This window comes from Gigantopelta aegis, chromosome 14, assembly GCF_016097555.1.
Source record: "Gigantopelta aegis isolate Gae_Host chromosome 14, Gae_host_genome, whole genome shotgun sequence".
Taxonomy (NCBI): domain Eukaryota; kingdom Metazoa; phylum Mollusca; class Gastropoda; order Neomphalida; family Peltospiridae; genus Gigantopelta; species Gigantopelta aegis.
The window spans coordinates 9015202-9280183 of record NC_054712.1 but is presented as its reverse complement, the minus strand read 5'-3'; the positions used below and the strand labels follow the sequence as shown (position 1 = coordinate 9280183).

Genomic DNA, 264982 nt, shown 5'->3' with positions numbered 1-264982 from the left:
GAGAGAGGGAGGTCCACCACCACCCCAAGGAACAAAAAGAACCCCAACCATAAGAAAGAAGGAAATGTTTTATTTAACGACGCACTCAACACATACTTCATGGGCTACTTTACGATTAGCAGCAAGGCATCTTTTATATGCACCATCCCACAGACAAGATAGTACATACCACGGCCTTTGTTACACCAGTTGTGGAGCACTGGCTTGAACGAGAAATAGCCCAATGGGGCCGCCGACGGAGATCGATCCTAAACCGACCGCGCATCAAGCGAGCGCCTTTACCACTGGGCTACGTCCCGCCACATTCAACCTTAAGAAATCAGCACTCAATAACAAACAACCCCCACAAAACCCCCTATAAATCACCACTCAATAACAAACAACCCCCACAGAACCCCTATAAATCTCCACTCAATAACAAACAACCCCCACAAAACCCCCTATAAATCAGCACTCAATAACAAACAACCCCCACAGAACCCCCTATAAATCAGCACTCAATAACAAACAACCCCCACGGAACCCCCTATAAATCAGCACTCAATAACAAACAACCCCCACGGAACCCCCTATAAATCAGCACTCAATAACAAACAACCCCCACGGAACCCCCTATAAATCAGCACTCAATAACAAACAACCCCCACGGAACGCCCTATAAATCAGCACTCAATAACAAACAACCCCCACGGAACCCCCTATAAATCAGCACTCAATAACAAACAACCCCCACAGAACCCCCTATAAATCAGCACTCAATAACAAACAACCCCCACAGAACCCCCTATAAATCAGCACTCAATAACAAACAACCCCCACAAAACCCCCTATAATTCAGCACTCAATAACAAACAACCCCCACAGAACCCCTATAAAATCAGCACTCAATAACAAACAACCCCACAGAACCCCTATAAATCAGCACTCAATAACAAACAACCCCCACAGAACCCCCTATAAATCTCCAACTCAATAACAAACAACCCCCACAAAACCCCCTATAAATCTCCACCCAATAACAAACAACCCCCACAAAACCCCCTATAAATCAACACTCAATAACAAACAACCCCCACAAAACCCCCTATAAATCTCCACCCAAATAATCATTCAAACACAAACAACACACACAGTCGCGGGTAGAGAAGAAGAAGAAGAAGAAGAAACAAAATCCTAACACTCTGAACAAGTTACTGTTACACTCAACAACAAAAACACCACTTTCCACATCCACCCTGCCCCCCCCCCCCCCCCCCCCCCCAAAAAAAATACCACCACAAAAAACCCACCGCACACAAATCCCAAAATAACCACCAAAAAGGAAAAAAGAAAAAAAGAAAGAAAGATACAAAAAGATGAAAAAAAAACCCCGGAGATTCTCACTTTTTTTTTTCACTCCAGAAAATAGCATACACATCTCAGGGTTTAATTTTTATAGTATTTCATTTGTTTATAAAAAGTAGTGCCCCCCCCCCCCCCCCCCCCCCCCCCCCCCCCCCCCCCCCTAGGATTTTGATCAGGGTACGGCCCTGATTTTATATGTACTTTTAAAAATAATTTCTCTTTTCATACCTGAACAGTCTAGTACACTGGCACATGTATGTGAATTATAAATATATAAGTTATCTTAAAGTACAGCACAATTCACAACATACATGATTTAAACTGGATATCACAACCTACTAACAATTTGGTCAGAAACTATTCAGCTTTGTGTCAGTTTTAATTAGCCAAACAAAACAAATGCACAGACAAAATTAACAGATATAAAAACAACATGCGATGTTTGAATTCGCTTTTTGGCAAATTAATATTGAAAAACATTCGCCAAATTCGCCTTGAACGGCATCATAAATCTGCCATGATTAGTTTGTTTTAAAGATATGTGGTCATCTATCAGATATAAGTATAATTATGTTGTCTTGAACAATCGAAATGTTTTGAATGCATGGCCAAATTAAACAAGAGAAAGTTTTGTTCAACAACACCACTAGAGCACATTGGTTTATTAATCATTTGCTGTTGGGTGTTAAACATTTGGTAATTTCGACATATAGTCGACTCTTAGATAAGAAATCCGCTAGATTTGTCCATTAATAGTAAGGGATCTTTTATATGCACCATCCCACATATAGGACAGAATATACCATGGCATTTGATATACCAGTCGTGCTACACTGGCTGGAACAAGAAATATACCTAGTGGGGCCGTCAACGGGGATCGATCTGCGCATTCGTACTGACAATCTTTCCTGTTACTGTTGGTGTGATCCCTTATTTCTTTCTGTCAGTATATTTCTGGCTAAAGGTTTACGGCTCCATGCTTGAAATAATAATTCCTTCATACTTAGCCCCGTGCTAATAAAACTTGTAGTCTAGACTAAGGCTTTAAGGGCAGTAAAAAGCTAGACAAAAATGAATCCCACCCCGTACTTTTTTTTAACCCCGCTAGATACAACCCTGGGCCCCATTTTACGAAGCGACCTTAGCGCTAAGATTATCTTAAGCGCATAGCTACCTTATGGACTTTAAGGTGATCAGGGGGCGGGACGTAGCACAGTGGTAAAGCGCTCGCTCGATGCGCGGTCGGTCTGGGATCGAACCCCGTCGATGGGCCCATTGGGCAATTTATTGTTCTAGCCAGCGCACCACAACTGGTATATATCAAAGGCCGTGGTATGTACTACCTTGTCTGTGGGATGGTGCATATAAAATATCCCTTGCTGTTAATCGAAAAGAGCAGCCCATGAAGTTGCAACAGCGGGTTTCCTCTCTCAATATCTGTGTGGTCTTTAACTATATGTCTGACGCCATATAACCGTAAATAAAATGTGTTGAGTGCGTCGTTAAATAAAACATTTCGTTCTTCTTCCTTAAGGTGAGACCGGCCTCGGTGGCGTAGTGGTTAGGCCATCGGTCTACAGGCTGGTAGGTACTGGGTTCGGATCCCAGTCGAGGCATGGGATTTTTAATCCAGATACCGACTCAAAACCCTGAGTGAGTGCTCCGCAAGGCTCAATGGGTAGGTGTAAACCACTTGCACCGACCAGTGATCCATAACTGGTTCAACAAAGGCCATGGTTTGTGCTATCCTGCCTGTGGAAAGCGCAAATAAAAGATCCCTTGCTGTTAATCGGAAGAGTAGCCTATATAGTGGCAACAGCGGGTTTCCTCTCAAAATCTGTGTGGTCCTTAACCATATGTCTGACGCCATATAACCGTACATAAAATGTGTTGAGTGCGTCGTTAAATAAAACATTTCTTTCTTTCTTTCCTTAAGCTGATCTTAGCGCTAAGATCGCGTTATTAAAACGGGGCCCGTGAATTATGGCATTAAATTCGGGCAACTTTGAAAAGTGCAGTCTTCCAGTCAGTGCATTAGGACAAATGTAGCGGATTTCCTCTGATGACTACGTGTCTGAATTAACAAATATTTGACATCCAATAGCCGATCGATGATTAATTAATCAATGTTCTCTAGTGGTGTTGTTAAACAAAACAAACAAACTTTAACTGTAAGACTAAATACCAGAATTACCAAATATTTGACATCCAATAGATAATGATTAATAAATCAATGTGCAGTTGCCCCCCCCCCCCCCCCCCCCCCGAAAAAAATCCGGAAAGCATTATAGAAACTTAAAGAAAATTCTCTTCTTAACTGTTTAGGGAGTTTTAGACTATTAACTACTCAGTTGCCTCCCCCCCCCCCAAAAAAAAAAAAAAAAAACCCAAAACAATCCTAGCTACGGCCCTGCTCATTATTTCAGATAAAAGAGTCTTGCTTGTTTGTGTTTTCAGACGCCAATGTTCAGCAGACAGTGGGGACGGTAGTGATGTTGAAAGACGAGGTGTACGGTGGTGTCAAAACGCGGACATACATGAACTTCACTCTCGGTAATATGTTATGTGAAACACAGTAATGATTGTTCCAGAATTGACCGCCAGGGTGGGCAATTGTTTTATATATCCACCTTCAACTTCAATTTTAAAACGAAAAATCTTCCCTCCCACCCACGTTTGAAAAAAATGGACGCTAACCAAAAGTATATGTATTGATCAGTTATGTTCAATGTTTTAACGTATACTAAAACGCAAAAAAAACGCAGGTTCTCATTAAATTGGATATAAAATATTAAAAAAAGAAAACGAAATGAAGATTTCAACATTTATTTTGGAGCTACACCAATTCGGCACACATTGGTGTTGGAAATTTTTGATTGAATTCCTTTTTGGCTATTGTTTCATGTCATAAAGTAGGGTGGGGGTCCATGTTAAAAATGTGAAAGAGACGACCTGTAGCATTGTCAAAGTCAGTATCGCGTGTGACCACCCTGGGCATTCAAACAGGCAGTGCAACGTCTCCTCATTGAGTTGACAAGCCGTTGAAAGAATGCCTGAGGGAGTGAGTTCCATTCATGGACCAATGCTGCCTCCAGCGCCTGCATATTCTGAGGTTGTCCGCGAGCCTGAAGGCGACGTCCGATTTCATCCCAGACGTGTTCGATAGGCGCCATGTCCGGTGATAAGGCTGGCCACGGCAACGTTGGGATGTTGTGCTGAGCCAGCAACGCCTGTGTTGCCCAGGCAGTGTGCGGCCTGGCATTGTCTTGCTGCAGCAAGCGCACACGTGGGTGAGCGGCAAAGAAGGGAACGACGTGATTGTTGATGACGTCATTTTGGTACACGGCGGCATTAACGCGTTGTCTGAACACATGAAGTTGTGTTCTGTGGTTGAATGAGAACCCACCCCACACCATCACACTACCCCCGCCCCATCGGTCGGCCTGCAGAACGCAGCAGTCGGAGTAACGTTCATGTCGACGTCGCCATACTCGGATTCGGCCATCAGCGTTGGAAACATTGTAACGGCTCTCATCAGTAAACAGAACTTGTTGCCACTGGCCACGTCGCCATCTTTGATGTTGTTGCGCCCACTGTTGACGTTGTTGGCGGTGCCGAGGGGTCAATATTGGTCCCACATAAGGATGGCGGTTACGGAGTCCTGCTGCCCTCAGACGGCGTCGGACGGTATCGGCGGACACTGGACCACGTGGACCACGCACCTGGTGAGCGGTGTTAGCTGCTGGCAGCATCCGATTCCTAAGGTGGGTCACCCGGATGTACCGGTCTAGGGCTGCGGTTGTCACCCTCGGGCGGCCGGTGCGTGGTCGATCGTTCACAGATCCAGTGATTTGGTGACGTTGAGAAAGGCGTGCGATTGTCGAAACATGACATCCCAATTGTCTGGCTACAGCAGTACGGGTCTGTCCGGCTTGCAACATCCCGATGGCCATCCGTCGCTGGAGTTGCGTCAGTCGCGGCATTTTTAAAATGTGATTCTGTTGTCTGTCACTACTCAAATTGAATTTATGCGATTAAATCCAGGTGTGTAGGCTTTATAAGCATTTCAATGAGTGTGTTTGCACTGGATTCATGATACGGATGATCCAGCACGTGCAAACAACGTGTTTTGAGAATTCGTGACGTCACACAGGTAATGAAATTGACACGCAGGTGGGACTGCGGTGTGGGTGTGTGCCATGTCCTTTAACACAGTTGAGGTTCAATTCCACCAAAGATACTGCTTTACAAAGTGCAATTCTTTCGCATTTTCAGGACCTGCGTTTCTTTTGCGTTTTAGTATACATATATAGAGAGAATAATACATGAGTGGCCATTGAATGCCATGTATCTTACAACGAGTTGTTTTAAAATGTATCCAACTCGCTTTCGTTCGTTAGATACATTTTAAAATAACTCGCTAGATAAATGGTATCTAACAGCCACTCATGTATTATTCTTTATATAAGTATTATAACGAGCGAAAGCGAGTTTAATACGTTTTTAAACTTCGAGTTGTAATATATATATATATATATATATATATATATATGTAATATAATATATATATATATATATATATATATATATATATATATATATATATATATATATACTTAACTCCAAAAGAAACGCGAATACGTAGATTGGAGGTTTTGAGTGCACTCATTGAAATACGTCCCAAAGTTCTTAAAATAATCGTTTCTATGAAAAACTTAAACAATTCGTAAAGATGAGATTTCATGTTATTGACATGTTAAAAATCGAGGTCGCATTGTCATTTGAAATGTCAAGGCCATGGCGCTTCTTCAATGGCGTCACATGCCACTCAAACATGTCCACTAATAGCGGGTGTGTCCGCCATTGCTGGCCATGACCGCCGCACACCTCCTACCCATGGAGAGGAAGAGGTTCCTGATGAAGGCCCTGGGCACGTTGTTGTAGGTGTCCACGACGGCCTGGCGGAGCTGCTGCTGTGTCACCACGGGAGCAGGGCGTTGGTTCATCATGCGCTGAACCTCGTCCCACAAGTGCTCGATGGGGTTCAGATCCGGGCTTAAAGCTGGCCAATCCATTGTGATGATGTTGTGCTGTGCCAGGAATGCCTGGGTGGCCCGTGCCGTGTGTGGCCTGGCGTTGTCGTGCTGGTAAACCATCTGACGGTGACCCGCGAAAAAAGGCACCACCACAGGCGTGAGCACTTCGTCGATGTAGCGCTGTGCTGTGACGCCCCTGCCGCTTCCTCGGCCGTTGTTGTCGAAGATGACAGGTTGTACACGACGTCCCCAGGATATGGCACCCCACAGCATGACGGAAGGCCCTCCCCAACGGTCCCTCTCCATAACACACGCATCTGTGAAGCGCTCACCTCGACGCCTCCACACCCTCATACGACCGTCGGCCCTATCTAAGCAGTAGCGGCTTTCGTCGGAGAAGACGATGTTCTGCCACTGTCGGTTCCGCCACTGTCGATGCAGAACAGCCCAGTTGTGTCGTGCAAGGCGGTGTCGCTGTGTGAGACGTTGTCCAATGTACGGTCGACGACAGTTCAGATGGATGGCGATCAGACGACGTCGTACCGTGGTGTAGGAAACGGGGCGGTTGTGGGTTCCCACTGTCTGCCGGGCTGTTGTGGTGGCTGGTACGAACCGATCACGCATGTGAGTTCGGACGATGTAACGGTCCTGGCGCTGTGACGTCACTCTGGGACGGCCGCTACGTGGACGGTCGACGACGTTGTTGTTCTGTAGAAATCGGTCTATGAGACGGTAGATTGTCGAGACATGGACACCGAAAGCACGTGCAACCTGCCTGGCATCCATTCCGGCCTCCAAATTCCCCAAAGCTCTATGTCTGGAATCAGCGTTAAGTCGTGGCATCGTTGTATCGCTACTCGTAAAATGAGTTGAACATTGCTGTCTGGCGTTTCTTTTATACCCAGGCCTGGTAGTGTTTCACGTGCAATTCGCATCTTTCATGATCCACCCGTTTTGCATTCCAGATCGATTTTGGTCGTCAATTTCAGCACGTGCGTGACGTCACACTGTACTCGTTTTTTTCATGCGTTATGTGGAATTGGATACGCTGACAAGATGGCTATTGGTCAACTTAATCGATTTGTACATAGTTTATTCAAATGTGGGTTTTTTAATATTTTAAAATTTTCGCGTTTCTTTTGGAGTTAAGTATATATATATATATATATATATATATATATATATATATACTCTTCAAAAAAAGAAACGCAAAAGGGTACAAATGGGTTATAACTCATGCTTCATGCTTTGTGAATATAAGGTCATTGCATGTCCCAAACACATTCCCACGGTTACATTCGATAAAACGCAGCTACTGTACAATAAAGTTCCAAAATGTGAATATTCGCAAAAACGCAGCCACGTGCAAACCATGTCACCACTGCACGTGCGTTGTCTGCACGTGCAACATGAACACCGACAGTATAAAAGTGCAGGGTGTTCGCTTGCCTGGCCTCTGTATCTGGCCGACAGTTGACAATCCAGGACATGCCACGTCTCAGTGAACCGCAGAGAAACAATGCCATCGGCCGACTAGACGCAGGCGAATCCAGAACGGCCGTTGCCAGGGCATTCCATGTGTCCCCAAGCACCATCTCCAGACTGTGGGACCGTTACCAGCAACATGGATCAACACGTGACCTCCCTAGATCCGGTTGACCACGGGTCACTACCCCCGGGCAGGACCGCTACATCCGGGTACGCCACCTTCGGGAACGATTGACTACTGCCACCTCCACAGCCGCAGCAATACCAGGTTTGCGCAGGATATCCGACCAGACCGTACGGAACCGCCTACGTGAGGTAGGAATTCGTGCCAGACGTCCAGTTCGAGGTGTCATCTTAACACCACAACACCGTCGACTCCAACTGCAGTGGTGCCAGATTCATCGACAATGGCCTCAACTGCGATGGAGACAGGTGTGGTTCAGTGACGAGTCCCGATTTCTGCTCCGACGTCATGATGGAAGATGTCGCGTGTATAGGCGTCGTGGTGAACGTTATGCGGCAAACTGCGTGCAGGAAGTGGACAGATTCGGCGGGGGTAGTGTCATGGTGTGGGCAGCCATCTCACACACTGGCAGAACTGACCTGGTCCACGTGCAGGGCAACCTGAATGCACAGGGCTACATTGACCAGATCCTCCGGCCACACATCGTTCCAGTTATGGCCAACGCCAATGCAGTGTTCCAACATGACAACGCCAGGCCTCACACAGCACGTCTCACAACGGCTTTCCTACAGAACAACAACATTAATGTCCTTCCTTGGCCATCGATATCACCGGATTTGAACCCAATTGAGCATCTATGGGACGAGTTGGACCGACGCCTCCGACAGCGACAACCACAGCCCCAGACCCTGCCCGAGCTGACAGCAGCCTTGCAGGCCGAGTGGGCCACCATCCCCCGGGACGTCATCCGTACTCTGGTTGCTTCAATGGGCAGGCGGTGCCAGGCAGTTGTCAACACACGCGGAGGCCACACCCGGTATTGACTCCAGATGACCTTGACCTTGGTGGTGTGTCCTATCACTTACTCACAATGGACTAGAGTGAATTGTGAACAATCCTGCAACATTTGGTAATTATCGGACTCACCATTCAATAATTAAATCAATTCTCCAAATGTTACGACAATGTGGTTTTGCGTTTCTTCTTTTGAAGAGTATATATATATATATATATATATATATATATATATATACTCTTCAAAAAAAGAAACGCAAAAGGGTACAAATGGGTTATAACTCCGATTTTATGTTTCCTACCGGTTCATGCTTTGTGAATATAAGGTCATTGCATGTCCCAAACACATTCCCACGGTTACATTCGATAAAACGCAGCTACTGTACAATAAAGTTCCAAAATGTGAATATTCGCAAAAACGCAGCCACGTGCAAACCATGTCACCACTGCACGTGCGTTGTCTGCACGTGCAACATGAACACCGACAGTATAAAAGTGCAGGGTGTTCGCTTGCCTGGCCTCTGTATCTGGCCGACAGTTGACAATCCAGGACATGCCACGTCTCAGTGAACCGCAGAGAAACAATGCCATCGGCCGACTAGACGCAGGCGAATCCAGAACGGCCGTTGCCAGGGCATTCCATGTGTCCCCAAGCACCATCTCCAGACTGTGGGACCGTTACCAGCAACATGGATCAACACGTGACCTCCCTAGATCCGGTCGACCACGGGTCACTACCCCCGGGCAGGACCGCTACATCCGGGTACGCCACCTTCGGGAACGATTGACTACTGCCACCTCCACAGCCGCAGCAATACCAGGTTTGCGCAGGATATCCGACCAGACCGTACGGAACCGCCTACGTGAGGTAGGAATTCGTGCCAGACGTCCAGTTCGAGGTGTCATCTTAACACCACAACACCGTCGACTCCGACTGCAGTGGTGCCAGATTCATCGACAATGGCCTCAACTGCGATGGAGACAGGTGTGGTTCAGTGACGAGTCCCGATTTCTGCTCCGACGTCATGATGGAAGATGTCGCGTGTATAGGCGTCGTGGTGAACGTTATGCGGCAAACTGCGTGCAGGAAGTGGACAGATTCGGCGGGGGTAGTGTCATGGTGTGGGCAGCCATCTCACACACTGGCAGAACTGACCTGGTCCACGTGCAGGGCAACCTGAATGCACAGGGCTACATTGACCAGATCCTCCGGCCACACATCGTTCCAGTTATGGCCAACGCCAACGCAGTGTTCCAACATGACAACGCCAGGCCTCACACAGCACGTCTCACAACGGCTTTCCTACAGAACAACAACATTAATGTCCTTCCTTGGCCATCGATATCACCGGATTTGAACCCAATTGAGCATCTATGGGACGAGTTGGACCGACGCCTCCGACAGCGACAACCACAGCCCCAGACCCTGCCCGAGCTGGCAGCAGCCTTGCAGGCCGAGTGGGCTACCATCCCCCGGGACGTCATCCGTACTCTGGTTGCTTCAATGGGCAGGCGGTGCCAGGCAGTTGTCAACACACGCGGAGGCCACACCCGGTATTGACTCCAGATGACCTTGACCTTGGTGGTGTGTCCTATCACTTACTCACAATGGACTAGAGTGAATTGTGAACAATCCTGCAACATTTGGTAATTATCGGACTCACCATTCAATAATTAAATCAATTCTCCAAATGTTACGACAATGTGGTTTTGCGTTTCTTCTTTTGAAGAGTATATATATATATTACCGGTATCAGGGGCGTAGCGTGATCTGGACCTGGGAGGGTTCGAATATGAACCAAGTGGACCTTTTTCTATTTAGTTTTTGCACCACCAGAAACTCCATATGTATAAACCTATATGTTTTAGTTCTGAAAGCGGACCATTTGCTTCAGCGGGTGTGTGTGGGTGGGGGCGGATGGGTGGGGGTGGAGTGGGGGGTGGGGGGGGGGGGGGGTTGGGTTTGGGTATACACATGTATATTATTTGAATAAGAACGATTTTGAATGTATAAAATTCATATTTTAAGCGACAAGACCACCAATATGTGTGGACCTGCTACTAAGTACAACAGTTCATTTCCTTTAATTTTCGTAATATGTAGGATTGCAGGATAAATAAAATAACCGGTTACTGTCTTAAGATATCGGCTTTATCCTGCTCATGATGAATGGTGAAAGTTGCTCGGCAGGGCCTCGCGGTATTCACCATTTTAACCGTCGCACGATAAAGCTGATCTCTTAAGACAGTAACCGGTTATTACGGAGAACAAAATATGCAAATAATTAGTAATTACTATTCTACCTATAAAATGGTGGTCTGCTTTTATCTCGTATGAGGTCTGAACTGAACTTTATTTACACTCAGGCATTAGTCTACGGCATATGAGGATATATATATATATATATATATACACACACATACAGCAGTCAATATAAGTGTAACAAGATGGTGGGTGTACATAAATGTACATAAACGTGGTGAACGTGTACTAACTAATGATCAGAATATGACAGCTTGTGTATCAATACAGACTCGAGAATCAGACAGTTCAATATCCTATGCTGTGACACCGATAACATCATCATAGCAGCAGAACCGGTTTATCCTAGTAGCACATGTAGCACGTGCTACTGTCCCCGCGCTTCACGGGCCACGCGGTGATGTGTGTATTTACACACACACACCCAGGTAATTTTCCGCCTCGTCTCCCCGAGGGGGTTGCAAAATATGAGAAATGCATTTTGTGATATCAAAACACCAGGATGCCTCAAAACACTTCGAATGTACAGAAATGGATAATCTAAACAATAAATTTAGGTAAAGTATGATTTCAGTAATCATAAACGGCTCTAATACTAGTAATAGTAAAAAATATGCCTTAAGTGTTTAAAAACTAGGGTATGTCCCTTTAAGGGTGTTGTATCACAGTCACAAATGCCATATTTACATAATTATGTATTTGTTGTAATCGACCCCATAAATAATTTTTGCATAAAATTAATAACTCAGATTACCCACACACACATACACACACAAATGAAACCCCGATCGGCAATGCCGTCAAGATTGCCGCAGTGTTATTTTCTCTTCTTTTTTGTTGTTTTACTTTTGCAGGGTGTAAACTGTGTGATAATTAAAACACGTATGTCTAACAAATGTAAGGCGCTATTTTAGATGAAGATCTGAGCGAAGGGAGTGAATTCTACATAGATGTCAAGTACAATGACAATGGTCTCTATGACAACCACTGGGATTTGTGCGAGGTAGAAGAGGATGAAGATGAGAGGGACATTTATTGTCCAGTCGCCAAGGGCAAAAAGACTTACATCAGCGACAAAAAGATACCAAACTATTTGCCAAAGGTTCGTTTTCAAAATGATTACAAGAAATATGAACGAAATATTGTTGTTGTTACTTAGAAATTTTACTTTTAAAAGAAAATTTAGTTTTTATTATTTTATGTCGATATGTAACATCGCACTGGCGTAGCCAGGATTTTATATTGGGGGAAAACCACACTATTTATATATATATATGCATGTATGATTTTATAAAATTTAGTAGTTTTAAAAAAGGTTTGATTTTTTTTTTGGGGGGGGGGGGGGGGGGGGCGATGGCTCCCGTACCTCCTCCAACTACGCCACTGTAACATCGTCTGCAACACTTGCACGTGCAGACTAACAAAAGCGACAAAAAGATACCAAAGGTGCATTTCCAATGTATTGTTTCTAGGAAATTGGAACGGATTTGTTTGTTGCTACATAAAAGAAATTTTACTTGAGTTTAATTGATAAAGGAATTTTATTGGGAAATTTAATTGATGACAATAAATGTTTCACAACTGCTAGTTTAATAATAATTATGTCACAGTATGCACAATGTTCTGTTGTGTTTGCAATATCTTAAGACTGTTATTCTCTATATATTATAAAACAATTTTATTTCTTTCCAGGGTCATTACCGCACAAGCGCAAGGATAACAAATTCCAAAGGAGTTGACATTTTATGTGGATATGCAGACTTTGTTATTTAAAGCTACACTTTTTAGGATACTTTTAATATTTAAACATTTAGAATAGATAATCACCCTTTGTTTTCGTTCCATGACAAGCATCAGAAAATGGCAACTATTATATATCGTCGCCTTTCATCTGGGAGGGGGTGCTGGACTCGAAATAGCGATGCAAAAAGTAGTCCTTTTTTTTTCTTCTTTTTTTAGGTCTGCAAGGTGAAATGATATCATTTCACCTTTTAAAATCACCAAAATATCACAGGTAATTTTTCTTTCTTTTTTCCATTTAGCTTGTGATTCTGTTATATTTTAATTTTATAATGCTCTAACATACATCTTAAACGTCCTAATTTTCAACACACAAACCATGCAGTCTTTATTTCCAGTAAGGCGAGACGTAGCCCAGTGGTAAAGCACTCGCTTGATGCACGGTCGGTTTTAGATCGATCCTTATCAGTGGACCCATTGGGCTATTTCTCCCTCCAGCCAGTGCACCACGACTTGTACATCAAAGGCCATGGTATGTGCTATCCTTTCTATGGGATGGGACCGGCATCGTGGCAGGCCATCGGTCTACAGGCTGGTAGGTACTGGGTTCAGATCCCAGTCGAGGCATGGAATTTTTAATCCAGATACCGACTCCAAACCCTGAGTCAGTGCTCCGCAAGGCTCAGTGGGTAGGTGTAAACCACTTGCACCGACCAGTGATCCATAACTGGTTCAACAAAGGCCATGGTTTGTGCTATCTTGCCTGTGGGAAGCGCAAATAAAAGATCCCTTGCTGCCTGTCATAAAAGAGTAGCCTATGTGGCGACAGTGGGTTTCCTCTAAAAATATCTGTGTGGTCCTTAACCATATGTCTGACGCCATACAACCGTAAATAAAATGTGTTGAGTGCGTCGTTAAATAAAACACTTCTTTCTTTCTTTCTATGGGATGGTGCATATAAAATATCCCTTGCTGCTAATTGAAAAGAGTAGCCCATGAAGTGGTGACAGCGTGTTTCCTCTCTCAATATCTGTGTCTGACGCCATATAACCGTAAATAAAATGTGTTTAGTGCGTCGTTAAATAAAACATTTCTTTTTCTTTATTTCCAGCAGACCATGTTTCTTTTGGCTTCCTTTGTTTCTTCCCCCCCCCCCCCCCCCAAAAAAAAAAAAAAAACCCAGGCCATATTTTACTTCCAATTTTGACTCCTGGGGTGTATAATCGTCAGTTGGGGGCAGTGCTCACCTGCCCCAATTTCACTTCCGATGCCAATGCATGACTAGCTATTCTTTAATTTACTTTAGTTCTAATTCACAATCAAATGCAGTGTTAGGGAAATGGACAATGTGTAGCAGAGTGCTACAACAGAATGTGACTGTGTGTATCTCTCTCTCTCTGTGTATCTCTCTCGGTGTGTGTGTGTGTATCTCTCTCTCACTCTGTGTGTGTGTGTATCTCTCTCTCACTCTGTGTGTGTGTATCTCTCTCTCTCTGTGTGTGCATCTCTCTCTCTCACGCACACTCTGTGTGTGTGTATCTCTCTCTCTGTGTATCTCTCTCTCTCTCTCTCACTCTCTCTGTGTGTATCTTTCTCTCTCTCACACACACACACACACCATTCACTAGTCTTGTAGTGGCAATGACAAAGTACCGTAGCTAAGCAAGTGGACTTGAAAGTTGCAGACCCTAGTTTCAACCCCTGAAAATGAATGCTAAGTTTGGTTAATCTACAAACAAATTTGGATAAAGTTACAACAGAGTGAAACACGAGTCTGTGCAGTTAAAATGGAGAAATACCCTTTAACAAAGCTTGTCCCCCATAACCATTATTCCTCAGAGATTCTGGGGTTTAAAAAATAATGCATTTTTGTGATATTAAAAACACTATAAGATGACCAGAAACACTTCCATTGTATGGATATGGATAATTTAAACAATAAAATCTAAGCAATGTCAGATTTCCATTATCAAAATCGGCTCAAATAGTAAAAAATATGCCATAGTGTTTAACAACTAGGGTCCGTCACTTTAAGGTTCTGAATAGGGAGCAGGACCGTAATTGGGGGGGGGGGGGGGGGAAGAAAAAGAAAAAAGAATCCCGTAAAAATAATAGAAACTTAAAGAAAACCCTCCTTAACCATTTGTGAAGTTTCAAGTATAAATAGAATTCATCTGCCTCCCTCCCCCACAAAAAACCAAAATCCTAGCTACGGCCCTGGGGAGGTGTAAGACCACTTCACCAACTTGTCTCGTCATAGACAGACGATCCAGATGGCTGAGGTGTGTGTGAACCTTAATTGGATAAAAACACCAAAATAAATTGAAATGAGCCACTCAAACAAAAATAGAAAAATATAGTTCTGAAGTTGCATTCTGCATATTATTGCAATATTGCTAGCAAAAAGACGTTTGTTTATTAACATATGCTGTACGTAATGCATAATTCAAGGTATCACACACATTAAAGGTATAATCTTCACATTTTACAAATTTTTGTTGTTGTCATTATGCTACTTGAACAAACATGCACCTTTAAATTCCATTTGCTGTACTACTATTTCTCAGGTTACCTTCTTATAACATTTAAAATGTATATTTACCAATTTGTACATGTATTTTTCATTTTGTATGCAACTGTTATGTATTTATAATTATATACCAGTGTGAAAAAAAAGAAGAAGATAAAACAGAAAACTGACTTTCTGTTTGTTTGTTGGAGAAGAAAAAAAGAGAAAAGTTTGTTTTGTTTAACGACACTACTGTAGCACATTAATTAATCATCGACTATTGGATGTCAAACATTTGGTAATTGTGACTCGTAGTCATCAGAGGAAACCCACTATATGCAGCAAGGGATCTTTTATATGCACTTTCCCATAGACAGGAAAGCACATACCACAGCCTTTATCCAGTTGTGGTGCACTGGTTAGAATGCGAAAAAATGTTGGAGAAGACACAACAGTCATGGACGTAACCCAGTGGTAAAGCAATCGCCTGATGCATGGTCGGTCTGGGATCGATCCCTGTCAGTGGGCCCATTGGGCTATTTTTCATTCCAGCCAGTGCACCATGACTAGTATATCAAAGGTATGTGCCATCCTTTTCTGTGAGATGGTACATATAAAAGATCCCTTGCTACTAATGAAAAAATGTAACCGGTTTCCTCTAAGACTACCCATTGGGCTATTTTTCATTCCAGCCAGTGCTCCACAACTGGTGTAACAAAGGCCGTGGTAAGTACTATCCTGTCTGTGGGATGGTGCATATAAAAGATCCCTTGCTGTTAATAAAAAAAAAAAAAAGAGTAGCTCATGAAGTGGCGACAGCAGGTTTCCTCTCTCAGTATCTGTGTGGTCCTTAACCATATGTCCGATGCCATATAACGGTAAATAAAATGTGTTGAGTGCGTCGTTAAATAAAACATTTCCTTCCTTCCTTCCTCTAAGACTGTATATCAGAATGACCAAATGTCTGACATCCAATGCTGATGATTAATAAATCAATGTGCTTAAACAATTTATTTTACACCGTTGATAGGAGCATACTGTTGAAAAATACTATATATTAATTAGCTCCACTTTTCCCCACATTGATTTTAACTAATAAAAAGTAACTCTAACTGTTCCTGCCCCCCCCCCCCCCCCCCCCCCCAACTATGGTAAACACCCCTGCCACACTTTTCTGTTGTAAAACCAAATTAAGGAATAGCTTTGTTGTGAAAACAGACAAAAGAAAGATGAAACTGTTTTTATTGATGCAGTCATCAAGAAAGGTACAACTGTAGCACAGGAGACTGTCTAAAACTGAAAGGGGCTGGATCTACTAATTTTACCTTTAAATTTTTATTTTTATTTTTTTTAATGCACACATGAAATCAAACCTCAATTCCAACATATTTCCATCAATTCCATCATCTAAACTGAGGTAACAATTACACGTAACATTTTCCCACTCGATCGATTATGAATATTTATAATTGATCATCACATCAGTTGAGCCAAACCGATCAATTTTCGATTATACGTACTTGACCACTGGAACATCACTAGTTGTAAGACTGGCTATTGGTCAATCACTCCACCGCCGGACCAGGCAGTCCACAAACCACCCATCTAGCCCAAAATAATATGAAAAACTCAACTTTTCAAGATTAATTTGGGTTAGTCAGTTGATTTATAGCCTGCTTCGTCAACACATTAATGGGCAACGAGGTGTGTAGGCAAAAGCCTTCCCTAAAACACAAGGCCTGGAAACGATATAATACCAACAGAAATGATTAATGTTAAACAAATGTAAACTATACAAATGTCTGTAAAATATTTAAAATTAATTATAGTGTAGTAACAACTAAATGTAATGCAACATAAATCAATGTTAACTATTTAAAGGAAGAACACTAATTGCATAAATATATTTATTACCCCAGCAGGCACTCATAACGGGGAAAATAAAAATAATAATTACTCACTGAGAAATTATCATGCATTGGTTTAACATACACTACTATTGGACGATTTGATGCCAACAAACCAATCACCTTGTCAGTACTAAATATGACGTCATCACGATTTGGCAAAGCACACACAATATGATGTCACATAGTTTAAAGCATTTGCATTTACATTTTTCTGGTTTCAGTGTTAAACTTGTAATAAAATGGTAGTTTAATGCAATTCGTTATAGATTTTTTTTTTACAGAATATATAGAACTTTGGGTTTTGAAAATTATCTGTGAACCCTGAATAAAATACAAAGTTAAAGCAATACCCATAACAGTAAAGTAGTTTTAATCGTTTCTATATACATGGACATGTACATGTAGCTGATGTAGGCTAAAAAAAAACCCAAATAGCATGGGTAATAAATAGAATAACAAACTCAGTACCAGTTATTATCAAATTTATATCCCTCGTGAAATAATTTTCATTTGTCATTCAATAAAAGCTTGTGACAAGTAAAAATTATTTCACTCAGGACATAAATTTGATAATAACTAGTAACTTGTTTACTATCCTCTATTTATTACCACCTGGTTAACAGTTGGGTGTGTTGTACAAACTTCGTATGCACCACCAGGTCTATATTAGTTGCTAAATGATGTCATTTTGGTAAGCGATGTCATCTTCTCTGGTCCTAGCTCTGTACATTCCCATGTCTCGTTGAGTTATGTTGGAAGTAATTGTCACATTTTACATTACTTGATGGTGGGTAATAAATAAAATACCACACTTGTTTTGATTAGATATCACTTTTATGACACAAGTGAACTTTCCAAAGTATCTGACCAAATGAAAGTAAGGACAGATACCAACAGGGGACTTTGACTTGTGTCTAGCAAATGCAGTATTTTGTATGTGGACTGCATATATATTCTGTTTAGGTGTTTATCTTATTAGAAACAAAAGATTAAAACAAAACAAGAAACCCAACAACTTAAAAGAACGAAAATAAGAGAAACAGACTTAAAAAAGACAACAACTTAAAAGAACAAAAAAGAGAAATAGACTTAAAATAAATAAATAATAGTGTCAACATTTTAGAGACAAAACTGTCTAGCAACAAACAATAATTTACATTCTTTGCAATTTAACATTATTCCATGGTTTAAGCTGTAGCAACACAAGTTTGTTCATTTTTCAATGAATGTAAAAATAATTTTGTCAGGGAACATCATATCTGATTTACATCGCAATACTTTATCTCACTGAGCTTTATTGTTTATAAATCAAAACAATTATTGAAAATAAAATATGGACTTTTAGTGTTATTAGCAGATTTCAAATTTAATTATAAGGACTATCTGCTGCTATTTTTTAGGTTTGCAGATTCATACAGTGGATGATTTTCTTTTCATACCCTGATGAACGTAAAAAGAAATAACAAACAATCCTTAAAGGGACATTCCTGAGTTATCGACTAACAGAGACTTTTTAACAATTGTAATTACATATCAAATATATTTTCTGCATAATATATTAGTCGATGTATATTAAACGTGTTTCTGATCGTTCTAATATTTGTACTAGATTAAATTTCATTTTATTTCCTAAAATATATTTTTTCGTACATGGGTCAATATCAAAATTGGTAACATTTTGGGTGCCGGCTCTCAATTATATTATTTTCCAATTTTTTTATAGAAAATATTACTTTGACATCAATACACAAAGCCACACATATTTGTAATATATTTCGTACATTAATTAAAAAAAATCAGTATTTTATTTAAGAAATTATGCCGAAATCTCTTGTCTGTTGCAAGGGGTGAAGTAACAGTATGGACTATAACAGTTAGGACAATTTTACAATATTTTAGCAATTATGTACACAAGGTCAAGGTCAAATGTAGAATGCCTGGTTGGTACATGGTGTGCTCTTAGACAACATAATTTCCTTAAATGTTTTAAAATGTAATTTCTAATTTTAGCATATGCAAAGAAAGTAACAGTATGGATGCTCAAAATTTGTATGCAAAGAAATATACTTACTTGTTCAAAAATTTGTGTTTTCTGGTACAAGTTACTGAATTAAGGCCACATTCAAATGATAAGACAGAAAGTGGAAGATCCTTTATAGAAAGTACAACAAGACCAAGTTCATGGAGCTCCAATTATGAACATTTTATGATGGAGGTAACAGTATGGACATATATATAAGGGACACATGTACATGTATTTAGTAAAACATTTGTAAAATATAATTATCAAAAATAAAGTATAATAGCACAGAATTGTTACTTAATATCTCATGATTACATTTATGCACAAAATTAAACTTTATGTAACTTCACCCCTTGCAAGGGACATGAGATTTCGGCATAATTTCTGAAATAAATATTGATTTTTTAAAAACTAATGTCCGAAATATATTACAAATATGTGTGGTTTTGTGTATAGATGTCAAAGTAATATTCTGTGAAAAAAAAGGGGAAATATATACATTTTATAATATAATTTAGAGACAAAATCCAGTTTGGGCTTCTTACAAATATTAAGATGACAAGAAACACACTGAATATACAGACAATGATATTCTAAACAAGAAAATATATTTAATATGTAAGTTTAATCATAGAAATATTTTATTAGTCGGAAACATCTTACAATGTAGCAAACTCAGGAATGTCCCTTTAAATGAACAATTTAACATCATACAATTGCATAACATCACTGGGTAAAATAGGTTACACCCTCCTTTAAAGAAACACCATTTTTATTCTCATTCTATCCATTTAAATATAGAATAGCAAACCACATCGCCTTTAATATTAGTTGTAAATAATTAAAAATTCAAACATTTTAATGCAAGAAATACATGTACATATCAAAAACAGATATTATAATTGTAAATTCCTCTAAATGGTTCGCTGAAATTATTGGAAAGGAATATTTGTTGAACTCCAAAGGACATTTTAAAACTACATCAATTTAGTGTCCAACATTTAGTTATTTTGACACTTTGTTGTGAAATGGAAATAAAAAACACAACCCCTGCTTCCATAACACAGGCTACTCTTACCACTAAAGCAGCAGGGGATCTTTTATATTCACTTTTCCACAGGACAGTACTTACCACAGCCTTTCATGTACCATTCACGGGGCGCTGGAGGGAACAATCAATCCTGTGACCAATTGCACCTTGGATAAAAGTTAAAGGTTGTTTTGTTTAACGACACCACTAGAGTACATTGATATATTAATCATCAGCTATTGGATGTCAAACATTTGGTAATTTTGACATACAGACTAAAAGTGGAACCCCGTTACATTTCTCTATTAGTAGCAAGGGATTTTTTTTATATGTCATCATCCCATAGACAGGAGAGCACATACCACATCCCTGGATATATAAGTCCTGGTGCACTGGCTGGAATGAGAAATAGCCCTAATAGCCTACCGATGGAGATCGATCCCAGACCGACCGTGCATCAGGCTAGCACTTTAACAATGGGCTACATGTACATCCCGCCTCCTGCACTTTGGGCAAGTGCTCTAAAACACACCCCTGTTAAATTACTGGAGATAACCAACACAACAAGCATTCTGAGAGTACTGCTAAAGCAATACACATCCCCTACTTGGCACAACAAATGTTTGAATCGTCTAAGTTCAAGGGCCACAACTCTTAAATGCCATATTTGACAGTTATGGCTCTTGAATAGAATTCCCACGAAAGAAATAAAGAAAGAAATGTTTTATTTAACGATGCACTCAACACATTTTATTTACGGTTATATGGCGTCAGACATATGGTTAAGAACCACACAGATTTTAAGAGGAAACCCGCTGTCGCCACTACATGGGCTACTCTTTCAATTAGCAGCAAGGGATCTTTTATTTGTGCTTCCCACAGGCAGGATAGCACAAACCATGGCCTTTGTTGAACCAGTTATGGATCACTGGTTGGTGCAAATGGTTTACACCTACCCATTGAGCCTTGCGGAGCACTCACTCAGGGTTTGGAGTCGGTATCTGGATTAACAATCCCATGCCTCGACTGGAATCCGAACCCAGTACCTACCAGCTTGTAGACCGATGACCTAAACACTACGCCACCGAAGCCGGTGCAAAATTCCCATGAAAGTCAAAATTGATTTGGCCGTAACTCTATGAAAAATAGATAAATCCTCATAAAAGTCAGATTTGTTCTGTAACAGAACATGATAAGGCTGGAAAACTATAGGTGACAAACAGTCATATAGACAGAAAGACAGTGGTGTCGTGGGTTAGGCCATCGGACGTACGGCTGGTAGGTACAGGGTTTGTAGCCTGGTACCGGCTCCTACCCAGAGCAAGTTTTAACAACTCAATGGGTAAGACCACTACACCCTCTTCTCTCTCACTAACAACTAACCCACTGTCCTGGACAGACAGTCCAGATAGCCGAGGTGTGCTTGAACTTTAATTAGATATAAGCATGCAAATAAGTTGAAATAAAATTTATATTTAGTCTTCATCGGTTGGTCCAGTAGGAGACTAATAAGCAAAATTATTTCTGTTTCATTCTATGAGAATTGAAACTGATTGGGTTAATAGGAAGGAAATGTTTTATTTAACAACGCACTCAACACATTTTATTTACGGTTATATGGCGTCAGACATATGGTTAAGGACCACACAGATATAGAGAGAGGAAACCTGCTGTCGCCACTTCATGAGCAACTCTTTTTGATTAGCAGCAAGGGATCTTTTATATGCACCATCCCACAGACAGGATAACATACACCACGACATTTGATATACAAGTCGTGGTGCACTGGCTGGAGCGAGAAATAGCCCAATGATCCCACCAACGGGCATTGATCCCAGACTGACCGCGCATCAAGCGAACACTTTACCACTGGGCTACGTCCCGCCCTGATTGGGTTAATAAGACTTGCAATACACATTCCTTGATTTTTAAATATTTTTTATATTAACACAAAAAAATGTTTAATGCGCAAATCATTTGCAAACAACAGCACTCCAAACCAAAAGTTATTCATTCAACTGGCTTCGGTGGCTCCCACCCAGAGGGAGTTTTAACGAGATTGCAAAATTGCAAGAGTTTAGCAGAGCTCACATTGGAAAAAAATTTCAGTTTAGCCAATTTTCAAATATCAGGGGTGAGAATTGGTGAACTGTAAAAAAGAGGAAATCTAAAGGGGTCCAGACTGCCATTTTTACTTCAGATATCCCACGCTGCATCGTGATGCCGGCTAAAGGTTACTCACTTCCTTTGCAAATGAAACCAAGTGAAAAATGCAGCCGCATTTAGATTCATAATGACGTCACAACGTAATTTGATGTGTAACATCATCATTTAGGACAGTTTTACGATATCGTAGTGCTAAGATAGTTTCGAAAATCTGGGCCAAGAAGTTTACAAGACCGATTGTTTTGTAGCCACTCTGTATTAAAAATTAACAAATGGCTAATTTGGCAATGGTTAGGGCAAGACCTGGGCCGAGTTCAGCCAGACTGAGCAGAAACAAACGTCTGCTAGACTGGTTTATGCACTGCACGGTAAACCAAATGGTCAAGATGGGAACCAATCAAATAGTTCAAAAACGTTAGCAAAATGTTTGCTGGCTGAATTTGGGGCTGGTTTAGAGAATTAGGCCACTGCTCTGCCCAGTTCAAACGATGCATGGTGCGTTGCCGTGGTTACAAGAAATCGTCATCATCATCTTCGTCCCCCTCCTCCCAGTCATCAAACTCCATGTTCTGGTCGATGCCCTCGAACAGGCGGTTAAAACAGTCGTTATTCAACTCGCTGAAATGTTTGTATGGGTTCGTCCGTGACAGAGACTTCTCACAGATCCAACAGAAGTAATTGCGACACTTGGTACAGGTCATCTTGTTACATCCGTCTATTTTCTGAAACACAGAAAACAATGAATGAAAGAAAGAAGAAAGAAATGTTTTATTTAACGACGCACAGGTAGGAAAGAAAGAAGTAAATGTTTTATTTAATGATGCACTCAACACATTTTATTTACGGTTATATGGCGTCAGACATATGGTTAAGGACCACACAGATATTGAGAGAGGAAACCTGCTGTCGCCACTTCATGGGCTACTCTTTTTGATTAGCAGCAAAGGGATCTTTTATATGCACCATCCCACAGACAGGGTAGTACATACCACGGCCTTTTGATATACCAGTCGTGGTACACTGGTTGGAACGAGAAATAGCCCATTGGACCCACTGACGGGGATCGATCCCACACCAATTGTGTATCGAGCGAGCACTGAACCATTAATTAATTAATTATTAACAACAGCCCAGCACAAATATACACCTCGGCTACTGGGAAGAGAAAAGAAAGACAAAAGAATTATAAGAAAACTTAGTTACATTCACAGATGTTCATCTCAGTGCATGGTGAAAATAGTAATTAAACTTTTTAAAACATTCAAGTAAAAATCATAATATTAAATTTACAAAACGATTTCAATTTAAATTTGTACTTAACTTTTTAAAGTATACACTGGGATGACCATTCATAGATGTAACTGTAATCTAAGTTTCATTGATGTAGGACTTACAGTGTGTGGGAAATGGAGCTAAACCACGAAACTTTAATGTTGAGCTAAACACAAACGTTTACACTGTCATGATGGCCATCATCGGAAAAGTAGGAGTGGGACGAAGCACAGTGAGAAACCGCTCGCTTGGTGTGTGGTCGGTCTGGGATCGATCCCCATCTGTGGGCCCATTGGGCTATTTCTCATTCCAGCCACTGTACCATGACTGGTATATAAAAGGCTGTGGTATGTGCTGTCCTGTACATATAAATGATACCCCTGCTACTAATGGAAAACATTTGCAGGTTTCCTTGCTAAGACTATTATGTCAAAATTACCAAATGTTAAGACATCCAACAGCCGATGATTAATAAATTAATGTGCTCTAGTCGTGTCGTTAAATAGAACAAACTTTAACTTTTGTCGGAAAAGTAATACATACATCTCACCTTCTTATACTTTGTAAAGGCGAAAAGATCATATTGCTGAAAATGTAATTCAGCTATAAAATTTCAACTAGTTAGAGATCATATTGTTGACACTGTCATTAAATATCTGTATATGATGTTTAAATACCTGTATATGATGTTTAAATACTTGTATGTAATGTTTAAGGGTGTATACTACCAAATCAAATCCCATAGACGATAATAGTAACATATGTGGCTAAAACTCCTACCTGCAGCGTATCAATCAACATAAACGCCACGGATATAAATACTACCACCCCTCACACTTAAAGTGAATCAGAAAAAATTGGGGGTCAAGCTGCTTGTTTTCGAGATAACGGGTAGCGTCTATGACTACCCTAGTTCCGCACAAAATTCGAGTACTTTTTTTTACAGGTACCCCATACATGTTTCAAGCACAAGGCTACTTGACACATTGGTACTAGATGAAATAAAATTTCATATTTTTTTTACCCAGATGAAACTATTATTTTTTACAACCAACACACTCACATTTATAACCAATCACAGGACTTGTGGTGTTCACTTCTCTATCAAAAGTTGGGTGCACCTCGAACTTTGACCCAGCCGGAAGTTATTTGGTTTAGTACTACCTTAAATACCTTTATATTGTCTTTAAATACCTGTATATGATGTTTAAATACCTGTATATGATCTCTAAATACCTGCATATGATCTCTAAATACCTGGATATGATCTCTAAATACCTGTATATGAGCGCCACACGACGGACACTGCTTGGAGAACTGGTTGAGCCACTCATTAGTGAAGCTCTCCTCAACCGCCTGCTGTATCGTGCGCTTGCCATACCGCTTCTCCAGAAACAGCTTCTCCTCGGGACTTGCGTTCTGGTATTCTTCTCGCAGTTTGGACAACTCATCTAGACAAGGAAAAAACATTAGCAGGTGTCAGCATGTCTCTTACACCACAGGGACCTGATTCACAAAGCTCTCTTAGGCTCTGCTGGACAATAAAGCATCCTCTTTGCAAGTCTTTTAGCACTGCATTGCGAGATTGCAAAGTTGCGAGAGTTGAGTGCATTAGGCCCCAGGCTTGTCAAAACAAGGGCCATAACTCTGTCACAAATGGGTAAATCGTTATGAAAGTCAAACTTGATCTGTAACAGTACATGATAAAGCTATATACACAAAATTACAGCTCAATATCTTGAGGTATTGTGAATTTGTTTTCTGTAAACCTATATGTGGGACAGATGGATGGACAGACAGGTAAAACCTACAGTGTCCTCCGGTTTGACCGGTAGGGGACTAATAAGCCAACAATTGGTGAATTTTATTGGCTATAATGTAACTTGCATACAGACTATTTTTAAAAGATTACAAACAAAAGACGACAATTTTCAGAAGATGAAAAACTTCATCGCCACATCTGGTTTACATATTAATTACAGTGAAACCTTCAAAACCAGACCCTCAGTAAATTGGAATTCTCTCAAAACCAGACCAGTGTTCGAGATTATAACAAAAAAACACAAAAAATAACCGGGCTGCTGGTGCTCCCTTGCACCTGCTAGTGCAGGCGGTCCCTCCTCTCCCCTCCCCTTTCCTGTCATGGACGGAGAAGCCGGCCAAGGCCGGCTCTTGCACCCACTACAGGCGTGCGCTACAACAGCTTGTTCTGAATGTGCACGTAAAACCCTATGACGTGACATGACATGAGATTAAAATTTGTGGCCAGTATCCAAGTTGGATACTAACATTTCAAAATCTGGTATCCCACCTGAGAATTTAGTATTATATGGTATCCCAGCGGGATACTGGGTTCTTGAAGTCTGGTATCCAAAATTAAATTCTGGTATCCCTGGGATATCGGGATACCATTAACCTCGAACACTACAGACCCTCGGTAAACTGGAATTCTTTCAAAACCAGAACATTTTCAAAGTCTCTTTTAAAATACCAGTACAGAACCTAACCTGTCTAAACTGAATACGCCTTAACACTGGACTTTTTACTTGGTCCCGTGGGTGTCCCGTTTAGAGTGTCACTGTATTTTATTCAGGTTGTTAACACTTTCTCACAAGTGTTTTCACCGTTTTACCCATTTCGTTGAATCAGTCTACATAAAAATTGGTCTACAGGGTTGAAAGGGTTAACACAGCCACCTACTTTAAATAACCAGGTCCAGGTAACATAAAGAAGTGTAATTTAATGTAGGTATGAATGATACGTGTACATACATAATTCCTATTTTACTGCAGTGATTTGTAGAGAATACATCAAACATAAATGCTTTTAATTAATTTTACAAAGCAACAGACTCCATGGTAGCACCTGATTTAATTTTACAAAGCAACAGACTCCATGGTAGCACCTGATTTAATTTTACAAAGCAACAGACTCCATGGTAGCACCTGATTTAATTTTACAAAGCAACAGACTCCATGGTAGCACCTGATCTAATTTCACAAAGCAAAAGACTGCACGTTAGTACCTGCTTTAATTCTGCATGACAACAGACTGCACATTAGTACCTGCTTAAATATTACATGGTGACATACTGCAAGTTAGTATGTGCTTTAATTCTGCATGATGACAGACTGCACGTTAGTACCTGCTTTAATTTTACAAAGCAACAGACTGCATGTTAATACCTGCTTTAATTTTACAAAGCAACAGACTGCATGTTAATACCTGCTTTAATTTTACAAAACAGACTGCATGTTAATACCTGCTTTAATTTTACAAAACAACAGACTGCATGTTAATACCTGCTTCAATTTTACAAAGCAACAGACTACATGTTAATACCTGCTTCAATTTTACAAAACAACAGACTGCATGTTAATACCTGCTTTAATTTTACAAAACAACAGATTCCATGTTAATACCTGCTTCAATTTTACAAAGCAACAGATTCCATGTTAATACCTGCTTCAATTTTACAAAGCAACAGATTGCATGTTAATACCTGCTTCAATTTTACAAAACAACAGACTGCATGTTAATACCTGCTTCAATTTTATAAAGCAACAGATTCCATGTTAATACCTGCTTCAATTTTACAAAGCAACAGATTCCATGTTAATACCTGCTTCAATTTTACAAAACAACAGACTGCATGTTAATACCTGCTTTAATTTTACAAAACAACAGACTGCATGTTAATACCTGCTTTAATTTTACAAAGCAACAGACTGCATGTTAATACCTGCTTGAATTTTACAAAACAACAGACTGCATGTTAATACCTGCTTTAATTTTACAAAGCAACAGACTGCATGTTAATACCTGCTTCAATTTTACAAAGCAACAGACTGCATGTTAATACCTGCTTTAATTTTGCACGGCGACAGTCCGTGGTAGACAAGCTTGCAGTGGACACAGAAGACGTAGTGACATGCGCTGCATGACGCGATGCTGCTGTCATGGTCGAAGATGACGGGCACCTGACAGATGGGGCGGGGGCAGTACGTGACGTCCTTCATCAGGTCCAGGCTTGTCTTGAGAAGCAGGTCATCGTAACGTGTAAACAGCTTCACACTCACTAAATCCTTTACCTGAAACACAGGAAACAAATGGCTCACAACACCTCAACACATACATGTAACCTATAGCTATTTGGTGTCTTACACAAAATTAGTTTAACACATGTTTCACGGTGATAGAGGTGTGTCATGATATACATGTACCTAGATCTCACAATATGATATATATCATATCATGAGATAGATGTATCGTGTTACCCATAGTATTAACCATATTGTTAAAAATATCTTGGTACATATCAAAGTGATACGTCCCACTTGGCATTACACAAAGTGGGACGTAACACTTTGATGTCATCGACTGGCACACTACAACCTTACAGGAACGTCAACCAAATGAGTTGAGTGATATAAATTAAGATCGATTATGGGTAATAAATAGGATATTAGACTCGCTACCATTTATTATCATGTTTATGTCCCTTGTGAAATAAATTTCATTGTCACTCGCTAAAACTTGTGAAAATGGAAAATTATGAAGTGGAAGCTCGTTTAATAAATACCAACGTGAGAGGGGAGAGCCTGAGAATATCACTTGTGGTCGGGATTTGTCAAACTGGTGTCACCCTCCCCACAAAATGCCCTCAGTATGAACCTCACAATAAACTCTATAAGCTCTCACAGTACCAAAGTGACACCACCCCCACCCACTCCACAAGTCTCCCCCAGTACCAACCTGAGAAGGAAGAGCCTGACAATCACACTTGTGGTCGGAACATGTCAAACTGCTGTCACCCTCCCCACTAATTGCCCTCAGTATGAACCTCACAATAAAGTCTATAAGCTCTCACAGTATCAAAGTGACACCACCCCCACCCAGTCGGACAGTCCCCCCACCCCCCAAGTACCAACCTGAGAAGGAAGAGCCTGAGAATCACACTCGTGGTCAGGACACGTTAAACTGCCGACGTTTCCGTCCTGAATCTGTACAATGAAGTAATCCGTCATACACTTCTTGCAGTACACGTGGTCGCATGTCGCAAACTGAATACACTGCGAGCCAGGCTTTTCCATGAAGCACACGTTGCATGTAAACACGGTCCGTTCGAATTCACGCTGCTGCTCCTGTGTATCGAAGTCGAGGATTGTTGGACGCAACAGACGCTGTGCCGCGATGTCCTGAATTGCACGTTCATCGTGTGTTTTGTTTGGTTCGTGGCTATCACAAATTTCCTCAGAACTCTTCTGGTGAGGATGCCGCAAAAGAACGTTCGAAAGATCTAGCGGAGAAGTCAAATGAAGAAAGGAAAAAGTATCGTTCTGTAGGAAGTCTGTCCATAGAAAGAGGATGACACTTCCTTTGTTTTCCTTCCACAGTTCGTCCAATCGCTGACACAATTTTGTTAGCTAAAATACATAAATTATAAACACTGAAAACAGTAAGAAATTTCATGATGTACAAGTGTTTAAGTGGGTTTTTTTAACCTCGTCTGAAGTAGATACAAATACAAGACAAAAATTTTAAATATACTGAAGAAAAAAACCCCTACAAAATTAATGTTATTTTAGCTTTTTAAAATTTATTCCTTTATAAAGACTTACCATCTGTAATAATTGGAGTTATTGAAAGACAAGTAGATGTATGCATGCATCTTGTTGTCAGTTTTGACAACTGCCTTAACACAAGTACATTGTACAAGTTGTTAAACAAACCGTCTATTTTAGACTTGACTGAACTTGCTAAAAAGGAAAAAGAAAACAAATATGTTTCACCAAAAACAATTTCTACATCCTCTTCTTCCTGTAGGTTTCACACATGTTTGATTTCAGCCTTCTCACCTTGCACAATAAAGTGAGAGGAGAGATTAACTACTTCCTCAACGCAGATTATGGGGAGCCATTTACCATATTGAAAGAAAGAAATGTTTGAACGACGCACATAACACATTCTATTTACGGTTATATGGCATCAGACATATGGTCAAGGACCACACAGATACTGAGAGGAAACCTGTTGTCACCACTTCCTGGGCTACTCTTTTTGATTAGCAGCAAGGGACCTTTTATATGTACCATCCCACTTACAGGGTAGTACATACCACGGCCACTGATATGCCAGATGTGGTGCACTGGATGGAACGAGAAATAGCCCAATAGGCCCACCGACGGGGATCGATCCCACACCGACTGCGCATCAAGTGAGTGCTGTACCATTGGGCTACGTCCCGCCCCTTACCATATTGAGCATTGATATTTTGTTATTTTGAGGTTGATTTTCTTGGGTTTTTTATTCACATGCTGGGGGTAGCTAAAAATAACTGTTTGAACTATAGTCTCAGGGCAGTGAAAGGAAACCAAAGAGATAGCTCCCATTAAACAACGAGGTCTGCAAATAAAACATAAACATGGGCTTTTGAGTCCAATGAATTTTGTTGTGTGTGCAAACGGAATGCAATTTTTGTTAACATTCCAAATCACCCAAAGAGCAGACACATACATTCAACAATTCATCCTCTATTTGACCAATTGTGAAAAAGAACTAAAATATGCAGTAATAAAATTTGTGTTTACAGCTCTAGTCTTTAAAACCCCTGAAAACCCTCCATTTAATTTGGTACATTGAGATGGTTGATATACACGCAATGGATACAAATCAGGGTCAGCTCTGCCACTCGCCACTCGCCAAATTCACCAATTGCAAATTTGAAGAACCACTGGTGAATTTTATTTTAATTTAGTGAAAAAAAATTGTGTAATAATTTATATTTTCTTGGAAAATAGCTATAGGTTTTGCATTTGTGTCAAACTTTTGTTGCAGTTTTGAGATAATTTGGCGAAATGTTCTAATCGCCCAGAGCTAGCCCTGCAAATTAACATCTCCCATGATTACTTAGAACTGTGTTACCTGACATTTTGTAAGCCACTTGCACGACAGTGTAAACTGCGGACTCTGCCGGGATGGATAGTCAGCTGGAATTACGAAGTTCAGGATGATCGGAGGCAAGTAATGAACTGCACAGATATTTTTCCCATCAGCCTTGAGTCCTTCAGAACCGCTATCTAAATTAGACATAAAACGTCAGTTTAATGACTACTATAGTCCGTCCCATCCTCCTACAAAAATGTGGGTTTTTTGTAAATAATTTCGTGGCTGGACGTAGCCCAGTGATAAAGTGCTAATCTGATGTGCAGTCTGTGTAGGATCGATCCCCATCGGTGGCTCAATGGGCTATTTCTCATTTCAACCAGTGCACCACAACTGGTATATCAAAGATCATCTATATGTGCTATTCTGTCTGTGGAATGGTGCATATGAAAGATCCCTTGCTACTAATGAAAAAATTACTGGGTTTCTTCTCTAAGACTATATGTCAGAATTACCAAATGTTTGACATCCAATAGCTGATGATAAATAAATCAATGTGCTCTAGTGGTGTTGTTAAACAAAATAAACTTTGTAAATAATTTCAGTTTGGTTTGATATAAGAAGAAAAGTATTTTATTAAAAATGACTAGAAGAGACTTTTTCTTGTCAGGACTATTGGCAAATTTGAAGCTATAATAAAGGTCTATATTCGATTACTGGTATTTTTTGTTAATCTGTTTCTACTAGTTGGAGAACCATTTTGAATGTATGAATAATAAAACTGATTTAGAAAAAAAAAATTCATTTCAAAAGTCCATGAGTAAACAATATTCTTCACTGTGGCATACAGTAGTACGGGTGACCACGTTTGAGATCTCGGATTAAAAAAAAATAATCAAATATTAATAACTCTACAGTAAAAAACCCATCAGCAAATATGTATTTAACCGGAACATAATTCAAAGTGATTAATATGTGATTTTTGTTTAATCAGAGAGCTTGAAAATGATCGATGTAAAGGTACTTAATGTCAAACATAGGATTGTTGTTGTATTATACTTTATAGTGGGAATCTTTGACTACCGTTTGATAGGCAGAATTTATATAAATTGATCTCTGACAATAAGAGAGTGTGGTAACTGTCCAAATGTCTGTCTAGCTCTCTTATCGTCAGAGTACTCGGGCTAACAATGTACATACATGTACCTTCAGAAATGCCTGCAGGTAAAAATGACACAACGAAAGGTTGTGGTAATGCTAAACAAGCAGAAAACTGGCCACCCCGGTCATCGCCATCTTGTGAAACCGAGAAAACACTGCTGTCGTAAATACTGGCCAATGCTGTCAGTTCATCTTCCTGGGACTCCTGGTCTCCCATGTTCTGCCGTTCTCAACCAATAACTACCATAAATCTGTACAGTACATATACAGAGCTTTCTGAAAGAGAAAACATTGCAAAATTAATATTTAAAAAAAGAGATGTATCACAGTCAAAATGCTCACCAATGGCAATTTTGAGTCTGCCTACAGCAATTTTAAATCGGTAACATTTGAAACAAATATAAAAACCAAAATTAGTCTCTTCAACCGACGGCAATAATTTTTATCCATGGGGGAAAAAAGTGCTATCGGTGAAGCCCCTGACCGACAGCAATTCATATTAATTTATATATTAAAACTACGCCAATGCATGGCTGTCGCTGTCGTCGTTAAGGTTGCATAGTACCAAAGAAGAGAGTACCGTGTCAAAGTTCGACGTGTACCGTCAAATATTTACGGAGTAAAAGCAGCTGTGGGTGTGATTGGTAGTAATATGTGACATTGATTATTTGTGCAAATACTATTATCCATTGACAATAAATAAATACACTTTTATTTGTTATACAGTTGTTATGCAGTATATACCAGAGGTTGAAATTAATGCAGGGTACCCCCAAAAATGGAACTGCAATTTTCAGCAAAAATGACGGTTGCTATTAAAAACATAAATTAAATCTCTTAAATGATACGTGACCCCTCATTTTCTTGCAGCTAGATTAGATGTGAGGTGCCACACTTTCTATTGCTGTACTTCCTGGGTGTGTTGAAACGCTGCTTATATCAGTTTTATTAGTAAACGTTAACATTATCGGCAATAGGAATTGATTTGGTCTAATGGAACCTATAGCATATATTCACTATATTATCATTATTTTATATTGTGTGCCATTTACTGTTATTTGACAGTCATAATTGCTTAATTAGGTTACACTCAGGCATGGGAGTTCATAATGACCTTGACCTTGGCATTAATTTACTGTGCACTGCTGAGAATAGAGTTTGAAAAAAAGTCTGTGCTGACCAATTGGAGATTTTGGCCCATATTTTTTTACTTAAAATATTTTAAAGCTTATTTATCCAAGGTGATGGACATGTCATATAACACTAATCTTATTTAGGATAATAAGTCTAGGCAAGATGAAATAAGCTATTAGTAATAATTTATTTTTCGTTAAAAAATAATGTTAGCTATATTAGGTTAAGCTTTTAGATCTCCATTAACAATGTGTATTTGAATGCAATTAGCTCTGGAATGACTATATTTAAATAACCTGATTTCTGCTGTAATTTTAACATACTTTTTAGGTTGGTGAATTATGTTTTAGGCAAATATGGGAGTTTTTACAATTGTTTTTGTGAGTTTGGCAAAAACATTAAAATCTACAGAAGTGGGTTCTGTGTAGCCATTTTGCATTCTCTTCTTTATTTGTACACAAATATAAGCTTGGTAATGATAGCTTTAGGTCAGTTCATTAAATCTTGTCCATATATTCAGTGAGTTTTCTATAGTAAAGGGTATTTGAAGTATATACCAAGTACAAGAGCAATTTTGACACATTTGTTAATCTACCTAGGAGTGTGTTAGTATTATCTTCCACTATTACCACACTTGTAAAGCTATATTTTCCAATATTACTATGTAAATGATGTGTTACATTACAGATTGTAGTAATGCATACGATATAATTATATTCAGTTAAAACAGAAAATAATTAAAGAAAAATGACTTTCGCACTCTTTTGATGGTTTGAATGTGCTTTTTTTATGACAAATAAAAAATAAAGATGTAAAACCCTAATGATAACTCTAGATATGATACATGTCTGTAAGCACCAATCACTGGAGATTATTAATAAAATATCAACAGATATATTGGTAGCTGTCAGTGGATTTAATAATGCATATATAAAAACCAACTAGGCTGATGGGTTTGAAAATATTGCATTCAGTGACTTGACATCCAAGCATAGTCCATATCTTGGGTGTTTACCCCACCATGATGTGTACCACATTAATTTACTACTATTTGTGGATGCAGTGGTGTTCATTTCAGATACCACATGTAATATGCTTTTTTTCTAGTGAAGTTCTTATCATATGCCCATTAAAGTCTTTCAAAACACAGGGTCACTGCAATAAATGAGTTTTAAGGTAATTATTTATTGGAAATGAGAGACTCTGACTATGCATGCACACACTACATATACAACTAAGCATACACAACCAACCCATAGTATGTATCTTCAAGAGTAGTATTTTTTATTTATTATTTGTTTTAAATATGATACATTGCATTTGTATACAACTTTGCATAACACTGATGCTTCCTGAGGTGTACATTAAATCAGGTTGCACTGTAGGAACAACACTTTCAATTATGTTGTCACATCATATCAGAACACAGAAGATCCTGATAGTCATGAAAACACCCAATTGGACACTTTTTGAAAAATATATTTTTTTGATATAGGTTGCATAGTACCAAAGAAGAAAGTACTGTGTCAAAGTTCGACGTGCACCGTCAAATATTTACTGAGTAAAAGCAGCTGTGGGTGTGATTGGTAGTAATATGTGACATTGATTATTTGTGCAAATACTATTATCCATTGACAATAAATAAATACACTTTTATTTGTTATACAGTTGTTATGCAGTATATACCAGAGGTTGAAACTAATGCGGGGTACCCCCAAAAATGGAACTGCAATTTTCAGCAAAAATGACGGTTGCTATTAAAAACATAAATTAAATCTCTTAAATGATACGTGACCCCCCATTTTCGTGCAGCTAGATTAGATGTGAGGTGCCACACTTTCTATTGCTGTACTTCCTGGGTGTGTTGAAACGCTGCTTATATCAGTTTTATTAGTAAACGTTAACATTATCGGCAATAGGAATTGATTTGGTCTAATGGAACCTTAAGTTCGAGCCTTGTATCAGGCTGCACAGCAGGATATTCTGTGCTTCCACAAATCCCAAATGTTGGGTCAGGACCATGGATCGACCCTGCGATCTATTGCCCCACACTCCACAGGTCAATACTAACCAACCATGCCATTCATGGTTACTATGATCATGGTATATCACACCAATGTGAATGTAATTACACATTCATATTTATAGACAATGGTTATAAACAAATATTTGATGAAAAACACAATTTTTACAATTTGTTGTGGGCAGGTCCAGTGAGGTAACTCCTCTGAATAATTGTTCATAATCATAATCACATGGCACAAAAACAAATATAATTTTTTACATGGCCTAAAAATTAACAATTCTGAAATTTCCTTTTTAACTTCAACCGAAGTATTTGTCTTCAGTATATATAAAGTAATGTCTTTCTTACTTGAGTTATTCTTATAATTATAATGGATAAATATAACTATTTTCATAAAAATAAGTTCAATCATGTAAACACGTTACCGGCTAGACTGACACATATCACAACACTCGGACTCATTAATTTGATTAAAACTTTCCGTAAAACAAATCGGAAGTAACCGAAATTATCCGAAGTGGGTTTTTGTTTTTGTTTTTTTAAATATCTGTATCAATGTTTGACCACCGTAGCCTTTGAAATCAATACTTAACCAAGGGAGATCCTGTTGATTAATATAAACGTTATTTACATTTATGGTTTCTTTACTGAAGATAGGGTATAAATATTTCGGGCTACAAGAAAGAACGATGAAGATTGGGGAAGTTACGACAGAAGAAAAACATACACTACTTCCGGTGTGTCTGCAGCGGGAATGGTTGAATGTAGTTTCGTGTTGAGAATTGACGATGATTAATCTGCTGTCATTTAATTTATACGTTATATAATACACGCCACTTTAATAATGTCAAGTAAATTTGTGCCAAAATTTTGGAAGCCAGGTATTAAGACTTTAATTTTTTTGTAATACAAGATTAGGCTACACTGTCAGTGTAAATATGCTTTCCTTTCCTGAATCCGTATGTCACCTATTTCCGAATACAAAGAATAATGGGAAAAATATCCGCCCGGTCCCCCCCTCCCCTAACCCTAACCTTAAACCCAACCCTAACCCTAACCCCAACCCCAACCCCAACCCCAACCCCAACCCCAACCCCAACCCCAACCCCAACCCCAAACCCAAACCCAACCCCAACCCCAAACCCAAACCCAAACCCAAACCCAAACCCAACCCTAACCCCTAACCCTAACTAAAAATAATAACAGAGGGGACCGGGCGGATATTATACCGAATAATGACAATCACAATGTTTTTGGAATAAATTGAAAGGAAAGAGTTCTGTCTGTTCCCCACTTTGGCCTATTGAATTTGCTTGATGATATTGGATTATGAATTAAGGTTGACGACAGTCACTTTTCGCACCCTTGTTTTGGCTTTGTACAGGTGATACGTCAGTAACAGATCACTTCCGGATCAGTCTGTCGGTATATTAAAATTTTAGTCATTTCAAATGTAAATTTCAGTAAAAAAATATTCTAACAAATAAATAATACATGTTTCTTGAAATTGTATGTAAATTTTTTTTTAAACAATATACAGTTTTGGTTTTGTTTTGGACGCTGATACATAACCACTTTTAAAAATGTACACGAGCAGATGACGACATGAAAAAAATTAAGATGTTTAAAAAGAGAGATGGAAGTTTTTGATGTTTTCTTTTTATATTCTTTGAAATTTTATAGTATGTGTAAAGTAAACATATATAGATAAAAAAATTAGATTGTGCATGACAAGTTTTATGAAAATTGATGCTGCAAACGACTTACTGTAACTCCTCAAAGGGGACACACTTTATACGCCAGTTGCGGATCCTTACAAAACAGAAATATTTACATTGTAATTGCCGCTAGATGAGACAATAAACACGGGTTATCTCAAGACGTAAACAAGTTTTCTCCCTCTTTTTTTTTTTCTCCTTTTTCCTAATAATAATAATAATTATTATATTCTTCTTAAACCTCTCTGGATTCGTCATTTCAACCACTAGTTCATAATAATTCGACCCTGTATGTCAAACCCATATCAAAGTAGCCCTAGACTGTTCGTCCCATGGCCAGTCGTCCGTTACAAAATATTCTATTATTATTAATCGTTGTAGTTTCATTTATTTGTCTTTTATTATTTTAGTTTTCTACAGGTAATGACAATATGTATATAAAGTAAAGACATTTTTATTTTACAAACTGAAACTACGATTTTAAGTGTTTGTCCACTTGTCTCTCACGTTATATTTGTACATGTAATTTGCCGTTCATACAAATACCATCTGCAGTTATTCAACAGTAATGCTAATATAAATAAAATGTTTTTGTTTTTTTAAATCCATTTTCGTTTAATTCAGGCAAAAATCAATCTGCCCTGCCTCCTACAAAAATGAGAGCCTGTATGGCCTATATTTGATCGCCAGTCTAGACCCCACATCTCTCCTAAAATCCCTGAACACATGTCTTGTATTTGCCCCATAAGACGATTCAGTATTGTTGCCCGCCCCCTCTATGTGAGAGCCCTCTACCCCATTGCTTGCTTGATTGATTGAAAAAAAAAAAAACTTTACTGTACAAAGAACAAAAGAATCGGCACAAGTTTGACAACTTAGAGGACCTTTATAAAACCCTACCACCACCAGTGGTCTGTTTCGCATGTGCCACTGAAAGTATTTTTCACATGCTTGACTGCTCGACTTTGGGAGAGGAGGGAAGGGGTCCTCTATTTTGTTTTGTCAATGAAGTGAAAATCTCTTATACGGCTTCTCATTTCAACAGTCTGTACCACTATTACAGTATAGGGTGGATTCATTTTTCAGTGGGATTTTGTTTTACACAATCACATTCTGATACAGGAAAGTCAGTTGGCAACTGATCTATGTATTCACAAGATCAGTCTGAGCTAGCCCTAACCTTTAGACCATCATTGAAAATAATTTTGCATTCAGGAGCAGATCCAGGAAATATTTTGAAGGGGTGGGAGACTGATCGGAAAAGGGCAAATGGAACAACACGTCAAAAGGGCATCCCAATGAAGGAATTAAAAAATAATAATTTCCACTTTGTGACTGTTTAGTGTGTATCATTATATGTATATTAATATTTATCATTATTAACTAGGGGTCTAGCCATCCTTCAAAATTATTTGCTTAATTTTAATATTATGATAAATACTAAAGTAAACAGTCCAAAAGTTGATATTTTGCTGATATGTAATTTCTTTCTATTTCCAATAAAAGGTGCTGATTTTTCAAGCGTTTTTTCCTTTCAAAAAGAAAAAACGACTTTTAAAAGTCATCAGTATAACAATTTTTTGATGTGATATATTAGACAAAAGGTACTTTTTATTTCTTTCATTTTTTAAAACTTAAACTTAATTAAAAGCATACTGACCTGTCAGTAAACCGTGCTGTCTGCTTGTTGTAGAATTTTGACAGGGGTCAAGGTTCGTAAATCAGTTTTTATTTTAATGTGGCGAAGCATTGTAATACTATAGCTAATTTTGAATTTGAATGACGTCATTATTCCAATGACATCACTTTGCATCTTCTTACAATAACTATAAACTGAATACATGACATTCCATTTTAAGAACACTGGGAAAATTCCAATGCAAAATTGCTATTGATTTTTTGTTTAACATTACTAATGCACCTGAATATGTTTGCAGAAAATGTTGTGATTAAAAAATTGTACCTTTTATAAAATATGGATTTCAAGTGAAATTACTGTAAAATATGTTAGTGTTTGAAATAAACACTTGTCCGTTTGTCTTGACAAGTGAAAATCTATTTGGACAAGCAACATGTGCCTCCAGTGGACAATTAAAAAATTTCAGTGCAGTTTTATTTTGAGCCATCACAAACATCATCCTGGTACTTGAATAAAACAAACAATTTATTTGGAAAATATTGGCGGACAAATAGAATTTTAGATCTATTTGTCCGGTGGACTAGTAACATGTTTTGATTATTTCTATCACAGCACAGACCATATGTATACAAAGGGTGCGAAGAGTGCCTGTTAATTAATATTTATTTGATATTCTGGAATGAAATTGACCGTATAGTCCATCCCATCCTACAAAAATGTTTCTTGTAGATAATTTTGGTTTGGTTTGACGTAAGATCCTAATCGACCGCACATAAAGCAAGCACTTTACCACTGGGCTACATCACGCCCTAATATTACAGATGCATATATTAAGTGCCCGTAATAAATTCCCAGTTAAGAATTAAATGGCATTAATTTTCCCAATCCCATCGGCCATAAGACCTTGATGAAAAATTCTGGATAAATCCCTGGTGTATGTTCAATATTAGTGCTACTACAGAATGCCCAGATAGATCACTTTATGCTTTTTGTATTCAGGAACAGTGGCCCCTGGTGTTGGTCTGGAGGAAGAGCGGAAATCGTTGACCGAAGAGAGCAGCCAAGCTGTGCAGTACAATCCGCATCGTTCACTGTCTGTCGACCAGCAGAGACAAAAGTTGCCCATCTTTCAGGTACTCTGGCTTTCTGAAACTCTGTGAATACATGTAGATTCATTAATTTTGTTACTTGATTTTGGAAGCTGTTAATCTGCAAAATTCTCTAGTAATTTCAAGCATGCATTTGTTTTAGCCTTTTATTTGAATTAAAAAAAAATTTGTGTGTGTACAAAATGCAATCTGTTATTCGATATGTCGGACAATGTACTCCATATATTGTTTAAGGTGGACATATTATGCTAGCTTTTTAATAACCAAAGTCAACAAAATACTTTTAAAAAAATATAAACTGCCTTATAAAATTTAAGATATAAGTATAACAATATTGTGAAACCACAAAAAAAAAATTCAACCAAAAAAACCTTAAAATGATCTAAACTGATAATGAGAAAAGGATTAATATTTTTACTCAGATACCAGGAAATTGTCTTTCAGGCCATTATATTTTCAAAATTTAGATTTTTGTTAAAATATGTGTACCTCAGTTATATTTTTCTCCAAAATTTGGAAGGTGTTAGTGAAGGTTTCGAATGTGATTTGTTCGAGTTATGTGCAGTGGACTTTTGTCTAATCCAGATTCAAGAGGTGAATGTGTTGGCTGATAAAATTTGCTGGGTTAGACTGATATCACTCAAGTTATTTGTGATCGAGTCGGATTAAACATTCATGACCTTTTTTGTTATAGCACCGTACTAACATCCTGTACCTGGTAGAGAAGTTTCAGACTGTGATAATCATTGGTGAAACGGGATGTGGAAAGAGTACTCAAATTCCACAGGTAGGCAGTATATAGATCAGGGGTGGGAATTCTTCTCGGATCTGCGGTTTTCCTCTCATGGAATATTGTGTTTCCTCGCATTTTAATCATCCTTGCCCCCGGACCCCACTAGATTTCCTTGTTTTTACAGTTCACAATTTCCCACCCCAGATAGATATAATACATATTTGTATTTTTTATCTTGGTCTTTTTATTATCTTCAAACAGAAAGTACTTCAGTTCAGTTTTTCTACAATGCAAACTTTCATTTGCTAATCAAATCCACTTCTGACAAATAGACCAGCATTAAAGTCCACCAAGAGTAAATTACAACATCAGGAGCCTATTTCACTAAACATCATAAATTTACGTTTATGTGTAAAACTTACACCTGTCGTACCTCTACCTCTACGTGTACGTTTACTACATTTCACGAAGCTGGTCGTAGAAATACTACTAACTTACTTTGCACGTAAATCTACGTTTTCTTTTGCAGCTCATTTAGCAGAAATTTGACGATTATTAATAAATCAATGTGCTCTAGTACTGTCGTTAAACAAAACAAACTTTTAAAAGAAAGAACGAATAAACTTGATAAAGGTTGGAAACCACCGGTTCCGGTATACCAACACACGGTTGTACTGTACCAAATAAACTCCTATAGGAAACAATGTTAACCTATGTAGTTAAAAACACTATGGGTCAATTCCCTATATTTGCTTTGGGAGTGTGTGAGGAGGGGGTGTGTGTGGGGGGGGGGGGGGCACTGATGGGTCGGGTACAAACTCTGTATCAGATTTTGGGTTACAATGGTAAAAATTAATGTGATAAAAAAAAGTCTCACAAGTGGGGGGACGTACCCCCAGGCCCTCTCCGGTTCCTACTGGCCTGATTTGGACAAGTCGATATGCACTTTAAAAAAAAGAGAAAAATTATGGTGATTTCAATTCGTGTTTTCCAACATAGTAGTAGATATACTGCAAAAAGGGTCTGCATTAAAAAAAAAAAAATGTCATGTCCACCCCATGGATCCGCAACTAAAATTTCCCCATGTCATAGACGACACCACTAAAACACATTGATTTATTATTCATCGGCTATTCGATGTCAAACATTTGGTAATTCTGACAAGTAGTTGTTAGAGAAACCCGCTACATTTGTTTCCTAATGCAGCAAGGGATCTTTTATATCCGCTTTCCCACAGACAGGAAAGCACATACCATGGCCTTTGACCAGCTGTGATGCACTGGTTGGAACCAGAAGAAAAACAAATCAGTTGAATGGATCCACCGAGGTAGTTCGATCCTGTGACGCTGGCTCCTCAAGTGAGCACTCAACCAATTGAGCTAAATCCCGCCCTAAGTGGATCAAATAACACGGGTAACAACACTGGCTATCACTGGATTAATAAAGGGAGTTAATTTGTTAAACATTTTACAAAAACCAAGAGTGTGACCATTTTATGAATTATCGAAGTGGATGTAGCAATTTACGGGTGAGACTAGTTGTGGTGTAACTTTACTCGTAACTTACATTTACACTTCTTTGTGAAACGCTCTTGAGTCGTAGATTTACGTTTACGTGCAAAACGTAGCTTACGATGTTTAGTGAAATTGGCTCCAGGGCTGTAGATTTCACTAATTTGGGCACAACAGGAACTTTTGTCTTCTGAGCGCAGGAAGGCCATTTTAGTTATGTACAGTCATTAACAGCTGATGAAGAGTTGTCAGTATTCAGAAATGCATTTTAAGTTATTTTTTAAAATCTAATTAAAACTTAAAATTTTAGTTGTTTTACGGTGTAATATTTTTAGGTCAGCATGCTTGTACTTAATTTGGGAATATGTATTTTGGGCACAATGTTGATCGCCTCCACTTTGATGCAGTCTAAACCCCTGAACATTGTTATCCCCTAATTTGCCACATATATTGCCCGAGCTAAATTCACCAGTAAGCTAAAGAATGAACCTTTTCATTGTTGAATATATTTAACTAACCAAAGTTCAGTTGTAGCACACATTTTCAAACAAATTGTGAAAACTACATTGTAGATTTAAAGTTCATTTATATGATATATTCGCACGTACCATCTTCGATTATTTTTGTGACGCTGATGTCATCTACAAATGAACTATTGCTGTACAATTTGTCATTGTGTTTATATCAGGTATCTGTAATAAGAAAGCTAAGTGATGATGTTTTATACGTTAAACACTTGCATGCAACAAAATATATATCATGGTTTTTTTGGTGTATTTTGGGCCTGTGGCCTTAATATTGAATAAACGTCTTTCTTTCTATATGATCTATAAAATTAACTGTTAGATTATGAAACAGGTAACAGTAAAGAAATCTGTATATCAACACTTGACAGCCTAATTTCAATATGTTTTCATGTGTTGTAATAAAGATAGAATTATTTTGTCATTGCAGTATTTGTTCGAAGCAGGCTGGGCTGCAGAAGGCCATGTGATTTGTGTAACACAGCCACGCCGTGTAGCTGTGATTACGGTAATACGTCTGCACATTGGCGAAGCCAGGATTTTACGGGGGGGGGGGGGGGGGGGGGGGGGACACACACACATTGGACAACACTGTCTATGAGATGTGTTATATGGGGTGACAGGAAAATATAAAACATAGTTGTGGGAAAAAAGAGGTGATTAGGGGACATGGGGGCCCCCTTCTGGTTATACTAGTGAGTCTGGGACTATGAAAACTTTGAACACACCACAAACACATAATACAAAGAGAGATAAACTATTAGTACTAGTAATTACAATATGTTAGTCAAAATTGCCACATTACGGCACAATATTTCACACACACTGTTGTTATTTTCACATGTTGGTTATGCAACTTTAAATTCAAGCAAACAGCCAGTCAGTGAGTGAATTGTTACACATCCTAAAATAAAAGTTGCAAACTTCATGAAAAGACGAATCAGCTTATACATCTTACCAGCCTTTTTGTACCAGATATTGAGGGGCAAACTAAGGTGTCGGCCTATCCACAGAGTCTGCTAATACACAACAATATACTATAAACTAGCTTTCAAATGTTTTACATTATGGAATGTATTTCGAAATGTCAAAGAAAGCTGGGATTGGACTAATGTTTCCTACGTACTAATTAGAAAAGTAGCAAATATGTGAATATGTTTTTACTATTTAGCAAGTGACATCTATGTCTTCATGTCTTTTGTATTTACAGTAAATACGAAATATCTTGAGTGTTGTGAAACAGGCCATATACATATTGATTATGATATGAGATTGTGTGTTGTACTGATTATACGAAATGAGTTTCAGGATTTTTGTACATAAATCCTGATGGGAGTTTCGTAAAATCAGTACAACTCACACCCAGGTGTAATAATTTCCAGGGCTTCTAGAAGTTTTATAAAATCCACTAGCCTTGGGATCAGTGAATTCAAAAAATTACTAGCCATGATTAAAGATTCACTAGCCCTACTTTACTTAAGTTAATACAATTTTACTAAATAATAAAGAATCATATATGTCACCTAAAGAGGGAGATGGAGCTTAAAACACTAACATTCGGAGTTTGGGGTGAGGGCAGGATATTCATATTTACAAAATAAACGTAACTGCAACATTTGACAACAAAAATTTGCACTAGCCATCGGGCAAGGCAATAGTAGTTATTTACTAGCCCAACATTGAATATCACTAGCCATGAAGTCCTGTAATTTCTTTACTAGCCCAACATTGAATATCACTAGCCATGAAGTCCTGTAATTTCTTTATTATCCATATTAATATTGTTATTTTAATGAATAACGAGCACCGTCTCAAAATGTTTCAACCACAACTAGAAAGAGACTACGAAATGATGTCATACTTCACATGCACAGTCTAGCTAGGACTAGGAAAGCAACGTTATGTTTTGATGTCTCTTCCCCAAATTACATGATTACCTTGTTATATTACATGTGTGCTTCGTATGGTTTTAATTAACTCGGTTATGTTGAACCATTTGGATAATAAATTAAGTTAAGACATACCCGTATTGTTTCAGGTGGCAAATAGAATTGCTGAAGAAAGGGGAGCAATTCTTGGAGAAGAAGTTGGGTACACAATTCGATTTGAGGACTGCTCAGATCCCGTTGCCACCAGAATTAAGGTACTTCCTGGGAAATGAGGGGTAGGATGTTGCTTTGTGGTGGAGCGTTTGTTGGAGGTGCGATGGGTCGTAGGATCGATTGCCCTCAGTGGACTGGTACATCAACGGCCATGGTGTTCCTATGGGAAAGTGCATATAAAAGATCCCTTGCTGATTTTCAGAAGTGATAGCCTGTGTGGTAACAGACGATTTTCTCTCTTAACCTGGAGTCGAAAACATGTTAAACACTAAACGGACGTCATTTTACATGTTCAGAGGTGTCATTAGACACATTCCTTTCTTTTTGTTATGAAAAGAAAGGAATATTTCTTTCATGAAACTTTGTTACTCCATCATATTTTGTTTAACACAGTTCCAGGTATTTTTTTTAATGGAATTGCTATGATTGTATTGTATTTAAAAGGAGGGTTTCACTTCTCCATCCTGTAAAGAGACGGGACGTAGCTCAGTGGTACAGCGCTCGCCTGATGCGCAATTGATCTAGGATCGATTCCCGTCGGTGGGCCCATTGGGCTATTTCTCGTTCCAGCCAGTGCTCCACAACTGGTATAACAAAGGCTGTGGTATGTACTGATAAATCACTCCCCTCCATTGTTCTTACAGTAAGGAGTGGTACTTTTACACACAGGACTACCATAATATAATATGTACGCAAACCAACTGTTGGCATCTGTTTGAGTGTTCGAGACGGGACGTAGCCCAGTGGTAAAGTGCTCGCTTGATGCGCAGTCGGTTTAGGGTCGAATCCCTTCAGTGGCCCCATTGGGCTATTTCTCGTTCCCGCCAGTGCACCACGACTGGTGTAACAAAGGCTGTGGTATGTACTATCCTGTCTGTGGGTTGGTGCATATAAAAGATCCCTTGCTGCTAATCGAAAAGAGTAGCCCATAAAGTGGTGACAGCGGGTTTCCTCCCTCAATATCTGTGTGGTCCTTAACCATATGTCCGACACCATATAACCATAAATAAAATGTGTTGAGTGCATTGTTAAATAAAACATTTCCTTCTTTCTTTCCATCCTGTAACGTCCTCTTTTAAAGGATTTAAAACAAACACAACTGCATTTGTCATGAGGCCTGTGACAATCCCATGTCACTTGTGCAAGTTTAGTTTTGTGTAACTCATTTTTTTTTTATGCTTTGGGATATCATTTTCATGGTCATAACAGATTATGCAGAACAGAAATGGATTATCTCATAAATGGGTTGCAATGCACAGATTTTCAATTCTCAGATATTTTTTTAATAAAGATGTATTTTTCAGAGATTGCATGGTCCTTGAAAACATTGAAAGTACTTCATTTTTCAAAACTTTAATTCAGGTCCTGGAAAATATTCATACACTGTGGAACTCCTCTAAACCAGACATCCATGGGACCAAGTAAAAGTCTGATTTTAAGGGAATTCCAGTTTACAGAGGGTCTGGTTTTGAGAGGTTTCACTGGATATCGTATTGTCACTATTACATGTCTTTTTGTTTTCCTTCTATCATTACATGTGTTTATTTTTTGACAGTTTGTCACGGATGGCTTATTGATCAGAGAGATTATGCAGGATCCTCTTCTCTTAAAGTATAGGTAATATATTATTGTAATTGTGCTTCCATTATTGAATGCTTCAAGCATTGTACATCAAATTTTAAAATTAACTTTTGCTTTTGCATAAGCAGTGGTCTTGTTATTGCAATCCCCACTCTGCCCTGGCATTCAACACCTGGCCCGACGCCATATAACCGTAAATGAAATGTGTTGAGTGCGTCATTAAATAAAACATTTCCTTCAACACCTGGCTTCTCCATACTATAAAAAAATACTGGTGCCTTCTACTTTAATAATTTGACCTTGTACTCTTATTTGAAAATGAAAAGGCTGAGTATGAGGAAGGATGTAATAGATTTTAAAAAGTGAACAGAGGAACAATTTTTGTATACATATAAGTTTTGGAAAATAGATTTTGATTTGGTTCATTTGTTTATTCTCAGTTGCATTTGTTCCGGGTATTTTATTATATTTTCTTTTTAACCTGACCTCAGACAGTGGCATATTCCCCCATGAATTGGCTGTTGTGATGTTCGGACCAGTCTACTATCCTAGGGGAATATGCCATTGTTTGAGGTGAGGTTCAGTATTCTTGAAAGAGAAAGCAATCCAAGTTTTCTTCAATTTTACATTTGCGATGCAGTGAAAAAACACAATGTGTGGCAGATTTGTTCACAATTTCTGTCTCTAATTAAGTGTTTTTTTGTAAGGGTTTAAGAGCTACAAATGGAAGAGTTTATTTCCAAGACATGTTAGCAGTTTGGAGTTAGCAGTAAAGGTATACTGATGTTAGTACAATAATTTTCATCACAACATCATCTACGCCCCTTGAACCGGATTTTATAATTCTGCTTCATGTGATATATGCTATGTCATGTTGCAGTAAAAAAAAAAAAATCTGAAAAAAAAATGTAAATGGATATACTGTGCTTTGAAAATGAACTTTTGAAATATTTCCATATGTTGTTTGCACTTGTTCTTAATGAAGTTTATTTCGTTACAGTGTTATAATGCTTGATGAAGCCCATGAAAGAAGTTTGAATACGGACATCATCATCGGTCTTCTTCGCAAAGTAAGTCTGTGACGAAAGTCATCTGCCAATTATCATATTATTTTCATTGTACAAGATTTTGCCAGTGATTGATCGATTGTGTACAGATATGGCATGACCTTTCATATCAAAAATACATTTTTCATGTAGGAAATAATTTCAGTTACCTGTATTTCTATGTGATTGGTTAAGTCAAGTTTTCCTTGAATCCAGTAATATAATGTTAGTCTTAAGATGCCAAGTGTGACATGGATATAACCCTTTGGTAGACCCAGCCAGTGCCCAACAATTGGAATATCAAGGTCATTGTATGTTACCGTCCAATTTATTTAGAGGAAAAAGTACTGTTACCATCACAAACATTGCTAATTGTGTTTGTAGATTCAGAAGAAACGAAGTGATCTTCATTTGATTGTGGCTTCAGCTACACTGGATGCAGAGGTACGTGTGGTATTTTGAATTTATTCTTCACCAGTCACAATTTTTAACAATGAGGTTAAGATGCAAATTACAATAGCAGAATTTGATTTTTCCATTTGATATTTAATAATGAGATCAAGACAAATTATCATAGAAAACATTTGGTATTCACCATTTGATAGTGACATCAGCTACACTCGATGCGGATGTACTTAAAGTTTTGATATTATTCCTCAAATTCACCTATCAATTATTTTCAAAAATAAGATGTCTACGATTTTAAAAAATAAAGTCGAGATGCAAATTATCATAGCAAAAATGTGGTATGCTTTATATTAATGTGGGGTCAACTTCAGATGTAATATTTTGATATTACTCTTCAATTACTATTTTCAAAAATATTAGGTATACAGAGTTTGTTTTTGTTCTGTTGTGTTTCCAGTAATAGCACTCAGTATTGTTTATCGTTACTGTGCACCACGTGGTTATAGACTTCAAAGTCAAGATGTATATTTTAAATATACTCGTACAGTGGCTCCTTCAGTAAGTTTCACTTTATATATCTCTCATATGTCTTTGTTTTTTCAGGAAATGTACAATTTCTTCAACTCAAACGAAACAGATAACCCAGAGTAAGTAATTCAGATAGCACATCTATAAGTACTGCATGGAAATAAGTAGGAAAAAGTGTTTTGTTTAAAAGTCTTTTTTATCTGGCTATGCCTGCCACAGTTAAGACCTCTATCTTGTGCACCCTAATGTTTTTCCAGTGCCTGTGCAGTTATTTTTAGGCACAGCGAGATTTAGCTCAGTCGGTTCAGTGCTCGCCTTAGGTGCTTGCGTCACAGGATTGAACCACCTCAATGGATCCATTCAACAGATTGGGTATTTTCTTGTTCCAACCAGTGCACCACAACTGTTTTCCTGTCTGTAAGAAAGTGCATATAAAAGATCCCTTGCTGCATTAGAAAAAGTTTAGCAGGTTTCCTCTGATGACTACGTGTCAGAATTACCAAATGTTTGACATCCAATAATCGATTATTAATGAATCAGTGTGCTCTAGTTGTGTTACTAAACGAAACAAACTTTTAATTTAACTTTAACTTTATTTTTAGGCGAGGAATTGACCTAAGTAAACTCTTTTTTTTCTCTGACGTGAATTTAATTTGCATTTTTTGATGCAAACATGCTGCATAGACTCTAAAACTTGAATTGTTCTGTCGCATGGCATTTAGAATATGTTTTCCAGTTGTGACATTTACTTTATCAGCATTGATTATTTGGTGCATTTATTTCAGTTTGTATACTAAGCAGTTATCATAAATTAAATTAGTTTTATTTCATTGTTAAACATCACACCAATGCATAAATAATCATTCATATTTATTAACATTGTTGTTAATGGATATCTATAACTATTCACTATATTAAATTTTAATGTACAGTGAAACCCCTCTAAACTGGACACCCTCGTAACCAAGTAAAAAGTCCGGTTTTAAGAGGTATCTGGTTTAGAGAGGTTCTCTTCTGTACAAATATTTAAAAGGGGGCCGCACAAAATGTCTGGTTTTGAGGGAATTCCGGTTTACAGAGGGTCCGGTTTTGAGAGGTTTCACTGTATTCGAATTATTAAACTAATGTTTTACTGTTTGGTGTATATTTCAGACTAGATACGGCAGCTGTTCTGACTGTTGAGGGACGAGAGTTCCCTGTCGACATCCACTACACACTTGAGTAGGAGCATTTTAACTTTATTTTATTGTAAAGTTAACCTTTGAAAAGTACTGAGGTGTCAATAAACAAACATTATTACCCATATGGTTAAAACATCTTGGTTCATAACAAAGAGACATATCCTACTAGAACACCAAGTGGGACGTAACACTTTGATTTCATTGATTAGCGAACTACAACCGTACAGGAACGTCAACCAAACAAGTTGAGTGATATAAATTAAGATCGATTATGGGTAATAACTAGGATATTAAACTCTACCATTTCGTTTCATGTTTATGTCCCTTGTGAAATAATTTTCATTGTCACTCGCTAAAGCTCGTGAAAATTGAAAATTATTTCACTCGGAACATAAACATGATACAAAATGGAAGCTTGTTTAATATTCTATAAATACTCTTTAATTACCGGGTAATACTTGCATTCTGAAAACGCAGATAAATTTTAATATGTTCAGTAAGTTTATTAATTTTGTTAAATTATTTTTTTCCAGTCCTACTCCTGATTATATAAAGTGTACGGTGGAGACTGTTATGAAGATTCACTTTAATGAAAGATCTGGAGACATTCTTGCATTTCTTACTGGACAGGTATGAACCGGTTATAAAATACAAACCAAGTCTGCAGTAAAATTTATAAAATTGAACTGAACGTTTCATATATTTTGGAAAAAGGAGATGACCGTATTCCTCACCAAATTATTCCTCTCTCAGATAGTATGAAATTAACTAAATGTATTTACAAAACTCCCAGTATAAATCTATGCACCTCAAGATTTTAGGTGCTATCCTGTCTGTGGGATGGTGCATATAAAAGATCCCTTGCTACTAATGGAAAAATGTAGCGGGTTTATTCTCCAAGACTATATGTCAAAATTACCAAATATTTGACATCCAATAGCTGATGATTAATAAATTAATGTGCTCTAGTGATGTTGTTAAACAAAACAAACTTTAAACGTTTAAACTCTAGATTTTAGTGACGGATGAAAACTATTAAGTCCTTGTTCTGTGATGAAAAGTGCCTACATAGCTTTCCTCAGTGGACCACAGGGTTCTACATTTATTCTTGTCATCCACTTGTCTTCTAGGACAACTACACCTCCGTTTTTACTTATCCCATCTAAAATGTGCCTTCCCCACCTGAATGTTTCCGTTGAAAGAGTCGAGAACTTTAATAATGAGTTCAATATAAACCGATTGTCCAGTGGGCCAAGTTGTTAGAACAACGAACCTTTCCGGGGCACGCAAGTCCTGAAATCAGTTTTTTTCTATCATCTTGAAAGTATAAATGCAAATGTTTCTGCTAGGGAAGGTGGAGGGTAACTTTCATTATTAATTTATTAGTCCCCTATCCATCCAACCAGAGGGGACTATGGTTTCATCTCCGTCCTGTCTGTTAGTATGTCCGTCCATCCCACAAAGTATTTCTGGATGTTTTTTTTTTTTTAAATGCCTTGTGATATTGAGCTGAAATTTTGTGTATAGCTTTATAACATACTGTTACAGATTAAATGTGACTTGCATGGCAATTTACCCATTTCTCACAAAGTTATGGCCCTTGAACTTGGGATATATGAAAAAAAAAAACAATCTCTGAAATTTGTTTTTGCAATGCCTGAAGATGAAATTTTGTATATAGCTTTATCATGTACTGTTACAGATCAAAATTAACTTACCCATTTTTAACAGAGGTATGGCCCTTGAAATTAGGAGATGTGAAATATTGTTGAGCCTGATACGGGGCATATATTGCTTTAGCAGAACTTTCATTAGCTACCGCTGTTCCCTGTAATTTTTCTTGGTATAATTTTAGTTCTTAAAAGTATAGCAGATCATCTCTTATTTATTCAGGATGAAGTAGAAAGAGTTGTTTCCCTTTTAATGTAAGTATTGTAAAATATTTTTACGATTTAAATTTTATTTAAATAATGTGATGTCAGACAATACATTGTGTTCTTGAAAGCCTAATAATACTGGAAAGCAATCTTGCATTTAAAATCCCACAGTTCAACAATTACATATTGCTTTGGCATTATGAAATGCATTATTTTGTCATTCAGAATGTTAAAAAGCATTGGGGTGGGGGTGGGATGATTACAGGTTTGTAGATCAACTAAACTTGAAACTGAGGTCTGTGACTTTAAGCATATAATCGAATGTATTATTTATAGCTAATTTCCACTGAACTATATTGCAATTATTTTAGTTACAAAAAAGGAAGGAAATGTTTTATTTAGTGACGCACTCAACACATTTTATTTACGGTTATATAGCGCTAACATATTGTGATGGACCACACAGATATTGAGAGAAAGAAAAAGAAAGATGTTTTATTTAAAGACACACTCAACACATTTTATTTACGGTTATATGGCGCTAACATATTGTGATGGACCACACAGATATTAAGAGAGAAAACCTGCTGTCGCCACTTTATCGACTACTCTTTTTGATTAGCAGCAAGGGTTCTTTTGTATGCACCATCCCACAGACAGGATAATACATACCACAGCCTTTGTTACACCAGTTGTGGAGCACTGGCTGGAACGAGAAATAACCCAATAGGCCCACAGGTGAGTGCTGTACCACTGAGCTACATCCTGCCCCAGTTACAAAAACAAAACATGGTAAGTAAGTACATAAGTATGGATGTACTTCATGAGACCTGCCTGTGTTGTATCCTTTACAGATATTTTAACCATGATTTTATATTTGTCAAATGGAACCAATACAAACAATGGCAGATAATGAATTATTTGTAAATTAAAATAATTTATACTAGCTAGAGAAAATTACTGTTGACCAGTATGCCAAATGTTTTTTTTACCACTAATGCTTTTTGGGGTCTTGTGTTTCAGTGATGAGGCCAAAAAGTTGAACAAAGACGATATGAAGATGAAAGTTCTGCCGATGTATGGAAGTCTTCCTGCTTCTGAACAGGTTCAACATATTTATCAATATTTTAATGGTACTCATTTATTAAAATAATTTGAGCACAATTTATATAAAATATTTACAGAAGTTGGAACCATATATCATTTTGTTAATACAAATAATATGGACTCCCATTTATCTTTAGCCAAGGGCGAACCCAGGAAATATTGTAGGGAGGGAACCAAGGGCAAAGGGGCACATGGACAAACTCGTGAATAGGACATTTCATTGAATGTTTGGCCTTCGGGAAATGAACATTTTAACGGATTGTTTAAACAATGGGCAGTTGAGGTTTTTAGGGGGGAAAGGTCCCGCTTGTTCGCTATCTTGGATTAACCCTAGTTAACATCATGACCACATTAATACTGTATACTGTGTCGGATACTAGTGGACTAAATGTTACGTTTTATTCTGATTTATTGCTGAGTATAGCTATTATTCAGCTTTATTAAAAATAAGTGGAATATGATAACTACAGTATACTTTTCAAGACAAGTCATATTGATACATTTTGAAATAAAACTTGGGCCATTTAGTGTTGGTTGTTTTTGGCACTATGCCTTTAAATCTTATTAAAATTATAACGAATGGGATAGGTTTGAAAAAAAAAAAGCCCTCCAAAAAACCCAAACAAAACGAAACTAAAACCCTGAAAGAAAACAACAAAACCAAAACTAGTTATTGAGCTAATAATATACATAAGAATGTACAGATATGTTTGTGAAATAATGTTTTTTTTAATAATATGTCATACTGAAACATACAAACTAACATGGATGTATGGATATTAATTATGTAACCTAACGATAATATTCTCAACCATTTTCTGTGCCGTAGATGAAAGTTTTTGAAAGGACATCAAGTCATGTCAGAAAGATCGTCATTGCTACAAATATCGCTGAAGCTTCCATCACTATAAATGGCATTGTTAACAGTAAGTTGTTTAATACTTCACAAATACAATTGAACATGTAGTCTGTTTTGACAACTAGTTTAACAAGCCAATATTTTTACATAAAAAATGTTTCTTACTCCAAGAAATAAAATGCTTAAAATACAAGTAAGCTTTGTAAGGTGTAGTTTTTGCTAAAACCATTTTCTTTATTTTACCTCGCAATAATATTGGTACGTATGAAAAGAACAAATTTGAGGAAATAACATGAAGTGTGAAAAAATAGCATGATCAGAAACATGTTGAATTTTCACTCACATTTGGCAAGTAAACTAGTACTTTCTGCAACACTAAAGGACAAAAACCTGTTTTACAACGGACGAGGGATAAATATAATTCGAGCTTATAAATTTTTACTGGTGTGTATATTTTTTGTTATTTATTCTTTCAGTTATTGACTGTGGGTTTGTGAAGATAAAAGCATACAATCCTCAATCTGGTATTGGTAAGTATTCAGTTTTCTGTGTGTTTAATGTAGCAAGTGTATTTGTAGTGAATGTTGTAATATATAGAATCTTAATAATTCAGACCTTTCTCATGGGTAGTTGCTATGTTTAAGGATAGCAGATGCGTTGGCCTTATTGGTGGAGACCAACAATATATAAATAGAGAATAATACATGAGTGGCCGTTAGATACCATTTATTTCACAACGAGTTGTTTTAAAATGTATCTAATGAGCGAAAGCGAGTGTATAACGTTTTTAAACAACGAGTTGTGAGATAAATGGTATCTAATGGACACGATTTTATTATTCTGTTAATTACAAATCCTTAAAACCAGGTTTTAAGCAAATTTTAACATCTTTTTCAACTAAAAGTTATTTACAGTTGCACTTGTAGTGAACTTATGCGTCACAGATACATGATTGTCAGATTAACTATATGTCACAGTGTAATCGTGTTGTTTTTCATTGGCTGCATGGCACTGGTGACCTGGTCATCATTTTTGATGGAGTTTTGGCCATTGGACTTAAGTGATGTGAAAATTAGTTTTCCAGACTTTTTTCAGAAGGCCTTGAGATATTCAGCTGAAATTTTGTGTATAGTTTTATCATGTTCTGCTACAGATCAAGTTTAACTTTAATGGTGATTTACCCACTTTTCACACAGGTATGGCCTTTGAATTTATGATATACCAAAAATTGTTGGGTCAGGTAGGAGACATATATTGCTTTAACAGTACGCTCAGAATGCTTGCTTAAATATGGCATTTCTTGTTTCTACTATTATGTTTTACATATTTGACTGAACGTTTGAGTTAATATTTGGCTGACTTGATATTTTTATATGGTCCCCAGAATATCAACACAACGGTGCCCGACTGTATAATAAAATAAAATTATGATAAAGGAAATAAAATAATGAAATAAAACATTGCACTGACAATAAGTTGATTGAAACATTATTTCACAGCTTATTAACCATGACAAAATGTGATGGTGTGCAGCATGTCATTGAATTAATTACGAAAAGGCTCCCTTCCTGACGTACCAGCACAGACACAACAGGTTAACCAGGGATTGTCTGTTGAGCTGCTATTTTATTGATGGGCTACTGTTTCCCGTTTCAGAGTCTCTTGTTGTCGTACCCGTCTCTCGGGCGTCGGCCAATCAACGTGCTGGTAGAGCGGGAAGAGTTCGTGCAGGCAAAGCATATCGGTTATACACAGGTAAAGATGTCTTGTCTTTAACGGTTATACACAGATAAACATGTTTTCTTGATGGTTATACACAGGTAAACATGTCTTGTCTTTAACGGTTATACACAGGTAAACATGTTTTCTTGACGGTTATACACAGGTAAACATGTTTTCTTGACAGTTATACACGGGTAAAAAATTAGTTTTCTTGATTGTTTTACACAGGTAAAAATATGTTTTCTTGGTGGTTTTACACAGGTAAAAAATGTGTTGTCTTAACGGTTATACACAATAAAAAATGTGTTGTCTTGACATTTATACACAAGTAAAAAATGTGTTGTCTTTGACAGTTATATACAGGTAAAAATGTGTTGTCTTTAACGGTTATACACAGGAAAAATGTGTTGTCTTTAACGGTTATACACAGGTAAAAATGTGTTGTCTTTAATGGATATACACAGGTATATAATTTATAAAATGAGTGATTATATAATAAAAAATGTGTTTTCTTTAACAACACCACTAGATTAACATTGAAACATTCAATAATTTGGACAAAGTCTGGAGAGGAAGTAGACAACATTTTTACTTGCTACATTAGCAACGAGGGATCTTTACTCGGCATTTTCCCACATAAAGCAGCACCAAGTGCATTGTTTGTACACAGATATGTGGTTTATAAAAAATATATTGGTTATATACAGATAGTATTGTTTATAAAAATGTGATGATACAGAGATACAATGTTATATCGTGTCCATGGTATGATGCATCAATTTATGACAGAGCTATATCATAATGCATATTATATAAGATTTCTTCATTTCTCTTGCATAACTTGTACCGGTATATCAGAGAAGTGGTATGTATTGTCCTGTCTATAGGAAAGTACATATAAATAGAGAATAACTAGTTAATGGTGTAGGATATCTGTTTTATCCTGTAACAGTAAGAATGGGAAATTCTGCAAGGCTTTATCCTGCAGACAATAAAAATTAAAGAGAAAAGCTATTATTTCTGTTATTTGAGCGATTATGTAATATAGCTATGCGTGTGACGTCCCACGCGTGACATCAAAAGTCATAATCTGCTAGTGTACGTGTAGGACTTTGCTTTAATCTGTCATCATAATATGCTGATAGAAACAGTGGTTGTAGGATAAAAGTGCATAAATTATATTTATTACCCATCTATGCTCAAATATATGGGATAATATTTGTTCGATAATAGCACAGTGTGTAAATTGCTTCTACAGCCTCTCCAAAACATGAAATTGTATATTTTCATAAGCAGCAACTTTAATAGCATAGAAATATAGTTATTTTCTAATACAACCACAGTTGTATTATTTTGTATTGTAAACATTTGGCTGTAAAAAGAACACCTTGTAAAAAGAACTTCATGTAATGCATGTACGGTTATACATGTATGACATAATGGCTGATGGCTTTGTTGTAGACAGTAGAGAAAATTTTATATTAAAAACTAATTAAAAGTGACAATGGGTAATAATGAGAATAACCAACTCCCTACGAGGAGTTAAAATTTTCTGTCCCTTGTGAATGAATGTTGTAAAACCATATATTAGAACCCAAATAGTCATAGTTTAAAATGTGTTGCCACAACTGGTCAAAGGCCATGTTATGTGCTTTCCTGCCTGTGGGAATGTGCATATAAAAGATCCCTTGCTGCTACATTAGGAGAAATGTAGTGGGTTTCCTCTACTGACGACGTAATAGCTGATGATTAATTAATCAATTTGCTCTAGTGGTGTCATTAAACAAAACAAACTTTAACTTTAAAAGGTGCTGAGGTGTCGTTAAACATTCCTTTCCTTTTGTATATCAACTTCTTGCCATCCAACTCCATATCCGGGCCTCCAGAACTTGCCTCTATTCTAAAAACAAGTTTGAAATTTAATTGTTGATAAGAGCAACCTGTTATGTAGCACACCAATTGTGGACACACAGTTTTATTTTGCCGGCCTGTAAGAACTGGGGTGGAGGAGTAGCTCTCCACTTGAGAGGAAAGGAAGGAAGGACATTTTTTATTTAACAATGCACTCAACACATTTTATTTATGGTTATATGGCATCAGACATATGGTTAAGGACCACACAGATATCAAGATCTAGGAAACCTGCTGTCGCCACTTCATGGGCTACTCTTTTTGATTAGCAGCAAGGGATCTTTTATATGCACCATCCCGCAGACAGGGTAGTACATATCACAGCCTTTGATATACCATTCATGGTGCACTGGCTGGAACGAGAAATAGCCCAATGGGCCCACCGACGGGAATCGATCCCAGACTGACCGCACATCGAGCAAACACTTTAACACTGGGCTACGTCCCGCCCCTTCCCTTGAGAGGAAGAGGAACATGGGATTTATCATCTAAAACATTGTTATTTTGTTAGGTTTTTCTTTCGTTTAGCAGTATAGCATGTTTACAGTTGATAACAGTCACTCTTGGCACCTTTGTTGTGGCTTTGTACACATTAAATATAACATATCCAATGGTAATATCTTTATGTGATATATTTGACAAAAGGTACTTTTTTTCCTTCTTTTTTTTCATCTTTTAAAACTTGACCTTAATATTTTGTTTAAAGTGATGAAAAATAAAAACATCCTGACCTGTAAACTGTACTGTCTGTTCTTGGAACTATTTTGACATTGTTCAAGATTTAGTAGACCAGTTTTTATTTTAATGTGGCGAAGCATTGTAATAATACAGCTAATTTTGAATGACTTCATTATTCCCATAACGTCACTTTGCATCTCCTTACAATAACATAACACTGGGTGCAAGACGTTTCCGTTTTAAGAACGGTCGAAAAAATTCCAATGCAAAATTGCTATTGAACATTTTTTTTTTGCACATCCTTCCTATGAATATATATATATATATTGATTTGGATATGTGTGTCCAAGGTGGGATGTAAAATGATCTGTTTTTATTTCAGAGAGTGATTTTGACAAACTGCCACAAGCCACTGTTCCTGAAATGCAGAGATCTGACCTAGCCCCGGTTATATTACAACTGAAGGCACTAGGAATATCTAACGTACTCCGCTTCCACTTTCTATCGGTATGATATCGGTCTGACCTAGCCCCGGTTATATTACAACTGGAGGCACTAGGAATATCTAACGTACTCCGCTTCCACTTTCTATCGGTATGATATCGGTCTGACCTAGCCCCGGTTATATTACAGCTGGAGGCACTAGGAATATCTAACGTACTCCGCTTCCACTTTCTATCGGTATGATATCGGTCTGACCTAGCCCCGGTTATATTACAACTGGAGGCACTAGGAATATCTAACGTACTCCGCTTCCACTTTCTATCGGTATGATATCGGTCTTAAATAGCCCCGGTTATATTACAACTGGAGGCACTAGGAATATCTAACGTACTCCGCTTCCACTTTCTATTGGTATGATATCGGTCTGAAATAGCCCCGGTTATATTACAACTGGAGGCACTAGGAATATCTAACGTACTCCGCTTCCACTTTCTATCGGTATGATATCGGTCTGAAATAGCCCCGGTTATATTACAACTGGAGGCACTAGGAATATCTAACGTACTCCGCTTCCACTTTCTATCGGTATGATATCGGTCTGACCTAGCCCCGGTTATATTACAACTGGAGGCACTAGCAATATCTAACGTACTCCGCTTTCACTTTCTATCGGTATGATATCGGTCTGACCTAGCCCCGGTTATATTACAACTGGAGGCACTAGGAATATCTAACGTACTCCGCTTCCACTTTCTATCGGTATGATATCGGTCTGACCTAGCCCCGGTTATATTACAACTGCAGGAACTAGGAATATCTAACGTACTCCGCTTCCACTTTCTATCGGTATGATATCGGTCTGAAATAGCCCCGGTTATATTACAACTGGAGGCACTAGGAATATCTAACGTACTCCGCTTCCACTTTCTATCGGTATGATATCGGTCTGAAATAGCCCCGGTTATATTACAACTGGAGGCACTAGGAATATCTAACGTACTCCGCTTCCACTTTCTATCGGTATGATATCGGTCTGACCTAGCCCCGGTTATATTACAACTGGAGGCACTAGGAATATCTAACGTACTCCGCTTCCACTTTCTATCGGTATGATATCGGTCTGACCTAGCCCCGGTTATATTACAACTGGAGGCACTAGGAATATCTAACGTACTCCGCTTCCACTTTCTATCGGTATGATATCGGTCTGACCTAGCCCCGGTTATATTACAACTGGAGGCACTAGGAATATCTAACGTACTCCGCTTCCACTTACTATCGGTATGATATCGGTCTGACCTAGCCCCGGTTATATTACAACTGGAGGCACTAGGAATATCTAACGTACTCCGCTTCCACTTTCTATCGGTATGATATCGGTCTGACCTAGCCCCGGTTATATTACAACTGGAGGCACTAGGAATATCTAACGTACTCCGCTTCCACTTTCTATCGGTATGATATCGATCTGACCTAGCCCCGGTTATATTACAACTGGAGGCACTAGGAATATCTAACGTACTCCGCTTCCACTTTCTATCGGTATGATATCGATCTGACCTAGCCCCGGTTATATTACAACTGGAGGCACTAGGAATATCTAACGTACTCTGCTTCCACTTTCTATCGGTATGATATCGGTCTGAAATAGCCCCGGTTATATTACAACTGGAGGCACTAGGAATATCTAATGTACTCCGCTTCCACTTTCTATCGGTATGATATCAGGGTATAAATCTGTAACTATTACCATATCTGATTCATTATATTTAAAGCCATTGTCCTTTTGTTATTGGGTAGTATAAAAATATTTTAGTTTTAAAAAATCCCAGATATTCCTCATTACTCATCTTCCTGCTGAAATTACCAATTTTGACAAATCCAATGGTTTTTTGGTCATCATGGGGCTGGTTGGTCAAACGTTAGTTACACATGTAGCTTAACCAATGGTTAACAGAACATTTCCAAACCAGGGACTGAATGAGTACAAATAATAGTTGAAGAGATAATGATGAAACTTGATTTAGAACAGAAGTTTATATTGTATTTGTGAAAAAATATTGCAAGGAAAATATTAGACTTAATGATGGTTAATTTAACTATGATTAATTTAACTATGCTTTGAACAACTGGGCACTGGTGTTTGTAGTGGCTCAAAATGCATGTTAAACAAGTTGTGAAAAAAAAACTGGGGTCAGTATGGTCAAGTGAAAACCCATTTTGGATAACTTTGTTTTGTTTTTGCCATAGCGACAGATACAAGGTGTGGTTTTTCTGTGTTGACATGTAGAAAACATTACATGCTGTCTTAATCCCCTAGAGTGATAAGTGATCTCTCCTTCAACTCAACTTCAACCTCCTTGTTGGAGATACCTCTTTGCGGGTCATCCAAGTACATATCTACAAAATCACAAATGAAAAAATATGTACACTTATTGTACATTTGATATTACCCCTAGAGTGATAAGTGATCTCTCCTTCAACTCAACTTCAACCTCCTTGTTGGAGATACCTCTTTGCGGGTCATCCAAGTACATATCTACAAAATCACAAATGAAAAAATATGTACACTTATTGTACATTTGAAAAAATATGTACACTTATTGTACATTTGATATTACCCCCCCCCCCCCCCCCCCCCATATGTACAGGCATACACTATTCTTTCACACAGAAAAGTATATTGAATTCCAATAAGAGCTTGGTCTGTGTACTTTGCCAGTGAAATGTCTTTTCTCTGTACTCTCTTTGAACATGATGCCCGAACCCCCCCCCCCCCCCCCACACACACACACATCAGGGTGCACATACTTCATGGATAAAACATTTCCACCTATGTGTCCATGTTTTAATACAAAAATTACCATTTGCAGGACTCTTAAATAGAAAGTAAAATAATGCCTGCTTTAAAAAAAAAAAAAAAATCTAAGTAGTAAGCCAAAAGAAATATGGCCTGCCAAGAAAAAATATGTATAGCACTGGATGAGTGGAGGATTTGTGACAGTGTGTGGAACATTAGGATCTCTGGGATGTATTATAGAGTATTATGGAATTAAAATATAACAGAATCACAAGTTCAGCCTCGCCTAAATAGAAGATGAGATGATCGTACAGTTGTCTCTTGAAAATTGACCTGCGATTTTTTTTTTTAATTTTAGCAGGTGGATTTTTATTTCACCCGCTAGGTCTAAAACACGGACTACTTTTCGCTGTCCGTGTTTCAAACCCTGCATTTGTTATGTGGGAAGGAAGTCAACAGATCGTACACTCTGTTAATTTTGAAGCTTGTGACTGAACAGTGCATCTTGTCGCTACCATTATAGAGGAACATTTTCAATAAATGTCAGTTTTTATCCTGCCTTTACAAAGTAAAAAGTTGAGATATAGGCATTACTTTTCCTACGGCGTCACCTCGTGTGTTAAAGTTTAACATTAAACATTCATGTTTAGATCCGTTTCTTACGGACTATGAGTCAGTGAGTCAGTGAAACGTGGTTTATAGGTTGCATCTATGGATGTTCATCACAGAGCACTGAAAAGGTTTAGTGTAGGCAGGACATTTAATTCACGGAATTCTTGTTAGTTACAGTGAAACCTGGCTTAAACCAGATCACGCCAAGGACCTGATATCTATCCCATTTAGACAGGACCTAGTTTTTAAAGTGTTGCATTTTAGAATTTAAAAAAAATTGGGATCATGAAACTTGGCCGGTTTTGACATGATTGTGGTTTGTTCAGGGTCCTCTTTAGACAGGTTTCACTGTATTATGTTCTACATACAAGATACAAAGTTATTCAATAAAGTGTCATAATTATCAAAAGATTGGATGTCGGTGTTTATATCCAAAATGGAACATAGAATGTCCAAAAAGTAAGATTGTGGGTGTGAATGGCACAGATTGCTGCCAGGCTGTAAATATTATCTGTGGTTAGAAAGGCACTCGTCATTGTTATGGAATATGATGAAAATAAGAGATAACCAGAATTGGCCTGCGTTGCATACAACAAATGTGTTGTTTGATGCTACGATCGAAGCAGGTTAGGTGAGCGCTCTCGAGATTTTGAGATAGCTCAGTGGCAGAGTATTCACCTGAGGTTCGATAGGCCATAGGATCAATCCCCTGGGTTGATCCGTTAATAAGTGTTTTCCTGTCTGAACATGCTTAGCCCCAACTGGTACATTACAATCTATGGTACATGTGCCATTTTGTCTACAGAGAGTGCAAAGAAAAGATCTAATTGGTGGCTATAGATTTCTTTTCTATAGTCCCAAGTGTCACAAAGTATTGTTTTGTTATATTTTCAGGCACCCCCTGCTCAGAACATGTTGAGATCTTTGGAACTGCTGTATGCACTTGGAGGTAGAGCACATCAGTTTTGATTCTCTTTTTGTTATAACAAGTAGATAGTTTGTTTATATAATGAAACCTCTCAAAACCAGACCCTCTGTAAACCGGAATTCCTTCAAAACCAGATGTTTTTTATGGTCCGTTTTTTAAATATCTGTGCAGAAGAGAACCTCTCTAAACCAGATATCTCTTAAAACTAGACATTTTACTTGGTCCCGACGGTATCCGGTTTACAGGGGTTTCACTGTAATTATTTTTGTACTTATATCCAATTAATGTTCAAGCATGCTGTCCTGGGCATGCACCTCAACCGGTTAGTGGTTATTTGTTTGTGGTTATTGATAGAGAAGTCAGTGTAGTGGTCTTACACCTACCCACTGAGTCGTTAAACCAGCTCTGAGTGTGAGTCAGTACCAGGAGGTGAACCCAGTACCTACCAGCCTTATGTCTGATGGCTTAACCACGACACCACTGAGGTAGATCACTTTCTTTAGGTCTTTAGGTGTGATGCATTTAGGTGGTGTAGAACTCGCCTGAGATGCGATTGGTGGATTGAGTGGGCTCAATGGACTCAGAAGGGCAGGGTGTTCATATATTGATTGGGCTCAATGGACTCGGAAGGGCAGGGTGTTCGTGGATTGATTGGGCTCAATAGACATGGAAGGGCAGGGTGTTCATGTATTGATTGGGCTCAATGGACTCAGAAGGGGCAGAGTGTTCATGTATTGATTGGGCTCAATGGACTCTGAAGGGCAGGGTGTTCATCTATTGATTGGGCTCAATGGACTCGGAAGGGCAGGGTGTTCATGTATTGATTGGGCTCAATGGACTCGGAAGGGCAGGGTGTTCATGTATTGATTGGGCTCAATGGACTCGGAAGGGCAGGGTGTTCATCTATTGATTTGGCTCAATGGACTCGGAAGGGCAGGGTGGTCATCTGTTGATTGGGCTCAATGGACTCAGAAGGGCAGGGTGTTCATCTATTGATTGGGCTCAATGGACTCGGAAGGGCAGGGTGTTCATGTATTGATTGGGCTAAATGGACTCGGAAGGGCAGGGTGTTCATCTATTGATTGGGCTCAATGGACTCGGAAGGGCAGGGTGTTCATGTATTGATTGGGCTCAATGGACTTGGAAGGGCAGGGTGGAGCAGGGTGTTTGTGTATTGATTGGGCTCAATGGACTCGGAAGGGCAGGGTGTTCATCTATTGATTTGGCTCAATGGACTCGGAAGGGCAGGGTGTTCATGTATTGATTGGGCTCAATGGACTCGGAAGGGCAGGGTGTTCATCTATTGATTGGGCTCAATGGACTCGGAAGGGCAGGGTGTTCATGTATTGATTGGGCTCAATGGACTCGGAAGGGCAGGGTGTTGATTTATTGATTGGGCTCAATGGACTCGGAAGGGCAGGGTGTTCATGTATTGATTGGGCTCAATGGACTTGGAAGGGCAGGGTGGAGCAGGGTGTTTGTGTATTGATTGGGCTCAATGGACTCGAAAGGACAGGGTGTTCATCTTCTAACCATTGCCCCATGATTGGTACATCCAAAGGTTCTTGCAATGTTACACATGTATTGCCCTGTATATAAATTTCATTGCTTGGGTGAAAACAATAGGCTTACAATCATAAAGGCAACGCCACATGACACAAGTGTCTCGTATGAGAATAACTAAGAGAATAGCTGATTGTGAAAAAGAGATCATTATGATTTCATTAGTTGCTATGTAATTAGCTGTTCTCATATGAAGCAATCATATCGTGTAATGTCGCCTTAAGCTGTGTTCATGATGGATGCCACCGGTGAGGCAGGGTATGCTCATCTTTTGCGAACACCAGGTCCTATGTCCATGCTTATAGAACTTTCAGTCCAGACTCAATCTCTAATGACATCACACGCACACAATTTGCATAGCTTTGCCATAACATTAGTGTGTCAAGAGTGTGTCTAAAGTGTGTCTAAAAGTTTTATAAGCATCAGGCCTGAAGTGATGACTGTTTTGACAGTGATTAATGCCATTACAAGTATTTAAATGCCCGGTGGAGGAGGTAGCATGTTTCTCTTTACAGCAGCTAGCAAAACGTTAACATGCCCACAAGTATTTTACAGTGTGTTGATTTATTTTTTCACTTGTTTCAGCCCTGGATGAAAATGGTAACCTTACATCTCCACTTGGCTTACAGATGGCAGAATTTCCACTGTCACCGATGTTTGCAAAGATGCTGCTAGTCTCAGGTAACCGTATTCTTCACTATAGTTAAATCATTTGTTTTGTATTCCACAGCTCCATACACAGTTTCAGTGGTCTGACCACAACATTTAGTTTTACATTGGTACATGTCCATGCATCATCTTCCATGAGTGCGACTCTTCACGTCTGTTTTCCTTGGGTTTTGTTAATAAAGTTTTTAATTTTGTATTTTTTTGGCACCCTAAAAATCTAATATATTATTATTTTTCATGCTGATATAGGGATGGGATGTAGCTCAGTGGTACAGCGTTTGCCTGATTTGTGATCGATCTAGGATTGATTCCTGTCGGTCGGCCCTTTGGGCTATTTCTCATTGCAGCCAGTGCTCCACAACTGGTGTAACAAAGGCCATGGTATGTACTATCCTGTCTGTCGGATAGTACATATAAAAGATCCTTTGCTGCTAATCGAAGAGTAGCCCATGAAGTGGTGACAGTGGGTTTCCTCTCAATATCTGTGGTCCTTAACCATATGTCTGATGCCATATAACTGTAAACAAAATGTGATGAATGCGTTGTTATATAAAACATTTCCTTCTTTCCTTCTTCATGCTGAGGTGTTAAAAATCCAATCATTTATTCTTTTTTCTGAAAGATTCTGTATTTTCATTTAACATCTGCCATGGCATGTACTGACCTGTCTCAGAGTCCCAGTCCTGCCTTCCCATCATTTAACATTTGTCATGGTTAGTGCTGTCATGCCTGTGGGAAAATGCATATTATGAAAGATCTCTTTGGTGCTTTTAGGTGGAAGTAGCCTATAAGTGGCAGCAGCAGTTTTATTTATGAGTTAATGATTGGCAATTTTCACACGTAGTCATCAAAGGAAACCTGCTATATTATTCCATTAGCAGCAAGAGATCTTTTATATACAGTTTCACACAAACGGAACTGTACTTATTACCAAATGCATATGGTTAAAAATATTTTGGTACATATCTAAGTGATATGTCCCACTAGAATTCCAAGTGGGATGTAACTAACACTTCGACGTCACATGATGACATCATCGATTGGCGCACTATAGCCTTACCAGAATGTCAACATAACGAGTTGAGTGATATAAATTAAGATCAATTATGAGTAATAAATAGGATATTAAACTCAGCCATTTTGTATCATGTTTATGTCCCTCGTGAAATAATTTCACTCGGGACATTAACATGATACGAAAAGGAAGCTTGTTTAATATGCTATAAATACTACAGCCTTTGATGTTCTAGTTGTGAGTCACTGGATGGGAAAAAATACCATACAGAGAATGGGTCACCGAGGTGGCTCAGTCCTACAACCAGACGAGTGCTCTACCGACTGGGCTAGATCCCACCCCTATCTTTTACAAAAGTAAACACAATCACAACCACAGAAACGAGCCACCGATTGTGCTGTTTAGTTAATGGTTTGACCACTGAAACTGTCTTGTGTGCAGAGATAAAAGTTTGTTTTGTTTAACGACACCGCTAGAGCACCTTAATGTTTTAATCATCGACTGTTGGATGTCAAACATTTAGTAATTCTGACATATAGTCTTAGAGAGGAAAGCCGCTACATTTTTCCATTAGTAGCAAGGGATCTTTTATATGCACAGGATTACACAAACCACAGCCTTTGATATACCAGTCATGATGCACTGGCTGGAATGAGAAATAGCCTAATGGGCCCACTGATGGGGATCGATCCTAGATCGACCACGCATCCAGCAAGTGCTTTACCACTGGGCCACGTCCCACCCCTGTGTGCAGAGATATGACTAGATGATAGGGTTCGAACTTAGGAATTTTTAAATACGGGAATTTCAAAATGTTTTTGACTCCGGTGGTAATTTTAAACCAGTAACCTTGGCAATAAATATAAATATCAATAAACAGTCCCTTCAACCAGCGGCATTAATTGTTATCCATCGGCAAAAACTGCCATCGGTCAATCCCCAGAATGATAGCAATTCTTATCAGAACTCCGGCAATTGCTGTCAGTGCTGTCGTTAAGTTCGAGCATTAAAATAAACAAATGGTTTTATCATTTTAATTGTTTTCTTCGGTTTTATTTTACAGGAGAGTTCGAGTGTTCTGAGGAAGCCTTAACCATTGCTGCCATGACTCAGATTCAGAATGTCTTCGTGACGCCATCACGACAGAAAAATAAATCGGTATGCAGGTTTTATGAGCATAAATATTACTTAGTGTCTCACTGGTTTTTACACCTAGTGGTATGGCCAGCCAAAGTTAAAGATGAAATAGTCCAAAATCATTGGCTGTTGGATGTCAAACATTTGGTAATTCTGACATAAAGAGAAAAACTACACGCCTTTTCATTAGTAGCAAGGGATCTTTTATATGTACCATCCCATAGACAGGGCAGCACAAACCATGGCCTTTGATATACTAGTCATGGTACACTGGCTGGAACGAGAATAGTCTAAAGGCTATACCAGAAATAGTAAATGTAGACCATTCTTTTAAAACAGTTATTCTCTTGTCATCATTTCAGTGGTAGGTTGGCATTGTGTTTGTGATAACGAATAGATTACAATTATATTGAGAAAAGAAATATGTTTTTAAAAAAGAAAGTAAAGAAAATCTTGTTTTATTGTGAAGTCCTGGTCTCATGTTATAAAACCTTCACAGTCTGGACATACGGTTTCGTAAGGTCAGGGAACTTCAGTGTCATGGCAGCATTATGTAAATTGCATAAACCATTTCAGACTAAGTCAGGACTTCAAGTCTTTTATAAGCATGGGCCAAACGCCTTTTAACAAACTATTTGATAATAAAGTGATACCCTACTAAACTGAACACCCACATGATCAAGTAAAAAGTCTGGTTTTAAGGGTATCCAGTTTAGAGAGGGCCTGTTCTCTACTGATATTAAAAAAGGGACTATAAAATAAGACATGTCCAGTTTTGAGGGAATTCTGGTTTACTGAGGATCCGGTTTTGAGGGAATTCTGGTTTACTGAGGATCCGGGTTTTGAGGGAATTCTGGTTTACTGAGGATCCGGTTTTAAGGGAATTCTGGTTTACTGAGGATCCGGTTTTGAGGGAATTTGGTTTACTGAGGATCCGGTTTTGAGGGAATTCTGGTTTACTGAGGATCCGGGTTTTGAGGGAATTCTGGTTTACTGAGGATCCGGGTTTTGAGGGAATTCTGGTTTACTGAGGATCCAGTTTTGAGAGAGTTTACTGTAGTTGGCTATGTCATGGCAGCTGGTTTTCTTTTTGTTATTATCTGGTTTTAAGTGTCGAGGAAGGATTGAATGTTTAACAACACCTCAACACATTTTAATACTTCAGCTATTTGGTGTTTGTACATAAGGTTATTTCGACACTTAGTGAAAAAAAAAAAAAAACAAGAAGAGAAAATGGAAACCTGCTGCTAATGCATTCAGTTTTAAATGTCATTTAGCGGGGTTAAATGCCATGATAACCAACCTCAAAAATGAAATTAAGGTATACTCGACAAAATTGAGGGCCAATAGATATTTTCAACATTTCCTTTATATATGGTAAAAAATACATTAGTTTTTTTTTCAGCTTTACAAGATTTACAAAACTTGTATTACTGATCAAAATGTACTCCAACAATGATTAAAAACGTAATATAACACAAGCAAAAACCGACCTAAAGGTCTACTGGTACTTAATTAATATTGTTGAGTATATGTTTATCTCCTAATTGTTTTTATCTTTTGATTGTAGAACCGAGAAAGGAGAAGGTTCTCAGTGGAAGAAGGTGATCACATATCACTTATCAATGTTTACAAAGCATATCTAAAGGTTAGATAAAGATTTTTCTTTAATAAATATGGGAACTACTATCTATGAGTGGCTACTTCGCATTGTACATGTGTTACAGGCTTAAACGTTAACTTTATTATAAAATAAAGTTAAAACCAGACACAAAAATTCTCTTTTTGTCAAGTTATAGTCAAATATCAAAAGATAATATTACTTGTGTTTTTATTTCCAGTAAATGCTATTTAAATTTTTATACAAATTATCCTGCATTAAAATTGCTTTTTGGCTAAAAATAAAAACAGCCTTAAAGTAATGACATAATTCGTGAGACTGGTTCATTGATTGGTGTGTCTTGTACTGTACATATCTTACAGACTTGAGAAACATCTTGTACTGTACATATCTTACAGACTTGAGAAACATCTTGTACTGTACATATCTTACAGACTTGAGAAACCATCTGTGGGTGACTGGTTCATTGATTGGTGTGTCTTGTACTGTACATATCTTACAGACTTGAGAAACATCTTGTACTGTACATATCTTACAGACTTGAGAAACCATATATGGGTGGTTGGTAGATTTTATTGTTGTGTCTTTCACTGTACATGTATTTGTTTTGGTTTCCAGTATGGCACCAGCTCCAAGTGGTGTCAGGAGTATTTCCTCAACTACAAGGGACTCTGTCGAGCTGTGGAAATCAGACAGCAGTTGAAGAGAATTCTCCTCAAATTCAAAGTTCCACTCATCTCATGTGGAGGTAAGCAGATCAGTTGATGTTTTTATCTGAGTTTAATTTATTAGTCCCCTACCAGGCCAACAGAAAGGGACTATAGGTTTTATTTCCCTCCTGTCTGTCTATCTGTCCGTCCCTCTATCCCACTTATAGTTTTCTGGATGTTTTTTCACAATGCCTTGATATATTGAGCTGAAATTTTGTATACAGCTTTATCATGTACTGCTACAGATCAAGTTTTATGGCTATTTACCCATTTTTGTATACAGCTTTATCATGTATTGCTACAGATCAAGTTTTATGGCTGTTTACCCATTTTTGTATACAGCTTCATCATGTACTGCTACAGATCAAGTTTTATGGCTATTTACCCATTTTTGTATACAGCTTTATCATGTACTGCTACAGATCAAGTTTTATGGCTATTTACCCATTTTTGTATACAGCTTTATCATGTACTGCTACAGATCAAGTTTTATGACTATTTACCCATTTTTGACACAGTTATGGCCCATGAACTTAGAAAATAGAACATTTGTTTTCCGGACTTTGTTTGGCAATGCCTCAAGATATTGAGCTGAAATTTTGTGCATAGCTTTATCATGATCAGTTCAGTATGACGTTCGTGGCGATTTACCCATTTTTCACAGAATTATGGCCTTGAATTTATGAGATACAAACATTTGTAGGGGACATGTCTTGCTTTAGCGGTACTCTCAGAATGCTTGTTTTCATGGCCATCTAAGCTTACACGGTTCTGCATTAACTCTCTACATCAAATTGTCCGACAACACAAGACTGAAGTGTTTCTCCATTTTTACTTGTCTCTTCTGAAATGTGCTTGTCCCACCCAAATGCTACTGTTAAAAAGCATAGAGCAGTATTTCAATTATCTTAAGTTACATTTTATTCATCAAAACCTGTTTTATTAGATGACTTTGACCCAGTCCGAAGATGTCTGACTGCTAGTTACATTCTTACAGTATAATATTGTATATTCCTTGTTTTTAAATTTCAGATGATGTTGACCCAGTGCGAAGATGTCTGACTGCCAGTTTCTTTGCGAATGCTGCCAAGTTGCACTACACCGGTGTCTACAGGACTGTACGCGACGATCACGTCCTGCACATCCATCCAACCTCTGTGTTATTTCCAGAGATGCCACCTAAATGGTATAGTACCTCTTTTAAAACCATTGGGCTATTTCGTGTTCCAACCAGTGCACCATGACTGGTATATCATTTCCCACAGACAGGAAAGCACATATCAGTTGTGGTGCACTTGTTGGAACGTTCCCCCAGACGGGTGGGAATTAGCCCAGTGGTAAAGCACTCGCCTGATGTGCGGTCGGTCCAGGATCGATTCATGTCAGTGAACCCATTGGGCTATTTCTCATTCTCACCAGTGCACTATGATTGGTATACATAAAAAGCCATTGTATGTGCTATTTTATCTCTAGGATGGTGCATATAAAAGACCCTTTTGCTAAGACTGTATGTCAGAATTACCAAATAGCCGATGATTAATAAATTAATTAGTGGTGTCATTAAACAAAACAAACTTCAATTTTTAACTCTTTTAACAAGTTTGTTTTGTTAACAACACCACTAGATCTCAATGCTTTATTAAGCACTGGCTATTGAATACCAAACACTTGATAACTGACATATAATATTGGAGGAAACCCACTATATTTTTCCAATACCAGGAAATATTTGTTTTATATTTACTTTTCCACATACATGACAGCATATACTTTTGATACACCAGTCATAGGTCACTGGTTGGGAAGAAGGAAAAACCCAGTCAGAGGATCACTGTTCACTGAGAGGTCTTGATCCTACAATCTTAACCATATCGGGCGAGTGCTCAATCAAATAAGCTACATAAAACCATGAGGCATTTTGTTTAATAATAGACTGATAATTAACTTTGTTAACAATAATTCAGCCAGTGCACCACTACTGGTATATCAAAGGATGTGGTATGTGCTATCTTGACTGTGTGATGGTGCTTATAAAAGATCCCTTGCTACTAATGGAAAAATATAGTGGGTTTCCTGTCTAAGAATCAATATTACCAAATGTTTATCCTCAAAAAGCTGATGATTAATAAATCAGTGTGCTCTAGTGGTGTTGTTAAACAAAACAAACTTCTTCTTTTTTGTTAACAATAAAGTGTGAACACTTGTTTTGTAGTTTTTGAAGAAAAGAATTAAGCCTGCGGACTTCAATTTAAAAAAAATAATCCCAGAAGCTTTACGAATTTTTATTTTCATCCCATCCTTCATTTATTGTTAAATTATAAATGTTCATGAGTAAATGCAACTCTTTTTTTTTGCCTAATTTTAATCAACATTAACTGATCTAAAATATCATAAATTTTTTGAAAAACCCATGGAAATAATACTTACCGATTCAAATATGAACTTTATTTTATGAATTTATAGAACATTTAAGTGAATGTACATGTATGTGAGTAAAAATTATAAACTTGTAACCACTCAATGTGGTTTTTGTCAATAATTAATCCAGTAGTCTAAAGGTTAGCCAAGCTTATTGCTAAGCTGCATTACTACTAGTCAAATAATGACTGGCCTCAGTGGCGTAGTGGTTAAGCCATAGGACTACAGGCTGGTAGGTACAGGGTTCGCAGCCCGGTACCGGCTCTCACCCAGAGTTCTTAAGGGCTCAGTGGGTAGTTGTAAGACCACTACACCTTCTTCTCTCTCACTAACCACTAACCAACTAACAACTAACCCACTGTCCTGGACAGACAGCCCAGATAGCTGTGTGTGTCCAGGACAGCGTGCTTAACCTTAAATGGATATAAGCATAAAAATAAGTTGAAATGAAATGAATGAAGTCAAATAATATAGCAATCAGACTTTCATTAGCTTCATGAGCGTGGCAGTTGTTTGAAGAAATAACACTGTATTTTAAATGAAATGAATGAAGTCAAATAATATAGCAATCAGACTTTCATTAGCTTTATGAGCATGGCAGTGGTTTGAAGAAATAACACTGTATTTTAAATGCTATTATGTACATTGAAGGGCTTGGGCAATGAATTCATGTGAGGCTTTGTTTACTAATAATAAGTCTTTGATCTTTTAATTAAATTTCTCTTTCAATTAAAAGTATTTATTTTCAGTAAATGAGAATCATGACTGGCTAATAATTGTGCAATTTGAACAGACGGTTATTATTTTAAGCACTTAGTCTTTGCATCTCAGTATACCATTTGCAATCAGATCTTCTAGGATCAAAAGATATTATTACTTCCTTATAGCAAAGACTGATTCCCTTTTTTAAACTTAAAAAAACAAACATTTAAGAGACACCGACTTCTATTTTTGTGACATTACAAACAAGCCCTGGGTACACGGAAACAGCAGTGCATGCAAGTAATCACTCCCCATATGGATTCATGCACTTGTGAGACATGCCCCAAATCACACACATCAATTTGGGGGAAAATAAAGTTTTTGTTTAACGACACCACTAGAGCACATTGATTCATCAAGTCGGTGAAACTCAGTGTATGTGGTCATATACCACCCCATTTAGCCTAGTGGTCTCGCACCTTCCCATTGCAGTTGTCTACGAAGCAAGTTCATATTTACTCTTCCCTGGCCAGTAAAATATAATATTTTAGTCACCAGCCACTTATATTTAGTAGCCAGCTAATATATAAACCATGTGCTTTAATAGTGCCGTTTTACGGCACATTACTGTCGTAATTGTTATTAGGACTGCATTCAAATGAACTTCTGAAGGGATAATTCCTAGTTGTTAAATAATAATTACAACTGTTTATGTCCAGTTCCACTAAAACAGTGAACAATTATTAACTATCATTAGCAAATTCCGTACCCAGTAATTTTATTAAACGAAATTAAGTGAATTAATATTTTAATGGCACTGCTAAGATGCATTTAAATTGCAGTACTCATTAAAAGTTAAATAAAACCTTTTTGATAATATCTGCCAGGCTTCAACGTGTTACTACAATACTAGTAGTTACCAATTGGCTTCCTTACTTTTGGTTTAAATAATATTTATTTTCATCACATACTGCCTTGTAAATCCATAAGTAATGTCATAAAGTCGAGTCATGAAAATAGAAACATGTTTTTATCCTCCACTGGTGAACATGACTTCCGACGCGATTAAAATGGGACAGGACCGACTTGGTCCTAAACTGAACTGGGGCCGAATTATTTCCAAACGCTTGAAATTCAGGTTAAGGGAGATAACATCATAACGAAGTATTACCTACCGTAACATGTTTACTCTTGAATACTAGAAAATCGTTATTCACAGTCCGATATAACTTGTCTCAAACTTTTATTTTTCAAACAAATTACCGATAGAAAACAAGTTTTATAGAAGATAAATTGCTACTGGTCCACTGTGTTTTCCGATGTCCAGTTTTGTTTACAGATTAAAGTAAAATTATTAGGTAGTCGCCAACTGGCGAATGTGATTTTATTTTTTAGACGCCAGGGAATATTTTTTTTTGCCATGTCGAGTTTTTTTACTCGGTTTGTAGAGCACTGCATTGAGCCTAGTGGTCTCCCCCTTGAGCCTAGTGGTCTCGCACCTCCCAATTGAGCCTAGTGGTCTCACACCTCCCCAGTGAGTCTAGTGGTCTCCCCCTTGAGCCTAGTGGTCTCGCACCTCCCAATTGAGCTTAGTGGTCTCACACCTCCCCATTGAGTCTAGTGGTCTTGAGCCTAGTGGTCTCGCACCTCCCCATTGATCCTAGTGGTCTCACACCTCCCCATTGAGCCTAGTGGTCACGCACCTCCCCATTGAGCCTAGTGGTAACACACCTGAGCCTAGTTGTGTCGCACCTCCCCATTGAGCCTAGTGGTCTCGCACCTCCCCATTGATCCTAGTGGTCTCGCACCTCCCCATTGAGCCTAGTGGTCTCGCACCTCCCCATTGAGCCTAGTGGTCTCGCACCTCCCCATTGAGCCTAGTGGTCTCGCACCTCCCCATTGAGCCTAGTTGTGTCGCACCTCCCCATTGATCCTAGTGGTCTCACACCTCCCCATTGAGCCTAGTGGTCTCGCACCTCCCCATTGAGCCTAGTGGTCTCGCACCTCCCCTTTGAGCCTAGTGGTCTCGCACCTCCCCATTGAGCCAAGTATTTGACTGGAAATAAGCCCAGGGGGCCAAGACAACTCATTGTGAGCTTAGCATGGGGTGGGCTTATTCCCAGACAAAGGGCCAGTTTTGTTGAAAAAAATTATAAATAATAATAATAATAATAAATAATAATTAAATGAACCAGGAAGAAAACAAAAAAACATTCAGTAGCACATCTATGAATTAGTGTTCCATTTGTTATTAATAAATAATAATAATTTATTTATTAGTTAAATTAATTGGGGTTTTTTGTTAGTGTCTAATTATTAGAAACACCTTCTATGTTACAATTACTACCAGTGCTGTTTATTTACAATTTACATCCAAAATTTAATGCTGAGAAGACTTAAAACAACAGCAATTAACAACAAACTCAATAGGGTATACACGGTTGTGACACAGACAGCCAGCTTGCACTGTTCAGCTAGCTATACAAAGAGTTGTCAATCTAGGTCATTGTTCTTAGCCAATCAGAATAAGGTATTTGCCTAATTGCCATTAACAGCAGACCCAGTGTGGTGGTAAAAATAGACATTGGTTTTAGTTCAGACTTGGGCTTGGGCTTGGGTACTTCAAAGAAATACTGCAGGCATGAAATTGAAAACAATGTTATACACTGTTACTGTTAGCAAATCTTACTGGTGGTAAAATATTGTGTTAGTTTGTGTTTAATTATCTGCAGGAGGTATGACCTTTTAAATGAACTTTGAGCAAACTTGCATTTTCGTGTTATTTATAAGGTGACGAAGTTGGGGATGGGCTTATTTACAAATGAGGGCCTAATTTCTTAAATGCTATCAAAACGGAGGGGTGCTTATTCAAAGACATGGGCTAATTTCCGGTCAAATACGGTATTGGTATCACACCTCCCCGTTGAGCCTGGTGGTCTCACACCTCCCCATTGAGACTGGTGGTCTCACAACTCACCAATGAGTCTAGTGGTCTCATACTACCCCATTGAGTCTAGTGGTGCACTTAATCTAGGTTGGAGCAGATACTGGAATGAAAAATCCTCCATGACCTCAGTTGGGATATGAACCCAGTACCTACCAACTTTAAGTCCAATAGCTCAACCACTACTCCACCTGAGGCTGTTACTTTGAATTATAGCACCATACAGTATTAAATTGTGCACAGACAACATCTATATTTACCAACAAATCATGACCATCACAGTATCCAGTGTGAAACTGAGAGTTGAATGCATCTTCATAAGAGTCAGTCGAGGACTGGCCTGAGGTGCTAGCAGGCTTTAAGATCTCGCTAATTTTAGCACTACAGGCTTTTTGTCTGTTCAGAGCACACCAAGGTCTTTTTAATCACTAATGTCAATAAAAGCTGGTTAAGAGTTGTACATACACATTTCAAGTTATTATAGTCTTAATTACAGGTTAACATTCCATTGATTTTGAGGTGAAATGTTTTGAGAGCAGGTCCTTACCAATTTGGGCTTGTATATTTTGGGCATACCCTTTAGCACCTCATCTCTGGTAAATTCTAAAGCCCTGGCTAGGTTTGTAGAATCAAATTATCTGTGAAAATTATCAAAAGAGTATTGTAGGCGAGACATTTTATTCTGGTGAATTCTTGCATTATAAATTTTTGTACATCACAGGGCTCAAACTTAATGATAGCACTGACCGAAATTGCTATATTTGTGATATGAATTGCCATCGTTCGGGAGATTGACCAATGGCAGTTTTTTTGCCGATGGATAACAATTATTGAAGGGACTGTTTATTGATTTTTATATTTTTTTGCCACATTTACGGGTTTAAAATTGCCATAGGTGGGCTGAAAATTGCCGCCCGTAAGCATTTTGCCTATGGAAAAAACATTAAAAAATTGCTATAGGTAACAAATTTGTAAGTTTGAGCCCTTGAATCATATGAATTGACTGATAAAGTTAAAGAATTGCTTAACATTTTTGAGTGTAAATTTCAGGGTAATTTTCAATGAAGTTATCCAGACCACGAAGGATTTCATGCGGGATATCACAGTTATTAAACCTGAATGGCTCTGTGAACTGGCTTCTCATTTCTACCAGTTCGGAACAGTAAGTACTTTGTAGTCAAATTCTGAATAATGAATATAGTCTAATTCAGAACAGTGTATACTTTATAGTCAAATTCAGAAAATGAGTACTGTATAGTTAAATTCAAAACAGTGAGTACTTTGTAGTCATATTCAGAATAGTGAATACACTAATTCAGAACAGTGAGTACTTTATACTCCTATTCAGAACAGTGAGTACTTTATACTCCTATTCAGAACAGTGAGTACTTTATAGTCCAATTCAGAACAATGAGTACTTTATAGTCGAACTCAGAACAGTGAGTATTTTTAGTCAAATTCAAGTTCAGAATAGTGAGTACTTTATAGCCAACTTCAGAACAGTGAGTATAGATACACTTTAGTCATATTTGAAACATTGACTACTTAGATACATCTTAGTGAAATTTGAAATGGTTCCATACTTTTGTCAAATTTGGAACAGTAACTACATGTACATGTATTTTTAGTCAAACTAAGAAATTAATTAAGTCGGTTTAGGATTGATCCCCGTCAGTGGCCTCATCGGACTATTTGTCACTCCAGCCAGTGCTCAACTGGTGTAACAAAGGCCGTGGTATGTACTATCCTGTCTGTGGGATGGTGCATATAAAAGATTCCTTGCTGCTAATGGAAAAGAGTAGCTTATAAAGTGGCGACAGCGGGTTTCCTCTCTCTATATCTGTGTGGTCCTTAACCATATGTTTGATACCATATAACCATAAATAAAATGTGTTGAGTGTGTCGTTAAATAAAACATTCCTTCTTCTTCTTCATTGGGCTTTTTCTCGTTCCAGCCAGTGCACCACAACTGATATATTAAAGGCTGTGGTACATGTATGTGCTATCCTGTCTATGGGATGGTGCATATAAAAAATCCCTTGCTACTAATGGAAAAATGGCAGGTTTCCTGTATGACTATATGTCAGAATTACCAAATGTTCGACATCCAATAGATGGTGATTAGTAAATCAAGGTGCTCTAGTGGTGTCGTTAAACAAAACTAACTTTTCTAGCTTTTATTTTATTTTGGCCTAAATGAAATCATCTGAATGTAATTTATTGTAAACATAATTGTACTTAAGGTACTTAAGATATAATGTTTACATTTCACATGCACACACACACACACACACACACACACACACACACACACACACCCCGAAAAAACCCCAACAAAACAATAAAAAAATTTTTATTGTGTTTTTGTGCATCTGCCCCTTTAATGCTGCAAACACTGGTGCGTTCATCTGGGTTACTTGTCTCATTTTCTAGATCAAGTGTCACAATTAAAAAGCATCAGAGGCACCTAACAGCTGATTCAGCAGTGTGCCAGGGTGTTGTATAAACAGACATATTTCCTTTATACAGTGCTGAAAATAAGTCAAGTATTCCACTGTGTGCCTGACAAGTGAATCTTGAAATCTACTTGTCTGCACAACACATCACTTGTAAGCTGGAGAAATGTGCTGTAGGCTCACAGTGTATATTTTGAGCACAAGGACGTCTTGAAATAACAATTTTACTTTTAGAAAGTGTAGGTGTTTGATTTGTGATGATGACTATTAACTCTTCTAATGAGTAAGACATTTTGGGGGGGGTTTTCCACTTCAGTATGGACCATATTATTCATCATATGTAAGAAAATGACAGGGGATCTCTAATTATGATCATGATGAATGAAATGATTTTTTTTCACTTCCTTGCAGACCACATTTTACCCCTTGGGTAAGAAAATGACACGGGATCGCTAGTTATAATCAAGGTGAATGAAATGGTTCTTTTTCACTTCCTGTATGGACCAGATTGTTCATCTTGTGTAAGAAAATGACTGGGCACTTATAATTTAAATTATAATTACGATGAGTGAAATGTGCTTCTTGTTTTTGACTTAATGTACGGACTAGATTTTATATCTGGTGTAAGAAAATGACAGGTGTTATTTATAGTTATATAGATTGTGTGTGTGGTGGGGGTGGGGGAGATGGGACATGCATGTGTTATGCCCATCTCCATTGTAAAAATTTATGTTTTAATTACAATTCTTGGTAAGGGCATTTTATACTAACAGTACATGTACCTCTCCCCATTACTCTAATTTTTTCTGCTTTCTTATTTATTTGATATACATTTCTACATATGCATTGCAGGGCTTCTAGATTATGGTAGCCCCACTCCCATGGCTAGTGATATTCAGTGTTGGGCTAGTAAATAATTACTATAACTAGCCCGACGGCTGGTGGAAAAACTCTTGTCAATCTTCCTATTTAGGTGACATATCTGATTATTACTATTAGTAAAATTGTATTTATTTGAAGTAGGGCTAGTGAATTTTTAATCATGGCTAGTACATTTTTAAAATCACTGATCCCATGGCTAGTGGATTTTTATAAAATTCTAGAAGCCCTGTGCATTGTTTATAATAGGTTATTTAGGAATAAAATCCATTCCTTAAATATGTCAATTTTCTCCAACTCCATAAATAGGGTGGAGTTTCCAAAGACATGTTCACCATGCTGAGGGTGAGACGTAGCCCAGTGGTAAAGCACTTGCTTGATGCACGGTCAGTTTGAGATCGATTCCTTTTAGGCTATTTCTCGTTCTAGCCAGTGAACCGTGACTGGTATATCAAAGGTCATGATACGTGCACTGCTTTCCTGTCTGTGGAAAAGTGCATATAAAACCTTGCAGCATTAGGAAAAATGTAGCGGGTTTCCTCTGATGACTATGTGTCAGAATTACCAAATGCTTGACATCCAATAGCTAATGATTAATTAGTCAATGTGCTCTAGTGGTGTCATTAAACAAAAAACCCCAGAACTATTCCTTATATATGTAAACTCCATAAACCTACATCATTCTTTTTTTCCCCTTGTTTCTTGGAGGGGGAATCTAGCTCAATCGGTAGAGTGCTCACCTAAAATGTTTGCATTGTAGGATGACACCACCCCAGTGGACCCATTCTCTGACCCCCCCCCCCCCCCCCCCCCGTCCCAAACAATGCACCACGACTGGTATATCAAAGGATGTGGTATGTGCTGTCCTGTCTGTGGGAAAGTGCATATAAAAGATCCCTTGCTGCTAATGGAAAAATGTACCGGGTTTTCTTTAAGACTAGACGTAAAAATTACCAAATGTTTGACATCCAGTAGCCAATGATTAATCAATCAATGTGCTCTAGTGGTGATGTTAAACAAAACAAACTTTAACTCTCCCCCCCCCCCCCCCCTCCCCCCCCCCCCCCCCCCCCCCCCCCCCCCCCCCAATAGCCAATGATTAATCGTTAATGTGCACTAGTGGTGTCCTTATAAAATTATTTTTTTTAAGTTTCATTTTCTTGTTTAATGCTGTCACGGCTGCAGGAAGGTGCCATAAAAGTAGGGGGTAGGGGAGCACACACACACATATATATAAAAATGCATGTATAAATATATAAAAACTATCACTGCTGCCCCCCCCCCCCCCACACACACACACTTCCTATGCCTGTGGCTATCAATGTTGGGATTACGGTCTCTTCATGTCCAGTTTTGTGGTGGTGCTTAGCTCCTGGATGAGTGCATACATCATCAACATGTTACTGACATTGAATACTTTGAAAAAAGTATGAGAAAAAATCTGTTAGTGTTTGGCTTTATCTGACGCCCAGCAGCATCAACTGGCCAGCATCACCAATGTTCGAGGACACCACCTCACCAATGTTCGAGGACAGCATCAACTGGCCAGCATCACCAATGTTCGAGGACACACCTCAAGTCAGAAGCATCAACTGGCCAGCATCACCAATGTTCGAGGACACCACCTCAAGTCAGCAGCATCAACTGGCCAGCATCACCAATGTTCGAGGACACCACCTCAAGTCAGAAGCATCAACTGGCCAGCATCACCAATGTTCGAGGACACCACCTCAAGTCAGAAGCATCAACTGGCCAGCATCACCAATGTTCGAGGACACCACCTCAAGTCAGAAGCATCAACTGGCCAGCATCACCAATGTTCGAGGACACCACCTCAAGTCAGCAGCATCAACTGGCCAGCATCACCAATGTTCGAGGACACCACCTCAAGTCAGAAGCATCAACTGGCCAGCATCACCAATGTTCGAGGACACCACCTCAAGTCAGAAGCATCAACTGGCCAGCATCACCAATGTTCGAGGACACCACCTCAAGTCAGCAGCATCAACTGGCCAGCATCACCAATGTTCGAGGACACCACCTCAAGTCAGCAGCATCAACTGGCCAGCATCACCAATGTTCGAGGACACCACCTCAAGTCAGCAGCATCAACTGGCCAGCATCACCAATGTTCGAGGACACCACCTCAAGTCAGAAGCATCAACTGGCCAGCATCACCAATGTTCGAGGACACCACCTCAAGTCAGAAGCATCAACTGGCCAGCATCACCAATGTTCGAGGACACCACCTCAAGTCAGCAGCATCAACTGGCCAGCATCACCAATGTTCGAGGACACCACCTCAAGTCAGCAGCATCAACTGGCCAGCATCACCAATGTTCGAGGACACCACCTCAAGTCAGCAGCATCAACTGGCCAGCATCACCAATGTTCGAGGACACCACCTCAAGTCAGCAGCATCAACTGGCCAGCATCACCAATGTTCGAGGACACCACCTCAAGTCAGCAGCATCAACTGGCCAGCATCACCAATGTTCGAGGACACCACCTCAAGTCAGCAGCATCAACTGGCCAGCATCACCAATGTTCGAGGACACCACCTCAAGTCAGCAGCATCAACTGGCCAGCATCACCAATGTTGGAGGACACCACCTCAAGTCAGCAGCATCAACTGGCCAGCATCACCAATGTTCGAGGACACCACCTCAAGTCAGCAGCATCAACTGGCCAGCATCACCAATGTTCGAGGACACCACCTCAAGTCAGCAGCATCAACTGGCCAGCATCACCAATGTTCGAGGACACCACCTCAAGTCAGCAGCATCAACTGGCCAGCATCACCAATGTTCGAGGACACCACCTCAAGTCAGCAGCATCAACTGGCCAGCATCACCAATGTTCGAGGACACCACCTCAAGTCAGAAGCATCAACTGGCCAGCATCACCAATGTTCGAGGACACCACCTCAAGTCAGAAGCATCAACTGGCCAGCATCACCAATGTTCGAGGACACCACCTCAAGTCAGAAGCATCAACTGGCCAGCATCACCAATGTTCGATGACACCACCTCAAGTCAGAAGCATCAACTGGCCAGCATCACCAATGTTCGAGGACACCACCTCAAGTCAGCAGCATCAACTGGCCAGCATCACCAATGTTCGAGGACACCACCTCAAGTCAGAAGCATCAACTGGCCAGCATCACCAATGTTCGAGGACACCACCTCAAGTCAGCAGCATCAACTGGCCAGCATCACCAATGTTCGAGGACACCACCTCAAGTCAGCAGCATCAACTGGCCAGCATCACCAATGTTCGAGGACACCACCTCAAGTCAGCAGCATCAACTGGCCAGCATCACCAATGTTCGAGGACACCACCTCAAGTCAGCAGCATCAACTGGCCAGCATCACCAATGTTCGAGGACACCACCTCAAGTCAGCAGCATCAACTGGCCAGCATCACCAATGTTCGAGGACACCACCTCAAGTCAGCAGCATCAACTGGCCAGCATCACCAATGTTCGAGGACACCACCTCAAGTCAGCAGCATCAACTGGCCAGCATCACCAATGTTCGAGGACACCACCTCAAGTCAGAAGCATCAACTGGCCAGCATCACCAATGTTCGAGGACACCACCTCAAGTCAGCAGCATCAACTGGCCAGCATCACCAATGTTGGAGGACACCACCTCAAGTCAGCAGCATCAACTGGCCAGCATCACCAATGTTCGATGACACCACCTCAAGTCAGCAGCATCAACTGGCCAGCATCACCAATGTTCGAGGACACCACCTCAAGTCAGAAGCATCAACTGGCCAGCATCACCAATGTTCGATGACACCACCTCAAGTCAGCAGCATCAACTGGCCAGCATCACCAATGTTCGATGACACCACCTCAAGTCAGCAGCATCAACTGGCCAGCATCACCAATGTTCGATGACACCACCTCAAGTCAGCAGCATCAACTGGCCAGCATCACCAATGTTCGATGACTCCACCTCAAGTCAGCAGCATCAACTGGCCAGCATCACCAATGTTCGAGGACACCACCTCAAGTCAGCAGCATCAACTGGCCAGCATCACCAATGTTCGATGACACCACCTCAAGTCAGCAGCATCAACTGGCCAGCATCACCAATGTTTGAGGACACCACCTCAAGTCAGAAGCACCACTGAATGTTTTACAATGCCTGGGTAGATGAAATATTCTTGGGTTCATTAGGGTGTATACTACCAAATCAAATCCCCTAGATGACAATAGTAACATATATTGCTAAAAATCCTACCTGCAGTGTATCAATCGATGTAAACACTATAGATATAAATACTACCACCCCCACTCTTAAAGTGAATTAGAAAAAAATTCTGAGGTAACGGGTAGCGTCTGTGACTACACTACATGTAGTTCCACACAAATGTTTTGTACTTTTTTGTTTTTACAGGTACCCCATACATGTTTCAAGCACAAGGCTACTTGACACAGTGGTACTAGATGAAATAAAATTGCATACATTTTTTGCCCAGATGTAACTAATTTGTTTTACAACCAACACACTCACATTTATCACCAATCACAGGACTTGTGGTGTTCACTTCTCTATCAAAAGTTGAGTGCACCTCGAACTTTGACCCAGCTGGAAGTTATTTTGTTTAGTACTACGATTACTAAGGAAAGGATGAAGGTGCATGGACATGGTTGATCATTCTTAGAAATATGTCAGCTAATGTTGACGACAGAACAGATTGGCACTGGCTTATAGCCATGCCCTGCCAGTCGCATCTCTTTTTTCCAAACCTTTTATAATAGGGTCTTTATAGCCCCCCTGCTATAAGTTCATGTGCTATAAGTTCATGTGCTATAGGCACAAGAAAATCCTGTTAGCACACATCCAGTATTTTACTGTGTCACTGCATAGCTCTTCCAATCTACATTACGGAAAACTAACATGCAGCTTTATTATGATAGGCCTTGTTGTTTAGGAACCTAAAACCATGGCTTAAAAATTGACAGGGATCAATGTATGAAACTTTTCTGGGGGAAGGCGCCCATCCCTTCTCTGTTACAGGTTTTCTCTGGGAGTCTATTGTGTCAGAATTGACATACAATAGCCGGTGATTAATAAATCAACTGCTCTAGTGGTTTTGTTAAACAAAAACAAAGCAAACTTTAACATTTTTCTTTCTTTCAAATACATGTACATGTGTAACATTCAGTTTTCTTGTTTCAGGATCGGGAACTATCAAGAAAGAAGACAAAGGTTGATGTTTGATAAAGATAACACAGTCGTGAAATCTCTCATTGAGACATGAAAACATCTCCATTTTGGGCATCTTCAGTTCTGTGAGAAGTCAATACGCAAAAAACAAGTCTTGTTTGAAGTCTGCATCAGTACAATGTGTTGATACGCTAAAATGAGTCAAGTTTGGAGTCAATGGTGATACGCAGAAAAATTACTAATTTTGGATTCGGTATCAACAGAATATGTCGATATGCAAGAACAAGTCTAGTTTGGAATGAGCATCAATACAATGTGTCGATACGCAAAAACAAGTTTAATTTGGAGTCAGCATCAAGACACTGTGTTATGTAAAATCGAGTCAAGTTTGGAGTCGACATCAATACAATGTGATGATACTCAAAAACGAGTTAAGTTTGAAGTCTGCATTGATATAATGTGTCATTAAGCAAAATTGAGTCTTGTTTGGAGTTGGTATCAATACAGTGTGTTGATAAGCAAAAACAAGTTCTTTTTTTGTTTACTGGCCTCTTAGTGGTGTTCATGTAGTGATTAAGACATTGGACTTGAGACTGGTACATGTACATGTATTACTTGGTCCATGTCCTACCTGTCGCACTGGAGGATTTTTTCATTCCTGTGCTGGATTCAATCCAAAGTGAGTGCCCTGTCAAGTAATCCCTTACCGAAAGGGAAATACTGCAGTTTCACGATTCATCTCATTATCATTGTTTGTGTATATATATATATACGTGTATATATATATATATTGTTTTGTGATGTCCTAATAAAAATGTCTACATGTATGTCTCTGTGTTTCCTGATTGTGGTGTCACTTTTTTCTTTTCTTTCAAATTCTTGTTTAGAATATCAGTTTACAGTGTACACAGTCTTGTATTTAAAAAAAAAAATTGGGTACACTGTACAATGTCATGTAGATATATTCAATATGTTTCTGGTCATTTTAATATTTGTAGTGCCATAACATAACTTAAAATTTCATTTGATTTCCTAATTTAGTTTTTTTTTCATGTGTCCAATTATTGTGAGCTAAGATCCATATTGGGTTAAATTGCAAAAATGTGGACGATCAGAAACATATTACACACGTGTATACAAACACTGATATTCTAAACATGGACATATAAATTAATATACAAGAGGAAATGCAAATATTAATTTAGGTTTCTTTATTTGTATTTAAAATTATTCTTTTCGAATCCCATTAGTTTTTGTGTCCAGTAAAATTGTCAATGTCTTGGACATTTTTTAGATCTATTTTCCAAATTAATTGTATCATGGAATTAAAAAAAAAAATATTCATGTTCTTTTGTTCAGTATATTTAATTTCAACGTTGACTTTATTATAAAATAAAGTTAAAATCAAACCAGAATAATAAAATGTTTCTAAGTTGAAGTAAAATATAAAGGGATGACATTAAAGTCTATTTCAATTTTATAAATAAAAATATTAAAAATCCATCATTGGCTAAAAGGAAAAAGTATCATTGAGTTAACTCCCTTGAAGAGTGACATAATTGGTACTATTTCCTCCAGATGCATTTATGTAGTAATATGCTGAAAATTATCAAGAATAAAGTCACCTGACTAATGATGCCATCGTTGTTTTTCAATAAAGTCTGAAAGTTTCGGAATGTTGAAAGACTGCAGCTTTTACCAAGGCTGAAATCACATGGGTTGATATCTAATACAGGGTAAAAGGTTTACATCAATATACATTTGTGCTGAATACTTAATTGATATTAGTTCAGATATGCAGAGAATGTAATTGGTGTACCAGTCATGGTGAAGTGGTTGGGATGGAACCCCAACTCTTCAAATCCATCAAGGATGATTGCTCCTGCAAACCGTTGCACCTCAGATTAGTGATCTTTCTCTTTGGTATTTGAAGATACCATAAAGTACATGATGTGCGGTTGGTTTGGGATCGACCCCTGTCGGTGGGCCCATTGGGCTTTTTCTTATTCCAGCCAGTGCAACATGACTGGTGTTTCAAAGGCCGTTGGATGTGCTGTCCTGTCTACATTGGTGCATATAAAAGATCCCTTGCTACTAATGGAAAAATGTAGCAGGTTTCCTCTCTAAGACTATATGTCAAAATGACCAAATGTTTCATATCAAACAGCCGATGATTAATTAATTGATGTGCTCTAGTGGTGTCGTTAAACAAAACAAACTTTGGTACACATGTACATAAACCCGAAGGACAGAGCTTTCGAACACCGCATACCTGTACAAAGAATGTAAGGGGTTGCTGACAGCGCACATGCATGTACATGTACCAGCATTACCGTATATCTTCGCCTGTAAGTCGATCTCGGCTATAAGTCGAGTCCCTAATTTCAAGCCCTGAAAACTTATTTTTTTATTGACCCGTTTATAAGTCGACCCATGAAAAACAACGTATAAATATTGAAGTATTTCTTATTTTCAGCACATGAGAACAATGATGTATAATATCTGAACAAAAGAAATTTATTTTACAAACTTTGTTTTTCACGTTTTGTACATCGCAATAATATTCCAATCAAACTACATAGCATCAAAACAAAATATTCCCTTAGTAGAGAGTGAAAGCTGTTTGACTGTTACTGTATGGCACTGTTACTGTACAGCATAGTTTTGTGCAAAGACAACAACTTTATTTATAAACATTGACAACAGATCACTACGATAAAACTGAAAGTACATGTATCATCGGTTAAACACATGTTTTGCCGCCATATTAATACATGTAAGGAGGATAACTCTGGAAAGTACACTGGTTTTTGTACCAAATGATGTGTGTCCCTATTGCTCTAGTGAACTGCAGAGATCAGTCTATTTTAAGGGAAAGCTCAGTAATATTCATGAAGTTAATCACCGACAAAACATTGTTTGAACAACCATTAATGCCAGTGACCAGATTTCAAAATAAACTCGGGCAACAGGTAGTTAGTACTGTTTACATTTTTGCTATTAGTGATGACTGTTATTTTAACTAAGTGGACTTGTCTTGACATGTGAGTGAGATAGCACGCCTTTTCAAATAACCAAAACCATTATAATGCCCAAAAAAAAGTTATAAAAAAATAAATATGTCAAATTAACATATGTGATTGTAAATACAGGGCATACTTGAACAATAAAACTTGTAAAATAATCCCCAAAACAGTAATATTTTTAGGTGAAATTTTTTAACCTCTTATAAGTCGACCCCCCAAGTTATAAAATAATTTTTGGGTGAAAAAAATTCGACTTATAGGCGAAGATATACGGTATGTAACACCTACACGTATATATTGAATCATGTTAAAATGAAGTTCATTTTTAAAAAATTAATTGTGAATAAAAGTAAATTCGGTTAATTGTTGTAAGGTGTTAAATTTCCTGGTGTAAAATATACACATTTTCAGTTCCTAAATATATAATGTAAGTACATACCAGGGCCCCGTTCCACGAAGTGATCTTAGCCCTATGATAACCTTAAGTGCATTAGGTAGCTATGTACTTAAGGTGATCTTAGCACTAAGATTGCTTTGTGGAACGGGGCCCTGGGGTGATCCGGGAGTAGTGATGAAATGTACAAAATGCGTACATGGGTAAACCTCACATATTTGTAGTACACATACTTTATGGATGGTAGCTATGTGCGGAATGTATTCAGAATATAGTCTGTTATAAATGAGCTGGTAATGGTAGGCGTTCAAAGCATACCTTTATGCAGAATTAGTTTTATTATCCACATAGTTCAAGATATACAGGGAAATATAACCAGTATGACACATGTGTCATAATGATTTGACATGCACAAAGAATGATGTAATTTTGTGAAACGTCATAGCATAATATGGCTTACCCAGTCTTAGCTATGTGTAACTGGTTACCAAACTGACGTTAATTTGTCTTCTAGTTACGTTTGAAAAGTTTTGACATGTTCCTTTTTATTCAAAAAAATAATAATGTGGATAATAAAGAAATTATTACACTCGTGGTGTGAATCCTACCGATTTTACAAAACTCATGTCAGGATTCATGTATTACCCTCGCTCTTGCATGAGCAATACAAGAATCCTGATACTCGTTTTGTAAAATCAGTATGACACACAAGCTCATGTAATAATCTCTATATATCAACCTGGGAAATGTTCTAGTCTGCTTTCATAGTTATACCTAATTAGTCCAGTCAATTTATGAAATGACCCGTAACAAATTGCAACAGAAATTATTTCTTAGCTATTCATTTTAGAAAGGCCTACAAAGAAACATAAAAAGTCCTAGAGTTGTGGAAGAGTGCCTAATTTGCATAAATCCAATATGTCCACCACAATTTTAGTCATTATGCAAATTTTACCAAAATTCCACCTCTAATGAAACTAATTTCAATGTTTATATATGCTAATACATGTAGTTTGAAATATTTGAAAAACCCAAGCATTCTGAGAGTACTGCTAAAGCAATATATGTCCCAGACTGGGCCCAACAATTTGTCGTATCTCCTAAGTTCTGGGGCCATAAATGAGTATATCGCCATGCAATTCAAACCTATTCCTGAACAGTATATGATAAATCAATACACAAAATTTCAGCACAATATCCTGAGGCATTCCAAAAAACATGTCCGAAAAACAAATATATATATCTACTACATGTAACTTCAAGGGACAATAATTTGAAACCATTAATATGCGGCCGGTTATACATGTATGTGTACAAAGGTAAATAATTTCTGGGGGAAAATATCAATACTGAAGTGTATCCCTTTTCCAAAGCTATATGTCGGGATCCTGCCAGGATACCACTGGAATCCCACTCGGCTAACCAGACATCCTATAATTTTGGAACGTTAAACGATTTGGTGACCATCTTGGATTTTGAAAATTATTTGTTCGACTTGGCATTGCATTTACATAATATAAGTAGGTTTTCATTCTAACCATGCAGCAAATAATTAGGGAACCAGATGGCCTGTTGAACACATTCTATAACAAATCGGTCAACCCCATCATATTCTTTGATAAAATTCTATTTAGAATGAAAGAACCCACATCTGAGACAATCTATATATGGTGTCAAAATGGTCAAATATATGTGACCATAATGGTAATTTTCCATAATTTTGATATGTTGAACAATAATGTCATATCTGGAACAAAAGTTTGCTTTTAATGCAATTTGTTTAAGACAGTCAAATATTGTGAAGAGTGACTGCGACTATTTTAAGTTTGCTTTTATCTCTTTGATTTGTCTTCCATATTGCTACAAAAAAGTCACACTACAAGAGTTATAAGGAGTTTAATATTGAACTATAATGTTTAGAAGGGGTGGGACGTAGCCCAGTGTTAAAGTGCTAGCCTGATGCATGGTCGGTCTTGGATCAATCCCCATCAGTGGCCCAATTGGGCTATTTCTCATTCCAGCTAGTACACCATGACTGGTATATCAAAGGCTGTGGTATGTACTATTGTGTCTGTTTGATAGTGCATATAAAATATCCCTTGCTACTAAAGGGAAAAAAGTACTGGGTGTCCTCTCTAAGACTACATGTATACATGTATGTCAGAATTACCAAATGTTTGATATCCAATAGCTGATGATTAATCAGGTGTAATTAGGTGTAACAAGTGTAATTAGGAGTTTGATATTGAGACTGTAAATATGTGTTTGACTCGTCTTTACATTGCTATCGGAAAAAGCTATGCTGTAAGTATACTCGGGAGTCTGGGACCTAATTTACTAAACTCTCGCAACTTTGCGATCTCGCAGTGCAATGCTAAAAGACTTGCAAAGAGGATGCTTTGTTGTCTAGCAGAGCCTAAGAGACCTTTGTGAATTAGGCTCCAAATATCTACACTATAATGTCACTTTCTAGCATTTGCCTCTAGCTTAAAGTTTCAGAAGGAAAGATTTGTTCCTACTCCACAATATGAATTTAAAACCTTGTATACCACACATGGATTATATTCTTGTATTCAGGAACAGCGGCCCCTGGTGTTGGTCTGGAGGAAGAGTGGAAATCGTTGACCGAAGAGAGCAGCCAAGCTGTGCAGTACAACCCGCATCGTTCACTGTCTGTCGACCAGCAGAGACAAAAGTTGCCCATCTTTCAGGTACTCTGGCTTTCTGAAACTCTCTCAATACATGTAGATTCATTAATTTTGTTACTTTAAAGGAATGCTCGCGTACGGTTTTTGGACTTTTATGCATATTCAACGATATATAATGTCGACCAGCAGAGACAAAAACTGCCCATCTTTCAGGTACTCTGGCTTTCTGAAACTGAATACATGTAGATTCATTAATTTTGTTACTTTAAAGAAATGCTTGCACAAGGCTTTTGGACTGAATATATTCAACGATATATAATGTCGACCAGCAGAGACAACATATGCCAGTCTTTCAGGTACTCTGGCTTTCTGAAACTCCTTGAACATACCCATTACTTCAGTTATCAGAGTTGTCCAATGTTTTGGCAGCTGTCAAGCTGCTTTTTCCCACAAGAAGACAATGTTTTTAGTAATCTAATATGTATAATGTCCACATTGTGAATAATGTGGCTATTCTTGATATGGACATAATGTAAGATTATTATTGGAGAGTTCCCAGGGCTAGTGTTGGCACTTGTTATATTCGCCAATTACAATTTTTAAGAACAGTTAGCAAATATTTTATTTTAATTTGGCGAATTATTTCATATAATTGATATTTTGTTAGACAATAACTGAGTCTGTGCAATCAGATAATTTTACAAAGTTTTGTGCTCACTCATACATGTCCCTGGGGCGGGATGTAGCCCAGTGGTAAAGTGCATGCCTGGTGTGCGGTCGGTTTGGGATCGATCCCCATCGGTGGGTCCATTGGGCTATTTCTCATTCAAGCCAGTGCACCACGACTGGTATATCAAAGGTCATGGTATGTGCTATCCTGTCTGTGGGATGGTGCATATAAGAGATCCCTTGCTACTAATGGAAAAATGTAGTGGGTTTCCTCTCTATGACTGTCAAAATGACCATATGTTTGACATCCAATAGCCGATGATTAATAAATCAATGTGCTCTAGTGATGTCATTAAACAAAACAAACTACTTCTCCTTCTTCTTCATACATGTACCTAACCCTGCGTTCCTCCCAAGATGATGGCTGCTGAATGATTGTACAATTATTGTAATAGAAGTAATCAATATGCCATGCAACTTGTCCCAGCTTAGGATTATCATACGGTACAGTTAGTTACACAAGTTTCACTAATTGTACATTTAAAAAACAAAAAAACACATTAAATACCAAGGATTGAAAGTACTGTAATGAATATTTTTCGACAAAACAAGTATGTATGGTAGAGGGGATGATGGATGATTTTAGTATATTCCATTTCCAGTGTTTGCAAATTCCATGTTTTAACATTTTTGTAAACTTTCCAATTAATGTCAGTTAAACCATGATTTTTGTTTTTGGTCCACATAATGTGAAATCTTATACAAATTTAGTATAACAGATAAGTCTTGAAGTTTTAAGAATGTAACTTACATTGTTAGATGAATGCATCACATGATTCAGTTTGCTTATGATTGACCAAAGAGTTTAAAAAAAAAACCCCATTAAAAATAGACAGTAAACTGTTGTGTAATCCACACTAAAATCAAATGTGTAGCCTATATCTTTATTTGAATTTAAAATCATGGCACTATAACATATAGTTGTATAGGGTGGGATTTTGCTATGTCGTTTGAGTGCCAAATGTGTGACATCCAATAGCCAATGATTAATTAATCAATGTGCTCTAGTGGTGTTGTTAAACAAAATAAACTTTATAGTTGTATGTTATAACATATGGCATGGTATACGTTCACATAGTATGTGTGTATGTATATATATATATGTATGTATGTATGTATGTATGTATGTATGTATGTATGTATGTGTATATATATATATATATATATATATATATATATATACTCTGTCAAAAAAGAAACACATAGGTGATAGGGAAAGAAGAAAAGAAAAGAAAATTACCTCAGTTCTTTGCAGGTTCTATAGTATGTGACACCAATGTCATCATACAACAAATGTTGCAAGTCTTTCTTAACAGTTAAATAATGGTAGAAAAAAGCAAATGTGCTCCAGATGTTTTAATATCTTTGATGTATATTTGAGTTTTTCCCATCCCAGCCAATGCCCCATGGCTCGTATATCATGTAGCAAATGTTTGACATCCAATAGCTAATGATTAATTAAGCAGTATGCTCTAGTAATGTCATTAAACAAAACACATTTAAGATACATGTATCTTATAGTTATTTTTAGCAAATGTTTGACATCCAATAGCTAATGATTAATTAAGCAGTATGCTCTAGTAATGTCATTAAACAAAACACATTTAAGATACATGTATCTTATAGTTATTTTTAGCAAATGTGTGACATCCAATAGCTAATGATTAATTAAGCAGTATGCTCTAGTAATGTCATTATACAAAACACATTTAAGATACATGTATCTTACAGTTATTTTTAGCAAATGTTTGACCAGTTACCCACGAACCTTAGCTGAACCATAGAGTATTTAACAATTAATTCCTCAGCGTATTATAAACCATGACTATTTATTCTCCCATCCCTAGCCATGCAAGACAGACCCATTCCATGACGTCAACCCATGCAGAATAAATCTGTCTTGCATAGTATTGAATTCATATCACTGCAAGTTGGTTAGTTTTAGATTGATATTTTGTTATTAAAACCTTCATTATAAAAGCTACCTTGTTAATTTGTAGTGTTAAATTATATTTAAATTATATTTAACACATGAAACAGACGCAGCAAATATGATAGTGTAGTTTATTTATAATAAAATGGTCAAATAAAGAAGTTACTTTTTCAGCCATCTTTGTTTGTGTAAAATAATGGTTTATTTTTCAAATGGATGGGAGAAAAAGACTCCATCATATGTGGTCATGTGAAATAAAAAAAAAGAGTACACCCTCGGTGGTGGAAAATTCTACCCTGGGACTCAGCAAGCCTCGTCCCGGGTCGAAACTTCCACTACCTCGAGTGTACTTTTTTTTTTTTTTTTATCCCACGTATGGCCACATATGCTGAGAGTCTATTAGTGTCCAATAGTTAGATACTAGTGTATTGTTATTTCAACACCTGGTCCAGATAGTGAGACAGAGAAATTGCTGGTGCCACATATAGGCTATTCCTGCCTGCCATAACCTGAGTCCATGTTGGATAAATATAAATGGTATTTGATTTAGCCATCATCATGACGTGTCAGAGAGTCTATAAGTGAAACATGTCAAGGACAGATGGACACAGAAATACTTATTAGCAGAATAAAAATAAGATAATAATTGCAGCAATAATCACTGAAATAGCTTGCCTCTGTGTATTATGGCAGTTTGTTGAGATCACTGATGGTTCACAAGACATGTGCCTGAAATGGCTTGCCTCTATGTATTATGGTAGTTTGTTGGGAATCACAATAACAGAAAAAGGAGAGGACAATAGCAACGCTGGAAGAGAGGCAGGTGAATCTGTATGCCGACCTTCGTTCAAGAAGAATTCAGTAATTAATGTTGCTGTGGAGAATTTGATCTGATTGAATTATCACTGAAGTTTGTGGGTGGTTATTGTTTGGATATGAAAGTAGGTATTTGATTTTAAAGCCAAAAATAATGTCTCCATGTCAGCTCATACAAACCATGTGCGTCTGGAGAGATTTTCACAAATGTCAGTGAATGCTCATTGATGCTAGAAATAAATTAGTTTATTTTGTTCAGTGCAGTATTTTATTAATATCTAAACTATTGTTAACCTTTTCAGTGATTAGTGGCAGGACGTAGCCCAGTACTAAAGTGCTCTCCTGATATGCAGTCAGTCTGGGATCAAAATCCATCGGTAGGCCCATTGGGCTGTGTTTCTCATTCCAACCAGTGCACCACGACTGGTATATTAAAGGCCATGGTATGTGCTATCCTGTCTGTGGGATAGTGCATATAAAATATCCCTTGCTACTAAAGGGAAAAAAGTACTGGGTGTCCTCTCTAAGACTACATGTATACATGTATGTCAGAATTACCAAATGTTTGATATCCAATAGCTGATGATTAATAGATCAGTGTGCTCTAGTGGTGTTGTTAAACAACAAAAACAAAGTTACGGAGATAAAGGGTGTGCTCAAAATAAGTATGTGTAAAATAAGCAAGCCCACATTAAGTACAAACATGCTAACCTCAAAACATTTCACCTCAAAATCAATGGAATGGTGAGCTGTAATTGGATTAAAATAATGACATGTATTTTTGAATATGTACAGCTCTTTACCTTCTGTTATTAACATTACTGCATTAAAAAGACATTGGTGTGCTCAGAACAGACACAAAGCCTGTTGTGCTCAAATTAGTGAGAGATCTAAAGCCCAAAATATTTACTACATTTCAGTTCCACTGTACCAAATTTCAAAGTGTTGGCATAAGAAGTAATAACAACAGTGCTGTCCAAAAAGGGCCACCCTTTCTCAAACCATGAATTCAGAACACCCCTGTACTCTTGCCATTGGATTATTATTTTTTAAATTGTACATTTGTCACAAAAGCAATTATAATATGCCCATGCCAAGTTTAGACAGTCATCCTTCAGTTGGGGAATCATTTCGATTCTATCCAGAACTTTTATTATAGTTTCTTCAAGATACTGACTTTTATTGTCAATTTTAATATTATCTATCTGTGATATTTGTATTTTTGCACAGTTCTTTACACTGTGTTTTAATTTAACTGTTGAATTTTTATATTGATGTTGATCATCAAATTTGTTTTTGCATTTACCATAGTTTGACACCCAATAGCCGATGTATTTTTCGTGCTTGGGTGTTGTTAAACATTCATTCATTCATTCCTTTAGTTGGGCAATTCTCATTAATGTAATTACAATCATGGAAATTTGGACCTTACTTTGACATGCTGTACTGGCCTCGGTGGTTTTGTGGTTAAGCCATCGAACATAAGGCTGGTAGATACTAGATTCCCAGCCCGGTATACTGGCTCCCACCCAGAGTGAGTTTTAATAACTCAGTGGGTAGGTGTAAGACCACTACACCCTCTTCTCTCTTAGTAACCGCTAACAACTAACACACTATTCTGGACATGCGACCATGGTGTGTGCCCAGGACAGCGTGCTTGAACCTTAATTGGATATAAGCACAAAAATAAGTTGAAATGACATGCTGTGGAGAAATGTAACTGAACAAAAAATATAAATGTTAAAGCTACACCTTTATGTTGTCCTCTTTATATACATGTACAAATCAAGTGTTGGCTTGAACGTTCAAATAGAACTGTTTATTATATAACATTTAGTTAAATATCTTAAAATATCAGTGAAATAAAAGTGTTATCAGTCACTCAGTGACGATAACACATTTTAGAGTGAAAATTTCACTATTTCACTCTAAAATGTGTTATCATCACTGTAGAAAGTGTTATCTTCACTGTAAGAAAGCCAAAACTGTTTTGCTGCTGGCATTTTAAAAATAAAGGTAAAGTGCCAAAAGTTATATAATAAATAGAAAATCTCATGTTTTTTGACAAAATAATTTTTATATCTCATCTTGTGAAGTTTGCAGTCATATCTCATGAGTCGCGCTTCACTCAATGAGATATAAATCATATTTGACATATCTCATGAGTCGTGCTTCACTCAATGAGATATAAATCATATTTGACAAAAAAATGAAATATCCTCTACATGTATTTACTAACAATGAAATGGTCAATAACATACATGTACTTTATAGTTATGGCGAAAATGAGGTGGATTTTTGTTACAAATTCATAAAAGTATTTCTCTGAATTTTGAAGCAAGGTGCTGTTCGTTTTTCTATTTATTAGTTACCAACTCCTGCAGTTAAGAATATTTCCATGTCAAAAAACAACAACCATGCTGTGGAAAATTAAATATATACACAGCAAAACAAAAAAAATGCTGTGGGAGGCTGATTTCCTGGGATAATTTAAAGGGTTGAGTTGGAAGCAGGATGTTGACCATAAGCATACAAGACACGTGGGTGGGGGAGGGGGCCTTAATTAATTTTGTTGAGTATAGGGCTGTACCCTGATCAAAATCCTAGGGTGGTGGTGGTGGTGGGGGGCACTACTTTTTATAAACAAATGAAACACTATACAAATTAACCCCCCCCCCCCCCCCCCCCCCCCCCCCCACCCCTGGAGTGTATGGCCCTGGAGTATGTATACATGAAAATAATTGCAAAAATAATTACTGCTATACATGTACATAAGAGAAGGTCAGTGTCATCCAGCAGCCAATCAATATGCATCTTTGGTTTAACCCGTTTCTTAATGACAGTTATTGGGAACACATTTGCAAATGGTTAAAAAGAATAATAATTGTCGTTTAAATTTCAAAATATCAAGTCATACATTAATTAACTCATTTACCGTAAATTGTGCAAACAATAAAACTCTGCAATGAATGACAAAAATAAAGCATATTGTGATTACTGCAGTTAACAGTGTAAATGTCAATCAATAATAACAAGTTCAATTTGTTAGCACATATTAAATATATTTATTAATCCTCTGGTTACTGATTTTTAATTCATGTTTTAATTATTGATGTACTTCCATAATCTAACAGCCATTAAAAGGAATTAGTTGAGAATTTCACATTAAATACGAAATTCTGTAGTGATACAGTAAAATACTCTTATAACGAACTGCAAGGGACCAGATACATCGGTTCGTTATAGCAGTAGTTCGTTAAACACATTTGTGGAAGTTAGCTGTTTTCATTCCGGAAGTCGACCATTTTGGATTTTTCAAACTTAAACACAAGAATTGGTGTTATTTTTTTAATATTTCATTTATTATGACCAAAATCAGTGCAGTTGTTTTGGATGCATTGCCGTTAATGCTATTGCATGATAGATACAGATAAAAAAATATGATGGGTTCGCTGTGTATACACTAATTTACATTGATATTCACAATTTTGACAAACAAATTGGTTCGTTTTAACTGGTAATTTGTTGTAAGCGTTTTCATTCTAGAAGTACTTTACTGTACTTAATAAATTAATTAAAATATTGTCTAATTAATATATATCTTTTAGCATTTAAATTAAGGTATAATTCCAAGGCCTCCGAGCCTTTATTGATAGATTTAAACTTGTTTTGATTGTTGTGTGGGAGACTGGCCTCGGTTGTGTCATGGTTAAGCCATCGGACTACAAGCTGGTAGGTACTGGGTTCGCAGCCCGGTACTGGGTCAATTTGACCTTTCATTCTAGAGATGTATAGGTCATCAAACATTGACCTGACCTTAAATTTACACCTCATGACTTTTTCGGCCTCTTCTATTCTACATAGAGATGTGATTTTGGTGTCATTTTAATAAGCTTTGATATGTACATGTATCTTAACATTTTTTTTCATTTTCAAATTCACCTCTGACCTGACCTTGCTAAAATTACATGTATGTTTGTTTTAGATGTTTTGCTATTTGTTATTATAAAGCCAAATTATTTAGCAATAATCCTAGGAAGTTTGAAGATGTGCATTCCAATACTTTAGGAGTTATGCAATTGTTCCTCTAGTTCAGATGATGGAATTGATGTAAATATGTTGGGGTTTGTTTTTATGTGTACATTTGTTTTTTTTACATAGCGCAGTGGTTAAACCCTCACTTGATGTGCGGTCCGTCCCCATCGGTGGGCCCATTGGACTATTTCACATTCTAGCCAGTACACCATGACTGGTATCAAAGGCCATGGTATGTGCTGTCATGTCTGGGAAAGTGCATATAAAAGATCCCTTACTATTAATGGAAAAAATGTTGCGGGTTATCTCTAAGACTATATGTCACAATTACCAAATTTTTGACATCTAATAGCCGATGATTGAAAATCAATGTGTTCTAATTAAACAAAACAAACTTTAACTTTAGTTATTACAGGTCATTTAGACCATTTATAGGGTATAGATCCCAGTGAATATGACAGTAGGTGCATGGTCCTTACAACTCTAAGCCTTCTTATATTCATATAATTCTAATCAAATGTGTAATCAAAAATTTATCGGTTGGTGCTGACTGATTGTAACCGATGATTGATGATAAAGTTCCAACCGATTCCCATCACTAGCTCGACCTTGAAATACATTGTATTTGTATATAGTATTGGTTTTTTTTATTGATTTGAGTGGGCCAGGGGAGGGGGTCCCTTTTGAGGTTTTGCCTGATGAAGCACTGTCACCATTAAAGGCTTTGAGAAGTCAAAGATGGCTGCCATTTCATGTCTTTGGCTATAACTTCCACCATATTAATCCCAGGATGATAATTTTGGTGTCTATAGTCATAGGCTTTGGGATGAAGGAATTCATTTGAACCATTTACAAGATTCATCTGGAATATATTACACTATAGGAACTTCAGAATGACCACCAATACTCCCTAAAATTATGCTGTGAATATATACTAGAGGAAAAAAGTAACAGTGTAACCTAAAAAATCGGATAAAATTAACACCGCTCAATATTTTAGCATGATGTTTTGCACAGTTGACCAGTGAACGTACTGCCACACAATCACTGGGTCAATGCCGTATTGGCACGTGCCGTTTCACTTCTTGGACATGGGTCTGTTTTTCACGCTTTTTCTGCCCTACATTTTACTGCTCCAGCCTTTGTCAACTTTGCTACTGTCGGGTCATTGTTTGGCAACCGGGAGAACAGAAAAGCATTTTTTTTCGGTTGAAAGTGGTCGTAGAGCAATGCCCAGGCTAAATGAAAATGACCGCCTTTGCGCAATTGGCATGATCCAGGCTGGTATGCTCCATCGCGCTGTTGCTACTCAATTTGGTGTCAACATAAACACTATTCAGGCTTTGTGGAGACGTTTTCAACAATTTGGTAATGTCAGAGACCGACCACATGCAGGTCGTCCACGCGTGGTGTCACAACAGCAGGACAATCATATCAGACTCATGCACCTCAGGAATCGCTTCCAAACGGCAAGTCTAACAGCGCGGACCATTCCTGGATTGCGTTCCATCAGCCCCAGAACTGTAAGGAATCGATTACGTGAATGGCGTATCCATCTATGACGTCCGTCTGTCTGTCCAGTTTTGCTAAGACGCCATCGTGTAGCACGTCTGGCTTGGTGTAGAAGACACTTGCGCTTTAAACGCCGAGACTGGGCGAGTGTTCTGTTTACGGATGAGTCCAGGTTTCACTTAGACAACAGCGACGGCCGTTTAAGAACCTATCGTTGTGTTGGAGAACGTTTTAGTAACGCCTATGTTGTGGAGCGACGTGCATATGGCGGAGGCAGTGTCATGGTTTGGGGTGGCATCGTGTCAACTGGATAAACACCTCTTGTGGTCATCGATGGCAATTTGAACACTGTATGCTACCGTGACGACATTATCCAGGCTCACGTCATCCCATTTGTGCAAGGACAGCAACGTCACATCACGCTTCAGCAAGACAACGCTAGACCTCACGTTGCCTGGGTGGTAAGGGATTTTCTTGCGCAGCAGAACATCGATGTGTTGCAGTGGCCTGCAGTCTCACCCGATCTTGCACCAATCGAGAACGTTGGGGATGAGATGCAATGCCGTGTACGTGCGCTGCCTAACATGACATTGGCAGCGCTGGGTCATACATTAGTCCAGATCTGGAATGGCATTCCCCAGGCATTCTTCAACAATTTGGTAGGCTCTATGAGGCGATGGTGCTAGGCCTGCATCGACGCAAACGGTGGCCATATGCGCTATTAACTTTGTGAACTGGTTTTTGACCCCCGTGTCTTTCATCCCCAATACCAATGAAATGACGGATGCTGTGACATTTTAAATGAATTGAAGTTTTGCAGAATTGCCTAATAAACAATGCTATCTGATCATTTTATCGTTTTATGTCTTGAAATTGTTTTTATCAACATGATAACCATACACAGTTACTTTTTTCCGTTAGTATAGTTTACTTCCTAGGAAATCTAGGATGATACTTTTGTGTCTAGTCATATGTCTTGTACTTTAGAAATTATTTTAACAATTTACTAGATTGGTCTGGAATTACATCATATAAATATCAAAATGGCCACTAATATTCCCTAATATTTATAATTTGAATATAACTAGTTTAGCAACAAATCTAGTTTGAAACCTTTTGGTGTTTAAACATACACTTGTATGTTTTCAGGATTATGCAATCCATTTAAATAATCTATTATCATTTATATGAATTCTTTAACCACCATACCATGTGACAAGACATATAAACTTATTATTCTAAGTTTATTATGAATCAAAGTATAATAAAAACATAAATTTGTGGAAATAAATTAACGGCCATGTTCAGTTTTCTATAATGTAATCCCTAGTAGATATTTAAATTGATTCCATAACCCTAAAAATCAATACCTAAACACACAAAAATATTATGCAAATTTGCTGTGAAGCAAGTTTTATTCAAAATATAAATTAGGAATTACTTTTTGGCCCTCTTAAAATTTATATGATGTGGTTTTGATCGATCTAGTAAATGGTTAAAATGGATGTATTGTAGCATTTCTAAGTTTCATCTGATCTATCTTTTATTATTTCTTTGATTTTATATTTTCTTTGGTTTCTCTCTAATTATATTTCTTATTAATTTTACTAACCATAAATTAATCTCACTAATATAAGGAATTGAGAAACATTACATAGTTAGGTACGTACAATTTATTAAGTGTGGTCTGAGATCCTGTTATAAGTTTGTAGTTATGGAAAATTACTGAGATTGTCAAGTGTTCTACCAATCAAGATTAACAAGTAATTACAATTGACCAATGACAGATGCACGAACTAAGGGGTGGCCTGGTCACGTGTGATCGTGGGATTTAAAAACACTTTTGTTTGGCTGCACCGTCCTCGGTGGTGTCGTGGTTATATGCCATCGGCTGGTAGGTACTGGGTTCACAGGCTGGTACCGGCTCCCACCCAGAGCGAGTTTTAACGACTCAATGGATATGAGCGAGTTTTAACGACACACGCAGTCAATCACACACAGTCACACACACACACACACACAGTCAATCACACAGTCACACACACCACACACACACATACACACAGTCAATCACACACACCACACACACACACACACCACACACACAGTCAATCACACACACCACACACACAGTCACACACACCACACACCACACACACACAGTCAATCACACACACCACACACACAGACACCACACACACATACACACAGTCAATCACACACACCACACATACAGTCACACACACCACACACACACACAGTCAATCACACACACCACACACACAGTCACACACACCACACACACAGTCAATCACACACACCACACACAGTCACACACACCACACTCACACACACACAGTCAATCACACACACCACACACAGTCACACACACCACACACACACACACACACACAGTCAATCACACACACCACACAGTCACACACCACACACACACACACAGTCACACACAGTCACACACACCACACACACACACACAGTCAATCACACACCACACACACAGTCACACACACCACACACACACACACACACACACACACAGTCAATCACACACACCACACACAGTCAATCACACACACACACACATTCACACAGTCACACACACCACACACACAGTCACACACACATTCACACACACACACACAGTCACACACACCACACATACACACACACCACACACACAGTCACACACACACAGTCAATCACACACACCACACACACAGTCACACACACACACACAGTCAATCACACACACAGTCACACACACCACACACACACACACACACCACACACACACACAGTCAATCACACACACCACACACAGTCAATCACACACACACACAGTCAATCACACACACCACACACACAGTCACACACACACACACACACAGTCAATCACACACACCACACACACACACACACCACACACACACACAGTCAATCACACACACCACACACAGTCACACACACCACACACACAGTCACACACACACCACACACACAAAAACATACACATACTCTCTCACTTTCTCACTGCCTGTTTGTCTGTCTGTCTGTCTGTCTGTCTGTCTCTCTCTCTCTCTCTCTCTCTCTCTGCAAAATCACCTTTTTATGTGCCATATGCTTTTGTACATGTTGATAATTGTAAGTGACCCCTAATAGAAAACTATGACATTTTTGTTTTGCACATTAAGTTTTTTTTTATTAACACTGTTATTTTTAAATACATGTAATTACAATAAGCATGCAGAAATATGGCATTTGCATGTATACAGAATAAATCTAACATGGAAATTCCTTTAACACACAAAAAAACAATTAATTGAAGACAATATGAAACATAAAATAACATGATTCTAGCTAAAGAGATAGATGTACATGTATAGTTATTTTACACTTATGTGAGTGAGTGATTTTTCTATATACCACGGCCTGAAAATAATCAACAGTTCTCACAGGTTGAAATAAAGTTATATATTAATTACTATGCAGGGCTCACTATAGAAAAAAATCTTGTTTTAGGATTTTCAAGAAAATTATAAAAAATTTGCTAATTTAAACATTTTTATTAGCCAAGTATTAAATGTTGTAGCCACTGTATAAAAATAAGCAATAGGCTAATTTGACTATGGCTAAGGTTGTATAATTTCAATACTAGTATATCATTGAGTGAGTGGGACATTTGTTCTCTATTGTACAACCTGGAGGGGGGGGGGGGGGGGTGTGGATGTAGCCTAGTGGTAAAGCACTCGCTTGATGCATCGTCGGTCTGAGATTGATCCCTGTTGGTGGGCTCATTGGGCTATTTCTCATTCCAGCCAGTGCACCATGACTGGTATATTAGGCCGTGGTATGTGCTATCCTCTCCGTGGGATGGTGCAGATAAAATATCTCTTGCTACTTGAGGAAAAATGTAGCAAGTTTCCTCTCTAAGAGTAAACATGAAAATTACCAAATGTTTGACATCCAATAGCTAATGATTAATAAATGAATGTGCTCTAGTGGTGTCTAGTTAACTAGAAGTAAAATAATAATAGCATAAATTAAAAATAATTGGCCTGATTTACGAAGCCTGTTTTTCTTAAACACAGGTGTTTAAGCATTATAAATATATGTAGTTACACACGTGTAAGACACAAACAGGTGTTTAAGAATTATAAATATATGTAGTTACACGCGTGTAAGACATAAACAGGTGTTTAAGCATTGTAAATGTACGTAGTTACATGCGTGTAAGACACAAACAGGTGTTTAAGTATTATAAATATATGTAGTTACACGCGTGTAAGACATAAACAGGTGTTTAAGCATTGTAAATGTACGTAGTTACACACATGTAAGACACAAACAGGTGTTTAAGTATTATAAATATATGTAGTTACATGCGTGTAAGAGAGAAACAGGTGTTTAAGCATTGTAAATGTATGTAGTTACACGCGTGTAAGAGATAAACAGGTGTTTAAGCATTATAAATACATGTAGTTACACGCGTGTAAGACATAAACAGGTGTTTAAGCATTATAAATATATGTAGTTACACACGTGTAAGACATAAACAGGTGTTTAAGCATTATAAATATATGTAGTTACACGCGTGTAAGACATAAACAGGTGTTTAAGCATTATAAATATATGTAGTTACATGCGTGTAAGAGAGAAACAGGTGTTTAAGCATTGTAAATGTATGTAGTTACACGCGTGTAAGAGATAAACAGGTGTTTAAGCATTATAAATATATGTAGTTACACCCGTGTAAGACATAAACAGACTGTAAATTCGGCTCAATATCTTATACACATGTATAATATAAGAAAACCTTAAAGTATCCACAGTGACTATACATGTATAGCACAAAATAAACTTAATATAACAGTTACAACACAACATAAATGTAAAGTGACATCATTGATTGGAAAATATAGGCTTAAAACAATTTAACACAAGATAAATTTAAATACCATATACAGGGATTTGAGAGCTACATTTCCTTTTCCATTTCATCTAAAAAAAAAAAACATGATGTTCAATACTGTTGACCACACAAGGTTCATTTGCATGTTTTCACGGTTTCAAGTTTATGATGTGTGCCTTATATTATAAGTTATAACTAGTTTAGATTTGTTAGCATTGAATGCAATTTTTGGCAGTTCCAGGGGTTGCAAACAACAATTTTCCTTCAGAGGTCCTTGAGCAGCCCCTGGACCCCGGCCGCAGTAAGCTTTTTTTACCAGCCCCACTTACATCCCTGTATATAAATTACAAGCCTTACAAATTGGAATATGTGAGTACAGACTTGTACGGCCAGTTACGTTGTTTAATTTTCTAAAATACTTTTTCACATTTAAGTCATAAAAATGCAACATGATATGTATTCTTGGTTGTTGTTTATTTGTTTTTTTATACAATGTATGTTTACTTAAATGTAGCCAAAATCCATGACAATAGGAGGTTACATGATTTTAGTTAGGTCAGGTCAAAGAGAAATTTAACAGTTCTAAAATGTTTTTATTTTCGTTGTGTTTATTGGCTACAAAGATGTCTATGTAAAACGTTAAGATGACACCAAAATCACATCTGTTTGAAAAGTCAGATTGTGCTGAAATTGCTTAATGTCAGTGGGCTCATTGGGCTATTTCTCATTCCAGCCAGTGCATCACGACTGGTATATGAAAGGCTGTGGTATGTACTATCCTGTCCGTGGGATGGTGCATATAAAATATTCCTTGCTACTTATGGAAAAATTTAGCAGGTCTCTTCTCTAAGACTAAATGTCAAAATTACCAAGTGTTTGACATCCAATAGCCAATGATTAATAAATGAATGTGCTCTAGTGGTGTCGTTAAACAAAACAAACTTTTGTTTTCGAAATTTTGTTTAGTGATAGCTACTAAATCAGTTTAAAAATTAAGTAGCAACTACCTTTTAACATTTAAGAATTATTATATGTAATGATCTCTACAATTTGATGTAGCGAATCACAATGTGATAGTGAATGAAAAGTTCCATGTAATAATAATAATAATGGTAATAATAATAAAATGAGTTTCTAGTCAACTAGAAGAAAAATAATGATAGCATAAATTAAAAATAATGGGCCTGATTAACGAAGTCTTGTTTTTTTTCAACGCAGGAGGTGTTTAAGCATTGTAAATGTATGAGGTTACATGCGTGTAAGACAGGTGTTTAAGCATTGTAAATGTATGAGGTTACATGCGTGTAAGACAGGTGTTTAAGCATTGTAAATGTATGAGGTTACATGCGTGTAAGACAGGTGTTTAAGCATTGTAAATGTATGTAGTTACACGCGTGTAAGACAGGTGTTTAAGCATTGTAAATGTATGTACATGTAGTTACACATGTGTAAGACATAAACCGGTGTTTAAGCATTGTAAATGTATGTAGTTACAGGCGTGTAAGACATCAACAGGTGTTTAAGCATTGTAAATGTATGTAGTTACACGCGTGTAAGTCAGGTGTTTAAGCATTGTAAATGTATGTAGTTACACGCGTGTAAGACAGGTGTTTAAGCATTGTAAATGTATGTAGTTACACACGTGTAAGTCAGGTATTTAAGCATTGTAAATGTATGTAGTTACACGCATGTAAGACAGGTGTTTAAGCATTGTAAATGTATGTAGTTACACGCGTGTAAGACATAAACAGGTGTTTAAGCATTGTAAATGTATGTAGTTACAGACATGTAAGACATCAACAGGTGTTTAAGCATTGTAAATATATGTAGTTAAATGCGTGTAAGTCAGGTGTTTAAGCATTGTAAATGTATGTAGTTACACACGTGTAAGACAGGTGTTTAAGCATTGTAAATGTATGTAGTTACACACGTGTAAGACAGGTGTTTAAGCTTTGTAAATGTATGTAGTTACATGCGTGTAAGACAGGTGTTTAAGCTTTGTAAATGTATGTAGTTACATGCGTGTAAGACAGGTGTTTAAGAATTGTAAATGTATGTAGTTACACGTGTGTAAGACAGGTGTTTAAGCATTGTAAATGTATGTAGTTACACGCGTGTAAGACATAAACAGGTGTTTAAGCATTGTAAATGTATGTAGTTACACGCGTGTAAGACATCAACAGGTGTTTAAGCATTGTAAATGTATGTAGTTACACGTGTGTAAGACATAAACAGGCTTCATAAATTCGGCTCAATATCTTATACACATGTATAATACACTCTGTCAAAAAAGAAACGCATAGGTGATAGGGAAAGAAGAAAAGCTTTTGATTTTACAAAATATAGTTTTTTTTGTACAATGTTGCTGAATGACCATGTTTGTTAATGTTCCTGGAATGGGACAGCATGCCCAAATGCACCCTAAAACAAAGTTAATGCATGCTGTGTGACAGTTGCAGAACATCGGCGTGAAATGGTCAGCTTTTGACAGGTGCACGTAAAACTCGGGGGGTGGGGGGGGGGGGTGGAGAGATTGGGGTAGTGATGGGTATTTAAAGCTGCAATGCTCACAATGATGCATCATTTCCATTTTGACATAGACAAGTTACAAGATGCCAAGACTAAGCCTGCCAAATCGAAACATTGCAATAGGCTGCCTCCACTTAGGTGAATCGCAGTCAGCAGTCGCACGCCACATGAATGTCCATCAGAGCACCATTTTACATCTCTGGGACAGGTACCAGCAGTTTTAATCAGCAGAAGACTGGCCCAGAAGTGGAAGATCTTGCATAACAACTGCAGCACAAGATTGCTACATCCGGGTTCTGCAATTGTGTCACCGAACTGCTACAGCAACGAACACTGCTGGACGCATACCTGTTTTAAGAAGGGTGTCTGCACAAACAATTCAGAACCGACTTCGAGAAGCTGGTTTACGGGCTAGGAGACCGTATGTTGGCCCTGTCCTGCAACGTCAACACTGACATTTATGTATTCGCTGGTGCACAAATGTACAGGGGTGGAACTTGGGAAACTGGCGACGAGTATGGTTCAGCGACGAATCATGTTGCCTTCTACAGCAACGTGATGGACGACAATGTGTTTACAGACGCCGCAATGAACATTTTGCCAACAACTGCGTCGCCCAAGTTAACAGATTCAGTGAAGGGAGTGTCATGATATGGGGAGCCATCTCATACACCGGCAGAAGTGAACTTGTGTTCATACACGGCAACCTGACAGCTGTACGCTACCGGGATGAAATTCTTTGCCGTCACATGCTTCCCATTTTGGATCGACAGAGAGAACTCTTTCAGCAGGACAATGCCAGGCTGCATACAGCACATGTAACAATGGATTTCCTACAGAATGAGAACATTAATGTGCTGCCATGGTCATCAAGATCGCCAGATCTCAACCCCACTGAACATCTATGGGACGAACTGGACAGACGTGTACGCCAGCATGACCCGGAGTCTCAGACGCTTCCGCAAATGTTACATGCACTGCAGAAAGAATGGGCTGGGATTCCACATGCCCGGATTCAGAGACTCATTCAGTCTATGCCAAGGAGATGTCACACAGTGATTGCTGCTGCTGGTGACCACACAAGGTACTGATTTCAGCACCCTCATGTGACGCTGTTTGGTGACAAAAACGCCTCCACTGCCGTCAGTCCATAGCAAGAACATTGTCACATACTCATGTCAAATTTGACTTTGATACAATCATAAATAACGAAATTATGCCACTTTGTATTAAAGAGATGATTCCATGAATGTTTCGCCTATGTTTCTTTTTTGACAGAGTATATGTCAATAACACATTAAATCTTTCTGTCAGCAACACATTAAATCTTAATACATATATATGTCAATAACACATTGAATCTTACTATGTTAGTAACACATTGAAACTTACTATGTCAGTAGCACATTGAATCTTACTATGTTAGTAACACATTGAATCTTACCATGTCAGTAACACATTGAATCTTACCATGTCAGTAACACATTGAATCTTACTATGTCAGTAACACATTGAATACTACTATGTCAGTAGCACATTGAATCTTACTATGTCAGTAACACATTGAATCTTACTGAGTCAGTAGCACATTGAATCTTACTGTGTCAGTAACACATTGAATCTTACCATGTCAGTAACACATTGAATCTTACTATGTCAGTAACACATTGAATATTTAAAGCTGCAATGCTTGCAATGATGCCTCATTACCATTCAGCTGAAGACCGGCCCAGATGTGGAAGACCTCACATAACAACTGCAGCACAAGATCGTTACATCTGGGTTCTGCACTTGCGTCACCGAACTGCCACAGCAACGAACACTGCTGGACACATACCTGGTTTGAGAAGGGTGTCTGCACAAACCATTCGGAACCGACTTCAAGAAGCTGGTTTACAGGCTAGGAGACCGTATGTTGGCCCTGTCCTGTGACGTCAAAATTGACATTTATGTGTTTGCTGGTGCACGAATATACAAGGGTGGAACTTGGAAAACTGGTGGCGAGTATGGTTCAGCGACGAGTCACGTTTCCTTCTACAGCGGCGTGATGGAAGACAACATGTTTACAGACGCTGCAATGAATGTTTTGCCAACAACTGCGTCGCCCATGTTGACAGATTCGGTGGAGGGAGTGTCATGATGTGGGGAGCCATGTCATACACCAGCAGAAGGCATCCTGACAGCTGTATGCTACCGGAATGAAATTCTTCGCTGTCACATGCTTTCCATTTTGGATTGACACAGATAACTCTTTTAGCAGAACAATGCCAGGCTGAATACGGCACGTGTAACAATGGATTTCCTACAGAAAGAGAACATTAATGTGCTGCCATGGCCATCAAGATTGCCAGATCTCAACCCCATTGAACATCTATGGGACAAACTGGACAGACGTGTACGCCAGCGTGACCCAGAGCCTCAGACGCTTCCTCAACTGTCACATGCCCTGCAGGAAGAATGGGCTAGGATTCCACATGCCCGGATTCAGAGACTCATTCAGTCTATGCCAGGGAGATATCGTGCAGTGATTGCTGCTGCTGGTGATCATGTCATATAACAGGTTTCCTCTCTAAGACTAAATGTCAAAATGACCAAATGTTTGACATCCAATAGCCGAAGATTAATAAATGAATGTGCTCTATAGTGATGTGGTTTGTGAAATGTTTTTGTTTTTGTTGTGTTCATTGTTTACAAAGATGTCTATGTAAACGTTAAGATGACACCAAAATCACATCTGTTTGAAAAGTCAGATTGTGCTGATATTGCTTAATGAATATGAAACAACGAACCTAGTTTCATCAAAATCGAAGGTGGTCATGTACATTTCACCTTGTTTTTGATTGATTTGATATGGAATGTTCATATAATGAAATAACGGCCAAGATTTTCAAAGCTATCTTAGTACTACGATATTGTAAAACCATCGTAGGCTATGACGTGTACTAGTGATGTCGTAGCTTGCGATGGTCTTACAATATCGTAGTGCTAAGATACATGTAGCTTCGAAATTCTGTAGCCTGTTTAGCACAAGATTTATCATAAAATATATAATATCAGATTATTATTCATGATTGTCTAAAAATAAACATCGGATTAACATGATTGTCATAAAATATACCAAAATTAAATTGCACTAACTCAAGATTTGTTTAAATATATATACAAGATAAAAATTAGCACAAGATTGTCTAAATATATACACAAAATCATCTTAGCACTAGATATGTCTTAAAATATATACAAGGTCAGCTTACTATAAGATTATCTTAAAGGTAGATGTTTCACTTATAAAACTGTAGGATATTTCTGGCTATTAATGTCTTAATGAACCTATGTGAACCAGACCAACACAGACATATATGACAACACCTGTTGCTGTGGCATATGTGTGAATGCCAGCCAGGGTTTCCGCCAGAGGGTACGAACGGTAAAATTACATACCTAAAAATCTTGGAAATTAATGGATACAATTTTTATAAGTTTTAGAAAGATTATAATGAGAGAATTGCATTTAAAAAATTGTCAAAATAGATTTAAATGCAGTGTTCAATTTGAAAAGGATTTCAATCACCTAACCACCTAGATGAGGCACTTTTGGTCTATTTTGTTTTTATTTATTATGTACCCTCAAATTAGAACAATGAAGAACATGACTGTGTTGAAAAGTAAATATTGTAAGATACATTTGTAGAAACATTACAGTTTCAAACAGAATTATGTTGAAAGAGGAACAGCTACCTTTAAAATATACAAAATAGCTTAGCACAATATTGCTTTCAAAAAAAAAATATATACAATGTTAGCACTAGATTTGTCTTAAAGGTGCAATCTCAAATATATTTGAATAGTAGATCGCACCTATTCCTTTTTCACCATGACATTGTTCAGTATCCTTAAATGCATATGCTTATCAGATAATATATAAACATTTATACTACCCACAAAACGTTGAGCAATTTAATGTGTTTTGTTTCATAAATCATCTTTCCGAATGTATGTACACTTTTTTTTTATCAGTAACATATTATACACAGAATCCTATACCATAAAGGCCCCGAATGTCAGTACTATACATTGAACAACAATAGAATTATGTTAGCCCAAATGCAGCTATGCTAAAAACATACAAGTCATACACTGCACATTGACGTTGCATGTTAATGAATAGCTACAATCTGTTTATTAGTGTATATTATATATAATAAAAATAAAAGTAACGGTAATAACAGGAACAATCATAGTTAATAGATTAACATAGATTATCCGTTTTCATAGAAAAATAATCTGTGTACAAAATGATAACATCAATAAGCAAAGTACAGTTTTGTACATAAAAATATACTGATGGAAAGAAATAAAGGATCACACAGATAGCAACCAGAAATAATGACTGCATCAAAAATCAATTCATATTGTCAGAAGTTGACTGGGAACATATAGGCAGCACATTCAACACTACAGACATTCAATCCCACATTACAACTTGGTATGAAATACAGACATTACTACGCTAGTAGTGAATTAAATTTGATCTACAATTCGATGTGTTCCCTTATTTCTTTCCATCAGTATAGTGTTATGTACAAAATTGTGAAAATTATTAACCAAACAAATATAAGATATAGTAACCAGCTAAAGAATAGTATTACATGTATATACAGCACCGTGACACTAAGCAAAATTAATACTGAACATGTGTAATATACAAAATTGTAACAATGTTTTATTGAGGAAGATTAACAATGTTGGTGCTACACCAAACACCCAAAGTGCATCATTGCACATTGAAATTTGAATACGGTTACTTCCAGTTGTTGCTACACCAAATTCAGTTACGAAGCACTTTGAATTGCTTTGAACCCATTCCAGTTCAGTTCGGTTCTATTTATGATGTCACTTCGTACGGAACCGATACTTTAAATGTAAAAGAAAACTGGATGACATCATATGGAAGCAAAAAGACGTGTAAATTACCTGACATCATTTGACATGATGTCATATGAAAGCAACAGAACCCACCTGTTACATGCGAGCCGTATTTGGTGTTGCACGTAAATTGGGTTCCAAAGCACTTCGATGCGCTTTCATGGCCAGTGAGGGGTGAGGCATAACCCAGTGGTATAGCGCTCGCTTGATGCGCGGTCGGTTTGGGATCGATCCCCGTCAGTGGGCCCACTGGGATATTTCTCGCTCCAGCCAGTGCACCACGACTGGTATATCAAAGGCCGTGGTATGTGCTATCCTGTCTATGGGATGGTGTATATAAAAGATCCCTTGCTGCTAATCGAAAAGAGTAACCCATGAAGTGGCGACAGCGGGTTCCCTCTCTCAATATCTGTGTGGTCCTTAACCATATGTCTGACGCCATTTAACCATAAATAAAATGTGTTGAGTGGGTCATTAAATAAAACATTTCCTTCCTTCCTTCATGGCCAGTGTGTCAACGGTGCCATGATCAACTTCCAGCTCTATTTACCTCCAGTTCAAAGTGCATCGATGCGCATTGGCGAAACCCTGTTTGGTGTAGCACCAACATTAAACAGAAATAATCTGTTTTTCAAAGACAAACTTGATACATACAGCCATATATATATATATATATAAAAATAAACATGGGAAAATTACTGTTGAAAACAAAACATTACATGTATTGAAACAACCTGTACATACTTATCAAGTGTTTTTAGGCACAAGTTATATATAATATAGAATATATGGCTATATCCCTATATAGCTATGTTAAATTATATTGTCTATAATTTAACAATAACAATTGCAAACTAATGTTTGTGAAAATTTAACATAATAATGAATAATTTTTTAAACCCGATTGCATAAAATAACATTTGCCAAACAGTGCTACCTATATAAATTATATGGACTGAGTGGCCATTTTGTGACATGTCTGGCAGCCCCTTCAATTTCTACATATTTTAGACTCACTTTAAACTAAATTTCACTGGCTCAGTTATTTTGCACTTTGTTTGGCAGTAGCTCAGTTATTTCACATTTTGTTTGGCAATGGCTGAATTATTTCACATTTTGTTTGACAGTGGCTGAGTTATTTCACATTTTGTTTGGCAATGGCTGAGTTATTTCACATTTTGTTTGGCAATGGCTGAGTTATTTTGCATTTTGTTTGACAGTGGCTCAGTTATTTCACATTTTGTTTGGCAATGGCTCAGTTATTTCACATTTTGTTTGGCAATGGCTCAGTTATTTTGCATTTTGTTTTGTAATGGCTGAGTTATTTTGCATTTTGTTTGGCAATTGTTCAGTTATTTTGCATTTTGTTTGGCAATGGCTGAGTTATTTTGCATTTTGTTTGACAGTGGCTCAGTTATTTCGCATTTTGTTTGGCAATGGCTCAGTTGTTTCACATTTTGTTTGGCAGTTGAAAGAAAGAAAAGGTTTTTGTATTTATGAAATTACTATAGGTAAAAATCCTCATGATAAGGTACCAGTACTGCAAATGTTAGGATGACCAGAAATATACTGACATCCAAAAGAAACTATACCAAGACTCTGAGAGACAATTGAAAACCCCCCAAAACATGCTGCATGTTCAAATGATATATACTCATGAGAGCTGTGTTTTTGCATATTGTGAACAAAATTCCATTCCATAAAAGCAGAAAGATATTTAACCACCATTTCATTTCCATTATCCAAATTATAATTATTTTAAGAATTTTAAAAAGCTCTGTTGGCCAAAAACACAATGCAGATACCATCATTTGTTTGTGAACAAAATAAATAAATAAATAAATAAATAAAATAAACAATTTAAAAAATCCAGACAAACATAACAAATAATCTTGGTGTAAAGTCCACCTTCTAAAGACTATGGGCCAAATTTACAGATTTTCGTAGACATAGGTAGGTGTTTTATAATTGTAATAATTTATTATATTTAGTTGCACATGTGTAAGAAAGAGACAGGTTTTGTAAAATCAGCCCCATGTCTTGTAAGTCATTTAGGTGGTCTTTATGAACCATATTGACTTTCTACTACTTGATTCTCTGTGCACATGTTTCAAGTTAATTGACATACATGAAGATTCATGGTAGCCAACAGCAGACTTAGGATTTTTGGCACCATGTGTTGCTATACCATATCCTGGTTGGCAATTTTTAATTAGCATTGCATGAATATTCAAAAGACAAACTACTGTAGCATAGCAATGCAATCCATTTTAATTACCCTCAGAGAGATTCAGATGCAGGGCTTGAAATTAATGATGGCACCAATGGCAGTAAGTAATTGCCTTATCTGCAAAATGAATTTCCAATGAAAGTTTTTTTGTTGTTTTTTTCACTATGGTAGATAAAAATTATTGCTATCTGTGGAGCTGGGGATAATTTTTGCTTTTTAAGTTACGTTTATTTGTTGAAAAAGTTACTGGTTCAAAATTGCTATTGGCGGGCTCACTATTGACACAGGTGACAAAAACAGTTTAACCTGTCCTTTGATAATAAATCTTTAACTTCGAAGCATGCAGATGCCGTAAGACTTTCATAAAGTGTCCACATTTGCTGTCAAATTACACACTGCTAATTCTAAGCTGTGCCCTGTCTCCTCCATATATTCTTGCCTAATGGACTGAATTAACCATCTTTCGCACGGCAGGCCTTAGGATTTCAAATTTCATGGGAAACACTTTTTGGGTTCTGTGCCTTGTGATCATGGGAACCCATCGGAATTTTTTTTTTAGGTTCCGTGAAAACAAGTCATAGGAACCCATTTTTAATACCATTGATTTAAATTATTATTGTCGCAAAATTCGGTGCAAATTCAGTATAAAGTTGATTTTTGGCACACCATCTCATTATACACATGCTGTTGTGATTTTGACAGCTAAATAAAAATAATACTTTAGGCCTACATGTATGTCATTTCCTCCCATAATGAAACTACAGGAAATAGTGGGACCTATTCGATTGCCACCTTCAGTACTCTTTTCGACTTCAGTGATAGTAGTCGGAAGATTATATATTTTCTAAAAAAAATATATTTTAATTTAAATACATGTACTATTTCTTGAGCCCTATATTTAAGAGATACACTATAAATAATTAGTGCCAGTAATTTTGGTTCAAATGTGTAACACATTTGATTGAGCGCATGTTCGAACTCTGATTTGAGTTTACTTCATAACCGGAACACTGAGAAGTTTGGTTAACACAACAATCCGAATCGGGTCTTGTGATTGTGTCAAACACACTCTCCAGTAGTGTGATAGTGGAAACATAATTTAAATATATATATTATTTTCGTTGAATAGTCATACTCGATATAATAATCATGGAAAACAAAATGTTGGTTCTGGGATTTTACCGGCATGTTACTGATACAGTACTGGAAATGATCGTGAGCTAGATGATTTCTATATATGTCTGAAGACAGAACTCATGTCTAACAACGACCGACGTCATAACTCATTTTTTTCGCAATTCTGTTAACCGGCCTTGGTGGCGTCATGGTTAGGCCATTAGTCTACAGGCTGGTAGGTACTGGGTTTGGATCCCAGTCGAGGCATGGGATTTTTAATCCAGATACCGACTCCAAACCCTGAGTGAGTGCTCATCAAGGCTCAATGGGTAGGTGTGAACCACATGCTCCGACCAGTGATCCATAACTGGTTCAACAAAGGCCATGGTTTGTGCTATCCTGCCAGTGGGAAGCACAAATAAAAGATCCCTTGCTGCTAATCGGAAAGAGTAGCCCATGTAGTGGCGACAGTGGGTTTCTTCTCAAACTCTGTGTGGTCCTGAACCATGTCTGACGCCATATAACCGTAAATAAAATGTGTTGAGTGCGTCGTTAAATGATACATTGCTTTCTTTTGCAATTCTGTTGAGCTGCTTATACGCTATGTTGCCATTTCTTTTTGAATCATTGTTTTAAAAACATTTAAACAAATTAAATATTTTCAACTTTATATATATATATATCGTTAAGTTGTTAAAGTTTTAGGTTGTTGCATAATGTGCACTATATTTTTCTGCATATGATTAAATGATTTTGTAAGTGAAGTGTTTATAAATCATTCCCCATTGGTGAGTCCATTGGGCTATTTCTCGCTCCAGCCAGTGTACCACGACTGGTTAAAGGCCATGGTTTGTGCTTTCCTGTCTGTTGTATTAAAGTGCATGTAAAATGTAGTGGGTTTCCTCTGATGACCACTTGTCAGAATTACTGTATGTTTGACATCCAATTGTAGTCGATGATTAGTTAATCAGTGTGCTCTAATGGTGTCGTTGAACAAAACAATTATCTTTATCTATGGATGTTCATCATAGTGCATTGCAAAAATTATGGTAGGCAAGACATTTGCATTCCATAGAATTCTTGTTCACCTAAATTCAATAATCTGAGCTTTATTTATCTTTTCATACATACATGTATTCATGTGCTATACCAATTTTAATTTCTAAAGATCAAATTGACATAATGAGTGGTCACTTGCTGCATTAACAGAAAAATCTTGTGCATTAAATCATTTTTAATTTCTAAAGGTCAAATTGACATAATGTGTTGGTCACTTGCTGCATTAACAGAACAATCTTGTACCTTAAATAATGTTTAATTTCTAAAGGTCAAATTGACATAATGAGTGGTCACTTGTTGCATTAACAGAAAAAGCTTGTGCATTAAATAATTTTTAATTTCTAAAGGTCAAATTGACATAATGTGTTGGTCACTTGCTGCATTAACAGAAAAATCTTGTACGTACATTAATTTTTAATTTCTAAAGGTGAAATTGACATATTGTGTCAAGTGACAAACACAATATGTCAATTTCACTGTTAATGAAAAATCTTGTACATTAGATACAGCATAATATTTCACACTGCATTGAACTGCAGTATTTTATGATGTATAAATAACTATTCATTATAAATACAAGGCTATTACATATATGTATATTAACAAAGATATTGTGTACATTAAATACAGCATAATATTTCACACTGCATTGAATTGCAGTATTTTATAATGCATAAATAACTATTCATTATAAATACAAGGCTATTACATATATGTATATTAACAAAGATATCGTGTTCATTAAATACAGCATAATATTTCACACTGCATTGAATTGCAGTATTTTATAATGCATAAATAACTATTCATTATAAATATAAGGCTATTACATATATGTATATTAACAAAGATATCGTGTACATTAAATACAGCATAATATTGCACTCTGCATTGAACTGCATTGTTTTATAAAACAGAAGGAATTATGCACAATAATAAGACTACTACATATGATATATGCATTGGCAGTTTTTCTTTCTTTCTCCCACAATCTTCTGAATAACAAAAAAAGCTATACTAGCTGAGACATGTTCCATTAAAGCTGCAATCGTGTTGCACTGCCAAAATGTCTGCATTTAATTTATTCATGGCCAGCCACGTGATAACGATATATTAAATGTTGTGATATACATGTAAATACCGCTGATTGCCAATATACTGTACATAGTATAATGCAAAATAGTGCTCAGAATCTCACATGACAAGTTCTGCATTGTAAATGTAATTGTAACATGATCCAAACCTCAATGACATATTGTGCCCAGTAAATGTGATTGTAACATGATCCAAACTTCCGACAGATCGTGCCTGATAAATGTTATTGTAACTTGATCCAAATCTTACACACCAGATTGTGCCTTGTAATGTGATTGTAACATGATCTGAACTTCACATAACAGATTGTGCCTTGTAAATGTGATTGTAACATGATCTGAACTTCACATAACAGATTTTGCCTTGTAAATGTGATTGTAACATGATCTGAACTTCACATAACAGATTGTGCCTTGTAAATGTGATTGTCACACAATCCATATCTCACATGACAAACTGTTCTTTGTAAATGTGATTGTAACATGATCAATATCTTACACAATAGATTTTGTCTTGTAAATGTGATTGTAACATGATCCAAACTTCCGACAGATCGTGCCTGATAAATGTTATTGTAACTTGATCCAAATCTTACACTCCAGATTGTGCCTTGTAATGTGATTGTAACATGATCTGAACTTCACATAACAGATTGTGCCTTGTAAATGTGATTGTAACATGATCTGAACTTCACATAACAGATTTTGCCTTGTAAATGTGATTGTAACATGATCTGAACTTCACATAACAGATTGTGCCTTGTAAATGTGATTGTAACACAATCCATATCTCACATGACAAACTGTTCTTTGTAAATGTGATTGTAACATGATCAATATCTTACACAATAGATTTTGTCTTGTAAATGTGATTGTAACATGATCCTTACCTCACATGACAAACTGTTCTTTGTAAATGTAATTGTAGCATGATCGATATCTCACATGACAAACTGTTCTTTGTAAATGTGATTGTAACGTGATCCATATCTCACATGACAAACTGTTCTTTGTAAATGTGATTGTAACGTGATCCATATCTCATATGACAAACTGTTCTTTGTAAATGTGATTGTAACGTGATCCATATCTCACATGACAAACTGTTCTTTGTAAATGTGATTGTAACGTGATCCATATCTCACATGACAAACTGTTCTTTGTAAATGTGATCACAACATGGACTGACACCCGCTTACAGTGTCAGGTCCTCCCTGAGAAAAGAATCACTCTTTGATGTGCTCATCTTCGTCATCTGGCTGTTGCAGCCATTGGTCATGGACATGGCGCTTAACGCCATCGAAACCTGACCATTGAGAGACCTTCTGTTCATCAACTTGTTATACAGCTCCTCCCGGATCTTGGTTCTGCGAATCACCTTCACCCACCTGAGAACCATTGTCTTGAAAACGCGCAGGAACTTGTCATTGAACGCACAATACAGCACGTAGTTCAGCGACAGGTTGCAGATGAGCAGCAGGTTGGAGATGGCCTGCAGAATCTTGTATGGAGCTGACTTCATGAGCTCGGTGGATGTGCTGTATATGAACTTCCCGTAGAGTGCCCAGGCGACCGGCCGGTCTGCGAAGGCCGACGGCATGATGCAGATGACGAAGAGACACACGATGCTGATGAGGGTGACTGTGAGACGCATCTGCTCGCGGTGCCACGTGGCTTCCTTGTTGTTGCCGATTTTCATGATCTGGCGCTGGACACGGGCGCGCTGCACGGCATACACGATGTAGATGTTGGAAGTCATGAGGATGGTCAGCGGGATGAAGTTGATGATGATGCTGTGGGACCATGTGATGATGAATGCGGCATACGTATGCCGGAACTCGGTCGAGGCGAGCTGGTAGGTGAAGCCCGAGTCGTCCACTCTGTACCACACCTTGAAGGTGAGGAACCGCGGGATGTTGATGATGCTGATGAGAACCAGGACGACGCAGATCTTGATGAGTGCGCCCATGCGGTCGCACTTGGCCTTGGCCCACAGAGGATTGTGGACGAAGAGGAAGCGGTCAATGGTCAGCAATACGATGAACCAGACGCTGGAGTTGCAGCAGATGTTCACGAGAGGATAGTAGAGATGAGCGTCGTAGAACTTCCAGTAGTAACTGTTTGGATTCTTCATGGAAAACATGGCGAAGATGAATGTCAGGATGAGGGCACAGAGATCCGTGGTAGCCATGGCGGTCAGGTAGGAGTACGGCGACTCCTTGAGGTAGCGTTCTGTGAGGATCAGCAGGTTGAGGATGTTGCAGAGGATGCCGAAGATGCACACGATGGGGAGCATCTGGCTGCAGATCTTCTCCACCAGTTTGGCCGTCTGCATGGAGCTGTCGTCCCCAGCGGTGATGTTGGTCATGTTGCTGACGATGTCCATCAGTGTGACATTGTTCAGCATGAAGATGGTGTCGTTGTAGTCACTGGACATAGTCATGTTAAGGTTCTTCATTTCAGTGAAGTTACCTGATGACTTTCCAAAGTAGACGATCTCGTGGGATAGATTCATGACTAGGAAAATGTAGCTTGATCACATGCAGCTGGTCTGAAAAAGGAAAGAAAAATGACTTGTTTTATATCGTCTTGTTATATAATCATAATAAAAATATAAACTAAAAAAAAAAAAAAAAAAAAATACCCTATTTTTATATATATATTGTGAAACCCCTCTAAACTGGACACCCAGAGAACCAAATAAAAAATCTTGTTTTGAAAGGTTTTATTTGGTGGCTCATATTTAAAAAGGGAATTCCTGTTTACACACATTGTCCATTACTTCTCAGATGTAGGTGCCTTTTTAGAATTATGAAAAAATGCATTTTGTGGTATCCTTTCTTGGTTAGTCAGAAACCTCTTTTTGGAGGATTATACAGGTTTGATTGTTTCAACTGTTCAATGTCTTATATAAAAAAAAAATTAAACGTACATGGAACTCGTTTTCTTAAATAAACGTACTCACTAATATTCAGTCCCAAATCACTAGCAGAATTGTTTAGTTCTGCGTACACAATTTGAAAGTCTGATGGTAACATAAGTTGCATTATTCAGCTTTTTCCAATGTCAATAAATCCTAAATCCTAATGCATTTTTCAGTTTGCAAATCAAATACATAGCATTGTGTTGCTGTGGAAGGGTTAGAAGTTACAATACTGCAATACAAATTGACACATGATTTACATCAACAGATCATGTAATCTAACTGGTTTTTTGTCTTCCTGGCAGACACACTCAGATGGATTCTTCTAAGCAATAGATTAAATCCTAATGCATTTTCTCATGTTTGTTTTGTTTAATGACACAACTGGAGAACATTGATTAATGAATTGTCAACTACTGGACGTCAAACATTTGGTCATTATGACACGTACATGTAGCTATTATGAGAAAACACCACTACATTTTCCCATTCATTAGCAGCAGTACTAGGGGATCTTTTGTTTTCACTTTCCTATAGACAAGACAGCACATACCACAGCTTTTTATGCACCATTCACGGGACCCTGGTTGTAATGGGGGAAAAGTCAATGGATCTGCTGAGGAGGTTTGAACCTAAGACCCTGGCACCTCAGTCAAGCGCTCGACTGACTGAGCTAAATTCCGCCCCTTCCTGTTTTTTTAAATACATGTACATGTGTTGCAGTTAAAGGGTTAGAATAAACAATACTGCTTTTGTATTATAAATGACAACATGTCACACAGATCCATTAGTTTTCCTGGCAGACTCGCTAAGTTGGTTTTCCAAGCATTGTTTCCTCAAGGTAATTAAAACCGATTCATCCACAGCAAAGTGAGGATGACCCCATGTCATGTTATAATTAGACTCCTAAGTTTTGTTTCTGTCTGGTCATCCATACATCCATCTGTCTCACATTTGGTTTTCTATACTTTTTTTCACAATACCTTGAGATACTGAGTGTATCGCTTTATCATGTAGAGTTGTGACAGATAACCAAATTACCAAATGTTTGACATCCAAAGGCCTATGATTAATAAATCATTGTGCTCTAGTGGTGTTGTTAAACAAAACAAACTTCTGTGTTTTGAGAGTTATTCACACACCGACCTAACCACATGCCCTCATCCATCTATCCATTTTTCTTTCCATTTATCCATCCATCTATCCTTCCACTCACCCATCCGTCCATCCATCCATCCATCCATTGACCTAACCAACTATCCAACTATCCATCCACCCAAAACCCACCACCCATCCATCCATCCATCCATCCATACATCCATTCAACTATTAATTCTTTAATTCATTGTATTTAATGTGTTGTAATGTGCTGAACTCTTGAACTGTTGTCGATTGCTTGAATCAGTAGCTAATGAATATGATCGTGGGTTCCCTTCCACCAAAGTAACTTGACATCCACTACTAGTGCTACACAGTTATATAAACTGAGAGCCCAAAGGAACTATGTATTTAATATTTTTCACATTCATTCTTGTAAAATTAGTAGACATTTTTCCAAGTATTTGAGAAAATATGGCATTTTGAAAAGTGTATAGCTTCTTTTGGCGTTCAGTATACACGTACATGGATCCTTGCTGATTCCTTATCACCAAATCAATTCTCATTTCTTATAGTGTTAACATTAATAAAAACAGAAGTTTGTTTTGTTCAAAGACACCACTAGAGCACATTGATTTATTAAACATCGGCTATTGGATGTCAAACATTTGGTAATTTTTCCATTAGTAGCAAGGGATCTTTTATATGCACCATCCCACAAACAAGAGAACACATACCACAGCCTTTGATATACCAGTCATGGTGCCCTGTCTGAAATGAAAAATAGCCCAATGGGCCTACTGACAGGAATCGATCTCAGACGACTGAACGCTTTAGCACTGGGCTATGTCCTGCCCAAATAAACCCAATAAACCTGATATAAGCAGGGTATATATCAACCCACCCATGACAACAGTACACATAATAATAAATAAAAACAATAAACCTGATATAAGCAGGGTATATATCAACCCACCCATGACAACAGTACACATAATAATAAATAAAAACAATAAACCTGATATAAGCAGGGTATATATCAACCCACCCATGACAACAGTACACATAATAATAAACAAAAAACAATAAACCTGATATAAGCAGGGTATATATCACATAATAACTAAACAATAAAACCCAATATAATAAATAAAAACAATAAACCTGATATAAGCAGGGTATATATCAACCCACCCATGACAACAGTACACATATAATAAATAAAAACAATAAACCTGAAAAGCAGGGTATACCAACCAATACAACACCTGATATATAAGCAGGGTATATATCAACCCACCCATGACAACAGTACACATATATAATAAATAAAAATAAGCAATAAACCTGATATAAGCAGGGTATATATCAACCCACCCATGACAACAGTACACATGATAATAAATAAAAACAATAAACCTGATATAAGCAGGGTATACATCAACGCACCCATGACAACAGTACACATGATAATAAATAAAAACAATAAACCTGATATAAGCAGGGTATACATCAACCCACCCATGACAACAGTACACATGATAATAAATAAAAACAATAAACCTGATATAAGCAGGGTATATATCAACCCACCCATGACAACAGTACACATGATAATAAATAAAAACAATAAACCTGATATAAGCAGGGTATACATCAACCCACCCATGACAACAGTACACATGATAATAAATAAAAACAATAAACCTGATATAAGCAGGGTATAGATCAACCCACCCATGACAACAGTACACATAATAATAAATAAAAACAATAAACCTGATATAAGCAGGGTATAGATCAACCCACCCATGACAACAGTACACATAATAATAAATAAAAACAATAAACCTGATATAAGCAGGGTATAGATCAACCCACCCATGACAACAGTACACATGATAATAAAAACAAAAACCTGATACAGGGTATAGATCAACCAAAAAACAACAAAAGAAAGTAGCACTTCACATTTAATACATTTGCAAGAAAATGGGATGTCGCATATGACATTAAAGAGATTGTTACAGTTGTCACTGCTGTGTTATTAAGTGTTCATTGAATCTCTTAACCACATGTCACGGGGGTTCGTGCTTTTGGTACCACACACACAACATGGTGACCGCTTACGCACATGGTTATTTTCTGGGAATGCTCTCCAAGTTACTAGAATTAGCTGATTGATGATACTCATCAGAAGTGTGGCTGGTCCATTAGCTGTATTATAAGAAGCAGACGACAACCTCTATGACATGGTCTTTGTGGGCAAGCTTAGTTATTTATTTGTTTCCATATGCAGTTGTATAGAGTTAATTACTTCACTGCATGCTACACATACATGTAGTTGTCAAATCTAAGAACTATTATGGTACTGTGGTGAAAGACCTGAACAGCCCACACTATAATTATACAATGCTTAGATCATTAACTGTGTGTATGTTTTAGGGATATACATGTATCTGTTAGCCACAGGCCTTCTAGATTATGGTAGCCCCACTTCCATGGCTAGTGATATTCAATGTTGGGCTAGTACAGGGCTTCTAGATTATGGTAGCCCCACTTCCATGGCTAGTGATATTCAATGTTGGGCTAGTACAGGGCTTCTAGATTATGGTAGCCCCACTTCCATGGCTAGTGATATTCAATGTTGGGCTAGTACAGGGCTTCTAGATTATGGTAGCCCCACTTCCATGGCTAGTGATATTCAATTTTGGGCTAGTATATACTACTATTGGCGTGCTAGTGAAAAATGTTTTGTCAAATGCTGCATTTAAGTCTATTTTGTAAATTTCAATATCCTGCACCCACTCCCTCTTTAGGTGACATAATGATCTGATTATTACTATTAGTAAAATTGTATTAACTTAAAGTAAAGTAGGGCTAGTAAATGTTTAATTGTGTCTAGTAAATTTTTTAAATCACTGATCCCATGGCTAGTAGATTTTGTAAAATTTCTAGAAGCCCCGTGTTAGGTGAATATCAGATAACATCTGAGTGCTGGTAATAGATTTTTCCTTTAAGATACTATACAATTTATAACATAATTTATTGTCAACAATGAACATAAAAATGCATTAAATGAAGCTTCAAATCAAAAGTTTTTTTTTTTTTTTTTTTTTTTTTTTAATTACACAATTACTTATTTTTGTCTTCTTACTTAGCAGAGACCTCATAATATACAACACTGTTGTGATGTTGGCATTGGAATTAAATGCAAACAAGTGATCTTTTAAAAAAAAAATTACTCTAAGAATATTGTGATATACATTGGCTTCTCAGCAACAATTCATTTATCAGTTGTCAGAGAATTGTTCAGGGAGTATCACACAAAGTAGGCTCACCCAACACCATAGTTGTTCAAACGTTAGTTAGCTTAACTAATGGTTAACAGAAATTTTCAGAACCAAGGACTGAATCAATACAATTATTGTTCACGTGGTTCAACATAACCAAGTTAATAATAATCACACGAAGCACACGTGTAATAACAAGTGTGATGACATAATTTTGGGAAGTGACGTCATAATATGACGTTGCTTCTTTAGTCCTAGCTCAGACTTGTTGTAGTTGAAACATTTAAAAACGGTCCTTGTTAATCATAAAAAATAACAATAATAATATGGATAATAAAGAAATTTATTACACTCACGTCTGTGTCGTATTGATTTTACGAAACCTGTGTCAAGATTTATGTATTACCCTTGCTCTCGCTTGTGCAATACAAGAATCCCGACACTCGTTTGGTAAAATCAGTACGACACAAGCTCGTATAATATTTTAGGGAATTTAGGGTGGGCAGGGCTGTAGTGAGTTTCACTTGTCATGTTATATTCTTCAATGTAAGGATTTTACAGTGGAACGATGAATAATAACTCAATGTGCTCTAGCCGTGTCCTTAAACAAAACATATTTTAACCATTAGATTTTTGGTCCTCTCTTTCAAAATCTTACTCCCTCCCATCCCCCATATTATCTTCCCACCGAATCCCAATACTAGTTCAATATGTTTGTGTAGTAAACATTCATTAGGCTGTATTCATTGGAAAGGACATTGCCCGTATAATGTGAGTGTGTTTAGCAGACATATCATGCACGTTTGTTTGACTGACTAAGTGATAATGCAGCAGTCTACTGTATGGTTGTGACTGCATGCAGATTGTGTCACGTTATTACTTACAGTCACTGACCCTGTGCCAAATTTTTTAAAGACTGTTTTTCACTTCAGGGTTCGCACAAATCTTGAAAAGTCCTTGAATTTCAGGGTAGTGCTTTAAAAGTCCTTGAATTTTGTAAATATTGAATTTATGCTTTAAAAGTTTTATGATTAAAAATTGCTTGAATTTTGTGACTAATTATGTGCACACACTGGAAGTGGCGATATGCTATAACTGCACGTGCAGTGGCGTATGTCACAAGGAACTCTTATAAATGCCTCTACAGTTTCCCCTGCTTGCTGTGAACATGGTGGAATAATGTTTGTTTTTGGGATAAAATGTTCTTGAAATGTTTCTAGAACAACGTTGAAGTTTTTTGTTTCGGCCTCATTGTTGAACGTAAACATTTCATAAACTTGCTTTACTTGAGAACCCATCGCGTATATCAGCGATGATACTTGGACAACACCATCCTCTTTGTCTAGCTTATCTGCAATTTGAAATTGCAGGAATCGAGCTTTCCAGCCTACCCATTCTACACGATTTGCGAAATTTAATGTTTCTGGAGGATTGAATTTTGGCATTTTTCACTCAGCGTGGGTATTTTACTATCTCTTCAGTGTATCTGTAATGTTTATGACTTTTTACAAACCATGGTACAGTCATTTAGACTTATTGTTTACATCTGTATTCATAAAATCTTAACATCTAGCACCATGTCAAATATAACGTCAGCATTAAAGGGACATTTCCAAGTTTGCTGCATTGTAAGATGTTTCCGACTAACAAAATATTTCTACGATTAAACTTGCATATTAAATATATTTTCTTGTTTAGAATATCAGTGTCTGTATATTCAATGTGTTTCTGGTCGTCTTAATATTTGTAAGAAGCCCAAACTGGATTTTATTTTAGGAAATAAAATGAAATTTAACCTAGTACAAATATTAGAAGGATCAGAAACATGTTTAATATAAAGCCTCTAATATTTTATGCAGAAAATATATTTGATATGTAATTACAATCGTTAAAAAGTCTGTGTTAGTAGATATCATCTTTAAAATTGCAGCAAACTCAGGAATGTCCCTTCAAGAAATGGCAAGATGGTGGGAATTAAGTGCTAATACGTACTTGTAATTGATGTCAGAACATACTATGACAGCATAACAAGATGGTGGGAATTAAGTGCTAATACGTACTTGTAATTGATGTCAGAACATACTATGACAGCATAACAAGATGGTGGGAATTAAGTGCTAATACGTACTTGTAATTGATGTCAGAACATACTATGACAGCATAACAAGATGGTGGGAATTAAGTGCTAATACGTACTTGTAATTGATGTCAGAACATACTATGACAGCATAACAAGATGCCAAAAAGTGTGTGTGGGGCGCGCGCGCACACACACACACACACACACACACACACACACACACACATACCACTGCTGCTGCTACTGGATCAAGACAAGTGGGGGTGGCACATGCCCCCCCCTTGGCCCCCCACCCCCCAGCTTCCTACGTCAGCGGTATGTGTTGGCAATTTACTGCTGAATTGGAAAATGAGAGGCAAGTGTTTATTTAACGTGAAGTGGAAAGCTAAACCACTTTACTGTAACTGGTTATGGTCATGTACGGATGACAAATGAAAGGCACTATTCATTCTGTCAAGACTGTCCTGGGAGAGTGGCAGTCCTCCTACAGGCAGTGCTGGAAGGATGAAGTAGTCTTGTGCCATGCACGCATCGGCCATACATATTTGACGCATTCATTTATTTTAAAGAAGGACCCTCCTCCTCAGTGTAAACATTGTCAGTGTACACTGACTGCGCCACATTTTGGTGGAGTGTAATCATCTGATGCCGATGAGAAATGATATATTTAGCAACAGAAATTTTTTGGAATCTTTTAAATTCCACCCTGAATTAATTCTAAAGTTTTCAAAACACTTTGATTTCTTACATTGATATTTGTATTGTATTGTATTTTCCACACAGCTCTTTACACTGTTTTTATATAATTGTATAAATAATATTTCAATATACTTGTAGCTTTTTATGACACCCAATAACTGATATGTATTTTTGTGCTGGGGTGTCGTTAAACATTAATTAATTAATTAATTCATTCATTCTATGTATTTTGTGTGATATGTTTTTCATGTAACCAGGGTGGGCGAAAGTACGACGAAATCGCACTTGCGAAGTGAGAAGCATAAACAAATGTGCATATTTCAGCGATCAAAAGTTACAGTTACTTCATTTTTTTACACATCTGAATCATCAGCGACTTATCTGTTGTGTCTAGTGGATTATGTTATACATGTACTTGAAAAATAAAGTTCTTGAAATTAACAGAAATTTGCTAAAAAAGTGCTTTAAAAGTCCTTGAAAAAAAAATCATTTAAGCCTGTATGAACTATGCTCTTACATGTGTGTCTACATACGTTTACAATGCTTAAACATCTGTGTTTATGAAAAACAGGCTTTGACCCTGAGCCGAATTTAGAAAGACTGTTTTTGTCTTCCATATGTATCTACATGTTTACAAGGCTTAAAAATCCACTTTTATTTAAAACAGGCTTGGCAAATTCAGCCTCATGTTTACTGTCATGTATAAAATGCATTGTGAGTTATATTAATTACTACAAAAGACAGAATGACCAGAAACATATTAGACTGGCCAAAATTAACCTTATTTAAACAAAATGCACCTTAAGTTTAAATAGAGAATAACTAGTTAATGTCGTCAGATATCTGCTTTAGTCTGTGAATGTAAGAATAGGAAATTGCACGAAGCTCTGCGGAGCGAAATTTCTCATTCAACCTGAAACAAATTTCCCACGATATATCGATTTTTGCCGCGCTTTTCTTGCTATGACGTAAACTGCATTTGGAACAGAAATGCCATTGTGCATGAACTAGGATGTGCATTCTGATTTCAATTTAAATATGCCCCTTATTTCGATATCAAATATACCCACATTTTCCGTGCAATCCATGCTTAAAAACAAATTGAAAACAAATTGAAAAAAATGAAGAAAAAAAGCTGCATCCCCACATCAGTTCTGGAACTTTGTTTAAATTGTGTACAAGTCAAGCCCTTTACAATTTCAACATTCCCAAGAAATTTAGGCAATTAAAGAATATATGTGGGATCCACCGCCAGGCTTTAATCCTATGGCCCAAGCAAGCACCTCAGATGAGCTTTATACTGACTAAGGTACTGTAGATCCCACTGTCATTTGGGATCTATACAAAGTCATGTACTGCTCACTGTTTAACCAGTTGCATGACCTTTTCTCACACCCAGTAGCCGATGTGTATCTTTGTGCTGGAGTGTTGTTAAACATTCATTCATTTAGTCATTTGTGTTCATTTACAAATATATGATCTAATTGATACGACGATAAGACTTGACTATAAATTATGACAGTGAAGTCTTAATCAACTGCATGTCTACGAGAAGCTGCATTTATCTCTTGCTGCACTTTTTGAAATAAGTAGCCTCTCTGTCTCTGTCTGTCTGTCTCTATCTGTCTGTCAGTCTGTCTCTTTCTGTCTCTGTCTCGGTCTCTTTGTCTGTGTCTCTCTGTCTGTACATGTCTCTGTCTCGATGTCTCTGTCTGTGTCTGCCTGTCTGTCTGTCTCTCTGTCTCTCTCTCTCTGTCTGTCTCTCTGTGTGTCTGTCTGTCTCTCTGTCTCTGTCTCTCTGTATGTCTGTCTCTCTCTCTCTCTCTCTCTCTCTCTCTCTCTCTCTCTCTCTCTCTCTCTCTCTCTCTCTCTCTCTCTCTCTCTCTCTCGTCTCCCCCTCCCTCCCCCTCCCTCCCCCTGAAATATACATACATATACCTGTTCTGTTTCATCTTATTAAAACATCAATTACAAAATTCCTTTATTTTGTTTACCATATTTTGACAGCTTAATTGTCTTTGTGATTAAGTTATCATCTGGGAATGGTTGTTATTGTTCTCTACAACTGACGTCTCCTATGTTGTTTTCCCGAAAGATATTGATCTCTTGTCGTGTAATTGCTATTGTCACTTCAGATGATCATATTACAAATACGACATGTAACTTGCTCTGATATGTACTGTTCATTAACTGATGCATAATGGACATTCCATGCTTGTGTCATTACAGGAATTGCTGTTTTTGGTGACTTGTTAGTGTTGTGTAAACTAAATAATCTCTTTTGGACCGATTTGTTATATGACTGGATCAGAAGGAAATTACATTTAGCTGCTAAATAGCTTTAGTAATGTACCTACTGCTGGGTGTTTTACTGAGTAGGAGACACAGGTGGGCGGGATGGAAGTACCTACATGACAGAACACTCATCTACCTGGCAGATTACTTGACATAGTACTCGTCTGCCTGAGATGTAATGTTTCATTTTGAATTTCTTGTCTCAGCCATTGCCTCAAAATCTGGGCCCATAGTTTTGGAAGCAATCTTAGTGCTACAGTACCTTTATGATGTCACTGTGTAATGGTTTTACAATATAGTAGAGCTAAGATTGCCTTGAAAAAATGTGTAGCCTTGTGTATCAAACACTGTGGTATATGATGTCTTGTATATCCATTGTGGGCTGTAACATCACTATGGTGTGTGTTGTATAGGGATGTCATGGCCTACGATGGTTTTACAATATCGTAGAGCTAAGATTGCCTTGAAAAAATGTGTAGCCTCGTGTATCAAACACTGTGGTATATGATGTCTTGTAAATCCATTGTGGGCTGTAACATCACTATGGTGTGTGTTGTATAGGGATGTCATGGCCTACGATGGTTTTACAATATCGTAGAGCTAAGATTGCCTTGAAAAAATGTGTAGCCTCGTGTATCAAACACTGTGGTATATGATGTCTTGTAAATCCATTGTGGGCTGTAACATCACTATGGTGTGTGTTGTATAGGGATGTCATGGCCTACGATGGTTTTACAATATCGTAGAGCTAAGATTGCCTTGAAAAAATGTGTAGCCTTGTGTATCAAACACTGTGGTATATGATGTCTTGTAAATCCATTGTGGGCTGTAACATCACTATGGTGTGTGTTGTATAGGGATGTCATGGCCTACGATGGTTTTATGATATTGTAGCGCTAAGATAGCTTCAAAAGTATGTAGCCTGGTATATCGAACCCTGTGGTATATGCTGTTCTGTTAGTTGGAAAAAAACATATAAAATATTGCTTGAGGTTTTTAAGTAGTGTACTTGATCTAGAAGATAAAATGTGTTATGTTTAATGACACCACTAGAGCACATTCATTGATTTATTAATCATCGGCTATTGGATATCAAACATTTGGTTATTGTGACATATAGTCTTAGAGAGGAAACCCGCTACATTTCTTCATTAGTAGCAAGGGATCTTTTATATACACTTTCCCACAAACAGGAAAGCATGTACCACAACCTTTAACCAGTTATGGTGCACTGGTTGGAATGAGAAAAAAACCCAGTCAGTTGAATAAATCCACCAAGGTGGTTCGATCCTGTGACGCAAGCACCTCAAATGAGCACTCAACCGACTGAGGTAAATTCCACCCCCAAGGCTGTTAAAAGGTTTATGTCTTGTTATCTAGCTCACCTGAGGTCCTTGTGTCACCTCTGATTGGATTTCTCCCCATCCCTACCAGTACCCCATGACTGACAGGTATATCAAAGGCCGTGGTATGTGCTACCCTGTCTCTGGGATGGTGCATATAAAAGATCCCTTACTGCTAATGAAAAAATATGCAGATTTCCTCTCTAAGACTATATGTCAGAATTACCAAATGTTTGACATCCAATAGCCAATGATCAATAAATCAATGTGCTCTAGTGGTGTCACTTAAAAAACCAAAACTGTTTGCATGGATTGATATATATATGTATGTATATGTGTGTGTGTGTGTGTGTGTGTGTATATATATATATATATATATATATATATATATATATATATATGTATATATATATTGATATATATTGATATATGTATATATAGTGTTGAAATTGATTGAAATTTCATCTTTATAATTGTTTTTCACCAGCTGATCAACTTTTGATTATACAGTCAGTTAGAATTATACTTACATATAAGAGCACCTGAATTATTAGGATCTTACTTATTGTCCTGTTCAACGGAATAGGCCCTACAAATTGATAATTTTACCTTTAATCTGTATCCAATATTTATTTTCTTTACGTACACATACAAACAGACCCAAATCTGTATTTAAATATATCATGTGCATCATTTGAGCTGTAGGAACAGCTGCAGTTAATATGTCCCGCGAGAATCAGTTATGAATTTTTATAATTGATTATCAAATCATTAGAGTCTACCGGATTGGTTTTTGATTATCATTAATCATTTATCATCTGCATGTATATATGTTAAACAAGACGGTTAGTACTCCCGAAGGAGTATCGCTGTGTGTTCGGAGCTCGTTAGTTATTGACATTCATCAACTGTATTATAGTGTCTGGAACACCCATAGGCACAGATGTACACTTGATCATTATGAAGTTAATAAACGTAGTTTGTTTTATTTAACGACACCACTAGAGCACATTGATTTATTAACATAGTCTTAGAGGAAACCCACCAGTATGTTCAGTAGTAAGCAGTATAGGCAGGATTTATAAATTATTTTTTAAAATATTATTATTATTTTTTAATTCACCAATCCCTGTTATAAAGGCCTACCCCCTGTCCAGGGTGAAAGATTTTTGGCCACTACTGCTACCTATTGGCTGTGCTTACAGTTATAAACCTCTTTGCATTCAGGCAGTGATTTTTGGCAGCTATTGCTGCTTGGGGGAGGGGGGGGGGGAGAGGGAACGTAGCCCAGTGGTAAAGCACTCGCCTGATGTGCAGTCTGTCTAGGATTGTGATCCTCTTTGATTATATCTCGTTCCAGCCAGTGCACCACGACTGGTATATCAAAGGCCATGGTATGTGCTATCCTGTCTGTAGGATGGTACCTATAAAAGATCCCTTGCTACTAATGAAAAAATGTAGTGGGTTTCCTCTCTATGACTGTCAAAATGACCATATGTTTGACATCCAATAGCCGATGATTAATAAATCAATGTTGTCTAATGGTGTCGTCAAACAAACTTCAACTATTGCTGCTGCTATACCGCTACTTACTGTTTGTGCTTACAGTTATAAACCTTATAGCATTCAGGCAGTGATTTCTGGCAGCTATTGCTGCTGCTATACCGCTACTTACTGTTTGTGCTTACAGTTATAAACCTTATAGCATTCAGGCAGTGATTTCTGGCAGTTATTGCTGCTGCTATACTGCCACCTATTGTTTATGCTTACAGTTAAAAACCTCTACATTCAAGCAGTGATTTTTGGCAACTATTGCTGCTGCTATACTGCCACTTACTGTTTGTGCTTACAGTTATAAACCTTATAGCATTCAGGCAGTGATTTCTGGCAGTTATTGCTGCTGCTATACCGCCACCTATTGTTTATGCTTACAGTTAAAAACCTCTCTACATTCAAGCAGTGATTTCTGGCAACTATTGCTGCTGCTATACTGCCACTTACTGTTTGTGCTTACAGTTATAAACCTTATAGCATTCAGGCAGTGATTTATTGCAGTTATTGTTGCTGCTATACCGCCACTTACTGTTTGTGCTTACAGTTATAAACCTTATAGCATTCAGGCAGTGATTTCTGGCAGTTATTGTTGCTGCTATACCGCCACTTACTGTTTGTGCTTAGTTATAAACCCTATAGCATTCAGGCAGTGATTTCTGGCAGTTATTGTTGCTGCTATACCGCCACCTATTGTTTATGCTTATAGTTATAAACCTCTCTACATTCAAGCAGTGATTTCTGGCAGCTATTGCTGCTGCTATACCGCCACTTACTGTTTGTGCTTACAGATATAAACCTTATAGCATTCAGGCAGTGATTTCTGGCAGCTATTGCTGCTGCTATACTGCCACTTACTGTTTGTGCTTACAGATATAAACCTTATAGCATTCAGGCAGTGATTTCTGGCAGCTATTGCTGCTGCTATACTGCCACCTATTGTTTATGAAGGAAGAAGGAAGGAAAATATTTTATTTAACGATGCACTCAACACATTTTATTTACGGTTATATGTAGTCAGACATGTGGTTAAGGACCACAGGTATTAAGAGAGGAAATCCGCTGTCGCCACTCGTTTCGATTAACAGCAAGGGATCTTTTATATGCACCATCCCATAGACAGGATAGCACATGCCACAGCCTTTGATCTACCAGTCATGGTTACACTGGCTGGAGCGAGAAATAATCTAATGGGCCCACTGACGGGGATTGATCCCAAACCGACCACGCATCAAGCGAGCGCTTTACCACTGAGGTATGTCTAGACCACCTATTGCTTATGCTTACAGTTATAAATCTCTCTGCAATTTGTAATTATATAGCCACCTATTTTTCTCAAACTGCCTCCTGTTTTCAAGGATAATGAACACCCTGCCCACTACATTTTTCCATAAGCAGCAAGCCATCTTTTATATGCACAAGCATCGATATAAGTAGAGAACATTTGGTCAGGTTACCAGGAGGTTATCATAGGTCAAGAAGGAAGGAAGGAAGGAAGGAAGGAAATGTTTTATTTAACAATGCACTCAACACATTTTATTTATGGTGATATGGTGTCAGACATATGGTTAAGAAGCACACAAATATTGAGAGAGGAGACCCGCTGTTGCCACTTCATGGGCTACTCCTTTTGATTAGCAGCAAGGGATCTTTTATATGCACCATCCCACAGACAGGGTAGTACATACTACGGCCTTTGATATACCAATCGTGGTGCACTGGTTGGAACGAGAAATAGCCCAATGGGCCTACTGACGGGGATCGATCCCAAACCGACTGCGCATTAGAAGGGTGCTAAAATTTAGCACTGAGCTATATCCTGCCCCCTTCATATGTGAAGAAAGTCGAGAATGCATGGTACTTCATTCTCCCCGAAACTTATTAAACTAAAGTCGAGAATGCATGGTACTTCATTCTCCCCGAAACTTATTAAACTAAAGTCGATAATGCATGGTACTTCATTCTCCCCGAAACTTATTAAACTAAAGTCGAGAATGCATGGTACTTCATTCTCCCCGAAACTTATTAAACTAAAGTCGAGAATGCATGGTACTTCATTCTCCCCGAAACTTATTAAACTAAAGTCGAGAATGCATGGTACTTCATTCTCCCCGAAACTTATTAAACTAAAGTCGAGAATGCATGGTACTTCATTCTCCCCGAAACTTATTAAACTAAAGTCGAGAATGCATGGTACTTCATTCTCCCCGAAACTTATTAAACTAAAGTCGAGAATGCATGGTACTTCATTCTCCCCGAAACTTATTAAATGAAAGTCGAGAATGCATGGTACTTCATTCTCCCCGAAACTTATTAAACGAAAGTCGAGAATGCATGGTACTTCATTCTCCCCGAAACTTATTAAACTAAAGTCGAGAATGCATGGTACTTCATTCTCCCCGAAACATATTAAACTAAAGTCGAGAATGCATGGTACTTCATTCTCCCCGAAACTTATTAAACTAAAGCTACATCACCTAACTTTTTATTAACTGAGTGGTTTTTTAAATGTACATACAGTATCAGTATCGTGAGAATAGTGGTATAAAAGTATATCAGTGTGTCTCTGGATTAGAGCTGGGCGGTATTGAAATTTCAGGTCCGGTATCGATATCAGTATTTTTGGGGTGATTTACCTCAATATCGGTACAGTATTCGGTATTGATACAATATCGATATCGAGCACTATTTTTGGTATACTTGGCTTTAAATGCATGCCCAAGTCAAGTCTCTCCCGCTAATCTCATCTCAATAAAATAAAATTTTATACACAAGACCCTCATCTCTCTTCTTTTCAGCTATTTTGCATTCGTCAGATATATTGATAGTGCTCGGTATGGTAAATCAATATTGACATGATACCGATACCGAACAGTATATACGGTATATCACCCAGCTCTACTGTGGATGAATTTTGCAGCAATAATACCGGTAATACAAATATAAATATGTCGTAACCAGGGCCCCTTTTTACGAAGCGATCTTAGAGCTAAGACCACCTCAAGTGCATATGGTAGTTATGCATTTAAGGTGATCTTTGGGGCCCTGTATTTTGTGGTAATGTGTAAATGGGGTACCGGATACATGGCTTATTTTGATGACTATGCAGTTTTCCACGGACAGGGCAACACATACCATATGTGTGTTTATTACATACCGGGTTAATATCTGGGTGTGTCATGCAAATTTTTTACATATCACCAGTTACATATTAGCAATGCCATGTATGTATGTATATACACATGTATGTATGTATGTATGTACACATGTATGTATGTATGTATGCATTTATGTATGTATGTATTGATGTATGAATATCTATATATTGTATGTATGTCGAGGTTGACTGTTACATACATAGGCATGGGGCCTACAATCTACGCGGTCGATCCCGCTTACGTGCATGAAACAGTGGGCAGACCTGGCACTGGCTAGTATGTATTGATGTATGAATATCTATATATTGTATGTATGTCGAGGTTGACTGTTACATACATAGATATTAACGCACTGGCGCAGGGGATAATTAAATCCTTTCTGGCCTCACAAATTGTCCCATGCCGTTGCTGGGACTCGAACCTGTGGCACCGAATCACCCGCAAATTGCAAGACTAACCACTATACGCTCTGAGCTATCGAAGCTTCCATAAAAAGGAAGTTCTTTAACTCAACCATATGCATGGGGCCTACAATCTACGCGGTCGATCCCGCTTACGTGCATGAAACAGTGGGCAGACCTGGCACTGGCTAGTATGTATTGATGTATGAATATCTATATATTGTATGTATGTCGAGGTTGACTGTTACATACATAGATATTAACGCACTGGCACAGGGAATAATTAACTCCTTTCTGGCCTCACAAATTGTCCCACGCTGTTGCTGGGACTTGAACCTATGGCACCGAATCGCTAACCACAATGCGCTCTGAGTAAGTATGTATGTATGTGTGTGTGTGTGTGTGTGTGCGTGCGCACGTGCGTGCGTGTGTGCGTGGGTGAGTGTGTGTGTGTGTGTGTGTGTAATGAATGAATGTTTAATGAATGACACCCCAGCATGAAAAATACATCGGCTATTGGGTGTCAAACGATGGTAATGCAAACAAATGATGATCAACATCAATATAAAAAGATTTAAATAAAAACACAATGTAAAGAACTGTCCAAAAATATCACAGATGGATACTGACTTTTACTCAAAATTTCAATTTGTGCTGTATTGGCCATTCTCCAAGAGAATATTACACCCCTGCACCACGGTGAGGTTACAGCATGCACAGGGGTGTGTGTGTGCGCGTGCGTGGATGTGTGTGTGTGCGTGCATATTATATGTTATCTGAGTAAGATCAGTATATAATATATACTTAATTACTGGAGCAGGACAATGGGTTTTCTTGCTAAGTGCCATTTTTCCATAAGATACGATGGCTACGTCTATTACAATTAGGGCCACGACGTAGATCAAACAGAAATCTTATATTAACTAAGTGGTAGCAACTACTTCAAAGAAGTAATTCACCAGTTACTTCCCACGATCTTCGGGTAGTCTATATCAGCCATTTGATCTGTGCTTTTTCATCCACTGAAGGTTCAAGCAAACCTGTCTTGGGCATATTCCAATTTTTTCTAAATATGTGCCAAATATTGAGTGAAGGATTGAAGCTAGTATGGGGTGGAGTAAAAAAAACAAAAAACCCAAAAAATAAAGCTATATGTATTTAAACATTTGGAACATAGAGATTTGTTTTAAATTGAAATAATTAAACTTTGTGCCTTTTAGATGAAGAATTGTATTTGAAATTTGTTGGGGTTTTGTTTGTGTTCATAAGTACATGTATGTTGGAATTAATACATGTATTAGCAAAAAAACCATAAGACTGAATGTATGAAGCCTGTTTTTCTTAAACGCAGGTGTTTATAAGCATTGTAAATGTATGTACATGTAGTTACACTCGTGTAAGACATATACAGGTGTTTATAAGCATTGAAAATGTATGTACATGTAGTTACACTCGTGTAAGACATATACAGGTGTTTATAAGCATTGTAAATGTATGTACATGTAGTTACACTCGTGTAAGACATATACAGGTGTTTATAAGCATTGTAAATGTATGTACATGTAGTTACACTCGTGTAAGACATATACAGGTGTTTATAAGCATTGTAAATGTATGTACATGTAGTTACACTCGTGTAAGACATATACAGGTGTTTATAAGCATTGTAAATTGGGTCCTTAGGTTTTAAACTTTGAACAGTATGATAGTGACAAAATCGATCCCCATCAGTGGACTCATTGGGCTATTTCTCGTTCCAGCCAGTGCTCCTCAACTGGTGTAACAAAGGCCGTGGTATGTACTATCCTGTCTGTGGGATGGTGCATATAAAAGATCCCTTGCTACTAATCGAAAAGAGTAGCCCATGAAGTGCCGACAGTGGGTTTCCTCTCTCAGTATCTGTGTGGTCCTTAACCATATGTCTGACGCCATATAACCGTAAATAAAATGTGTTGAGTGCGTCGTTAAATAAAACATTTCCTTCCTTCCTTCTTGTTTACATTTAAAAAAAAATACATTGTAAACAAAAAAATAACACAATATATTATTCTAAACAAAAATAAATCTCAGACATTCAATTAAGTTTACTTAATGCTGTTAATACTGCATAGTTTCTATAACTTGTGGCTAACTGTAATTGGTATGACGATTCTCTGCCATGCGTTTACATGTACTTGCAAATTACGGTATCACACCCCATGTAATTATAGACTGGAATACTGTCTGATATGCCATTTGTTCAATTCCATTAGTTTAGATCAGTTCTGTTACTCTGGGGGCGGTTTAAGTTTCCTAAATGGGGGAAAAGTAATGAAAATGTATTGATCCTAAAAATGTGAAACCTTTGAAACAACACTACATGTATTTCTGTGAACGTGAACTGTTTTAACATGTCCCGATACCACTAGGGTTTCAGACATGTCTGTCGCGGGTCCAGTCTCAGGATCTCTGTGATTTTCTGGAAATTGACCTTTTACTTGTTGGTGACACCATTTTGAAAGCTTTGAGTTGGCCATACATTCACACCTAGGTGTGTTGACAATTGAGCCTGTCATACAAACCTGGTTTCATGGACCAGATGTTGCGTGTTGACTGACTGAGCAGCTTTAGATTATCATTATTTATTTCTGCTTGCAGATGTTCAGTTACCAATTTCAGCTCACTCCATAGGTGTGCAGGCTCTCATTTATTGTTGGGGGGGGGGGGGGGGGGCAGGCTGGCTTTTACCCGAATTAAAAAAAAAAAGCCAGAATGTAGATAACATGTATTCATATTAGCATTACTATCAAACAGCTATATAGCAAATGAATCACTACTCATTTTTACATAGATTACAACTAATTTTGAGTGTAGAATGATGGAAATATATGGTAAAAAGGTCTCAGGTTAGCACATTTTGCCTGAATATCTGTATAATTTTTGCCTGAATTTGAGGTTTTGCTCCAGCACTAGGGGGCCAGTTGCCTCCCCCACCCCCACCCCCACCCCCATCTCATATGCTTATGGCTCATTCTTGTTTTTCTCTTTTTCTTTTGTGTGGCATAAAATAATATTAACAGAGTAGATTGGATTTAATTTTAAATTAAAAAAATCACCTAAGGCTTTATTTAAGTATGATATAGAGTTTTAGCTTTCTACTCCATTATGATTGACATTCATCAGTTACGGGCGGGACGTAGCCCTGTGGTAAAGCGCTCACTTGATGCGCGGTCAGTTTGGGATCGATCCCCATCAGTGGGCCCATTGGGCTATTTCTCGTTCCAGCCAGTGCACCATGACTGATATATCAAAGGCTATGGTATGTGCTATCCTGTCTCTGGGATGGTACAAATAAAAGATCCCTTGCTGCATTAGAAAAATGTAGCGGGTTTCCTCTGATGACTACGAGTCAGAATTACCAAATGTTTCACATCCAATAGCCGATTAATTAATCAATGTGCTCTAGTGGTGTCGTTAAACAAAACAATTTTTTGTTTTCATCCGTCAAGCTTTTCAGATTCTTATGCTAGTCTCAGACTACCAACTGCCAGCAAAAAGTTGGCCAACTTTCTGCTCTCACGACTTCTACGACTGTCCAGTTGCTAGTCTGATGCTCTTGCAACTTGATTCTCGTCGTATAACCCATTAGTTGTTAATCAGAGTTCGACAAATCCGCTAGCCCGACGCCCGTGACTAGTAGTTTTTAAGTTCGGGCTAGTGAAAAACGCAAAACCACTAGCCCCCTATTTATCGCTTGATCGTGGTTTTTTTTTTTTTCTCTCGGCTGAAATTTCATTTAATAAATTTGATTGTGACGTTTGTCATCGAATAATATCAACAATGCAATCAGTATATAATAATAATCTGCTTGAACTAGGTCTGCAAACTGCAGTAACATGCTATCTCTACATCGCCACAGTTACAGCATGCATTGTATACTTTTCCCTTTCATGTTTCTGGCACAGGAAATAAGTCTAATGATGTGCATGTTTTGATTGGTTGGACACGTCATGTGGTAGTTAATCTCGCACATATGTTTTAGGCTAAGAACTTGGAAATCACCAATCACGACGACAGGTTAATCTCAATCAAGTAAACCCCAGTCATACTTTGAATTTCAGTGTTTGTTTTATTTACCTATTGTTTTCAAATTTAACACTTCGCTGACATGTGGTTGTCGGCAATCAGGAAAACAATTTACTTTAATGGTAACTGCACATGCAATGACTCTGCTTGGCCTATTACATGCATGATGTAGTGGTCTGGATAATGCGTCACAGCTGACGATACAAGATGATACCTTTTTTGTCCATTAATTAACAACAGATTAGATGTCACCATTATATTCTTTTGATATCGGTCTGACACAGGATAATGCCCTGTATTTGAGCAACTGGCATCACCGTTCCTGGCGACATAAATAGTAGGGCCCTAAATGTATAACCCACTACCGTATACACTGAACCATCTATTACCGTGTGTCACACTGTCGTACCCTCATTTAAATTTAATTATTTTGATAGTGGGTTTAGATATCAACCATGAGTTTGCTCAATTATTTTTCCCCTGGGGAAGGGCAAAAGCGAAAACGGAACAATGACGATGGATCACACTTGACAAAAAAACAAACGTACAACACGACAAAAAAACTGAAAGTTACAACATGATTTAAGTGTTTGTTTTATTTTACTGTTATATTCGTAAATGTGTAATGTTATAAAAATTATATAAAAATCCAGTTATAACTGATCAGGAATTTGGGCTAGTGCTTTATCTTGGTGGGCTAGTGGTTTTCACAAACCCACTAACCCTGTGGCTAGTGACTTTTCTAAATATTTGTCATACTCTGTGTTAATCTGATTGCACCTGTTGTAAGTCAGAAGTTGGGGAAATTACAACGCAACTGTCATGCTGGCCAACTTTGTTGTAAAAATTGACAGTTTCAAATATTTTTAAATATTTAAATTTGTATTAATTAAAAAGAATGAAATTTTACCACTGAAAATTTCAGTCTATAGTACCTCCTAGAGTTTTGATTGGATAGTTTTGAAACTTGGTTCATAAATTCTCATGAGCAGTCTTCACAGACTACATTGTAATAAATGGAAATTTGTTTTATTTCTTTTTTTCATTATTTATACATTTTTATTATTTAAAAAAATTAAAATTGATATTCAACAGTAAAAAATTTCAAAATCTGTTTTCGTCTAAAGTTTTGATTGGTTGGTTCTGAAACTTGGCTACAGAGTTTCTGTGGGGCAACCATGATACAAACTGATAGAGAAAGAAAGAAATGTTTTATTTAATGACACACTTAACACATTTTATTCACGGTTATATAGCGTCAGACATATAGTTAAGGACCATACAGATATTGAGAGAGGAAACCCACTGTCGCCTCTTCATGGGCTACTCTTTTCAATTAGCAGCAAGGGATCTTTTATATGCACCATCCCACAGACAGGATAGTACATACCACAGGCTTTGTTACACCAGTTGTGAAGCACTGGCTGGAACGAAAACTGATAGAGAATGATACTGACTTCTTAATTCTTAGGAAAGAGATATATAGTTCAGTGGTAAATCAGTTGCTTGATTCGCAATCAATCTAGGATCTAGGATTCATTCCCTTCAGTCAGCCCAGACCTCACTGGTTAAAGGGAGCTATCTAAAACGTGCATTCTAATAAAAGTAGAGGCAGGATTTATTAGCTCAGTTGGTTGAGTGCTCGCCTGAGGTGTTTGCGTCGCAGGATCAAAATCTCAGTGGATCCGTTCAACTGATTGTTTTTTTCTCATTCCAACCAGTGCACCACAACTGGTCAATTAAAGGCGGTGGTATGTGCTTTCCTATCTGTGGGAAAGTGCATAATAAAGATCACTTGCTACTGATGGAAAAATGTAGCAGGTATCCTCTGATGACACCACTAGAGTACATTGATTTATTAATCATCAACTATTGGATGTCAAACATTTGGTAATTTTGACATATATTTTTAGAGAGGAAACCCACTATATTTTTCCATTAGTAGCAATGGATCTTTTATATGCACCATCCCATAGACAGGATAGCACATACCATAGCCTTTGATATACCAGTCGTGGTGCACTGGCTGGAATCAGAAATAGTCTTATTGGCCCACTGATGGGGCACCGACCGTGCATCAAGTGAGCACTATACCAGTTGACATAAAGTCTTGGTAACGAGTCGACAGAGGTTGAAATAATGTTGTTTAACTGTACTAGCTTTGAAATCTGTTTTAAGCAGCTTATTTACTTAGGTGTGGACAACACTACATTGATTTATTAATCCTTGGATGTCAAACATTTGGTCACTGTGACATGTAATCAGACGAAACCTGTTTCATTTTTCCATTACCAGCAAGGAATCTTTCATATGTACTTTCCCACAGACAGGACAGCAATACCACAGCCTTTGATAAACCAGTCGTTGGACAGTGGTTGGGATGGGAAAAAACCAAATTGGAAAATAGGTCCACCAAAGGGAAATGATCCTTCAACCCAAGCACCACAAGTGAGTGGACTACCAACTGAGCTAGATCCGGCCCCAAATAAGTGTGGACAAGGACAATCACAGTCTTATTGCTAATTTCAGACTGGTAGGTACTGGGTTCGGATCCCAGTCGAGGCATGGGATTTTTAATCCAGATACCGACTCCAAACCCTGAGTGAGTGCTCCGGAAGGCTCAATGGGTAGGTGTAAACCACTTGCACTGACCAGTGATCCATAACTGGTTCAACAAAGGCCATGGTTTGTGCTATCCTGTCTGTGGGAAGAGCAAATAAAAGATCCCTTGCTGCCTGTCATAAAAGAGGAGTCTATGTTTCCTCTAACAAACAGTGTCAGAATGACTATATGTTTGACATCCAATAGCCGATGACAAGATAAAAATCAGTGTGCTCTAGTGGTGTCGTTAAATAAAACAAACTTTACTTTTAGTACATTGCAAGCCCTACACTTGCCCATGGCAGGGGAAGGATTTAGCTCAGTCGCTTGAGTGCTTGCCTTCGGTGCTTGCATCGCAGGATCGAAACCACCTCGATGGATCCATTCAACTTGAACATTGAACATTCGACATCCAGTGTACCACAACTGGTCAAATTAAGGCTGTGGTATGAGCTGTCCTGTCTGTGGGATGGTGTATGTAAAAGATCCCTTGCTGCTAATGGAAACAAATGTAGCAGGTTTCCTCTGGTCACTACAAGTCAGAATGACAAAATGTTTGATATCCAACAGCTGATGATTAATCAATCAATGTGCTCTAGTGGTGTCGTTAAACTTTTGCCCATGGCAGTCGACAGTGCCGTGGAGTTTTCAATTTTCATACACACTCATGTAAGGAATGACCCATTGCAGATTAATATTGTTCTCAACATATGTTGTAGATCACTTCTGACACTTGTGATGGACTGCTCTGAAGTCATTACCCAAGTCTTCTAAGTGACCATAAATGGATGATGTCATTTTAATGCATCATTTGTCTGACATCATTTTAATAGTCATTTGTCTGCCATCACTCAACCTAATGCTGAGACTTTTTGTTTAATATTTTCCTGTTAAATTATATTGAAAAATACCTTTTTAAGGGTGTGTAAAAAATTGAATAATATACGTCTGCCCATTGGAGACTATTTATCTTAATTACAACTCGTGATTTCCAAAAGGGTCTAACTCACTTTCGTTCATTAGATACATTTGGCAACCACTCATAAGGTAAATCGTCTACAATAGAAAGAAAGAAAGTCTGTTTTGTTTAACAACACCACTAAAACACATGGATTATTAATCATCGGCTATTGGATGTCAAACATTTGATAATTCTGACACATAATCATTAGAGGAAACCTGCCACATTTTTCCTAATGCAGCAAGGGATCTTTTATATGCACTTTTCCACAGACAGGCAGGCACATACCACAGCTTTTGACCAGTTGTGGTGTGGACTGGTTTGAACGAGAAATACCCCAATCAGTTGAATGGATCCACCGATGTGGTTCGATCCTGTGATGCAAGCACCTCAAGTGAAGACTCAACCGACTGAGCTAGATCACGCTCCACTTTTCTATAAACAATATCGATTGAGATTTTTTAACTTAATGTACTCACTCCTTAAGACTGCTAGTGTCAAAGGATTTTAGCTTAATGGTAGGTACTCCTGGACAATACTGTGAAAACTGTAATGTCTTCACTCTTGGACACAACTATGGGAGCATCCATAGGTGTGCATAGATTTTCAGCAGCTCCTGAGGCCATCTATATATATACCATAGTTGTTAAAAATGTGTCATTTGTGAAATGTTTATGTTAATTCTACTGAATGTAGTGAATAACATGTTTTTATCAAGAAAACCAAAAAAAATGTGTCATTTGTGAAAAGTTTATGTTAATTCTACTGAATGTAGTGAATAACATGTTTTTATCAAGAAAACCAACAAAAAAAAATACATTTTTTTTTTCAGACTTTGTTTACCATCTGCATTGGTATTAAAACATTTTTGATTATGGAAAACATGTTTTTCATTTTGCCATGTGTGTTCGGCTTTAGTAAACTGTCTAATTCATCTGTGTACAAGAGATTTATTCTGTGAGTCTATGTAATGTATATAGTAGTAGTAGGTTCTGGCAGCCCTAGCCGATAAGCCAGGAATGCTGCAAAACCAGCAATTATCACCTGTTTTTACAGGCCCAAAATATGTTTTTAAAATCATCCATAATTTTTTTTTTTTTTAAATGACAGGCGAAAATCTGTCCTTTGCTCTTCAATGTGGTGCATTTAAAAAAAGAAAAAAAGTGTTTAATACGACTGTTTAAATGTATATTTTGCAAACCCTAATTGGCGCCAAATTATTACCATTGTCTTTGGTTGTGTCCCAGGTGAAATTTTCACCACCTTGGGTGTACTTTTTCTGTCCCACAAGACCGCATATGATGGAGTCTTATATTCTTTTATTTCTGTTTTTAATCTCTTTTAAAATTACATTGCAGTTTTGAGATTCAGTTTAAATTTTATCATTAGTTACACTTGCATACATTTTGCACCACATTAACTGATCAAATTTGATATACAATCAGTTAGAGTATACATTGATCTATAATTATCTGTAATCATTGTATTCAACCAGTTAGACCTGATAAATTTCACTAATTTAACTTTATTATTGGTAACTCTTCAGTATCGAGCTAGGGATATTAATTTAACTTTATTATTGGTAACTCTTCAGTATCGAGCTAGGGATATTAATTTAACTTTATTATTGGTAACTCTTCAGTATCGAGCTAGGGATATTAATTTAACTTTATTATTGGTAACTGTTCAGTATCGAGCTAGGGATACTAATTTAACTTTATTATTGGTAACTGTTCAGTATCGAGCTAGGGATACTAATTTAACTTTATTATTGGTAACTGTTCAGTATCGAGCTAGGGATACTAATTTAACTTTATTATTGGTAACTGTTCAGTATCGAGCTAGGGATACTAATTTAACTTTATTATTGGTAACTGTTCAGTATCGAGCTAGGGATACTAATTTAACTTTATTATTGGTAACTGTTCAGTATCGAGCTAGGGATTGTCGAAGCTATATCTTAGCACTACTAAATCGTAAAACCATTGTAGGCAGTGAAGGAAGGAAGACAGAAAATGTTTTATTTAATGACTCACTCAACACATTTTATTCTTAGATTTTAGATATGTTTTTAACGTGCTCATATACCTCTGTGGTTTCGAGCACACACATTTTATTTACTGTTATATGACGTGTCGGACATCTGGTTAAGGACTACACAGATATTGAGAGAGAAAACCAGCTGTCGCTACTTCATGGGCTACTCTTTCTGATTAGCAGCAAGGGATCTTTTATATGAACCATCCCATAGACAGAATAACACATACCATGGCCTTTGATGTACCAGTCATGGTGCATTGGCTGGAGCGAGAAATAGCCCAATGGGCCCACCGACTGGGATCAATTCCAAACCGACTGCGCATTAAGCGAGCGCTTTACCACTGGGCTATATCTTGCCTCGTAGGCAGTGACGCCACTATAGCACATGCCATAGTGACATCGTAGCTTATGATGGATTTATGTTTTTGTAGTGCTAAGATAGCTTTGAAAATAATGGCTCATGCAGGTTTCTGAACATGTCAAAAAAAAAAAAAAAATCTAAATCCATGAATTTCATCACCTAAACAATATTAAATCAAGAGACAGACCGTAATTTTTAAACACCACCACTTAAAAATATTGTTCACTATTATAGCTGGGTTTTTTATAATTGAAATCAGATATTACTTAGATTTTATTGTTTAGATTATCAATTTCTGTAATGTTTCTGGTCATCCTGGTGTTTCTAATATCACAAAATACATTTTTCATATTTTAAAAAATGCACATACTTCAGAGAAACAATTGTTATTGATAGCAGCTTGTCTTATTTTTTAAGGGTATTTCTCCATTTCAACATCACAAAGTTTTGTTTCACTCCATTTTAACTTTATCCATAGGTTTATAGATTAACAAAACTTAATGCCCATTTTCATTGGTTGAAGCAACTTTAAATTTAATATTTTCCATGACAATCAATTATAGATTTTGTAATCAATTATATATAAGACTACTACTTAAAATATTTATCAAAGAAATGCTGTAAACTAATGCAAACTTGAAGATTAATCAAAGAAAGATTTGTCTGAATTGTTCTGGTTAATTGATAAGTGAATGTAAGTGACAAAAGTATACTCACCAAAAGATGTGAAGTTGATTAAGAACTTTTCCAGTAGTGATGATGACTAAAGGAAAAAAACAACTTGGCATAAGTAATTTAAAAAATAGTATCAACAATCGGTCTCAAGCTTTTCGCCTTAAGTGTTGTCGTGGTGAATTGTGACTGCACATCTACTGTCACACATACATCTTGCGCCAACTTCAGCACGTATTACCACATCTGTCTGTGGCACTGTCTGTTTACTGTCTCTCAACGACTTACGCCAACTTCAAGACGTATTTAGCATATGTCTGTGACACTGCGCAGAGGCAGTTCTTTAGTCTTCCACTCATTGGTTACTCGATGATCACTGGGGTTACCCAGGAGCCAATCTGATGGCATCAAGCAATGGTCGGAGAAAATCAATATGCACTTGTTGTCACAGTTTCTCTGTGGTTTTTACCACACAATCGGACATCGTGATAAGTTGAGACCAGTCGTTCAGGTTACTAGGAGGTTACAGCATATCAATAAAGTTGAGAATGGTGCTTCGTTTTCTACAAAATCATATTAAACAAAAACTATAAACACCAGCTAAATTAGGATCCTTGGTGTGTTATTAAAATATAAACATAGGCCTACATTTGTGTTATTAAAATATAAACATAGGCCTACATGTGTGTTATTAAAATATAAACATAGGCCTTCATGTGTGGTATTATAATATAAACATAGGCCTTCATGTGTGGTATTATAATATAAACATAGGCCTACATGTGTGTTATTATAATATAAACATAGGCCTACATGTGTGGTATTATAATATAAACATAGGCCTACATGTGTGTTATTATAATATAAACATAGGCCTACATGTGTGGTATTATAATATAAACATAGGCCTTCATGTGTGGTATTATAATATAAACATATGCCTACATGTGTGGTATTAATATATGAACATAGGCCTTCATGTGTGGTATTATAATATAAACATAGGCCTGTGTGGTATTATAATATAAACATGTGTGGTTATTATAATATAAACATAGGCCTACATGTGTGGTATTAAAATATAAATAGGCATAGGCCTTCATGTGTGGTATTAAAATATAAACATAGGCCTATTATGTGTGTTATTATAATATAAACATAGGCCTACATGTGTGGTATTATAATATAAACATAGGCCTACATGTGTGGTATTATAATATAAACATAGGCCTACATGTGTGTTATTATAATATAAACATAGGCCTACATGTGTGTTATTATAATATAAACAGGCCTTCATGTGTGTTATTAAAATATAAACATAGGCCTACATGTGTGTTATTAAAATATAAACATAGGCCTTCATGTGTGGTATTAAAATATAAACATAGGCCTTCATATGTGTTATTATAGTATAAACATAGGCCTGCATGTGTGTTATTAAAATATAAATATCAGCCTACATGTGTGTTATTAAAATATAAACATAGGCCTACATGTGTGGTATTAAAATATAAACATAGGCCTACATGTGTGTTATTATAATATAAACATAGGCCTACATGTGTGTTATTATAATATAAACAGGCCTTCATGTGTGTTATTAAAATATAAACATAGGCCTACATGTGTGTTATTAAAATATAAACATAGGCCTTCATGTGTGGTATTAAAATATAAACATAGGCCTTCATATGTGTTATTATAGTATAAACATAGGCCTGCATGTGTGTTATTAAAATATAAATATCAGCCTACATGTGTGTTATTAAAATATAAACATAGGCCTACATGTGTGGTATTAAAATATAAACATAGGCCTACATGTGTGGTATTAAAATATAAACATAGGCCTACATGTGTGGTTTTAAAATATAAACATAGGCCTACATGTGTGTTATTAAAATATAAATATCAGCCTACATGTGTGTTATTAAAATATAAACATAGGCCAACATGTGTTTTATTAAAATATAAACATAGGCCTACATGTGTGGTATTAAAATATAAACATAGGCCTACATGTGTGGTATTAAAATATAAACATAGGCCTTCATGTGTGGTATTAAAATATAAACATAGGCCTACATGTGTGTTATTAAAATATAAACATAGGCCTACATGTGTGTTATTAAAATATAAACATAGGCCTACATGTGTGTTATTAATATATAAACATAGGCCTACATGTGTTTTATTAAAATATAAACATAGGCCTACATGTGTGGTATTAAAATATAAACATAGGCCTACATGTATGTTATTAAATATAAATATCAGCCTACATGTGTGTTATTAAAATATAAACATAGGCCAACATGAGTTTTATTAAAATATAAACATCGGCCTACATGTGTGGTATTAAAATATAAACATAGGCCAACATGTGTGTTATTAAAATATAAACATAGGCCTTCATGTGTGGTATTATAATATAAACATAGGCCTACATGTGTGGTATTAAAATATAAACATAGGCCAACATGTGTGGTATTAAAATATAAACATAGGCCAACGTGTTATTAAAATGTAAACACAGGCCTACATCTGTGGTATTAAAATATAAACATAGGCCAACATGTGTGTTATTAAAATATAAACATAGGCCTACATGTGTGGTATTATAATATAAACATAGGCCTACATATGTGGTATTAAAATATAAACATAGGCCTACATGTGTGTTATTAAAATATAAACATAGGCAAACATATACAAGAGTTGGTACCCATCGGTGGACCATTGAGCCATTTCTCGTTCCAGTCAGTGCATCACGACTCGTATATCAAAGACTGTGTTATGTGCTATCCTGTCTGTGGGATGATCATTTAATTAAACAGTTCTTTTTCTCCTCTACAACAACATTAGTTTTTGAAAATACTTTGTACAGAGGAAAGACTAAAAATTTGTTTTTGGAACAGTAATCAAAATGTTTGTTAACATTCAAGCGGGGCAGGATTTAGCTCAGTCAGTTGAGTGGTCACCTGAGGTGCTTGCATCACAGGATCGAACCACCTCAGTGGATCCATTCAACTGACTGGGTTTATTTCTCATTCCAACCAGTGCACCACAAATGGTATATCAAAGTCCGTGGTATGTGCTTTCCTATCTGTGGGAAAGTGCATATAAAAGATACCTTGCGATTAATGGAAAAATGTAGTAGGTTTCTTCTGATGACTACGAGTCAGAATTACCAAATGCTCCAGTGGTGTTGTTAAACAAAATAAACTTTGTTAACATTGAAGAAACATAATTCATTTGATTTAGTTTGCTGTCTGTGTACATTAATGCGTAGGTGTAACTAGCCCGTGGGTTTCCCTGCATACAAAATCACCACAGGTTTTACGTATTAAAGAGTAAATTACATTTTTGTGATTTACAATTCATATTGTGTTTAACTGTGAATGTTTTTCCAGTTTTAAAGATAAATGTTTGACCTCCTTGGATAACTTTGCAAGTAACACAATGACTGTTTTCAAATTTTTATACATTTTTATTGTGTTTATTCAGTTCAAATTTGGATGTGCATAGCAGTCTTTAAAAAAATTTGGCTTGCTTTTTACGATTTATAATTTTATGTTTTTGTAATATCGTATTAATTTATTTTTTTACTACTGTGTAACATATTTTTAAGAAGATGTATAACATCAAGTACATAATTTAGTAGTATTAAGGTTATATGTAATAATAAAGGGTATTACATCATTAGTATGCTTCTTCTTGTCAATTACAGTTAAGATATTGGACCTTTTTCTTCTGCTTTTAAAATTCCAATTTTGATTAAAGTTTCTGGATATTTTTGCAAGTAGCATATTATTGAAGATATTCATATAGAATCATAGAAGTATTCAATCTAGGGCAATGGGAAAAAGAGATTTAACCTAGATTGAACAGCTTGTCATGACATCCCTAGTTACACCACATACAGTACATCATATTCATAGTGTGATAATATTGTCATTTTTTAACTCATTGATTAGACTGCTTTCTGTTAGTTGAAGGCCAGGATTTAGCTCAGTTGGTTGAGTGTTCGCTTGAGGTGCATGCATTGCAGGATCGAATCATCTTGGTGGATCCATTCAACTGCTTTTTTTTTTTTTCATTCCAACTGGACCAGTGCATCACAACTGGTTAAAGGTTGTTGTATGTGGAAAGTGCATGTAAAAAATCCCTTGCTGCATTAGGAATAATGTAGCGGGTTTCCTCTGATGACTACGAGTCAGAATTACCAAATGTTTGACATCTAATCTGTAGGAGATCATTTAAGATGGTTTACATGTCATACATATAATGGGCAGAGCGTTGTGGAGTATATCCTTATCTCTGATGAACTCTGATGACCATGTTAAATATTACAACATTAAACCACTTCCATGGACATCAGTCAGATCACTGTCAGGTCTCTCTAAAACTTAATATATCAGTCAAAAATAAAAACTCACCGGAACACCCCAAGAAAGTAAGGCCTAAACTTACAAATTGAAAACAAAGAAAAATGGCATGGAAATAGCAAACCAGAGCAGTAATGTGAACTGAAAACAAAAAGGCGCTCAACAGGTTCATTATGACACCATGCACCACCAACATCTGATGTAGAAGCAAATTGTAGTTAACTTGTTCACATCTGTAGTAAATTCTATAAATATATTTGCCACCAAAACTCACAATCCTAATAGATTTAGCAGGAAAATCTTTTGGTCTGACAAGGAATGTAAAAATGCAAAATTAGACGTGGAATCTAAGTTCCAAATATTTAATACAAATAATACATATGAAACAAAACAAGAAGCATTCCAGTCCAAAAACAGTCATAAGAAAGTAACCTGTCATAAAAAACGGTCTCACAAAAAAAATTTTTGTTTCAAAGCTTAGAAATATAAATAAAATAAAAATGATACAAAAATGTTATGGCATACAATGAATAATTTCAAGGATAAAAACAAACAGAAGTACATGTATTTCCTGATCCTTTTGAATTGATACATCACTTTGAGGACATTTACCACAATCCAGCAGTTAATTATACACTAATGAGGGCGGGATGTAGCCCAGTGGTACAGTGTTCGCTCGATGCACGGTCGGTGTGGGATCGATCCCCATCGGTGGGCCCATAGGGCTATTTCTCGTTCCATCCAGTGCACCATGACTGGTATGTCAAAGGCCGTGGTATGTACTATCATGCCTGTGGGATGGTGCATATAAAAGATCCCTTGCTGCTAATCGGAAAGAGGAGCCCATGAAGTGGTGACAGCGGGTTTCCTCTTTCAATATCTGTGTGGTCCTTAACCATATGTCTGACGCCATATAACCGTAAATAAAATGTGTTGAGTATGTCGTTAAATAAAACATGTCTTTCTTTCACTCTAATGATGCAGATTACATGGTCTCTAATCTCCAAAATAACCAAGTGATTAATTCACCAATAACAGTTCCTGAAACCCACTACATTTTCCTAATACAGCAAGGGATCTTTTATATGAAACCAAAAAACCCAATCAGTTGAACAAATCCACTGAGGTGGTTGGATCCTACGACACAAGCACCTCAGGCAGGATGAACCCTGTGTATGTCATTAAGTAAACATGGCAGCAGGTTGCGAACTGCTTCCTCATTACACATACGAGTTCAGGTGTACCGGCGACATGTACACACTGTGTACAATGATCACTGTGTTTCCAGTGTATAAGGCATAATTGGTAGTAATGGCAGTCTTCTTTCTAACATACATGTAGGAAAGAAAGAAAGAAATGTTTTATTTAATGACGCACTCAACACATTTTATTTACGGTTATATGGCGTCAGACATATGGTTAAGGACCATACAGATTTGGAGAGGAAACCCGCTGTCGCCACTACATGGGCTACTCTTTCCAATTAGCAGCAAGGGATCTTTTATTTGCGCTTCCCACAGGCAGGATAGCACAAACCATGGCCTTTGTTGAACCAGTTATGGATCACTGGTCGGTGCAAGTGGTTTACACCTACCCATTGAGCCTTGCGGAGCACTCACTCAGGGTTTGGAGTTGGTATCTGGATTAAAAATCCCATGCCTCGACTGGGATCCGAAAACAGTACCCACCAGCCTGTAGACCGATGGCCTAACCACGACGCCACCGAGGCCGGTCAACATACATGTAGGAGCAGATCTTCTACCATCTTGGGGGCCAGATCTAGCTCAGCCGGTTGAGTGCTTGCTTGAGGTGAATCCATTCAACTGATTGGGATTTTTCTCTTTCCAACCAGTGCATCACAACTGGTCAAAGACTGTGGTATGTGCTTTCCTGTCTGTGGGAAAGTACACATAAAAGACCCCTTGCTGCATTTGGAAAAATGTAGCAGATTTCCTCTGATGACTACGAGTCAGAATTACACAGGTACCATATGTTTGACATCCAATAGTTGATGATTAATTAATGTGTTCTAGTGATGTCGTTAAAACAAACTTTTAAACGGTAGTCATGGCAGTCTTCTTTGCAATATAGGAGTTGATCTTCTACCATCTTGCTCCGAGTTTAGTAATTTTTACTGGAAATTGGGTCATTTTGAGTGAGTAATACATGTATACATGTATGCAAGAGGTTTAGCTCTGTTGCTGTAACATTTTGTAATACTGATTTATCTGACATCATCTGTATATCTGTCTGTCTGTCTGTCTGTCAAATTGTCCTCTTCTAGACTTTTGATTGGATTACTGGTATTCTGAAACTTGGTACAATAAACGTCTGGGGCACTCTTCATAAACTAATAATGAGATATTTTGGTAGTTTAAAAAAAAATGTTTTCATTAAATTTTAAAAATTTAACTAAAAACTTACCATTAGAACTTTGAAGGTCTATTTCTTCCTAAAATTTTAATTGGATAATTCAGAAACTATGTTCAATGATTCTCAGGGGAATTTTTCACAAACTAATAGAGATATATTGTGGAAATGTTAAATTCCATCAGCAGCAATGATCTTTAATATGTACCCTACCCCAAAGACAACAGCACATTCCACAGCATTTGGGTCAGCTGACAGCTTTGACAGATGCAGGGGCCATGTGTATGTATATTGAACCTTTATACACTGTGTGGAAAGTGAGGGGATGGGGTGGGGGTGGGGTGGGAATGGAGGTGGATCTGGTTCAGCTGGTAAAGCACTTGCTTATGGTGCTTGGGTTGTAGGATAATTTGTTTTTGCTTTGTTTTGTTTAATGTCACCGCTTGATCACATTGATTTATGACATTTTATAATTTTGACATATGGTCTAAGAGAGGAAACCTGCTACATTGTTCATTAGCAGCAAGGGATCTTTTATATGCACCATCCCACAGACAGGACAGCACATACCACGACCTTTGATATACCAGTCCTTGGTGTAATGGCTGGAATGAGAAGTAGCCCAATGGGTCCACCGACCGTGCATCAAGCGGGCACTTTACCACTGGGCTATATCCCGCCCCTGACTTTTAGGATCCGTTCCTCTCAGTGGATCCATTCTCTGATTGGGTTTTCTCTAATCCCAACCAGTGCCCCATGACTGGTATATCAAAGGCCCTGGTATATGCTGTCCCCCTTTGGAAAAGTGCATTTAAAAGATCCCTAGCTTCATGCTAATGAAAAACATGTTATGGGTCAGAATTATCAAATGTATGATGTCTAATAGCAATGATTAATGAACCAATGTGCTCTAGTGGTGTCATCAAACAAAACACTATATGCAATGTGGCTAAAAGTACATGCATAGTACAAATCTAATGCTACTATACTGAACTCCTTTAGAAATGCACCACCTAGTTTTCTTACTTATATCTTAAACTTTACAATTTTTGGTAACCATATCAGTTTAAACTTAATACAAACATGTTAGACAATGCGTCCAAACACCACATTGAGACTTTGCGTCAACTTTTACTACATGCAAATCATGCAAATCATGCAAATCATGAAAATCGTGATTTTTGACTTCTGTACTCAAGGAGAGTACAATAGTTGAGATGTTTTTGAAGCAATATGCCATGAAAGAGTCTTTGAACACTGATCTTTGGTGATTTTCGCTCTTAACATTTATAAAATAGAGTAAATGATGCAGCGATTGTCAGAAAACCGACACAATCAAGCAATAGGATTACTACAAGGTGGAATTTCCATTCAACCTGTTGCCAGACAATTCATTTGTCATCACTCCACAATAACACAGTTAAATGGAAGGTTCAGGCAAACAGGATCAACTCGTGATCGTCGACGTCCTGGGCAACCATGCGTGATGACCCAAACGCAAGGTGGATACATCCGGGTCCTTCATTTGTGTGATCGATTCCATCCAGCTACCCAAATAGCTGCAACTACACATGGTCTACGGGGTCCAGTGTGTGCATCCACCATAAGGCGCCGTTTAGCAGCAGCTACAGATAGTCTACGGGGTCCAGTGTGTGCATCCACGATAAGGCGCCGTTTAGCAGTAGCTACAGATAGTCTACGGGGTCCAGTGTGTGCATCCACGATAAGGCGCCGTTTAGCAGCAGCTACAGATAGTCTACGGGGTCCAGTGTGTGCATCCACGATAAGGCGCCGTTTAGCAGCAGCTACAGATAGTCTACGGGGTCCAGTGTGTGCATCCACCATAAGGCGCCGTTTAGCAGCAGCTACACGTGGTCTGTGGGGTACAGTGTGTGCATCCACCATAAGGCGCCGTTTAGCAGCAGCTACACGTGGTCTGTGGGGTTCAGTGTGTGCATGCACCATAAGGCGCCATTTAGCAGCAGCTACACGTGGTCTGTGGGGTTCAGTGTGTGCATCCACCATAAGGCGCCGTTTAGCAGCAGCTACAGATAGTCTACGGGGTCCAGTGTGTGCATCCACGATAAGGCGCCGTTTAGCAGCAGCTACACGTGGTCTACGGGGTCCAGTGTGTGCATCCACCATAAGGCGCCGTTTAGCAGCAGCTACAGATAGTCTACGGGGTCCAGTGTGTGCATCCACCATAAGGCGCCGTTTAGCAGCAGCTACACATGGTCTGCGGGGTCCAGTGTGTGCATCCACCATAAGGCGCCGTTTAGCAGCAGCTACAGATAGTCTACGGGGTACAGTGTGTGCATCCACCATAAGGCGCCGTTTAGCAGCAGCTACACGTGGTCTCCGGTTCAGTGTGTGCATCCACCATAAGGCGCCGTTTAGCAGCAGCTACACGTGGTCTCCGGTTCAGTGTGTGCATCCACCATAAGGCGCCGTTTAGCAGCAGCTACACGTGGTCTCCGGTTCAGTGTGTGCATCCACCATAAGGCGCCGTTTAGCAGCAGCTACACGTGGTCTGTGGGGTTCAGTGTGTGCATCCACCATAAGGCGCCGTTTAGCAGCAGCTACACGTGGTCTACGGGGTTCAGTGTGTGCATCCACCATAAGGCGCCGTTTAGCAGCAGCTACACATGGTCTACGGGGTTCAGTGTGTGCATCCACCATAAGGCGCCGTTTAGCAGCAGCTACACGTGGTCTATGGGGTCCAGTGTGTGCATCCACCATAAGGCGCCGTTTAGCAGCAGCTACACGTGGTCTCCGGTTCAGTGTGTGCATCCACCATAAGAGCCGTTTAGCAGCAGCTACACGTGGTCTCCGGTCCAGTGTGTGCATCCACCATAAGGCGCCGTTTAGCAGCAGCTACACGTGGTCTACGGGGTTCAGTGTGTGCATCCACCATAAGGCGCCGTTTAGCAGCAGCTACACATGGTCTACGGGGTTCAGTGTGTGCATCCACCATAAGGCGCCGTTTAGCAGCAGCTACACGTGGTCTCCGGTTCAGTGTGTGCATCCACCATAAGGCGCCGTTTAGCAGCAGCTACACGTGGTCTCCGGTCCAGTGTGTGCATCCACCATAAGGCGCCGTTTAGCAGCAGCTACACGTGGTCTGTGGGGTTCAGTGTGTGCATCCACCATAAGGCGCCGTTTAGCAGCAGCTACACATGGTCTACGGGGTCCAGTGTGTGCATCCACCATAAGGCGCCGTTTAGCAGCAGCTACACGTGGTCTGTGGGGTTCAGTGTGTGCATCCACCATAAGGCGCCGTTTAGCAGCTACACGTGGTCTACGGGGTTCAGTGTGTGCATCCACCATAAGGCGCCGTTTAGCAGCAGCTACACATGGTCTGCGGGGTCCAGTGTGTGCATCCACCATAAGGCGCCGTTTAGCAGCAGCTACACGTGGTCTGCGGGGTCCAGTGTGTGGATCCACCATAAGGCGCCGTTTAGCAGCAGCTACACATGGTCTACGGGGTCCAGTGTGTGCATCCACCATAAGGCGCCGTTTAGCAGCAGCTACACGTGGTCTCCGGTTCAGTGTGTGCATCCACCATAAGGCGCCGTTTAGCAGCAGCTACACGTGGTCTCCGGTTCAGTGTGTGCATCCACCATAAGGCGCCGTTTAGCAGCAGCTACACGTGGTCTCCGGTTCAGTGTGTGCATCCACCATAAGGCGCCGTTTAGCAGCAGCTACACGTGGTCTCCGGTCCAGTGTGTGCATCCACCATAAGGCGCCGTTTAGCAGCAGCTACACATGGTCTACGGTGTCCAGTGTGTGCATCCACCATAAGGCGCCGTTTAGCAGCAGCTACACGTGGTCTCCGGTTCAGTGTGTGCATCCACCATAAGGCGCCGTTTAGCAGCAGCTACACGTGGTCTCCGGTTCAGTGTGTGCATCCACCATAAGGCGCCGTTTAGCAGCAGCTACACGTGGTCTACGGGGTACAGTGTGTGCATCCACCATAAGGCGCCGTTTAGCAGCAGCTACACGTGGTCTACGGGGTTCAGTGTGTGCATCCACCATAAGGCGCCGTTTAGCAGCAGCTACACGTGGTCTACGGGGTCCAGTGTGTGCATCCACCATAAGGCGCCGTTTAGCAGCAGCTACACGTGGTCTCCGGTTCAGTGTGTGCATCCACCATAAGGCGCCGTTTAGCAGCAGCTACACGTGGTCTACGGGGTACAGTGTGTGCATCCACCATAAGGCGCCGTTTAGCAGCAGCTACACGTGGTCTACGGGGTTCAGTGTGTGCATCCACCATAAGGCGCCGTTTAGCAGCAGCTACACGTGGTCTACGGGGTCCAGTGTGTGCATCCACCATAAGGCGCCGTTTAGCAGCAGCTACACGTGGTCTCCGGTTCAGTGTGTGCATCCACCATAAGGCGCCGTTTAGCAGCAGCTACACGTGGTCTCCGGTTCAGTGTGTGCATCCACCATAAGGCGCCGTTTAGCAGCAGCTACACGTGGTCTACGGGGTACAGTGTGTGCATCCACCATAAGGCGCCGTTTAGCAGCAGCTACACGTGGTCTACGGGGTTCAGTGTGTGCATCCACCATAAGGCGCCGTTTAGCAGCAGCTACACGTGGTCTACGGGGTCCAGTGTGTGCATCCACCATAAGGCGCCGTTTAGCAGCAGCTACACGTGGTCTATGGGGTTCAGTGTGTGCATCCACCATAAGGCGCCGTTTAGCAGCAGCTACACGTGGTCTACGGGGTTCAGTGTGTGCATCCACCATAAGGCGCCGTTTAGCAGCAGCTACACATGGTCTATGGGGTCCAGTGTGTGCATCCACCATAAGGCGCCGTTTAGCAGCAGCAGGACTTCGTGCACGACGACCTTACGTTGGTTCTCTCCTGACTAATCGTCATCGTCAGTTGTGAAGATTGGAGAGGTCCTATTCAGTGATGAAAGTTGGTTTCATCTGCATCATGCTGATGGTCATCATCGAGTATGGATACGTCACGGAGAATGTTATGCGGATTTGTTGTGTGCGCCAGACCAATCGATGGGGTGGCAGAAGTCTGATGGCTTGGGGTGCCTTCACTTTTGATCACAGGACCCCCCTGCACATTTGCAGGGGACGGATGAATGCGTTAAACTACAGAGATGATGTCCCCATGTTCCAAGTACATCCTCACCTGCAAGATAATGCTCATCCTCATACCGCACATGTGAGCATGCAGTTCCTAGCTGCAAACAACATCAGTGCCATGCCATGACCTGCTCTTTCCCTGGATATGGCATCTATTGAACACATCTGGAACAAGCTGGGATGGCGTCTTTATCTGAGACTACAACTCCAGAATCTCCATGACCTTAAGGCAGCCATTGTGCAGAAATGGAACCAACTGCTACAAGCCTTCTTCCAGAACATGGTTAACTCCATGAGGCGTCGATGCACATCGTGTATTGCATCCAATGGAGGACACACACGCTACTGATATCCATTTGACAATCACATGTAGAACCATAAATTTTTGGTTTTGACCCCTATGATGTTCAATCTGGTATCACGGAATAAAAACTCATCTCTGTCCATGTGTGTGTTTATGATAGTGTTCACCATTGAATGAATTTCACAGGAACACATTTTCCCAGTGAAACAATTTCAATAAATAATTTTTTAGGTGATTAACTGTGTGGTGCATTTCTAAAGGGGTTCAGTATATAAATCTGGCCTTCGTAGTAACAGTCACACAGATTACGACATTGATTATGAGCTACACGATAGGGAGTCCCTAGTTAATGCCAGCTGTAATACTTTCCTAATACCTGGTCACAATTAATACTGACCTTCTATAATCAGCTCTGTTTCGGGAGTGTGACAGTGATTGCTGAAGCTAGAAGAATTAGTTGCCTAACTACTGGCATAGGAAGTGGAGGGGGGCAAGGGAGGCATGTTCCCCCCACTTTTTTTGATCCAGTAGCAGCAGCAATGGTTTATATATATATGACTGGTGTACATGTATTTATTACCCCAGTGAGCACTCATAAAAGGGGAAATAAAAATAATAATTTCTTGCTGAGAAATGATCATGCCTTGATGTCATGTACAATATTATTGGATGATTTGGTGCTCACAGACCGATGACCTTAATGTTGGCAGTAAATATGTCATCATGATTAAGCAAGTGTTAACATAACACTGCCAGACACAAGACAGGTCACCATCATTTAATAAACATTGTCGTTATGTTAGATATAAACACCAGGAGACATGGAGGTGCAGTAATTAATATTCTAAACACAAAACTATAATGTTAAACAAAATAAGTACCTGTACTTTACATGTACTTTACATGTACTTTACATTATTGTAGTAGACTACACGAGCATTTATTTTAGTACTTATATTAGTTTGTTTCTTTTCAAATTTCAGATGACGTTGACCCAGTGCGAAGATGTCTGACTGCTAGTTACATTTTAACAGTGTAATATTGTATATTCCTTGTTTTCAAATTTCACATGATGTCGACCCAGTCCAAATATGTCTGACTACTAGTTACATTTTAGCAGTATAATATTGTCTATTTCTTGTTTTTAAATTTCAGATGATGTCGACCCAGTGTGAAGATTTCTGAATGCCAGTTATATTTTTACAGTATAATATTGTATATTTCTTGTTTTTAAATTTCACATAATGTTGACCCAGTGCGAAGATGACTGACTGCTAGTTATATTTTTACAGTATAATATTGTATATTTCTTGTTTTTAAATTTCACTTGATGTTGACCCAGTGTGAAGATGACTGACTGCTAGTTATATTTTTACAGTATAATATTGTATATTTCTTGTTTTTAACTTTCACATAATGTTGACCCAGTGTGAAGATGACTGACTGCTAGTTACATTTTTACAGTATAATATTGTATATTCCTTGTTTTCAAATTTCACATGATGTCGACCCAGTCCAAATATGTCTGACTACTAGTTACATTTTAGCAGTATAATATTGTCTATTTCTTGTTTTTAAATTTCAGATGATGTCGACCCAGTGTGAAGATTTCTGAATGCCAGTTATATTTTTACAGTATAATATTGTATATTTCTTGTTTTTAAATTTCACTTGATGTTGACCCAGTGCGAAGATGACTGACTGCTAGTTATATTTTTACAGTATAATATTGTATATTTCTTGTTTTTAAATTTCACTTGATGTTGACCCAGTGTGAAGATGACTGACTGCTAGTTATATTTTTACAGTATAATATTGTATATTTCTTGTTTTTAACTTTCACATAATGTTGACCCAGTGTGAAGATGACTGACTGCTAGTTACATTTTTACAGTATAATATTGTATATTCCTTGTTTTCAAATTTCAGATGACGTTGACCCAGTGCGAAGATGTCTGACTGCCAGTTTCTTTGTGAATGCTACCAAGCTGCACTACACCAGCGTCTACAGGACTATACACGACGACCACGTCCTGCACATCCATCCAACCTCCTTTGTAGTTTAATCCCGATGATAGATAATTTTTAAAGAAAGAAATGTTTTATTTAACGACGCACTCAACACATTTTATTTACGGTTATATGGCGTCAGACATATGGTTAAGGACCACACAGATTTTTGAGAGGAAACCCGCTGTCGCCACTACATGGGCTACTCTTTCCGATTAGCAGCAAGGGATCTTTTATTTGCGCTTCCCACAGGCAGGATAGCACAAACCATGGCCTTTGTTGAACCAGCTATGGATCACTGGTTGGTGCAAGTGGTTTACACCTACCCATTGAGCCTTGAGGAGCACTCACTCAGGGTTTGGAGTCGGTATCTGGATTAAAAATCCCATGCCTCGACTGGGATCCGAACCCAGTACCTACCAGCCTGTAGACCGATGGCTAACCATGACGCCACCGAGGCCGGTCAGATAATTTTTAAAAGCCAATGTTCTATTTATTCAGTCAAAATACTGTAGGCCTTATAATGAATTGTATTAAAATAAATTTATTACAGATTTAACAGTAAAAATTAAGAGACATTGATCATTGTGTATGTCTGCCAAATTGTGATGACATCATATTTAGTACAAGCAGAGCTGTTGGTTTGTAAGCATAAAATCGTCCAATAATATTGTACATTACACCAAATGCATAATAATTTCTCAGTGATGTATTGCTGATGATGTAAGTTAGAGATTCCCAGTCTGAAGCTTGTCGCGGTAAGACATGTTTGTTTCACTTGTGCACACTGCACATGCTTTCGCGGCTTGACTTGGGGATCCTTCACTTAGTTGTTTTTGTCAGCGAAGTGAAGTTTTGTACTGGGATGTATGCGGCCATTGGAAATGATTGAACGCTGGAACGCTTCTCGTTTAGACAGTCTGCACCACCAGGTTGGATTCTTTTTTAGCGAGATTCCTTGCCTCCACGTCATTTCTCCATCTGACTATGTTGACTTGTTTTTCTTGTGACTCATATGACGGCCATTCTGCAGAACGCCACAGTTGTTCGTGTTTAGTCTCTACATGTCTGAGCCTGTCCTAGCAGCACTGGAAGATTGACCGCCCCACTCTAAGAAGAAATAGGAAGCTGGGTCGGCCCCTACTACTCTTTTCTAGACTTTACTTTGTTTTATTGTGATACCATCTCATATCCTCTGGAGTCGGGCCCGTCCGCACCACTATACCAACCCATGATGACTGGACTATACCCTAGTCTGATTCTCTCTCTCATTCAGACGGATCCGGCTTCTCAAGATCTGTATTTCAGCACAGCACTACACCTTCAACGTCTATCGACTGTCAATCTAGGGTTTTTCTTGACGGGATGCAACCCATCTCGTCCCTACAAGCTGTGCACCCTAACGGCCTTAACGAGGCCACTCACATGGACATATAGATCAGACTTTAAACTTTTAGACCTTCGTTCAAAAGTTTGCCGAAATTACCTTTTTTTTTTAAATAGTCCGATCCTCTCTTCTTTCTCTTATTTATTTTTAGACTGTCCTTCTAAAATGCTCCAAATTATATAAATATTCGACCGAGCAGTGAATTATTTTTATTTTTGGCTTGTAACTTTTTTCCTTTTCTTTTTAAAAAATTCTATTAACTTTTTTACTAATTGCTATTTTCAAAATTCTGCCCATTTTCAACTCTACCCCACCCCCCTCCATCCCGAGTCAGGCCACCGATCTTATCTAATTTCTTTTTGACCATCCAATCTAATCTAGTGACCAAATATAATGAGTAGAATTTTATTTATTAATTATATTAATTAGAGATGTGCATCAAAATTTTAAAGGCCCACTATTTAAATTTTGGATGTAAATTTCAAAATTGTCCACTTAATTTTTTTCTGTCCCGGGACAAGCCCCTGGCTATCCAGAGACAGGCCCCAGGACCGACATGCTCGAAACTCTAGTGGTATATGAGCATGTAAAAATTATTCGCACTTGCACTGTAAGTTAGTTATTGACATGACTGCCAACATGGAAATTATTCTTACACACAATTAACTGCCTATAGTGAAGCACTGTTTATGATGTTTAAAAATATCTAAGGGAAGGATTTTGTTTTTCTTTTGCTAGGGAAATATCACTTTTCTTTCCCTACTTCTCTCTGCCCATATGGGTAATAATTACCATATGTTTGACATCCAATAGCCGATGAGGGGCGGGATTTAAGTCAGTCGGTTGAGTATTTGCTTGAGGTGCTTGCGTCACAGGATCGAACCACCTCGGTGGATCCATTCAGCTGATTAGTTTTTTTTTCGTTCCAACCAGTGCACCACAACTGGACAAAGGCCATGGTATGTGCTTTCCTGTCTGTGGGAAAGTGCATATAAAAGATCCCTTGCTGCATTAGGAAAAATGTAGCAGGTTTCCTCTGATGACTATGAGTCAGAATTACCAAATGTTTGACATCCAATAGCCGATGATTAATTAATCACTGTGCTCCAGTGGTGTCGTTAAACAAAACAAACTTTAACTTTCTAGCAGTACTGCACAACTAGTGTACCAAAGGCTGTGATATGTACTAACCTGGCTGTAGGATGATGCATATAAACAAAATCTCGATTGCTACTAATCGAACATAGAAGCCTTTGTGTGACGGCAGAGGCTTTCCTCTCTCATTAATTGTGTGGTCATTAATTTACCATATTTCTGATGCCATATTAACCATAATTAAAATGTATTTTTTTCATTTCAACTTATTTTCGTGCTTAGGCCAAAAAAAAAAAAAAAGAGTTGGCAATCGTCCTTTTGATTACACAAATCAGGGTGGGGGGGGAGGTTTTTATTTTTATTTTTTCTGTGAAAAACTTTATAAAACCCTGGAGACCATTTTGTTTGCGGGAGTAGCAACCAACAGCGCATGGGCCTGGATGTTGTAGTTCCTTCACTGGCCGCCAGATGGACCTGGTGATGGTTTAACCTGTTACAGTGCTTACGAAAGTTGAATTGCTGCTATCTCAATGCATTTTTAACAGTTTTTAACAAAATAAAAAATAAAATAAATTCAGGGGGCGGGCGCATTTTTCAGGTACGGGCAGGGACGATCACCAACTCTCTTTTTTTATTTGGTCTTATTTCCAATTAAGGTTCAAGCATGCTGTCCTGGGCACACACCTCATCTATCTGGGCTGTCTGTCCAGGACAGTGGGTTAGTTGTTGTTAGTGGTTAATGAGAGAGAAGAGAGTGTTGAGTCATTAAAACTCGCTCTGGGTGGGAGCTGGTACCGGGCTGCGAACCCTGTACCTACCAGCCTTGATGTCCAATGACTTAACCATACTGAAACCGAGGCCAGTTAAAATGTATTGTGTGTCGTGAAAAAACCCCATTTCTTACTTCCCTTCTTTTCATAAATAAATATGGAAATATTATAAATAAGAACCAAGATAACAAAGATGTAATAAATTAAATATTTCTAATTTATTAACCCAGCGAAGAAATGGTATGAAAGAAAGGTGGGCCTCCGACATGCTATACAATGCACTGGTTTGTTGGACCTTATTAGGGCCTCCGACATGCTATACAATGCACTGGGTTGTTGGACCTTATTAGGGCCTCCAACATGCTATACAATGCACTGGTTTGTTGGACCGTATTAGGGCCTCCCACATGCTATACAATGCACTGGTTTGTTGGACCGTATTAGGGCCTCCCACATGCTATACAATGCACTGGTTTGTTGGACCTTATTAGGGCCTCCGACATGCTATACAATGCACTGGTTTGTTGGACCTTATTAGGGCCTCCGACATGCTATACAATGCACTGGTTTGTTGGACCTTATTAGGGCCTCCGACATGCTATAGAATGCACTGGTTTGTTGGACCTTATTAGGGCCTTCAACATGCTATACAATGCACTGTCAACTTGTTATATTATTCTGGCATTATTTAGAATATGAACAGAAAATAAAAAAGATGAATTAATGGCTTTGAAGTCTGAAATGTCCAACGTGTTTTAGTGCAGAATGCTTTTTAAAAGATTTTGTTTTATTTAATTTTTTTGAATTAGTAAATTGAAATACATGTACATGTGAAAAAAAAAAAATTGGCAGTTCTCAAGATATATTGTTAAATGTTGACACAATTATCCTGGAAATGTAGATTGTGGATAACTATAGTCTGTCCCACAGGTAAAGTTTTTTTTTTGACAGGTACGGTAAAGGTTTTTTTTTTGATACTATGAAATTTACTACAAATTATTTATTTCTGAGCCGATTGATTTGTAAATTGGAAACAAAAATAGTATTTTTTTGTTATTTCCAAAACTCTTACTTTTCTTCTTACATGAAACCAAACTGAAATTATTTACAATTTCTTTTTTTATATAGAATGATGGGATGGATTAGAGGTCCTGGGAAACTAGGGCACATAACATTTTAATCTCCTCCACAGGTACTGACATCCGCAGTTTCAATTGTTGTCATGGAAATGGTCAATGGAGTCAATTAGCAACTTTTTATCTATTCATCATTAGTTCATTGAAATCTGAATATTTTTCATCTACCATGTATGGTTTGTGCTGCCTTTCTGTTTTGTATGCACACCTGATATTTGATGGAAACTATAATATCTTGATGAACATGGGCCTTTCGATCTGACCACATACAATGTATATACCATAGTAGTAGTAGTAGCAGTAGCAGCAGCAGCAGCAGCCACAGTACATATTGTCAATTTGTATTATTGACCCATAATCACCAATTTTTTAATTTGTATTAAAGTTTATCTTCTAGAGTTTTGATCAAATAGTCCTGAAACTTGGTACTATGATTCACTGGGGCAGTCTTCATAAACAAATAGAGAGATACTTAGGAATCAAATTTTTTTTATTAAATAAAAAAAATAATAATACAAAGTTAACATTGAACATTTTCAAAGTCTATATGTATTATTACTCCTAGAGTTTTAAATTTGACATTGAAAATTGGAAAGTCTATCTTGTCATAGTGTTTTGGTCAGATAGTTCTGAAAAGTAGGTACATACTATATAACAGCATAAATAGTTTTATTCTTTTTTTTAAATGTAGGCTTTATATGAATGTATGTACCACTGAGTCATCAAGATTTTGTATGACTACATTCTGATCAGATACAAAGACTTTGAGACAACTCTGTTCCCAAAATGATATAAATCGGTTTGTAAACAGTGGAACAGCTGCCATATTAAGTTTAGTTTCACCACAGCAGCAAAAATATGTGATGTCCAAACATAATTCTCTCTAGGGTCTATTTCTCGTTCCAGCCAGTGCTCCACAACTGGTGTAACAAAAGCTGTGGTATGTACTATCCTGTCTGCTGGATGGTGCATATAAAAGATCCCTTGCTGCTAATCATAATGAGTAGCCCATGAAGTGGTGACAGCGGGTTTCCTCTCTCAATATTTGTGTGGTTCTTAACCATATGTCTGAGGCCACATAACTGTAAATAAAATGTGTTGAGTGCGTCATTAAATAAAACATTTCCTTCCTCTAGGGTCTCTACGAGTACTCAGACAGGGGACGAGTCCAGCATAACTTGAGTCTGTTTACAGGACTCGAGTACCCGTACAAGTGAGACAACATAGAGCAGCGGTAACTAATCACAATAAATTATTTGAGCATGCGCTAGTTTCTCTTTTTACTTTGGCCATCTGTTCATCACAAAACTGAACATATTAACCCGTTTCTAAATGCAATACAATGGCATGATTTGGCATCCATGTTCAGTGCTAGAATTAAGATATATAGTGCTATTTTAATTTATTCCTTAGTCTCATTATCATCACTAGTGTCGGGTACTCTGGTCCAGGTCCACCCCACCCCACACTCCGAGTACAAAGTCCAATATTTTGGACTCGTAGAGGCCCTAATTCTTTCTATACAATTTGAATTAATATCATGATATTGAACTACCCTAAAGCTACATTGTACATTTCGTGAGCCTATTTCTTCTTTTAAGATACAGGTAGTTTGTAACTTAAACTAAATATATAAACTTGTATTCATATTTGGGAGTGGCACCAGATAGAGATTCATGGAATCGATTACTATTTTGCCAAATGCGCATTCGACTGCACTGTGCATAGATATCATATTATTTATTATCTATAGAAATATATGAGTGCTGGAAATAACATCATTTAATTCTCAGAATTTTTGTTAAATTTCTTGACTTTATTCTGCTGACATATTTAGTACAGTACATACATGTATTTAGTGGTGATATGCATGCTTATCATCAGCAATGGGACCGGTCGGAACTTTAAAGTGCCGGGTGGATCTGACCATCACCATGGAAACACCATGGGCAGATCACACCCGATAACAAAAGGAGTGTCCGTCAATGACACTACATGTACATGTAGCCTGATTCGGGACATACATAGAGAATAACGTCGGATATCTGCTTTATCCTGTGAAGGTAAAAATTGAAATTTTTCATTCAAACTAAACAGGATAAAGCAGAAAGAAAGAAAGAAAGAAATGTTTTATTTAACAATGCACTCGACACATTTTATTTACGGTTATATGGCGTCAGACATATGGTTAAGGACCACACAGATTTTTGAGAGGAAACCCGCTGTCGCCACTACATGGGCTACTCTTTCCGATTAGCAGCAAGGGATCTTTTATTTGCGCTTCCCACAGGCAGGATAGCACAAACCATGGCCTTTGTGAACCAGCTATGGATCACTGGTCGGTGCAAGTGGTTTACACCTACCCATTGAGCCTTGAGGAGCACTCGCTCAGAGTTTGGAGTCGGTATCTGGATTAAAAATCCCATGCCTCGACTGGGATCCGAACCCAGTACCTACCAGCCTGTAGACCAATGGCTAACCACAACGCCACCGAGGCCGGTCAGATAATTTTTAAAAGCCAATGTTTTATTTATTCAGTCAAAATACTGTAGGCCTTATAATGAATTGTATTAAAATAAATTTATTACAGATTTAACAGTAAAAATTAAGAGACATTGATCATTGTGTATGTCTGCCAACTTGTGATGACATCATATTTAGTACAAGCAGAGCTGTTGGTTTGTAAGCATAAAATCGTCCAATAATATTGTACATTACACCAAATGCATAATAATTTCTCAGTGATGTATTGCTGATGATGTAAGTTAGAGATTCCCAGTCTGAAGCTTGTCGCGGTAAGACATGTTTGTTTCACTTGTGCACACTGCACATGCTTTCGCGGCTTGACTTGGGGATCCTTCACTTAGTTGTTTTTGTCAGCGAAGTGAAGTTTTGTACTGGGATGTATGTGGCCATTGGAACTGATTGAACGCTGGAACGCTTCTCGTTTCGACAGTCTGCACCACCAGGTTGGATTCTTTTTTAGCGAGATTCCTTGCCTCCACGTCATTTCTCCATCTGACTATGTTGACTTGTTTTTCTCGTGACTCATATGACGGCCATTCTGCAGAACGCCACAGTTGTTCGTGTTTAGTCTCTACATGTCTGAGCCTGTCCTAGCAGCACTGGAAGATTGACCGCCCCACTCTAAGAAGAAATAGGAAGCGGGGTCGGCCCCTACTACTCTTTTCTAGACTTTACTTTGTTTTATTGTGATACCATCTCATATCCTCTGGAGTCGGGCCCGTCCGCACCACTATACCAAGCCATGATGACTGGACTATACCCTAGTCTGATTCTCTCTCTCATTCAGACGGATCCGGCTTCTCAAGATCTGTATTTCAGCACAGCACAGCACTACACCTTCAACGTCTATCGACTGTCAATCTAGGGTTTTTCTTGACGGGATGCAACCCATCTCGTCCCTACAAGCTGTGCACCCTAACGGCCTTAATGAGGCCACTCACATGGACATATAGATCGGACTTTAAACTTTTAGACCTTCGTTCAAAAGTTTGCCGAAATTACCTCTTTTTTTTAAATAGTCCGATCCTCTCTTCTTTCTCTTATTTATTTTTGGACTGTCCTTCTAAAATGCTCCAAATTATATAAATATTCAACCGAGCAGTGAATTATTTTTATTTTTGGCTTGTAACTTTTTTCCTTTTCTTTTTAAAAATTCTATTAACTTTTTTACTAATTGCTATTTTCAAAATTCTGCCCATTTTCAACTCTACCCCACCCCTCTCCATCCCGAGTCAGGCCACCGATCTTATCTAATTTCTTTTTGACCATCCAATCTAATCTAGTGACCAAATATAATGAGTAGAATTTTCTTTATTAATTATATTAATTAGAGATGCGCATCAAAATTTTAAAGGCCCACTATTTAATTTTTGGATGTAAATTTCAAAATTGTCCACTTAATTTTTTTCTGTCCCGGGACAAGTCCCTGGCTATCCAGAGACAGGCCCCAGGACCGACATGCTCGAAACTCTAGTGGTATATGAGCATGTAAAAATTATTCGCACTTGCACTGTAAGTTAGTTATTGACATGACTGCCACCATGGAAATTATTCTTACACACAATTAACTGCCTATAGTGAAGCACTGTTTATGATGTTTAAAAATATCTAAGGGAAGGATTTTGTTTTTCTTTTGCTAGGGAAATATCACTTTTCTTTCCCCACTTCTCTCTGCCCATATGGGTAATAATTACCATATGTTTGACATCCAATAGCCGATGAGGGGCGGGATTTAAGTCAGTCGGTTGAGTATTTGCTTGAGGTGCTTGCGTCACAGGATCGAACCACCTCGGTGGATCCATTCAGCTGATTTGTTTTTTTCTCGTTCCAACCAGTGCACCACAACTGGACAAAGGCCGTGGTATGTGCTTTCCTGTCTGTGGGAAAGTGCATATAAAAGATCCCTTGCTGCATTGGGAAAAATGTAGCAGGTTTCCTCTGATGACTATGAGTCAGAATTACCAAATGTTTGACATCCAATAGCCGATGATTAATTAATCACCATGCTCCAGTGGTGTCGTTAAACAAAACAAACTTTAACTTTCTAGCAGTACTGCACAACTAGTGTACCAAAGGCTGTGATATGTACTAACCTGGCTGTAGGATGATGGATATAAACAAAATCTCGATTGCTACTAATCGAACATAGAAGCCTTTGTGTGACGGCAGAGGCTTTCCTCTCTCATTAATTGTGTGGTCATTAATTTACCATATTTCTGATGCCATATTAACCATAATTAAAATGTATTTTTTTCATTTCAACTTATTTTCATGCTTAGGCCAAATTAAAAAAAAAAAAGAGTTGGTGATCGTCCTTTTGATTACACAAATCAGGGTGGGGGGGGGGGGGGTTTTTATTTTTATTTTTTCTGTGAAAAACTTTATAAAACCCTGGAGACCATTTTGTTTGCGGGAGTAGCAGCCAACAGCGCATGGGCCTGGATCTTGTAGTTCCTTCACTGGCCGCCAGATGGACCTGGTGATGGTTTAACCTGTTACAGTGCTTACGAAAGTTGAATTGCTGCTATCTCAATGCATTTTTAACAGTTTTTAACAAAATAAAAAATAAAATAAATTCAGGGGGCGGGCGCATTTTTCAGGTACGGGCAGGGACGATCACCAACTCTCTTTTTTTATTTGGCCTTATTTCCAATTAAGGTTCAAGCATGCTGTCCTGGGCACACACCTCATCTATCTGGGCTGTCTGTCCAGGACAGTGGGTTAGTTGTTGTTAGTGGTTAATGAGAGAGAAGAGAGTGTTGAGTCATTAAAACTCGCTCTGGGTGGGAGCTGGTACCGGGCTGCGAACCCTGTACCTACCAGCCTTGATGTCCAATGACTTAACCATAATGCCACCGAGGCCAGTTAAAATGTATTGTGTGTCGTGAAAAAACCCCATTTCTTACTTCCCTTCTTTTCATAAATAAATATGGAAATATTATAAATAAGAACCAAGATAACAAAGATGTAATAAATTAAATATTTCTAATTTATTAACCCAGCGAAGAAATGGTATGAAAGAAAGGTGGGCCTCCGACATGCTATACAATGCACTGGTTTGTTGGACCGTATTAGGGCCTCCGACATGCTATACAACGCACTGGTTTGTTGGACCTTATTAGGGCCTCCGACATGCTATACAATACACTGGTTTGTTGGACCGTATTAGGGCCTCCGACATGCTATACAATACACTGGTTTGTTGGACCGTATTAGGGCCTCCGACATGCTATACAACGCACTGGTTTGTTGGACCTTATTAGGGCCTCCGACATGCTATACAATACACTGGTTTGTTGGACCGTATTAGGGCCTCCGACATGCTATACAATACACTGTCAACTTGTTATATTATTCTGGCATTATTTAGAATATGAACAGAAAATAAAAAAGATGAATTAATGGCTTTGAAGTCTGAAATGTCCAACGTGTTTTAGTGCAGAATGCTTTTTAAAAGATTTTGTTTTATTTAATTTTTTTGAATTAGTAAATTGAAATACATGTACATGTGAAAAAAAAAAAATTGGCAGTTCTCAAGATATATTGTTAAATGTTGACACAATTATCCTGGAAAAGTAGATTGTGGATAACTATAGTCTGTCCCACAGGTAAAGGTTTTTTTTTGACAGGTACGGTAAAGGTTTTTTTTTTGATACTATGAAATTTACTACAAATTATTTATTTCTGAGCCGATTGATTTGTAAATTGGAAACAAAAATAGTATTTTTTTGTTATTTCCAAAACTCTTACTTTTCTTCTTACATGAAACCAAACTGAAATTATTTACAATTTCTTTTTTTATATAGAATGATGGGATGGATTAGAGGTCCTGGGAAACTAGGGCACATAACATTTTAATCTCCTCCACAGGTACTGACATCCACAGTTTCAATTGTTGTCATGGAAATGGTCAATGGAGTCAATTAGCAACTTTTTATCTATTCATCATTAGTTCATTGAAATCTGAATATTTTTCATCTACCATGTATGGTTTGTGCTGCCTTTCTGTTTTGTATGCACACCTGATATTTGATGGAAACTATAATATCTTGATGAACATGGGCCTTTCGATCTGACCACATACAATGTATATACCATAGTAGTAGTAGTAGCAGCAGCAGCAGCAGCAGCAGCAGCAGTACATATTGTCAATTTGTATTATTGACCCATAATCACCAATTTTTTAATTTGTATTAAAGTTTATCTTCTAGAGTTTTGATCAAATAGTTCTGAAACTTGGTACTATGATTCACTGGGGCAGTCTTCACAAACAAATAGAGAGATACTTAGGAATCAAATTTTTTTTATTAAATAAAAAAAATAATAATACAAAGTTAACATTGAACATTTTCAAAGTCTATATGTATTATTACTCCTAGAGTTTTAAATTTGACATTGAAAATTGGAAAGTCTATCTTGTCATAGTGTTTTGGTCAGATAGTTCTGAAAAGTAGGTACATACTATATAACAGCATAAATAGTTTTATTCTTTTTTTTAAATGTAGGCTTTATATGAATGTATGTACCGCTGAGTTATTAAGATTTTGTATGACTACATTCTGATCAGATACAAAGACTTTGAGACAACTCTGTTCCCAAAATGATATAAATCGGTTTGTAAACAGTGGAACAGCTGCCATATTAAGTTTAGTTTCACCACAGCAGCAAAAATATGTGATGTCCAAACATAATTCTCTCTAGGGTCTATTTCTCGTTCCAGCCAGTGCTCCACAACTGGTGTAACAAAAGCTGTGGTATGTACTATCCTGTCTGCTGGATGGTGCATATAAAAGATCCCTTGCTGCTAATCATAATGAGTAGCCCATGAAGTGGTGACAGCGGGTTTCCTCTCTCAATATTTGTGTGGTTCTTAACCATATGTCTGAGGCCACATAACTGTAAATAAAATGTGTTGAGTGCGTCATTAAATAAAACATTTCCTTCCTCTAGGGTCTCTACGAGTACTCAGACAGGGGACGAGTCCAGCATAACTTGAGTCTGTTTACAGGACTCGAGTACCCGTACAAGTGAGACAACATAGAGCAGCGGTAACTAATCACAATAAATTATTTGAGCATGCGCTAGTTTCTCTTTTTACTTTGGCCATCTGTTCATCACAAAACTGAACGTATTAACCCGTTTCTAAATGCAATACAATGGCATGATTTGGCATCCATGTTCAGTGCTAGAATTAAGATATATAGTGCTATTTTAATTTATTCCTTAGTCTCATTATCATCACTAGTGTCGGGTACTCTGGTCCAGGTCCACCCCACCCCACACTCCGAGTACAAAGTCCAATATTTTGGACTCGTAGAGGCCCTAATTCTTTCTATACAATTTGAATTAATATCATGATATTGAACTACCCTAAAGCTACATTGTACATTTCATGAGCCTATTTCTTCTTTTAAGATACAGGTAGTTTGTAACTTAAACTAAATATATAAACTTGTATTCATATTTGGGAGTGGCACCAGATAAAGATTCATGGAATCGATTACTATTTTGCCAAATGCGCATTCGACTGCACTGTGCATAGATATCATATTATTTATTATCTATAGAAATATATGAGTGCTGGAAATAACATCATTTAATTCTCAGAATTTTTGTTAAATTTCTTGACTTTATTCTGCTGACATATTTAGTACAGTACATACATGTATTTAGTGGTGATATGCATGCTTATCATCAGCAATGGGACCGGTCGGAACTTTAAAGTGCCGGCTGGATCTGACCATCACCATGGAAACACCATGGGCAGATCACACCCGATAACAAAAGGAGTGTCCGTCAATGACACTACATGTACATGTAGCCTGATTCGGGACATACATAGAGAATAACGTCGGATATCTGCTTTATCCTGTGAAGGTAAGAATTGAAATTTTTCATTCGACCTGAACAGGATAAAGCAGAAAGAAAGAAAGAAAGAAATGTTTTATTTAACAACGCACTCAACACATTTTATTTACGGTTATATTGCATCATACATATGGTGAAGGACCACACAGATAATGAGAGAGGAACCCCGCTGTCGCCACTTCATGGGCTACTCTTTCTGATTAGCAGCAAGGAATCTTTTATATGCACCATCCCAGACAGGGTAGTACATACCACAGCCTTTGATATACCAGTCGTGGTGCACTGGCTGGAACGAGAAATAGCCCAATGGGCCCACTGACAAGGATCGATCCCACACCGACCGTGCATCAAGCGAGCGCTGTACCACTGGGCTACGTCCCTCCCCTAGGATAAAGCAGATACCAGACGTCATTAACTAGTTATTATCTTTATCCTGCAGACCATAAAAATTAAGGGAAAAGCTATTATTTGTGTTATTTCAGACACACACGCATACACACACACACACACACACACACACACACACACACATTAACACACACACACACACACACACATTAACACACACACACACACTAACACACACACACACACACACACACATGCATGGGTTGGATTTCGGGTGCTAAAACCTATCCATGCTAAAGCAAATGTTTTATTCAATACATTTTCCAGGGAAGCATGTTTCGACCCCCCCCCCCACCCCACACACACACCATAAACTTCGCTTGCCACAGTCTAGACCCTGCCCTGCTAAAATCCCTGCATATGTGCCTGCATGGAATGATGCTAACTTCGCAGCCTGACTCGTGATACATCAAAGGCTGTGATATGTGCTGTCATGTTTATCAGAAAATGCATATAAAATATCCCATCCTGTTATTCTATAGGAGTTTATAGCCTGTTTGGCAGCAAGGTTCGATAGAACAAATAACCGTAGTTTAAAACATATCACAGTGTTAACTGTTAAACAATATATTTCCCCTTTCCTTGATGAAAGTTCAAAGCAATTATGAAAGGGCACTGGTCTGACCGTTACCAATTAACAGATAATTGGGATTAACAGCTGGTAATGGATTCATCACATCTGGACATAAATATAATTATTTGCTACTAATTGCCTTTTCTTCATTCCTGTGATCAGCCACACTAAGGAGTAGGGACAGAAACACCTGCTTGATGCTGGTTGTATATGACTATATACCTGTATTATTGTTTGGTTGTTTGGTTTGTTTAATGACAAAACTAGAGCACATTGATTTGTTAATCATCAACTATTAAACAATGCACTCAACACATTTTGTCCACAGTTATGTCATTTCAATTTATTTTCGTGCTTATATCCAATTACGGTTCAAGCATGCTGTCCTGGGCACACATCTCAGCTATCTGGGCTGTCTGTCCAGGACAGTGAGTTAGTTGTTAAATGTTAGTGTTTAGTGAGAGAGAAGAGGGTGTAGTGGCCTTACACCTACCCATTAAGTCGTTAAAACTCGCTCTGGGTGGGAGCCGGTACCATGCAGGCTGTGAACCTTGTACCTACCAGTCTGTAGTCCAGTGGCTTAACCATTACGCCAAAATTATGAAAATACTTTATACTTTTTTTTGCAAAATATAACTTAAGGAAATCCAATTTCAAATTTGACCATCGTAAGATTTGTGTTTTGCTAGTCTTTTTTGTCCAGATACATGTGGTTTGTTCTTTGTTGAGTGGAGTGTTTGTAGAGATCTCTGATCCTGCTGCTCTCAGTGACCAAGTGACAGGGTACTGAAATATGTAGAACAGAGTGTTCAACAATCACAAATCCTCACAACATGGTACACACCATTCCTTGAGGTTGGTCATAAGCAGCAAACACTAGTAGGACAAAGGTAGCGAATGTCATATGGTTACCTATCATGGTAAGTTGATGAAAAATTATATGTTTTTATTACTTTTAAAAAAAACCCCCCATTTTGATACTTTTTTTAGCAAGATTCCATACTTTTTTTGAAAATGCATAATGGCAGCACTGATATAGGTATATGCACATACATGTATGTGTCTACCATAGTGTAAGTAAGACAAGTATTTAAAGGGACATTCTTGAGTTTGCTGCATTGTAAGATATTTCCGAAAAATAAAATATTTCTACGATTAAACTTACATATTAAATATATTTTCTTGTTTAGAATATCAATGTCTGTATATTCAATGTGTTTCTGGTCGTCTTAATATTTGTAAGAAGCCCAAACTGGATTTTAGGAAATAAAATGAAATGTAACCTAGTACAAATGTTAGATCGATCAGAAACATGTTTACTATACAGCCACTAATATTTCATGCAGAAAAATATATTTGATATGTAATTACAATCAAAAAGTCCGTGTTAGTTGATAACATCTTAAAAATTGCAGCAAACTCAGGAATGTCCCGTAACACCAACAGTTAGTTACAAGATAACCTGGCTTCACCTTGGTCTATATCATACTGGGTGTCATTAAACATTCATTCATTCACCTTTGTGTTTACAGTTTTGAACTCTGTTGATCTTGGAAGTAACCTATATAATAACAAATAGCATTTTGCTCTCTTGCCAACAAAGTATCCTCATCCCTAAAAACACCCCATCCCTGCAAAAATTTAGTATTACCAGTGCCGCAGCTAGGATTATTATTTTTTGTGGGGGGGGGGCAGTGGGGGGTGGGGGGGGGGCAGTGGGGGGGGGTGGGGGGGGGGGGGGCAACTGAGTAGATAATAGTCTAAAATTCCTTAAATGGTTAAGAAGAGAATTTTCTTTTAGTTTCTATAATTTTTTCCCGGATTTTTTTCTGGGAGGGCAGCTGCCCCCTCCCCACTAGCTACGGCCCTGAATACTATATTAAAATTATGACTCCAGACTTTTTAATTTTGAAGGGTGCTTTTGATATATGTTTAAAAAATAATAACAAACAAAACAAAACCCAACAAGAACAACAACTAAAAAAGAAAACAAAAAACCAAACGTGCATGTACATGTTTATCAGACATTTTTGATTGTGAAAAACATAGAATATTGAAAATCACATCCCTCTAAATGTCAGAGAGTAGACACCTGCACTGCTCAGACTGAGGGGTTTTCTCGTCCCATCCACTCAGGGTTTTAAATTGCATCACAGTCACAATGGTAAAGGGTGTGCCCAGGGTTTTAGATTGCATCACAGTCACAATGGTAAAGGGTGTGCCCAGGGTTTTAAATTGCATCACAGGCACAATGGTAAAGGGTGTGCCCAGGGTTTTAAATTGCATCACAGTCACAATGGTAAAGGGTGTGCCCAGGGTTTTAGATTGCATCACAGTCACAATGGTAAAGGGTGTGCCCAGGGTTTTAGATTGCATCACAGTCACAATGGTAAAGGGTGTGCCCAGGGTTTTAGATTGCATCACAGGCACAATGGTAAAGGGTGTGCCCAGGGTTTTAGATTGCATCACAGTCACAATGGTAAAGGGTGTGCCCAGGGTTTTAAATTGCATCACAGTCACAATGGTAAAGGGTGTGCCCAGGGTTTTAAATTGCATCACAGTCACAATGGTAAAGGGTGTGCCCAGGGTTTTAGATTGCATCACAGTCACAATGGTAAAGGGTGTGCCCAGGGTTTTAAATTGCATCACAGGCACAATGGTAAAGGGTGTGCCCAGGGTTTTAGATTGCATCACAGTCACAATGGTAAAGGGTGTGCCCAGGGTTTTAAATTGCATCACAGTCACAATGGTAAAGGGTGTGCCCAGGGTTTTAGATTGCATCACAGTCACAATGGTAAAGGGTGTGCCCAGGGTTTTAGATTGCATCACAGTCACAATGGTAAAGGGTGTGCCCAGGGTTTTAGATTGCATCACAGGCACAATGGTAAAGGGTGTGCCCAGGGTTTTAGATTGCATCACAGTCACAATGGTAAAGGGTGTGCCCAGGGTTTTAAATTGCATCACAGTCACAATGGTAAAGGGTGTGCCCAGGGTTTTAGATTGCATCACAGTCACAATGGTAAAGGGTGTGCCCAGGGTTTTAGATTGCATCACAGTCACAATGGTAAAGGGTGTGCCCAGGGTTTTAGATTGCATCACAGGCACAATGGTAAAGGGTGTGCCCAGGGTTTTAGATTGCATCACAGTCACAATGGTAAAGGGTGTGCCCAGGGTTTTAAATTGCATCACAGTCACAATGGTAAAGGGTGTGCCCAGGGTTTTAGATTGCATCACAGTCACAATGGTAAAGGGTGTGCCCAGGGTTTTAGATTGCATCACAGTCACAATGGTAAAGGGTGTGCCCAGGGTTTTAGATTGCATCACAGGCACAATGGTAAAGGGTGTGCCCAGGGTTTTAGATTGCATCACAGTCACAATGGTAAAGGGTGTGCCCAGGGTTTTAAATTGCATCACAGGCACAATGGTAAAGGGTGTGCCCAGGGTTTTAGATTGCATCACAGTCACAATGGTAAAGGGTGTGCCCAGGGTTTTAGATTGCATCACAGTCACAATGGTAAAGGGTGTGCCCAGGGTTTTAAATTGCATCACAGGCACAATGGTAAAGGGTGTGCCCAGGGTTTTAAATTGCATCACAGGCACAATGGTAAAGGGTGTGCCCAGGGTTTTAAATTGCATCACAGGCACAATGGTAAAGGGTGTGCCCAGGGTTTTAGATTGCATCACAGTCACAATGGTAAAGGGTGTGCCCAGGGTTTTAGATTGCATCACAGTCACAATGGTAAAAGGTGTGCCCCGGGTTTTAGATTGCATCACAGTCACAATGGTAAAGGGTGTGCCCCGGGTTTTAGATTGCATCACAGTCACAATGGTAAAGGGTGTGCCCAGGATTTTAGATTGCATCACAGTCACAATGGTAAAGGGTGTGCCCAGGGTTTTAGATTGCATCACAGTCACAATGGTAAAGAGTGTGCCCCGGGTTTTAGATTGCATCACAGTCACAATGGTAAAGAGTGTGCCCAAAATTACTGTAAATATATTGACTACTGAACAGTTTGAAATAAAAAAACTACTGAAATAGTAAGCCTGAATTAGCTTGAAATAACTAAACATGCATTTCTGAATATCTACAACCCTTCAAACTGCTTCCATTTCATATTAGTCAATGGGGTCCCATGGTATTTTTCTGCTAAAATTGTGCCACCTATCTAGAAATGTTCAGTAGGTCTCAGTGAATATAAAAAAAACCTTGTTGGCACTCTGGCAACCTGCCAGAAGCAAAATGGCGACCATATTTCAAAATAGCCACCATTTTATAGTGTACTTTAAAAAAAAAGAAGTAGTCTTATTTTCTCACTTGAAATATCGATTCCTATGTTTTTAGGCATACTGATTCTTATTCTGACAATAAAAATGCAATAGGACCAATGTATAGATCAAAATTTATATGTATCATGCTATTTTGTTAAAAAAATATTTGATAGAAATCGCACAGTTTCCAAGTGATATTTTCCTAAACGACATGGACATGTGTGAATTACTCTAGACTGATTACTTAGGTATTGCAGGACAAGACAAACTATTTAAACAACAGCCTCCTACAAATATAAGCTAAATAGTTGATAAAATATCCTCTGCACACTAAACGTACATACTTTTCTACAAGTAGAGAGATATTATGGACCAGTATTGTAATTCAACCAAATGAGTCACTGTCATGACTGTGTAATCATTGAGAAAACTGCGCAGTTCACAAGTAAAATTAAAAACTGTTTTAATCACTTGACATATGTCCATCATCTTCATCATAGTCAAAATATTCAATGTTGTTTTCATCAAGATCATCATCATTATCACTGTCACTGACCACCCCTTCATGCTCATCCTTCATGTCGTCACACCTGTTGTTGTCACTGTCCGAACAGCTGCATATATCTGTACAGTTCATGCCACATTTCCGGCAGCTACACCGATTTGTTGAACATTTACTTTTCACACAGGCACACTTCACCAACTGTAATACTGCATTAGGTACAGGCAACTGCTTTGTCATGATAGGAACCCACTCTTCCTCATCAAGTTTCCATCCATAGCCATCAGGCGATGGGAGTTCGGGATTGGCGACAGTGTCACAGTTCCATACTATCAACTGATGGTGTGCTCACGGTGTGGCTTGATGAAGTATGTCTGGTGTAGGTGGTAGTCGCTCCGATTGTTCTTGTTTTTTCTTGAACAGCCACCAGTGTACAAGTAAGTCGCTCACTTTTGAAATCAATAAATCTGGCAAACAAACTTCTCAATACCAGCAAGTGTTACTTCTCTGATGGTTGTTTGTTTGTCCCAAGAATTGTCATAGCTCTGATGATGTCATGGTCTGCATCTTTAAATGCCTTGCAACAAGTTTTCCCTTACCAGCTAAGCTACCTGTATTATCTGCACCGGTAAGTGCATGAAAGGCTGGCAGGGCAATGACTTTGGATTGCCCAATGGCTTGTACAATGGGCTTCAGGGGGATCACTCTGTGCTTGGTTCCAGTACCTGTCACAAATGATGTGTCCTGGCACAAGTCATGATAACGCCTCAGTGAAAGCACGAACACATCAGTGTCCTGAGTTTGTTTAGTCTAAAGCATGCAATAGCAACTTTGTGTCTGCCTCTTCTTGCTCACTATCTAAGTAACTCATATCCTGATGCATCCCCATTATTTATTTCCAAATGCCATGACAAAGCACAAATTCTCTGGAATGGCATGAAGTATCTTCTCTGCAAAATATGTTGTCCATTCTATCTTCGTCTTTGTGTGAGTTAGAAGTTTCTTAAAGGGGCAATTTCGCAATGTTTGTTGTATCGGAAATGTGGTAAGACACCACTGGCTGACCCCCTTGTCTCTTTACTCGAGTTGCCATCTTTAATGAACTAGGTACATTTATTGATCGAAGATCGGGCGTATCTCATCGTATTTCCCATATTTCTTTACCACATGATGTACCTGTATAACGTGATGTGCTAGCTCAGAACAGTTCTTGATTATGTCCAGTTTTCCCATTGATTGAACCTCAGCCATTGCATCTACCAGAACAACCTTCTTGATAAGTCTGTTCTCTAATTGTACCTCAGCAGCTGGTAAATCTACCACGTCCATTGAAATGTTCATTTTATATGAGTTTATGGTGGAGTTTTTAGGTAATTTCTCCAGAATGCCCAGTAAGCTGCTTTTCATTGAGCATTGCAGCATGTAGCCATCAGCAGCAAACATTGATCTCAGCACCACATCAAATTCATGTCCTCCAATTGCGTCCATCAGATTTATTTCAGGCCTGCTGGATCAGATCATGGAAGTACCCATCATCAGATATTCAAAGGAGAGAGGTTGTCTTTTGAGTTTGTGCTAGTGAGCAATGAATGTAGATAAATCATCATTTGCACTCATCATTTCAAGAATTGCACAAAAGGCAACGAGTTACTTAACTTGGTGTAAAGTTGTGCAGAAAGATGCAAATCACTAAGAATATTACTTTTGAGACTCAACAGCCATCCTTAACTCCAGAAAAAGATGTCACAAATACAGTGATAATTTTATGAAATAACAAGTCATATTTGACCAATTGACAGAAAAGACAAAAAAGACAAAGGGATAATTGTTTCATGCAATTTGTGTTGATTTTGATGAGCAAAAAAACACAGGATATGCACTATGTAATATGGAGTGGCTGATCACAGGCTAACCATGGGAACATCGTAAAAGTCTTTGTTAAGAAACAATATCCAACTTCTTTCCCCACACACCAACATCGCTTCTGCCCAGGGAAATATAGTGCAGTATTGTAGATGCTATATAAGTTGTATGCATAATTCCCACCAATTATTTTGCCCCTCCCACTTTCAAACCGTGGGCAGACATGATTGTTGACTACCGTAAGCCACTGCCAGGTTCTACTCTTCATCTTGTTTTTGAGGGTTATCATTCAGACAGGGGATGGCTGTACTTGTCCAAAGAATGGCTATACAAAAGCAGAAAACGTGGAATCTCTGAATTCAGTCCAGTCTTACTATTTAAAGATGTGGAAATAGGATGACTTTCTTACTAATAATACCAACAAGCAACATATGACAGGATGGAACTCCTTGATGACTAGTTGTTGTCTGGTCTTTTACATACCGACAGTACCTCTTATCACAAAAGATACCCAGAATAGATGTCTAAAAATAAATGTGTGTCTTGCCTCCATTCAAGCGACAATAAGAATTGCTCAAAACCTGCACCGCAAGTTATCTACGCTTCGTCGAGGCATACAGGCATTGGTCATAGCTGATGATACTGATGTGTTCGTACTGGTACTCGTACTCTTTATTGCTAACAAATGCAGGGGTTCTTTATAATTTCAGCAAGAACCATCAACACAGAAAAGAGGGATTAATCTACCACAATATCAAGGCATTGGCGGTGCACCTTGTAAATGTCTACCTACCAGCTTTCCATATTGCTCACATAGTTCATTTGCGTTCAAAAGGAACCAATGAATTGGCATTTATCAGCTCTTTTGGCTTTAGGTCTCAGACCTAACTTCGAAATTTTTATTGCAAATTCCACCCACCTCAAACTTAACCTGCCCCCCCCCCCCCCTCCCCCTCCTTGCCCAGACTTAGTCACTGGTGATATAGTGATACATGTGCATGTTGAACCTTATTGGCTCCTGAAATTTATAATGAATAAAATTAAAATTCATGTTAAAACAAATTATTACGTTTTAAACCCATAACAACTCAAATAACTTTTTTTGAGGGAAAAAACAAAAATTCTCTATATATTACCATCAAATTGCATATAATAAATCTTATTTTTTATAGTTATATGAAGGCAGCTGATGGAACAGCCTAATTAAAGCTTACACAATTCTGCCTTTGGTGTCCTTGTACTGAATTATCGATTACTTCATTGAGAATGCAATTGAAACTGCATACATTGGGTGTTCTAGCATTTTGTTTCCACGTCTATTAAAAATGAGATTTATCCTATACTAACTGATGGTAATTTGTAAAGATTTTTTTTTTTAGTTAAATAGAATTTGTTTTAAACAAATTATATTTGAGATCGTATGTTATATACAACTTTTTAACTTTATTCATTATAGAATTGCATTGCAATTAATCAGTTAATTTTTCAAACAATTTGGGCTTTCCAAGGTTCTTGGGCGGGATGTAGCCCAGTGGTATAGCGCTCGCTCGATGCACAGTCGGTCTGGGATTGATCTCCATTGGTAGGCCCATTAGGCTATTTCTCATTCCAGCCAGTGCACCATGACTGGTATATCAAAGGCTGTGGTATGTACTACCCCATCTGTGGGATTGTGCATATAAAAGATCCCTTGCTGCTAATCGAAAAGAGTAGCCCATGAAGTGGTGACAGCGGGTTTCCTCTCTCATTATATGTGTGGTCCTTAACCATATGTCTGACACCATATAACTGTAAATAAAATGTGTTGAGTGCGTCGTTAAATAAAACATTTCTTTCTTTCTTTCTTTTCAAGGTCCAGATTTTCACTGTTCCATATCATCACATTATTTTAATGTATTCTGTGTACATCAACCATCTGAGACCAATTCACAACTGCCAAATTGCCATTTCAACTCTGCATTGTGTCAACATACATTTGGAATCATGATATCAATCTTGTCGTGGAGATTTAAGTAATAATTTACTATATATGGTTTATATTGTTATTGTAGGTGGTCATTTAAATTCTTGTAGTGACCATTTTGAGTAATTGTCCAGCTTTATTATGTGTTTTCAGTTACCTGCTACAATACTGTGGCAATACATATATAACATAAAGATATTAACGATATTTGAAATGGATTTGGTGAAACCATCGGAAAATTTCATAATTTTTTATGCCATTTAAATTTGAGCAGTAGGACTATGGTGGCCATCTTGGATTTTGAAAATTATTTGAATTGGCCAACCTTTAATTGATATAAATCAATATAAAAATTCCCCAAATCAACCAAAATTTACATATACCTGTATACGTAAATTTTCATGTTGACTACCTCCCCCCAGCAAATACTATTTTGGAGGCCATTTTGAATGATGAGCAATATGGTGGCCATCTTGGATTAAAAAAAATATTTGATTAAATTGGCCATCCTTAAGTTGATATAAATCAATAGAAAAATAGAAAAAAAATTGACCAATATTTATCTATATAAGTACATTTTCATTTTAACCCCCCCCAAAATAATTGGAGGGTCCGAGGGGGTCATATTGGACACATTTTATCAAAAATCTGTTGGCACCATCGGATTCCTTGGAAAAAATCCATTTGGAATCAACTTCAAACATAAAGTGAATACTTTCCAAAATCAGAGACCGATTACCGGGCATGTGAAAAACACTGCGCAAAGTTCGCAGAGGGGCATCATATTTAACAGCGACCTACAAATTGCCAGTAGCTTATTGGCAAGGGAGTCCACCTAGGTTGTGATCCATGATAAATGTAGATATGATTTTAGGTGGCAAACCTTTTACAGCACGCCGGGTCCATTTTTCCATTTTGTCCCCTGTGTACTAGACGAAGTGTCAAAATAACCACACGTAAAACACCAAATAGCCACAGTTTAAAATACACTGAGGTATTATTGAACAATTACTCATTTCCTTCTCCTTCTCTAGGACTCAAACTTAATGACGGCACCGATGGCAGTTGTTGTAGTTGCAGTATGAATTGCCGTCCGTAAGGGGCTTCACCGGTGGCAGGTTTTTGTCGATGGATACAGATTATTGCTGTTGGTTGAATGAACTATTTTGGGGTTTTATATATGTTGAAAAAGTTACCAATTTAAAATTTCCGTAGGCAGGCTCAAAATTGCAGTCAGTGAGCACTTTGCCTATGTTAAAAACATTTAAAAATTGCCATAAATAATAAATTTTTAAGTTCGAGTCCTGTTCTTCTTTCTCTCTACATCGGTGTATCCATTTAACTGATTTTTTTTTTCTCAATCCAACCAGTGCACCACAACTGGTCAAAGGCTGTGTGTGGTACACGTATGTGCTTTCCTATCTGTAGGAAAGACTTTAAATGCATATAAAAAATCCTTTGCTGCTAATGGAAAAATGTAGCATGTTTCCACTTATGACTACGAGTCAGAATTAACAAATGTTTGACATCCAATAGCCGATGATTAATTTATCAATGTGCTCTAGTGGTGGTGTTATACAAAACAAACTTTGAAATTTCTCTTTCTCTCTATAAAGCCACATGATAGGAGTGCCCTGTATGAGAATAACCATGAGAATAGCCGAGGGTGACAAGATAACATCACAATTTCAATAGTTGCTATATGCATTTGTCTATTCTTGTACGAGGCACTCATATTGTGTGGTGTTGACTTTAGTGTTGAAAAGACTGTATATTAGACATGGAATAGTAACAGTGTAAAGTGCACCGAGGTACTGTTAAACAAGGGTGAGACATAGCCCACTGGTAAAGACTGTATATTAGACATGGAATAGTAACAGTGTAAAGTGCACCGAGGTACTGTTAAACAAGGGTGAGACATAGCCCACTGGTAAAGACTGTATATTAGACATGGAATAGTAACAGTGTAAAGTGCACCGAGGTACTGTTAAACAAGGGTGAGACATAGCCCACTGGTAAAGACTGTATATTAGACATGGAATAGTAACAGTGTAAAGTGCACCGAGGTACTGTTAAACAAGGGTGAGACATAGCCCACTGGTAAAGACTGTATATTAGACATGGAATAGTAACAGTGTAAAGTGCACCGAGGTACTGTTAAACAAGGGTGAGACATAGCCCACTGGTAAAGACTGTATATTAGACATGGAATAGTAACAGTGTAAAGTGCACCGAGGTACTGTTAAACAAGGGTGAGACATAGCCCACTGGTAAAGACTGTATATTAGACATGGAATAGTAACAGTGTAAAGTGCACCGAGGTACTGTTAAACAAGGGTGAGACATAGCCCACTGGTAAAGACTGTATATTAGACATGGAATAGTAACAGTGTAAAGTGCACCGAGGTACTGTTAAACAAGGGTGAGACATAGCCCACTGGTAAAGACTGTATATTAGACATGGAATAGTAACAGTGTAAAGTGCACCGAGGTACTGTTAAACAAGGGTGAGACATAGCCCACTGGTAAAGACTGTATATTAGACATGGAATAGTAACAGTGTAAAGTGCACCGAGGTACTGTTAAACAAGGGTGAGACATAGCCCACTGGTAAAGACTGTATATTAGACATGGAATAGTAACAGTGTAAAGTGCACCGAGGTACTGTTAAACAAGGGTGAGACATAGCCCACTGGTAAAGACTGTATATTAGACATGGAATAGTAACAGTGTAAAGTGCACCGAGGTACTGTTAAACAAGGGTGAGACATAGCCCACTGGTAAAGACTGTATATTAGACATGGAATAGTAACAGTGTAAAGTGCACCGAGGTACTGTTAAACAAGGGTGAGACATAGCCCACTGGTAAAGACTGTATATTAGACATGGAATAGTAACAGTGTAAAGTGCACCGAGGTACTGTTAAACAAGGGTGAGACATAGCCCACTGGTAAAGACTGTATATTAGACATGGAATAGTAACAGTGTAAAGTGCACCGAGGTACTGTTAAACAAGGGTGAGACATAGCCCACTGGTAAAGACTGTATATTAGACATGGAATAGTAACAGTGTAAAGTGCACCGAGGTACTGTTAAACAAGGGTGAGACATAGCCCACTGGTAAAGACTGTATATTAGACATGGAATAGTAACAGTGTAAAGTGCACCGAGGTACTGTTAAACAAGGGTGAGACATAGCCCACTGGTAAAGACTGTATATTAGACATGGAATAGTAACAGTGTAAAGTGCACCGAGGTACTGTTAAACAAGGGTGAGACATAGCCCACTGGAAGACTGTATATTAGACATGGAATAGTAACAGTGTAAAGTGCACCGAGGTACTGTTAAACAAGGGTGAGACATAGCCCACTGGTAAAGACTGTATATTAGACATGGAATAGTAACAGTGTAAAGTGCACCGAGGTACTGTTAAACAAGGGTGAGACATAGCCCACTGGTAAAGACTGTATATTAGACATGGAATAGTAACAGTGTAAAGTGCACCGAGGTACTGTTAAACAAGGGTGAGACATAGCCCACTGGTAAAGACTGTATATTAGACATGGAATAGTAACAGTGTAAAGTGCACCGAGGTACTGTTAAACAAGGGTGAGACATAGCCCACTGGTAAAGACTGTATATTAGACATGGAATAGTAACAGTGTAAAGTGCACCGAGGTACTGTTAAACAAGGGTGAGACATAGCCCACTGGTAAAGACTGTATATTAGACATGGAATAGTAACAGTGTAAAGTGCACCGAGGTACTGTTAAACAAGGGTGAGACATAGCCCACTGGTAAAGACTGTATATTAGACATGGAATAGTAACAGTGTAAAGTGCACCGAGGTACTGTTAAACAAGGGTGAGACATAGCCCACTGGTAAAGACTGTATATTAGACATGGAATAGTAACAGTGTAAAGTGCACCGAGGTACTGTTAAACAAGGGTGAGACATAGCCCACTGGTAAAGACTGTATATTAGACATGGAATAGTAACAGTGTAAAGTGCACCGAGGTACTGTTAAACAAGGGTGAGACATAGCCCACTGGTAAAGACTGTATATTAGACATGGAATAGTAACAGTGTAAAGTGCACCGAGGTACTGTTAAACAAGGGTGAGACATAGCCCACTGGTAAAGACTGTATATTAGACATGGAATAGTAACAGTGTAAAGTGCACCGAGGTACTGTTAAACAAGGGTGAGACATAGCCCACTGGTAAAGACTGTATATTAGACATGGAATAGTAACAGTGTAAAGTGCACCGAGGTACTGTTAAACAAGGGTGAGACATAGCCCACTGGTAAAGACTGTATATTAGACATGGAATAGTAACAGTGTAAAGTGCACCGAGGTACTGTTAAACAAGGGTGAGACATAGCCCACTGGTAAAGACTGTATATTAGACATGGAATAGTAACAGTGTAAAGTGCACCGAGGTACTGTTAAACAAGGGTGAGACATAGCCCACTGGTAAAGACTGTATATTAGACATGGAATAGTAACAGTGTAAAGTGCACCGAGGTACTGTTAAACAAGGGTGAGACATAGCCCACTGGTAAAGACTGTATATTAGACATGGAATAGTAACAGTGTAAAGTGCACCGAGGTACTGTTAAACAAGGGTGAGACATAGCCCACTGGTAAAGACTATATTAGACATGGAATAGTAACAGTGTAAAGTGCACCGAGGTACTGTTAAACAAGGGTGAGACATAGCCCACTGGTAAAGACTGTATATTAGACATGGAATAGTAACAGTGTAAAGTGCACCGAGGTACTGTTAAACAAGGGTGAGACATAGCCCACTGGTAAAGACTGTATATTAGACATGGAATAGTAACAGTGTAAAGTGCACCGAGGTACTGTTAAACAAGGGTGAGACATAGCCCACTGGTAAAGACTGTATATTAGACATGGAATAGTAACAGTGTAAAGTGCACCGAGGTACTGTTAAACAAGGGTGAGACATAGCCCACTGGTAAAGACTGTATATTAGACATGGAATAGTAACAGTGTAAAGTGCACCGAGGTACTGTTAAACAAGGGTGAGACATAGCCCACTGGTAAAGACTGTATATTAGACATGGAATAGTAACAGTGTAAAGTGCACCGAGGTACTGTTAAACAAGGGTGAGACATAGCCCACTGGTAAAGACTGTATATTAGACATGGAATAGTAACAGTGTAAAGTGCACCGAGGTACTGTTAAACAAGGGTGAGACATAGCCCACTGGTAAAGACTGTATATTAGACATGGAATAGTAACAGTGTAAAGTGCACCGAGGTACTGTTAAACAAGGGTGAGACATAGCCCACTGGTAAAGACTGTATATTAGACATGGAATAGTAACAGTGTAAAGTGCACCGAGGTACTGTTTAACAAGGGTGAGACATAGCCCACTGGTAAAGAAATGGCTTGATGCATGGTCGGTCTAAAATCGATCCGTGTCACCATGACTGGAATATCAAAGGCTGTGGTATGTGCTATCCTGTCTGGGATGGTGCATATAAAAGATCCCTTGCTACTAATGGAAAAATCGAATGGGTTTCCTCTTTAAGACTATATGTCAAAATTACCAAATGTTTGACATCCAATAGCCAATGATTAATAAAACAATGTGCTCTAGTGGTGTCATTAAACAAAAACACTTAAACTATTAACTGTTAAACAAATATTTCTTTTCTTTTCCTCTTCTCTCTACAGCAAGTTTAAAAATAACCATGTTAAAATAACTATGTTAGACTCCAAATAGCTTTGTAGTTAAAATGTGCTGAGATGAAAAACTAAATAATGGTTGGAAACGGTTTATTGTAATACTCTCTTTAAAACTGTTGTGACTGTAAAATTGCAGAGTCTGAAATTGTATTGTCAGTGACAAACTGATACAGATGTTCAGTCTGTGAGTAATTCTCTTTGGGGACAATTATCACTGGTTATAATCGCCTGCTTGAAATCTCTCCCATTAATCATGCTTGATCTGTTACACCTGGTTTGTATGCTATATGTAAACACTTGCATTCTGCGGACCGATTACCTTTCGACCGACCGTTCAAAATTGCGCCAAATTCCCTCAATCAAATTTGCGCACCCTTTTCTCTTTGGCATTTAACTGCTCCATTCAAATTCCATAGCACCACCACCACCCCCACCCACCTGCTACCGATTTGATCGGCCTGCTGGTGCTCCCTTGCACCTGCCAGTGCAAGCGGTTCCTCCTCTCCCCTCCCCCCACCTTTCCTCTCATGGACGGAGGAGCCGGCCAAGGCCGGCTCTTGTGCCCATGACAGATGTGCGCTACAACAGCTTGTTCTGAATGTGCACGTAAAACCCTATGACATGACATGACATGCTGCGGACCGGCCTCGGTGGCGTCGTGGTTAGGCCATCGGTCTACAGGCTGGTAGGTACATGTACTCTGTTCGGATCCCAGTTGAGGCATGAGATTTTTAATCCAGATACCGACTCCAAACCCTGAGAGTGCTCCGCAAGGCTCAATGGGAAGGTGTAAACCACTTGCACTGACCAGTGATCCATAACTGGTTCAACAAAGGCCATGGTTTGTGCTATCCCACCTGTGGGAAGCACAAATAAAAGATCCCTTGCTGCTAATTGGAAAGAGTAGCCCATGTAGTGATGACAGCGGGTTTGTTTTCAAAATCTGTGTTGTCCTTAACCATATGTCTGATACCATATAACCGTAATTAAAATGTGTTGAGTGCGTCATTAAATAAAACATTTCTTTCTTCTTTTTTCCATGCGGCGGATAATTTTAACATGCTCATATACCAATAAGGTTTCGAGCATGTCTATTCCGGGTCCCGTCTCTGGATAGCCAGGGGCATGACTCAGGACAGAAATAACACTTTCATGCAAATAACTTTTAAAACCCAACTACATCTAAAAACTAAATTACAAAATGTGTGAAAAATAAACACATTAATTTTTCAGACATTTAGTAATTAAATTAGTCTTTAGATGTTGTTGGGTGGGTTTTTTTTCTTTGCTTTCTTTCTTTTCCAAATGTGATTTAAACTGTATTTATTGTCAAATGTAGGAATAGTCAGACTTAATACCAACTTTTGTCTTCTTGACCAATCCCTAAACCTTGTTTATTAATTTACAATTTCCACTACTGTTGCCATTGGAAACTATTCACAGATACACTAATACTGTTACACATATCCTGTTATTCATTCATGTTGCTGTTTTCGTTCTATACATGAAGATACTTATACTAGTATGTGAATCAGTGGCGGATCCAGAAAATCCATGGGTGGGTGGGTAGGTAGGCAGTGACATAAGGTGGAATGCCAAGGTGACTTTGGGGAAAGTTTGGAGGGGGATCGTAAAAAGATTTTTTTTTTAATATATAATAAAATTATAACTGTCGCCAAAATGTTTTTTTTGGACCTGGGCCCCCTAGATCCGCCTCTGTGAATCTTAATATAGTTTAGGCCGAGTACTCTGCCGTTCAAGAGCTAGACGGACATTTGAACGGTTATAATCGCATCTACCGTCAGAGATAACTATATAGCAAAAACACGGACTTGTTGCCTACCACCGGGCAGACAATGATTCCCGCTCTAATACAACACTAATCCTATGTTTGACGTTAAATACCATTACATTGATCATGTTCGAGTTCGCTGATAACAAATATTTGACATATCTTACAGACACGGCGGATAATTATGAAAAAAATATTAATGGTAGTAAATATTAAGGCAGAGATTAATTTTACTTGTAGAATGCAGGAAATTGCATTTCATGACATCTGGTTTTCACAATTTACAGAGGAGCATACCTCGAACCCCTTAGATGTTGGGTTTTTCTTTTCTTTTCCAAATGTGATTTAAACTGTATTTATTGTCAAGTGTAGGCTTTTTCTTACAACTTTCACAACTGTTGCCACTAGAAACCATTCACAGATACACTAATACTGTTAGACATCTTGTGTTACTCATTCATCTTAATATCGTTTAGCCTGAGTACCCTGCCGTTCCAGAACTAGACAGACATTTGGACAGTTATAGTCGCTTTCTACTGTCGGAGATAACTGTATAGTGAAAACACGGACTTATTGCCTACCATTGGGCAGGCAATGATTCCAGCTGAAATATGGAAGGAAAGGAAATGTTTTATTTAACGACGCACTCAACACATTTTACTTACGGTTATATGGCTCTCGACCAGCTCTAATAGTGTTGACTAATCCTATGTTTGACGTTAAATACCATTACATTGATCATTTTCGAATTAGCTGATAACAAATATTTGACATACATTACAGGCACGGCGGATAATTATGAATCAGAAATATTATTGGTAGTAAATCTTAAGGTAGAGATGAATTTTACTTGTAAAATGCAGGAAATTGCATTTCATGACATAAAATTTTCACAATTTACTTGGAGCATACCTCGAACTCGCTAGAAACTTTATCTTTGCACCTCAATCTCAGTCTTTAGATGTTGGGTTTTTCTTTTCTTTTTTCTTTTCCAAATGTGATTTAAACTGTATTTATTGTCAAGTGTAGGCTTTTTCTTTTTGACCAATCCCTAATTTTCAGTTTTCACTACTGTTGCTACTGGAAACCAGTCACAGATACACTAATACTGTTACACATCCTGTGGTACTCGTTCATCTTGAGTTACGCACAATGTTCGTACCACATACCGTAACGTCAAAAAGGTCAAAATGACGCCATCTGTTTATAACGTTGTTAAAATCTATACATTGTATATTAAACTATTCACTTTAATTTGTCAGTAAACGCAACTTCAATCGTACTGTATACTTTATGTATTATAAATACTAGTATAATTATTCTCAATTTATTTCACGTACACATATGCATTGCAAATACTTATTTTAGCGAGCAAAGTGACAGATATCAACACACTGTAATATATCTTGGTGTTCATTTTAGCATAAGGAAAACTGGCCATTTTCATATTTGATGTTGCTGCAGGTGTACATGACAGACTGTACGGGAAACAATTGGCTGTTTTCCACGTATTACTTTATACTTTAGACTTCCCACCTTTGCAAAATACAGTCCCTTCAGCACCACACTCCGGCTCTATGTGTAGCATTCCACGCGTCAGTTTCAGTGCGTACTAAAGTTGTTTTAGCGCTACATTTAAACATGTAGTATTCTTCTGGTTCAGTTCCAGATAAAGCAGCGTTATTGATTCGCGCATGATATGATCTGTTACATTGTTCTCTTCACTTCCTTCAATTAAAGAATGAGTCTCATTCTGAACTGTCACTGTTTTTACTGTTCCAATCGTCCTCTGGTTTTTCACATTTGTTCATGGAACCTTCAATAAAACTCTCGCATTCATAACATGTCCAGCTTTGATAAGTAGCTGATTTGTATTTGCTGTAACTTGATGTATCTTCCGATTTTCATTAATAGCCTTGTAACTCTGAACTTTATTTCTCGGGATACTTTCAACATATCTGAATATACGACGTCTGAATTTATATGATTTCCCTTCCTAGAGATTGCTCAGGTAAACTGGTACAAGTCATATGCACACTGAATATGAGCTTTCCCACGAGTTACCGCAGCATCTGCCCTCCCGCCGCATCTTGGGGTCCTTTGGCATGACTGCTTTCATAGAACTTTCTGTAAATAGTTGTGTAGTTAAAATCGTTGACAGAATCAGTCAGATCGCCCAGGCAATGTCGGCTTTTATACTGGCACTGACATCTGCCACAAAACTCGTGTATTACAGTATATTCACAGATTATCGACTTAAGATATTCTTTCAACTTGATCTGAGCTGGGGGTAGTTCAAAATTAATTTCTTGACCTTAAAACCCAGTCATAGGCGACAGTTTTGTCAAAGGTGATTGTAAACTTGTATCAGATATATTGTCAGTTCTGTGTTTCGGCAACCATCGTGGACGCCATTTTGAATATTTCAAAATACTAAAATGTGCCAAGTTTGTACTCACCGGGTCCTCAATCAACACGTTCGAACTGCAAGTTTCCGTGCCCTCGGTTGACTAACATTTGTCTTTGGACGACCATTTTGGTGGCCATCTTGGATTCAAATGATGGTTCTATGTCATGGTTAGCAAGAGATTATTATAAATGAAATGCATTACCACTAAAGTCCAATCATGTTTTGGCTTAAGTGAGAAATAGCAAATTATATGTGTTGGCAACCAATGCGCTATAGTTTTAATTTGACCTTGATCTTTAACAGTGGGCAGCCCCATCTCAGATATTATTTATGATCTTAAACTACAATTGTTCCCAGGTTAGTGCTTTAAACGTGCTTTTATTGGCATTGTCTAAATTTGACTTTTGACCATGACCATACCTTGACCTCTAAAATCGCGTAGCTCCTTCTCAAAAGAATTATATGGTACCAAGGTACAACTGTGCCAAATGTGGTGTTTTGGGCCAACGTATCACAATATCTCCCAAATTTGGACTTAAGCCACCACACTATATATTCATTTTGTGACATTTTCTTGGACATAGGTAATTTGCTATATTCTTTTAAAATTCATTTATATATGAGCATGTTATACTTTTTCTGAATTTTAAGAAAAATAATATGTAGAATAAAGAGATACATATGACAAATCAAACATTAAATATTTGACCTTAAAATATGCATATCTTCGGTAAACTGCATACTTTTCGAGTCTGTGACATTTCATTGGACACAAGCATATGCAATTTTTTCGAAACATAGCATATGTTAAAGCAGTTTAATTTTTCATACAATTATTTTGCGCAAACAATATGTCAAATATGACTTTATTTTGGAAGAAATGCAAAAAACCTGTTATTTTGCTTACAATAACTCGCCCTCCTCAAATCGTGACACATTTTGCAGGCGTCTACATGTCTGTCTGGACACCTTTTGCTTCCATAATTTGTTTAATTATGTGCAATGTCATCTACTTAGCAGTCAATTCAGTTACGTCATTTTTAGGTGATATTGTGGGCACGTTTTCGAGCATTTTGCCACGTTCATAACGGAAATTTCAGCGCTTTTATATAAAACGTGTTTTGCAAATGTTACCTGTCTACATAGCATTTTTGACGTTTTGCAATGTTTTTGTCTCGTGTAAATAATTAATGTGTATTAATTCATGTTATTTACTTATAAATCCATATAGGCAAATGTTCTGGAATTAATTTGAGGCATACAACATAAATGTACGTTCCGAATTATGCTTATTACATGAGATTTAAGGTAATGGGACGCAAACATTATTGTATAAGAACGAACATTGTGCGTGACGTCCTTAATATCGTTTAGCCCGAGTACTCTGCCGTTCGAGAGCAAGACGGACATTTGGACGGTTATAATCGCATCTACCGTCGGAGATAACTATATAGCGAAAACACGGACTTGTTGCCTACCACCGGGCAGATAATGATTCCCGCTCTAATACAACACTAATCCTATGTTTGACGTTAAATATCATTACATTGATCATTTTCGAGTTCGCTGATAACAAATATTTGACATATATTACAGGCACGGTGGTTAATTATAAATTAAAAATATTATTGGTTGTAAATCCTAAGGCATAGATGATTTTTACTTGTAGGGCCTATAATGCAGGAAATTGCATTTCATGACATCTAGTTTTCACAATTTACGAGGGAGCATACCCCAAACCCTCTAGAATCTTTGCTTTGCACCTCGATCTCATTCAGCCCCCCCCCCCCCCCCCCCCCCCCCCCCCCCTACAGGAAGAAGCCATAACCCTAATCCTAACCCATTCCTTTTCGGTTTTTTTCCTTTTTCTTTCAAATACATGTGTATATGTGCAACATTCAGTTTACTTGTTACAGGGTCGGGAACTGGCAAAAAAAAAGAAAGAAAAAAAAGAAAAAAGAAAAAAAAAAGATAGGTTAATATTTGATCAAGATAACACAGCCGGTGAAGTAGCTACACTGAGAAAAAGAACTAAGGGAACACTTGGTGTTTTAGACACTATTAGCGTCGTAATGTCTGTATAAAGTACTAATATACTGAGAGAAATAAGGGGATTGTTGGTATTTTAGACCAAATTTCAGTCACTATTAGCGTCGTAATGTCTGTATAACACTAATATACTGAGAGATAACGCAAGACTTGGCATTTTAGACCAGATCTCGATCACTATTAGCGTCGTAATGTCTGTATACGTCTAAAGATATAATATGGGACTGAATGTCAGTAATGTGAGAGTTAATGTCAGCAACATGGTTACCGTCTTGACACAATGGATGAGAGTTTTTGTTGCAGTCACTCTCGTCTGTTAGTTGTGTTCAGGAGGCCGAGCGCTTGACACAAAATCATTTTGAAAAGTGGGTCAACTTGGGTACATCTAATTCGTCTCGAAGTATATTTTTCATATTTCTCACCCTCAAAAACATGGTTTGATACAAAAATCAGATCAGTAGGCTATGTGAAATATTGGCAGACATAGGTCTTGGAAAATGGCCGCCGTCAGGATCGCACGAAATTTTGACAGCGTCATCTTGTGGTTTCATGACCCTCACACCATAATGAATAAGCCGTAACTATATGAACTGCTGTTACCGGTACCCTTCTATTATAGGTGGCCTTATAATTATTATTTGTCGGGCTATATCGCGTCATGCTTCGTCACCTTTCAGGGTCATGATACAAGTCGGTTACCACATAAACTTACTCATGGTATGCATAAAGGACACTTTCAATGTTGCAGGATTGAACCACCGTGGTGGATCCGTTCAACTGATTGTTTTTTCTCTCCTTCCAACCAGTGCACCACAACTGGTCAAAGGCCGCGGTATGTGCTTTCCTGTCTGTCGGAAAGTGCATATAAAAGATCCATTTCTGCATTCGGAAAAATATAGCGGGTTTCCTCTGTTGACTACGAATGAGAATGACCAAATGTTTGACCCCACTCCCACCCCCTGCACACGTCTGTAAAAAATAAAATAATAAATAAACACTGCTACGAATATTTATCTGTCCATCATAAAAGTATTGAATGATGTAATTTTATCCTTGCCGAAATAAAAGCGTCTTAGATTAGGACAGTTCACATCAAACAAATATTCCAATAAATATGTCATTCTAAGAGATTTCGAGTACAGTGGACAGGGCCGTAGCTAGGATTTTTATATTGGGGGGGGGGGGGGGGGGGGAGAAGGTAACTGAGTAGTTAATATTCTAAAACTCCTTAAACGGTTAAGAAGAGAATTTTCTTTAAGTTTCTATAATTTTTTCCTCACACCCTCCCCTCCCCGCACTAGCTACGGCCCTGGTGGAAATCTACTCGCTACATACTAAAAGCTGCGACAGTAGAAAAGCTTATAAGGCTTCTTTTAAGTGCACATTCGCGAATGATAGAAACCACCTGTCTCTGGTATTGCCCCAACTGTCCCCCTGAAGTCGATGACGAATATCACTTCCTTATCATGTGTTCTGCATACAGTGCTTTTTGTTGTAATTTACATTATAAAATAAATAAACGAGAATACAAAAATTCTTACCTAATTCTTAACAAAACAAATTCTTATTCTTCGCACGCAATAATATTCCTGAGCTATGGCTTATAATTTGCATTTAATTTAAAAGCTAGACGCTTTAAGTTGCGTGGAAGCTTTTGAGTTGGAAGTAAATTCGTATTGTTTAGATTTCACTCATGAACTAGTGCATAATGTTGTCAATTTTATATTGCTCTGCCGTCTTCTTCTTTGAATAATATATACTACAGGACAAAAATAGCCTATTCTGCAGATGAACGTGAACCGTCGTGAAGCATTTGCGCATGAGAACACTGGCATGTTTTTCTCAACATCATGCTTGGATCAGCCTTTCCCCCTAAGAAGGATCACAGAGGGGCGAAACGCAGGAGTGAAGAAAACATATGGATCTTAGTGAAGCAGATGATTTTGCTATCAGTTTGTCATATTTTCTCTAAACAATTACTCCCTTTTCGAGGCAGCCAACATTGAAGATCGTCATCAGTGGGCGACTACAATGAAACAACAAATCTTACCTACAGAAACGTCACCGAGAGGCGAAACAAAACAACATGCTGATGGGTATATTTCTATTTATTGGTATTTCGACATTTTTTGTAAGTTACGAAAAGTGCAACAAACCATTGACGTGACGTCAACAATACTTTGACGTTTTAATATGATTATTGCTGTCAAAGCGATACTACGTATATTCGTCTAAGACTATAGAACAGAATCGCTGTTTGACATTCTATAAGCATATTTAATGCATAAAATTTAAAATATCTGCACATGGATCTAATAATACCGAGCGATGATTGACTAATTAACTAGACTGTATCGGTACTGTTATGTTGCAATATTTTCTACAAGACTGTTAGTGGATATGTCCACAAAGGTAAGTTTGTTTTAATTGTTTGTTGATTTATTGATGTTTTATTTAAATATTAAAGTTATTTATCACTTACATTAAACCCACCATCCCACCCCCAAAACCCGATCAACATCCCCACCCCCAAAACAAAACCACAGTGATGCATGATCTCAACTCCGTTTGAAAGACTTTAACGCAAGCAAATTGGTACGGGCATTTAAAAAAAATACAAAAAACTATTTTATGCTATTGTAAATTCCTCTCAATTTTATGACGGTATTAAAGCTGTCATAAAATTGAGAGGAATTTATTTTCCCACTCGGCCGTTTCGAAATGTGGTAGAAATCGTAATCGGTCGTTAGTGAAACGGATGTAGGACAAAATGTCAACGATCTAAATGTCAATGATAAAATGTCAACGGTCAAAATGTCAGTGAAAAAAATGTCAACTATTAAAGTGGTACGCAAGTCAAAATGTCAATTTTCAGATTATACATAATTTGTAAAAAAAAAAAAAAAAAAAAAAAAAAAAAAAAAAACTAGGAAAAAACTTACTATTATATGACCTTTCATTTTATCAATCAAAACACTGTTTGCATACACTAAACGTGTATATGATTTTCTCAACAACAGAACATGGGTGATGGAATTTTGTTTTTAAATACCATGGGCGGATGTAGGATTTTTAAAAGGATAGTAGTGGGGGGCTATACCCTGTGACCGTGACCTACTTCCCTGTGTCCTTGACCTATTTTCCCTTGACCTAGACAGGAGAGCGGTTACCTACTTAGACTGGTTGCTGTGCAGTGTGCAACGTCCTACTGACCTAGCCCCGTCCTACTGACCTGACCTCATTCTACTGACCTGGCCCCCAGAGTATAAAAAAAAGTATTTTTCATTCACTCACCGAAGTCTACAGATCAGATTTACGTTCATTTTACTGCAGATATGGCCTGCTGGACAAGTGTTGAAACGAGGTGTCATCTAGAACTTGAAAGTAACATCTATGCGGTGGTCAAGCTATGGAAAGGGGACACTGCTATTCACATAAGGAAATTCAACAGTGACAAGGGGGAAACTTTCCCCACCAAGCGACGTATTGCCCTTAGTCTAAAGCAGTGGATCGAACTGTGTACCTTGTAAAAACCGAATTGACAACAGTGGTAGTATTAAACCAATGGAAAGGCGATAAATTATTACGTCATCTTGGTGTCAATGTCCATGTCAGAGTGAACAAGAACATTGCGGGAGTGGACATACGTTAGTGGTGGTGGTGTAGTGAAACTAAATCTGTGGAGCCATCGAGGAAAGGAATTTTTCTTTCTCTTCAACAATGGGGCAAACTGAAATACTGTTTTGACGTGATGTATGACTTTGTGCCAGAACTGAACTCGGCTGTACCCTGTGCCATGCAGGAAGATCATCAGAACCAGATGGGCTTTCTGCGGCGTGACTTCTGCAACCCAAATGGATGCCATCAGTGGAGTGACTAATGAACCCAGGAGGACTGAACTGATTTGTATATAAGGGGTGTTTTATGATTCTAACATGTTTGTGCAACACCTACAATTACGAAGATGTCCAGGGCAAAAGAATATAGTCTTAAGGCAAAATAACATACCATTGATAAACACCCAGAATATAGTCTTACAGCAAAAAAGTACCCTGGAGAATTAAAAACTCCACAGCATTCTCCACGGCATTGCCGATTGCCGTGGGAAATTGCAGGTTTTGTTGTGTCTTGTTGCACTCTATCTGGAACAAAGAAGATGGCATTGGTATATTCGAACAGTATTAGTAGCAGCAGCAGTAGTGACGAAGACGACGTCTTGGTCTGCAAATGTTCCGAAAGACACACGATCAAATGTAAGAGAGTGACCATGAAATAAGAAGAGAATTTCATGGATCAAATGGATGCTACTTGTTTAAGTATGGAGAAACTCGAAGACAGCAAACTCATGGATGAACCTGCAGATCAAATGGATGCTGCTCGTGAAACAGAACCCGACTATGAGGATGCCTGCTATTCAAGACATTACTTGTTTTGTCATCGTCCTGACATGAGACATTTCTATGCCCGGATGCTGATGTATGTTCGATGGCCTCTACACTTACGTCAAAATCCAAAAGAACTTGCCAAGGCCGGTTTCTACTACACGGGAACCACCCTCGGAGAAAGAGCTCTACGTGAAAATCATGCACCTACGAAAGTGACGACGAAGAAGATTATGAGGTAGAACCCTATCTACACTTGCTTTCTGATATAATATGTTTTGCATTACTTTGACAAAGGCCCCAACACGAGGAAGCTTCTACAGTCTGTGAATCCCAACATATATGTGAGACCACAGATTCGTTCTAAATTAAATCAGTATCGTTCCTGGATCAGCGAATATTTGAATGAAGTAGACTATGACAATGTCGATGTCGATGATGATTTCAGTATTCACGAAGATGGTGAAGAGAAATGATCACTAATAATATTCACATGTCGCCCTTAAGGCCTCTCGTTGTAACCCAATGTGTGTCCATTTTATATATGTGTCAGTGATTGTAATTTAGAAGTAAATGAAAAACCAAACCAAAATTTCACGTCCACACAAGTCCCTCCCTCCTACTACAAGAGAGTAAATTCTCAAATTCGGGCAAAAACGATAGAAACATTTGGACAAAATGTGCTAACATGAGACCTTTTTAACATGTATTTCCATCATTCTACCAGCAAAATTAGTTGTAATCCATGTACAAATGCGTAGTGTTTAGTTTGCATCCCTATATAGCTGTTTGGTAGTAATGCTAATATGAATAAAAGTTGTTGTCCAGATTCGGACATTTTCGTTTACTTGAGCAAAACCCAGCCTGCCACCCCGTAAACAATGGGAGCAGGTATGCCTACGAGGGCACCAAGACCACTTTTTGTCAATTTTTCAAATCTGTAGGCCTATCTCGACTTTTATTTCCTTTGTTAAGACGAGTCAAAAACGAAATCATTTCATTATAAGACTGCAGTCTGTGACATTCGTTTGTTTTGAAACCGGTGGTAACCAATCAACTTCCAATACTTTCTGTTTTCATGCAGTTCACATATCATAAAGAAAATGCTTCTTTTTGCTAATTCAGTAAATAACTATTTATATCTCAGGCACTTTGTTGTTCTTCCCTACGAACACAGTGAATAATTGTGTGAAGTAGTGGATCTCAATTATACAGTTGTGCTTTAAAAAAATAAAATCACAATATCGAAAGGCCATCTTGTCTGAAAGGGGGGTTCAACCCTCCTGCATCCGCTTCTGAATACCAGTAACTCGATTATTTTATCAAAATGGCTAATCAGCCATACAACCAACTTACTATGTCGGCTAGTTTATCTTTTGTCCATCTGAATGTAAATCGTCTTGTGTCTAAAGTGAACCTATTGAAATAGAATAACAAACTCAGTACCAGTTATTACCAAATTTATGTCCCTTGTGAAATAATTTTCAGCTCGTGACAACTGAACATTATTTCATGAGGGACGTAAATTTCATAATAACTGGCAACGTTTATTATCCTCAATTTATTACCCATATGGGATGTAATGCTTCGATGTCATCGACTGGCACACTACAACCTTACAGGAACGTCAACCAAATGAGTCGAGTTATATAAATTAAGATTGATTATGTGTAATAAATAGAATATTAAACTCACTACCATTTCGTATCATGTTTATGTCACTAGTGAAATAATTTTCATTGTCACTCGCTAAAGCTCATGACAACTGAAAATTATTTCACTCAGGACATAAACATGATATGAAATGGAAGGTCGTTTAATAGCCTATATTTCTTTTACAAGTGAAAACATTTTGTGTCTACAGCAGATCAAACTTTGCATCAATATTATCAATTTTCCATTTTGAAAATTTAACTCTTCCATCCTGAAACTAAAAATGTCTACACGTAACATTTATGTTATTGCCTTACTTTGGATATGAAAGAAAATGGGAAACAGTTTTTCCTTTCTTTCAATAAGTGGCTAAATACATAGCCACAATTCAACTACATGTGTACATACAAAAATACCAACACTGATAGGGCCATTGTAATTTAAATGCTATATTTTCATCAAATGGGGGTAAGCCGATGGGGATGAATTTTATTATTTACTTTTTTATTTTATATTGCAAATATTGCATATCAAGCATCATGCATCTTTAAATGACACCCACCCACCTCAAGAAAAAAAAAATATGGTCAATAATAGGGCTTTTAGAATTTTTATAAAATCCACTATCCACGGGATCAATAATTTTTCAAATTTACTAGCCACGATTAAAAATTCACTAGCCCTACTTTACGTTAAGTTAATGAAACTTTATTAATAGTAATAATGTCACCTAAAGAGTGAGATAGAGCTTAAAAACACTACGACTGGGGCTTAATAGACTTAAATGCAGCATTTCTCAATAGTAATTTTACTAGTCGAACACTGAACATACTAGCCACCATAATCTAGAATCCCTGCAATACACACAACCATTCTAAAATTACTGCAAAACCAATACATATCCCCTACCTGGCACCATAAATGTTCATATTTCCTAAATTCAAGGGCCACAACTCTGTCAAATATGGATAAATTCCATTTTTGACAGTCATTGGCCTTGAATAATTATTCAAGTTCAAGGGCCACATTCTGTCAAAAATGTGTGAATCCTCTAGAAAGGTTAACTGGATCTGTAACTATATGCAATAAAGCTGTATATAAAATTTCATCTCCATATTTCGAGGCATTGCGAAAAAAAAGAAAAAAGTCTGGAAACGTTATGTGAGAGACACAGACAGAGAAACAGACAGACAGACAGAAGGATGGAGATGAAACTATAGTCACCTCCGGTTAGACTTGTAAGCGACTAAACAAATGAGTGCAGGCTTTTTTCCTTAGGCTGGGTCAGCATTAAAATCTACTTTTATCCAATTTATTTAATTTATTTTATTATGTCCTAACGTATGATATGAGCACTACATTGCTGGTTGAATACTTTTTGACATAAATCAAATGGATATATTATCATGTAATATGTTGGGTAATTTAGTACCCCAACTTTCTATGGCACTGTGTCTTAATTGTATTATAATATGAAGGAATGTATAAATCAGAACCCATCTGTATGGAGACCTACAGTGTAGGTGGTCTTAATAAATAGGTTACGATATGGCCTCCTTTATCAACATGTGGTTATAATACAATGTTCAAATGTTCAAATGTTCATCAGTCTCGTTGTAAGTCCAAGTGGGTCAAAATGGCCGATAGCTGTTTTGCCAAACTTTCTGTGGATGCACACAAAACTCGCCGACTCATCAAATCAAGGTTGCCACCTGTAAGAAAGTAATGATGCTGTTACTAAGAGACCATCTACAAGTATCTAAGGGAGGGGGTGTGGCTGGGTTATTGCAAGCTTATGCTATTTAAGCAATTAAAAAACCCTAAAAGAACTAAACAAAACAAATCTCTTGTGTTTGTTTCATGTGTTAAACAAAAGTTAAAACTACAAATTAAAAAAAACATTCTACAATGCAAGCTTTAATCTCAAAATATAATGGGGTGGGACGTAGCCCAGTGGTAAAGTGCTTGCTTGTTGCGCGGTCGGTCTAGGATCAATCCCTGTCGGTGGGCCCATTGGGCTATTTCTCGTTCCAGCCAGTGCACCATGGCTGGTATATCAAACGCCGTGGTATGTGCTATTCTGTCTGTGGGATGGTGCATATAAAAGATCCCTTGCTACTAATGGAAAAATGTAGCGGGTTTCCTCTCTATGACTATATGTCAAAATAACCAAATGTTTGACATCCAATAGCCGGTGATTAATAAATCAATGTGCTCTAGTGGTGTCATTAAACAAAAGCAAACTTTATAATCGTAACAGTTAGCTCCCCTTGTTAAGCACACTCATATGATATCCCATGACCAGTCTCAGTGGTGTCATGGTTAAGCCACTGGACATACAGCTGGTAGGTACAGGGTTCATAGCCTGGTACCGGCTCCCACCCAGAGCATGTTTTAACGACTCAATAGGTGGGTGTAAGACCACTACACTCTCTTCTCTCTCACTAACCACTAACAAACTAGCACCTAACTCACTGTCCTGAACAGACAGCCCAGATAGCTGAGGTGTGCCCAGTACAGCATGCTTGAACCTTGGCTATAAGCACGAAAATAAGTTGAAATGAAAGGACAGACCATGAATGATAGAAATCGGTTGGAATCATCAGTTATAATCAATCAGATGGCATCAACTGACCAATGTTTGGCTCCACAATCGGTTAGAATTATATGAACATAAGGATTAGAATTATAGGGATCATGCACGTATTGTCGTGTTTGATGGGATCTAGACCCTATAAATGGCCAGTTTTACCTTTATTATTTAATATGTTTGTGTACATACAAAAACAAACACCAACACACACATATTTACATAAATTACATGTACATCATCTAAACTGAATTAACTACAGGTATTATATTTAATATTTGCCTATACAATCGATTATGGATTTTTATAATTGACCATCACATTGGTTGAACCAAACTGATAAATTTTCTATTATAATCAATAATAGGAACATCACTTATATATGTCTTTTATGGGATAGTTTGTTTTGTTTAACAACAACACTAGAGCACAATGATTAATTAATCATCGTCTATTGGATGTCAAACATTAGGTAATTCTGACACGTAGTCATCAGTGGAAACCCACTAAATTTTCCCTAACGTAGAAGGAATCTTTTATATGTACTTTCCCAAAGACAGGAAAGCACATACCATGGCTTTTGACCAGTTGTGGTACACTGGTTGAAACGAGAAAAACACCAATCAACTAAATGGATCCACCAAGATAGTTCAATCCTGCAACACAAGCACCTCAAGCGAGCGCTCAACCGACTGAGCTAAATCCCTCCCCTTTAAGGGATAGCTCCAGATCGCACTGTTTAAGGGAGCTATCACTCTTACTCCCTCCCCATCACTCCCCCGAGACTAGTTCCAAGGAGTCATTTTTAGCTCCCCTTAGCAGGGCTAGATCTGAGTGATCTGAATTTCGCCAAATTATCTATTACACTGGCAATTCTGGCAATTGTGTACTAGCAAATTTGGCAAGTGCCAGAGCTAGCCCTTCCTTTTGTACGTGAATTTATGCTGTACCAATATGGTAATATTTTAAATGGCTCCCATTAATCTAAGGTAGTCTGGGAAGCAATTTATCATTCCCCTCAATGTTTTTCACTGTGAAGTTTGTAGCTCTGTCCTATATATGTGTACTTAAGGATGAGAGAAATTTGTGTAACACCCAATCACATTTCAAACTATCTAGCCGTTTGGTGTCTTGACAATTGCAATATTTCATCTACACAACAAGTGAGGAACATCATTACCACCAAATCAGCAATTGGCTAACTTTACCAAATAACATGGTATGTGCTGTCCTGTGTGGAAAATGCATATAAAAGATCTCTTGCTACTGTTAGTCACAACATTTAGTCTTTGGCTAATAAAATATTCCTTAAATTAACCACATCTTAATCATTTTCAAAAAAATAATTTGTTCGAGGGAGAGGAATGATGGGAAAAAAACAACAAAATGGCAATCAATCCTAAAACCCATGAAGCTATATCTTGTCCCCAATATGTTTCCGTACCTGCAGGGTCCATAACCACCCCACCCGCTTCTTCCACGATGATCTGCCCTGCTGCAATATCCCAGCAGTGGATCCCGTACTCACTGTATGCTTCACAGCAGCCACTGGCCACCTTACACATGTCAATAGCGGCTGACCCATAGGCACGTATACTGAAAACAAACAAACAAACATCACTGACAACATAGTGTGAGTATAATAGCTGCTTTCTAATTGCTATGTAAATATTTAACACAATACATTGACATTTTATTACCTTTTGGGTAATATTTTTCTGTAAGAATTTAAAAAAAATTTAAATTAAAGACAACAAAATTGAGAAAAATTAAAAAATTAAATTAACAAAACTTTGATTTTTAAAATTTATAAGTATTACTTTTTTATATTAAATACTTATCCTCTAACCTCTAACTAAGTACGTTCCTCCCTCATTTTTTGCAATTGATTGGTCCAAAGATTTCAACAGCCAATGAAATGGCTACAGTTTTTCTCTGGCTTTTAAAAAATTTGGACCAATTCAAGGGGAGTGGGTGAGGCTATACTCAGAAATAATTTTACTGTATGAAAACCCCCCATATATATATATAATTAAAAGACTCTGAAGGTTTCTGATAAGGCTAACTGTATATTGTACTTCTCATAGACAAGTAAAAGCGAGAAATGCCATTCGTTAGAGGTTAGGGTAAGTTGAAAAGAGATACACTTTAAAACCTGCTGTTTACCCGTGAGAGGAACTAATAATTGCTTCCATATTGCGCATCTTTGTTTTTAGAACAGATGGGTCTCGAGAGTTACCTCCCTCGCAGATTACCACCGCATCTTTCAGACCTACAAAAAACACACACAAAAATGTTTGATTTATGAACATAAACCCAATTTTTTTTTTTTTATAACGACACCACAAGAGTACATTGATTATTAATCATCAGCTACTGAATGTCAAACCTTTTGTAATTCTGAAGTGAAGTGTGCAGAGAAAAGCTGCTACATTTTTCCAACAACAGCAAGGGATCTTTACACAGTGAAACCTCTTAAAACCGGACTGTCTGTAAACCGGAATTCCCCCAAAACCTTTTTTAAAAATCAGTGCAGAAGTTAACCCCTCTAAACCAGATACCTCTTAACACCAGACATTTTACTTGGTCCCAAGGGTGTCCGGTTTAGAGGGGTTTCACTGTATGTACTTTTTCACACAGTACAGCACATACCACAATTTTTTATATAGAAATTATGGGGCACTGGTTTTCAAGGGGAAAAAATCCACTGCTTCAATTAAGGGGAGGGAGGGGTTTAATCCTCAGGCAAGCACTCTACCGACTGTGAGCTAAATGCTGCGTCACATCATATGATCATAAACAGAGATACGGTTTAAAAACTGAAAACATATAATAAAGCATACTGTCTTCCTTGTTGACGGAAATTTTCTCTCCATTACAGAAAGCTCCTTTTCCTCGTTTAGCAGTGTACATCTTCTCGTGCTCTGGTACATACACAATTCCTATCACAATCTGAAAATAAACATACACTCAAGACCCGTGCTTATAAAACTTTTAGAGTGCAGACTCAATCTCTAATGACGTCACACACATACAATGTGTATGGCGTTGTCATGACATTATTGTCTCAGACTCTATTAGTCTCGAGTCTAGACTCTAAAAGTTTTATAAGCACCAGGCCAGAAATAACATATTGGAAATTATTACCCACATGGTTAAAGTTATCTTGGTTCATATCAAAGTGTTACGTCCTACTAGAACGTAAAGTCGGGCGTAACACTTCGACGTCAAACAGCGACGTCATACGATTGGTGCACTATAACATACCGGAATGTCAGTCAGAGTTCAGTTGGTATGGATCATAAAATTGATATGTTGTTGTTGAATGTGTTTTGGCCTTATAGAGTTATATATCTATTCAAAGGCTACTTTTTGACGTAAACAGATGATACTTTTCTTTATTTTGGAATCTGAGAAAGCACTCATCATTTTATCAATGTCTATTCAAATATATTATTATGTTTTACAAACACTGCCGGCATTCATTAAACTAATTGCTGATTAATTACTTACTTTGGTTTCACATATATAATATATATACTAAAAAGAGATGCTGATATGACTACCTGTTTGTTTACAGCAATTCCAAGTGAAAATGAAACTTCTGGAATTCTGCAAAGAAATAATTATTAACATACAGAAAAGGTACATGGACAAATACAGTGAAGGATCCAGAAAATCCATTTAGGGGGGGCCCCCAGTGACATGAAGTGAAATGCCAAGGGAACTTTAGGGGAGGTTTGGAGGGGGATCATCAAAAAATTAAAATTAATATATAATAAAATTATAACTATCGCAAAATGTAGCCATTGTACGAGGGACCTGCCCCCCCCCCCCCACTAGATCCGAGTCTGAAATATATGTTTACAGGTCATGATATTCCCATGACCTTGACTGTGACATAAATTATATATGCATGTTACTTAACATAGTACTTACATCTTTAAAGAAACAGTTAAACACAAAAAATTCAACATAGAATTAACCACTAAACTCTACATGAAGAGTTAAAGTTTGTTGTGTTTAACAACACCACTAGAGCACATTGATTACTGATAAATAATCATCGGCTACTGGATGGCAAACATTGTTTTCACAGAAAACACACTACATTTTTTTTAAAACTGAAGAAAATGAAGTATAAAGACTTGTGAAAAATGTATTGTAGAGAGTAAAGGGTCTACTCACTGATGTACGAAGTTTGTCGTTCCATCAATGGGATCCACAATCCACGTCGGATCGTTGGTGTACTTACACGGTTGACCATCCACTGCAGACTCCTCCCCTATAAACCTGGAAACAAAAGTTACAGTTGGCTTTGTTTAATGACATCACTAGAGCAGTGATTTATTAATCATGGGCTGCTGGAAGTTTGTTTTGTTTAATGCCACCACTAGAGCCCATTGATTTATTAACCATGGGCTACTGGAAGTTTGTTTTGTTTAATGCCACCACTAGAGCCCATTGATTTATTTATCATGGGCTACTGGAAGTTTGTTTTGTTTAATGACACCACTAGAGCCCATTGATTTATTTATCATGGGCTGCTGGAAGTTTGTTTTGTTTAATGACACCACTAGAGCCCATTGATTTATTAATCATGGGCTGCTGGAAGTTTGTTTTGTTTAATGACACCACTAGAGCCCATTGATTTATTAATCATGGGCTACTGGAAGTTTGTTTTGTTTAATGACACCACTAGAGCCCATTGATTTATTAATCATGGGCTGCTGGAAGTTTGTTTTGTTTAATGACGCCACTAAAGCACATTGATTTATTAATCATGGGCTACTGGAAGTTTGTTTTGTTTAATGACACCACTAGAGCCCATTGATTTATTTATCATGGGCTACTGGAAGTTTGTTTTGTTTAATGACACCACTAGAGCCCATTGATTTATTTATCATGGGCTGCTGGAAGTTTGTTTTGTTTAATGACACCACTAGAGCCCATTGATTTATTAATCATGGGCTGCTGGAAGTTTGTTTTGTTTAATGACACCACTAGAGCCCATTGATTTATTAATCATGGGCTACTGGAAGTTTGTTTTGTTTAATGACACCACTAGAGCCCATTGATTTATTAATCATGGGCTGCTGGAAGTTTGTTTTGTTTAATGACGCCACTAAAGCACATTGATTTATTAATCATGGGCTACTGGAAGTTTGTTTTGTTTAATGACACCACTAGAGCCCATTGATTTATTAATCATGGGCTGCTGGAAGTTTGTTTTGTTTAATGACGCCACTAAAGCACATTGATTTATTGATCATTGGCTGTTGGATGTCAAACACTGTCTTAAGAGAGGAAACCTGCTTCATTTTTCCCATTAGTAACAAGGGATCTTTTATATGCACCATCCCACAGACAGGATAGATCATACCATGGCCTTTGATTAAATTATACCATGGCCTTTGATATGCCTGTTGTGGTGCACTGGCTAGAACACGAAATACCCCAATGGGCCCACAAGGATTGATCACCCGAAAACAAGGCAAACAATACCAATAGCATGTTTTAAAGTACAGCTTATGGAAAAAAAGAGTAAAGTTTGTTTTATTTAACGATGCCACTAGAGCACATTGATTTTTTATCTTATCATCGGCTATTGGAAGTCAAATATATGGTCATTCTGACAGATTTTTTTAGAGGAAACCCGCTGTCGCCACATAGGCTACTCTTTTACGACAGGCAGCAAGGAATCTTTTATTTGCACTTCCCACAGGCAGGATAGCACCTACCCATTGAGCCTTGCGGAGCACTCACTCAGGGTTTGGAGTCTGTATCTGGATTAAAAATCCCATGCCTCGACTGGGATCCGAACACAGTACCTACCAGCCTGTAAACCGATGGCCTAACCACGCCGCCACCGAAACCCGTTACACAGCTTATGGATGTCTTGATATAGGGGTGCAAGATCTAGCCCAGTCAGAACAGTGCTCGCTTGAGGTGGATCATAGGATCGAACCACCTCAGTGGACCCATTCTCTTATTGGATTTATTTTTTTAGCATCCCAATCAGTGCCCAGTACCCGGTATATCAAAGGCTGTGGTATGTGCTGTCATGTTTATGGAATGTACATTGAATTAAATTTGGTTTACAGTACCAAGTATTCCCTTATTTATTTCCATCAGTATAGAAAATAAGCTATGAATTTAATACTTTGGGAGAGGTGTTGTAATATTTATATTTATGCATCAGTTTGGTTGATATAGTGTGTATGGCATTTCTAGCCACATAATGTTAACATTGTTGGCTATGGGATACTATTTGATATAGTGCAACCTGAAGAAAGAAAATATTTTATTTAACGATGCACTCAACACATTTTGTTTACGGCTATATGGCGTTGGACCACACAGATATTGAGAAAGGAAACCTGCTGTCGCCCTTTCATGGGCTACTCCTTTTGATTAGCAGCAAGGGATATTTTATAGTACATACCACAGCCTTTGTTACACCAGTTGTGGAGCACTGGCTGGAATGAGCAATAGCCCAGTGGGCCCACTGACAGGGATCGATCCCAAACCGACAGCACATCAAGCAAGCGCTCTACCACTGAACTACGTCCTGCCCCTGCATCCTAAAGGATGCAACACTTATTACTAACTTGTGTGACGGGTACTTGCTGCTGACGAAATCCATTACCATCTTTTCCACGGCACGGTCCGATTCCGTGACGAGGTCAGCGTGACTTATTTTAGTCTCGACACTTTTCTCTTTGTGCAGAGCATCTCGTATGACCTAGCAATACAGAGAGAATTACTACTTGACTATTGTGAGTGGCCATTAAGATATCTTTTATCTCACGAGTTGTTTTAAAATATATCTAAACTGGGAAAAGAGATTTGGAATACATTTATAAATGAGTTGCAAGATAAATGGTATCTAACAGACACAAATCTTTGCTCACACTGGAACAAATTTTGGTTTAGTCAATTTTCGGATATTTAGACCAGTTCCTTGAACATTATTAAAATGTGGTTATTTTAATAAAGAATACTTTACGAGCCAAAAATAAAAGTTGTAGCCATTTTCAATAAAAATTAGCCCTGACCAATGTATTTTATTTCTTATTCATCCTTATAAAAACCTGGTTTAAAATAAATTTAAGACTTTTCCATCTGAAACTTATTTACAGTTCTTGCACATGCAGTTAACTTATATACATCACAGCAATCATTTCAGGTTAACTTAAATGTCAAATAATCTTTTTTTTTTATCATAGTTATTTCATTGGATGGTGTAAGGCTTTGACAATCAGGTGATTACCTGGGTGCAGCCAATTGTATGTCTTTAAATTGATACCATGCATGGTGATTATTGCAATGTGGCATCATATATCATGAATGATGTTCTCACTAACATACTATGCTAATTTCGATGCCTGTAATTATTAACACAACATTAGAGATGTGTTTGCATAAAGGCCATAAAGAAAATTTGGTTTAGACATAATTCTTACCCGTACTACTAAATGCTGCCACTATGATTAATGGGATTCAGATCTGGTGAATATGCTGACTTACCACACCTGCCTTCCTTGCGATGCACAGAGCCGAATCAAACCATTCATTCAGCTGCTGCTCTGAGACAGACACCGACATCACAAAGATTAATTAGGACCTAGAAATAAGTAATTAAAAACAAAATGTCACAAATATTTAACATACATGTGGAGATTAAAAAAATTCTGTTAGAATATCACAGATATATACATGTATATACACAGATGATAATGGAATGAAAGAAAGAAAGAAATGTTTTATTTAATGACGCACTCAACACATTTTATTTACGGTTATATGGCATCAGACATATGGTTAAGGACCACACAGATTTTGAGAGGAAACCTGCTGTCGCCACTACATGGGCTACTCTTTCTGATTAGCAGCAAGGGATCTTTTATTTGCGCTTCCCACAGGCAGGATAGCACAAACCATGGCCTTTGTTGAACCAGTTATGGATCACTGGTCGGTGCAAGTGGTTTACACCTACCCATTGAGCCTTGCGGAGCACTCAGGGTTTGGAATCGGTATCTGGATTAAAAATCCCATGCCTCGACTGGGATCCGAACCCAGTACCTACCAACCTGTAGACCGATGGCCTAACCACGATGCCGAGGCCGGTAATAATGGGATGAATGGTCTATCCCTTTCAATATGAAATTACATGACTGCGCCGTGCTCCATGGCTGCACTCTTGTTATCAGTTGAGCTAGAAATCTCAGTATCACCCTACATCAAGCCCTGGCTACACAACCCCCCCCCCCCCACCCCCATAACTGCACCTGTAGACACACACCCATAACTGCACCTGTAGTCACTTGGAGTATATGGCTTTATATCTTCCCACTGAGTCTAGCAATAAACTTACAATGGGTTGGAACCAGTACTGGGGCCTAATTCACAAAGCTCTCTTACAACAATGCATCCTCTGTCTTTTAGCATTGCACTGTGAGATCACAAGTTGCGAGAGTTTAGTGAATTAGGCCCCTGGAATGAAAAATCATCCATTGCCTCATGTGGGACACAAATCCAGTATCTATAAGCCTCACGTCTGATGGCTTAACCACTACACTACAGATATCTGAAAATAAGTAAAATGCTCTGTAGTAATCACATATGTACTAGCTGACAGGTGAGGAAAGGAACGTTAGTTGAATGACACCCCAGCACATTTTAATATATGGTGATTTAGTGTGCAACATAATACTCAATAATAATAGACGATGCATAACTAGTGAAAAAAAATGCTTTCATCAGAACTAAAATGGTTCCAACATCACTTTGTGGGAGAAGGGAGGGCTAGATGTAGTTCAGTGGTAGAGTGAGATGGGTCACAGGTTCAAATGATAGTTGGATTTATGTTTTCTCTCATTCCAAAAAAGGTCCCATCGTATGTAGGCCTACTGTCTTGTCTATGGGTGGGGATGCATGTGCATATAAAAGATGCCTTGCTTCGTTTTAAAAGGAATAGCTTATGAACAACAGCACATTTGCATGCTCCCTTCCTCCTCACCCCCCTCTCTATCCCACAGAAGTGTCAAAATAACTATGTTACATAAAGCAAGCAGCTGTAGTTTAAATGTGTTGAAGTGTCTTTAAAGGTTTTCCTTTCCTCTCAACCATTTTCTTTTCATATCAGTGACTCGAGGACAATTGGATAGCCTAATCTAGGTGAAGATCTCTTCATGCAGAGTAAATAAATAAATAAATAATTAGAAAACAAATCATTAAAAAACCAAACACTCGGGGAACAATATTATAAGATATTCTCCAAGAAAGAAAATATTAAATTTTTAACTACAGTATATTCTAAGTATTTCAGCAGATTGAACCAATGGCAGTGAAATAGTGACGTGAACTGTTGTGAATGTGGGAGGATTTAACTCAGTCAGTCAAGTGCTCTCCTCGGGTTCCTGTGCCACAGGATCGAACCTCCTCAGAAGATTCATATAGATAGGATAGCATATACAACAGCCTTTGATATACCAGTCGTGGTGCACTAGCTGGAACAAGGAATAAACCAATGGGCCCACTGATGGGAATCGATCCTACCGCACCACATGCGAGCACTTTAATAAAGTTTGTTTTGTTTAACACCACCACTAGAGCATGATTAATTAAATATTTGGGTATTGGATGTTAAACTTTTGGTAATTTTGAAATAATAGGGCCTAATGATATAGTTTTAGGAGGAAGCCAGCTAACTTTTTCTATTAGTTTCAAGCAAAGTATCGTTTATATTAATTAGTGCACGAGTTCACGCTAAGTGAATATTTTTCTTAACGTGCACGGCGAGTTGCTTCCCTCTACTTAGCAAATTTAACATGGCGGGGATATTTTTTGAGGTAGTTCAAGATTTATTTTGATAATAATGATACAAGTACTTAATCATCATAACTTAATGGGGATTTTGCGAGTACAGTCAGTTATACATTTTTGGTTTGTGTCTACGGAATACTTTTATATGTACACTACTACATAAACATGATAGCAACTATCACGGCATGATGCACTGGATAGAACGAAAAAGCCCAATCAATGGGCCCACACTGGCCACAGACAGGGATCGATCCCGGACAGACCTAGCCCGAGTACTCTAACTGTAAGAGAGCTAGACGGACATTTGGACATAAATACGCTCTCATTACAGTCAGAGACCAACCTATGTATATTTTTGGCAATTCCTGACTACCAAACGGTAGGCAAAGATTCCTGCTCTAATACCACAACAATTCTATGTTTGACGTCAAATACCTTTACATCGATCATTTTCGAGTTAACTGATACAAAAAAATCCACATATTAATCACTAATACACATACTACAGAAAGAAACCCGACAGCACCCACATTCAACTACGCTTCGTGACACTCCGTCGCAACAATCCTCAACAACTAATTGCCTTGTAGTTAAATATATATAACCAGCTAACCAGTGTGTATGGTTGACAGTCTACGGGAGAGATAATGCCTCGATGTTACTTTTAGTTATAATATCTACATACATGTGCGAACTCCACGAAAGTTGACGTATCTACAAGGCAATTAGTTGTTGAGGATTGCCTCGCAACTCTGTGCCAGTCACTGGAATCGGCATGTTATTAACAAATGTGCATACCATATTGAGTGCAGAACCAGAGTGAACTGTGACGTTTGAATACCTCGAAGTGGGCACCAAATGTCCAAACATGTGACCGATACTACACGCGATTTCATTATGTGCACCAACAATAAGCTGAAGGAATGTTGCCATCATGTTAAGACAGCGCAGCTCCAACCTTTTAATGAGGAATCATTTCTGTTTAACTTATGTAAAATCCTGAACAAGGCACACATCAAATTTGGTATATCTTGTTCAACTCTCTGGCCTCCTCGTGGCGAGCAAGGGGCAACAGTAACGTTTTTACGTACTGGCAAACGAGAGAAATATGTTTCATTGCCACCTCCACCCCCCCACCCCCACACACCCACCCCGACGTTTTCAGAAGAAAAACTCAGAAAAAAGACAGGTAAGTAACAGTTTAAAACTTAGTACTTATGTTTTAGTTATTTTTAGAGAAATTTATGAACTTTGTTTTTCGTTAAGAAAAAAATAAAAATAATAATAATTTAAAAAAAAACAAAAAAAACTACATTATATATATCTATATCTATATGTATATATGTATGTATATATATATATGTGTGTGTATGTGTGTGTGTGTGTGTTCTATTAATTAATAAATGTTATTTTATTTTACTTTAATCTCATTTATTTTATTTTATTTTATTAACTTTAATTAATTTTTATTTCATTTCTATTAATTAATAAATGTTCTTTTATTTTACTTTATTAACTTTAATTTAATTAATTTTATTTTATTTTATTTTATTAACTTTAATTAATTTTTATTTCATTTCTATTAATTAATAAATGTTCTTTTATTTTATTTTATTAACTTTAATTTATTTTTACTTTTTAAGTTATTTTATTAACTTTAATTAATTTTTAGTTTTATGGTTTTTGTTTTATTCATTATGGAACGAGAAATGACTTTTCCACATACAAGATTGTTCCGAGTTTCATTGTCCTCCCATAATGCACCGCGCGTTTTAAACCCAAGTCATACAGTCGGTCGTTTTTCCTTTAATTCAAAGTGAAGATCGTTTCAAAGTAAGTATTTCTTAGTCTGCATATGCCCGAAAAAGATCACACTACACGATTAGGGTAGGAAAAGGTGGTGTCAGCGTGGTGTCAGTCGCTATTTCGACCACAATTCCGTTCCGAGCAAAATTGCTCGGAACGGCTCTGTATCTGCTAATGGAAAATGGCGCCGGGTGTATAAACTCAATGTGCATTTACATTCGAGTTTATTTTTATGAACTAACAGTCAGAGTACTCGGGCTAGGACAGACCGTGCATCAGGAATAAAGACTAGAGGCAGAGCGACTGACTTACACAACCAAGTTATTCCCAGAACCAAGAAATAAAATAAAACGAAAGACAATTAAATTGTCAATTACTTTTGACAGCACCTGAAATGTATAAACATTTATTAAACCAGTGCGATGAACCAGTGTCCCGGTAAATCTATTTAACATTGAGTTACGTCCCTTGTTGAAGTCGTGAAGAACACCTTGACGAGCCGCGCTGGTCACATAATCACTGCGATAGGAATCTGCTGAATAAAAAAATTTATTTTCATTTTTTCTTAGCGGTTATTTTCACACAAGTGCTACAAAACCGGAGTATTAGCGGTGTAATATCATACCTTAAATGCAATATAAAAATTCTAAAATAATAATTGTCTTGATATTACTATTACTTTAGAGAGCTAGAAGGACATTTCGACAGTTACCACGCTGACCCTGACCGTCAGAGTACTCAGGCTATCCTGCCCCCTTCCCAAATACTCCCCTGAGACTAGTTTAGCTCTCTTTAGCATGTAATTAAAATAATAATAATAATAATAATAATAATAATAATAATAATAATAATAATAAAATTGAACTTTTACAAAAGGATTAAATATCAATGCTCATGCAGTAGGCTCCCCATAATCTAATTTAGGTAAACAATTACTTGAACCTTCTCCCCCACCCCCCTTTTTACAGCGAAATCTGTTGTCTTCTAACAGGATACGATCATCACTTTAGATTTGCCCTTACAATAGTTTGACACCCAATAGCCGATGTATTATTCGTGCTGGGGTGTCGTTAAACATTCATTCATTCAAACAAGATACGGGTAACCGCACCTCCATTTATTACCCGCCGAAGAATGACTCGGTTGAAACGCGTTGAGCAGCAAAATTTATCATTTCGTTGGACATTCGGGGGTGGGCGTCACATTCCAGCACTACTATGTAATCAGTTTTATATGTGATGTATACTTATGTGTGTTCTGTGGATCGATGAGATTTATTATTTTTGTTAAATAAAAAATACCTACCTTGTTGCTTTTCGGAAAGTATAGCCTTTGTGGTAGCAATATGTTTCCCCTTGTGACGGTACATGCTCTTAATTTCTTTTCGCCTGTGGCGATATTAATTGTTTTAGAAGGCCGTGTGCAGTTCCAAATGCACTTAGCCCAGGTGGGCAACTTGTTACGTGATACCTTTGCGCGACGGTCGTTGAGCTGTCCTTCTATTACACACCCAGCCCAGGTGCGGAGCCATGTGGCCAGTAGTTACGTAATACCTCCGCGAGTGCGGTTTTTACAACCGTGATTTGGCGACTTGGCGTCATTGAGTCTGGCGATCTAAGAGAAAGATATGCCGTCTTGGTCGCTGTGGAAATATCAGATGATACGTGAGGTACCGCCTTGTACCCGCAGACGATATTCGCAGTCTCTAAGAGTTTTGAATAAATAGCTAGGATTTTAGAGATATCGGGAAGAAACATATTGGAAGGCGTCCAGGGGGAACGTTAGTCCGTTAGGACTTGGTAAATATCATTTCTGCTCTGTCGTATAACCTTGATGTGATTGATGTGACTTTAAATATTTTAATACTGTATTATACCAATATTATTTAGACGGTGCTGCCGGTCATCTGACGCAGTAATCTGTAGGCCAACTGTCCTAAATAAATATATAAAGCTTAGCCAGTCATCCTAGAGGACCTAGGTAAACTGTAGGTTATTGTCTTTATTGTGATAGGTACCAGTATTAAGTCTGTATTACAAGGTTATTGAATGAGTAGTTAGGGTTAATTAAAAATTAACCAGTTAGGAATAGAGTTGTAATTCCTTTATTAATTAAGTTCCCCTGGAAGCGTTTCTCAATTATCACACGTTATTGAACGAGTAGTAAGGGTTAATTAAAAATTAACCAGTTAGGAATAGAGTTGTAATTCCTTTATTAATTAAGTTCTCCTGGAAGCGTTTCTCAATTATCACACGTGTGGGTGTTGTGTCACGGTGAAGTGATTAGCATATTGTGTAAACTAGACACCTAGAGATTAACTAATTAAGTGATCAGTTCCGGGTTGTTATTATTTGTTGTACTGCGGCAGTACATTTGTCAGCGTAGATTAATACAGATTCCAAAGTGTATTGTGTTTTTGTTGTGTTTTCTAGTGAACTAAACGTGCTATAATAATATATACTTTATATAAGATCGTATCTCTGATCATACCTAGACGAGCCACCAGCGGGTAAATACTGCTCGATACAGAGAGATCTAATAGATATACAGTTAGGAGAGATATTTGGACAATCGTGTTTCATTCAGTTACGGATATTATAGAATCCCCGTGACACCCCTCTTCAAATATCCCGTCCTCTCTCTTGACTCTTGATCCGGAGGCATACTCAAGCACAATCGGTAGTAGAAGTTTGTTTTGTTTAACGACACCACTAGAGCACATTAATATATTAATAGTCGGCTATTGGATGGAACACATTTGGTAAACCAACTTTACAGTTTCCCATTAGTGGAAAGAGATCTTTTATATGCACAATCCCAAAGACAGGATAATGCATACCACAGGATTTGATATACCAGTCATGGTGCATTGGCTGGAGCAAGAAATAGCTCAATGGGCCCACCGACGATTGTGCTCATCTGAAGAGCTTGAGTCGTAGGATTAAACCCCTTCAGCAAATCTATTCTCTGATTAGGATTCCCCCCCCCCCCCGACCCAACTAGTGCCCCACGACTGTTATATTAAAGGTGATGGTATGTGTTGTCCTGTCTGTGGAAAAGTGCATATAAAAGATCAGATCCCTTAGGCCTCCTGCTAATGGAAAAAAATGTAGAATTTCTTCTGAAGACAAGTCATGTTTGACATCCAATAGCCGATGATCAATTAATCAATGTGCTCTACTGGTTCATTCATAAAAACAAACGATTTTTTTGTTCACCTCCTGACCAAATATCGAAATAACATGCATGTTAGATCCTAAAATAGATGTAGTTTAAAATGTGCTGAGGTGTCGCTAAGCAAATATTATTTTCCTTTGACGATGGAATAAGGGGCGGAACGTAGCTCAGTGGTAAAGCGTTCGCTTGATACGCGGTCGGTCCAGGATCGATCCCCGTCGATGGACCCATTGGGCTATTTCTGGTTCCAGCCAGTGCTCCACAACTGGTGTAACAAAGGCCGTTGTATGTACTATCCTGTCTGTGGAATAATGCATATAAAAGATCCCTTGCTGTTAATCGAAAAAGAGTAGCCCACGAAGTGGCGAAAGCGGGTTTCCTCTCTCAATATCTATGTGGTCATTAACCATAGGTCTGACGCCATATAACCGTAAATAAAATGTGTGCGTCGTTAAATAAAACATTTCATTTCCTTTCCTTGACGATGGAATAGTACGAGACCTGAATCTTATCTAGGCTACAGACTGAAATCAGGAGTCTTTTGTCTTTACGCAATCTGGCCTGGAGTCTGAGACAGTAATGCCATGACAACGCCATACAAATTTCATGCCTGTAACGTTACTTGATGTCTGGACTTTTTAAACAAGTTTTATAAGCACGGGCCCTAGTTTTCAACGCCTTCTCTCGCAGTGTTTCTGCCAGAAAGAAATGTTTGGGTATGGCGCTATGGAATTGAATGGAACCACAGTCAACATGGTATCGGAGGCCTTCCCCAGAAAGAAAATGGGTTAAATTTAGGGTTAGAGTAAAGGAAATCATACAGTAATGTTAAGTCATTCATTTTGTAAAAAAGTCAAGTTAAAAAACAATAGATGTGCCAAAAAATTTGGGTATGGTGCCATACCCGTTTTACCCTCTTGCAGAAACCCCCCTCTCGTAAAGCATCAATACGGTATCATTTCGGACGTGTCACGTTAAAACGTGCTCAAATGATCGTCCTTCAGTACACTGTGATTAAGGTTGATGCGCGGTCTGGGATCGACCCCCGTCCATAAGCGTACGAGACGGGGCAGAGGCAACTGACCCCTAGTACTGGAACAAAACATCAAATTCGGGCAAACATTATACAGATATTCGGGGAAAATGTGTTAACCTAAGACCGTTTTACCATGTAATTCCATCAATCTACCCTCAAGGAAGCTTACAAAGTTAGTCGTAATCCATATAAAAATGTGTAGCGATTCGTTTACAACCCTATATAGCTGTTTGGTAGTAATGCCAATATGAGTAAATGTTGTTATCCTGAATCGGGCATTTTCGTTTAATTCGTGCAAATCCAACTTGCCCCCCACCCCTTACAAAAATGGGAGCCTGTATGACCGTCCGCGTCGGTCAGCCCACTGGGCTATTTCTCGTTCTAACCAGTGCGCCACGACTGGTATATCAAACCTCGTGGTATATACTATCCTGTCCATATCTTGACATGTAGTCGTTTAGAGAGGAAACTGGCTACATGTTTCCATTAGTAACAAGGGATCTTTTATATGCACCGGCCTCGGTGGCATCGTGGTAGGCCATCGGTCTACAGGCTGGTAGGTACTGGGTTAGGATCCCAGTCGAGGCATGGGATTTTTAATCCAGATACCGACTCCAAACCCGGAGTGAGTGCTCCCCAAGGCTCAATGGGTAGGTGTAAACCATTTGCACCGACCAGTTATCTATAACTGGTTCAACAAAGGCCATGGTTTGTGCTATCCTGCCTGTGGGAAGCGGAAATAAAAGATCCTTTGCTGCTAATCGGAAGAGTAGCCCATGTAGTGGCGACAGCGGGTTTCCTCTCAAAATCTGTGTGGTCCTTAACCATATGTCTGACGCCATATAACCGTAAATAAAATGTGTTGAGTGCGTCGTTAAATAAAACATTTCTTTCTTTCTTTTATATGCACCATTCCAGAGAAAGGATAGCACATACCACGGATGGAACGAAACAGGCCAAAGGGTCCACAGATAGGGATCGATCCTAGACCGACAGCACACCAGGCGAGCGCTTTAAAACTGAAAAAGTACAAGTGCTGATAAAAGTCACGAACTACTGTGAAGGTTCGGGGTCGTGCACCCATGCTTTCAAATACAAGTGTTTTTACGTGCATGTATTAAATCAATTTTGTAGGTTTTTATAACAGTTTTATTACTTTTTACGTTGAGTAAAATGAACAGGATTTGAAATCAACCTCAACCCCACTCCAGACACCTGACTAGCACTAAAAACACAGATCTCTGAAAATTGCGATAACAATGTTTCGTTGGCTCATATAGTTTTGGGTTACCTTTGCTTCGGTTTTTTTGACATATTAAATTCAAGACATCATTTACAGTCGTGACGTGTTACGCAAAAGCGAAATTGGTCATCTATTTGTCTTGTTGCGTATCCCAAAAATGGTACACACCAGCTTACAATTATCAGTTTCCATTATTACCAGCCCTTGAAATTCGCGACAGCAATCAGCAGTGCTGTCGTAAAATAGCTGTTGCAAAACCAGTTTGCCGCAGTAGTTTTATTCTAGAATATTTACTTTATGTTTGCATACAATTGCTCTCACAAGATGATACGAATTTCAAGGGCTGTTAAAAGTACATTTAGCTCGAATGTCCTCCATCAGAATTCTAGCTGTTTAGTGACAGAATACGGAAAGAGGACAGCCAAGTTCGTATAAATTCAATAGTATGGATTCTCATTATTTATAAATGAACACAGACATGTATTAAAAACACTTAAAGCAGGTTCATAGTCGGAAGTAAAGTATACAAAATTATACCCCGATAGACTATATTTAACAATCCAATACACTTCTAAATTCCCCATTGACATGTCCGTCGATCAGACACCTAACCCAAATATGGTAGGTAAAATCGGGTTCAATCGACCTTGATAAAATATGCGTAGTTTTGTTCGATAACAGAAATGAAACAATTTCATCATCCTTATTGACGTTTTGCAACCACACCTCATAGTTCAAGCTATCAAATTTAATGTACGGAACGTTCCACGGCTGTTCCCATGTTAACTTCAAAGTCAGCCTCCGTTCACTGACAATTCTCTCGCATGCAGCATTGTTAACTGGTCCAGGAAACAGACCAGCCTTGTCCATCATCGAGGGAGTCCAATTACTGATGCTTGAACTTTCTTCTATAGCAGTCTTTACGATGGCCGCAATCTCCTGGACAGCCACGATGGTATCCTGGTAGATATGAAACAACCAGGACGGATCAGAGCAGCACAAATGCGTTGGGACGTCAGTCTGTGATTTTATTATGTCTTGTTCTAGTTTCGGTAAATGATGAATGCCACCAAATTCGGGAACATATTCGGGATGTGCAATGGTGTTTTCTTTCATTGGGTTTGCCCATGCTTTGTATACAAGATCCATGCCCTTAATCATCGCTAGAGACCTGTATGGAGTATAATTTGATGGATTCACAGCGAATGGAAACAGCTCTATAATAATACTGCCAGGCTGAAGGAATAAAGATAAAGACATAAGGGATCCATGCATTCCAATGATTCCTCGTGATCCACGGGCAATGTGTATCATGTCATGAATGGTGTGAGTCTCAAAACTGATGGACAGCACTTTCATTTTACTCTCTCGAGCTATGGCAATGATCAATTCTCCTTCATTTAGAATCAGTCTGTTCTGCTTCCGTGATAGTAAAACTAAATACTGCCCATAATCATCAGTATTTACTTCACTGGGTAAATGTTGCAGTAGGTGTTGTATAGTGTCGTGGATATGCTTAGAGGTAACTTCAGTATGTAGTTTTGGTCCTTGGGGTTCAACAAATCCATACTGATACCACGTGGTTGTTTTACTGATTCCGACAAAGCTGTTTGAGAAACACACCACTTGGCCAGCGTTATCTAAATCCAGCTTATGAATAGGTGGATGCTCAGTTAGTGTTTCATAAAAACTATCAAACTCACTTTCCTCCCAGTCATCCATGAAAACAAACTGAACATCAAGCGAAGATGTCATCTGCCACGTCAGGAACATGATCCACTTGACTGTGTGATGCAGAGGCAGAATGTCATCATGAAGTACATGCATCAAGTTGTCTGGCTTAAAACGGGAAAATACCAGACTGGTTTCATTCACCCACTGAACCGTCACATTCCGAAACTGTTCAGACAGAACATTCACGAAGGAGAAGAAGAACTTGTTGTGACCTTCCACAGAAGAAAGGTCCAACATGCTGAAGTTCCCTTCATAAAGACCTTCCATCACACTGTCTTCTCCATGAACAAAAACGAAATCTTTGTGTTCACTAAAATAACAGAGGTTGTGGAAATGGCAGAATTTTTCAGATCTGTTTTTACCATAGCACCAAACTGATGTACTCAGTACGCTGGCTATAGAAGACTCTCTGGAGTGTTGCACACCCTTATCACCTACAGAACCTGAGGGTTCGTCAATCCTGTGGTCCATGTGGTTCAACTCAGACTCACTCAGACTCTCCTTACCATTGTCTAAATCTGCAGAATCGTGAAGGTCATTGTCGAGCATCTCAGGACCACTACTTCCACATAATTGGACTGCCAATTCGAGGTCTTCATACTGAAACTTGAGTTGAAGATATTTCCGAACCAGCGTTGCTAGGACAGCTATCATTACAGCATGGGTGATGTTATGAAGTGATAGCATTTTGTTCAGGTGTGTTTACTGAATAAAACGGGACAGTGACTAAACTGTGTACAACTGGTTAGTGAAGTACAAATAACTGTTATCAGTGATGTGCCGATGAGTAGAAAAAATTACTAACATAACTTGCTACTGATGTGAGTACGGTAATAACTGGAGAAATGTATTGCTTCTTAATACATGTTCATTGAAACATCATCTAGGAGAATGTGCATCCTGTTTTAACATGGTAACTGCACCACTCCTATACCACTGTAATGGGTCATCATACTTTTACATGGTAACATACACATCAAATATGGATCTGAGAAAGGCACAACTTTTTGATTTTGCAACACCCATCACTGATTTAATGTACAGCACTTGATCCATCTGCCAAATCCACAAATGTTGTGGTCAACGTCCAGTGTTGTAATCGATGGAACTCAACCTACAATTTAAGAAAATAGTTTTTATCAATATTCTGGTGCATAAATCAATAAAAATGTATTTGTTAGCAACAATATATTTAATACACAAATTACATATGCTGTGCAATTAGTATTTACACGAGGAAATAAAACTTACAAATACATGTATGTATACATCATTTCACAATTTTAATTAGATACACAATGTATATATATTAACAACACATACATGTAAAAGAATACAGAATGAAGAAGCAATTTACATTCCACTAAGCAAACTACATGTAGCCAATAATCATCAATCATCACACAATTGATGCCAATCAACAATCCATCAGTAAATGTCATCTGATTCCCAGTGATATGCTTTATATTAATATTATAAAAAGGTCCATTATCTTAGTTGCAGGTGACATTATTTTATATTGGTAATTAATAATAAGTTTGTTTTATTTAACGACACCACTAGAGAACATTGATTTATTAATTATCGGCTGTAGGATGTCAAACATATGGTCATTTTGACACAGTCATAGGGTTGAAACCCACTACATTTTTCCATTAGTAGCAAGGAATCTTTTATATGCACCATCCCACACTCAGGACTGCACATACCACGACCTTTGGCATACCAGTCATGGTGCACTGGCTGGAATGAGAAATAGCCCAATGGGCTCACTGACGGTGATCGATCCTACACCGACCGCACATCAGGTGTGCGCTTCACCACTGGTCTACGTCCTGCCCCCATATTAATAATTAAAACATTTGTATATAAGTTACATAATGTATGTGTATTTATCTATATATGCATATTATATATATATCAGTCGCAGTGCCATTGCAAAACACCATTGCATAAATGCAGCATAACTGATCTGTGATGGCATTTTAAAAATTATTATGGGGTATTTATTTTATTGCAATCTGTACTAAATTGCCACTGCAAGAGGGCCTGAGCTTCTGCCAGTTACATTGTTGATAATTAAACATTCTCAAATAAAAATTTGTAAACTTGAGAAAAGAACTAAATTTAATGCAAATATGAGGTTACTGATTTGTAATTCATTGTGCCAACAAGTGATTAGTAGCCTGAGTACTCTGCCGTTCAAGAGCTATCTAGATGGACATTTGGACGGTTATAGTTGCTCTCTCACCAAGTCTTAGCCAGATATATCTCTATAGCGAAAACACAGAATGGCTGCCTACCACATGGTAGGCAAAGATTCCTGCTCTAATATAACAATAATCCTTGCTAATCCATTTCATCGAAACCCAACAGCACCCCCTTTCAATAAGTTTCCAGTTAAATACGAAGGTGCTAACAGGTTTTTTCCTGTAGTGTGTATATTAGTGGTTACTATGTGAAATATCTGTTATCAGCGAACTAAAAAATGATCAATGTAAAGGTATTTAGTGTCAAACCTACGATTATTGTTGTATTAGAGCTGAAATCTTTGCCTAATGTGCGGTAGACAGTCATTCTGTGGTTTTGCTATAGAGATATCTCTGGCTGAGAGAGCAACCATAATCGTCTAAATGTCAGTCTATCGAGTACTCTGGCAAGGTGATTGGTAGGTGTGGTAGTTTAGTATGCCCGAGGTTTATTTTAATGAACTCCTGAAAGCCTCAGAAAGGTGAGCATAGAGGAGTATTTTGTAAAAGCAGAAATGAAGAAAGAATGTTTTATTTAACATTTCTTCTTCTTTCTTTCTTCTTCTCTAGTCTTACAAAATACTTCTTAGAAATTCCAGCTACCACCTCTACTTCAGTACTTGAGCAATGTTGAGTGTCGTACACATGTGACATTCCTGGTTTCACTGTATGATAATTATCGTCAACGTCCCAAACTGCGTTATGCTTCAAATTCCGTTCACTTTGTTTTCTCGTGCACGGTTCGCACAATCAAGATCCGATTTGTTGTCATCAGTATGTCGTTCATTTATGAGGTTTCTCTTCACAGTTCACGAACATTTTTATAAACAATAAAGTTGTGAAAAGTCAGTATCTAAATACAAAACTTTACAAACCCATAAAACCATTAATTTTACTAAGTTGTTTTTATTTATTCCTTAAAATTACCGATATCGGATCCACATGACTCGTAGAAATTGACTTAAAATGGAGCCTATCGGTATTGACATCAAGTGTGAGCGATGTGTGTTGATAAAACGCGGACCGGACCAGAACGCTCGACAAATTGAATTTTTTCTTTAAAAAAAATTGAATAAATTAAGTGTTCGGCAACTGCATAATTAAGAAACATATATTTTTTCATGTAGTTGTCTTAAAAATGGAAAATGATGAACTGCACATGCGCATTACGATATTTTTTCCAAACGCATGCGCCTGAACGCAGTTAGAAACGTCACACTTTTTCCTGTAGGGTGTTTCACTTTTTGTTTACTAGAATGGATTTGTTTTACATCCAAATTGTTGATTTTTTACGTTAAATGATTAAAATCTATTTTGTTTCACGTATCGTTGCTGAAAAATGTAGAATAATATTTCCGTAAATATTGTATTCGTGTTTTTGTTAGGTGAACGCAGTTTGGGTAGGGACCGTACCGGAAGACTAGTGGCGCCCCAACTCGCCGCTAGTCGGTCGATTAGTTTTTTGGTCTAAAAATAGGCTTGTCTTTTAGGTCCTTTTACGATGTGTTCCCGGAATTAAACGAAGAACTCTTCAATTATAGAAGGTAGGGAAATGATTAAATTGTTTGTGCTCGATTCCAAAAACCGGTTTCATATTTGTTTTCACATCGTATTCCAGGCCAAAACCGAAAGTTGAAGAATATCACGCCATTTTCTGCAGGAAAATATTTTATTTTGTAAGTTTCCATGATTTAAGAACAACAAATTATCAAAGCACAACAACTTAATACATCACTGAAGACATACATGACATTAGTTTACTGTTGTAAACTTTGATACAACTTATAGACCCCATAAAAACATTGCTAGGTGTACTGAGATTTTCTTGGAATCCAAGATGGCGGACATTTTCGTTTGAAACACTTTCCCTGCTATTTATTCTACAGGTACTGTTAACACTGTAGAAAATTAATAATTTTATGCATATGTTGATGGGGAACCTTCAAGCGTTGTTTGAATATTTAGAAGTGTATGAAAATTATGATAATGGCCAAATCAATGCAATAGAGGTGTTTGACTTTTTTGATCACATTTTTCCACAAATACTCAATGACACTGAGAAACTTGTTATTGATGAAATGCAAGCCATAAATAGATACTCTATATATAGATTTAATTATGCTTTTAATGGTTACTGGTGTATTCTAACCCAAAATAAGGCACCAAGTTAAATAATTTGCACTGAGCCAATTTTTTTAGGTTTTGTGTAATTTTTTGCCAAACGGAGTTACTGCCCTTGATTACAAAAAATTTACTTTTGGGGGGTCAAAGTAATATTTAAAAAAATTTTTTTTACTTTATCATTATCTGGGATGTGTTCCATCACTACAGCAATAAATATATGTGATTGTTACAAAATTCTGAAAGTGTCTACGGTCCCTAGTTTGGGCTTCGTTCTCTTTCGGTTTTTGTGTCACTGCATCAATCTACCAGTTTTAAACATAAATGCATGACCAACATTCTGCTAGTGAACTATATGATGCAAATTGTTATTTCATGCTCTAAAATGTCTATAATTTAAACGTAAACAAGGTAAAGACCAGTATTATCAAGTTTTACCGTGTCGTAAACAACAAAATCAACTTCCTGTATTTTCGATAGCTTACATGTCGTCTGTTTATTGAGAGCGTTCATGCGCAGCATTTTTAAAGAGAACAGTTTCTACACCAGGACTTGTTGTCAGTTGGAAAGAGCCACAAACGTTACTGCCACTAAGCCATTTTTATCTCACTTGCGCGGATTCGGTGTGTGTGTGTGTGTGTGTGTGTGTGTGTGTGTGTGTGTGTGTGTGTGTGTGTGTGTGTGTGTGTGTGTATGTGTATGTGTGGTCTCAGGGAAAGCGGGACCCCCTTTTGAAAAGGTTAAAGGTTACAATCCTGCCGTAACCCATACATGTTTTTAACACACACACACACACACACACATCGCTGTTATTGGATGAAGAAACGTGTGGTGACGTGTGTGTGTGTGTGCGCGGGCACACGTCCCTTGCCACTCCCCGCTTCCTACGCCAGTGTTTTGAATACTGTGGGTGCACTTTTTAAATACTGTATTCGGGTATCCCCTCTCTAAATACTGTAGGATACATTAAAAAAAAACCCCAGTGTACCCTCTTAAAAAAAAAAATTGTATCTGCCCCTGACATGCACAATTTCTTGGTTTTTACAATGCATATTAGTATAAATTGAAGTACTGTAGGTGCCTTTGTTTTCTTGTTTGTTTGGTTTTGGGTGGTTCAAAATAATAATAATTTTTAAAAAGTAAATAAATAAAATATATAAACCTCCACCGTAGAAAAAATCGGAGCGGTTATAGAATCTGTCCGCCACTAATCCTGTAAAAAGAGGGATTTTTTGGTGGGGATTCTTAAAAAAAGTGGGGCATGTTTTTTTGCGGAGGAAAAAAAAAAAAAAAAAAAATTATTTATTTAGAAAAAAAGAAGAAAAGGACATTAAGACTTATTGGGAGGGGGCAGCCCCCCCCCCCAGCCCCCCTTGCTAACCCTAATCACTCTGTAGCCATGTAGGCTATCAACACTCTTCTGCAACAATCGACCGACAAAGTTCCTAAATTAAAATAAAGTAAAACAGAAAATCACTCGACCCTATGTTCCTAAAACAAACTAAACCCTAACCGTTCTTGAAATAAAACACAAAATAACGCAAAGTGCCTAAAATAAAATAAAATAGAAATTAACTCGAGTTATTGGCTTTATTTTAGTAATCGTCAGAGTAGTTAAAATTATCGAAAATTACATATTCGTTATTTAGTGTTTAGTAAATAGTTGTATTTAGGTGGCAGACATATTCTATAACCGTACCAAAAAATCTTGCATCCGCCACGTGTGGACCAGGGCGCGTGATTCTGTCAGGAATCTGACCCTTTTACTTCTTTTTGCTTGTTATAACCATTAGAAGCCCCCCACCACCCCCGCAAAAAAACCCCAAACAAACAAACAAACAAACAACAACAAAACCATCTATGATTGTTCTCTATCGGACCACATAAATTTACACGTTCAATAGTTTTCCGACATTTTCCGTTAAGTTACGAAAATTGCCGGAAATGTTAAGTGACGTCAACAATACTTTGACGTCATATGATTATTGATGCCAAAGCGATACTACGTGCATTCTTTTAAATTTAGTTTTAACTTCTGAAATGTGCGAACAGAATCGCTGTTTGACATTTATAAACATATTATTTTAAATGTGAAATGTGTTTGGATCTAATGCTACCTAATGACGACTTCCAACTACTATGCTGTTGTTCTGTTGCACCATTTTCTACAAGAATAGTGTTGAATTACAGAGGTAAGTGTTTGATTATTTGTTTGTTCGTTAAACTCGGAGGTAAATGTGCGAAGGCATTGTTGGAGCAATGATTTTATATTGGGGGAACCCACATTGGAGGGGATGGGGTGAGACACACTGCAACCCCCCCCCCCCCCCCCCATATAAAATCCTGGCTACGCCAATGCGTTTTATCTGGGAACCATTGTGTGGTATCACTGGTATGTCATTTCTACCAATTTATTGTTATATATTTTATTCGCCTAATTTCGTCTGTCGTCCTCAGAATATTCTATTTTTTATTTTTAGTATTTTATTTTATGTTATTTTTTTATTATTAAATTAAATTATCACAATATTAGGTTGTATTCATTTATTCATTTATAGTTATTTCCGTGGTTATATCCAATTGGGTTCAAGCACGCTGTCCTGGGCACATCGGCTATTTGGACTATGTCCAGGACAGTGGGTTAGTGGTTAGTTGTTAGTAGTTAGTGAGAGGAAGGACATGTTTTATTTAACGACGCACCCAACACATTTTATTTACGGTTATATGGCGTCGGACATAATATTATGGTCAAGGACCACACAGATATTAAGAGAGGAAACCCGCTGTCGCCACTTCATGGGCTACTCTTTTCGATTAGCAGCAAGGGATCTTTTATATGTACCATCCCACAGACAGGATAGTACATACCACGGCCATTGATATACCAGCCGTTGTAACGAGTAATAGCCCAATGGGTCCACGGACGGGGATCGATCCCAGACCGACCGCGCATCAAGCGAACGCTTTACGACTGGGCTACACCCTGCTCCCTTAGTGAGGGTGTAGAGGGTGTAGTGGCCTTACACCTTAGACCTTCCCAATGATTCGTTAAAACTCGCTCGGGCTGGGAGCCGGAACTTGGAAATTAGGTTGTAACTTTTTCTAGATAGATATAAATTATATAGTTGAATTAAAGTTAATTTATATTACAAAGCAAACGTTAATAGATAATTTTGTCGGGAATGCGGCATAATACAACTTTAAGGCATAGTTACAAATGCCATATTTCGCTATGTTTACATTTATTTGTTGTAAACAATTATAAATTAATCGACCGCACACATAACACTGGCGTGTGTGTGTGTGTGTTAAGGGGGCATGTGCCCCCACTTTTCTTTCTTGATACAGTAGCAGCAGCGATGGTTTATATATATATATATATGTATGTATGTGTGTGTGTGTGTGTGTGTGTGTGTGTGTGTGTGTTTGTGTGTGTGTGTGTGTGTGTGTGTGTGTATGCGTGCCCCCCCCCCCTACTTTTTGGCACCTTCCTACGCCACCGCATTATATTTGCATAAATAACTCTGGAATGTCGAAAATATAATGTTTTTTGTACTCCGTATAAACTGTGGTGTTTATTAACACCTCTAGATTCATGTTTTATCACGTCGTGAAAAATGTTATGAAAAGGTGAACACTCAAAATGTGGCAAGCTGATTGTCAGTAGTTACATATGACCGTCAGAGACAGATGTGTCACACAAAGACAAGGAAATTGACGGCATTATATGTCTGGGACAACGTTACTGACTGTTCACCTCAACTGAATGCGACCAGTTCAGTCTGTCCTCCTCTAAAGCGTTTCTGATAAATTTGTTTTTATTATAAAATAATAAAAAAATTGTGTAATTATTAAAGGTGTATAGCTGGAAGTACATTCAAAGTAAAACAAGTTAATAAATAATTTTATTGGGAGGCCGCCATTATGTGACTTTAAGATAGCTCACGAATGACAACAATCGTTTTGATAAAAAAAAAACCCACCCAAACCCCCAAACACTTAAAATATGTAAAAAATACATACTAGTAGTGCGTGGAAAATATAGTACGGTAATATTGCTTCCTGAACTGAAGCTGAATGCTATCCAGAATTTACTAAAATTACAAATATATGTTTAGTTCATGGGCGTCGATCGGTGGGGGACAGGGGGGACGCGTCCCCCTCACTTTTCTAAATTTCAACGCCGGGGTACAATCAATATAAATGTCCCCCCCCCCCCCCATTTCGTTTCACACACACACACACACACACACACACACACACACACACACGCCCCCCCCCCCCCCCACACACACTTTTAAAGCCGGATTGATAGCCCATGGTTTAGTTAATACTAAGCGTTTAAACAACTTCCATGTAACAGAATTCTCTTAAGAAAAGATTTTATGCCTGATCAGAATGAATATATAAATGGTTGTCGGGGCTTTGGATCCGATTTATACAGCGTAGAAAGTGTGGTTCTTTCTACGTCCGGATATTGGTACATACCCTATATATATATATATATATATAGCTGGTATTCAAAACTAGTCTTGTGACACTATTTCACCCGTTTCTTAACCGAAATAGTGCAACAAATGGACACACAAACCAAACATGTATAATCTACCGTACTCAATAAATCCCAATTGAAATACTTGCATCATTATTACCAAAATAATTCTTCCAACAACAACATAAAACATTTGCCAGCCATTTTAAATTTGCTAAACAGAGGAAAGCAACTCGCCCTGCACATCAAGGAAAGTATTGACTTAATGTGCGCCATGCACTAGATCTGATTAATCTCGGCACGATTAACAGGCGGTGTTTTTTGTTTGTTTGTTTTGTTTGTTTGTTTGTTGGGGTATTTTAGTCGGTTCTGAGCATACCAAGGTCCTAATTCTGATGACACAGAGCTTTAGGTTGATTATTCTTTGAGTCCAATAATATCATTAGACTTACATGTTGTTAACCAGTACCAGCGCTACACGGGGAAACCCGACGCTCCTATGCCAAACGAACTCGCGCTGTACTTTCTTGTTGTGACGTGACACGTTGGTACTGGTAAACAACATGTAACTTTAATGTCACGACTGGACTCGACACTGGCGTAAGCGATATTTTGCTTTATATTTGCTTTATAATAGTGTAAAAGTGTATAAATATATAAGTGTGCCCCCTCCCCCACTTTTTGGCACCTTCTTGCTCTTGCTTTTAGCCTCGATTTTATGAGTTATAAGTCGGCCAACATATCGTAAATTTAGACCCATGGTTTGTTGCCCCAGGCGACTGAAGACAAAATTAATTGTCGTGCAGTCACGGACGTGGGTATCTTTTCCGCGTAACAAGGAAACACGGTCCCCGTTTACCGCTCGGATGATTAACCGTCGACTGTTTTTCAAGACAAATCTACAAAGTAGTAACAGGCGACACTTATGGCGGAAAGTTTGTTTTGTTTAACAACACCACTAGAGCATAATTTATTAATCCATCATAGGCATTTAGTAATTCCGAAGCGTAGAAAATGGCGAAATACCATTGAAATGCCCTGCTCGCGTTCCCCACCCCTTGGAAAGAAAGAAATGTTTCATTTAACGACGCACTCAACACATTTTATTTACGGTTTTATGGCGTCAGCCATATTGTTAAGGACCACACAGATTTTGAGAGGAAACCCACTGTCGCCACTTCACGGGCTACTCTTTCCGATTAGCAGCAAGGGATCTTTTATTTGCGCTTCCCACAGGCAGGATAGCACAAACCATGGCCTTTGTTGAACCATTTATGGATTACTGGTCGGTGCAAGTGTTTACACCTACCCATTGAGCCTTGCGGAGCACTCACTCAGGGTTTGGAGTCGGTATCTGGATTAAAAATCCCATGCCTCGATTGGGACCCCACCCCTTGGAACCGCGCCTGACAACGAACAAAGATAGCGCAGAATTATGCACAGTACTATCCCATTGTCCGTCACCGGCACGACTGATGATGCAAAAAATATAAAATACATAAAAATATTCATGCATAAAAATAAGAGCCAGACCAGTTTTTTTGTCAAATCCAAAAATTAACACCACACCTTAACCTGTGGGTTATCCTTATAGGATGTTTCAATAATATAAATTTTTTGAAAAAAATAAAAATTATTGGGGTGTATTTTAGTTTTCTTAGGGGGTTGGGGGGTATTTAATTCAAGGTATAATATTTACAGTTCAAAGGAAAAATTAATATTTCAGTTATTTTGCAACTTTGAGACTGCCGCTTTAAATAAATGTATCTTAAAGCTGTAACCTCGTGATTTATATGCATTATTTAACCACTTAGAATAGACCATGCTTTTCGTCTACATCAACAAGTCTTAATTTTGTTATGAAATGTACAAGAAGAAAAAGAGAGAGGAGATTACAAAGGGATTTCTAATTTAGGTGTTTGCTCGTTTTGTTGAGCTTAGACTAAATGTACAGCATTTGTTTTAGTGAGGGGGCGGAACGTAGCCCAGTGGTAAAGCGCTCGCTCGATATGCGGTCGGTTTAGGATCAATCCCCGTTGGTGGCCCCATCTGGCTATTTCTCGTTCCAGCCAATGCTCCACAACTGGTGTAACAAAGGCCGTGGTATGTACTGTCTTGTCTGTGGGATGGTGAATATAAAAGATCCCTTGCTGCTAATCGAAAAGAATAGCCCATGAAGTGGCGACAGCGGGTTTCCTCTCTATATATCTGTGTGGTCCTTAGCCATATGTCTGACGTCATATAACCGTAATTAAATGTGTTGGGCGCGTCGTTAAATAAAACATTTCCTCCCTTCTTGTTTCAGTGCAATATGTGCAACAAATACACGATTCTGCACCACGAGATAAAAGTTTTCCAAGTCAAATTGTGTCTGTTTAATGTATTTGTGAACATGCCCAAATTTCTTTTTATTGGTATCTTCATTTAATGAGTCTCGACTGTTTAATATCAATTGCAGATTAATTGGTTCAAAACAGTTTAGAGATGTTAAAAGAATTTGTCTTTGCTGGTTATAAAACTGACATTCAAAGAAATAATGATGAGTGCTTTCAGAGTAATGTCCATAATAACATGAAGGATCCACAGTAAGACCACAACGATATAGATCTGCATTTAAAGTACTACAGGCATGTCTTGTTGTTTAACCTTAGGTGGTATGTTGTTCAACCGTAAGTGGTATGTTGTTCAACCTTAGGTGGTATGTTGTTCAACCTTAGGTGGTATGTTCAACCTTAGGTGGTATGTTGTTCAACCTTACGTGGTATGCTGTTCAACCTTAGGTGGTATGCTGTTTAATCTTAGGTGGTATGCTGTTCAACCTTAAGTGGTATGTTGTTCAACCTTAGGTGGTATGTTGTTTAACCTTATGTGGTATGTTCAACCTTAGGTGGTATGCTGTTCAACCTTAGGTGATATGTTGTTCAACCTTAGGTGGTATGTTGTTTAACCTTAGGTGATATGTTGTTCAACCTTAGGTGGTATGTTGTTCAACCTTAGGTGGTATGTTCAACCTTAGGTGGTATGCTGTTCAACCTTAGGTGACATGTTGTTCAACCTTAGGTGGTATGTTGTTTAACCTTAGGTGATATGTTGTTCAACCTTAGGTGGTATGTTGTTCAACCTTAGGTGGTATGTTGTTCAACCTTAGGTGATATGTTGTTCAACCTTAGGTGATATGTTATTTAACCTTAGGTGGTATGTTATTCAGCCTTAGGTGATATGTTGTTTAACCTTAGGTGGTATGTTGCTGTGTCAGTTATTCACACAGGCGTCGGAAGATACCTAAAACTGGTGATGGTGGTGGTGGGGAATGGAGGCAGCTGTATTTAATTTTCCTTTTAACAATCATCCTGGGTGTCAGTGAAGGTGGGTCGCAATGCCCTCATGTCTCCTTCCTGTTTTAACTCTTATGATTCATTGTGTGAAGTCTTGCTTTTGATTAATAACTACTAGACATAACAAGCTTGTGGGAATACAAATATTGTCATTTTCATATGTCAAAAAGTGTGACATTTTGTTTATATTTATAATAATATTTATAGCTTCCTGGATTTTAATGTTTTAAACTATTTTGGTCTATAGCGATGAATATACGTACATTTTGTGGTTATTTATTTGGCCAAATATGGCAACGAGTTAGATAACCACATCTATAATGCATGTCATTTAGCGCTCACAACACACAACGCACATGAACATCAAACAACATAAATTAAAAGAGCACACACTAACACAAAGCACTAAACACATACACGACAAACACACGCACACACGAACGCAATACACAACACAGCCACAACACCAACACAACATATATGTAATAAATATCGTTACTTAGTATGTTTGAAAGGCAGGATCATGCGGCCGTGAGCCTAGAAAAGTTAGTTTTACAATCTTATGGAGAGAGAGAGAGAGAGAGAGAGAGAGAGAGAGAGAGAGAGAGAGAGAGAGAGAGAGAGAGAGAGAGAGAGAGAGAGAGAGAGAGACACCGACGGACAGACCGACAAAGAAACACAGACTCTGAGAGAGAGAGAGAGAGAGAGAGAGAGAGAGAGAGAGAGAGAGAGAGAGAGAGAGAGAGAGAGAGAGAGAGAGACAGACAGACAGAGAGACAGAGACAGACAGAGAGACAGGCAGACAGGCAAACAGACAGAAAATTGGATGTAAAATAATTAGTATTTCGAAATAACCGAAAGTAAAGTAAAAGTAAAAGCAATGATCGGTTAATTTATTTCAAAACGTTTACTTTTTATGAAGTTTGTTTTGTTTAACGACACCGCTAGGGCACATTGATTTATTAATCATCAGCTATTGGATGTCAAACATTTGGTAATTCTGACATGTATCAGAGGAAACCCGCTACATGTTTTTTCTAATGCAGCAAGGGATCTTTTATATGCACTATCCCACACAGGATAGCACATACCACGGTCTTTGATATACAAGTCGTGGTGCACTGGCTGGAAAGAGAAATAGCCCAATGGGCCCACCGTCGGGGATCGATCCCAAACCTACCGCGCGTCAATCGAGCGCTTTACCAATGGGCTACGTCACGCCCCTTTTTATAATGATGTTCTGGACAGATTGGAATTGGAATATGATGGTATTTTCTTGGTTACTACAATTCGGATCACCGTGGATATAACGAACCGCATCGTATATTATATAGGACAACAGCGCAAAAAGTGTTTATCGTCCTGCCCGCGGGCTCAAAACGGACTGTCCTATAGGTGTCGTGTAAACGTATGGCCATTTAGATCACTATTACTCAGACGGAGTCGACTATGTAGTATCTGTTGGCTTATGTAGCCTTCTGTCACCTTAATAAAAATAAAATGGTACAGTGGGGTCTGATTTCTTAATTTGAACTTTTATTAAACTGTAATTATAAAAAATTCCTAATGTGTGATGTGTTGTTTCATAGCTTCAGTGCCGCAGAAGGAAAGAAACAATTAAAAATAGTTTTGTTCAGGAAATATCAGTACATGTATGTAGATAATTATAATATGCCCTAAAAAAAATTCGACACAACCGACATTTGTTGGAGGTGACGATCGGGATGGACGTGTCTGAACCTTCAGTGGATATAGGCGCGTAAATACAGTTTTAGTTGGTTGGCATGATAATATGTATTTTTCGGGGCAGCAAAACGAGGTACACAAATAAATGTAAAAATAGCAAAATAATATTATGGGACTTGTAACAATGGTATTAATAGCTTGATGTAGCTGGCCTTTTTTTGTACTACAAACGATATTCAGTCAGCTTCGAGAAAGTAAAGGTAATGTGATTAGATGGAGCATCATTATTTGTGTGTTTTGCGCATAACGAAAATAATATTTACTTTAGGAAATGCTTTATTTATTTATTTATTTATTTACTTCTGGTAAAACGAATTTCATTGGTCAGACGTCATTCAAGGAAGCATACTTGCGCTTAGTCTTCCCACTTCAGCTATCTGAGTCTTTCTTGAGAAACCTACTTTTTGACCTTCTAGAATGTTAGCTAGCTAGTATAGCTTACAGAGACGTATTCGAGCATTTGGTTCCCCTAGGCCACTAATATTTTTGACCCCCTCCCACCCCCACCTCCAGCTCACCACTATTAGTGAAAAAGTAAGAATTTTGTGCAGCAAGCAAGCAAGCAAAAAAAAAAAATAATGATAAAAAAAAAAAAAAAAAAAAAAAAAAATAATAATAATAATAAATAATAATAACATAGTGACTAGTACCATATTTCGCAATTTTTACATTTATTTGCAATAAATAAATATAAATTAAGCGATAATCGGTTTTTATTTTTTGTTTTCACGATTTTGCTGCCCCCCTAAAATTGGCGTCTTAGACCTGTGCCAAGTCGGTCTGTACATTAAAGGGACATTCCTGAGTTTGCTGCAATTTTTAAGATGTTATCGACCTACGGATACTTTTTAACGATTGTAATTACATATCAAATACATTTTTTTACATAAAATATTAGTGGCTGTATACTAAACGTGTTTCTGATCGTTCTAATATTTGTACCAAGTTAAATTTCCTTTTATTTCCTAAAATATTGCTTTTTCGTACGTACGAAATTATTTGAAGACAAAATCCAGTTTGAGCTTCTTAGAAATATTAAGACGACCAGAAACACATTGAATATACAGACACTGATATTCTACACAAGAAAATATATTTACTATGTAAGTTTAATCGTAGAAATATTTTATTAGTCGGAAACATCTTACAATGGAGCAAACTCAGGAATGTCCCTTTAATACGGTCCTGATTACAGATTCTATATTACAGTGACAAGTACCATATTTAGCTATTTTTACATTTATTTGTAATAAAATAACTACAAGTTAATCAATACTCGTTTCATACATAACTCGTTAATATCGAAATTGGTATGCAATAGCCGATGATTAATAAATCAATGTGCTCTTGTGGTGTCGTTAAACAAAACAAACTCTCAGCGTAACTAACTTTATGGGAGTCTTTTCCAACTACCCCTAAATGAGACTTTTTAAACTAATAAAGGCATTTTCCCCTATTTTCTTTCAACACTCCCCTCACCCCCCCCCATCCCTGCTGGTCACGCCCCCCCCCCATCCCTGCTGGTCACGGCCCCGTGTCCCATTTCGCACTGAACGTGGAACCGGTATCAGTGGTGTTGCGGTTAAGCCATCAGACATAAGGCTTGGGGGGGGGGGGGGGGGGGCGGGGAGGAGGAGGTTGCATTCATCAAGATAATATGATGTAAAATATTTTTAAAAGGCAAATGATTATATAAACCGGCCTCGGTGGCGTCGTGGTTAGGCCATCGGTCTACAGGCTGGTAGGTACTGGGTTCGGATCCCAGTAGAGGCATGGGATTTTTAATCCAGATACCGACTCCAAACCCTGAGTGAGTGCTCCGCAAGGCTCAATGGGTAGGTGTAAACCACTTGCACCGACCAGTGATCCATAACTGGTTCAACAAAGGCCATGGTTTGTGCTATCCTGCCTGTGGGAAGCGCAAATAAAAGATCCCTTGCTGCTAATCGGAAAGAGTAGCCCATGTAGTGGCGACAGCGGGTTTCCTCTCAAAATCTGTGTGGTCCTTAACCATATGTCTGACGCCATATAACCGTAAATAAAATGTGTTGAGTGCGTCGTTAAATTATTGATTATTGATTATATAATGTATATCTAGAGTGGTCTAGAAAAGTTTGAAATATAGATGCTCTAAGATTCCAGGGCAGTATACTGTTTTGTTTGGAATATTTTGTTTGATAAAAATATTATAAAAATATATAATTTGATGCAAAAACTCGATTCTGGCCATAAGTATATGAACTCGACTGTTTTATGCGATGGTTTCATTGCGTGGTGTATGATCACCAAGAAATGATGCGAAAGGGAATCCATCGCACGATCTCTAAGTGGAAGTGCGAAAGGGAATCCATCGCACGATCTCTAAGTGGATATGCGAAAGGGAATCTATCGCACGATCTCTAAGTGGACATGCGAAAGGGAATCCATCGCACAATCTCTAAGTGGATATGCGAAAGGGAATCCATCGCACGATCTCTAAGTGGACACGCGAAAGGGAATCTATCGCACGATCTCTAAGTGGAGGTGCGAAAGGGAATCTGTCCCACGATATCTAAGTGGACATACGAAAGGGAATCTATCGCACGATTTCTAAGAGGAGGTGCGAAAGGGAATCTATCTCACGATCTCTAAGTGGAGGTGCGAAAGGGAATCCATCGCACGATCTGTAAGTGGAGGTGCGAAAGGGAATCCATCGCACGATCTCTAAGTGGATATGCGAAAGGGAATCCATCGCACGATCTCTAAGTGGAGATGCGAAAGGGAATTCATCGCACGATCTCTAAGTGGAGGTGCGAAAGGGAATCTGTCCCACGATATCTACGTGGACATGCGAAAGGGAATCTATCGCACGATCTCTTTGTGGACATGCGAAAAGGAATCTATCGCACGATCTCTAAGTGGATATGCGAAAGGAATCCATCGCACGATCTCTAAGTGGAGGTGCGAAAGGGAATCTGTCCCATATCTAAGTGGACATGCGAAAGGGAATCTATCACACGATCTCTAAGTGGAGGTGCAAAAGGGAATCCATCGCACAATCTCTAAGTGGAGGTGCGAAAGGGAATCCATCGCACGATCTCTATGTGGACATGCGAAAGGGAATCCATCGCACCATCTCTAAGTGGATATGCGAAAGGGAATCCATCGCACGATCTCTAAGTGGAGGTGCGAAAGGGAATCTGTCCCACGATATCTACGTGGACATGCGAAAGTGAATCTATCACACGATATCTAAGTTGAGATGCGAAAGGGAATCTATCACACGATCGACAAGTGGAGGGCGAACTTTAAGTGTAATATTTTGTGATATTTTAAATATTTTTCACACACCCATCATTTTTATCTAGATCCAACATTTGATATCGACTGGTATATCAAAGGCCAAATATTTCAATTTATTTCCCAGGCTATACCGGGATGATGTTTAAGCACGCTGTCCTGCACATATATTTTGTGTTTTAGAACAAAACTCAGAAATAGATAAAGTCAAATTGCAACAAACAAAACACGATTAATGTCCATATTGATATTTTATTAAAAATAACACACATTTGCACATAAATAGCTTGGGCCATTACAAAACTATACTTTAAAGGGACGGTACCGAGTTTGTAGCCATTAAAATAGGTGGTGAATTGATCAACTCGTATGTAAAACACCTGGCTAATGAAACCTATTAAAAAGTTTGAAATACAAAGCATTATAGTGAAAAATATGTTTATGATTCCATTTCATCCTATTGTTCATTGTTATTAATTCTAGTTTTGTATAACGGTTAAAAGAACAAATATAATTTTAAGTACGAAATCATTGCAATTTTGCTCCTACATACATTAAAATTAAGAAAGATATCCAATATGCAGATATCGATATTCTAATCAAGATAAGAAAATAATATTGCAGTTAAACTGTTACTTGTATTTAGCAGTAATGGGTTGGAACATGCTACAATGACTACAAAGCAATGTAGTCCCTTTAACTCACAGACTCCCACTGGTATGACCAGAAAACTTCACACTAAGTAATAGAATTTGGATTTCAGAAAACATCTAGGAGTCATTTTATCATATGACAATATAAACTATAGTTTGTATTTAACATGGATAATATTACCACCAAGGTCAACTAAAAATAAACGTGACGTACTTGTTCGATGAGTTGTGTGAGTTTTTAGAATACAATAACAAATCTGAGATAATCAAAATACAATTAAAAGAGAAAAAAAGAAAAGAAAAGAAAATAAAAAAAAAGAGAAAAAAAAAGAAGAAAAAAAAGAGAAGGAAAACAAAGAAAAACTAAAATGTATCCTATTTTTAAAATAAACAGTTACGTAAAGGTCACAAAAGGTCAGTCATCTGATTGGTTGTAATTTGAGTCGGGTCTCTTTGGAAGGTAACGAATACAAATAACACTATTCTACCGAGCGAGTAGAGATGTTCCAATGCTTATGCTATTTTTATTTATACTTATTTTAAACAATATTTATTTCCGCAAATCAAATACACCAGTTTTGGATTGTCCAATAAGTTGATGCATTTATCAAGGCGTCTCCCTACATTTAACACATGCACATATTTTGATAAATCAAGATGACGGAAGCGAAAGAATAAGATTATTTTTACTGCGGTTAAGAAGGATAGACAAACAGATATAAAAGTAAAACCGGAGATCACAAAGAAAGAAGAAAGGGAAAGACGAGCAAACAGATAATAAATGATTTTAATTAATTATTCTCAAAATGCTTGAAATTTATAAGGAAGTTCTGAACCGATTTAAATATAAAAATATTTTCTTGAACACTAAGGTTGGATAATCAAATATACCAATTAGGATTACTTATTTTTACTTCATTTCATGATTTTGTTTTTCGAGGACCAAATCCGTTTCTCAAGTATTAAGAAAAGGCCTACAAAGTCGACCTTTATTCCACTGGTTTGGGTTATAAAGTAAAATGTATTAATAATATGGCGATAGACATTTATGTTTTATGAAGGTAGTTTACAATATCCGTTGTTAACGATAACATATAATTTTATTAAAACTATTGTTGTGTTTGTATTTTGCAGTAGTTAATGACGTAATAATTTACTGAAGCGAGATTGCAGCTTTAATCGGAATTACAGTTACGTGCGTTTTTTTTTTTTACTTCAATTTACTTTTTTTTTTTTTTTTTTTGTATGCACTTAATATTACCTGCATCTGGACTTTTATATACTAGAACAATTTTTTTTGTTTGATCCACTAGAGCAGATTGATTTATTAATAACCGATTATTGAACAGGCACTCAATTCTGATATATATTATTAGAGGAAACCCGCTACATTTTTCCATTAGCAGCAAGGGATCTTTTATATGCACTTCCCCACAGACAGGATAGCACATACCACGACCTTTGCACCAGACATAAACAAGACACAACAAAAGACAACACAAATAAACCATAACCGCCACCATGCCAAATAGCAACACTAGATTCGTAGAAATGGGAATGGATGGTTGAATTTATTGAAAAGAATGGGGAAGAGGTATTGAAATAATTGCGTGTGTGTGTGTGTGTGTGTAGGGGTGGCGCAGACACGTTTTGTGTGTGTGTTATATTTGTTGTATCTGTGAAAATCTCCTTCGCAGGTGAATTTAAAAGGAGAGTCTGGCAAACTCGAGCCATAACACTGTGCTTTACACTGCCGCCCCTGGTGTGTGTGTAGGTGTGTGTGTGTTTGGTTTTGTGTGTGTGTGTGTGTGTGTGTGTGTGTGTGTGTGTGTGTGTGTAGGTGTGTGTGTGTGTGTGTGGTTTTGTGTGTGTGTGTGTGTACACATATATATATATATATATATATATATATATATATATATATATATATATATATGTGTGTGTGTGTGTATAAGTGTGTGTGTGTATATATGTGTGTGTGTGTGTTTTTGGTTTTGTGTGTGTGTGTATATATATATATGTGTGTGTGTGTGTGTGTGTGTGTGTGTGTGAATATTGCGTGTGTGTATGTATCATATTTTTTGTGTGAGTTTTTCTTTTGTATTTGCTGTATAAATAAGGAAGAACTACACTCGTATGTAAAATCTAAAGCTAGCATGTAACATTTTGAGCATGGGCACACACGTAACATGCGCATTCCACATGAGCATCTATGTAGTATTTTGCGCATGAGCATTAAGCGTTTTCAGCCTATGTTAAGCATCCGTTTTTCAAGGCTCTGAAGGTAGTTGATGTCTGGTCCGAACACGGGGGGCTGCACGTGCACGCTCACCCTCTGGCTACTGCAGTGGACGGTCGAACACTGACCGGTGACCTCATTGAAGGCCATGCCGCCGCCACAGTACTTTTCGGTGTAGTGGCCGTAGTTGCAGACGGCGTAGAGTCCGCAAATACCGCGGCACTGATGTCTCTCTCCGTAAAACCGGCACTGCAGCTTGGCCGAGAAACAGGACACCTCAAGCACACACGTTCTACTCACTTGGCAAACTGGAAGAACAAATAATGAAGGATCAAAGTTTATGAACTCGTTTTTTTTTTTTTTAATTAGGCCTTTTTTTGTGGGTCGGGTTGAGTTCTGAGAAACACATTTTTGTAAGTTGTTTTTTTTATTATTTTTTTTTTTATTGTCCCCAGGTAATTTTGACGATGCCAGGGTTGGGGTGCCCTGATTCATCACCTCACAGAATATGAATTAGATTATACACGCTAAATACTGGAAGTACATACACTTTGTGGTAGTATGCTGATTATAGTAATAGTAATACTTATACAAATAATGTATATGGTGATATATTTAATATTAATGCATATGTACATGTAGATAGTAGTATTATAAATGACTAGTTAATAGAAATATATTTAAATAGGCTGGTTGATGTAATGGGGACATAAAATAAATATATAAGTTTAGAAAGAAAGAATGTTAAAAAGAGAACTTATAGTAGGTAATTATAGTGATAAGTAATAATGTCAAAATTCACGTCAATAATTTGATAATTTAATAATTTTTTCTATTATCTTCCATCAAATTACTTTCTTGACTGAAGAGTCGTTTCCATGGTGCCCTGATTGTATTATACTCTTCATATTTACACTTTTTTAAAATAATATATTTTTCTATTTCGTATTTATTTTGTAAAAAGTTTTGAGCAGCTATTATATTTGTTTCATTTTTTTCCATTTTTGTCTTGTATATATAATATTTAATGTTTATTAACAGCCAATTTATAAATATGTCTTTTATATCGCCTATTTGTCCAAATAAAATAATTGTTTTATTTAATTTTATTCGAATTCCTTTTTTGTTTAAAATCCAATTTACAACAGCATGCCACAGATCAGTCACTTTATTACAATAGTAAAATAAATGTGTTAATGTTTCTGGTGAACTGCCACAGAACGTACATTCATTAGTATCTATGTATTTAATTTTATGTAAAAAAGTATTAGTTGTTAGTATCTGGTGTATAATTCTGTATTGAAACCATATCAAAGTTGTATCTTTGAGACTTATAAAAGGCACTCTATAATAATTTCCCCATTCTTTTGAGTCAAAAGCAAAACCTTGGTTTCTACATCTTATTTGTGATGTTGGTGTAATAATTTCGTGATTTAATAGTTTATACATGTCTTTAATACCTGTTTGACTTTTAAGAATAATATTAAATTTTACCGAAAATACAGGATTAGTTAGCAATGTAAAGTGGCCATTTCTAACGTTGTCTGCTTCTAACGTTGTCTGCTTTATTTATAAATGCCTTAATGCTGTTTATAAGCGATGAATATTCTAAAAAGTGTGAATTTACGTTATATATATTTTTTAATTTCTCAAATGTAAAGAAATTTCCATCTTCATCAAGTAGATCGTTTATAAATATTATTCCCTTTTCTAAATGATTTTTATAACAGAATGGTTTTGTATTTATTGTTATATTGCTGTTGTACCAAATATTTGAGCTTAAAATGTCTTCTATTTTTTCAAAAATTTGTTTTTGTTGAATTAACTCCCAACTGTATAAGACATCTTTCCAAAACATGTTTTTTAATTTCTTTCTTTTTATATTCAAATAATAATCTCCATTTATTACAAGGTCTCTATTGGATAAGTTAGTAGTAGATTCAAACAGTTTAATCCATTTTGAGTTACCTAAAAATAGTCTCCTGAGCCATGAAGCTTTTAAAGCCATCATGAAATTATATATATTTAACATTTGTAATCCACCATCTTTGAATTCTTGAGCTAATAAGACTCGTTTTATTTTATCGGGTTTATTTTTGCCAAATGAATTTATGAAATAATCTATTCAAATTGTCAACTTCTTTTTTGGATGGGTTTGGTAGTGAAATTAGTAAATATGTAATTTTAGGTATTATTAGTGTTTTTAATACGGTTATTCTTCCTAAGACAGTTAACTTCCTTATTGACCATAGTTTTATCAATAGTTTAATTTCATTAATTTTTGTGGGGTAATTCGCTTTAACAATTAATTGTAAATTTACTGTAAACGTTATTCCGAGCATCTTAAATTCTGTTGTATTCCATTCCAATTTCCATCTTGAATGGTGATAAACATCCTTTGAGTTTTTTTTACTGCCTATCCAAATAGCTTTTGATTTTGTATAATTTATTTTTAATCCAGATACTGTGGCATAATATTCTAATATTGTTAAAGTATTAAACAGAGATCCAGGAGTTCCATCCAATATAAAAGTTGTATCGTCTGCGTATTGGGATATTAGATATTGTTCACCATCGATTGTTATTCCATTTATGTTTTCGTTATTTTTTATTAATATAGCTAGAATTTCAGCGCAAATAATAAAAATATAAGGAGAAAGTGGATCACCTTGTCTACATCCTCTTTCTAATTTAAATGTCTCTGACAGAAAGCCATTTTGAATCACCCTCGACATTGAATTATTATACAGAGTTTTAATCCAGTTTTTAATTGAGGCTTTGAAATTAAAAATGTCTAATGATTTTTCAATAAATGCCCATGATATAGAGTTGAAAGCTTTTTCAAAATCTACCAAAAACAGGAGACCTGGTATATCGAGGACGTCCGTGTAGTGCATGATATCATATATTAATCGAATGTTTTCACCAATATATCTACCTTTAATGAAACCAGTTTGATCGTTGCTAATTATTTTATCTAGCACTGTTTTTATTCTATTGGCAATGCAGCCTGAAGCTAGTTTATAAGTACAGTTAAGCAATGTTAAAGGCCTCCAATTTTTTAAAAACTGTTTTGGTTTATTTGTTTTGGGAATACAGGTAATGATACCCAGCTTTTGGACTTCAGACATTTCTTTGACAATATAACTATAATTTATTGATCTAATGATAAAATAATCTAAATCAATCCAAAAGAACTTGAAGAATTCAGCAGTGAATCCATCAGACCCAGGGCTTTTTTCATTTTTCATATTTTTAAAAAATGATAGCACTTCTGAATATTTTATTTCTCCTTCCAGTGCATTTGCTTCCTCGTTAGTTAGCTTATTATAATTAAGTCCATTTAATTTGTCTATAATCTCGTCACTTACTTCACTTGAGGGCGCAGAGTACAGTTTTTTATCAAATGTTTGGGTTTCTAAAAGAATTTGTTTCTGATTTGTTATTTCTACACCATTTTCTAACTCTAGTCTTGATACTAACTTGCTGTAATAATTTCTCGATTCCATATTGCAGAAGTATTTCGTTGGCTTTTCTCCCTCTTCAACCCATTTCGCTCTTGATCTTATATAATGTCCCTTTAATTTTTCTTCTCTTAATTTCTCTAGTTGTAGTTTTTTTTTCTTCTATTATATTTATATTAGTCATTTCTTCGTTGCATTATAATATTCTAATTTCATCACATATTTGTTTTTCTAATTCATTTTGTTTCTTTTTTCTGTAAGCAGAATATGAAATCGTTTTGCCTCTTATTTCCATTAATAAAGTTTCATAAAAAAGTTGGTCATTTATTACGAATTGTATCGCTTCATTGGGTATTGTACTTATACTTTCTCTTAAATAGACAGGAACTGCGTATTGTGTTTTAACATTTTCAATTGTATTTTTAATAACTTTTACATATTCTTTATCTCTTTACAATGCGTTGTTAAATTTCCAAAGACCACTTCCTTTTTCAACCTCATTTATTTTCAAGTGGGCAACTACACCAGAATGGTCAGATCGGTAACTATTTTCGATTACAATTTTTTGTACGTATGGTATTAAATTATTTGAAAGTAAAAAGAAGTCTAGTCTGGCTTGTTTTGCTGGATTTTTCTTCCTCCATGTATATCGTTTTAAATGTGGATAAAATTCTCTAAACGGATCTTTTAAATCTAACATTTCTGCCGTTTCTATAATTGTATTACGTGAATTAGGATTATTAATATATTTATAGTGTTTGGTATCTAAATTCTGATTCAGTACTAAATTAAAATCTCCGCAAACTATATATTTATCAGTTTGGAAGTCTTCTAAATTGTTAAAAATATTTTCATAAAATTTAGGATTATCTCTATTTGGTCCGTATAAGGTCGTAAGAATAATTCTCTCTCCTTCTATAGTGATATCTATCAATATGAAGTTGCCCGAATTGTCTTTTTCTATTTTGTGTATTTCGTATTCAAAGTTATTATTAAACATAATGGCTACTCCTCTTGCATTTTCAACGTAAGAATTAAACACACATTTATATCCCCATTGTGTTTTTATATATGGTTCTAGTTCTACTCTGAAGTGGGTATCTTGCAGACAATAAATATTATAATTTTTACATTTTAAGTAATTAAGTACGTCTTGACGTTTTTTAGGATCTCCTAGTCCCTGACAGTTTACCGTCATTATTTTTACACACGCCATCTTAAATGATTAAGTTTACTCTTTTTATAGGTGGAATTTTCTATATTTCGAATTTGGTTATACTGGATCTGATAATTGGCACCATTCCCTATCCAGATAATACTACTACTGTAAGCAAAATTCGAGTATTGGCTATAAAGCTTGACGTGCTTTTGACAAAGATAAATAGGAGTTTGAAAAAATACGTGAAGAACAGATAGAAATGGAAAAGAAGTGCTGAATACAATTTTTTTTTAAACAAATCCACACCCTTGCAAACATCGACATGCGTATTCAAACATAGAGAACACAGCAGTGAATTCAAACACACACATTCACACACTACACTAAATACAATAGAAAACAAAGGTATTATCATGGGGAATTAACTCCCCCATCCCCAGAATGTTTGATAGGTTATATAACCAGAAGGAATTCAAACTTAATTTAAACCAAATAAATTAAAACATCAATCGTTCGTCTAACACCCATATTCAGTTGTGCATAAATCCAAGAATGGAATTAAATATCTACATGGACACTAATAATGAATATAACTGAATTTAGGATATACATGTACATATACATACATAAATATTACATATATACATAAATATTACAGGGCTTCTAGAAAATGGTAGCCTCACTCGCGTGTTGGCGATTCTCATGGTAGGGTTATTAAGTAATTGCTTAGACCATTGAATTTCCAATGTTGGCTAATGAATTTTGAAAATGATTAATCCCGTCACTAGTGAATATTAAAAAACACAAAAAAACCCCACAAAACCCCCCCAAAAAACAACCCCAACAACAACCCACCAACAACCATATACACACATACACATATATACACATTGTTTAAGTCTTAACATTATATTATTCCCAGCTTGTTGTTTCGTCAGGGGCCATATTATAGTAGTGACTGGTGGACCACTGGCATAGCTCACCACAGTGTAAACTTGCCCTGCACAATTTTGCCCCCCCCCAAACCCCCCCCCCCCCCCCCCCCAACCACCCCCCCCCACCAAAAAAAAGCACAAAACAAAACCCAAACAAACACAGCCACCCCCAAAACAAAAAACAAAAAACGAAAAAAGGCGAGCCTCGAAGACTTGAAGCTTGAAACGGGGGGTGGAGGTTGGAGGTGGGGGTGGGATGGCGATGTATAGGTGCCTTCCACAAGAAATATTTGATATGTTGATCTCCTGTAGCCCTATTTGGGAGTGTTTCCTGCTGCTTTTGAAGGGTATTTGATACCATTGTTTTGGGTTCCCGAATAACATTTATTATTTTTATTTGAACGACAGAACATATGTAATTATGTTTGAAGGTAATTGACATAAAGCGGGAGAGCTATGTAGTAATATATAGTTGAAGACTGTCCTAAAAGTAAAGGTTTCATTGTTAGTGTCTACATATGAGAGAGAGAGAGAGAGAGAGAGAGAGAGAGAGAGAGAGAGAGAGAGAGAGAGAGAGAGAGAGAGAGAGAGAGAGAGAGAGAGAGAGAGAGAGAGAGACCGACCCTCAACATTGCGGCCACATGTACTACATATTCTATGCAAATATTAGCTACAAGTATGCGCAAAATGTATAACAGGCTTCTGCTTGTATGGCCTTTATACTGAAATAACGGTCTGTCATATTACCAATTGGCAGCACGTGCTATTTTGACATACATTTTTCTACAGGTAGGATAGTACATACCAGGACCTTTGATTAACTTAGTAGTAACAGAACAATTATTAGAATAGTTACTAACCATGTCAGAAAATCGTTCAAGTCTTCCCAACCCTGACGCTTCCAATTATACCTGGAGACAAAATGGACGGGATCTTTCTTTGTCAAAAAAAACCCGCTCGCCTGAGGTGCGGTTTTGGATCCATTCTAACTGGTAAGAACCTGTACTCCACGACTCGTATATCAAAGGCCGTGGCATGTGCTGTCATGTCTGTCGAAAGTTAATTTAAAAGATCCCTTTCTGCTGATAATATGTAGCGGGCTTCATCTCAGACTATTATGTCAAAATTGTCAATTATTTGACACCCAGTAGCCGAGGATTAAGAAATCAATGTGCTTTAATGGTGTAATTGAAAATAAAATCCAACAAAAATCAAAATTGAAAGATATAAACGAACCAGTAGCTAGACTTGAGAAAAGTGCCTTGGTTAGTTTAAAAGTGGTATACTTGAAAAACCAAAATCCTACAAAAATCAAATTTGAATGATATAAACGAACGAAATTTTTTTGGATGTTTACCTTGTTTTTCCACAACAGGTGGAGGCTTTAACACAACAGGTTCTGGTTCTGGATTTGGTGATAACGGAATCCTTTGCAACCACGGAAGATGATCTTCGTAATTACAATAAAAAGTTATGAAGAATTTGTCATCGTTAAATATCGGACACTGGACAACATTGCCCGCGCCGTAGTTCCATATATCCAACGTGGCGTCGCCGTAATTCTTACTGTACATCCGCGGAGGCAGAGAGTCCAGTTCTATGACACCAGAGCACCGCTCGAACACCCCCGTCCTCGGGTTCTTGCAGGCCGCGTGACAGACCCGACCACAGGAATCTGCCGCTCGAAGCATAACTTGCGTGTTTCCCCTATGACCAGGATCCTTGACGGCGATGTAAGCTATGGACAGAGTTGTGGCCAGCCTCTGGTCGACGATGGCCGATTCTTTGTAAACTCCATCATAGTTCAGACCGTGGGAATGGACGAAGATCTGGCCTATGCCATCATCAAAGCACTGAGCAAATGCTTTGGGAACCCTCCCGAGTTGGCCTTGTATTAACCGTTTCGCTCTCGCGTAGGCACTAGGATTGTAAATGTCGTTGACGGTCGAGATGTCGCCATTGAACACTGGGTACGATCTGTATTTGTTGAACCCTGGAGGTCGCATGGTGACCACCTTCACGGGTACGTACACCCACTGATTGATGTCACATATCCCGTTTATGCAGTACGTGTTCTGGTAGGGTTTGACGTTATGCTTCTCCCTCTCGATATGAGCGCAGGGGTCAACTGGTGGTGGCATGTTAGGACCTGGTTGTGGACCTATTGGGCCTGGGTGTGGATTGATCGGTAATGGGCGTGGATGTATTGGAACTGGGCGTGGATTCACTGGACGTGGGCGTGGATTCACTGGAAGTGGGCGTGGTTGCAATGGAAGTGGGGTTGGCTGCAGTGGAAATGGGCGTGGATTTATAGGACCTGGTTGTGGACGTATCGGACCTGGGCTTGGATTCACTGGAACTGGGTTTAGAGGCAGCGGCGACTCTTCAAGAGTGATTGGTATGCACCGACCGTCTTCGGACCTACATCTCAGATACTGGGAGTTGCACGTCGGCCGTTGTGCAGAGCAAGACGGCGACGCTTCATATTCAACCGACTCCATCAGTCGGTCGCTGTAGCCCTCGCCGCACGACAAATTGCCTATGGTCATTATTTCGTCGCGGCTGTGAAAAGCTATCTTGTGGTTCATCGGGTAATTCTTCGATGGGTCGATGTTCACCTCGTTTCTCAACTTGAGGCGGAAGAGTTCCCAGATGTAGTCGACGAACGCGTGATGCATGTAGAAGATGGGATCAAATGGCGCCGTCTCCAGTTCTTCCATATCTCCCCCAACAAACATATGGACTCCTCCGTGTTGGACCTCGATGTCATAGTCGGGATCGGAGTTGGGAGCGATGATTTCTGAATGGTCCTTGCGGGACAGAATATCTTCGATTATCTTTCGCGAATAAAGCTGGCCGTCCACTCCAACGTTCCGTATCAACGGCGGCTGGCGGCTGGTTATATTCGCGTTGTATCGAGGTCTCCTCCAGCCCGCGAAAGGACCAGTGGTGACAGGACCTCTGCCAGTGCCCATGAGTTCAGGACTGAACATGTACGTCTGGGCTGGGTCGTCTAGCTCGTTGTCCAGACTGCTGTCCCAGTACGGAAGACAGACGCCGGGGACTTCATCACCGAGGGCCAATTCATACCTGAAATAATAATTTAAAAATAAAATAAATCCAATAAATGTAAGAAGGAAAGAAAGGAAAGGAATGTTTAACAACACAGCATATTTCAATCTACACTGCCTTGGCTAGTCAGAAGCTATTGCTGCGGCAAAAGGAACTAGGTGGTGAATTAAAGATTTTGAGGAAATTATCTTTTCTGACTTTTATCCATTTGCTGATGATTTTGTTTTTAAAGTTAGGTTTTGTGGCAGATATTTCTCTTGATATCCGACTAGATTATTTTGGTGCTTATTTCAAAATATTTTTTTTTATACATTAACCCGTTTTGTATCTGATTTCCACTTACTACCTTTTGCCATGACAGGTGTGGGGTCCTAGCAAAAATAGGATGACAAGTTTGTGAGGAACAGTGGTAGTCAATGAGGCCTCTCGTTATGTATAAATAGGATGACAAGTTTGTGAGGAACAGTGGTAGTCAATGAGGCCTCTCGTTATGTATAAATAGGATGACAAGTTTGTGAGGAACAGTGGTAGTCAATGAGGCCTCTCGTTATGTATAAATAGGATGACAAGTTTGTGAGGAACAGTGGTAGTCAATGAGGCCTCTCGTTATGTATAAATAGGATGACAAGTTTGTGAGGAACAGTGGTAGTCAATGAGGCCTCTCGTTATGTATAAATAGGATGACAAGTTTGTGAGGAACAGTGGTAGTCAATGAGGCCTCTCGTTATGTATAAATAGGATGACAAGTTTGTGAGGAACAGTGGTAGTCAATGAGGCCTCTCGTTATGTATAAATAGGATGACAAGTTTGTGAGGAACAGTGGTAGTCAATGAGGCCTCTCGTTATGTATAAATAGGATGACAAGTTTGTGAGGAACAGTGGTAGTCAATGAGGCCTCTCGTTATGTATAAATAGGATGACAAGTTTGTGAGGAACAGTGGTAGTCAATGAGGCCTCTCGTTATGTATAAATAGGATGACAAGTTTGTGAGGAACAGTGGTAGTCAATGAGGCCTCTCGTTATGTATAAATAGGATGACAAGTTTGTGAGGAACAGTGGTAGTCAATGAGGCCTCTCGTTATGTATAAATAGGATGACAAGTTTGTGAGGAACAGTGGTAGTCAATGAGGCCTCTCGTTATATAAATAGGATGACAAGTTTGTGAGGAACAGTGGTAGTCAATGAGGCCTCTCGTTATGTATAAATAGGATGACAAGTTTGTGAGGAACAGTGGTAGTCAATGAGGCCTCTCGTTATGTATAAATAGGATGACAAGTTTGTGAGGAACAGTGGTAGTCAATGAGGCCTCTCGTTATGTATAAATAGGATGACAAGTTTGTGAGGAACAGTGGTAGTCAATGAGGCCTCTCGTTATGTATAAAACTAGCAGTTTAACCTCCAATTGTTTCTTTTATTTCCTATAAAGTTGAGGGGTGATGTTATTCAGGGCCGTAGCCAGAAAAAAGTTTTAGCATTACGCACCCCGAAGGCTTTCCCGAGCGGGGGGATTCGGGGGACCTCCCCCCCCCCCCCTCCTCCCCCGTGAAAATGTTGAAACTCAGGACGCCTGTAGATGCATTCTGAGCTTTTTCTGAGGCATTTTTTTCTATCGTTTTTCGAGTCAATTTTAAGAGGATAGTTTATAAAACAATTACAGACAGCCTCGACATATTCCCGGATTTTTATTTGCATTACGCACATGCGTACTGTGCGTAATGGACGCTACGCTTTTGGTATTTATAATAATATCCATGATGTACATGTTTATTTAAAGCTGCGTGTGGTAGGTGTAGCCACATATGTTAATATTGTCAACCATGGAATTTGATTTGGTGGTATACACCCTTTAATAATAGTTTTATCGCATGGTTTTAGATGAAGTGACAGGCTGACAGTTGTGGTGGCAGTATTCATGGCGGGTGCCACCGGTGGGGCAGGATATGCTGAACTTTCGCGAACACCTCATATCATCACGGTTTTGACAATGAATTCATGAGTGCATGCCATCACAGCTATATTTATTTAAATGAGTTGCCCTGTGCTAATTTTGATTTAGTAAACTAGTGGCAGTCCTCTTTGGACGGATGTTTTGTCTAGTAAAGGATCGTCTCGGGAGTGGCTGTCCTATATATGAGGTACGAGAGAGAGAGAGAGAGAGAGAGAGAGAGAGAGAGAGAGAGAGAGAGAGAGAGAGAGAGAGAGAGAGAGAGAGAGAGAGAGAGAGATAGATCAATGTTTAACTAAACCCCAGCACGAAAAATGCATCAGCTATTGGGTGGCAAACTAAGGTAAATGCAAACACGAAATGTACTAGATAGAGATTCATGGAATCAACTACCAAATACCCTTTCGACTGCGTTGTGCAGAGATACGGTTTTAATAAGGGATGCTTACATGAGCAAAAACACTCGATGCCAGCCCAGAAAGCACGGTCCACCGTGAGCCTTAGGTATGGTTCCTGCTGAGTGAAGTTTAGCCAGCGCGTCGTACACATTTGGAGACACTTTCTGCAAAACATCGTTAAAAGAGAAGAATGAATGAATGATAGTTGAAAGAGACAAACGTGACAGAGAATAATATTTGCTAATAAAAAATATAATTAAAAAAATCCCCATAGGATATGAATTAAAAATACAACAAAAGGATTAAATAAAACGAATAATAGTTTATAGATTATTATAATTTTTAAAAATAAAGAATAATTGCTTATGATGTTTGTATTTAAATTAGAAGCAGGTACATAAGATATATTCCCCACTAAAACAAACATTCTGAGAGTACTGCTAAAGCAATACATGTCCCCTACCGGCTCTAACAAATGTTCGTATATCCCAAAGGCCATAACTCTGTGAAAGACAAACTTGATAGCCAGTAATATCAAACTAGATCTGTATTAAACAGTACATGATAACAAATTTTCAGTTCCATTTGAGGTATTGCGAAAAACCAGTCCAGTAAACAAATGTTCGTATCTCCTAGTACTAAGTTCAAGATCCATACGTCTGTCAAAAATGTGTAAATCGCCATGAAAGTTAAACTTGATCTGTAACAGAACATGGTCAAGCTATACACAACAATTTATCTCAGTATTTTCAGGCATTGCGAAAAAAAACCACCCAGTTCTGAACACAATTTTTTGTATCTCCTACGTTCAAGGGCTATAAGTCTGTCAAAAATGTGTAAATCGCCATGAAAGTTAAACTTGATCTGTATTCACTATATGTGGGACAGATGGACGGACAGGAGGACGAAGAAGAAACCTCTTGTCCTCTCCGCTGGGACAGGTAGAGAACTAATAAGCGACATAAAATGCCCCCCCCCCCCCCCTCCACCTCATAAATCATATTTTCAGCTGTATGAAGACTTAAGGCGCTGCCACACGACACAAGTACCACGTACGATATTAGCCGATTGTGACAGGACAACATTACAATTTCATTGATTGCTATGCAATCGGCTATTCTCGTACGAGGCACTCGTATCGTATGGCGCCACCTTTACATCAGTAGTATATTGTGCACCCACCCCTGTACCAGAACACTCGATACCATACATTGAACAAGAACGGACATCTGTTTCATTGCAATTGCAATTTAAAATATATACCACATCGATTTGGGGGTGGTGGTAGTGGTGGAGTGGAGATGGGGGTGGAAGGCGGAGTATACTTTAAATATACTTGGCTCTCTTACACCATTGAATGGTATTTCTTAATAAAACTGGTTTGTTTTTGTTTGTTTTTTGCTTGAACTAATAATAATAATTTCTTCATATTTATAGTCCGTTTGTGTCAAAAGGGAATTGATGAACTGGCATGTAACTTTATAATGAATAATGATATTTTGGGAGTGTTTTGACACAAACATGTTTGTATGATGTATTATAGTGTTAAAAGAAGTTGACATACAGTTGAAAAAAATTATTAATTGAAAAAACACCTCCAAAACCACACACACAACTTATGTCGCTTAATTGTGAGTGTGTGTGTGTGTGTGTGTGTGTGTGTGTGTGTGTGTGTGTGTGTGTGTGTTTGGATTTATATATATGTAATTTATATAAAGACATTAGGTGTAAAAGATTCCATGGGTACAGCCAATACAGTGCCAATCACAATTTAATGTATACTAATTTTGCTGTTAACTAACGACTTAGAACGTTTTAACTAAATGCGTTTCTTTTGTTGTTCAGAATATATGTGTATATATGTTTAGAATATCAGTGTCTGTGTGTATTCCCTGTGTTTCACACGATCTTTATGTCTATACTAGCTCAAACACCATTTTATTTCCTATCTTTTTTGTTTCTTCTTTTTTTTTAACGTACGAAATTATGCTGATTCAAAATCCAGTGTGGGCTACTAGAAACATTAGGATGGCCTGATATTCACTGACTTTAGACCACAGCGATATTCTAAACAAGAAAATGTTTTAAACAGGCTATATTGCTATTAGTTGGTAACACCTACAATGAATCATCGTAACAATAAATTATTATGCCTTGTCACATTGCACCAACTGGGGCGGAACGCAGGCCAGTGGGAAGGTGCTCGCTTGATACGCGATGGTAAGTCTAGGATCCCATTAGGCTATTTCTCGTTCCAGCCAATGCACCATGAATGGTGTATCAAAGGCCGTGGTATGTGTTATCTTGTCTGTGGAATGGTGCATATAAAAATGTACAGGATTTCCTCTCTAAAACTATGTTAAAATTACCAAATGTTTGACATTCAGTAGTCAATGATTAAGAAATCAATGTGCTCTAGTGGTGTCGTTAAACAAAGCAGACTTTGAACGTCCCGCCCCTAACTGTAAAGACACTATATTGTAAACAAGAAAGTATATTTAATATATCATTTTAGTCGTTAAAAAGGCTCTATTAGGGGGAAAGACAATTGAAGACAGCCTTTTTGATGAATTATTGAAATTAAATTATTTGCCCCGTCACATTGCGTAGCCCAGTGGTAAAGCGCTCGCTTGATGCGCGGTCGGTTTGGGATCGATCCCCGTCAGTGGGCTCATTGGGTTATTTCTCGCTCCAGCCAGTGCACCATGACTGGTACATCAAAGGCCGTGATATGTGCTATCCTGTCTATGGGATGGTGCATATAAAAGATCCCTTGCTGCTAATCGAAAAGAGTAGCCCATGAAGTGGCGACAGCGGGTCTCCTCTCTCAGTATATGTGTGGTCCTTAACCATATGTTCGACGCCATATAACCGTAAACAAAATGTGTTGAGTGCGTCGTTAATTAACCATTTACTTCACTCCTTCCGTCACATTGCACGAACTTACCGTGTTGTGTTTAAGTTGGTTCACCGCTCTGTGGTAGTCATCCCTCTCTCTCGTGGTCAGGGTCCTGTATTCCTTCCTCACACACCTCCTCGCCTGCCTCTTCCCCAAGCGGTGCCGGAAACCACTTATCCTTTGAAGGAGACCGTACATGTAGTTCCACTCGGTGGGCGACAGAAAGGGGCCGTAGGTATTTCTCGGCGTCATGGCGAACTCGCAGTGCCAGAACAGTAACTTCCCTACGACCCGGTCTAGAGTCACACTGGCGAAACGTCCGAAGCATGTCGAGAGTTCCGGAGACAGATTTTGGCTTCTAAAGCTAGAGAGCACGCCCGGCAGACAGACGGCCACGCAGACGAGAAAGCATCTCAGAGCGTCTTTGCATGAGGGTGCTATGTGGAACATGACATTGAGGATCCTTGAACGGTCCAGCAGCAGCAGCAACAACAGCAACAACAACAGCAACAGCCTACCTTCAGATTCTTTGCTAAATGTCGTTTACGTCTGGACACTATTATATATAGCATTTTTACAGTAATCATCGTTTTTTGGTGTAAGCCAATGGTTAATGGCGACGGCTACACGGGGAAAACCCATTCATTAGTATGAGTAATAAAACGACTGTAGCATGATTAAGCACTTTGGTTTCTTCTTTGTGAACGCTTGTACACACTTTGTGCCACGACTGAAGAAGGGAGGAGCTAGATGTGAAAGTTTCGTCTGTGAAGCTAGTACGGAAGTGTTTCACATTTCGAGATTGGTCAGCTTGTTGATATGGAGGATATATGACAACGTGTGATTAACGGATGGTCCCGATAACGAATGCGTTTAAAACGAACATAAATGATCGCAGAAGGATACGATTAATCACTGTCAGGGTACAATTGCTGATAACCAGCACGTAGAAATATTTAGAAATACATAAATTTAAATACGGACACGGATCCAAGGGACGATGATAAATTGTAATTATTATATGCACTAGTGTACTTAATTATATATATATATATATTTATTTATTGTTGTACTTTAAAAACCCAAACTTGAATCCCATTCTACCTTCCCCTCCTGGAACATGTTGCATTTATCTCTGTAAATACATATTTGTAACTATTTGCAATGTTATTTGAAAAACGCAATTTACAACATATAATCTTTGTCATAGGCGTCGATCCAGTTTTAAAATATTTTTATTTTTTTGCAGGGGGGGGGGGGGGGGGGTCGAGGTGCATCGCGAAGGAACGGTGCACTCTCGATGGCCTTCGCACAGATGAGGTGCGTGATGTGTGCACCGCAATGCGTGTAGTTTGCCAGTGGTTGTACTTTCTTGATCAGTGCTTGGCAGCCTTGGTATTTGCCCGACATATTGCTGGCTCCGTCATACGTTTGCGCTCTCAGATGCGTGATTGGGAGGTTGAGTCTGAGCAACGCGTCTTGCAGCATATTGCTGAGGCTGGCACCAGTCGTCTCAGATACGCTGTACACACCGATAAAGTCCTCGTGAACGTCGTAAGCGTCGTCTATATATCGCACGCATATTGCCTCCTGTTCAACGCCTTGGATGTCTTGGGTTCCGTCGACAATGACTGCAAAAAGGCCCACGTTCTTGCAAATATTTCGCAGCACCATGTGTGCCATGATTTTTAACAGTTCGTTTTGCACGGCAACGCTTGTGTATGAAGTTGTGCGTGTCAGCCACCTCTGTAACACGACGTCATCGTTGCTCCGCAGCTCTAACAACTTCATGAAGTTACCGTCGCTTGACTCTTTGCCGCGTATTGCCAGTCCCTGCTGCGCTAGATACTGGACGGTCGTCACAATCTTCAGCAGAGCGTTGCGCGCCTTCGTTTGTTCTTCAAGATGGTGCGTACTTAACTGTGCGACAACGTCGTTGTTGGAAGACCGGAATTTCAGGTTGCTATGAGAAATATGTGCAGATGTCTTTTCGTGGATTTTGAATTTCTAAATTGCCTTCTTCCAGTTGCAAAATCCCTTGGAAACAAATGTGTCCTCTGAACACCGCGCCATGCCGGCCAAGTCCATGCATACTGCTTCAGCACAAGTAAAGCAGAGTACTCCGCTAACGTTAGCGTCAAAGTGGAGCCATGGAAAGCTATCGAACCACGCGCGCTGAAAACATAGCGTTCGTTTAGCGAGCCGTTGCACCGGCATGCAGTTGACGTCCCGTGGCTGGTACGGCACTGGCGGTAAGATGGGCAACCGTGTCTGAGAAGTGACTCTTTTCTCTGTTTTTTCTTTAACATCTTCACCAACAACTTCGACATTTGAATCCGGTGTCGTCCCTACTCGCAAAAGAGTCTGGGCATGGCATGGTATGGCAGTGAAGAACTTTTTAATGTCCATGGTAGTTTTTCTACGGTATACTATCTCCGTTAGCGTTTCGTCCTGGACGATGCAGTTTGCCAAATAACCTGCGTGTAATTCATCAAATTCGAATTGTTGTATCAAATAGCATGTCAAAATAACCGGATATAAGCCTATGGGTACAATGATAATTGACGAATACATTGTATGCAAAATATTCGTTATTAGATTCCTGGAGACTGGAGTAGTTGTTTTTCCGACGATATAACCACGGCCGGTCTATAACAACTAAACTAGTGACCATCATCTACCTAGCGCGCATGCGCTATTGGTAGTTTGATCCGATGTCCTTGTTTCAAAATAAAATAAACGCATTTTTTTCAGAATAAAAAATAAAAAATAATAATTAAACAATATTATTTACTTGACAAATTAACAAATATCGCTAGTAACCATTATTTATATAACTTTCGTTCCGTCTTTCCTTTACGTGTTTTATTTTATTATTAATTTCAAATGTCTTTCATTGGGTTTTTCAAATTATAAAAAAAGTAGACGCCAGTACTGAACATTTCTGGTGTTACATTTTTATAGACTTTCTGCCCCAACACTTGGGTATAATTATTTCAAATTACACATCACTACCTAAGTTTATAGATTGATATTTCTATTGATGATGAAAGGAGAGAGAGAGAGAGAGAGAGAGAGAGAGAGAGAGAGAGAGAGAGAGAGAGAGAGAGAGAGAGAGAGAGAGAGAGAGAGAGAGAGAGAGAGAGAGAGAGAGAGCATATATATTATTATTCAAAATAGCATATACACTTAGTGACATAATGCTAAGAGTAAATCAGCAATACCTGTTATTTATATGAAGTTCGAAACCAATTAGTCAATTTCAGTATAAAAGAAAGAACCATTATGTTTTAATAGTTATTTTTACTTAACCAATAACGCATATTTAGATACCGTATAACCGGAAACATTTCGAGGTTTTTCATTTTCGAGGTTTGGTCAATTTGAAATGGGCGTGTTTTTATTTTCATGTTTTAGCAAATCTGGTTTGCGAAAATTTTGTTATTGTTGTTAATTAAAAGTTCAACATCGGCTTCGAGTTGCTTAAAATCGCCGGAGCATAACGTGAAACAACAGAACACTCAATTGCAAGTGGATAAGGCGGTATCCTTTTGGCGAGACAACTGATGACAAGACGTTTATTTAAAGCCAATTACGATTGGTGTGAGAAGTGTTCTAAGTCAGACAGTGTGGTGTTTGATGTTTAATCTGAGCTCGACATGTTCATTCATACTCGTATACAGTAAGCTGGCTCAGTCTATTCTCTAGTAGTTTCCTGTGGTCTGCGGTGCTCTGCGCATGGCAGGAAATATCAGGAAATAAAGTATTTCGGTAAATAGTTATTTTAATAATTTTATTATATAGTGGGCACAATGAATATTTGTGATTTATTTGGGGATATCTTCAACTATTTTCAAGGTTTAAAATAAAAACTACTACAAATAGATTGGTAGTAAATATACTAATTATTTTACAGTCTAGTGTAGGAACATAAGAGCCGGCACTCCAAAGCGAAATGCCAAATGGTGATCAGTTACGCTATATATACTAGAACATATTTGTTTCGTCTGAAAAAAGTGGGGGGGGGGGGGGGGGGGGGGGGGGGGGGGGGACACATTTCCTATGCTGTCCCCCCCCAAGCTGAAAAGTGAGGGGGGCGTGTCCCCCCTGTCCCCCACCGATTGACGCCCATGATCTTTGTCATCGATTGTGAAGTAAGCCTATTATTTTGGCTTAAACATCAACACCTTCAAACACCGTGGGAATAAAATAGCTTATCAGTTTCATAACTATCAAATTAATTAGTCCCTTTAACCCCTTAACGCCTGGGAGGACGTCTGAGCGATATTCAGGTTTGTGGTCAGAAAAGGTCGGACGTGGACACGTGCTATGGAACTGGATTTAGACGTTATTGAGTCCAAGTATCCCACTTGATGTGATGGCTCATCACAGATAATGCCATGTTTCAATGACACACAGAGGCTGCTTGTCACAGGGACGTCATGCAAGAGCTCCTCCTACTCTGCGTTCATTGGTCAGTGTAAGTGGCAATAACTTATACTGCAGCTTAAGGCGGGAAATAGCCTGATGGTAAAGCGTTTGCCTGATGCGCGGTCAGTCTAAGATCGATCTCCGTCGGTGGGCCCATTGGGTTATTTCTCGTTCCAGCCAATGCACCACGATTGGTAGATACAATGTCATGGTATGTGCTATTCTGCCTGTGTGATGGTGCATACAAAAGATCCCTTGCTTCTAATGGAAAACATATGTAGTAGGTTTCCGCTCAGTCTAGATGTCAGAATTACCAAATGTTTCACATCCAATAGCCGATTATTAATAAATCAATGTGCTTTAGTGGTTTTGTTAAACAAAATAAACTTTAGCATTTAACTTTGTATCGAAGGTTAAGGGGTTTTTTCCCACCGATTCAGACATTTATGCTTATACTTTCATATCTTGTTGTCTTGCTACTCAAATCGTTTATTGTACTGATTTGCTTCAAGTACTGTTTCAGTGTTGTGACAGGGCTAATTTAATTGTAAGGCAAGTGCTAAATATAATAGAATTTTTTACATTCATAAAAATCATATAGATAATATGGAAGTACACATTAATTTTCTTTTTATTAATATTTCTTTTTAATTTACTAACTTTTCTTGTTTTGTTTTTTTGTTGTTAGTTTTTGGGGGGTTTTCAGGGGAAGGTCACAATCAGTTTCTAAAACCAAATTTATTATTCTTAAATATCGAGTTTTGATGACAAAATACATTTATGGCCATAGGTAATATTTTTGTACCAATGCACTGAATATAGACACAATTAGGTCATAATTACAAAATGGCGAATCACCTTTTTTTTCTTCTATTGTATGTAGTATTTATACCATTTAATGCCACCCACAAATGTAATTTAAAATATGTAAATGAAATAAAATAAAAAATCTATAAATGAAAAAAAAGAAAAGAAAAGAAATAAATAATAAATAAATAAATAAATAAATGAACAAACAAATAAATTTGCTTATGGATATATTTGCAACAAGTTGCTTCCTCACTGCATTCAATTTCGGACACTTTAAAGCGGCCATTATTAAAGGTCAAGGTCTAGAGATATATTTCATTAACAAGTTTTTGCAGACATGTTTTTATTAAAACCCAGTTATACCTATATACATCAAGTAAACAGTGTTTGCTTTGTGCCATATTATAAGGATGTAATTACTGTCGTATTTATAATCACCGGTTACACCAGTTAAAACTACGTGTGTATATATGTATCTTGGTCTGGGTATTTTCAAAAGCCATCTAATATACTAAAAATCGTTAATCTAAAAATGAGTCTGTTGGATTTCCTTTACAAAGTTGAAAGTGCTGTATTTAGCTATGTTTACATGTATTTGTAAATAAATAACTGAAATTAATCGATCCCGCATATAATCTTTTCCTACGTAACTCAGGGATACAGACAATTGTGATATGTTGCCACTTGGCGTAAACAGTGGTTTCCTCGAGCATCATTAGGCGAAATGTATCAAGTGCACACCATTTTTTGTCATCATGAATCGATTAATATAGCAACCGGTTGTTTATCAGCATGGAGATGAAATTAAAATTAAAATTATATTATAATACCAGTCTTGTGCATCATTAGCATGTTTATAGCGATTTAATTTAAAGCGATTTTATAAACTGGATAATAATTAATATAAAATAATATATATACAGTATGAAAATGCAAAATAAATGTTTAAGTATTAACGCTGTACATACTGCAACATAAATTTGAAATGGAAAGGTATATTCTTTTAAAAATACGATGTATTTAAAGGGACATTCCTGAGTTTGCTGCATTGTAAGACGTTTCCGACTAATAAAATATTTCTACAATTAAACTTGCATATTAAATATATTTTCTTGTTTAGTATATCAATGTCTGTATATTCAATGTGTTTCTGGTCGTCTTAATATTTGTAAGAAGCCCAGACTGGATTTTTTTTTCAAATGATTTCATACGTACGAAAAAAAACAATATTTTAGGAAATAAGATGAAATTTAATCTAGTACAAATATTAGAACAATCAGAAACACGTTTAATATACAGCCACTAATATTTTATGGAGAAAAATACATTTGATATGTAATTACAATCGTTAAAAAGTCTCTGTTAATCAATAACATCTTAAAAAGTGCAGCAAACTCAGGAGTGACCCTTTAATAATGAATGAGCAACGTGGCAAATACTATTTTATTGAGACTTAACGATAATGTAGACATGGAAACAGCTTGTTTGGAAACAAAATTCAGACTACATTTTAGAACAAATATAATTTAATCTCTTCCGTATATATTTCTGGTAGATGTGGGTACATGTGTGAATATATGTATAATATATATGTGCATGCATTTATGTATGTGGATATCTCTATGAATATAGTGTCATATATGCGCAATTATGCACGAAGTAACTCTGTTCCTTCTTTCGTTCCTTATTTCTTCTTTTTTTCTTCCCTATCTTTTTTTTCAATTTAAGTCAGTGCCCTAGAGGAGTTTAAAGAGTATTTCTTCATACTAGATATGTCTATGCAATTACCTGTATATATTGCTACTAATATATATGCTATGTATTGTAGTGATTTAGAGCCACAAACCCCTAACACTACGTATTCGTCTGGGACAATAAAAATTATATGTTGAAAGAAAAAAAATCATTAGCATGTTTTGCCATGGGAATCGGTTCAGTGGGTTCGGATCCTGCCAATTGAAACTTTATCATTTTAAATAATGTGTATATATATATATATACACATACACATACACACACACACACACACACACACACACACACACACACACACACACACACACACACACACACACACACATATATATGTAGCTTATGTATGTATGTATGTATATATGTGTGTGAGTTGTTGGCTTGGTCGAAATAGGTCAACATTACCAAATGCTTTACTTCCAATATAGCCGATAATTAACAAATCGATGTGATCTAGTGGTGTTGACACACTTTAGTCCAGACATGTGTACTACTTTGCAAATTAGATGTAAATTAATCGAGGTCACGACACTAGGTTTATTGACATTTAAGGATACGTACTAGGGTGATACTCCATAATTGACGTATGCATTCATAGTCATCAAACAAAAACATTTCAATAGGAAGGAAATGTTTTATTTAACGACGCACTCAACACATTTTATTTACGGTTATATGGCCTCAGACATATGGTTAAGGACCACACGGATATTGAGAGAGGAAACCCGCTGTAGCCAGTTCATGGGCTACTCTTTTCGATTAGCAACAAGTACATACCACAGCCTTTGATATGCCAGTCGTGGTACACTGGCTGGAACTAGAAATAGCCCAATGGGCCCACTGACGCATTTCAATAGCAACTTTACATTGAAAGCTGTCCAGCGTTCAGAAAACAAAAACATTAAGCACTAGTTTATTCTTATGTATAGATATCTAAAATTACGTCATTCGAGTTTTGCGTCATTTCCATTTAAAAAGACACTCCATTTACTGAGTATTGTTTTAAAACATTTCAAAACGATACGTGATGACTTAAAGGCATACTGTCACGAATTTAAGGACCTTATTTTTCTAAAAATGGATAATAAATAAAAATGACACTAATGGTTGGAAACCAAATTTAGCTATCGCATCACCTTAACTGAACCATGATGGAGTGAAATCCATGTCATTCCTCTCGGCAATTTTAGTTTTTGAATTATGGACCTTTGGCATAATTCAATTATTTTTATAAAATGTCATTAATAAACGGAGTATGGTGGTTATGAAGATGGTTGAATAAAGTACATTTAGGGACAAATCAAATTATTTTTGTTCAGGTAATATTTTGTTAAACCATTAAATAGGTCAGTGGTCTGTGACAATATGCCTTTAATTATTTTTTTTAATAATAATTTAAATTTATTTTATTAAAATAGAGAAACATATATATTTTCATACAATTACGTTGTTTTGTTTAGGGTTTATTTTATAGTGTGCTTAAACGAAAAATACAGGTTTCTCATTTGAATTTAAAGATCTTGGTGTTTTATATCTACTAGTTCAATAACTATGAGATACATACGTGTTTGAACATGGGTGAGTACACAGAGAGATCTACAAATGAATAAGGCCCAAAACAGCGGAGCTTGATCTGGGTCTGGCGAGTATGGTACCAGTCGAAAATGACACGGACTGAATCGAATGTAACAAAACACACCTCGTCTGTGCTGGCGCGAATAACAGATCTGGCAACAGACGACATATAACATGCGCTGTATACATGTATACATGCGCTGCTACACAATTTTCGAGACATACATGAGCGTAGGAAGGTGCCCAAAAAGTACGTGTGTGGTGGTGAGGGGAGCACCCACACACACATTATATATATAGATAAATACATGTATAAATATATACTCTGTCAAAAAAGAAACGCATAGGTGATAGGGAAAGAAGGAAAGTGTTTGATTTTACAAAATATCGTTTGTTTGTACAATGTTGCTGAATGACCATGTTTGTTAATGTTCCTGGAATGGGACACCATGCCCAAATGCACTCTAAAACAAATTTAACGCACGTTGTGCGATAATTGCAGGAAATCGGCGTGAAGTGGTCAGATTTTGGCGAATGCACGTGAAACTCGGGGAAAAGATTGGGGTAGTGATGGATATTTAAAGCTGCAATGCTCGCAATGATGCCTCATTTCCATTTCGACGTAGACGAGTTACAAGATGCCAAGACTAAACCTGCCGAATC

General features: G+C 37.9%; 9 protein-coding genes across 14 annotated transcripts in view; 3 read left to right on the top strand and 6 right to left on the bottom strand.

Moving 5' to 3' along the window:
• The window catches only part of LOC121389056 (putative phosphatidylglycerol/phosphatidylinositol transfer protein DDB_G0282179), a 13551-nt gene extending 621 nt beyond the window's left edge, over nucleotides 1–12930 (top strand). The window contains exons 2-4 of the mRNA XM_041520673.1: nucleotides 3802–3897; nucleotides 12025–12212; nucleotides 12803–12930. Coding sequence (XP_041376607.1) covers nucleotides 3802–3897; nucleotides 12025–12212; nucleotides 12803–12883 — 365 coding nt within the window. The 3' untranslated portion in view covers nucleotides 12884–12930. The remainder of the gene's footprint in view (nucleotides 1–3801; nucleotides 3898–12024; nucleotides 12213–12802) is intronic.
• A 9313-nt stretch (nucleotides 12931–22243) lies between these two features.
• LOC121388377 (E3 ubiquitin-protein ligase RNF14-like) lies at nucleotides 22244–35666 on the bottom strand. Of its 2 annotated transcripts, none has more exons than XM_041519679.1 (7): nucleotides 35598–35666; nucleotides 31852–32082; nucleotides 30685–30839; nucleotides 28692–29186; nucleotides 27623–27851; nucleotides 25039–25211; nucleotides 22244–23210 (listed from the first exon to the last, which is right to left on the bottom strand). In XM_041519679.1, the coding sequence occupies exons 2-7, from the start codon at nucleotides 32021–32023 to the stop codon at nucleotides 22998–23000; spliced, it is 1437 nt and encodes a 478-aa protein (XP_041375613.1). In that variant the 5' UTR covers nucleotides 32024–32082; nucleotides 35598–35666; the 3' UTR covers nucleotides 22244–22997. The 2 variants fall into 2 exon arrangements, with proteins under 2 accessions (XP_041375613.1, XP_041375612.1); XM_041519678.1 differs by lacking the exon at nucleotides 35598–35666 and adding an exon at nucleotides 35392–35558.
• An 8-nt stretch (nucleotides 35667–35674) lies between these two features.
• Nucleotides 35675–84108, top strand: LOC121388375 (probable ATP-dependent RNA helicase DHX35). 3 transcript variants are annotated; one of them, XM_041519676.1, is made up of 26 exons: nucleotides 35675–35847; nucleotides 39323–39456; nucleotides 40127–40219; nucleotides 42631–42708; nucleotides 44239–44343; nucleotides 45858–45919; nucleotides 46884–46953; nucleotides 47314–47373; nucleotides 47941–47984; nucleotides 49018–49086; nucleotides 49580–49676; nucleotides 50940–50971; nucleotides 51947–52028; nucleotides 52860–52956; nucleotides 53366–53419; nucleotides 54546–54644; nucleotides 57583–57707; nucleotides 61951–62005; nucleotides 64133–64228; nucleotides 66295–66389; nucleotides 67939–68016; nucleotides 68608–68737; nucleotides 69732–69885; nucleotides 75814–75925; nucleotides 77631–77686; nucleotides 83294–84108. In XM_041519676.1, the coding sequence occupies exons 1-25, from the start codon at nucleotides 35811–35813 to the stop codon at nucleotides 77673–77675; spliced, it is 2103 nt and encodes a 700-aa protein (XP_041375610.1). In that variant the 5' UTR covers nucleotides 35675–35810; the 3' UTR covers nucleotides 77676–77686; nucleotides 83294–84108. The 3 variants fall into 3 exon arrangements, with proteins under 3 accessions (XP_041375610.1, XP_041375609.1, XP_041375611.1); XM_041519675.1 differs by lacking the exon at nucleotides 83294–84108 and having other exon boundaries at nucleotides 35676–35847; nucleotides 77631–77793; XM_041519677.1 differs by lacking the exon at nucleotides 77631–77686 and having other exon boundaries at nucleotides 35684–35847.
• A 4734-nt stretch (nucleotides 84109–88842) lies between these two features.
• Nucleotides 88843–160073, top strand: LOC121389526. Its single transcript, XM_041521188.1, has 2 exons — nucleotides 88843–89412; nucleotides 159900–160073. The coding sequence occupies exons 1-2, from the start codon at nucleotides 89229–89231 to the stop codon at nucleotides 160034–160036; spliced, it is 321 nt and encodes a 106-aa protein (XP_041377122.1). The 5' UTR covers nucleotides 88843–89228; the 3' UTR covers nucleotides 160037–160073.
• LOC121389525 (probable G-protein coupled receptor B0563.6) lies at nucleotides 117247–146024 on the bottom strand. The gene is made up of 2 exons (XM_041521187.1): nucleotides 145845–146024; nucleotides 117247–118809 (listed from the first exon to the last, which is right to left on the bottom strand). Exon 2 carries the CDS (start codon nucleotides 118771–118773, stop codon nucleotides 117454–117456), a length of 1320 nt encoding a protein of 439 aa, XP_041377121.1. The 5' UTR covers nucleotides 118774–118809; nucleotides 145845–146024; the 3' UTR covers nucleotides 117247–117453.
• A 36336-nt stretch (nucleotides 160074–196409) lies between the features above and the next one.
• On the bottom strand, nucleotides 196410–215031 carry LOC121388290 (inositol monophosphatase 1-like). Of its 3 annotated transcripts, none has more exons than XM_041519571.1 (9): nucleotides 214953–215031; nucleotides 210472–210568; nucleotides 209553–209686; nucleotides 207130–207234; nucleotides 206508–206553; nucleotides 205785–205893; nucleotides 205108–205213; nucleotides 204386–204537; nucleotides 196410–202063 (listed from the first exon to the last, which is right to left on the bottom strand). In XM_041519571.1, the coding sequence occupies exons 2-9, from the start codon at nucleotides 210547–210549 to the stop codon at nucleotides 201957–201959; spliced, it is 837 nt and encodes a 278-aa protein (XP_041375505.1). In that variant the 5' UTR covers nucleotides 210550–210568; nucleotides 214953–215031; the 3' UTR covers nucleotides 196410–201956. The 3 variants fall into 3 exon arrangements, with proteins under 3 accessions (XP_041375505.1, XP_041375507.1, XP_041375506.1); XM_041519573.1 differs by having other exon boundaries at nucleotides 214965–215020; XM_041519572.1 differs by having other exon boundaries at nucleotides 214888–215005.
• A 4892-nt stretch (nucleotides 215032–219923) lies between these two features.
• Nucleotides 219924–226636, bottom strand: LOC121388654 (protein O-linked-mannose beta-1,4-N-acetylglucosaminyltransferase 2-like). Its single transcript, XM_041520093.1, has 2 exons — nucleotides 226574–226636; nucleotides 219924–222879 (listed from the first exon to the last, which is right to left on the bottom strand). The coding sequence occupies exon 2, from the start codon at nucleotides 222450–222452 to the stop codon at nucleotides 220584–220586; it is 1869 nt and encodes a 622-aa protein (XP_041376027.1). The 5' UTR covers nucleotides 222453–222879; nucleotides 226574–226636; the 3' UTR covers nucleotides 219924–220583.
• Nucleotides 226637–241630: 14994 nt separating this feature from the next.
• On the bottom strand, nucleotides 241631–256866 carry LOC121388778. The gene is made up of 4 exons (XM_041520273.1): nucleotides 255800–256866; nucleotides 252904–253016; nucleotides 248795–250527; nucleotides 241631–242187 (listed from the first exon to the last, which is right to left on the bottom strand). Exons 1-4 carry the CDS (start codon nucleotides 256199–256201, stop codon nucleotides 241886–241888), a joined length of 2550 nt encoding a protein of 849 aa, XP_041376207.1. The 5' UTR covers nucleotides 256202–256866; the 3' UTR covers nucleotides 241631–241885.
• Nucleotides 256670–258160, bottom strand: LOC121389055 (zinc finger MYM-type protein 1-like). The gene is made up of 3 exons (XM_041520672.1): nucleotides 257919–258160; nucleotides 257047–257714; nucleotides 256670–256683 (listed from the first exon to the last, which is right to left on the bottom strand). Exons 1-3 carry the CDS (start codon nucleotides 258158–258160, stop codon nucleotides 256670–256672), a joined length of 924 nt encoding a protein of 307 aa, XP_041376606.1.
• Between the last annotated feature and the right edge of the window lie 6822 nt (nucleotides 258161–264982).

What these genes read in the sequence shown, in the direction of transcription:
- LOC121388377 (XM_041519679.1), bottom strand. Translation starts at nt 32,023, where the DNA reads ATGGGAGACCAGGAGTCCCAGGAAGATGAACTGACAGCATTGGCCAGT. An exon ending in AGTGGCTTACAAAATGTCAG is followed by an intron (nt 29,187 to 30,684) that starts GTAACACAGTTC and finishes TATGTATTTTAG; the next exon opens with CTAACAAAATTGTGTCAGCG. An exon ending in CGTGTGGCGCTCATATACAG is followed by an intron (nt 23,211 to 25,038) that starts GTATTTAGAGAT and finishes TCTGTGTTTCAG; the next exon opens with AAAATAGACGGATGTAACAA.
- LOC121388375 (XM_041519676.1), top strand. Translation starts at nt 35,811, where the DNA reads ATGTCAAGTAAATTTGTGCCAAAATTTTGGAAGCCAG. An exon ending in GCCAAAATTTTGGAAGCCAG is followed by an intron (nt 35,848 to 39,322) that starts GTATTAAGACTT and finishes TTTTGTATTCAG; the next exon opens with GAACAGTGGCCCCTGGTGTT. An exon ending in CCGTTGCCACCAGAATTAAG is followed by an intron (nt 44,344 to 45,857) that starts GTACTTCCTGGG and finishes ATTTTTTGACAG; the next exon opens with TTTGTCACGGATGGCTTATT.
- LOC121389526 (XM_041521188.1), top strand. Translation starts at nt 89,229, where the DNA reads ATGAATTTAAAACCTTGTATACCACACATGGATTATATTCTTGTATTC. An exon ending in AAAAGTTGCCCATCTTTCAG is followed by an intron (nt 89,413 to 159,899) that starts GTACTCTGGCTT and finishes TTCAAATTTCAG; the next exon opens with ATGACGTTGACCCAGTGCGA.
- LOC121389525 (XM_041521187.1), bottom strand. Translation starts at nt 118,773, where the DNA reads ATGAATCTATCCCACGAGATCGTCTACTTTGGAAAGTCATCAGGTAAC.
- LOC121388290 (XM_041519571.1), bottom strand. Translation starts at nt 210,549, where the DNA reads ATGTCGGTGTCTGTCTCAGAGCAGCAGCTGAATGAATGGTTTGATTCG. An exon ending in ACGACAAACTTCGTACATCA is followed by an intron (nt 206,554 to 207,129) that starts GTGAGTAGACCC and finishes ATTTCTTTGCAG; the next exon opens with AATTCCAGAAGTTTCATTTT. An exon ending in TTCCGTCAACAAGGAAGACA is followed by an intron (nt 205,214 to 205,784) that starts GTATGCTTTATT and finishes TGTTTTTTGTAG; the next exon opens with GTCTGAAAGATGCGGTGGTA.
- LOC121388654 (XM_041520093.1), bottom strand. Translation starts at nt 222,452, where the DNA reads ATGCTATCACTTCATAACATCACCCATGCTGTAATGATAGCTGTCCTA.
- LOC121388778 (XM_041520273.1), bottom strand. Translation starts at nt 256,201, where the DNA reads ATGTTCCACATAGCACCCTCATGCAAAGACGCTCTGAGATGCTTTCTC. An exon ending in ACCAACTTAAACACAACACG is followed by an intron (nt 253,017 to 255,799) that starts GTAAGTTCGTGC and finishes GATGTTTTGCAG; the next exon opens with AAAGTGTCTCCAAATGTGTA. An exon ending in ACCTGTTGTGGAAAAACAAG is followed by an intron (nt 242,188 to 248,794) that starts GTAAACATCCAA and finishes TTGTTCTTCCAG; the next exon opens with TTTGCCAAGTGAGTAGAACG.
- LOC121389055 (XM_041520672.1), bottom strand. Translation starts at nt 258,160, where the DNA reads ATGGACATTAAAAAGTTCTTCACTGCCATACCATGCCATGCCCAGACT. An exon ending in CTATGTTTTCAGCGCGCGTG is followed by an intron (nt 257,715 to 257,918) that starts GTTCGATAGCTT and finishes TATTTCTCATAG; the next exon opens with CAACCTGAAATTCCGGTCTT.